Genomic DNA, 288,358 nt, shown 5'->3' with positions numbered 1-288,358 from the left:
TTGGTATGTATCTGTCATGTGTTGCGGAACCACACCCTACACTACACACAACACATAACACAAGATACTTAGAACACAACACATAGAAAGGCTACCAACAAGCACATAATTTTTGTTATTTTTCTTCTAGAGTTCGGAATCTGGTGCTCAAGCAAGAGGTTCTTTCACTGCTCCCAGGGTCGTCGGCGTGAGACTCGTGGCGGCCGTCGTCGTGTAGGTTTTTTTTTTTTTTTTTCCTTGGAGGTTAGCAATGTTTCAAATTTTGTGTTAATTTTTTTTCCCCTTTTCCAACAGGTTTCACAGCGTGCTCCTGATTCAGACGGTGAGGAGGTCGGCCTTGATATTGACCTCCTCATCGATCTTGTCCGAGACAGGGAGCCGCTGTGGAATATGGGTGACCGCCGCCATGCCGATCTCTCAGTGACCCGTCGACTCTGGGAGCAAATCTGCCGAGAACTGATAGCGAGGTGGGAGGACCTTGATGTTCAGGCCCAGATTCAAGAACGTAAGTATCCTCAGTTCAGTTTTGGTGATGCATTCTAAAATGCTGTTTCTAACCAAGTTGTGTTTCTCCTTTTTTAACAGGTGAGCGGATTGTGAAAAGGTGGCGGTCGATCAGGGATCGCTTTAAGAAGGAGTTCAACAAAGAGATGCAGCCCCGAGTGGATCTGGAGGACGCAGGAGCAAATACAAGTATGCCCGAGTCCTGTCGTTCCTCAGGTCAACGATTGTGACACGAAGGTAAATATTACCCACCACATGCACTAATAAATGTTTAATATGTCTAAACCTATTTTGCTTTTTCAGCCAGGGCCATGCAATGGCAGTATATTGTTTGTTTTTTCTCTTTTGTTCCACAGCACCGTCGGGAGCACTCTGGAGCCTGCAGCACGGTTGAACCCTTCTGGGGCGATCCCTCAGGAGGCCGCCACCGAGGGACACTTTGACAGTGAGAACCTCTCTGCACCTTCCCACTCTGCATCTTCCCACACATTAGATCCCTCTGTCCGATCCACGAGTGCTGGAGCTTCCTGGCCGGTTCCATTGCATGTATCTGCTGGTGAGGATATAGCGTTTCCTGTACCCCACCCCTCTGCTGCAGCCACCTCTAGTACATCTGTAGCATCGGGGTGCCTTCGGCAGAGGGGTCAGGTACAGAGTTATGCGCCCGAGTTCTTACACCTGAACGCATCATTCCAGAACTGTTTGAAAGTTTTGTCCGAGCAAATGGCTGCAGGTTTTAATTGTATAAATAAAAGTATACTCGAGATGCATACACTTCTGGTAACGATGAGTTCAGAGGCAAAACAGTCACCGAACAACACTTTTTTCCAGTCGGTACTTGAGCAAATGGAGGCGCTATCTACTTCTCAGCAGATGCAAGTAATGGAATCCTGCCAGTCCACTCTAGTGCACATTGCCTCAAGAGCAGATGCTCTTGCCACCCATGCTTCAACTGCCCCCCCTTCCTCCACTGTCCATCACTACAGCCACTACCATCCTCCTGACCCGTACCGCCAACCAATGACCCATCCCACCAACATCACCATCACCCACATCGTGCCCGTGCCCCGTCCCAACCTCCACACTTCCAGCGTTCCCGTGCCCCTTCCCACCCGTGCCCCTCCCCACCAGTCACACTACCAGCCTCATGCCCGTGCCCCTTCCCAGCAGCCACAGTACCAGCCTCCCACCCATGCCCCTTCCCACCCATATGCCATATGATGATCCCGACCCTTACAACTTCCCATCTACTTCATCCTTGTCTCCTCTCCCTGCCCACTTCCAACAGCCTCTATCACCCTCTTCCCAACCCTCTTCTCCACCCATCACTCCTTCTGCCTCCCAATCCTCCCAAAACATAACCTACACCCCACCATCCTACCAAATTCCTAACCCCAATCCCACTTTCTTGTCCACCCGCTCAATTGCTTTCTCCACTCCTTCACCACTACCTATTGATCCTTCCCCACCACCAACACATTCCTCTCTCCACACTCCCACTGATGAAGTGTCCCTATCCGACAGCCCCTCCAACAGTATCTCCACCCCGACTTACGAAAATCTTTAGTGTTATGTAGGCTGCATTATTTTTTGTATTTAAAAAAAAAAGTTTGGTTGACAAAGAAAAATTTTAATAAAACTTTTTTTTTTACAACTATCTTGTATTTTTTCGTTAGGGACAACTAACAATTTGGTTACACAAGGTTTATTGTTAAGAGGTAAAATACTTTGGGTACTACCCAAACAGATGCACATCTTGGTTAAAAGGTAAAACCAAACAGGTACACAACATGGGTAAAAGGTAAAACTAAACAGGTACACAACATGGGTAAAAGGTAAAACCAAATAGGTACACAACATGGGTTAAAAGGTAAAACCAAATAGGTACATAACATGGGTAAAGGTAACAGTTATTACTAGGTTACATACAAAGTGTTTAAACTCTCTCATCCTGCCAGTGTATTCTTCCTTTGGGTGAAATAAAATATTCTGCAACGTGATCCCGTATTCCGGAAACAGTGGCAGAACTTCCGTACGTCTGGTTGCTATAATCCGTCAAGGTGGTTTCGGCAGAGTGGTCCTCAATGGAAAGCTGTTCCTTGGATAGAACATAATTGTGAAGGACAACTCACGCTTTCACTACCTCATCCACAGTGTCTGTCTTCAAGTTAATGGATGTCAGGAGAACTCTAGATTTGGCAGTTAAGATCCCAAACGCACACTCTACCATTCTCCGTGCACGTGTGAGTCGGTAGTTGAAAATTCTTTTAGTATTGTTTAAACCACGGCTGGAGTAGGGTTTCAAAAGATGCTCGGAAAGCTGAAAAGCTTCATCCCCTACACAAACAAATGGCATTGGTGGCTCAGAGGTTTGAGGCAGTGGTCTTAGAGGGGGGGGGGGGGGGGGAATTGAAAGGTTTGTCCATATAAATGCCGCCCCATAGAAGACAGTTTGAGAACTTGCGAATCATTAGAACGGCCATACGCCCCAATATCCACCGCTACAAATTTGTAATCCGCATCAGCGATGGCCATCAGCACAATGGAAAAGTACTTCTTATAGTTTAAAAACTGAGATCCAGAACCAGCCGGTTTCACGATATGGATGTGTTTCCCATCCACCGCACCCAAGCAATTGGGAAACTGACACACTTCCAGGAATCTGTCAGCTACTTCCAACCATGTCTGCATTGTGGGATGTGGAATGTATTCTTCATGCAGAGAGTCCCACAGTGCACGGCAAGTGTGCCTCACTATTCCAGATATGGTTGAAATGCCGAGTCTGAACTGAAAATGTAGTGAAGACAGGGATTCACCAGTTGCTAGGAATCTGTGAACAAAAGCAAGGCAGAAATTACTGCAATTTCAAAATATCAACTAGAGTGCCCTACAAGAGTAGATCCAAAAAGAATGCTTACCCAAGAGTGACCATCAGACGCTCAGCCGGGGTAATGGAGAATCTACAATAGGTATCACTCCTTCTTATTAGATGTTCAACCCGCTCCACCAATACATCAAAGTTCTCAGCTTTCATCCGCACATAGCTGAAAAACTTGTCAGGGTCACCTCGTAGCTCCATATACAAAGTGGAAAAGACTCCCCGGGTCATTCTCTGTGCCGTGATGGGGTGGATCCACAAACGACGTCGGCGCAGACGCATGACACGCTGTCTCTCTCGCTCCTCAATAACAATTGCTTTCAATCGATTCACCTCCACGATGAAATCCACGTTGTTCTGCAGAATCTTCGCAATAATGCCGTCCATCTTGCTCCTCTCCAACCTCACAGATGGGCTTAAACACTGTATATATAGTTTTCAGTGGGCCAATCACCTTTTTAGCCTTTCAGGGGGCGTTTTTACAAGTCGGATCCGTTAAAAAACGGATAGAAAACCGGACGAAACGGATGGTAACCGGATGGGACGGATCCGGTTTCTCGCCGGATCCGGACACCTGATCCGGCTGAAAAACGGATCCGTCTCATCCGGTTTCTACAAAATAAGCCGGATCCGGCGCTGAGGCGCGACGCCGGAACCGGCATGCGGCGAAAAACCTGATGTGTGAAAGCAGCCTAAAATGGACCGATTTCAAAACTATATAATAAATTGAGTACAGTATTTAAATGCAGTATGTGCTGAATATTTTTTCATATGAATTTGGGAAAGTTATGAAATGTCCTTTAAATGTCTGTTCTATTTCTGATCTAAGGTTCGAAGCTTTTAGTTTAGATGAATCTGTGCTGCACTTTATGTACATGCTCAGTAGTAAAGCTCCTCCTCTATAGATCAGAGCAAAAACCACTGACAAGGAATGCCTGCAGCCCTGCACTCATCTCACGAACCGCTAGCGTGAACAAGAAAACAGGATTAAGGCAAGTACTTGTTAAAGCATATCTAAACTTTCAATAAACTGTACATAAATCAATAGTCCAGTGCAGGTTTTCTCTTTATGCTTCATGTTTTAATTTGCTTTTCCTCGGTGCTCATGTTTGGAGAGGTTAGTTGATATGATGCTCTTCATGTTATTAGCTCTGCTAGCAGTTTCAATTTCTTTCTGGGGTATGATTCCGCACAAACTTGCTCCCTCCCTTCTCCTCTCCATAGACTGTGAAGCACCATGATGTGAAACATGTGCTGTGCTGTACCCTGAGAAATGCCTGAGGTTGAAAGTTCAGATTAAAGCTTTCTAAGAACATATATTACAAACTTTTTATTTGTCATCATCTGTACTATTGATTTATGCAAAGCTTGTATTATTTCTATCCAAAATTATACCTAATTCCTTATTCTTGCAGGAATTACAATATACAGTATCTCTTTTTTTTATAGGACAAAATTATTTTGAGAGCAAATTTGTATGATTATAAAATGGCTAAGAAGCTTCCTATGAAGTCAGCTGTATTTGAGCATTTTACATTAACTCATGATAAAAAATATTTAGAGTGTCAGTGTATGACAGATGAAAACAAATGCTGTGAGCTCAAAATCAGTGCATACTCAGGCAGTGATAAAAATGCTGCTACGAGAGCTTGCAATCTAAAAAGATATTTACAACACCCAGAAATTTTCAAACCTGTGACTGAGAAAGATCACAGCAACACCAAGAAAAAGAACATCTCAAACATCACTTACAAGATATTTTGTAAGTGACAAAGTTACTGTAACATATGTTTAAAAGACAGCTCATCGAGCTTGTTGTGAAAGACGGAGTACCATTAACATTATTTGCACGACCAGCTTTTGTAGCTCTTAATAGAGAAACGGCCTGCAAACTTGGTCTTTCTCTGGAAAAAGAAAGTATTAGAAAACTAGTGGTGGAAGAAGCCCTTAATCAAAAGGAGGATCTTCAAAAAGACTCTCAAGAGACGCTTTATATTTCTTAAAATGGATGCCTGCACACTTAACAGAGTGAACTATTTTGCTGTCAATGTTCGATTTGTTTGTGACAAGAAAATTGTTACAAAGACACTGGTAGTAAAAGATACTAAGGCCATGTGCACACGTTCAGCATTTTTCGCGTTTTTTTCGCTATAAAAACGTGATAAAAACGCAAAAAAACCCACTTACATATGCCTCCTATTATTTACAGTGTATTCCGCATTTCTTGTGCAAATGTTGCATTTTTTTCCGCGAAAAAATCGCATCGCGGAAAAAAAAGCAACATGTTCATTAAAAATGCGGAATTGCGGGGATTCCGCACACCTAGGAGTGCACTGATCTGCTTACTTCCCGCACGGGGCTGTGCACACCATGCGGGAAGTAAGCAGATTATGTGTGGTCGGTACCCAGGGTGGAGGAGAGGAGACTCTCCTCCACGGACTGGGCACCATATAATTGGTAAAAAAAAGAATTAAAATAAAAAAATAGTCATATACTCACCTTCGATGGCCCCGGAAGCATGCTGCCGCTTCCGTTCCTTTAGATGGTCTGTGTTCAGGACCTGCGATGACGTCGCGGCCTTGTGATTGGTCGCGTGACCGCTCATGTGACCGCTCAGCGACCAATCACAAGCCGCGACGTCATCGAAGGTCCTGAACACACACAGCATCTATAGGAACGGACGCCTGCAGGTGAGTATAACCATTTTTTTTTTTAAACATCCTATCTTTTACTATTGATGCTGCATAGGCAGCATCTATAGTAAAAAGTTGGTCACACTTGTCAAACACTATGTTTGACAAGTGTGACCAACCTGTCAATCAGTTTTCCAAGCGATGCTACAGATTGCTTGGAAAACTTTAGCATTCTGCAAGCTAATTACGCTTGCAAAATGCTAAAAAAAAAAAAAAGGGAAAAAAATGCAAAAAAAAAAATGCGGATTTCTTGCAGAAAATTTCCGGTTTTCTTCAGGAAATTTCTGCAAGAAATCCTTATGTGTGCACATACCCTAAAGCTCATCACACCCGCCAGTTTGCAAAGCAGTCATCAAAGCAAAAGGTGGATACTTTGAAGAACCTCGAATGTAAGACATAATTCCAGTTGTTTCACACTTTTTTGTTAAGTATATAATTCCAAATGCGTTAATTCAGAGTTTTGATGCCTTCAGTGTGAATGTACAATTTTCATAGTCATGAAAATACAGAAAAAATCTTTAAATGAGGTATGACTAAACTTTTGGTCTGTACTGTATATGGTTTAAATTTACAGTAGATGGAAATATTTTTAAATATTACTCATTTCTAATAGGGTTGACTGTTCAGTTTCCAGTTGTTATAAACCCTATTGTTGACCAAGTTGTAATCTTTGTTAGAATAGTTGTAATCCCAAGTAAACGTCCAGTTATCTACCCAATGGTTTCTATGTATTGTAATCCAGTATGGGTCGCTGTTAAAAGTTCCACTTTGAAATCCAGTGTTTTACCTGAATAGCTTTTAATAATTTGTGTTAATGAAGAACTAGATTGTAATCTAGATAACATAGGTAGGTCTGAGTTACGATTAATTTATATGGCAATTATCATGAGGCGAAAGCAAGAAGGGATAGAATATTTATAATCCACTTACATATCAAAGTTGCATTCTCTTTCTGATACATGGTGGATCCCGAGACTGAGAAGGAGATCAGATCCCTCCTCAGGAGTTGTGATGGAAAAAAATTCTGAATGATTGTAGAATATATCCAATGGAATCTAATTCCGTTATGTAAAAGTTGTTTTGTGAAGTTCTGGAAAGTCTTCCTTGTCTGTAGTGTCAGTTTAGAAAGGTCCTTAAAAAGGGAAATTGAGCTGTATGGGGCCAAAGGTTTTGTACAGTCTCTCATTACAGACAGTAGCTTGTTTCTAGTTTGAAAGGATACAATGATGTCTCTTGGTGTATTCCTTTGACAGATGACGGATTTTGGAATCCTATGTGCATTGAGCACCATCTTCTCCAAAGAGTGTCCAATAACAAGTTGAGAGGTCATGTTAGTAACAAAATTGTCCAGTTCTGATGAGGTTACTTTTTTTCCCGCACTGCCCTGATTTTTCCTTGAAGAATCCTGAGTACTAGCTACCTACTGCTTTACAGTTGAAATCTCCTTTTGTAATGCTTTAAATGTGATATGGTTTCTGTACTGCTTTAACTGTCTCATCGATTTTTGAATTGGTGTTCTTTAATTGCAGGAATATGGCGTTGGTTTGTGATTCAAGTATCTGTTGAACTGACATGTTAATTTCTTTAAATCTCCTTTTTGTGACCATTTCTGGAAAAGGGTATGTTGATTTTTGGCAAGTTGATATCTGTAACTTTCTCGTCACTCATGGAACTGCCAATTTAAATATTAGCGGGACAGTCCATTTTTTTTATTAGTGAGTCAGTAGTTTGTATCTGCCGTTATAATAGCAGTAGACCTCTTTATAAGTGATTTTGTGAATTTTTTGAATACTGCAGAGTTCCTGTACAAGTTCATTTTCTCCCAGCAGCGTGCACACGAGTCTCTCACATTAATTCCCGACACTGCCGCCAGCACTTAGGACCAGAGTGTGTGGCTGCATGTATTTCTATGCAGCTTAACGCTCCGGTCCGAACCGTCGGCGGCAGTGCCGGGAATTGATGTGAGAGACTCGTGCGAGTTTCTCGCATTACAATCGCAAGTGTGACCCCGGCCTGAAGGTTCAGTTGGACAATAGTTTTTAAAGTACGAGATCAATCCATGTTTTTAACAGATATACCTATTATAGTATATGTGGCTGTTCTCATGTCTGTGTATGTTTGCAGATTGAATTGTCTTCCACCAAAACGGGGAGACATGTCAATTATCAAACTCACCTATGCAAAACTATCAGTCTGTGGAGGGTGTCGGGAATTATCGGATAGTACTTGTGCATCGTCTATTTTTCACTGTTTAATATCAGAAGCTTGAGAAACCTCCATTTGTTTTTTGCATAGTAGGAAAACACTTACCGAACACCTGAAAATCTAATCCAAAACACTGATGAAAATTGTTCCATTCTTTTTGCGTGTATGAAAAAAAAAAAAAAAAAAAAATTTCTTGACATGTGAATAAGCCCTAAAGCTAAAAAGGGAAATACTGTAACATACATCCTAAGTAGAAAAAAAATAAAAAGGAGGTTCAAATACTGAAGAAAAGGAAACACATACACACACTCCAAAGTATTGCTCTTTTCAGAAGGAAAAACTTATTGAAAGTAAAGCAATTCATTTTGACTTTGCTTCTCATTTATAAACAGACGTCAGTTCTAACATGAACTCTGGTAAATCAGAATTCCTTGCATCCTCAAATCTGTGGAAATACCTTTACATCATTGGCAATACTGGTTTTCTAGTTCAATCAATTAAAAAAACAACAAAAAACAGTCAACTGCTTGTTTCAAAAGAATAGACCAAAAAGGTTTCTGTAACCAATTTATTTGAAAAGAAATTGTTGTACATTGTACAAACCCATAACTACTAATAAAATAAATAGAGGGAAAAAAGACTGTTACAATTAGAAATTCAACCAGTTAAAATACTCAGAACATGATGCATTTGTGAGAATCCTACAGGTGCCAGCGGTCACAGACATTTATGTTGTACTTCCTGTGTAAAAATAGATCATAAGACCAAGTTATTAGAAGAGCTGCTCAATGGTAATAAAAATATAGAAAGATCGTGCAGTCAAATGAGGTTTTTATCAAAACGAGGTTCATTCTATCTTTATGAAGTTGATAGCTGTAAGAATTAAATGCACATTACCTTACACATATACAACCGCCAGTTAAGAATTATCCAGCCGGTCTTATTCTTATTCTCCAGCTTTATATTAAATGGGGAAAAAATAAAACCGTGTGATTTCTGCAGGCCTGCCTGCTTACATATTATACACAACCTCTCTCACTGGGTTATGAATTACAAAGAACTTAATAATTCATCAAATACAGAAAATTGTACTTAATTCGTTGTAATGCTATGTGACCATTTTAGAAAGTTTTTACATCAAAACTTTATTGCCCCCAGAATTCATTTTAGGATTCATTTTTAACAGAGCTGTTAGTTTTCTTGATTAGTTGACATGTTAAAGCGGGGCTGTACAAATTTTATACGTACAGCCATGGAGCCCTCCATTCATCCCAAAGAAGGGCCTGGAGAGCCCTATCTGAATGACGCAGAATTCAGGCATACTCCCTTCATTGGGCGACAGGCAGAAATTGCCAAGCAAACTGCTCTCATCTCTTGCAGTTCTAAAGAAAATAAATAGAGAAAAGAAATACGTTTATCCTCAGCTTCATTCAGACAGGGCTCTCCAGGCCCATTGTTGAGATCGGTGCAGTTGCATCAATAAGTTATGCCCTATCCAATCCAAAAAGGATAACTTATATAATTGGTGCAGATTTTTTTTAAAGTGGTTCTCCAAGAAACTAATAAAATCGCATCCATCACGTAATTCTAACAGAAGCCTGTCCTAGTTATGTGTCAGGGTGGACTTCAGCCTGATAAACACAGCTCTCAAGACCTGTAACAACTGACAGAAGAGCTATATCGTTAGCACATGCACCCTTCTGGAGGAGGGCTGTGATATCAGAAGAAATAAATCTTCTTGGCTGACTGAGCAAAAAGAATGTCTTAGTCCTCCTCTCCTTGCTCACTCAGTCGAGAAGATAAATTTATTTTGATATTACAGCCCTTCTCCTCGGCTCACGGAGGTACATGGGCTTACGATAAAGCTCCTCTTTCTGTTGAGACACAGGTCTCAGGGGTAAGGTTTCCTCAAACTGTAGCTATTTGTGTCACATAACTAAGAGAGGGGTCATTTTATCTCACTGTTGTCGTGAGACAGTTTAAAATGTTGGATTATGACTAATTCCCATCCGTTGAAATGGAGCTAAACAATTTTAAAGTACTTTAACTGAGGGATGTACAAAAAAAAGTGATTAGCTAAATATGGTTCTCCTTGTCTTGTTCTACTTTAGAAACAGTACATGTAAGAGTGAAATTAGTGATGAAAGAACATGCTCGGTTAACGTGCTATCCGAGTATCTTGGGTGTACTCTAATAATATGTTCGAGTCCCTGCGTCTGCATATTTTGCAGCAACACATGTGGGGATTCCCAAACAACAGGCAATCCCCGCATATGTTGCGGCTGTCTAACAGCGGAGGAGACACGAACATATTATTCAAGCACGCCCAAGATTCTCGGATAACACCTGAGCATAACACGTTATCAAAGCACGTTCGCACATCACTAATTACAACATTTCTTAATTCAGAATGTATTTAACATTCCTTAAAACCAGTCATTTATGTGGATTTCATGGTAACAGTGCTTGAAAAGCATTTTATGTTTCTCCACTTCATGGATAAATACACCATTGAAGACTACATGCAAATATTATTAGCAATTTCACACTGCAGCTTCCCAAATAATATGCAGTAAAGTAGACATACCAATTGCTATAATCCACATTATGGTCCTGTTGCAGCAAATATAAGATGGAGTATTATCACTCAACTCACCTTTGTGCTGGCTCAAGTGTAAAGATTACTTAGGGTGGGCATGCATAGTGAAAAATGTACATTCTGAAATGTATATATTGCCACAAACAACTTAGCACTAGTGATGCAAAACCACTGCAGGGAGTCAACTCATGGTAATTAGAAAACGTCCATTTTATTGTAAAGTTTTGAGGTATATTACCAATGATAACCATAACTCAATAGCTCCACAGGTTTCTGCAGTAAATAAGTTCTGGTCAATGAATTAGAAAAAGGCAAAGTGATAAAATAAGAAGGACAGTGTATCCATGCTCCACACAGACCAAGGTTTCAAGAAGGTTTCAGTTTATGCAGGATAAAACAATCTCGGGCCGACCAGCAGTCAGGCAGTCTTCTTTCCAACATCTAACAGCTACATTTTATGGAAGATAATACAGTGTCAAATAGCATTCAGTGGTCAATTTAAGAATGAATAGGAACACACAATCACCATATTCATGACTCTTGTATAGGGAATGTAGTGGGAGTTAATATTAAAACTTACAACCATGAACGAAAAGGTTATTCCAATTGCAAAAAGTCTAGGTGAGACAGAATTAGCATATATCGAGCCTTCGCGGTGGTGATGGGAAGTGTCTGCTTAAATCATTGTTTTGAAGCCATTTTCACTTATGGAACACAGAGAAACATATCTGATCAATGCATACATCAAATATACCTCAGCAGCTAAGGAGTCACACAAAAAAATGCCACCATTTAGAATAACATTAGAACCAAAAACAAAATCTGAATTTTCAAGATCAAGAAAGTTTTTCATTAAATTGTTTATTGGCTAAAAAGTGAAAGTGATCGGCAGCATAAAATATCAATCCACACAGACTGTTGGCATATCTTTAAGTTATACACATTATTCAAGAGCTCTACCAATCACGGAGGATGACTGCGCTTTATCCAAATTGTGATTTAAAAATACAGATCGACCAATGGAACGTCTGTACAAAACATTTGCACTTTTATCCAATAAAAGAGCAGTGCTACAATTCATGGAATGGCATCAGAACACTTACTGCGTCATGTAGCATCTACAGAAATACTACATTATTCACCCAAACTAGTCTGCTCTAGTGCCTAGCATTCGTCTTTTTTTCTATAATGTGAAGAAATTACATATTTTTTATGACCAATAGAAATTAAAACATGTAGCAGATTACATAAAAAATACCAATACTGTTTTGACTAAACACTTGATCTTGGAAGAATATTAAAAAAAATAAAAACAAAGTTATAGTAAACTAAAAAGTTTAAATTAAATGTGCTCTACAGCAAAATTCTAAAAGTAGGTTTAGCTGCCTTAAATACAGAAAGCAGATACCTATGTTAAAAAAAAATAAATCATAATACGTGTGCTACATTATCAATGGAAATGGAAGTAAGAAGATGAAGACGCTGGAATGAACGGTTTAGAAAAGCTGAAGGCATTCTAATAAGAGAAAACACAAAAGAAATGATCACTCCACATGTGAAAATGGCTTAGAATTTGTTAGTCTTTGTCTAATAGATTTATCCACTTTCACACAGTTCAGTTAAACAGTAAACAAAATAGGTCCAAAAAAAAGGCACAAAAACAAAACCAGAAAGTAAATGTACATGGTGGCGTAAAACTGAACAGGTACCATCTTTAAATATTTTACATGTTAAATAGCAAAATGGAAAAATATATATATACAGCAGCAACACAAATGTAAAAATGACTACAGAAAACAGTGCGTAGACCCTCCTGAGTGTTCACATCAACCACTTCAAAAGACTGTCATTGGTATTCTGATTCCTCACAGAAGTATTTCATTTTTCTCATGTCCTGGCCTCTTATCCAGGCATTGTCAGATTTTTGCTTTGTAGGTTGAAAAAGTAGAGTCCTATTCTCATCAAGGAGATAAAGATGTATTTTAAGTAAGGTTGTCCTACTGTTGCAATAACCAATGTACCTTACAGTAAACAGACCCCAAATAAAATAAAGAGAAACCGTGTTGGATAGTCTACATAGCTTCAGTGTTCTGTTGCGAACTGTCACCTTTAGCCTTTTTGCAAGGAGGGGCACCATCATCAGAATCCTGTAGGGGAAAGAACATAGGAGACAAGAGTTAGGAGCATGTAAACAGAAAGCTTATGCACGAGCGTTCTTAAAGCCCTTCCATTGACTTTTTTTTTCTCCCTAAACGTATGTATGTGTGTATGTGTGTATGTGTGTATGTATGTGTGTATGTGTGTATGTGTGTATGTATGTATGTATGTATGTATGTATGTATGGTCAATGTGTAAATAAACCCCCCTATCTCCGTCTTCTCCTATATCCACAGCCGTTCTGGACCTCTTCTGACGTGACAGCAATTCAGACTCTCCGGATCATACTACGGTCTGTGTGAGCCAGATGGCTCTTTTACCATGCAAGTCTCGTTCTGGAGCTCCATAGGCTTACATTACTGCGCTCTGTCTGACCTTACAGATGATGAGCAGAACAGTGGTGTATATCAGAGAAGACCATGAAAGGCGAGTATATTAACACACTACAGGTAGAGGGGGAACATTTTCTGTAAAAGTGCTTCTTTAATAAAGCTTGAATCTGTCTAAAAAGGGTCCATGGAAACAGGACTCGCACTGCCGAGAACAATGGCAGCCCATGTGCAATGAGTGGTCTAATAAAGTTCACTCAGTGAGCATAGTTTACTTTGATCTACCGGTGAAAACAGGCTATTAAATGACTGGCAATCGGTTACAAAAAAAAAAAAGTGTACCAATCAGTGGTTGTTCAGTGCTGCTGGTCAGTACGTGTAGACCAAGGGATGTCAAACTCAAGTACACAGAGGGCCAAAAGTAAAAGCTTGGTCAAAGTTCTGGGCCAACCTTGATATTTATTTAAAAAAAAAAAAGAAGTCTACAATTGAAGAAGTTTTTCCTTTTCATATGGAAACAAACCTAAAGGGGTAATGCCATGAACAAAGTACATGTTAATAGATCTTAGAATAAAATATTGGAATATGTTATGTAAGAGCAGTGAAAAGCATATGGCCTAATTTAAATATGTAACACAGTGAATTCATCCAGTGTACCCTCTACACGCACGGTATATTAACTCTCCTGTACCCACCGTCAATGAATGGTGACCCCCATCACAGTATGATTCTCCAACTGTAATTCTTACACAGCTGTCCATTCAGTATAATGGGCCCCACATGGCACGCCATACAGTGTAATGGGCCCCACATGGGGTGACATACAGTGTAATGGGCCTCACATGGTGTGTCATGCAGTGTAATGGGCCCCACATGGGGTGACATACAGTGTAATGGGCCTCACATGTTGCGCCATACAGTGTAATGGGCCCCACATGGTGCGTCATGCAGTGTAATGGGCCCCACATGGTGCGCCATGCAGTGTAATGGGCCCCACATGGTGCGCCATGCAGTGTAATGGGCCCCACATGGTGCGCCATGCAGTGTAATGGGCCCCACATGGTGCGCCATGCAGTGTAATGGGCCCCACATGGTGCGCCATACAGTGTAATGGGCCCCACATGGTGCGCCATACAGTGTAATGGGCCCCACATGGTGCGCCATACAGTGCCATGGGCCACACATGGCGCGCCATACAGTGTAATGGGCCTCACATGGTGTGTCATGCAGTGTAATGGGCCCCACATGGTGCGCCATATAGTGTAATGGGCCCCACATGGTGCTCCATACAGTATAATGGGCTCCCATCGAACTTCCTTAAAAAAAATTTTGTTTCAAAAATTGCGCTGATGTAAAGTAGACATGTGGGAAATGTTATTTATTAAACATTTTGTGTGACATAACTCTGATTTAAGAGCATAAAATTTTAAATATTGAAAATTGCTGAAGTTTCTAAATTTTTGCCAAATTTTCGTTTTTTTCACAAACTCAAGTTATATTGAAGAAATTTTACCACTATCATAACATACAATAAGTCACAAAAAACAAATCTCTATTAGTGGGATACGTTGAAGCGTTCCAGAGTTGTAATCACATAAAAGGAGACTGGTCAGAATTGTAAACTTTGGCTTGGTCATCAAAGTCAAAATTGGCTTGGTCATTAAAGGGTCTAACTAACAAGTCTTCACGGTTGACATTACTTTGTTTTGTTATATGTATACTTTTTTATATATATATATATATATATACATAAAATCAAGAAAAACTACAAATTTGACAACTAAAAAAAAAATTAAAACTCCATGTAACAGGAAAAAATAGTTTTTGCCTCCTATTTGACTAGCCGCAAGAAAATTGTTATTAATACATTTTTTTAGAGCAGTTAAAAGCAACAAACTGCAAAAATATGCGCTGCCAGCAACGGGGAAAAATTGATCCGTCCTCAGCTGGTTAAACTTTATTTTTCCCACACCTCATTGACAAGTGAAATTATAATACAGTTGTCAATTTTCAAGAGTTATAATAGCACAAGGCCGAGTTCTTAAAAATATGCTTCCAAATCAGTGATATCATAATCTACCTGTAATAGTCAAATGCCAATGTTTGCCACTTTGCAGATAGGGTGCATTATCCCAAATTATTCAAGTGTGTGTGCCCTTAAGATTAAAGGCCTACTTTTTAGCACTATAAGTTATGCTCCAGAATTTAATTTTCTGAATGCCCACTATTCTAGCCAACGTGTAAAATTTGTCCCCACATGTTTGAGACATAGTAAAAAAGTCTGTCCACATAGATCCAAGTTTAGATCAGTGCCTTTCAGAAACCGTACATTCATCCAGTCGACGGTCATTACCTGAGAATTTTTGGAGGTCTCTGTAACGATCTCTTTATCAGCAGAGCTCTGCGTTTCCGTTTTATCTGAATTATTTAGTGAGCTTTCAACCGATGACTGAGAATTTTGCCCTGAAGTAACTAAATTGTTTAAAAAGAAAAAACACAAAGAAAAAACACAGAAAAAGAAAAAAGTTAATGAAGAATGAACATTCAATAAATAATGGTTTATTAGGCAGGTACAACTATTTTTCTTAGAAAATGATTTTAATGCCCAAAAGAGGTTGTCCACGATTGACTTTGATTGCTGCATAAGCTTGAGAATGTTGAAAATAACCACACCAAGACTCACTGTCCCCGGGGCAGTGATGCATCTCCATTACTGCTCTGCTCTTGTTTGCCTGGCTGCAGCCATGCGATGACGTAATATTACTGCATTTGACATTTTTCACATTGTACCCTGAGGATAGGAAATATGAGGCTATGTGCACAAGTAGAATGGTCCTCTGCGGATTTTTCCGCAGCAGATTTGATAAATCCGCAGGGCAAAAACACAGCGTTTTTCCTGCGGATTTACCGCGGTTTTTGTGTGGACTCCACTGCGGTTTTCTATTATGGAGCAGGTGTAAAACCGCTGCGGATTCCACACAAAGAATTGACATGCCACGGAATGTAAACCGCTGCGTTTCTGCGCGTTTTTTTCCGCAGCATGGGCACAGCAGTTTCGGTTTCCCATAGGATTACATTGCACTGAAAACTCATGGGAAACTGCTGCGGACCCGCAGCAATTTCTGCAACGTGTGCACATAGCCTAAAAGGGACAGCACAGCGCAGGATCTAAGCATGTGCCAGTATTTATCAAATTACACCATTAATCCTGACCAAATCCCCAACTCCCATTTGCTGAAATGCAGCCTAAAACTTGCAAGCAGCCTCCAGCATGCCTCACTGTTTCTTGAAGACACTCATTATTGCAGTTTCCAGCCTGTCGGCAAACTAACTGCCTTTTTTTAATAGCCAAATATTTCACATTTTGACTCATTCCACAGCACCTGCTGCCATTTTTCTACACCACAGTCCTTATGTTTTCATGCACAGGTGAGTCACTCAGCTTTGATCCCATGTTCAGGTATGGCTTTTTGGTCGCAATCCTGCCATGAAGACCACTTCTGGTCAGACATTTCCGAACAGCAGATGGGTGTATCTGGATCCCACAGGTTGCTGTCAGTTCTGAGCTGATGGTAGAGCTGAACATCTTCCCATTTCGAAGGGAAATGATCATTAAACAAACTGTTGCACTGAGTTTCTTTTGCTGACCACTGCGTATACGGTCCTCAAACTTGCACATTTCTAGAAATCCTTGCCTGGGAAAGTTGTTAGTGGTTGAGTATAACTTTCTGGTGTCTTGTTGCTGCATTACCGGGGACATAAAACGGTCTTCCACAACCTCAACTTTGTAGTGGAGTTTGACTGTTGCTCACTAAGTATTAAGCCTCCTACACAGCCATTTCTGTTAAAGGGAACCTGTCACCCCCAAAATCGAAGGTGAGCTAAGCCCACCAACATCAGGGGCTTATCTACAGCATTCTGTAATGCTATAGATAAGCCCCCGATGTATCCTGAAAGATGCGAAAAAGAGATTAGATTATACTCACCTGGGCGGGCGGTCCGATCCGGTGGGCGTCGCAGTCCGGGGCCTTCCATCTTCTTACGATGACGTCCTCTTCTGCTCTTCACGCTGCGGCTCCGGCTCACTTTGTCTGCCCTGTTGAGGGCAGAGCAAAGTTCTGCAGTGCACAGGTGCCGGGCCTCTCTGACCTTTCCCTGCGCACTGCAGTACTTTGCTCTGCCCTCAAGAGGGCAAAGTACGTCTGCGCCGGAGCCGCAGCGTGGAGACAAGAAGAGGACGTCATCATAAGAAGATGGGAAGCCCAGGACCGTGACGCCCATCGGACCAGAACTGGACCGGGACCGCCCCTGGGTGAGTATAATCTAACCTTTCTCTCATCTTTCAGGATACATCAGGGGCTTATCTACAGCATTACAGAATGCTGTAGATAAGCCCCTGATGCTGTGGGCTTAGCTCACCTTCGATTTTGGGGGTGACAGGTTCCCTTTAATTATATTATCTTACCCTACATATGAAAATGATGTTTGGTATAATTGGTTAATTGTACAACTGACTAATCTTGAAAATTCCTTGACGGTGCAAGTGTACCTAAAAGAATTGATGTTGTTTTGAAGGGAAAGAGTGGTAGCGCCAAATATGGATTTTATTTAGATTTAGCTTTTGTTCATTCACTTTGCATTTTATTAAATTGATCAGAAAGGAACAGGAAGGAAGAAGAACAAGGAGGATGCTTGGAGTGTCCAGCTGTACAGTGTAGCTGGGCAGCACAAGAGCTAGAATTCCTGCCTGACGTCACAGACATATTAACCCCTTCACGACATGCGCCGTTCTAGTACTGCGCATGTCGTGTCTCCCCCTTTGGTGTGGGCTCCGGCAGTGATTTTCCAAAAAGAAAACGACTAATGGAGGTTTTTTTAAAACAGTGTCAGAGCATAGCATTAGGGTACAATCATACTGCTGTATCACTCGCGCAAGGATCGCTTCGCAATCCTTGAAATTGGCCATCGGCTCTCCGGACCCGAGCGTGACAGCTGCAAAGAAATGCATGAGACAGCCAACAGCCAGTCCAAGGATTGCGATGCGATTCTCGCATTACTATTACGGCAGTCAGGCTGCACCCTTAAACAGGGAAAAGTGGCCTCTCTGACTTTTCCCAGTGCCTGCGCACTGCAGTACTGCCCTCAACAGGGCAAAATACGCAGCTGCGGCAGGAATCAAAGAAAAGGACATCATCGTATGAAGATGGGAGGCGCCGGACCCGGACTGCGACGCCCATCTGACCAGACCGCACCGCACCGGGACCACCCCTGGGTGAGTATAATCTTGTTTTTCTTATCTTTCCGGTTACATCGGGGCCTTATCTACAGCATTACAGAATGCTGTAGATAAGCCCCTGATGGCGATGGCCTTAGCTTCAGGGCCTAAAATGGGGTGACAGATTCCCTTTAAACTACTGGTCAAGAGAAAAAAAATGAAAATATCTATAGTCTCAAAAATGACAAATGAATCTGTCAAATTAGTGAAAAAGAAACATACACATTCCTGAATAATAGAGATATAAATGTGGCCGAATACGGAGACGCAATATTTTAGCCTAGGCCTCAGGCAGGCCAGCCTCACTCAAACTCCATAGAGGTTGAAGGACTAGCAAAGGTGGTCTCCAAAACCAGCTGTAAATTACTGCAACCGCCTGTTCTGGATGCAAGTATACAGTTTTTCTAGTAATGAGATAAAGTGATAGGAGTGATACATACATTTTTTTTGTTTTTTTTGGAGTGCAAATCTACCGTGTGCAAAATTCACTCAAACAATAGGCAGGCACACAGTGTCCGGTCCTACCTTCAGAGTCCTGGTGTTCACTGTTATTGGAGTGGCCTTCCTCAGACTTCATCTCAGTACTGTCAACCTGTGTGTTTAGGTTTTCCGGGGCAGGGCTACAATTGCTGCTGTTCTCCTGTTTTATTGGTGATGCATCGGCTATTGAACTCTGGTTGCTATTATCATCTGAAAGGTAGGAATGCATCACTTATTATGATAGTTTCCTTGCTAGAAAACACAATTTACATAGAACCAATACATGCACAAACTAGTGGAAAAATGCAGTTATGTCATCAGTCTATATAGTTTTAACCCCTTATCGACATCAGGCGTAAAAGTAAGCCGTTGTCGGTATCCCTCCCTTTGATGTGGGCTCCGACGGTGAGCCCACATCTTTCCCGGGACATGTCAGCTGTTTTGAACAGCTGCCATGTGCCCGCAATAGCCGCAGGTGGAATAGCGATCCACCTGTGGCTATTAACTAGTTAAATGCCGCTGGCAATATGCACACCGGTGACCCCCCATCACGTGATCGCAGGTCACTGGTGTCTTGGCATGACAACCTGATGTCTCCTGGAGACCTCTATGGTTGTCACTGCCGGCTTGCTGTGAGCGCCACCCAGGGTCGGCGCTCATAGCAAGTGAGTAAATCTGCTATGTAGAGGCGATCTGATCATCGCCTCTATGTAGCAGAGCCAATCAGGTTGTGGCAGCTTCTAGACTCCTATGGAGACTATTGAAGCATGCCAAAATAAAAAAAAAATAAAAAAATAAAAAAGTTTAAAGCACTCCCCTTTGCCCCATTCGAAATAAACAATAAAAATAAAATCAAACATACACACATTTGGTATTGCCACGTTCAGAATCGCCCGATCAATAAAAAAAAAAAGGAATAACCTGGTCTCTAAACGGCGTAGCGAGAAAAAAGTAAAAATGCCAGTATTCAGTTTTTTTGGGTCACCGTGAAATTGCATTAAAATGCAATAATGGGCGATCAAAAGATCGTATCTGCACCAAAATGGTATCATTAAAAAAAAGTCAGCTTGGCATGCAAAAAATAAGCCCTCACCCGGCCTCAGATCACGAACAATAGACACGCTATGGGTATCGGAAAATGGTGTAATTTTTTTTTAACAAACTTTGGAATTTTTGTTTCACCACGTAGATAAAAAAGAACCTAGGCATGTTTTATGTCTATGAACTCGTAAGGACCTGGAGAATCATAATGGCAGCTCAGTTTTCGCATTTAGTGAACATGGTAAAAAAGCCAAACAAAACAACTGTGGGATTGCACTTTTTTTTTGCAATTTCACCACACTTGGAATTTTTTTCCTGTTTCCTAGTACACAATATGGGAATACCAATGGTGGAATTCAAAAGTACAACTATTCCCGCAAAAAACAAGCCTTCACATGGCCATATTGACAGAGTTATGGCTCTGGGAAGAAGGGGAGCAAAAAATTAAAACCGAAAAAAGCTCCAGGAGTTAATTCAGCATGAAAAAGCAGACAGGTGAATATGCAGATGGACACGAGTTGCTGCTGATGAGATTTTTAGAGCATATATCAAAGGAAAAGCACACACAGAACTAGATACACAAAAAACTTTATTAAATTAGTTGGATACAAAATATTAAAAAGGTAGGGCAAGTGAAGAGTGGCTGGGAGCCAATAAAAAGGGCACCACAGATTGGCAGCGTACAATTAATAAAGCATTGCTAAATAAGGTTGATCCTGCCAAATTACACTATATTTGTTATGTGCTATATATAGCAGGAGGAACAAGAGCAACCAGGTACAATAGATAAAATTATATATTTTATTAAGAGTTCAAAAAGTGTATTACATTACAAAAAATTATCACCAAACAATAACCATGACAAATCAGCAGGAAGAGAACAGGAAAAACCACGGGGTCGATGATTGCACATTGCCGAAAGGTAAACAGAGATTATAATCTAAAGTGCTTGTGCAATGATATAAGACATGGTAAGAGAGCTCCTCCAGCAGGGGAAATATTAAGTTACCACTTCCAGTCACAAAAACCCCTAGGGAGAGAGAGAGAGAACTTACCAGGGCAGTTGTACAAGGACCCCGGGCCAGTGTTAGGTATCCCCGACGCGCGTTTCACGTGCTTGATCCACCGCTTTTTTCATTCCCCTTTAGATTATGATCTCTGTTTACCTTTCGGGCATGTGCAATCATCGACCCCGTGGTTTTTCCTGTTCTTTTCCTGCTGATTTGTCATGGTTATTGTTTGGTGATTATTTTTTGTAATGTAATACACTTTTTGAACTCTTAATAAAATATATAATTTTATCTATTGTACCTGGTTGCTCTTGTTCCACCTGCTATATATATTCGGTTTGAGTGGGTACTTCCCTCTTTCATGGGTCACTTATAGCCCTTCTTCTTTTGGCATTGAAATGTCACTGAGGTATTTGTGGTTGTTATGTGCTATGTGATTGAACTCTAAATATTTAAGGGGCTTAGGGTAGTCATGATGGCACTCCCGCCGAAACGCGCGTAGGGGCAGTGGCACCATGGCTTGGCTCAGGTACAGGGTTTAATTATCCTTACAAATGTCTTGACAACGGCTGAACTATGCTCTCTACTTGATGTTTATATTTTGGTCTTAATAGTGATGAACGAGCATGCTTGGGTGTTTTCCGAGAATTTTGCACGTGCTCGTAGATTATGTTTGTGTCCCCGCAGCTGCATGATTTGTGGCTGTTAGACAGCCTGAACCCATGCAGGGATTGCCTGTTTGTTAGGGAATCCCCACATGTATTCAGGCTGTCTAGCAGCCTGAAAATCATGCAGCTGCGGGGACACAAACATAATCTACGAGCATGCCCAAAATTCTCGGAGAGTACCCGAGCATGCTAGGAAAAATCGAGTAACGAACATACTCACTCATCACTAGTCTTAATATCTGTCTTTGCAATTTTTTTTAGCATGGCTCAATGCCAATAAATTAAATAGCATCTCACAATGCTTTGGATGTCTCAAAATGCTTTTTGACTGTGGTTCTTCTTTCTCTTGGCTTCCAGCCAGTACTCACCTGCCCTACCTTTTTAACATTTTGAATCCAAATAATTTAATAAAGACTTTGTGTGTATCTACTTCTGTGTTCACTTTTCCTTTCTATGCTCTCATCTTCACAATGGCGATGAACTCCTTTTCCATTATAGTCCTATATGTAGGTACCGTATATACTCGAGTATAAGCCGACCCGAGTATAAGCCGACCCCCCTAATTTTGCAGCAAAAAAACTGGGAAAACTTATTGACTCGAGTATAAGCCTAGGGTGGAAAATGCAGCAGCTACCGGTAAATGTCAAAAATAAAAATAGATACCAATAAAAGTAACATTAATTGAGACATCAGTAGGTTAAGTGTTTTTGAATATCCATATTGAATCAGGAGCCCCATATAATGCTCCATACTGTTCATTATGGGCCCCATAAGATGCTCCATACAAAATAGGCTTCACATAATGCTCTATACAGTTCATTATGGCCCCATAAGATGCTCCATAAAAAATAGGCCCCATATAATGCTCCATACAGTTCATTATGGCCCCATAAGATGCTCCATATACAAATATGCCCCATATAATGCTCCATGCAGTTCTTTATGGCCCCATAAGATGCCCCATATAATGCTCCATGCAGTTTTTTATGGCCCCATGTAATGCTCCATATAATGCTCCATGCAGTTCATTATGGCCCCATATAATGCTCCATGCAGTTATGTCCCCATAGATGCCCCATATAATGCTCCATGCAGATATGTACCCATAGATGCCCCATATAATGCTCCATGCAGTTATGGCCCCATAGATGCTCCATGCAGTTCTTTATGGCCCCATAGATGCTCCATGCAGTTCTTTATGGCCCCATAGATGCCCCATATAATGCTCCATGCAGATATGTACCCATAGATGCCCCATATAATGCTCCATGCAGTTATGGCCCCATAGATGCTCCATGCAGTTCTTTATGGCCCCATAGATGCTCCATGCAGTTCTTTATGGCCCCATAGATGCCCCATATAATGCTCCATGCAGTTATGACCCCATAGAGGCTCTATAAAGCATTGTGCCACGTGTAATGCTGCTGCTGCTGCATTAAAAAAAAAAATTAAAAAAAAAATGACATACTCACCTCTCGTCGCTGCCCGCTGCTCCTCAGCGTCCTGTCTCTCCGCACTGACTGTTCAGGCAGAGGGCGGCGCGCACACTAATACGTCATCGCGCCCTCTGACCTGAACAGTCACTGCAGAGGACGCGGAAGACGAGGCGGCGGTGGAACGCGGAAAGGTGAATATGACATACTCACCTGCTCCCGGCGCGGTCCCTGCATGTCCCACAGTCTCCGGGAGCGGCAGCTTCTTCCTGTAATGAGCGGTCACGTGGCACCGCTCATTACAGTAATGAATATGTGGCTCCACCCCTATGAGAGTGGAGTCTATATTCATAACTTTAATGAGATGTACCAGTGACCGCTGAACAGGTGAAGAAGCTGCCGCTCCCGGAGACGTGGGACATGCAGGGACCGCGCCGGGAGCAGGTGAGTATTTGACAGTCGTCGCTCCCCCTCACCCGCCGACCCCCCGCCTTCCATGACTCGAGTATAAGCCGAGAGGGGCACCTTCAGCCCATTTTTTTGGGCTGAAAATCTCGGCTTATACTCAAGTATATACGGTACTTTATGTATAAATATATATTGCCTACTGTGCATATAAGTATCTGGTACCGTACCAGCGGCTAGCTTTTGATAATTGATGAGATTCAATGTATAGTGGAATGGGGAGGAGGATGGAGGGGCTCTGCTTCTACCTCTCCTTCCCACATAGGAGATAACAGTGGCCAATGATAAAATTCTGTCTCAGTAATGTAACAATCTGTCTTCACTGAATACAGATTTTACCTGGGAAAATGAATGATGAATTCAGGAGGGGAAAGAAGCAGGAAAGTAAGTGATATATTGCTGGAATCGGGATCTCTCCCTCTGCATTATGCTGCTCTCAGATGGGATAGCAAAAACCACGGTCCACTTGTTTTAGAACTTCAGATCAAAGTAGAAAAATCTACAAGTTCCAAGATTTATTTCCTTATCTACCAGTGTAGTGGTTATAAACACACACACTTTTTTTTATAAATACACTGATATATATCGAAGATTCACAATGAAGTTTTGAGGCTAGTCTATATGTGAAGCTGATGGACCCTGTTTTACAGAAAGTGGGATCCGTTAGAAAACAAGACCAACGCAGCTTTGATAAGAATAGAAGGCATGATGCTAAAGTGAGGAATGCCTAAATGATAGTATATATACACCTCTATACCTACCGTGCATGTCCATCATCCCTGGGGAAGAGCTATTTTCTGGGGTAGTCAGTTCAGAACCACATTTTTCATCTTTTGTTTTCTTTTTGTTTTTACTCTTCTGAATTGATAAGTAAAAAGGAAATACAAAATAATAAAAAAAAACAATACCACAATATTTAAAAAAAAAATTAACATATGACAATCATCAACGTATCTCAAAGGGAGAAGAAAGAAAATTCAAAAGTTAATTAAGAGGTAAATATTACTGCATTTAATATTTAAATTTCAACTACCCAGAAATAGAGCCCTCCCTCATGTACACAAGTCATATATACAGTAAGTGTAGTTAGTATAGTTAGCATGCAGTCTTTACAATAGGCACCTACCCTTCTATGGACAGTAACAGAATGAATAAGAAAATAGTAAATGGACATTAAAAATACAGGAAAATATTCTATATTGCTCAAATTTGGAAGAATCTATTAAATACATAATTTATAACTACTAACAGTAAACAATTTATTGTTTTTAAGAGAGTCTAAATTTTGCAAGTTTGTTTGTTTCTATAGAAGCAAAGCAAAAAACAAACCTACACAAAAGGGATCCGTCGCCCCCTTCACTCTGTTGTATAAAAAATAAAAATGTACATAAAATTAAAATAAAAATTAAAACAAAAAAAGGTTGGGGTCTCAAAAAGACCCAAGTGCCTCCTACAGACACGAAGCAAGAACTGGTTGAAATTGTAGCCAGTGAGGGGGTGTATACTGCAGAGGAGGAGTTAATCTTTCTGTTTACTTAGTGTCCTCCTAGTGGCAGCAGCATACACCCATGGTCCTGTGTCCCCCAATGAGGCGTAGGAGAAAAAGTGTTTAAAAATCTGTATTTGAGGATTTGCATTCAGATGTAGAGGTAATGTATAACACTGCATTACCTGCATATGCGGTTGCAGATTTTTTTTTCCTTCTCCATAAAATGTGAAAAATTAGCAATAAGTCTGTAAGTCCGCAAAAGAACGAACATCATGCATATTTTTTAAAGGGCTGTCCACCACATTCATACTGATGGCCTATGCTTAGGCTCAGTATTTCCCAAACTCCAGTCCTCACGGCTCCCAACAGGTCATGTTTTCAGGATTTCCATAGTGCTGCACAAGTGAGAGAACTCCTGATACTTCCATCACCTGTGCAATACTAAGGAAATCCTGAAAACATGATCTGTTGGGGTCCGTGAGGACTGGAGTTTGGGAAACACTGGGCTAGATCATCAATACCAGATTTGTGGGCGTCCGTCAAAAGTCACCCCCATCCTTTAGCTATTGGCAGCTGGAGCCAGATGTAGGCAATGTTTGGAGCGTAACAAGATGTCATATACCCTGTTTAGTGGCTAGTGGTGAGAATAGCAGCTCAGATCATACGAGCTGCATCTCTCAGCAGCCACCACTAAACAGTGAATGGAGCTGCGGTGTTCCACTCCAAACATTGCTTACATTCGGCCGCCGCTAGAGCCTATAACAGATAATCAATGGGGGTGCCCAATGTTGGACCCCACCGATCTGATATTAGTGGTCTATCCGAAGGAGAAGATAACAGTATAAAAGCAATGGACAACCCCTCTAAAATGTGCACATTAATTCCCGTGGAGAAATAAACATTCGAGGGCCATTTGGATAAGATTTTCCTGCTACAGCAACCCTATGTCTTATAATGGAAATGTAATATAGCGAGTGTTCACAATACAACATGTAACTTAGATCCTAACGTCAAACATATTCAGCACTTTAATAAAAAGATGTCCCAAGGGCAATAAATCAAGACCGTTGCCACTTTTCAATACCTGTCAATATTTGGCCACCATGCAACTATTTTGCATGGCTTCTGAGGGCAGAGATCTTTGTTGCAAATGTCAGGCATAAATTGAAAAGAGGTTTCTTAAAAATAAAAAAAGCAGTATCAGGAACGGCAAATATTTACTGCTGCTTATATAACACCATCATATTCAGCATAGCTTTACGGGGGATGTCTCCAGTTACACCAGCCACAGCCAATGCTATAGAAAGAATGAACCAACCACCATGTTTTTGAAGTGTGGAAGGAAACTATAAAACCCAAGAGCAACATACGCAGAGAGATTATACAATACACGATACACCCCTGCATGGGTTACTCTTGGTTGGATCTGACTCCGGGACTACATGCTGCTAAAAAGTGGCAACGGTCCTGACCGCTACCTACCGGGAAACTTTTTATTAAAGTCTAGAATCCTCTTAATGAAATATTTCAATGTAAAATAATGATGAAAGCTGAAATACTACAAATGCCTTATTTCAATTGAACAGGTGACAATTTAGCCATTATCTCGATATTACATTATTATTATATCATTATTCCATTAGGTTTTCATTATTTCTGCCTCTAGTGACATAAAGCAGATGTTTCCACACCGACAACTAACTTAGATCTACATGACCCGAGTATGCGTCATAATGAAAATCAGATAATGATGCAACCCGAAGCCTAGATATAAAACATCGGGGACATTAACGTTAGGTCCTCTGCAGACCGATCCGCTGGTAGACGTATAAACCTAGATGGTGTCATTTTTTTCACTAGCATTTGAGCTTTCATCATTAAAAAGCAGCAAATCCAACATGGTTAGTGTTAGAGTAGAGTATAAATCATCATGCTTGTGTGTTAGTGATGAACCCACGTCCTGCAATATTGAAATCAAACTATAGTAGAAAAGACAGAATCTGACTTTTCCACAAGGTTTTGGTCGCCTCAGAAGTCCCGAATTCTCATCTGTCACTTTCAAATCAATCTGAAGGGAAAGAAATGTACAGAAATAAATTGACTGGATGTAGATTTCCAGTGCTATTGCCTTGTATTAAATATATCTGTGCCCCCAGAGGGAGACTAATAAACAGACTGCAGAGGAACATTCACAATTTATTCTTTTTAATACTTTTTTTTTTTTTTTTCACCTTTATGTCACTTTATACATTTCTTTTTCATTTCTTCAGAGAGCAACCAAGACAAGATTAGATTTTTTTTTCAGTATGGAAGCAAGCATTTTTTTTTTTAGTATGCGAATATCAGGTTGGTCAGTCTCATGATGAGGCACTGCATTTGTTATGGTTAAAGGGGAGATGGTTCTCATCTTTCCTTACTTCTGCTCAGCTATGTCCGACAATCCCATAAAGAATGAATGGCGCAGAGGTAAGCATGCTCGACCTACCCATGATTCAGATGAGCTCTGTAGAGCCCGATTCTTGGGATGGGATACCAGTAGTCAGTCTCCCCCTCGACCCAAGGTTGGGTAAGAAAAAATAATTTTCTTCTGGATAGAGCTATAAAAGCTGGTCAAAATGATTTTTTTTTAACCTACTTAAATAGTAATTTGTCAGGAAGTCTTAACTGTTCATTTAGTCTGGGCACAGTATGGCCACAAGTTTTATGCATACAGGGAATACTGGTTGATCTTCAGTACAGAATTGTTAAAAGTACTAGGGGTAGCACTTGTAGTAAACTACTATGGAGAGCAATGACCCCATTTTCTGGATATTTACAGCTGCCCTGACAGACCAAAGAGTGTATAGAAGGAAGGCATGACTAGTTTTTGGAAGCCAACTGGTGAGAAGGAAAGTGCCCCATGTTAGCTAGAGCTTATGGATAGGTGGACTTTACCCATTCAAACGTATAGAGAGGACAATTCATTACCAGGTTACACGTTTACAAATATTCAAAAATGTGTGTGCAAACTCTAAACAATTTCCACTTGCAAAGAATCACTATTTATTTTTTTGTTTCCAGATATAATGCTGCTGCCTCGTACACATATGCATATTTAGGCTACACACAAGTCGGTGTAAAAGAAAAAAAAGAGTGAGCCTTTCATGTAGCGTTGCGTCTATAAGCCCTCAATTAAAAAGTGAACAAACTAAAGAAAGCTTACATCATCCCCTTTTGGCTCAGCAACTGGCACCCATTTGTAAATCCTAAGTGAGGTATCTCCAACAGTCACCCATTTCTTCTCCCTAAAAATACAAGAGAAAATAATATAATCTGTGGATTCTAAAAGGGGGTGTCCAATACTCGACAACCATAGCTTCATCATTATAGGTCCCCAATTAAAATGGACACAATCCATGCTCCCTCCTGCAGCGGAGCTGTCCCCCGATGTTGGCACCGCTGTTCCCGGAGAGTGACGTGAATTATTGTCACATGCCAGCTGCTGACATGGAGCTGCCACTCGTCACCTGCTCCTATTTCGTCAGAGCAGACATGCAGGCTGGTGGAATATTGAGGAGCTGTAGCGGATGAGCAGCCGCTCATTTTATGCAGTGGGCACATGGCACAGTAATGTTATGTCAACCTCTGTAAGCAATGGTGACATCGGGGAACAGCTCCGCTGCCGGAGGGCGATATCAATTGTTTTTATTTTAATTGGGGCCCTGAAATTATTAAACTAGGGTTGCCCAGTACTGGAAAACCATTTAAAGGGGTTGTACAGTCTTTTGATAAGTCTGAAGTCACTATGTGACTACAGACTTCTGAATCCTGTAAGCATGCACACTTTAACAATCAGGATTTTCGGGTGTGGAGGTCGAGAGCAGGCGGTCATTTGAATGCAAGTATGCAATTTGCGTACTCCCAGCCATATTTGGACAGGACATGCCCAGTCTTGCTGAATTCACTCGTATTGAGAGAGGCTGAGCACATTTAGTCGGCACGTGACCGCATGTATGCAGATCACATACTTGTGATGACGTGACCGCTCGGTCTGGACCCTAACCCCGGAGAATCCTGACAGCTTGTGGTGAACACGCTGTAAGGATTCAGAGTCTATAGTCATTAGTCACAAAGTGACTGCAGTCAACCCCTTTAATGCAACAAGGAGCTCTTACAGTATATACAGTGTAGCAGGATTAGTTACATTGTTACTGAGGGTTTATTCATTGTATCTTTGACTCCAGACACTGGTTCTAAGATTAGTAATAGGGATGATGGCGTGAGCTGCTTATTTAGGCCACTTTCACGTGGAGTTTGCATTGTAGGTTTGCCATATGCACCAGCAATAGCCAATTATTGTGGTATTCAGGAGCGTCACCGGCTGCATTAGCTTTTATGATTGAGGCAGCTCCCTTTTCAAAGTTCTTGCACACTTCTTCCACTGATTACACACAGCAGTTTATATCGCAGTGATGGACCCATTAGATCCTGCTACAAAACGCATCATACTGTTTATATACTCCAGATCCTTCAGCAGAGTTCAGGAACTTCACTCCACTCCAGATCCACTTTACCATAAAGGATTACTAGGATGGAAGCATTAGAAATGGTCTACAGACTAATGGCACTTATAAGGACAGACCTAGGAGCCCGAGAGGATTCATGTGCCACATATAACTAGAAAAGCGAAACTAGATTGTGATTAGCATTTGTCATTGGACCATTAGATTTTAGAAAATGTTCAAAGAGGATCTGTATGAGCTGCAGAAAATACTAAACAAGTGGTTTCGATCAGACAATGCTGGAGCACTTACATGTCACAATGGCTATATGAGAAAGATAGATCTACCTATTTATTTACATGGCAGAGTCTATGTTCAACTCATTGGAAGGAATCTGTCAGTAGGTTTTTGCTATATAATCGGAGGGCAGCATAAGGTAGGGGCTGAGCCACTGACTCCAGTGATGTGTCGCTTATAAGGCTGTGTACTGTTTCAATACAATGAGCTTACGGTCACCACACAATATACACAGTAGTTTTTTTTCCCTGTCTGTTTGCATCATGTGCATATAAAGGTGTGGCATGCCTTTCATTTGAGCTGGGCATTATATTGATGAGGTCTCCCATGTCTGAGTGTCCACTAGTTGCACTCAGTCCTCCTCAGCCATTATCCACATGACTGTCACTTAACAAAACAATAAGGTTATTATTATTAGAGTTATTACTGTCCCAATTACGATCACCGTGACGAGGCGGGATGGCTTTCGCATTTTTTTTTTTTAATCAAAAAACAGTAATTAGACTTACTGGTAATTGTATTTCCAGGAATCCATCCTGACAGCACACTGGAGGACGTCCTTCTTAGCCATGATGGGACAGGAAACACGAGAGGTTAAAAGGACCCTCCCCCTACCACCCTTCAGTGTTTTTCCAAAGTAACACATCTGGATGGATGCAAAAACAAGTTTTATTACAACAAGATAATCAATCATACAAATGTTACATCACATAAGTATAAAGATCAAACCATAGGGAGGGAACTAACAGTGCTGTCAGGATGGATTCCTGGAAATACAATTACCAGTAAGTCTAATTACTGTTTTCCAGGTCACCACCTGACAGCACACTGGAGAAATACCAAAGGAGAATGGTATTCAGGGTGGGACCACTGCTTGAAGTACCTTCCTACCAAAAGCCAACTGAGGCGAAACTACATCTAGTTTATAGTGTTTAGAAAAGGTACTAAGATTAGACCATGATGCAGCTCTACAGATCTGGTCTGCCGTAGCCCCCCCTTTCTCCGCCCATGATGTGGCTATGGCCCTAGATGAGTGGGCTTTAAGATTAACCGGGGAATTTAGACCTTTAGCTTTGTAGGCTAAATCAATTGTAGATTTTATCCACCGTGCGATAGTCGCTTTAGACGCTTTTTTCCCCCTATTTGAACCTCTGAACTGAACAAACAAGTTATTGTCCTGTCTCCAGGGTCTAGATAGATCAAGGTACCTGAGTACTGATTCCCTTACATCAAGGTTATGAAAAAATCTTTCTTTTTGATTTTTAGGGAATTGGCAAAAAGACGGTAAAACAATCTCCTGATTCATATTAGTATCAGAAACGACCTTAGGGAGAAAGGCCGGATCAAGCTTTAGTACTATTTTATCATCGAAGATCTGTAAATACGGGTTCTGTACCGAAAGAGCCTGTAGTTCCCCCAACCTTTTTGCCGATGTGATCGCAACTAAAAACGCGGTTTTAAGAGAGAGTTTGTTGATGTCTATGTCTCCCGATATATCCCAGGACTGATCACAGAGAAAATTCAGGACCAGATTAAGATCCCACGGTGGGACTGATTTCCTAATAAATGGCCTTAGCCTCTGGACTGCTCTAGAGAATCGACTAATCCAGGGGTGAGTAGATAAAGAAAAATCAAAAAATACACTTAGGGCCGCTATCTGGACTCTTAATGTACTTGGTCTAAGACCTTTCTGAAATCCTGACTGCAAGAAGTCAAGAATTTTTGGGATATCTGGATGGTCAGTATCAACTGTCATCTTCCCACAGAATCCACAGAATGTTTTCCATATTTTTGTGTAGATGGCAGATGTCACCGGCTTCCTGCTGGCTTGAAGGGTAGAAATGACGTCATCTGAAAGACCTTTTGCCCTCAAGACCTTCCGTTCAGGATCCAGGCTGCCAACTGAAGCGCTCCTGGGTTCTGGTGTAGAACTGGACCTTGTAGAAGAAGATCCTCTCTGTCTGGTAACCGGAAGGGTTCTTCCACTGATAATCTCTTTAGCATTGGAAACCAACTTCGTTTCGGCCAGTGAGGAGCTATGAGGATAACTTTGGCCCCGTCCTCGCAGATTTTCCTGAGTGCTCTTGGAATCAATGCCAGAGGTGGAAACGCATACAGAAGACCGTCGTTCCAAGGCTGTGACAGGGCATCGATCGCAGCTGGGCTTTCCCAGGGGTTTAGGGAGTAAAAGGTCTTGACTTTTGCGTTTTGCTTTGTAGCAAATAGATCCACAGCCGGCTTCCCCCAACGATGACAAAGATCCCTGAATACTTCGTCGTTTAGTTCCCACTCTGTAGGGGATACACTTTTCCTGCTCAGGAAATCCGCCAACTGGTTCTTGGATCCCTCCAGATGTACCGCCGAGATTGACCGCACCGACTTCTCTGCCCACTTGAAGATCTGTTCTGCTAGATCTTGCAATGCCAGATGTCTTGGGCCCCCCTGGTGTCGAAGGAAGGCTACGGTCGTCGTATTGTCCGAGAAGATCTTTACATGCTTGTTCTTCAGCAAATGTTGTGCCGCCGTTAAGACCTTCCAAACCGCATGCAACTCTCTGTGGTTTGATGACTTCTTGCGGTCCTTTCTTTCCCAGCGACCTTGGAAATATCTTCCCAGGACATGACCTCCCCAACCTTCCTGACTTGCGTCTGTCGTGACTGACACACTCGGAGTTTGGAGCCATGGTACTCCCAGCCGGAGATTTTTGGAGAGAGTCCACCATACCAGAGACCTCTTGATCTGAAAAGAAAGATTTAGTCTTTGATTTAGAGAATTTTGCGTTCTGTTCCAGCTCTTCAGAACTCCCTGCTGAAGCTGTCGGGAATGAAACTGACTCCATCTCACACAAGGGATACAGGCCGTCATTAGCCCCAGTATTATCATCCCGTCTCTGATCGTATTTCGGCCTCGCGAGAAAAGATGAACCTTTTTTACTATACCCTTTAGCCTGTCTTCCGGAAGGTAGGACATTCTTGTTTCCGAGTCGAGCATGACTCCTAGGAATTTTATTCTGGATTTTGGTATTAGATCTGACTTCTCCCAGTTTATGATCCATCCGAGACTCTCTAGAGTGGATATGAGGAACTGACAGTTGATCCTGAGCTGGTTTACTGACTCTGCCGCTACCAAAAAGTCGTCTAGGTAAGGGATTACCAACAAATCTTGATTTCTCAGATATGCGACTACCTCTACCATAAGTTTTGTAAAAACTCTGGGAGCCGACGCCAGGCCGAAGGGGAGACAGCGAAACTGAAAGTGATAGATTTTCCCTTCCATGTTTACCGCGAACCGCAGGAACTTTTGGTGGTTTAAGTAAATGGGAACATGGTAATATGCACTCTTTAGGTCCAGAGTGCACATCACCATACCCTTTCCCAACAGAGGAATGGTAGACCGAATCGACTCCATTTTGAACCTTTTGTATACCACCCAGTTGTTTAGGTGCTTCAGATTTATAATTGTTCTCGACTCTCCTGATGGTTTTGTTATCGAGAAGAGATTCGAGTAATGACCTCTGTACTCTTCTTGAGAGGGGACCGGAACAATTGCTGCCATTTTTAGGAGGTCCTGTATATCCGACCACATGGGGGACGATGATTTTAGATGTGTACTGGACACCAGAAATCTTTCGGGCGGAAGGGAGGAAAATTCGATTTTGTACCCCTGGGACACCACTTGTAACACCCAAGGACTCGTTGTTATTTCCCTCCAACCTTCTAGAAATCCGGCTAGACGACCCCCTACTCTGATGGCGTCATTTTCTATGGTAGCTGGACCTCGGACCTGAGTAACTCGAGTCCTTGGTTTTGGGTCTACTATCTCCCCCTTTCTGGTAGCTCCATCTACCTTGCTTCCCTTTACCCCTGTAATCCTGTTTCTGATTATAGCGGGGTCTCCGAAAGGGCTGGAATTTTTTAGGCTTTTCTTCGGGGAACCCCTTTTTTACATCTGCGGCTTTCTCTAAGATATCGTCGAGGACTGGTCCGAAGACCCTGCCCCCAGAGAAGGGTATGGAACATAATTTATTTTTGGAGTGCATATCACCCGACCAGCTTTTGAGCCAGATAGCTCTTCTGGCTGCATTAGAGAGAGATTGCCCTCTAGCCGCAAATCTAACAGTCTCTGCGGACGCGTCTGCTAAAAAGGTGGTTGCCAATTTTAACAGAGGCAGAGATTTCAGGATAGTATCTCTAGGAGTTTTGGCTATTAATTGATCCTGAAGATCATTTAGCCACAGGTCCATGGAGCGAGCCACTGATGTTGCTGCAATATTAGCTCCGATAACCGCCGAAGAACTTTCCCAGGCCCGTTTCAAAAGTCCATCTGCCTTTCTGTCCATGGGCTCTTTTAAGTTGGAAGAGTCCTCAAAGGGGATTGAGGTTCTTTTGGACACTTTCGCCAATGGAATGTCTATTTTAGGAACATCGACCCATTCTTTAACATCCTCCGGGTCAAACGGCAAGCGGAGTCGGAAATCTTTAGGAATAGTCAATCTCTTCTCCGCCTCCTCCCATTCATCCAAAATCATGGATCTAATATGGGAATTTACAGGAAACACCATCGCAGTTTGTGAGCGCAAGCCACCAAACATTTCATCTTGAACCGAACAAGATGGTTGTGGATCCTCAATCTGCATAGTATGCCGTACAGCTTCCAACAGTTCTCCTGTGTCTGCTGCGGAGAATAAGTATTTCCTCCCTCTCTCTGGAGGGTCTCTCCTATATCCGATACCGCAGATAACGAGTCTCCTGAAGAGTATTCGACCCTCTGCCTTTTGCTCGGTCTCTCTGAAGGTGAGGCTTGCGGTAGTACCAGACTTGATACCGAAGCCTGGACCTCCTCTCTTATCATGGCTCTCATATTTGACATAAGAGAAGCCTGCTCCTCTCCTATGATTTTGCAGGTGCATGCTTCACATAGGGGTTTCTGCCAGGTATCTTTCAGCTTGGCTGCACAAATAGGGCACTTCTTGCTTTTGCCAGGTTTCTTTAACGGTTTTTCAGGTAATGAGGCAGCCTATAGAAAATAACAAACTCTAGGATAATGCCCCATTTTTTTTTTTTTTTTTTTTTTAAGATATCCATAACAAAGAGCCCTGCTCTACTTACTAGCGCTGTGGACTCCTGCCCCTCTGCTCTAGCTGCGTCCTCCATGTTACTGCACTGGAGATCGCTTACTGCCCCTACACATACCTTTATACTTCTGTTCCTCTTTTCATCTGTACAGCGCTCCCGCGCTCACTACCGCCTGCAGAGACGCCGCCCGCCCCCCTCAGCCGCAAACCGGAAGTGACGCGCGGCCGGAAAGAGAGGATGGTGCAGCGAGGGTTTCCATCCCCATGCCGGCCGCATGGAGACGCCGACATCAGCAGAGGCCGCCGCTGGGATTCGCCTGCACCAGGGGGCGTGACGGAAGGATCGAGAGCCCCCGGCAGGGGGAAGCGATCCTCATACCAGGAGCAGCGCTACACTGGTAGGCAGAGGGACCCTCGGTCGGGTGTCGGCCAGCGGGCGCCTTATGGAGGGAAGGGTGAGGCAAAGCCCCCCCGATCCACATCCCCCCGCACAGAACGGTAGCTTCCTCTCGCCGTTCCTATCCATAATGGGACAGGAAAAACACTGAAGGGTGGTAGGGGGAGGGTCCTTTTAACCTCTCGTGTTTCCTGTCCCATCATGGCTAAGAAGGACGTCCTCCAGTGTGCTGTCAGGTGGTGACCTGGAAAACATGTTAAGTACTGTATATTATTTTCATGCACTATGCTATTTATTTATTTACTGCAGGGTATTTAATCATTATGTTTCTGTCTTTGGTTTTTAATATACACAGTAAGCTATGATAACAGGTGTGGGCGGAGGAATCTTTCTGAGCTCTGCTACATCTAAGGCCTGTTTCACACGTCAGTGGCTCCGGTACGTGTGGTGACAGTTTTCTCACGTACCGGAGACACTGACTCACATAGACACATTAAAATCAATGTGTCTCTGCACATGTCAGCGTGTTTTCACGGACCGTGTGTCCGTTTGAAAAACACGGAGACATGTCAGTGTTCGTGGGAGCGCACGGATCACACGGACCCATTAAAGTCAATGGGTCCGTGTAAAACACATACCGCACACGGATTCTGTCCGTGTGCCGTGCAGGAGACAGCGCTACAGTAAGCGCTGTCCCCCCAGCTTGTGGCGCTGAAGCCGCCATTCATTTCTTCTCTCCAGCAGCATTCGCTGGAGAGAAGGAATGAAAAATCAATTTTTTTTAAATTATTTTTGTCTTTAAAATCAAGTTCCTTGTCACCTCCCCCCTCCCACCTCCTGTGCGCCCGCCCGCTGGAAATAAAATACTCACCCAGCTCCCTCTCAGCGCCGCAGCTTGTCCTGTATGAGCGGTCACGTGGTGCCGCTCATTACAGTGATTAATATGCCGCATATTCATCACTGTAATGAGCGGTACCACGTGACCGCTCATACAAGACAAGCTGTGGCGCTGAGAGGAAGCTTCGAGGGAGCTGGGTGAGTATTTTATTTCCAGCGGGCGGGCGCACAGGGGGGTGGGAGGTGACAAGGAACTTGATTTTAACCCCTTTCTGCCAGCTGACGGAATAGTACGTCAGCTGGCAGATCCCCTGCTTTAAGGTGGGCTCCGGCGGTTAGCCCACCTTAAAGCCGCGACATGTCAGCTGTTTTGTATAGCTGACATGTGCGCGCAATGAGCGCGAGTGGAATCGCGATCCGCCCGCGCCCATTAACTAGTTAAATGCCGCCGTCAAGCGCTGACAGCGGCATTTAACTGGCGCTCCCGGCCGCGCGGCCGGAGCTACTCGCACCGCTGACCCCCGTCACATGATTGGGGTTCAGCGGTGCATTGCCATAACAACCAGAGGTCTCCTTGAGACCTCTATGGTTGTTGATGGCCGAATGCTTTGAGCGCCACCCTGTGGTCGGCGTTCAAAGTACACGACCATTTCTACTACATAGAGGTGATCTGTACTTCACCTCTATGTAGCAGAGGCGATCGTGTTGTGCATGCCGCACGTGTGCCACGTGAGCTCACGGACACGGATAACTCCGGTACCGGAATTATCTGGACGTGTGAGACTGGCCTAAAAACATGGGATTGTACCACAACTGCTGCACCCAGTAAACTAAGCGATATATTGCTGGAATCAGGGTCTCTTTCCCTACATCTTGCTACTCTCAGATGAGTTAGCAAAAACCTGGTGACAGATTCCCTTTAATACACTGGACTGATAAGCTCTGGCAGTCTCTAGTTGGACTCATATTCATCATTTGCATTTTGTTTTATTTAAGTGACGTATTCGTTCCTGTTTTACGCGTCAAATTCTTCAAAATGGCGTTTGTGGGTTGATGAATTTTTCACAAAATTAAATTTTTGTCTTTACTTTTTAGTTTCAAGAATAAGTAGTCACATGATCCGTTACATTTATTTTCTGCAGATTAATATGTGATTTAATTACGAAGGTGATTGCATGTAAAAACACTTTGCAATTTTACGATGATGATAAAACCAAGACAGCCACAAACCACAGGTCTTTATAAAGACTAGTTTGTATTTTTTGTGCTGGATGTTCACCAGTTTCACAAACCGCTTGTATGCTGGAGGACACTTTCACATTGCAGTATTTTACATCAGTATTTACAAAACCAAAATCAAGAGTGAAACCTATAGAAACACCACTCCTGGTTAGGTCTTAAAACTACTGAAAGTGGCTTTATGATGCAGTAAGCCCAAGAAATGCTATAAAACCACTAGTGGTGAAAGGAGCCCTTCACCAGTAATGGAAGGAGATAACTACTGTAGCTAAAGGAAATGTCATTAGAAAGAAATTCCTAAATATTTTCAGTTACCAAATCACAATCATTTTCTCCAAATAGGCAACAGACAATAGTATAGATCACTACAGAATTAAAATGTCCATCATCTGGTTACACTGACAGAAACTGATCCTGGAATGTAGGGACAGAGGTCTGTGAGCATGTGCAGTAGAAGCTCCTCCTCTGTGCAGAAATTAGTGCTTGTAGTGGATATTTTGAACCATCACTGGAGATACCGGGGTGCTGAGGTAAGAAGAGGCTGCTCACACTGCTGTCCACCCGGTCTTCCTGATCTAATACTGGAGATACCGGGGTGCTGAGGTAAGAAGAGTCTGCTCACACTGCTGTCCACCATGTCTACCTGATCTAATACTGGAGATACCGGGGTGCTGAGGTAAGAAGAGTCTGCTCACACTGCTGTCCACCATGTCTACCTGATCTAAAACTGGAGATACCGGGGTGCTGAGGTGAGAAGAGGCTGCTCACACTGCTTTCCACCCTGTCTACCTGATCTAATACTGGAGATGCCGGGGTGCTGAGGTAAGAGGCTGCTCACACTGCTGTCCACCATGTCTACCTGATCTAATACTGGAGATACCGGGGTGCTGAGGTAAGAAGAGTCTGCTCACACTGCTGTCCACCATGTCTACCTGATCTAAAACTGGAGATACCGGGGTGCTGAGGTGAGAAGAGGCTGCTCACACTGCTTTCCACCCTGTCTACCTGATCTAATACTGGAGATGCCGGGGTGCTGAGGTGAGAAGAGGCTGCTCACACTGCTGTCCACCTGATGTAATACTGGAGATACCAGGGGTGCTGCGGTAAGAAGAGGCTGCTCACACTGCTGTCCACCCTGTCTACCTGATCTAAAACTGGAGATACCAGGGGTGCTGAGGTAAGAAGAGACCTCACACTGCTGTCTACCTGATCTAATACCGGACATACCAGTGGTGCTGAGGTAAGAAGAGGCTGCTCACACTGCTGTCCACCATGTCTACCTGATCTAATACTGGAGATATCTGTGGTGCTGAGGTAAGAAGAGACCTCTCACACTGCTGTCCACCATGTCTTTCTGATCTAATACTGGAGATACCAGTGGTGCGGAGGTAAGAAGAGTCTCTTCACACTGATGCCCACCATGTCTATCTGATCTATTTTTTCTGAATGCAGAATGGCTTTTGTGACCTGGAGATAGCTTCACAGTAAGTGTTATAGGTTACCTCCAAGTGACAGCACAGACTCAGCATTCAGGAAAATGGTAGACAGCAGTGTGAGCATCCTCTTATTATCTCAACACCCCTTGTCTCTCCAGTATTAGACCAGATACACGGTGGACAGTCATGTGAGCAGCTTCTTACCTCAGCTCCACGAATATCTTCAGTATTAGATAAAAAAAATAGTCCACAGTATTGAGGGCCACTGAAATTTGTGATGAAAAATATGTTTGTTTGTGTTGTCATTTCCTGAGTCCCATCACTATTTTGAGGGCTTGTTTTCTTTTGCATGCTTACTTAGCTGACGTTTTAATACCATTTTTGTGTACATATGGCATTCTATTTTTTTTTTGTAACCGCACTTAAAGGGAACCTTTCAGCAGTTTTGGCCGCTATAAGATACTGCCCCCCCCAGTCCGACCTAAAAGAAAAATAGGTTTTATTATACAAACCCGGGGGGGGGGTACGGCGTTCCGGTCCGATGGGTGTCACAGGTCCAGGGCCTCCCATCTTCTTGTGATGCCGCCCTCATGTTGCTTCATCGCTCCCTGACATCTCGCTTCTGCACTGGCGTACTTATCTGCCTTTTTGACTCCAGAGTAAAGTACTGCAGTGCGCAGGCGCTGAGCCTCTCTGGCCTAGTGGGTCAGTAGTGGGCACTACAGTATTTTACTCTGCCCTCAACAGGGCAGATAAGTACGCCAGTGCAGAAGCGCGATGCTGGGGAGCAATGAAGGAACAGGAGGGCGGCATCACAAGAAGATGGGAGGCACCGGACCTGCGACACCCATCGAACCGGACCGCCCCCCCGGGGTGAGTATAAGGCCGGGATCACACATACGTGAGATACGGCCGAGTCTCTCAGGTGAAATCCCTCCTCTGGCGCCGGCACTTGGGAGCGGAGGGTGCAGCTCCATGTACTGCTGTGCGGCTGCACGCTCCGCTCCTGAGTGCCGGCGCCAGAGGAGGGATTTCACCTGCGAGACTCGGCCGTATCTCGTGTATGTGTGATCCCGGCCTAATATAAATTATTTTTCTTATCTTTTAGGTCAGACCGAGGGCTTATCTACAGCATTATCTTATAGTGGCCAAAACTGCCGACAGGTTCACATTATAAATTTAAAAAAAAAAAAAAAGAAGAGATAATTGATTTTATTTTTGCCATTTAACACACGGTTTCAATAATTTTACATTTTGATAGCTCAAACTTTTTGGGACATGACAATACTAAGCATATTTGTTGCCATATATTTTTAATAAGGCAATGGCAACTACTTAATCTACAGTACAGTACATTAGATTGAGAGCAGCATTAAATTGGTTACACTGTAGGGATCGGGGAAAGCTCAAGTTGCTGTAGTTACAGGCAGATGCTGGATAAATAACAGCTGGCATCTGCCTAGTATGAAGCAAGCTCAGCTACTGAGCCGGCTTCATTCAGTCACTCATGAAGAAAATGTATATCATAGGTGATTAAAAATGTATTCTCAAGTTATTGAATGGCATTAATTAGACAGCATAAAATAAGCAAGTTGGACTTGCTTTTTCTTTCTGATATCCTGTAGTGAGAGCTTTTATCTTTCATAATGTACAGCTGGTTTCCATGGAATTTGACAACTACTGCCAACCCAGATCCTGGCTGAATATGTACAGTAATTACACTCCAGGATCGGTGTTAACTTCTGACATACCAATCACCTTTCTCCAGCCCATTATCTATGTAGAACAGTTACTCAACTACCTGCCCTTCAACGCCTGACTACAGCTGTTCTTATCGATCATGAAGAATCACAATCACCAGCACTCAGCATCAGGGCTCTCACTGTCCAGAGCCCTGTGCTTGTTCAAATGCCCTGTTATCGGTGTAAATATAGTTCTAACAGAATAGATTCAGAACAAACCACTGTTAGTTCAATCTGTAACAGCAGAACTTGTGCTGAGCTTTATAGTTCTACTAATACAGCTCTGACGCTCACCAGAATGGTCACAAAAAAAAGTTGTGATAATTTCTAGCAACCACAACAATCAAGTTGCAAACATTTAAAATCAGATTTTTTTTTTACCTTGCATGTAGCAGTGGCAAAAATGTGCGTGAAAAAATGCAACCGCATTAACTTGCATTATGCTGCAATGCAGAAGTAGCATAATGAGATGTCATTGTCGACATGTAGCTCCCTTAAAATGAGTTTACACGGAGCGGCCATGGCCTCTAACCAGGTGATTGGCCATTATTTAATAGCCTTTTTACATATACAGACAGGTGAACGGTGCACACTGAACGATCGGTAAAGGATTGCTCAGTGCGCATTGGCTGCCATCATACTCTTCTCAGCAGTGCTCATCCTGTTTACACAGGGCGATGTGATGCCAAGAACAGTCTTTTGTCCAGTACAAAAGATCGTGTCACCAAACTTATCGAGAATATGGAATTGTGAGAAAGAAACAGTCAGGTCCACAAATGCTATAAACCTGCAAATATAGCGTTAATCTGCAGGTTATTTGCGTTCCAGTGCTGCCTGACCGCCTAACTGAATTTGCAGCTTCTGGGAGGAAATTAACTTTACTCCTCCCACAATCCTCCGTCTTTCAGCCATAGAGGAGTGCCAGGGTGGCTGCATACACCTTTCACAGAACTGGTAGTAAGGACACCCCGACACCTTGACTGACAGCTCCCTCTGCACAGATGCGCTGCAGAGCAGGCTGTAAATGTAAGTGCAGAGGTGACCAAGTACTGAGCGGTGACTGAAAGCCGGCAGCTCCAGGGAGAAATAAAGTAGATTCTATCATGGTAGACGCACTGTCAGTAAGGGAGCCAGGCAGCACTGGAAGGGCTACTGACCCGTAAATTAAGCCTATATCAGCTGGACATGACAAGTTCCCTTTAATAACTATCTACGATAATCTCTCAATGTAAACGCACTTTTAAGCTGTGCTCATGTTTATGGTGGACCCTAAATTGGAAATTCTATCAGATTTGACTAGTTCTTTCTTTTTAAAGAAGCTGCGATAAGCTAATGAGGTTGGTTGGGCACATTGGTACAGTTGTACACTGGTTCCAACATTGGGCCATGGCTTCAGTCATAAACATCTGCAGATGTGAATAGTCTTATGGCCCTTATACATGAGAAAATAATTGGTGAATGAGTGTTTATAGTAATACTATTTCTGGATTATCTGGCGCTTTAAACATGCTGCAATCAGGAGCAAAAAGCTTCTTTGTTGGGCAATATGATTTCTACGTATAAATAAGACTCATAGTTACTAGCAACACATAGCCTAGTAAAAACTTTGGATATGCTGCCGATAACATGATACTGTATATGGAGCAGTGTGATCAGCCTGTCCCCATCACTGGGTGCATAAACAAACATTGAGACTTTGATATAGTTGATCAATGCTCGTTATGGGAGGATGAGGACTGTCTACTTTCTTCCTGCCCTCAAGACAACTGACATGCATCTGTGTAATGTGAACAGTGCTATGCGTTTTTATGCATTTAATGTGTATATGAACAATTCTTATGTAATGTGTTATGGTAATATGCAGAATAGTGGTGGGGCAAATGTGGGAACCCCATGATAGCCTATGAGTGTTTTTAGATAATAAAGAGAAAAGGTTATTAGTAATACACTGTAAGGATAGGAAATAGATAAGGAACAGTTAATGTTCGGCACAAGCCCACAGATGGGAGTGCAACAGTGTTAATAAAAGGGGAGCACTTCCCGATTGATGCAAGTCCGTAGTAGATAAAAAGCAAGTTCACTGTTGAGGTCAAGTGCAGTGGGCTGCTAGGGCCACCATGGGCCTATAACTCGGACAGTGGGTTGCCATATAACCCTTCAATGTGGATCCGTCGGTTGGGCCCGGCACCTTGAGACTGGAGTCAGGGCCATGGGAGCCTGCAGGGAAAAATGGGTACAGACTCTAAGGCAGCCGGTAATGGAATCCGGGTGCATTGCCATCAGTGGAGAGTAATTCCTAGTATTAGTGACTTCAGCAGGGAAAGGGATGCTCCATGCAGGACAAGTGCTAGGGCTGAAGTTATGCCCGGTACCTGAGAGAAAGAGGCATAACAGGTTACAGTCTATCTCACCTGCTCCACTGCAATAACCATGAACTGTTAAGTAAATATGTGACAGTTAAAAAGCACTTGGTGTCCCATGGATTGTGTGTGAAGGTTCCAGAAGATAGAAGCCTGGATCCAGCGGAGGCCTATGGCCCACATGACGATCCAGAAGGTGGAAGGCCAGAGCCAGCAGAGGCCTATGGCCCACATGACGATCCAGAGGGTGGAAGCCTGGAGCCAGCGGAGGCCTATGGCCCACGTGACGATCCGGAAGGTGGAAACCTGGAGCCAGCAGAGGCCTATGGCCCACATGACGATCCAGAAGGTGGAAGGCCAGAGCCAGCGGTATGGCCCACATGATGATCTGGAATGTAGAAGGCCAGAGCCAGCAGAGGCCTATGGCCCACATGACGAACCGGAAGGTGGAAGGCCAGAGCCAGCGGAGGCCTATGGCCCACATGACGATCCGGAAGGTGGAAGCCTGGAGCCAGCGGAGGCCTATGGCCCACATGACGATCCGGAAGGTGGAAGGCCAGAACCAGCAGAGGCCTATGGCCCACATGACGATCCGGAAGGTGGAAGCCTGGAGCCAGCGGAGGCCTATGGCCCACATGACGATCCGGAAGGTGGAAGGCCAGAACCAGCGGAGGCCTATGGCCCACATGATGATCTGGAATGTAGAAGGCCAGAGCCAGCGGAGGCCTATGGCCCACATGACGATCCACAAGGTGGAAGGCCAGAGCCAGCAGAGGCCTATGGCCCACAAGTGATTAATGCACCCCACACCTAACAGCACACTGGGACCGGAACAGGATACTTCTGTAGGGTGCTGCAGCAGCAGCTCATCCATAACCATTATGCTCCGATACCTTATAGTTACTGAAGTTGTAAATTTGTGTAGATTGGTTAGCTCTTATGCCCCAACCTCTCTTTTGTTTTGAATAGGTATCAGATCACGATTTGTCTTTTCTGGAGAGTCTCAGTGACGGCCAATCTGCACTCCCACCCCCTGGCTACAGTGAGGGTCGCACACTGCACCTCCACCACAAATCGCAGGGCTCCTAATCATATAGAAACTTCACGGCCATTTAAATGACTGTCCAATAAGGTCATCCCACAATAAGACGGCGGCTTCCCATTGGCTCCCGTGTGTCTGACCGAGGTGTCTATTTCACAATAAATAGATGAAAACAACTCGGATGAAACTTTTTGTGCTGCTGATGGAGGTGTCGCATAGATCGCTCGTCCGGGCCGGGAGAACAGCCGAGATTTCCGCCCGCTCCGGGCTCCGATCGCCGTGAGATGGCAGACAATGAAGGCTGGGGTGATGCAATCGGCGACCGCCGGGGTGACGGACCGCACCGGTGCCAGCCCGGCACACGTGTGAGCGGGAGAACACAGGAGCCGGGGCCCGCCGCCTCCCGCACGCCCCGGGGGGAGCTCGGCCGTGCAGCCGCACTTCCTCTCCAGCCCCATCTTCCCTCCGCACGGGGAGGAGGGAGCTCCGAGCCTCGGGGCCAAAGCGCTAAATTTAAACGAAATCTGCGCTCCCTGCTCAGCTATAAATAGGAGGCCGCTCCGCAGTGAGCGGGGAGGAGGCGGCGGCACCGGCAGCAGCAGCAGCACCGGCACCAGCCTCCCCTCTGCCGGCTCTCGGAGCTGACATGGCTGCCGGCTTTGGCGGGAGCGCGGAGCTCGTGTGGTGACTGTGAGGTATCGGGGGCTTCCAGGAGGCGCAGGGCTCCCCACAGCACCGCTCTCCAGTCACGCCGCCGCTGCCGCCACCTCCCTCCATTTCTCTCCTTTGTTGTCCTTTTTCTTACCATTTCCGTACTTTTTCGATGGCGGCCATAACCCGTTTGATATCATCTTTAGCTCTGCTTCGTGTCTCGGCTCTGACCGAACGTCCCGACATGACTGCAGCGGGTGCTCAGGGAGGGGGAGCGGAGGAGAGCCGCCGCCGGTTACTTGTAGCTTTCTTTTCTCTCACACACACACTCACATACGGCCGAGCACAGGCACACCGCGCATGCGCAGTATCCTGCCTGCCGGGACTCGCAGCGGGGGGATGGGAAGGGAAGCGCTGCACACCCACAATTACAATGCATCAGTCCTGCACCCTGTTCTGTGCCCTGTTATAGGGCGCTGATGGCGGAGAGATGCTGGGGAGACAGAGGGGACGTAATGCCTATGTGTGCAGACATATACACTGTGGTATACTGTGGGGGTAGGTCGTCAGATAAGAATCTGGGGTGGATGGCCCAGGGAAGTTTTTGGTCTGTTAGGGGCATTATATAGGGGAATTATATAGTGCCACAGGTGCATTACACGGTCATCACCGGGCTAAGGCCTTCATACAGGACAATGGCGCACTGTGCCGCTATCATATGTTGGAGCCGGGATGGCGCATTCATATGAGGGTCCAAGCAGGCTCCGACTGGCCCACCCGGGAATCCTCCGGGGGTCCCCTGTGTAGATCTTGGCCCCAACCCCACTGTATGGGCAGTACTTGCCATAATTCACTTCATTCTCTCTGCACAGAAAAAAAGCAGCATCTCATCATTCATTAACCACGCTGCCCAGTTTATTATTATATAGAGATATAGGTAAATTTGTGAACCAGGGTCATGTAATAGTTGTATGCAGGTGAAAAGTGGGGCCCCCAAAATCAATGTTACTGGTGGGCCCTTGGCATCCCAGTCCGACACTGGATCCAAGTACTGTCTGCGCCAAGCGGGCCCCACACGCATATGTATGGGGTAGTGCCCCCTGACCCCACCGTACACTACTCCAATCCGCTTTGGGATAAATCTCGCCAGTCAAAAATATAGCAAAACAGACTTATAGGGTTTAATAGATCCATTGCACTTATGAACATAGGAAGCGGTATTTGTCCATGTATTGTCGATGTATAAAGACAGATGTCATACAGGTGCCAAGAAGGGGCATACAGGTAAAATGCAGATGAAGAAAATCTTTTTTTCTAGATGAAAAACGGCCAATTCTTCATTAGCTTGTCTGACCCCTGCTTTAAAGAAACTGATCTTTAATTACACGTTTGATAAGAAAAAACATGGCACGCCATTTTTCTTATTGGGCCAGGTGTCCACAATCCGGAAGTGGCAGCGCTGCCGTCTACCGAACTCAGGTGAATCCGCATGTGATCACTGAACTGTGCGTAATTACCACGTCCAATACATTCTGTTGATGTAAATTCACATACTGCAGTCTGGAAAGACGCGCTGCATGTCCGTCTTCCCAAATTTCTTGAAATCCCGTCCACTGTGCTGTAACATCTGTCCGCTGCAGGTTTGATGCTGCATAAATACACAGTTTCAAATTGCAGTGACTCCAGATCGTGGGCACATACCTTTAGTCTTTTTCTATTGAAAAATATGCACACAAAAAATCCACGAAAGGGTGCGGAGTTTACAGTGATGGATCTTACACCAGGGCGGACGACAATAGCTGACAGCACAGTCAGGGAAGGAGCTGTTCCTAGAAACATTTTTCTAATCTCGGAATACCCTTCGGCTACATTTCTACGATGAGCTTTTGGTGAGTTTGTGATGTTGCTGATTTTCTGCCCCCCATTAAGTAAAATACGTCACTATCATTTTTTTTAAATATGCAGAGTAAAGAGACTCACCAAAAACTCATTACGCCTCTTTTACATAGTTTTTGTTGGCTTTTTTTTTTAAGAAAAAGTTATGATTATATTTTCTTTTCAGCAGAATATATTTTTATTATTCACACAGGATTTTTATGGGTTTTTTTTTCCTTTATAGGGAGTCCTGTATGAAAGCATAAGGAAATGCCACACCAGTGTTTGGGGAAAAACGCCCTTGACGCACAACCATTTCTGTTTTAGTTCTACCACCAGCTCAGGGGTACAGCTATGGGGATCTTATGCGCCCCTATTTATGTCGACTCATATTGGTGGTGCCCCATATCTTTATTGGGTATTTTATAGACCATATACTGATATCATGGTCATTTGATTGCGCTTTCAAAATATTTAAGGATAGTTTTAACATTAATTAAATAAGTCTAAGATAAGGCAGGATTCCTTAACTTTTTTGAACATTTGCATTGAGAAAGATTTAAAGGGTCATTGGAAACATAATCTTAAGAAGCCTACATCAATCTGCCAAAAGTCTAGTCATGCCTCGGGATTCGGTGCAGCAGTCCTGTTCTCTTCTGTCAGCCTCTCTGTCCACTAGTCCATGAGCCGGGCCAGATATCGGTACCACCCGGAGTGACTAATTTTCTTTGGTATTTTTAGGTAGATGCATGTCTGTAGTTTATTTTTTGATATGATAGCCCTTACATATACGTAGCTTATTAACCCCTTCAGCCCTAGGCCTATTTGTACCCAAGTGCCTAAGCCAATCTGACCTGTGCCACTTCATGGGCTAATAACTTTGGAACGCTTTCACCTATCCAAGCCATTCTGAGATTGTTTTCTCGTGACATATTGTACTTCACGTCAGTGCTAAATGGGAGTCAATATATTTTACCTTTCTATATAAAAAAATGCTAAATATTCGGAAATTTTGGAAAAATCGGCAATTTTTTAACTTTGAAATTCTCTGCTTTTTACAAAAATACTGATACCCCCCATAATAGTTATTAATTTACACTCCCCACATGTTTACTTCATATTGGCATCATTTTGAAAATGAAACCTTATTGTTTTACGACGTAATAGGGCTTATAGTTTTATGCGCAATTTTTCACATTTACAGCAAAACCCACTTTTCAAAGGACCAAGTCACTTCTGAAGTCACTTTAAGGGGCTTACATAACAGAAACCACCCATAAATTACCCCATTTTGCAAACTACACCCCTCAAGCTGTTCAAAACTCATTTTTAAAAACTGTTAACCCTTTAGGTGTTCCACAGGAATTTTAGCAGAATGAAGGCGAAATTTCAAAATTTCATTTTTTTTCCAGATATTACATTGTAATCCAATTTTACCTGCAACCTAGCAAGGGTTAACGGCAAACCCAAACTTGGTTACCCTAATTCTGCAGTTTATAGAAACACCCCACATGTACTCGTAAACTAAAGTATGGGCACACAGCACAGCTCAACACGGAAGGAGCGCTATGTGGTTTTTGGGTGGCGGATTCACTGGAAGAAATCTAGGGGGCCATGTCACATTTGAAGGCTGCCTGAGGTACCCCCACAGTGGAAACCCCAAAAAGTGACCCTATTTTGGAAACTACACCCCCAAGGAATCTTTTAGGGGGTATAGTGACCACTTTGACCCAACCAGTGTTTCACAGTAGTTGGAAACACTTGGTTGAGAAAATGGAAAAAGTGCATTTTTTACATGAAGGTGTCATTTTAGGCTCATTTTTTTATTTTTAAGAGGTGTACCAGCAAAAAATGCACCCCACTATTTGTTCACCAATCTCTCCCGAACACAACAACACCCGATATGTTGTCGTACACTGCAGTATTGGGGAACGGCAGGCCTCGGAAGGGAAGGAGCGCCAAATGACTTTTGGAGTGCAAATTTTACTGGAAGAAATCTAGGGGGCTATGTCACATTTGAAGACACCCTGAGGTGCCCCAACACACGCACACACACTGACACATACACGTTCTGTGCTGAACAGGACTCTCCGGTCTTCTCTGCAGAGCTCCTATCTCCCTCTGTAGAGGCTGACACCTCCCAGGCTTGTGACTGATCACATGGCCGTGACATCACCACAGGTCCTGTAGTCCTGTACTGTGTGCTGCTGCTGGTAAGGAACTTGTGGAGAGAGGGGGAACAGTCACCTAGCACCAGCGCTCCCAGCTCTAAGAACGAGCGCCTCATGAAGGTGGGCCCCTGCCTCCTCCTTCCCTGCGCGGCGGCCTTTCCCCCCGGCGGCTGTATTCGGCGTATAAGACAACCGCCCTCTTGGAGCCATGTTTTTCATGGCTAAAAAGTCGTCTTATACGCCAGGAAATACGGTAAATAAAATTTTAATGTTTTTCTTTGTGTTTGCAGGTGTTTACTGACTATCTAACGGCATGATGGAAGTACCAGCAAGGAAGAAATCACGGATCGACTGTATCATACACTGCTCTAATGATGACAGCGATGATCTGGCGTCCCTTAAGGATTTGGACTCCTGGAAAACATTGCTTAGGGCTGCAGAGATCAGGCAGCATGAATCAGTCCTGGTAGCAGCTAAGGGCCTTGAAGAAGGAGAAATACCACACATACAATATCACCGTAAATGTCGTAGTATCTTTACAATGAAGAAGTCACTGGATTCTATCCTTGGCAAGGGTGTCAATGTCGAAACAGCAAGCAAAATCTCCATGAGGAAGCTACCGAGGGGTGCCCCCAGTGATAGCAGGGTGTATGCCAAAGTATGTATCTTCTGTGAGAAGTCAAGCAAGTACCTAAAAGGAAAACAAACAAGGGAGCCAATTGTCCAGTGTGTTGAGCTACGAGCAGATGAGACGATCCGCAGAGCAGCGATAAGGAAAGGCACACAGAGAATACTTGGTTTACTTAGCAGAGACCTTGTTGCTGCAGAGGGGCACTACCACAAGTCGTGCTACAAACTATTCACAAAAGATGATTCCCAAGTGGCCTGTAGGTCTAGTGCAGCTGAAAATCAGGTCGAAAGCGAGGAAGTACGCTACGAAGAGGCAGAGAAAGAGGCCCTTGAAGAACTCTTCTTGTATATAAGGACTAAATTGTTCCCAAACCCAGAAGTACTGCCTATGATAAACCTCACATCTAGGCTTGAGAGATTAATGATATCCCGTGGTATCATCCAACTGAAACCATCGACAAAGAAACATGTTCGACGAAAACTTGAAACAGAGATTGGGGAATCACTCCGCTTTCTCTCAGATGAGAAAGGTAAGCTTCTAGTCTATCCATGTAGCCTATCAATGGACGACCTTGTCCGGCAAGTACACAGCATGACAAAAGATCTGCAAGAAGCAAGAGCTGCTAACTCTGGAGATATCGTAACCAAAGCAGCAATGCAGCTAAGGAATGAGATCAAGAAGCAAGATGTGAGTCAGCCATGGCCTCCCAATACAGATCAGAATGTCGTTCCTGCATTAGTCACTCAATTCCTGCAAACCCTGCTTACAGGAGATTGTGAGTGCCAAACTACCTGTGAAAGAGCTCAACGTCTTGCCACATCCTTCGGCAGTGACTTGGTTTTTGCTGTTACCAATGGAAAGACAAAGCCACCAAAGCACGTACTGCTATCCTTTGCAGTTAAGTCTTTGACCGGCAATACAGAACTGATTCGAACTCTGAATCGTCTTGGCCACTGTGTGTCATATTCAATGGCTGAGGAGATCGATACAGCCCTTTGTATCCAGAAGTTGGAATGTTCAAAGGATGACATCCCAATGCCAGCAAGTATCTACCCAGGTGTGTTCACAACCCTGGCCTGGGATAACATTGACAGACTTGAGGAGACACTAAGTGGAGCAGGTACATCTCATAGAGTCAATGGCATTGCTGTTCAGTCCAATGTTGCATGCTCTGTGACAAAGAAAGTCCTGCCAGATGTAACCAAGTCGAAGAAAAGAAGCATAACTCTGACAGAATTAATGCTACCGATATACAATGTTGGGCAGCGGGGAGAGCCACCCAGGATTGAGACTTCGAATGTTAACACTACCAAGGAGGTCCAGGATTCAAAAACCAAAAACCATATCTGGCTTCTGGCTAGAATGTCAGACCATGAGGATCAGACCACCAGCAGTTGGACTGGGTTCAACATAAAAATCCGCAGCGACATTGTAGTGGCCCAGGACACTGTAAGCTACCTGCCCACTATCAATGCTCCTGCAACAGCCATGTCCACTGTGAATGAAGTCTTGGAGCAAACACATGCCATCATGCAGACCCTGAAGCTTAACAGAATTGTGTGTGTGTTTGATCAAGCACTCTATGCCAAAGCTGCCGAGGTTATCTGGAAACAGGAGAAGTTCAAGAACATTATAATTAGAATGGGTGTCTTCCACACAATCTGTAATCTCCTCTCTATCATAGGGAACAGATTTCAGGATGCAGGCCTTAGAGATCTGTGTGTTGAATCCGGTGTAATCGCTGAAGGATCAGTGTCTGGAGTGATGGACGGCCGGAGGTACAACAGAGCAGTGAGACTACACAAGCTGGTCTATGAAGCACTTATGAGGCTTGCATGGAAAAACTTCCTTCCATGGCTAGAAGAAAACCATGCAAGGGACCTTCACCATCTGGATGAAACACTGAAGAACATCACAAACTTTCGCATCAGTGTGTCGCAGGGATCCTTCGAAAAGCTCTTGGATAATGAATCTTGCACACTTACCCTGAAGCTCTTTCAAGTTTATCTTGAGACCCTCAGAAATGAACAACTCTCAGCATTCTGGATGTCATACTTGGACATGGTCGAGACCATGCTGGCCCTGGTTCGAGCTTCAAGAGAAGGCAACTGGATGCTTCACCTAGGAGCAATCCGACAGATGATACCATGGTGTTTTGCCTATGACAAGGTCAACTATGCCCGATACCTAACCTATTACTATGCCACAATGTCTCGGCTGCCCATAGAACACCCAGAGGTCCATGAATACTTCATGCAAGGTGGCTTTTCGGTCCAGATCGGTAGCAAGAATCCTTTTGGACGAATTCCTGTGGACCAGACCATTGAAGAGACAATCAACAAAGACACCCAGACACCAGGGGGCACAAAAGGCTTCAGCCTCAAAGTTGGAGCTGTTTCCAGGTTCTACCTGACATCAGAGTACCGCAGTATGTACTTGAGGCAGCTGAGGGCCCTGGTAGGCCAACAATATACTGACTTCAGCCATTCAGACCTACAGGTGTCTAGGATTAGAAGAGATGAAGCCGATGTCCAATCTTTCGTTCAACTGCTGGAGACAGGTTGGGTGAACCCCTTCAACAAAGAGCATGTGTGCGGTCATGTGAACTTCCTCAGTGTACTTGCCTCAGCAATGGCCTGAAGTGCACAGACATGTGCAGATTACAGACATGCCAGAACAAGGGTACTGAAGACGAGCCAGTAGAACAACAGTCAGATTCAGAGTCCGATGTTGAAGATATTATGGAGTAACATATATATATATATATATATATATATATATATATATATATATATATATATATATATATATATATATATGCACATGACATGTTCAGTGTGTATTTACATAACTTGGATTAAATTTTGTTACAAATACTACATCTAGTCACTCCGGGTGGTACCGATATCGTCATATTTGGTTCTTGGCTCATGCTAAAATTCCTGTGGAACACCTAAAGGGTTAACAGTTTTTAAAAATGAGTTTTGAACAGCTTGAGGGGTGTAGTTTGCAAAATGGGGTAATTTATGGGTGGTTTCTGTTATGTAAGCCCCTTAAAGTGACTTCAGAAGTGACTTGGTCCTTTGAAAAGTGGGTTTTGCTGTAAATGTGAAAAATTGCGCATAAAACTATAAGCCCTATTACGTCGTAAAACAATAAGGTTTCATTTTCAAAATGATGCCAATATGAAGTAAACATGTGGGGAGTGTAAATTAATAACTATTATGGGGGGTATCAGTATTTTTGTAAAAAGCAGAGAATTTCAAAGTTAAAAAATTGCCGATTTTTCCAAAATTTCCGAATATTTAGCATTTTTTTATATAGAAAGGTAAAATATATTGACTCCCATTTAGCACTGACGTGAAGTACAATATGTCACGAGAAAACAATCTCAGAATGGCTTGGATAGGTGAAAGCGTTCCAAAGTTATTAGCCCATGAAGTGGCACAGGTCAGATTGGCTTAGGCACTTGGGTACAAATAGGCCTAGGGCTGAAGGGGTTAATAAGCTACGTATATGTAAGGGCTATCATATCAAAAAATAAACTACAGACATGCATCTACCTAAAAATACCAAAGAGAATTAGTCACTCCGCTTGGTACCGATATCGTCAAATTTGGTTCTTGGCTCATGGACTACACTGAGCCTCAGCAGCTTCTGTTGCTGTCCAGGTGCTGATTACCTTTTGTCCATTCTTTTTGGACAGCACGTTTTCCATTTGCTATGTAGCCTGTCCAATCACACTGCAGGTGCTTCTATTTAACCCCTCAACGACCGCCGATATGCATTAAAATGGTGGTTAAGGGTAGTTATTCCCTCATAAGGAAATAGCACCGCTGAGCGCTGGCGATTCACACAGTTGTTAGCTGTACATGACAGCTGACACCCTGCAGTATTAAACGCGACCGGTTTTGCGACCAATCGGGGCCGATGAACCCCTTAAATACTGCTGTCAATCGCAATAGCAGTATTTAAGTTGTTGAAAGGGGTTCACAAGATCCCCTTAGTAATCACCGGACCTCCAGAATGAGATCGCGGGTCCCGATGGTTACTATAGTACCATGAGGTCATGTGATGACCCCAGGGTATGGTGGCTTGTGAGATCCAGCAATAAGTCAAGTCTCACGGGCACTGACAGTGAGTCACTGACCGTCTCATACACTGCTGTACATGAGTACTGCAGTGCATGGGACAAGTGAACAAAATAAAAAATTATACACATCCAACTGTAGAATGACTAAGTGAAAAAGTAAAATAAAACGTAAAAAACACACAAAAAAGCGCACGCAAATCACTAAAATCTGTTTAGCCACTCAAAACGTAGCGTTTGTGATAAAGTACACATAATTGGTATTGCCGTGTCCGGACCAACCCACTCTATAAAACTGGCACATTATTTATTCTGTTTGGGGATTGCTGTAAAAAGCATAATAAAAAGCACACCAAAATCATATTCATTTATTTTTCATCAGACAGTCCTCTCTGATCTTCCATGGGCACTTGTCACTGCCATAGATACATTAGTAGGCTATATATGGTCTACATTAGATATATTTAGGATTTGGTTATTCATTTTGGTTTCTAGTGATATGCATTTTTATAGACCACAAATATTTTACAGGCAGGCACCCCTTTATTGTAATCTGTATCAATTGGATTTATGTTTTGCTTGGCAAGAGCACACTAATATTATATATTAACCCTACATGTACCATACAGGATAGCATGCCTTTCCCCCTTCTGGGCAATCTGCTCTTGATCTTCTTTTGATGTGTTATTTTAAATCTGATTAGTAAAATTTGGTTTTATATTTAATTTTCTGGTTATCTTTCTCGGCTACTGTTATGCAAGTCCGAACTTGTTTACACATTTGTTCATTCTTTGTCTGAAAAATCTGAATAAAAAGCGATCAAAAAATATTATGTACCCCAAAATGGTACCAAAAATATCTCCAACTAAGCCCTCATACAGCTCTGCTCGCCAAAAAAAAGTTACAGCTCTCAGAATATGGTGAAAAAAACCCCCTACTTTTTACAAACAAACATTTTTACTGCGTGATCGCAGCAAAAACTAAAAAAAAAATATAAATCTGGTATAGCTGTAATCGCACCGACCCGAAGAATAAATCCACTTTACCACTAAGGCCGGCGTCACACTAGAGAGTTTTACGGACGTATGCGAGGCGCAAAAACAACGCATTGCACACAGACCAATGATTCTCTATGGGGCAGCTTCTATTTGGCGTATATTATGCATCTGTATTTTACGGGCTTAGAAAATCGCAGCATGCTGCGTTTGTCAGCGTATTGCGCAAACAATCCGCCAATGAAAGTCTATGGGGGCGAGAAAAATACGGACTACACACGGACCATCAGTGTGACTTGCGTAAAATACGCCAGAGTTCATCAGGTGACAGGAAATGTGCCAAGCCCTCAATGAGGAAGCTCAGACATGCTAATTAGCTGAAAAAGCCAGACAGACATCCCGGAAGTCTGCCGCACGCCTCAACGGAGTCTCCTGCATTATTCCAACCGGGCCAGAAAAGAGGCGGCATGGAGAAGTATATGTGGGATCCTTTTCCCAGAATATGAGCAGCGGCCACGTGAGGACCAGAGGCAGATAAGTAAGTACACTCATGTTTCTCTATGAATAATATTGCAAACTGCATTACCTACATGAATTTGGGCCTTTTGATATTTTCATTAACAGTCTCATTTATTTATATAGCACCATTAATTACATGGTGCTGGACATGAGAAAGGGGTTACGTACAGAGTTTTATAGATGTTTACATTAAACAAATTTACAATGACATACTGCTACAGAGGGGAGAGGACCCTGTCCTTATGGCCTGAAATTCTATGTATTTTCCATTATATCGTATTGTGCTTTTTGTGTTTACAATCTTTATGTTGATGATCTTTTTTAAGAAATGCAGGTTACTAGGCCACATTAAAATCTGTTATATCACTGACACATTGTGGTACCCCTGTGCACAATGGCCTTATACATTATTTTTTTCACTTTCATTGCAGTGGAAGATGTTATGAGACTATGGCGCAGCATACGCGACCAGTATAGGAGAGAAAGGCAGCAGCGCCTGCAAAAAAAAGGAAATATATTTATTATGACCAACTCTCCTTTTTAGATCCCAGTATGGATCTGAGACCGTAAGTAAAAACATAAATAAAAATTACACATATGTTTTATAAAGGTAAAATTTGAATTTATTATTAATTATTCTCATACTTTACAAACAGAACACAGTCCAACCTCACTGAGAGGGAGACCGGCTCAGATTCGGAGGCCCTGATAGATCCGGTTGGGGAAGGAGAAGAGGTGGCTGGCCCATCTTCTCATCCTTCCAGTGACATCCCTCCTGCAGCATCTTCAGTTGCACCACAAGATCCGGCAACAACTGGCCAAGAAGCTGCACCACCACCCGCAGCAGCACCACATCCGGGAAGTCAGGATGATCCAGGAAAGAGTAGCAGCCCAACTGTTCCACTGGGGAACATCCCCCCAGCCTGCTGTCATTTCCCGCCGTGGCTGCAGAAGGAGAGAGCTGCAAGAAACTCGCAGGAATGTGGACATTGGGGTCCTTAATTGTTATGCCAGGGCTGCACAGGATGATGGTGAAGAGGCCTATTCCAGGAGCCTGGCCCGATTCCTCCGTCCCATACCCCGTGAGGTGAGGCTACGTGTGAGAGGGTGTTTTCAAATACTTATTGATGCATGTACCCCACCAAATGAACCCTATGAATTATTTGAGTTCATTGAGAGGTGGCAGCTGTCAGCACGTAATGTCCTGCGCCTTCCATCATCTCAACAAGTGCATGCTCAACAAGTATTTGAAGCACCCCCTCTACGTGTGCCTACACCTCTACCCGTTCCCACCCAAAACCCACCAAGGCCAGCACATTACCATATGCCATCAACCTTCCCAATATGACCACTTGTCCAGACCCAGTGCTGGAGGCTGGACCCAACCTGGCTTTGGACGACATGGCCATATTGGGGGGGGGGGGGGGGGTGTTATGATGCAAGGCCTTATTTTCAACCTCATGAGGGCCATACTCAAAACCCTTGTTATAGCCAATACACAACTGGCCAATATGAGCAAGGGCATCATTTTGAGCAGGCACAGACATCATACACACGGGATGATGGACAATTGGCACAAGAAAGGCCACCTGACCAGGACCCTGAGCGCCCGCCATCAGCTCCACCAACTTACAGAAATCTATAATGAGAATTGTTTTATGATAATTCTTTTTTATTTTTGTTTCTAAACATGTTTTTCTTTGACTCTGCTGTAATAGCACTTTGTTATATTTTTCTAACAAAATGGGTTATGTCCTGTTTTCTGAAAAAAAAAACCCATATAATATTAATATGGTGTTTAAAAAACAAAAAAGGCTTTTGCTATAATAAAAAAATATACTGTAGTCAAAAGTCAATTTCAGTTTGTTGGACAAATCATTACATCATACTCAATTACTCGGTTGATAAACATCTGTTACATAAGTCAATGAGACACACATAGTTAAGTAATTTATGCATTTTTTAAAAAATATATATAGATATATATGAAAAAATTACAACAAACAAACAGCATTATCTTGCCAGGGAGTAGCTCCCTGAGGAGAAACAAAATAATTTGTAAAAATATCCCTAACTTTTATGCCAGAAAGGGGACGCTGCGGAGGAAGGACTTGTGCTATAGGCCTACCCACATTAGCCAACATACCTTCAACACTGTCAGCTGAGGAGCACTCATGAATTCTTGTGAAGTTATGTAGAACAACACAAGCTTTTATGACTTCATTTACATTTGACTCACTCAGCTGAATGGCAGACTGGAGAACACGCCATTTGGATGCCATAATGCCAAAGGCGCACTCCATCAGTCGCCGCGCCCGTGAAAGTAACATTAAACACCCGCCGCCGGTGGTCCAGGTTGTGCCGGGGATAAGGTCTCATGACATGCCTGGTCAATTGGAAGGCCTCATCTGCCACAAGTACACATGGGACTGCTTCAGCATTGGAGCCTGGGCGTTGCCGTGGTGGTGGGAGGTCCAACAGGTTTTCACGTAGCCGCCGACCCATAATGGACGCATTGAAGACTAGAGTGTCCAGTTCGCCCATAGGCCCCAATATCTACAATTATAAACCTGTAGTTACTGTCAACTACAGCTAACAACTACAGAGAAAAACTGCTTATAATTATAGAATTGGGTGCCCGAGTTCGGCGGCTTACGCACCCTGATATGTTTCCCATCCAGTGCTCCAATCCAGTGCGGAAATTGACAACAGTCAGAAAAGCCACGGGCTATTTTCAGACAATCCTCCATTTTGGGCTCCGGCATCACAAGTTCATGTAGTTTATCCCATATTTGAACACATGTATTACGCACAATGCCTGAAATAGTGGACCGCCCTTTCAGAAATTCAAGATGTAGTCCCGCATAAGATAATCCAGTTGACAGGAATCTGAAAGAAAAATAAAAATTGTAAAATTCGCTATGTTACAATGCTTTACAAAAACCCTAGTTAACCAAATTAATATGAGTATCAAAAAAGGCAGGAGACCAGTGTACCTTCCTAAATTTACACTTGATACTAACATTTAACATTTAATACATATTTGTATAGGATTTATACAAAATGTATTATAATTTTAAAAAGATGCCATGAAAATCAAAATAGTACAAAAAACATCAACATACAGTATGTGAGGATGGTGAATACATACCGTAAGGTAAGGAGAAGACGCTCCTCTGTAGATATGCATTTCCGCATCCTGATACGTAATTCCTGGGCGTACTGTCTCCAACAAGATATCAAAGGTGGGTATTGTCATGCGACAGTACTGGAATAATTTGTCCGGATGTGTCCGCAGAGATGAATAGAGCCAGTGAAAATGCCCTTAGTGAGGCGTTGCTGCAAAAGTGGATGCACCCACATTCTTCTTCTCCTTCGCGGATCAACTATCACGGGGTATGGCTGGCCAAAGCGGCGTGACAAGACAAATAACACCCGCTGAGTTGGTGTGAATTGCAGGAGGTCACACGTTGCCCAAGTACCACCAAAACACCTACACAAGCACAGCAACAAAATGGCCATATGGGAGGGTTCCACCTGTTGTAGAGGCCTTAACCCCTTTCTGACATTAGATGTACTATCCCGTCGAGGTGGGGTGGGCCCGTATGACCACCGACGGGATAGTATGTCATATGCGATCGGCCACGCTCACGGGGGGATCACGGCCAGGTGTCAGCTGATTATCACAGCTGACATCCGGCACTATGTGCCAGGAGCGGTCATGGACCGCCCCCGGCACATTAACCCCTGGCACACTGCAATCAAACATGATCGCAGTGTTCCGGCAGTATAGGGAAGCATCGCGCAGGGAGGGGGCTCCCTGCGTGCTTCCCTGAGACCCCCGGAGCAACGCGATGTGATCGCGTTGATCCGAGGGTCTCTTACCTCCTCCCTGCAGCAGGCCCGGATCCAAAATGGCCGCGGCATCCGGGTCCTGCAGGGAGGTGGCTTCATTGCGCCTGCTCAGAGCAGGCGCCGGGAAGCCTCCAGGAGCTGTGCACGTCAGATCGCCAATCTGACACAGTGCACAGCAAAGTGTCAGATCGGGGATCTTACACTATAACATGATGCCCCCCCTCTGGGGCAATGTTATAGTGTAAAAAAAAAAATATTCACATGTGTAAAAAAAAAAAGAAAATATTGTTCCTATAAATACATTTCTTTATCTAAATAATAATAAAAAACAATAAAAGTACACATATTTAGTATCGCCGCGTCCGTGACGACCCGACCTATAAAACTGTCCCACTAGTTAACCCCTTCAGTGAACACCGTAAAAAAAAAACCGAGGCAAAAAGCAATGCTTTATTATCATACTGCCAAACAAAAAGTGGAATAACACGCAATCAAAAAGATGGATATAAATAACCATGGTACCGCTGAAAACGTCATCTTGTCCTGCAAAAAATGAGCCGCCATACAGCGTCCTCAAAGAAAAAATGAAAAAGTTATAGTCCTCAGAATAAAGCGATGTAAAAATAATTATTTTTTCTATAAAATAGTTTTTATCGTATAAAAGCACCAAAACATAAAAAAAAGATATAAATGAGGTATCGCTGTAATCGTACTGACCCGAAGAATAAAACTGCTCTATGCATTTTACCAAACGCGGAACGGTATAAACGCCTCCCCCAAAAGAAATTCATGAATAGCTGGTTTTTGGTAATTCTGCCTCACAAAAATCAGAATAAAAAGCGATCAAAAAATGTCACGTGCCTGAAAATGTCACCAATAAAAACGTCAACTCGTCCTGCAAAAAACAAGACCTCACATGACTCTGGACCAAAATATGGAAAAATTATAGCTCTCAAAATGTGGTAACGCAAAAAATTTTTTTTGCAATAAAAAGCGTCTTTCAGTGTGTGACGGCTGCCAATCATAAAAATCCGCTAAATAACCCGCTAGAAAAGTAAATCAAACCCCCCTTCATCACCCCCTTAGTTAGCAAAAAATTAAAAAATTAAATGTATTTATTTCCATTTTCCCATTTGGGTTAGGGCTAGAGTTAGGGCTAGGTTAGGGCTAGGGTTAGGGTTGGGGCTAGGGTTAAGGCTACAGTTAGGGTTGGGGCTAAAGTTAGGGATAGGGTTGGGGCTAAAGTTAGGGTTTGGATTACATTTACGGTTGGGATTAGGGTTAGGGGTGTGTCAGGGTTAGGGGTGTGGTTAGGGTTACCTTTGGGATTAGGGATGTGTTTGGATTAGGGTTTCAGTTATAATTGGGGGGTTTCCACTGTTTAGGCACATCAGGGGCTCTCCAAACGTGACATGGCGTCCGATCTCAATTCCAGCCAATTCTGCGTTGAAAAAGTAAAACTGCTCCTTCCCTTCCGAGCTCTCCCGTGCGCCCAAACAGGGGTTTACCCCCACATATGGGGTATCAGCGTACTCAGGACAAATTGTACAACAACGTTTGAGGTCCAATTTCTTCTCTTACCCTTGGGAAAATAAAAAAATTGGGTGCGAAAAGATCATTTTTGTGAAAAAATATGATTTTTTATTTTTACGGCTCTGCATTATAAACTTCTGTGAATCATTTAATGGGTCAAAGTGCTCACCACACATTTAGATAAGTTCCTTAGGGGGTGTACTTTCCAAAATGGTGTCACTTGTGGGGGTTTCAATGTTTAGGCACATCAGTGGCTCTCCAAACGCAAGATGGCGTGCCATCTCAATTCCTGTCAATTTTGCATTGAAAAGTCAAATGGCGCTCCTTCGCTTCCGAGCTCTGCCATGTGCCCAAACAGTGGTTTACCCCCACATATGGGGTATCGGTGTACTCAGGACAAATTGTACAACAACTTTTGGGGTCCATTTTCTCCTGTTACCCTTGGTAAAATAAAACAAATTGGAGCTGAAGTAAATTTTTTGTGAAAAAAAGTTAAATGTTCATTTTTATAAAAACATTCCAAAAATTCCTGTGAAACACCTGAAGGGTTAATACACTTCTTGAATGTGGTTTTGAGCACCTTGAGGGGTGCAGTTTTTAGAATGGTGTCACACTTGGTTATTTTCTATCATATAGACCCCTCAAAATGACTTCAAATGAGATGTGGTCCCTAAAAAAAAATGGTGTTGTAAAAATGAGAAATTGCTGGTCAAATTTTAACTCTTATAACTCCCTAACAAAAAAAAAAATTTGGTTCCAAAATTGTGCTGATGTAAAGTAGACATGTGGGAAATGTTACTTATTAAGTATTTTGTGTGACATATCTCTATGATTTAATTGCATAAAAATTCAAAGTTGGAAAATTGCGAAATTTTCAAAATTTTCACCAAATTTCCATTTTTTTCACAAATAAACACAGGTAATATCAAAGAAATTTTAGCACTATCATGAAGTACAATATGTCACGAGAAAACGATGTCAGAATCACCAGGATCCGTTGAAGCGCTCCAGAGTTATAACCTCATAAAGGGACAGTGGTCAGAATTGTAAAAATTGGCCTGGTCATTAACGTGCAAACCACCCTTGGGGGTGAAGGGGTTAAATAGGGTTTATGCTGATGATTTAAATTATTTTCAGGCCTCAAAACCGTTAAATGTCCATTTTGTAAGGTTGCATGAAAAAAACGCTGTACGGATGCCATATGGATTACATACGGAGGTTAACATGCGTAAAATACGCAGACACACCTTGCCTACGGATGACATAGGGAACACTGTTTTGGGATCATTTCTGTGTATTACGCCTGTAAAATACGGACCGTATTTCCCCACGCTGAGTGTGATGCCGGCCTTATACTGATCGGTGAACAGCTCAAAAATGAAAAATAAGAACTGTTGCACTGCTGTCTATTTGCACATTCTACCTCTCAAAAATCGGAATAAGGCTCGGCCTACATTTATCCTGCGCTCTCCGCTGAGCTCTTACGTCGGGGTTTCCGTGTAAATTCCCTAAAACCGCAAATCAGATAAAACCCCGGATGGAGTTTCTCACTTACGAGGCAGATGGAGTCACTTTGAACTGGTCTGGGTTCCAGCGGTGTTCCATCATTTTAGGTGTCTTTTTAGTGCACAAGTGTGGGCTACTACAGATCTGGGCACGTCTAAAAAGATGGAGACCACCAGAGCAGACACCAATTGGGAGTCTGAAGGGTCACCATCTGCCTCATTATGATTTGTGGTTCCATTGAGGGTTTCATCTGAATCGCATTTTTGTGAGATTTATACAGAAATCCCGAGGTAAGTGCTCAGCGTAGAACATAAGAATGTAATCCAGCCTTATACTGGAAGCAATTAAAAAATATAATATACCTCAAAATGTTACCAATAAAAACCCTAATATAGGCTAAGTGCAGGTTTGCGTTCAGCAGCACTGCGTAGGGCTGCGTACTTTTTCCCTTCATATCCGCACAGCTGCGCATGCGTCCTGCGTACCTATCTTTAACATTGAGTACGCAGGGACATGCGTTTGTCTGCGGATGCCTCCGCATGCGTCATTTTAACATGCCCGCCGACTGCACGGGAACGCAACATGTTGCGTTTGGCGGCACGTCAAAATGACGGACGCATCCGCAGACAAACGCATGTCCCTGCGTACCCAATGTTAAAGATAGGTACGCAGGACGGATGCGCAGCTATGCAGATATGAAGGGAAAAAATATGCAGCCCTACGCAGGGCTTCCAAACGCAAATGTGAACCCGGCCTTATCCCCTACAAAACCTGCCCACACTCAAGTCTGTCATCTGTCACTGGAACTATAGAGGAGTCCAACATTACCGGTAGAATAAAGACTCTGGAAAAGCGACATGGCTCCCACCCCCTCAAATAAAATCCTGTGAATTCTGTTCTCCCAAATCCAAATGCCCCTCCTGAGCCCCACTGTGCCTAAACCATAGTAAGCGACCACATGTGTGGCATTATTGTAATGGAGAAAAGGCTCTTAATTTTTAGGTGCGTATTGCCAAAAGCAGAAACTGGGCACAACGTGTGGGGGCTCTACACTGTATGGTACTAGACTGGCAGATTTTCAATTCTCCAGAAAAAAGCATGAATGTTATAAAATAGTCACTGCAGCCGTAGATGAAATCATTGAGAGGTGCAGTTTCTGCAATTGGGTCACTTTTGTTTTTTTTTCTGCTTTTCTGGCACCTTTGGGGCTACGCAAATGTCACCCGCAAATTATTCTAGCAAAATCTGAGCTCCAAAAGCCAAATAGAGCTCCTTCCTTCACAGCCCTGACGTGCAGCCTAATCGTAATTTCTGACAACATATGGGGTAGCATCGCGTTCGGGAGATATTGTGAAATAAATTGTGGGGGTCTAGTTTCAACTATTAACCCTTATGTACCTGACAAGTTTGCAGCAAATACAAAATTTATTTTTTACCACTAAAATGTCATATTTCCACATCTCAATATTATAAAATTCTGTGAGGCACCTATGGGTTCAACATACTCACTACACCCATAGATTACTTCCTTGAAGGGTCTGGTTTCCAAAATGGGGTCACTTTTGGGGGGTTTCTACGGTTTTCACATGTCAGGGGTTCTTCAAATGTGACATGGCATTCACAAGCAAATAGTGCTCTTTCCATTCCAAGACCTGCCATGTGCACAAGCAGAAGTTTTTGACCACATATGGAGTATCGTTGAGTTCAGGACAAATTGAACAACAAATTATGGGGTCCGTTTTCTCCTATTATCTATTGTGAAAATAAAAAAATTGGAACTAAACCTTACATTTTTGTGGATAAAATGTGATTTTTTTTTATCTTCACAGCTTCTACGTTATAAACTTGAGCACCTTGGGGTTCAAGGTGCTCACCACACATCTAGATACATTCCTTAAGGGGTATAGTTTCCAAAATGGGGTCATTTGTGTGGGATTTCCACTGTTTAGGCACATCAGGGGCTCTCCAAACGCAACATGGCGTCTTCTAATTATTCCAGCAAATTTTACATTCAAAAAGTCAGATAATGCTAACTCCCTTCAGAGACCTGCTGTGCGCCCAAATAGGGGATTTCCCCCACATATGGGGAACAGCGTACTCAGGAGAAATTGCAAAACACATTTTAGGGTCCATTTTCTCCTGTTGTCCTTGAGAAAATAACAAAATTGGAACCAAAGTGAAATTTTTGTGAAAAAAAGTTAAATGTTAATTTTTTCCTTCCAGATTCCTTTAGTTCTTGTGAAGCACTGGAAGAGTTAATACATTTCTTGAATGTGGTTTTGATCACTTTGAGGGGTGCAGTTTTTAGAATGGTGTCACTTTTGAGTATTTGCTGTCATATAGGCCCCCAAAGTCGCTTCAAATGTGATGTGGTCCCAAAAAAATGGTTTTGTAATTTTGTTGTTAAAATGAGAAATCACTGTTTTTAATCCTTCTGACTTCCTAGCAAAAAAAAAATTGTTTCCCAAATTGTGCTGATATAAAGTAGACATGTGGAAAATGTTATTTATTAACTATTTTGTGTGACATAACTTTCTGATTTAAGGGCACAAAAATGTAAATTTTGAAAATTGCTACATTTTTGCCAAATTTCCATTTTTTTCATAAATAAACCCAAGTCATATCGAATACATTTTACCACAATCATGAAGTACAATAGGTCATGGAAAAAAACAGTCTCCGAATAAGTGGGATATGTTGAAGTGTTCTAGAGTTATTACCACATAAAGTGACACTGATCAGAATTGTAAAATTTTGGCTTGTCATTAAAGTCAAAACTGTCTCTGTCACTAAGGGGTTTAACCTCCCCCTGCTTGTGTTCTCTGCTGGTGATGGTCTTCATATGGATGTTGGATACATTCTGTTGTTAAAGCCAATCAGGAAAATTTCAGCTAAGGCTGTGTTTCCACGGTCAGTAAACGCTGCGGGTTTGACACTGCGTACATCCGCGGCATCAAACCCGCAGCGTCCAGATGTTACAGCATAGTGGATGGGATTTCATGAAATCCCATCTCCACTATGCGTTCGGAGACACAGGCGGCAAACCTGCGTATCCGGACATGCGGCGCGTCTTTATTGACCGCAGCATGTCTATTTACAATGTGGAGATGCTCCCTCCTCGCAGCGTAAATTTCCCATAGACTATCATTAGATGCAGTAAAACCGCATCTAATGATTAGTCACATGCGTAATAACTGCGTAAACGCAGTTTACTACACATGTCTACTAGTTTAAATAAGGTCTTACCTGTCACACCGCTGGAAGTCCGCATCCACTGCAGTTCTCGCGATATCTTAGCTTACCATGAGAACTGCTGTGCATGTGACCGGGGGTTATCTCAGGTCACCCTAGGCTAGTTCTCACGGTCAGCTGACCGCGAGAACTAGAGTGTAGGTGATCTCCGGTGGTCATCTACAAGCTCTGCTATGTCTGGATGTCAGGCATACAGATGTAGCAGAGCTGGACTCGTCGTGGGACACTCGTTATTATGGACTGCGTCGGAACAGGAAGTATTTGTGTTTATTATTTTTCTTTATTTTCAGGAGATCGACGGCATCGCATGGATTACCAGTATAATGAAGATGGGAAAAATGTGTGGTGTTTTTTTATTAAAATACTTACCCCTAAGGGCATGTTTCCACAGTCAGGAATGGCTCAGTATTTGCTCAGGATTTGATGCAGGTAAAGTCTACATCTGAGGTCACTTTCAGGTCACCTGCTTTTTTTATGCGTTTTCCATGCAGATTTGTGTGTGTTTTTGTAAGCTAAATAAAGATATACAAAAAAAAAATTGTAATGTAATTTACTTGTCCAACCTCTTCTTTTACATTCTCCATTGAAGAATAATGTTTACACACACACAGATAGATGATAGATAATAGGTAGATAATAGATAGATATATCTATAGATAATACCAAGCCAGATGTTTAGTAATAAACAGAATAACACGGTACATAAAGAGTTAGGCTGGGATCACACATGCGAGAAACTCGGACGAGTCTCGCATCTTAATACCCGGCACTGCCGCGAGACTTGTCCGAGTTTCTTGCATGTGGGATCGCGGCCTTAAATAAAGACACACACACACACACACACACACAAAATCTGCGTCAGAGTGTGCGGCTGCATGTATTTCTATGCAGCTGAATGCTCCGGTCCCAAGTGCCGGCGGCAGTGCCGGGTATTGAGGTGCGAGACTCGTGCGAGTTTCTCGCAAGTGTGACCCCGGCCTTAAATGCAATATCTGTTTGATTTTTTTAAAAAAATGGCGTGGGCTCCCGCCCAATTTTCTGAGCCAGAGAGGGGAAGCCAGCGAATGAGGGACCAATGTTTGTAGTCTGGGAAGGGGTTAATACCCATGGAGCTTCCCAGGCTATGAATATCAGCCCGCAGCTGTATATTTAGCCTTTACTGGCTATTAAAATAGGCAGACCCCCCCAACAAAATGACGTGGGATCCCCCTATAATTTATAGCCAGAAAGGCTAAGTAGACAGTTGCGGGCTGATATTTATAGCCTAGAGAGGGACCATGGATATTCCCTCCCCCCGGCTACAAATACCTGCACCCAGCTGTCCCAGAAATGGCGCCTCTGTAAGAGGTGCCAATTCCGGCACTCAGCCTTTCTCTTCCCAATGCCATGTAATGGTGGACATTGGACGTACTATCCCGTCGAGGTGGGGTGGGCCCGTATGACCACCGATGGGATAGTACGTCCAGCGCGATCGGCGGCGCTCACGGGGGGAGCTCGGCCGATCGCGGCCGGGTGTCAGCTGACTATCGCAGCTGACATCTGGCACTATGTGCCAGGAGTGGTCACGGACCGCCCCCGGCACATTAACCCCCGGCACACCGCGATCAAACATGATCGCGGTGTGCCGGCGGTACAGGGAAGCATAGCGCAGGGAGGGGGCTCCCTGCGGGCTTCCCTGAGACCCCCGGAGCAACGCGATGTGATCGCGTTGCTCCGAGGGTCTCCTACCTCCTTCCTCGCTGCAGGTCCCGGATCCAAGATGGCCGCGGCATCCGGGTCCTGCAGGGAGGGAGGTGGCTTACCGAGTGCCTGCTCAGAGCAGGCGCTGGTAAGCCTGCAATGCTCTAAGTCAGATCGGTGATCTGACAGAGTGCTCTGCAAACTGTCAGATCACCGATCTGTGATGTCCCCCCCTGGGACAAAGTAAAAAAGTAAAAAAAAAAATTTCCACATGTGTAAAAAAAAAATAAAAAATAATAATTCCTAAATAAAGAAAAAAAAATATATATTATTCCCATAAATACATTTCTTTATCTAAATAAAAAAAAACAAACAAACAATAAAAGTACACATATTTAGTATCGCCGCGTCCGTAACAACCCCACCTATAAAACTATATCACTAGTTAACCCCTTCAGTAAACACCGTAAGGGAAAAAAAAAAAAAAGAGACAAAAAACAACGCTTTAGTCTCATACCGCCGAACAAAAAGTGGAATAACACGCGATCAAAAAGACGGATATAAATAACCATGGTACCGCTGAAAATGTCATCTTGTCCCACAAAAAACGAGCCGCCATACAGCATCATTAGCGACAAAATAAAAAAGTTATAGTCCTCAGAATAAAGCGATGCCAAAATAATTATTTATTCTATAAAATAGTTTTTATCGTATAAAAGCGCCAAAACATAAAAAAAGATATAAATGAGGTATCACTGTAATCGTACTGAACCGAAGAATAAAACTGCTTTATCAATTTTACCAAACGTGGAATGGTATAAACGCCTCCCCAAAAGAAATTCATGAATAGCTGTTTTTTTGTCATTCTGCCTCACAAAAATCAGAATAAAAAGCGATCAAAAACTGTCACGTGTCCGAAAATGTTACCATTAAAAACGTCAACTCGTCCCGCAAAAATCAAGACCTCACATGACTCTGTGGACCAAAATATGGAAAAATTACAGGTCTCAAAATGTGGAGACGCAAAAACTTTTTTGCTATAAAAAGCGTCTTTTAGTGTGTGATGGCTGCCAATCATAAAAATCTGGTATAAAAAATGCTATAAAAGTAAATCAAACCCCCCTTCATCACCCCCTTAGTTAGGGAAAAATAATAAAATTTAAAAAAATGTATTTATTTCCATTTTTCCGTTAGGGTTAGGGTTAGGGCTAGGGTTAGGGCTAGGGCTATGGTTAGGGCTAGGGTTAGGGCTAGGGCTAGGGTTAGGGCTAGGGTTAGGGCTAGGGTTAGGGTTGGGACTAGGGCTAGGGTTAGGGCTAGAGTTAGGGCTAGGGTTTAGATTACATTTACGGTTGGGATTAGGGTTGGGATTAGAGTTAGGGGTGTGTCAGGGTTAGGGGTGTGGTTAGGGTTACCGTTGGGATTAGGGTTAGGGGTGTGTTTGGATTAGGGTTTCAGTTAGAATTGGGGGGTTTCCACTGTTTATGCACATCAGGGGCGCTCCAAACACGACATGGCGTCCGATCTCAATTCCAGCCAATTCTGCATTGAAAAAGTAAAACAGTGCTCCTTCCCTTCCAAGCTTTCCCGTGCGCCCAAACAGGGGTTTACCCCAACATATGGGGCATCAGCGTACTCGGGACAAATTGGACAACAACTTTTGGTGTCCAAGTTCTCTTGTTACCCTTGGGAAAATATAAATTTGGGGGGCTAAAAATCATTTTTGTGGGAAAAAAAAAAAGATTTTTTATTTTCACGGCTCTGCGTTGTAAACTGTAGTGAAACACTTGGGGGTTCAAAATTCTCACAACACATCTAGATAAGTTCCTTGGGAGGTCTAGTTTCCAATATGGGGTCACTTGTGGGGGGTTTCTACTGTTTGGGTACATCAGGGGCTCTGCAAATGCAACGTGATGCCTGCAGACCAATCCATCTAAGTCTGCATTCCAAATGGCGATCCTTCCCTTCCGAGCTCTGCCATGCGCCCAAACAGTGGTTCCCTCCCACATATGGGGTATCAGCATACTCAGGATAAATTGGACAACAACTTTTGGGGTCCAATTTCTCCTGTTACCCTTGGGAAAATACAAAACTGGGGGCTAAAAAAATAATTTTTGTGGAAAAAAAATGTTTTTTATTTTCACGGCTCTGCGTTATAAACTGTAGTGAAACACTTGGGGGTTCAAAGTTCTCACAACACATCTAGATAAGTTCCTTGGGAGGTCTAGTTTCCAGTATGGGGTCACTTGTGGGGGGTTTCTACTGTTTGGGTACATCAGGGGCTCTGCAAATGCAACGTGACGCCTGCAAACCAATCCATCTAAGTCGGCATTCCAAATGGCGCTCCTTCCCTTCCGAGCTCTGCCATGCGGCCAAACAGTGGTTCCCCCCCACATATGGGGTATCAGCGTACTCAGGACAAATTGGACAACAAGTTTTGGGGTCCAATTTATCCTGTTACCCCTGTGAAAATACAAAACTGGGAGCTAAAAAATAATTTTTGCGAAAAAAAAAATAATTTTTATTTTTACGGCTCTGCATTATAAACTTCTGTGAAGCACTTGTTGGGTCAAAGTGCTCACCACACATCTAGATAAGTTCCTTAAGGGGTCTACTTTCCAAAATGGTGTCACTTGTGGGGGGTTTCAATGTTTAGGCACATCAGGGGCTCTCCAAACGCAACATGGCGTCCCATCTTAATTCCAGTCAATTTTGAATTGAAAAGTCAAATGGCGCTCCTTCCCTTCCGAGCTCTGCTATGCGCCCAAACAGTGGTTTACCCCCACATATGGGGTATCGGCGTACTCAGGACAAATTGCACAACAACTTTTGTGGTCCAATTTCTTCTCTTACCCTTGGGAAAATAAAAAATTAGGGGCGAAAATATAATTTTTGTGAAAAAATATGATTTTTTATTTTTACGGCTCTGCATTATAAACTTCTGTGAAGCACTTGGTGGGTCAAAGTGCTCACCACACATCTAGGTGAGTTCCTTATGGGGTCTACTTTCCAAAATGGTGTCACTTGTGGGGGGTTTCAATGTTTAGGCACATCAGGGGCTCTCCAAAAGCAACATGGCGTTCCATCTCAATTCCAGTCAATTTTGCATTGAAAAGTCAAATGACGCTCCTTCCCTTCCGAGCTCTGCGGTGCGCCCAAACAGTGGTTTACCCCCACATATGGGGTATCAGCGTACTCACCACAAATTGTAAAACAACTTTTGGGGTCCATTTTCTCCTGTTACCCTTGGTAAAATAAAACAAATTGGAGCTGAAATAAATTTTGTGTAAAAAATTTAAATGTTAATTTTTATTTAAACATTCCAAAAATTCCTGTGAAACACCTGAAGGGTTAATAAATTTCTTGAATGTGGTTTTGAGCACCTTGAGGGGTGCAGTTTTTAGAATGGTGTCACACTTGGGTATTTTCTGTCATATAGACCCCTCAAAATGACTTCAAATGAGTTGTGGCCCCTAAAAAAAATGGTGTTGTAAAAATGAGAAATTGCTGGTCAACTTTTAACCCTTATAACTCCCTAACAAAAAAAAAAATTTGGTTCCTAAATTGTGCTGATGTAAAGTAGACATGTGGGAAATGTTACCTATTAAGTATTTTGTGTGACATATCTCTGTGATTTAAGGGCATAAAAATTCAAATTTGGAAAATTGCGAAATTTTCAAAATTTTCGCCAAATTTCCATTTTTTTCACAAATAAACGCAAGTTATATCGAAGAAATTTTACCACTATCATGAAGTACAATATGTCACGAGAAAACAATGTCAGAATCACCAAGATCCGTTGAAGCATTCCAGAGTTATAACCTCATAAAGGGACAGTGGTCAGAATTGTAAAAATTGGCCCGGTCATTAACGTGCAAACCACCCTTGGGGGTGAAGGGGTTAATGTCACCTTTGTAAGGTGACATTAAGCCGGCTTAGTAATTGAGAGGTGTCAATAAGACTCCTACCATTACTAATCCTATAGTTGTGAAAGGGTTAATAAAACACACACACTTGCAGAATAAAGTATTTTAAAGTGTTTTAAATAAAACACAGTTTTGCCATCTTTATTACACTGGTAATCCAAGCAAAGCCATCGATATTCTAAAAATAAATAAACCAACAGTATACTCCCTTAATAACGAGTGTCCCACAACGAGTCCAGCTCTGCTACATCTGGATGCTACATCCAGACATAGCAGAGCTTGTAGATGACCGCCGGAGATAACTCTCCGGCGATCACCTACACTCTAGCTCTCGCGGTCAGCTGACCGTGAGAACTAGCCTAGGGTGACCGAAGATAACCACCGGTCACGTGCCTGGCAGTTCTCGCGGTATGCTAAGTTATCGTGAGAACTGTAGTAGACGCGGACTTCCGTGTGACAGGTAAGACCTTATTTAAATTAGTAGACATGCGTAGTAAGCTGTGTTTACGCAGTTATTACTCATGTGACTAATCATTAGATGCGGTTTTACCGCATCTAATGATAAGTCTATGGTAAATTTACAGTGCGGAGACGGAGTGTCGCCGCTTTCTAAACAGACATGTTGCGTTCTGGAAAGACGTGCCGCATGTCCGTTTATGCGGGTCTGCCGCCTGCGTCTTTTAACGCATAGTGGAGACTGGATTTCATGAAATCCACTCCACTATGCTGTATCATCTGTTTGACACTGTGGCTGTACGCAGCGTCAACCACGCAGCGTTTCCTGACCATGGAAACATACCCTAAGGGTTTTCTCTGCCGTTTCTGTAATTTACTCTGCACCAATCTTCCGTTTATTAGGAAGTAGGTGGCATATTTTCCAGTAGTACTTTATTTTGTATTTCATGGTTTTCTTAATCCCTTAGGAAGCTTTCCTTTTTTCAGCACACTTTTCTTTTTGTAGGTAATTCAGATGCTGCTCTGCCCTTCGATTCATTATGAGGAACGAGAAAGAACTTGACGGCCTTTTAGGCAGTTTAGGTCCGAGTTCCCATCTTCTAGTCTGTGGTCAGGGCTATCTCTGCTCTTGCTGTGACCACTAGAGATTGCAGGATTGGCATCTCTAGTCTGTACAGGAACCAGAAGGGTCAGTTGCAGTTTTCAGTATATTACCTATTATCCCAAGTGAGTTGCTCCATAAACAAAACAATTCTACTCCAATGGGAGAGCAACCACCCTTACCCTTCAAGAAAGGTTCAATACTAACATGCGAGGAGAAAATGCTCATTCATCACCAACCCAGTACCTGTATACGTCACCAGCCCAGCACCTGTATATACATCACCAGGCAGCCCAGCACCTGTATACGTCAACAGCCCAGCACCTGTATACATCACCAGCCGCAGCCCAGCAACTGTGTATACATCACCACCAGGCCAGCCCCTGTATACGTCACCCGCCCAGCACCTGTATATACATCACCACCCCAGCATCTGTATACGTCACCAGCCCAGCCCAGCCCCTGTATACGTCACCAGTCCCAGCACCTGTATATACATCACCAGGCAGCCCAGCACCTGTATACGCCACCAGCCCAGCCCCTGTATATACATCACCACCAGGCCAGCCCCTGTATACAGCCCCAGCCCAGCACCTGTATATACATCACCAGCCCAGCACCTGTATACGTCACCAGCCCCGCCCCAGCACCTGTATAAACATCACCAGGCAGCCCAGCACATGTATTCATCACCAGCCTCACCCGGCACCTGTATATACATCAGCCCCACTGGATTACAGGTGCTGGCCGCTTGTGGCTGGGCTGGTATTTTACTTTAAACATCTTTCTGGGGTCAATAATTATTATTATACACATATACTCAGTCTGGGTGACTCACTCACCCAGTCCCAGAGAGACCGGCGTCGGCGTCACTGATGTGATTGAATCAGAATGTGATGATTATACCCGGCGTCACCCGACCTAAAGCCACGTGATTGCAGCAGGCAGGCGGCAGGAGCCAGGCATGCGCGGGTAGGGAGGCTGCAGCTCTCACAACTCACAACCAACTTCTGCAGGCCTGCAACCAGGGGGAGAGCAGAGCGCGCTCTCTCTGCCCACAAAGAATGTCCTGACATATAACGTCAGGACATCCTTAGCCCTTGCCCCTATGTGCATCGCAGCCAAGCACCTTTTAAAGGGCCGGCAGAGGAAAAATGGGCCGAGTGGCCTAATCATGCATCCAACACTGTTTACTTTGAACAAGCAGAAGATCTCAGCAATAGATTTCTGAATAGCTGTTATCCACTACAGCCCATTGACACTGGCCGATAATCCATTAGATTTGAACACTAATGACTAGTGATGAGCGAGTGTACTCGTTGCTCGGGTTTTCCAGAGCACGCTCGGGTGATCTCCAAGTATTTGTTAGTGTTCGGAGGTTAAGTTTTCATCACCTCAGCTGAATGATTTACAGCTATTAGCCAGCTTGATTACATGTGGGCATTCCCTAGGAACCAGGCAACCCCCACATGTACTTAGCCTGGCTAATAGCTGTAAATCATTCAGCTGCGGCGATGAAAACTTAATCTCCGAACACTAACGGAGCAGGCTCGGGAAAACCCGAGCAACGAGTACACTCGCTCATCACTACTAATGACCTATCTTTCACAATAGTTATGTAATGTGATTCAGTTGAGAGACTGAACGATGTGTCCAAAAACACTTGTTCATGAATATAGCACCAGAACCATTGTGAGTACATGACTACAGCACTAGATCCATAAAATCATTGTCAGTATGTGAATACAGCACTAGAACCACATTCAGTACATGAATACAACATCACAACCATTGTCAATACATGAATATAGCACCAGAAACATCGTGACTACATAAATACAGCACCAAAACCATGAAACCATTGTCAGTATATGAATACAGCACCATAACCATCTTCAGTATATGAATACAGCACCACAACCATCAGCAGTACATGAAAATAGCACGAAAACCATTGTGAGTACATGAATACAGCACTATAACCATCAAACCATCATCAGTATATGAATACAGCATCAGATCATCAGTGCATTCATACATAATCAGAACTACCATTAGTTACCCCCATTAGTACATGAATGCAGCATCAGAACCATCATCAGTACTTGAATACATCACCGGAACCATCATAAGCACGTGGACACTAGCACCATTATCACCAAAACCAGACAATACATGGATACTGCACCAGACCGTCATGAGTACATGTATACAGCACCATCATCAGTACATGAATAAATCACCAGAACAATTATCAGTACACGAAAACAGCACCAGAGCCGTCAGTACATGAGTACAGCACCAGATAGATCAAATTTAAACTATCGTTAATTCATGAATACAGCATCAGAATGCTCTTCAGTACATGAATACATCATCTAGAACAATCATACATTTTTGAATACAACACTAGAGCAAATGGAGAAACATAATCAGTACATGAATTCAGTACCAGAACCATCATCACTACATGAATAGAGAACCATCACCAATACATGAATGTATCAACTGAGCCATGATCAATACAGACATACAGCACCAGTACATCATCAGTACATGAATACAGAAACAAGCTTAGTACAGGAATTACAATGTCAAGTCAGCCGCGACAAATACAATTGCATTATACCTAGTTTGCAAAGACATTGGCGTGAACAGCACCAGTATTCACTGATCTGATGCAGAGTTGTTTGCCAGGTTACCACAGTAACTCTTCTTATTATAATCCCAATCATCCTGGGCCACCTTTCTAGTATAATGCCCCTGATCCTGGACCTCTTCTTCATATAATCTCCACCATCCTGGGGCCATTCCTGGTATAATACCAATAATCCTGGGCCCTTTTCTGGTATAATGTCCCCAATACTGGGCCGCTTCCTGGTATAATGACCCCCATCCTGGATCCCTTTTGTTTTTCTCCAGTACATTTTAAATAAACAATTATTCTTACTTCGCCCCTCTCCCATGACGTGCGGCAGTGAACTTCGGTCTGCCAGCACGGGCAGCGCACAACATCACTGCCATGGGCCGCCCATCACGGGCAAGCCTCCAGCTGCTGCCGGCCTCTGATTTGCCAGTAGCACGTACTGCAGTGCAGGGAGCTGGCAGGTCTCTACGCTGCAATACATTTCAGCTGAATGTGTGTCCGAAGGCCCCACTCTTCAAATGGTCACAGCCGCATCCTCAGCAACCACGATCGTTACGCCCCTGTATGGATGTTTTTGGAGGAAAGACAAACTTTATCAACAGGAGAAATTTTGGGAACAAGGTAACGATATCTATCAGCACTTAATTTTGCATTAGCCACAGCTGTACTCAAATTCGACTGTCTCTCAGTCCAGATGTTATGAATATCCCATGAGATGCTATTCACAGCAAGAAGTTGACTTTTTTTATGTAATTAGCAGAGGTAAATTAAGCTTTTGATTGTACATTGTGACAGGCAGATTTCCCAGAAGACTCAGAAATTGAATTGTTGTTGGCAAATTTGTTTAAGGAAGCAAATCTGGCCAAATATCTTGATGGGTGTTAGATAAAATTCCCGGTTCTATAGCCTTATTGATTCTCTCCGTTTTTACTTTGGGAGTGATAAGTAGAGAAGCCAAAGGAAATTTTTAGATTCTTGCAGAGCACCCTCCAGAACCTAGAAACAAACACGACCTAGAAGCACACCCCGGCACATCGGCTGACAGATGATTCATTGCAGAGCCAGCTGTCAGTCAAACTGCCAGGGCATGCTTTCAGTCGTCACTGACAGTGCTGTGAGAAGTAACTGAAGCCACACTGACACATCTGCATGACTGAAAGCCAGCAGCTTCCAGGAGAAATAAAGTTAATTTTCTCCAGGTGCCATACTTTCAGTATGGCGGCTGTGCATCTTTCTAACACAGATTAACCCTAAATCTGCAGATTTATAGCTTTATACAACCTGACAGGTTCCCTTTAACTGAAAGGCATGAAGATATATTAATAATTAGTCTCCTGGTTCCATCAGGAGCCTGGCATCCTTTAACAAAACCTATCTGGTCATTACAAATAAGACTGGGAAAAATGTTCGTGAGTGTTGAATGGGATATTACATTTATCGCCTTCTTTAATACAGATTAGTTTGTAGGCTCAAGACATAACTAATTTGGTGAAGATGGAAGCACCCTTAATCCGAGCAAACAACTGTGAGATGAGGGGCAATGGATAACTTCTTTTTAGAATGATTTTATTTAAACCTCTAATGGTCTCAGATGGTCTTTTTCATAAAGACAAAGCCTGCGCCAACCAGAGACAAAGACTTTTGGATGAACCCCTTCTCTAGAATTTCTTTAACCCCTTCGCGCCCCGCGCCGTACTAGTACAGTGCAGGCCGCTTCTTTCCCTTTGATGTGGACTCCGGCGGTAACTCCACATCTTTTCCAGCACGTCAGCGATTCCACCCGCGGCTATTAACCCGTTAAATGTAGCATTTGACAGCGGCATTTAACGTGAGCTTCCGGCCATTGGGCCGTAAATCCGCCCATCGTTGACCCCCATCACGTGATCACGGGTCACTGATTGGCTGGCATGACAACCCGAGGTCTCCTGGAGACCTCTATGGTTGTCACTGCCGGCTTGCTATTAGTGCCGCCTGGTGGATGTTTTGGTGAACAACAATTTCTTCCAGCCAATTTGCATGGGTCCAGCCTTTCTGTGAGATTTTGTAGATGCTCTACTGTCCAGAACCCGAGAATATTGAGCTTTCTGTAGATGCTTTACTGTCCAGCACTCGAGAATATTGAGCTTTCTCCCTTGACCACTGTTTAAAAAGTAAGTCCACTCAGGTGGCAAGAGAAATGAAGTCATCATTAAGGTCCTTCATCCATCTGAATAGGCCAGCATTAAAAATAGACAGGAAAGAGTCATTATTCTAGGCCAATTCAAGATTCAGAGTTTGAAACGGTGTGTCTTAACTTCCTACAAAATTAGTTCCTTGTGTGTGATGGACTATGGAGTGAGCAGCTGAATATAACCTGGTTCATTAAAGTAACCAAAGACGGTAGATAATGCACAATAGGATCATCTTGTTCTCACTATGGTGTGGCCCGAACTAAGGCATCTCCAAACAACAAAAGAAAAATATATGCCAATTTTGACTGTCCAGAAAAAAATAGTTTGATCCAAAATTCAAAATGTATGGTGCATTGGTTCACAAAACCACTGCAGGCCCTAGGATCTCCGTCAAAATGGACAGGAGTGGGGGCGTGGCTATGTAGTGCAGGAGAGAGGACGCACCTTGTGAGAGCTCCGGCCATCCTGACCTCATCCTGCTAAATAATCCCCGATTTAAGGGAATATACTTGCTGGGGCTGAAGCCCTGGGACCTTGGGAGCCCTGTGATCCTTTTCGGACGGCAGCTGTGGAGGCCCGAGACGTCGGGAGCCGGAGCGGTGTGAGCAGGCTGTGGAGTCCACGTGTAGTGGCGGCCATCTTTGGAGTGAGCGCTCAGGCGGACGGAGCGCAGCGCCGGCCCTATCAGTGTCAGGCTTTCTCATCCAGGACACGGTGGATCTCCGAATTATAGCCTGCAGCGCTGTGGGACACCGGAGCACAGGTGCTGGGGACAGAAGCGGTCGGCGGTGACGGCGGTTATTACTGTAGCGCGCACCTTAACAGTAAAGGGAGCGGTGCTTTATATCATACCTGCGGTGCTGCACAGGAGACATGTGGGCAGCCTGAGATAATAGGGGGGTGGTGCGGTGTGTGCCCTGAAAGATTGGGCCCTGCACCCCCTTATCAGTCATTTCTCCTGCTGGTGCCATAACACTGGAGGGATTAACCCCCTCCCTGCTGTTCCACCTGTGGGGGCTGTGAGGCTGCTCTGAGCCGCAGTGCCTGGGTAAATATCAATCTGTTGCTCTTATAACACTTGGCACTCTTCTTGCCCGCTTGGTGATTCCTCTGAGATATACCCTTGCATACCCTTCCGCCATGCATTACTCTAAGGGAGCGGGGGCTGCCGATAAACTAAAGAAGTACACCAGGGAAGACGCCTTTGATAATGTGCGCACACTTTGGAATAATCCATCCCAGGTTCATCGTAAGAATCGCCTCTGTGATAGTAATGAGGAGGGAGAGCAAGATGAACTGACTCTTAAACCAAGCATCTGAGCAATTAATGCAGGCTATATCCCTCACCAGATCTTCTCTTACGGAAAAGATAGAGGATGTGCACACTGAAGTGGGCCGTCTGCGGCATGACATGCAAGCTATGAGAGGGCGTATATCGGAGGTTGAAACAAGAGTGTCCCATATAGAGGATACCATTACCCCTATGGAGGCTAAGCTGTCAAAAGCCGCTGGCTCTGTGAACGCCTGGAAACAAAAGGCAGACGACCTGGAGAACAAAATGCGTCGCAATAATATCCGAATTATCGGCCTGCCGGAGCGTTCGGAGGGTCAGCAACCTGTGCAGTTTCTGGAGGACTGGCTTAAGGCCTCCCTGGGAGATGGATTCTCCTCAACATTCTCGGTGGAGAGGGCCCATAGGGTGCCAACGAGACCTCTCCCTCCTGGAACTCCACCCCGACCTTTCCTGGCGCGTCTCCTCAACTGTAGGGACAGGGATGCTATTCTTCGTTTGGCGCGGCAGAGGGGTCCTATCAAGTTCAACAGCGCTACTATATCGATTTTCCCAGACTTCTCCATGGAGCTTCAAAAACAACGGGCGCGGTTTATGGAAATTAAGAAACAGCTTAGAGGAAAAAACATTATCTACTCCATGCTTTATCCAGCCCGACTCCGCATTGTCCATGAGGGCTCCTCCCTATTTTTTACAGATCCGGCGGAGGTAGCCGAATGGTTACGGTCCTATAAGGTGTCTAACGTGGCAGACTCCTAGGTTGTTTCTACTTGTCTAATGGCAATATAAACAGAGCTCTCTGTATGGGTGCTGAGGTTATTACAATACCGGACGCTGGATTCAGTGAGGGTATCCCCTTCTCTATTTGACTGTAGGAGTATAGGATCATACTCCTCTCCTGTTCAAGTTTTGTTTTGTTTGTTTTTTTTATACTAGTTCTGACTGTTTGATGTATATGGTCGCCGCCATTAATATTTTTGTGCTCTGTGTGATGTCCCTGATTCCTGCTCCAGTACTGATGTATGATATTCCTTCTATTACGTGTGGATATGGGGTCTGACATTATATGTATATTTAAAAAAACTGACCGTCACATCCAAACATAGATTAAGTGTGAACAGGTGCTGAACCTTAGAGTCACCAACTCCTATACAGTCAAGCAAAAAAGGCAGCACACTGCAGCGCTAACACATGCAAACATGAAACACAGAAATTGAATTGCATTACTGTACTAGAAATATGAAAAATGAGAGCGTTTAGCGCATAAAAAAGGCCAATTTTATGTGTACCTGGTAGCCACTTTAAGGCATCTCTCTTATACCAGGTCCTATGCTTTCCTTCCTCGCTGAGAATAAACGTCTCCATGTGAATGGGTACCTATGAAAACCTCTTCTTAGACAACATTCTCTCTCTCTGTGGAGGGGTACTGGACCTGCTGCAATTAAGACTCCTGTGACTAGAAGGCGTAGTGCTCAGTCAGAAGGCTAAAGAAAACATTTCAAAAAACTGACCGTCACATCTAAACATAGATTAAGTGTGAACAGGTGCTGAACCTTAGAGTCACCAACTCCTATACAGTCAAGCAAAAAAGGCAGCACACTGCAGCGCTAACACATGCAAACATGAAACACAGAAATTGAATTGCATTACTGCACTAGAAATATGAAAAATTAGAGCGTTTAGCGCATAAAAAAGGCCAATTTTATGTGTACCTGGTAGCCACTTTACGGCATCTCTCTTATACCAGGTCCTATGCTTTCCTTCCTCGCTGAGAATAAACGTCTCCATGTGAATGGGTACCTATGAAAACCTCTTCTTAGACAACATTCTCTCTCTCTGTGGAGGGGTACTGGACCTGCTGCAATTAAGACTCCTGTGACTAGGAGGCGGAGTGCTCAGTCAGAAGGCTAAAGAATACATTTCAAAAAACTGACCGTCGCATCCAAACATAGATTAAGTGTGAACAGGTGCTGAACCTTAGAGTCACCAACTCCTATACAGTCAAGCAAAAAAGGCAGCACACTGCAGCGCTAACACATGCAAACATGAAACACAGAAATTGAATTGCATTACTGCACTAGAAATATGAAAAATGAGAGCGTTTAGCGCATAAAAAAGGCCAATTTTATGTGTACCTGGTAGCCACTTTACGGCATCTCTCTTATACCAGGTCCTATGCTTTCCTTCCTCGCTGAGAATAAACGTCTCCATGTGAATGGGTACCTATGAAAACCTCTTCTTAGACAACATTCTCTCTCTCTGTGGAGGGGTACTGGACCTGCTGCAATTAAGACTCCTGTGACTCGGAGGCGGAGTGCTCAGTCAGAAGGCTAAAGAATACATGAGATTATATGTATGACCTGGAATATACGGGGTATTAAGACTCCCCATAAGAAAATTAAGGTATTCTCGCAGATTAAACGTTATCATCCTCATATTGTTGCCCTGGTGGAGACACAACTGACCAGAAATACAGTTAGATGTGTACATAAGCCGTGGGTAGTGGTCTCTCCACGCATTCCATACCAACTACTCAAGAGGGGTCTCTCTTCTGATACATAGGGATGTTAGATGGGAAGCCAGGGAGGCACGACGGGACCCTGAGGGTCGTTTTGTCTTTGTACACGCCTTCATTAATTCACGTGAATATGTGATATTATGTGTCTATAACCACCCCCCCCGGCCAATACATCGGTTCTTCGCATGGCACTGTGTTTTTCCTTAAATTACCCTGATGCTAACGTTGTTTGTATGGGAGATTTTAACCTGGTTATGGATAATTCCATGGATAGATTGAGACTGGATGACACAATACCTGAGGGGTCCCCCCCTCCATCCCCCTCCCAATTGGCATTGTTTATGGGTGGTAGCGGGTGGCTAGACCTATGGAGAATACGTCACCCTGAGACTAGAGGGTATACTTGTCACTTGTCTACCAAGCAATCTCTATCTCGTATAGATTATTTTTTTGGATCCAGTGGGCTGGCATTGTGGGTAGATAGTGTTGAACATGGTAATAGGGGGATATCGAACCACAGTCCAATTATTCTTAAACTTAAATACGGTCAATCCAGTAATAATATGCCTTGGAAACTGAATCCCTTCTGGTTGAAATTAATAGATTCTAGTGATAGAACGGTTGATCAGCTGAACTGTTTTATCTTAACTCACCCGGAACCTTCAAATCTTAGTTTGTTTTGGGATACTTTAAAAGCATACTTAAGGGGGTGTTTGTCTTCTACAATTTCTCATATTAAAAAGACGACGGCGATGGAGGATGATGAGATGGAGCGACGGTTAAAGGACTCGGAGGCCGCTCATGTAACTAACCAAACCAGCGGTAACAGAGTTGAATGGCTTGCTTCTCAGAGACTATATACTCAACACATAGATACTAAATCGAAACGCAAACTATTCTTTACCCGTCAATCCTACTTTGAATTAGGGAATCAAGCCACTACATTTCTAGCTTTTTTAGTACGCCAACATAATACCTCTAATACAATACTACAGATTTGAATACCTGATGGCTCATTAGTATCTTCTAATGATGGAATACTTCGATGTTTCCATGATTATTATAAATTATTATATAGGTCTGGAAGTGGTTTCGGTATGTTTAGACTATCTATCGGATGTGGCGTTCCCCTCATTGAATCCAACCCAACAGGCCTTTATGGATGCTGAGTTTACATTGGAGGAAGTTGAACAGGCTATGACAGATATGGCTACTGGAAAGGCCCCTGGGCCTGACGGGTTTCCCATTGAATTCTACAAGAAATACCGGGACAAATTGGCACCACTCTTATTGAAGGTGCTCCAGGGAATATGGGAGGGAGGATCCATGCCTGAAACATTTTATGATGCAAATATTATAGTGCTTAAGAAGGAAGGGAAGCACCCTTTGGAATGTGGATCGTATCGCCCCATATCACTGGTAAATGTAGATGATAAAATTTTCACCAAAATTTTGGCTACTAGACTGAACACGATTATTCTAGACCGTATACATCCAGACCAAACTGGTTTTATGCCTGGGAAGAGTACCTCCATTAATATTAGGCGGGTTTAATCAGTGATTCAATATAGTTCTTTAGAGTCAGATAATAATAGGGCATTAGCATCGCTGGATACAGCTAAGGCATTTGATTCTCTTGAATGGCCTTTTCTTTCTGCCTGTCTACAGAAATACGGTTTTGGGGATAAATTCTTGAGAGGGATGGGTATACTCTATAAGAATCCCAAGGCGCGTATAATTGTGAACAATTCCATCTCTGAACCCTTTGCCTTACATAGGGGAACCCGTCAGGGATGTCCTCTATCCCCGGTTCTCTTTGCCCTTGCAATAGAGGCTCTGGCAATGCGTATAAGGTCCTCCTCGGATATTAAGGGTATAAATATTGCGGGTTGTGTAGATACCGTTGGTCTTTATGCTGATGACATGATAATATTTATGGATAAAGTAGAGGAAACGTTACCACAAGTGATAAAGACCATAGATAAATTTAGCAAATTCTCTGGTCTCTATATAAATTGGGATAAATCTACTTTGCTGCCCCTCTCTCATACTCCAACGCCCCGTCTTGAAACCCTCTCGCCGCTACCTATTGTCTCTAATTTTAAATATTTAGGTATCCATATGTCTCAACATAGTCGACTTGATCTACAACTTAATATCTACCCATTACTGGATTTGGTCAAATCTAAATTTGCAATTTGGAACAAACTCCCACTCTCGGTTGCTGGCCGTATTAATCTAATTAAAATGTTATTGCTCCCCAAACTCAGTTACTGCCTTCAGCATAGTGCTGCGCCAGTACCTAAATACTTCTTTGCGAGTTTAAATTCCCTAATTACGTCCTTTATATGGGGGAAGGCCAGGCCCAAACTTAAACAGTCTGCTTTGCAGAGACCGAGGCAGGCGGGAGGGGCGGCTTTGCCAGATTTCTATTTGTACTACCTTGCAGGACAGGCTAAGGCAATAAATAAATGGATGCCCAATAACTCTCTACCTAATTCTGAGAGTCATCTGCTCTACTCGGCCAGGGTTGATTGTCCACTGGGGTATTTGGAGTCAGAGAAGGTTAGTGCTCCTCGTTTGCTGCCTCTACTCCGGTTGGCAAGATTAATATGGAGGCAAATTAAAAAAATCATCATATTTGAAGATATAGTGGCTGAAATGTCATTGTGGAATAATGGTTATTTCCCGGAGTTGCTGAACCATCCATCTACTGAATATTGGGTTTCGTGTGGTGTTCTCTCGATCAGAGACATATATGACCAAGGGGTCTTTATATCCTTTGAACACTTACAGAATACTTATGATATCCCGAGAACTCAATTCTTCCGTTATTTACAATTAAGGTCAGCTTTCCAATCACACATGCGGAATATAGGTACAAGTCGGGCTATTTCATCTTTGCCTTTGATAGGCATTCTCAACTCACAGGGTCCTCAAGGACTCATATCCTCTTTACATACATATTTGTTGTCCCAGGGAGTTGGGTCTGCCATAAATTCTATCAAGGGGAAGTGGGAGGGTCTTCTTCCTGATGTGTTGGGAGAGGAATGGGATGATATTCTGGAATCTCCAACTAAGGTCTCCCCTTCGATCAACAATAGGATGACTCAGTTATATATTATATATCAGTCTAACTTGACCCCGACACGACTCTTTAAAATGAGTCGCCTCCACTTGTCAGATTGCCTAAGGTGTCATACTCGGGATGCAGATTTTATTCACATGATTTGGAAGTGCCCTGTAATTTTTCATTATTGGAAAGAGGTAACGACATTACTAACATCCTTATTGTCGATTCCTGTCCCACTTGAGCCATTGACCTGTTTATTCGGAGTGTGGGATGTGGAAACCTGGGATCATTATACTGGGATTTTTCTACGAGGCACTTTTTATGGCACGGAAGGTGTTAGCGTTAAGGTGGATGGGTGGTTCTCACCCGTCTCTCAGAGCTTGGGTGGAATTAGTAAACTCGATTATTCCATATGAAAGAACATTGTACCAAACCAGAGGATGCCCAGGTAAATTTGAGAAGATTTGGGGTAGTTGGAATTCTTCACATCATACTCTATAGATCACGCTAATTTACAATTTAACACTTATGTAAGCGGTTGGATTTAGGGCTTCGGGGCATCGCTTAAAGGGCGAGATTTATGTAGAATTTTCTTTGGCGACTTACTATTGGTAGTTAAAGTAGTTAATGTTCTATAATAGGTAGTTTATAAGTACTAGTGATTTGACATACACAGTTTGCTATTCTTGCATTACTTGGATGTGATATTGCACTGTAATTATTTGTATTTCCTGTTGTAACTGATAGTAACAAATGCAAATGTGTGTATCATTTGATTTATTCTGCATTAATAAACGAATTTTAAAAAAAATGGACAGGAGTAGGCACATGTCCTGGTTAAGGTGTTTAGGAGATAGAGGTATAACAGCAGGATTTTGAGGCAGTACATCCATATGAGCTAAGAGGTCACATACAGCCTGGACAACCTCCTGTTGATTCACATCACAACAACTTTCATAACCAATCCCTATCCAATGGCAACAGTGTTGATGCTGCTACACTGTCACGGGGAGACTAGGTGAGCAAGAGCTAATAACCCGGGCCCCTGCAATTTCCCTCACACTAGGGAAATCCTGACTGACCCTCTACCTGGAGTTTACACTGATGGTGTGCAAGTCCAGGCCTCGAACCTCATCCTGTCTCCTGTTTCAACCCTAGGCTGAAACCTTCACCCACCACCCAGTGAAGAGGTAATACACCAATACCCACAGTTAGCACAGACAAGGATAAAGGAAAATATACACCACGCCGCAGTCACTCAGGAATACACTATAAATGTGCAGGGCAAAATAAATACAAATATAGGAAGGAGTAAATAAGACAAAGGAAAATACACCACCAGCAACGAATCTCCAACAACCAGCTCTCCACTCCAGACCGAGATAACAACGCACAAGACAGAAGCTATAATCGGCGACGCCCAATGATCAGGAGAACTATTTAAAGGCAATGGGCATGGCCCAGCTTCCAATCCGAGGATCAGGTAAATTAACCTCGGAACAGCTAGATAAAATCTAGCCGACGCCAATGAGCAAATAGTGGTCAAAAGCGGAATTACCGCTGTCTGTCGAACGACCTGGTCTGAACAGCGTCCGACATGACAGTACCCCGCCTTCTACGAGGGACCCCAGGGCCCTCACGGCTTATAGGACCCGGCTTGTCTGGATGGTGACGATGAAAAAACCTGACCAGCCGATCCGTATGAATATTCGAGGCTGGTACCCAGGACCTCTCCTCAGGCCCATAACCACGCCAGTGTACCAAGTACTGTAAAGTGCGACGCACTACACGAGAGTCAACCACCTTGGAGACTTCAAACTCCAAATTACCATCCACCAAGACTGGAGGTGGCATAGGCGCCGCGTCCACAGAACCCACCACCTTCTTTAGAAGAGACCTGTGGAACACGTTGTGTATCTTATACACCGCAGGGAGCTCCAATTGGTACGCAACTGGGTTAATGACGGCGGTGACCCTAAATGGACCAATAAACCGTGGACCCAATTTAAGGGACGGTATTTTGAGTTTTATGTTTTTTGTGGATAACCACACCCAGTCATCCACACTCAGGTCCGGACCTGGCACACGCCTACTGTCAGCCACACGTTTGTACCTAGCACTCAACAGGCGCTGTTTCACTCTCCTCCAGACTGATGACAATTGTGTTCCTAACTGGTCTTCCTCCGGAACGCCGGAAGAGCCTCTCTGACTCAACGTACAAAACTGAGGATATAGCCCGTAAACACAAAAAAAATGGAGACTCCCCAGACGACTCCTGGCGGTGATTATTGATGGCAAACTCAGCCAAAGGAAGAAAGGTAGACCACTCCTCCTGGTTATCAGAGACAAAGCAGCGTAGGTACTGTTCCAAATTTTGGTTCATACACTCAGTCTGACCATTTGACTGAGGATGGAACGCCGAAGAATGAGACAACTTGATCCCCAGCCGTGAGCAAAATGCTTTCCAAAACTTTGCCACAAACTGAGACCCCCTATCAGACATGATGTCAGACGGAACGCCATGAAGTCTGACCACCTCCTGCACAAATACCTGAGCCAGAGTCTTAGCGTTAGGCAATGAAGGCAAAGACACAAAGTGCGACATTTTAGAAAACCGATCAACAATCACCAAGATGACCGTGTTCCCAGCTGATGAGGGCAAATCAGTGATGAAATCCATGGAGATTTCCGTCCATGGCTTACTAGGTACCTCAAGAGGAAGTAGTGTGCCAACAGGATGGGAGCGGGCCGTCTTAGCCCTAGCGCACGTGGTACAAGCTGACACGTATGAGACCACGTCCTGTCGGATCTTGGGCCACCAAAACCGACGTGACACCAACTCCAAGGTACCGCTAACCCCTGGGTGGCCAGCCAGGACAGCATCATGATGCTCTGCCAAAACCTTTAAGCGGAGATGAAGCGGTACAAAAGATTTGTTGATAGGAAGCTCAGATGGTACCTCCTCCTGAGCCTCGGCAATCTCAGCCTCAACCTTGGTAGTGAGAGCCGAAACCACAACACCCTTTTGGAGGATGGGTACTGGATCTTCCCGAGGTTCACCCCCCGGAAAACACCTGGACAGAGCATCTGCCTTAGTGTTTTTAGACCCCGGTCTGTAAGTGACAACAAAATTGAACCGCGTGAAAAACAATGCCCAGCGAGCCTGCCTGAGGGACAGACGCTTGGCTGACTCCAAATACAGCAGATTCTTATGATCGGTAATAACAGTAACCTGATGTACTGACCCTTCCAAGAAGTGTCCCCATTCCTCAAAGGCCAACTTGATTGCCAACAACTCCCTGTTGCCGATATCGTAGTTACGTTCGGCGGACGACAGTTTCTTGGAGAAATAGGCGCACGGACGCAAACCACTCAAAGATGAGCCTTGAGATAGTACCGCCCCCACACCAACCTCAGACGCATCGACTTCCACAACAAAGGGTTTTGATACGTCTGGCTGCACAAGAATGTGGGCTGAAACAAAACTGTTCTTAAGAAATTCAAATGCGCGCACAGCAGCCTCAGGCCAAACGGAGAAATTGGTACCCTTTTTAGTCATGTCAGTTAGCGGTTTAGCAATGATGGAAAAATCCTTGATAAATTTCCTATAGTAGTTAGAAAACCCAAGGAACCGCTGAAGTGCTTTCAGGTTATCAGGACGTTCCCAATGCAGCACCGCTTGCACCTTAGCGGCGTCCATTTTAAAACCAGAAGCAGACACAATATAACCCAAGAAAGGCAACTCTTGAACAGAAAATACACATTTCTCAAGTTTAGCATACAGCTTATTCTCTCTGAGAAGCTGTAACACCTGCCTGACATGATTTAAATGAGCATCACGGTCGCAAGAATATATGAGGATGTCATCTAGGTACACGATAACGAATTTCCCCAAAACATGCGAGAACACATCATTGATGAAATGTTGGAACACTGCAGGTGCATTAATCAACCCAAAAGGCATCACCAAATTTTCAAAATGACCCTCAGGGGTATTAAAAGCCGTCTTCCACTCATCACCTTGACGGACTCTTATGAGGTTGTACGCCCCTCTGAGGTCAAGCTTGGTAAACCACTTAGCACCTGCCACCTGGTTGAACAAATCTGGTATCAGTGGCATAGGGTATGGATCACGAACCGTAATCTGGTTCAACTCCCTGAAATCCAAACACGGGCGTAATCCACCATCTTTCTTCTTCACGAAGAAGAACTCTGCTGCCACCGGCAAGGATGACGGCCTGATGTGCCCTTTGCTCAAGCTTTCAGCAATATAATCTTTTAACGCTTGTCTCTCCGGACCGGAGATGTTAAACATCCTTGCTTTAGGCAACTTGGCCCCTGGTTTAAACCTGATAGAACAGTCATAATGACGATGTGGTGGCAACTCTGAACAACCCTTCTCAGAGAACACATCCACAAAATCCAGAAGTGACTCCGGAACGCTTGAAGTCACCGCTGCCACACATGTGGCCAGGCAATTCTCTTGGCAGAACTCGCTCCACTGAATTATGTCCTGAGTTTTCCAGTCAATTACCGGGTTGTGCATAGACAACCAAGGAAAACCCAAAACCACCTGAGCAGGAAGATTCCTGAGCACCTTACATGTAACCCGCTCGGAATGTAGAACCCCAATGTGGAGTTTCACCTCAGCCACAAATTCAGTAATCTCCCCCTGAGAGAGAGGAGCAGCAGTGATGGTGACCACGCGGATAGGATGAGACAGTTTTTCAATCCTAAAACCTGCTGAGCACGCAAACTCCTCATCAATGAGATTTGTGGCTGAACCACTATCCACAAAAACAGTAATTGGCAGCTCACTGCCAGCGATAAAAACCTTAGCAGGGAGCATGCATTGCGAAACCACCATGGAGAATATACATAAGCTCAGATTGGTCTCCTCCACACCCTCTGAGCTTAGAAGTTTTCCGCCGTTGCGTTTTTCTTAGACAGCTGAGGACAGATGTTAATAAAATGACCAGTTTTACCACAGTAAAAACAGGCTCCCTGCTTCCTGAGCTCAGGGGCTCGACGCTTCACATGTGACACCCCTGCAATTTGCATAGGCTCCGTGGGCTCACCTGCAGCAACCTCACGTGAACCTAATCCCTCTCCCATAGGCGGTGTCTCATGCTCCCCCTGACGCAAACGGCGATCAATGCGGACAGCTAGACTCATAGCGGAATCTAGAGAAGCAGGAGTCTCGTACATCAGAAGGGCTTTTTTAACCCTTCCAGAAACCCCATGAATAAACTGACTCCGCAACGCTGAATCATTCCATTGTGTATCGATCGCCCAGCGACGAAATTCAGAACAGTAATCCTCTGCAACTCGCTCCCCCTGGCGAATAGTGCGTATCTTAGATTCTGCTAGAGCCATTCTGTCAGGTTCATCGTAGATTTTTCCAAGAGAGGAAAAAAAACTCTCCACAGAGTCAAATGCAGCAGAATCAGATGGCAAAGAAAACGCCCATGCTTGGGGATCCCCGCTTAACAATGACAACACCAGGCCCACACGCTGAGCCTCATTACCCGAGGAGATCGGGCGCATACGGAAATATAGTTTGCAAGCTTCACGAAAAGAAACAAATTTACAGCGTTCCCCAGCAAATTTTTCAGGCAAAGGGAATTTAGGCTCAGCAACTCTTCCTGTCGCTCCAGCTTGCACATTAGATACTGCTAGTCCCTGTTGCTGTACTGCCCCCCTCAACTCAGTGACCTGTAGGGACAGCGCCTCCAACTGGCGGGTTATGGAAGTCATGGGATCCATGACAAAACACAAAAAAAAAGAACCCCTTTTTTTTTTTTTTTTCTGTTGTTGGGCCGATTATAATGTCACGGGGAGATTAGGTGAGCGAGAGCTAATAACCCGGGCCCCTGCAATTTCCCTCAGACTATGGAAATCCTGACTGACCCTCTACCTGGAGTTTACACTGATGGTGTGCATGTCCAGGCCTCGAACCTCACCCTGTCTCCTGTTTCAACCCTAGGCTGAAACCTCCGCCCACCACCCAGTGAAGAGGTAATATACCAATACCCACAGTTAGCACAGACAAGCAAGGATAAAGGAAAATATACACCACGCCGCAGTCACTCAGGAATACACTATAAATGTGCAGGGCAAAATAAATACAAATATAGGAAGGAGTAAATAAGACAAAGGAAAATACACCACCAGCAACGAATCTCCAACAACCAGCTCTCCACTCCAGACCGAGATAACAACGCACAAGACAGAAGCTATAATCGGCGACGCCCAATGATCAGGAGAACTATTTAAAGGCAATGGGCATGGCCCAGCTTCCAATCCGAGGATCAGGTAAATTAACCCCGGAACAGCTAGATAAAATCTAGCCGACGCCAATGAGCAAATAGTGGTCAAAAGCGGAATTACCGCTGTCTGTCGAACGACCTGGTCTGAACAGTGTCCGACATGACATACACCTTTGGAATTCATGCTCTGAGTATTCTGTTATTGCACTAGACGTCAGGGTGATCAGCATGGACTGAAAGTGATGGGGCAGTGAAGTGAGATCAGTGAGGAACAGGACAGCAGAATTTTCAGGATGACAGACGACAGCAGGAAACACTTGATAAAGCAAAGACAGGTGTTTAGATATACGCAGTAACAATAGATGTAATAGTTACAGATGGGCGAACCCGAAACATTCTCACGGTGCTAGCGGGAATGTCACCAAGGTCACGGTAGTTCAACCCGGCTGGGAACAGAGCCTCAGTGACCGGAGGTAACCTCGATGACGTCATCTCCAGTCACTGAGGCTGCACTCGCAACAGTTCAGTCACCAGTGGTTCTCAGCCTGGACGGTCGAATCTTGGCACAGTCCAGGTTGAAAACTGTTTTTCCCCCAGACATGGATTACGGCGTGGGACAGAAGGACGGAGAGGTGAGGGATATTGTTGTTTTTTACAGGAGAAGGAGGACTTCGATGGAATAGCCTTTAGGTGAGTATAACTGTGTTTGTTATTTTTAAATAAAAAAGGAAAACTGTGTTTTGTTTTATTTCTAATAAAGTCCTTAATTCTTTCTGTGTCTATATATACAATACAACTGTAGGATTAGTAATGGATAGGTGTCTTACAGACGCCTCTCCATTATTAAGCCGTGGACTTGATGTCACCTGACAATACAAAGGTGACATCAACCCCACAAATATGAACCCCATTTGCCACCGCTACAGGACAAGTGGGAAGAGTAGGGCAAAGCATCTGAATTGGCGCATCATATAGATTTGCCTTTTCTGGGGGGCTGGGGTGGGGGAGGGGGGTCAATATCCATGGCCCCTTACCAGCCTGAGAATACCAGCCCCCAGCTATTTGCTTTAGCAAGGCTGGTTGTCAAAAATGGGGGGGAACCCACGGCTTTTTTTTTAAATTATTTCTTTAAATATTTTAAAAATACAGCATGGGGACCCCTCTACTCCTGATAACTAGCCTTGCTGTAGCTGACAACTGAGTGTGTTGCAGCCCCCAGCTTTGAGTTTTCCCTGGCTGTTTAACAAAAATACAGGGGAGCCCATGCTGGTTTTTTTAAAAAATATTTATTTACAGTGCAGGAGCGGCTGATAAATACTCCCATCCACTGCTCCTGCTCTCGCTGTTATTAGCGGTATCAGGTGTTGGATGATGGGAGCAGTTGCCCCATCAGCTGACCCCAGTGGCCGGAGGTAAACTTTATACCTCCGATCACAGCTGAGCACTCCCGCTGTCTCTTGACAGCATGGGAACTGTGGCTCTCTGACCGGCGGGGATGGTTTCACCGCCGAACAGAAGCGGTGTTTGCCGCGAATTCATGCACATAACAGTGCAGCAAACACTTGATGTTCCGTCCCCCCATTCAAGTGAATGGGGTCCAGGTGTCCGCCCATCTCTAGTAATAGTAATGCATCAGACAAATAACTAATAGAATAGACATATGTAGTCAGGGACTTACAGAAGACAGATGGTTAATTCCAGAAATGTATGCAGTCAGAAAGTTGCCGCAGGCTAAATGGAATCTGTCTGCATTTTTGTGCTATGTATTCTGACAGCAGCATGAGTTTGGGACTAGAGATGAGCGAATTTAATCGGGACAGGGCTATAACGCTTACCGAATAAGCTGCAGAGGAAACCCGACTTCCTGGATCGCTCCGGCTGATCAGCTGTTCGGCTCCGCAGCTGCATGTGTCGCGGCTGCATGTGTGACAGTCAAGACACATGCATGGAGAGCCTGTTTGTCATGAGGATAAACATACAGTTAGGTCCATATATATTTGGACAGAGACAACATTTTTCTCATTTTGGTTATAGACATTACCACAATGAATTTTAAACAAAACAATTCAGATGCAGTTGAAGATCAGACTTTCAGCTTTCATTTGAGGGTATCCACATTAAAATTGGATGAAGGGTTTAGGAGTTTCAGCTCCTTAATATGTGCCACCCTGTTTTTAAAGGGACCAAAAGTAATTGGACAGATTCAATAATTTTAAATAAAATGTTCATTTTTAATACTTGGCTGAAAACCCTTCGTTGGGAATGACTGCCTGAAGTCTTGAACTCATGGACATCACCAGACGCTGTGTTTCCTCCTTTTTGATGCTCTGCCAGGCCTTGACTGCGGTGGTTTTCAGTTGCTGTTTGTTTGTGGGCCTTTCTGTCTGAAGTTTAGTCTTTAACAAGTAAAATGCATGCTCAATTGGGTTGAGATCAGGTGACTGACTTGGCCATTCAATAATATTCCACTTATTTGCTTTAATAAACTCCTGGGTTGCTTTGGCTTTATGTTTTGGGCCATTGTCCATCTGTAGTATGAAACGACGACCAATCAGTTTGGCTGCATTTGGCTGGACCTGAGCACACAGTATGGTTCTGAATACCTCAGAATTCATTCTGCTGCTTCTGTCCTGTGTCACATCATCAATAAACACTAGTGACCCAGTGCCACTGGCAGCCATGCATGCCCAAGCCATCACATTGCCTCCGCTGTGTTTTACATATGATGTGGTATGCTTTGGATCATGAGCTGTACCACGCCTTCAACATACTTTTCTCTTTCCATCATTCTGGTAGAGGTTGATCTTGGTTTCATCTGTCCATAGAATGTTCTTCCAGAACTGTGCTGGCTTTTTTAGATGTTTTATAGCAAAGTCCAGTCTAGCCTTTTTATTCTTGATGCTTATGAGTGGCTTGCACCGTGCAGTGAACCCTCTGTATTTACTTTCATGCAGTCTTCTCTTTATGGTAGATTTGGATATTGATACGCCGACCTCCTGGAGAGTGTTGGTCACTTGGTTGGCTGTTGTGAAGGGGTTTCTCTTCACCATGGAGATAATTCTGCGATCATCCACCACTGTTGTCTTCCGTGGGCGCCCAGGTCTTTTTGCATTGATGAGTTCACCAGTGCTTTCTTTCTTTCTCAGGATGTACCAAACTGTACATTTTGCCACTCCTAATATTGTAGCAATTTCTCGGATGGGTTTTTTCTGTTTTCAGAGCTTAAGGATGGCTTGTTTCACCTGCATGGAGAGCGCTTTTGACCGCATGTTTACTTCATAGGAAAACCTTCCAAATGCAAGCACCACACCTCAAATCAACTCCAGGCCTTTTATCTGCTTAATTGAGAATGACATAATGAAGGGATTGCCCACACCTGTCCATGAAATAGCCTTGGAGTCAATTGTCCAATTACTTTTGGTCCCTTTAAAAACAGGGTGGCACAGGTTAAGGAGCTGAAACTCCTAAACTCTTCATCCAATTTTAATGTGGATACCCTCAAATGAAAGCTAAAAGTCTGAACTTCAACTGCATCTGAATTGTTTTGTTTAAAATTAATTGTGGTAATGTCTATAACCAAAATGAGAAAAATGTTGTCTCTGTCCAAATATATATGGACCTAACTGTACATTCAAGATCTCTTGAAAGTATGTTTATCATCATGATTGCAAATTTTAAAACTTGGAATGCAGAAAAGTTTAAAAAGAAACCGATAGTTTCATTGTTTTAAACTCTGCTGAGAGTTTAAATAAAGTTTGGACCCCTGCAAGGCTTGCTGTAGAGAGCTGATTAAAATTAGAGTTGAGCGAATTTTTCAAAATTCGGTTTCGATTACGATCCGCGCTGAATATTGTATTTGCAATATTCGCCAAACATCATTGGAGTAAATGGGAGTAGAAATTAACGAATATGTTCAGAATCGATCGTCAAAAATATTCGGCATTAATAGGGTACCAGTATGGCACGAATATGGCAAATTCAGATTCGGTGACCAATTCTGAACATATTAGCTCAACTCTAAAACTAATAATCAGTACTCTGCAGAACAACACAGATTCCCAGGCAGGGTGACAACGCAAATCCTAGCCAAACAAATATTAAACAGGACGACGCTTGTGTTCCCCAGCACAGTCCACAGTGCGAGAAATAAAAAAATTCAAGTTTGATTTTTCTCATGAAAGAAATGTAACAAAATATTCAACAATAATAGGAATAGAAGAAACAAGAATTAATCTGGTTTTATGTATCTCTAATATAATTTACAGGTAAGTTACTACGATACATTGTACAAATACTTTGTAAGTTATGGATTTGTGTGCCACTGATATTATAGAGACGTCACCAACATAATAGCTAACAAGATGCAATCTCTGGATTTTGTGTTTCTTCTTCAAGATCTTCAGAATCATTAACTGGAAAACCAAGAATATCTCTTGCAAACATAACACTTGTGATTTCCTCTGGTATTTCCTGTTCAAGTCGTTCTGCTGTACCTGTAATATATGCAATACCAGATACAGTTAAGCAAAGTTAATCTAAATAGTAATTATAATATTCAGTTATATCAAAATGTACTGTTACCAAGTTCTGTACAATGTGTATCATATATGGCACGTGAGCAACCGAAAAGGCTCACTCAGCTCCAAGCTTAGAACTCCATTAGACTTGAACTACATAGCCATCTCTAATCTGTAGGTGCCCAACTTGGAGTACTGGTGGGTCAGAGGTCACTTGTTCTCTCAATAGGGGGAGAGTGTTGAGGTGGGACCTTCACCCATCACTTATTTTCGGCATATCCCATGGATATGCCATAAATGTCTGAGAGCAGCACACCTCTTTATTTGTGGTTGCCACCCAAAGCCAAAGAGGTATTCCGCTCTCGGACATTTATGGCGTATCTACGAGCTATGCAGAAAATATTTGATGTTTGAAATTAAATTAAAACAAATGAAATGGAATAATGGTTCAACATATTCAAGTGGCATTACATTTTCTTTCCAGGCTCAGAAGTTTAAGGGGTAATTTTCTCCTTGTGGAGAGTGACATATTGGCCCTGGCATGCCAATGTAAGGAGGCTTATTCGCCATGCAACGCCAGTTATAGGCAGGCTCTTAAGTCACCACAGGTTCCACAACTATACTATGCCATTAATCAATTGATGTGGCAAGGATCAATATTATTTTAGGATTGCTACTTCCAAGAAGTGGCATTAGAGGTGAAGTCCTCTTCCTCCCTGAATTTGCACATTTAAATTTCCCAAAGGAGAATTGCGTGGCTTAAAGAGTGAGGGTCCTGCTCGCAAGCTTACAATCTATGAGGAAAAAGGGTGCCACAAAAGGTAAAAATAAAGTGCTTGTTCTGCTTCCACCACCCAAGCCCATACTGGCCAGAGCTGCATGACCACGGTGACGACCACTGAATCCACACATGATGAACTGTAAGCACATGGATTATTTGGGGTGTAAGGCTAGTTCCAGGCAATAGCCCATCAGAACTCACAGCTTCATAGACATCTATAAAGATTCCATTATGAGTCATTAGACTCATGGTTTGGTCAGCAATTGAGCCTGTAATATGGGTGTCCACATTTTCCCATAATGAGCACATCTGAAACTAGCCTTAGTCCTGGAAAGCTTCTTTAAAGGAAAAAAAATGCAATCAGCAGGTCACTATAGGTGTAGCCTATGAAATCTACAGCAACCATCTGTCATTCTTCTGGAAAACTGTGGCAAACTCATGAATATGGTGCGTTTTCCAATACATGAGTGATCATTTTGTAAATAGTTGCACCAAATTCCCTAAAGCAGGAGTCACTCTTTTCTGACGCTCTATCTAATATATATGTAATAGGTGTTAAAAGCCCACATCTCACTTAAAAACAACATGAGTATAAAGGATAAGAATCCAATAAAATATTTATAAAATAAGAGTAAATGCATCAAATATATTATGCATCAGATATATTTTTTCCTACCTGTAACACTCGAGGTGCCTAATTCAGAACTTCCTCCTTCTGGGTTCAACCCTAACAAGGTATTGAGATAATCTGCAAGTTCTTCTTCGGTCATATGTTCTCCTATATGAAAAATGTGATTATTAACATATGTAAAACATAATAAAAACATAAAATATTGGCAGTGTAATCACTGATAACTATAGACAAGAGAACACTTCTATGGCCAAAACAGGTCTGAAGGATCAGCACATAGGGCCTCGGTGGAACAACTGACCTGGAATCCTAGAAGATAATCAGTCCTAATAGTAATGGAATATCATAGACTTGACTTGTTTACAATATATACCAAAAGATGTGTATGGCCTCCACGCTAGTTGTGTGATTGGCTTGGATAAAAATTAAGGGAATTTTCCACTTTCTATACAAAATTGCTCACAGCCATCAATAGTGATTACCCCCCCAAACATGTATATTCACCTATTTAATCCATGTCATTTCAACACCTGGCCCTTCCCAACAGTCTTCTGTTTACCAGGCTGCAGTTATTTCATACAATATACGCCATGTGATCGCTGCAGTCAGTCACTGGCTTTGAGGGGTCACATGTCGTGTAGTGCTGAGGATCGTTATTGGCTGCTGCCATCACATGAGATACACAGGACGTTGTTGCTTCCACCAGGGTTCAGAGCTGGATCAATATGGATTATTATTATTATTTATTTATTTATTTATATAGCACCATTGATTCCATGGTGCTGTACATGAGAAGGGGTTACATACAAATTACAGATATCCCTTACAGTAAGCAAACTAACAATTACAGACTGATACAGAGGGGTGAGGACCCTGCCCTTGTGAGCTTACATTCTACAGGATGATGGGGAAGGAGACAATAGGTTGAGGGTTGCAGGAGCTCCGGTGTTGGTGAGGCAGCAGCTCCGGTAGTGGTGAGGAGGCAGCAGGGTCAGTGCAGGCTGTAGGCTTTCCTGAAGAGTTGGGTTTTCAGGTTCCGTCTGAAGGATCCGAATGTGGTTGATAGTCAGACGTGTTGGGTCAAAGAATTCCAGAGGATGGGGGATATTCGGGAGAAGTCTTGTAGGTGGTTGGGTGAGGAGCGTATAAGTGTGGAGGAGAGAAGGAGGTCTTGGGAGGACCGCAGATTACGTGAGGGAAGATATCAGGAGAATAGTTCAGAGATATATGTAGGAGACAGGTTATGGATGGCTTTGTAGGTTAGTATTAATAATTTGAACTGGATACGCTGAGGGAATGGGAGCCAGTGAAAAGATTTGCAGAGGGGGAAGTGGAGGAGTATCGAGGAGAGAGATGAATTAGTCGGGCAGCAGAGTTAAGGATGGACTGGAGAGGTGCAAGGGTGTTAGCAGGGAGGCCACAGAAAAGGATGTTGCAGTAGTCAAGGTGGGAGATGATGAGGGCATGCATAAGCATTTTAGTAGATTGACGGTTTAGGAAAGGACAGATTCTGGAGATATTTTTGAGCTGGAGGCGACAGGAGGTGGAAAGAGCTTGGATGTGCGGTTTGAAGGACAGGGCAGAGTCAAGGGTTACTCCGAGTCAGCGGACTTCCGGTACGGGGGAAAGAGTGATGTTGTTAATTGCGATAGATAGGTCAGGTAAGGAAGATCTATGAGATGGAGGAAAGATGATGAGTTCAGATTTGTCCACATTGAGTTTGAGGAAGCGAGAGGAGAAGAAGGAGGATATGGCTGATAGACACTCTGGGATTCTGGACAGCAGAGAGGTGACGTCTGGGCCAGAAAGGTAGATCTGAGTGTCATCAGCATAAAGGTGGTACTGGAATCCATGAGACTTTGAGTTGTCCCAGGCCAAGTGTATAGATTAAGAAGAGTAGGGGTCCTAGAACAGAGCCTTGGCGGACTCCAACAGAGAGAGGGTGGGATGAGGAGGTAGTGTGGGAGACGCTGAATGTGTGATTGGAAGGGTATGAGGAGATCCAGGATAGGGCGAGGTCTTTGATGCCAAAGGAGGAGAGGATCTGTAGTTGGAGGCAGTGGTCAACTGTGTCGAAAGGAGAGGACAGGTCTAGAAGGAGGAGTACAGATTATTGTCCGTTAGCTTTGGCTGTAAGTAAGTCGTTAGTAATTTTGGTCAGGGCTGTCTCAGTTGAGTGATGGGGCGGAAACCAGATTGTAGATAGTCAGAGCAAGTTAGATAAGAGGTGGGAAGAAAGTTCAGCGTGGACGTGCTGCTCCAGGAGTTTGGAAGCGAATGGGAGCAGCGATATTTGGCGATAGCTGGACACAGCAGTTGGATCGAGGGTTGGCTTTTTATTGATAGGCGTGATTGTGGCATGCTTGAAAGCAGAAGGGAAGGTGCCAGAAGTTAGTGAAAGGTTGAAGAGGTGAGTTAGGGATGGGATAAGAGTGGTGGTGAGGTTGGGGAGGAGGTGGTATGGGATGGGCTCAAGCGCACAGGTGGTGAGGTGCAATTTAGAGAGGAGACAGTTAAGCCCCCCTTCAGTGATGTTGGATAGGGAGGTTATGGAGTTTGGGCATTGGTCTGGTGTACAAAGGGGTTGTGGTGGTTGAACAATGAAGACTTGCCTTGTTTGGTCGATCTTATTTTTAAAGTGTGTGGCAAAGTCCTCAGCAGAGATGAGGGAGGTTGGAGGGGGCAGTGGGGGGCGGAGGAGGGAGTTAAAAGTTTTGAATAACTGTTTGGGTTTGTAGGATAGGGAAGATACGAGGGTTGTGAAGTAAGCCTGTTTAGCAGAGGTGAGAGCAGATTTAAAAGCTAATGTTGCCTGTTTGAATTCAGTGAAGTCGTCTTGCGAATGTGTTTTCATCCAATGCCGCTCTGCAACCCTGGACACTTGCTGGAGCTTTTTACACTGTGTTCCAAATTATTATGCAAATAATATTTCCTCATATTTTCTTTAAATTACCTATCTGAATTGCAGTCATTGTTATTTTCCAGTCATCTACTATTCTAGTATAATTGCAATGTTTTGGAACAAACTGCCTATGAAAACAGTATCTTTAAAAAAAAAATAAACACTCAAAATGCATGTTCCAAATTATTATGCACAGCAGAGTTTTCAACCTTTTTTGTTTTATTTTGAACAAAAAATGGTCAATTGTGAAGTTATAAATAAGCATTATCAGCTTATTACAAAATGAAATCAAACAGTTTTCAAGTGAAAACTTTATTCTAGGTGATGTTACATTTGCACATAGGACCCCTTGTTCGAAAGAAGCTTCTGAACTCTCTCGTCCATTGAATTTGTCAGTTTTTGGATGGTTTCTGCTTCAATTGTTTTGCATGTGGACAGAATACCCTCCCAGAGCTGTTGCTTAGATGTGAACTGCCTCCCGCCATCATAGACACTCCTTCTGATAATGCTCCAGAGGTTCTCAATGGGGTTGAGGTCAGGGGAAGATGGTGGCCACACCATAATTTTGTCCTCTTTTATGCCCATAGCAAACAGAGATGCAGATGTGTTTTTTGCAGCATGAGACGGGGCATTATCATGCATGAAAATGATCTTGCTGCGGAAAGCACGGTTCTTCCTCTTGGAAGTGTTGTTTTAGAAACTCCACATAGATTATGGAGTTCATCTTTACCCCTTCAGGGATCATAAAGGGGCCGACAATCTCTCTCCCCATGATTCCAGCCCAAAACATTACTCCACCTCCTCCTTGTTGGCGCCTTAGCCGTGTTTTCATGGGGTGTCCATCAACCAGCCATCCTCCACTCCATCCATCTGGACCATCGAGCGTTGCACGGCACTCATCGGTTAACAAAACAGTTTGGAAGTCAGTCTTCATGTATCGTTTGGCCCACTGGAGCCGTTTCTGCTTGTGTGCAGTGGATAGAGGTGGTCGACAGGATGGCTTATGCACAGCTGCAAACCTCTGAAGGACCCTGCATCTTGTTGTTCTGGGGATGTTGGAGGCACCAGCAGCTTCAAAAACTTGTCTGCTGCTATGACAAGGCATTTTTGCAGCTGCTCTTTTAACCTTACACAATTGCCTGTTGGAAAGAGGCCTCAATTTTTCCTTATCGGCATGCACACGTGTGTGCTGGCAATCAGCTACATACTTCTTGATTGTGCGATGATCACGATGAAGTGTCTTGGCAATGTTCATTGTAGTCATGCCTTGACCTAAATACTCCACAATTTGTTGCTTCTTAGCAGCCGACACATCCTTTTTCTTTCCCATTTTGGCCAAAAATGTAGGCTGCTTAATAATGTGGAACAGCCTTCTTAAGTAGTCTTGCCTTTATTTGGACACACCTGCCAAACTAATTTGCACAGGTATCTGCAATTGCTTTCAGTGATGTAAAGAGCCCTGACACACATCACCATCAATGAGTTTAAATGACTAACAGAAAAATTATAACCTTATCACTCATAAACTCTTTGTGCATAATAATTTGGAACACAGTGTAGTGGTGTTATTGTGCCAGGGTTGTCTTTTGATACGTCGCACTCTGCCATGAACGAAAGGGGCAACCGTGTCAATACCTGATGCGAGAGTGGCATTGTAGAAAGCAGTGGCACTGTGTCGTGGAGTGAGGATATGGATGCCAGTGGTAGGATAGTCACAGAGTGTGTGGGCGTCTAGGTGTGCAAGGTTTCTGCGGGGGTGCGCATGTTGCTGGACATGGGTGACCGGTGAGGAGGACAGGGATGAGAAAGTGAGCAGATGGTGATCGGTTAGAGGGAGAGGGGAGGTGGTGAAGTTAGATAGAGAGCAGAGTCGGGTGAAGACCAGGTCTAGTGCATGTCCGTCTGTGTGGGTGGCTGCGGAGGACCACTGAGTAAGTCCAAAAGATGAAGTAAGAGACAGAAGTTTGGAGGCTGTTGACTGAAGGGTATCAGTGGGGACGTTGAAGTCACCCATGATGATGGTGGGAATGTCAGGAGAGAGAAAGTGAAGAAGCCAGGTGGAGAATTGGTCAATAAAGGCCCGGAGGTCGGTATATGACGGCCACTTGGAGGTTGGAGGGGGAGTAGATGCAGACAGAGTGGACTTCAAAAGAGGGGAGGATAAGGGAGGGTAGAGGTGGGATTGGGTTAAAGGTGCAGTTTGAAGAAAGAAGACCCACTCCTTCACCATGTCTGTTGCCGGGGCGAGGACTATGGGTGAAGTGGAGGCCGCTGTAACACAGCGCAGCAGGGGAGGCGGTGTTAGCATCAGTATAAACGAGTCTACATATTTTATTATTTTATCACTGTTGGTGGCTGCTGGTAATTTCTTTTTTATCTCCATAGGCTTGCCCAATGTAAAAATAATATAATGAACTTTACTCACCCATCACTGCTATAGGTTTCTCGCTATTGTTGCACACGGTCGTAGTTGACAGACTTTAGCTTGTGACCACAGCAGTCAATCACTGGGTTCTGTGGTCTACATCAACATAACCAATACACCCAGTGATTGGCTGCAGTGGTAACATGCTGTAGCCAAGTTGTCACTGCTGCAGTCTATCAACAAAAACCAAGGGTGGAGAGGCAGTGGTGGGTGAGTAAATCACATTTTCTCATTTTGACACTGGTTTTTGAACTAAAACAGTTAATCCTGAAAAACTGTATTGATGTAAAAGAAGGTTTTTTAATTACCGTACTTCTACTTTTACTAATTACGGTACTTCAATGCACTTATCTCCCTTTTTTATATAGCAAATTGCTCTGCTGTGCAGCCTAATCACTTGCATTAGTCCTTTTATCCACTATACAGATAAAAATTATTAAAGGAAAATCATAAAACTAATTATTTGTATAATGAAAAATGCTGAAATATTCAAAAACACTATCAATAACTAAAAAGAAAATTAACAATATTTCTACTTGCATTTATTGTTTACTTGCAGGAAATGAAAATCTGTCATGGTCATGCGAAGATGCACCTGGGTGTTACATAGCAAAAGACCTGAAAGTGGCACCAATCGTTTCTAGTATAGGGGAGGAATGGTGTGAAGGAGACTCTCCTGATGAGTTAAAGACTTATCCATCTTTTTAAAATTCTAGTGAAAATGAAAAATGGACCTCAACGTATGTTCAATCCATATTTATTGGTTCTGCCTGACATGTGCAGAGAGAACTTTGGGGAGCCAAGTAATGTGGGATGAAGTTATATACAAACTGGCTGAAAAGTCTTGACTTGGTGATCAAGGGCTCATTTAGACGTCAGTTACTTATGTACAAGTTCTATCCATGTTTGGCACGTATAAATCCCATACCTATTATATGGTGTGAAGAAAAATTCTGGGTGTTGGCAGATAAAATCTTCAAACATACTTTCAAGACATGTAGATAAAATTCATGATGGCAGATGGGATAGCGCTCAGACGTGTTGGAAAGGCGTGAACTGCCCTTGATCACAGAGTATGCCTGAAACGCATCTGGGCGCTATCCCATCTACCATCATGAATTTTAAATCCATGTCTTGATGATTTTATCTGTTTGCTGACACTTGGAATTTTTCTTCATATTTTATGGTGGGTCAGAAGTTCTCCTTGTGCGGCTACACTCTATTGTGAATGTTTTGGTTTTTTTATAGCTATGAACATAGTGAGGGTTTAAACTCTTTTTTTTTTCTATTTACCAGCTTATAGTTTATGACGCTGTTCTCATGTCCAAGTATTTTTGCGGACCAAGTGGTAAAACATGGCGACATGTCTGATTTTGATGTTAATCATGGATTAAATTTGCCAATATTAGTCTATGGGTCCTTGAAAAAAAAAAAAATCAGACAGCACTTCTTCCCTTCTCCCTGCCTCCTGAACTTGTCTTCCCATGTGAAAAAGCAGCTCAAGTCCATCTTGCTCAGAGGAGACAACTGCAGGTGTCATATGACACAGCCATTATCCTCTATGGAGAAGGAAGGGGGGAGGAGAAGGAAGGGAACAAACAGACCGGCAGAAAAACACCATGCAGAGCTCTGTAACAAGACTTGTACTTCACATCAAAGCTTCATTCAGATCAACACAGCTGAGCTCTGCCTTAAAATGTCCTCCATGTTACTGCAGCTTGTCTCTAGAGCTAAAATATGAATGAAGAGCAGGCATGCCCCTCTCCGTACTGTGCACCTAAAATCACTGCAGCTCATCTCTCCCCCTATCCCCCGCTACTATTGGATAGCAACTTACTGATAGACCATGCAGAGGGGAAAGCTAGTGAGAATGCAGGATGTAAGTCATATCATGGCCAGAAAAGGTGTTATTCCTCATGTACGCCTTAGGCTACTTTCACACTTGCGTCGTTTGGCCTTTGTCGTAATGCGTCGTCTTGGAAAAAAAACGCATCCTGCAAATGTGCCCGCAGGATGCGTTTTTGTCCCATAGACTTGTATTGCCGACGGATCGTGATGTATGGCCACACGTCGCGTCCTTCGTGCACTGGATGCGTCGTGTTTTGGCGGACCGTCGTCACGAAAAAACATTCAAGGGAACGTTTTTTCGGACGTCAAATCCTGCATTTGCTACCGCGGGAACTCCGCCCCCTCCTCCCCGGACTTTTTGAATGGGCAGCGGATGCGTTGAAAAACTGCATCCGCTGCCCACATTGTGCCGAATTTTCACAACGTCCGTCGGTACGTCGCGCCGACGCTTCGTGACGGCCCCGTACCGACCGAAGGAAGTGTGAAAGAAGCCTTATTCTGAATAGCTAACTGAATGCAGTTACCCTTTAAAAAAAGATTAACATTTCTGAGGGTGATTAACGATAATCTGTCAGTAGGATATTACAGAGAAATCAACGTTTTTCTCATATGAAATTAAACGTTAAGAATTATGGGCCCAACACTGATCCGAATGGGAATCTGCCCCCAGAACATATTTTAGATTAAAGGGGGCATTACCACTGTGAGACACAATGTGAGACACACAGATCTGCGGTGAGATCAGAACCAACACTATACAGCAGAGGTGAAGTTTGTCCCATTGCAAAAACATTTTCAGCTGCATTTGTCCTCTCATACTGCTTCAGCTTCCATCTCAAAAGCAGCCAGTCTGGGGAAGGGCAGTACAGCAGAGCCGACACCTCTGTGAGAAGGCAATGTGCTTGTTGTGTTTTTAATGAGCAAAATTTCAACTCTGCTGTACTGTGTTGGTTATAATCAGGCACAGCTCTGCAGCAGAGTGGACAGCTCTAGGAGAGGACAAGTCCAGCTGCAAATGTTTGTAATGAGACAAGGTTCAGTTCTGCTGTACAGTGCAGAGCTGTGTATGATTATGAGAGCAAAGTGTTACATTGTCTCACATTGGTAACCCCTTTTTTTATTTATTATAATCTCTGGAGGCAGATTCTCATATAAATCACTGTCCAGCCCATAGTCCTGAACAGATCATTTATATATAAGAAAAATCTGGATTTCTCTGGTATAAGATACTGGATCGCCGATATCAAGGCATCATTTTATGTAACTTTCTAAGACCTGCTTGTTAAGGTAGACAGCTTAAGAAGGATCATCCTACTGACAGACCCTGTAACACCCCCAGCCCTTACTGGAACACCCACTTTTGAGGGGGGTGAAATATAAACAACGCTCCCACATTTTACATTTTTTATTGAACAGTTTAACAGCATGTTGGCGACAGTGCAGTTAGATAAGAAATTTACAAAATTTACAAAGAAAAAACATACAGTGTCCAAGTGTAAAACATGGCTCCCATCGGCAAACGCCTATTGCAAGCGATCATATTTTCATTTTTGTTAGCACTGGGGAAACGAAAGCTGGAATCTGATATTATAAGACGAGGCTCCAATTTCTGTCTGCACTCACTTTTATAGAAGTTCCTCTATATATATTGTACTTGCATCATTGTAAATTATCATAGTTGGCTAGAGAAAACTGTGTAAGGCCGATTTCAGATGTCCATGAAACACGGACCATGCTCAGATCGCAACACTGGGAAGAACACTGGGGGTATGTGCACACGTTGCGGATTGGCCGCTGCAGATTCGCAGCAGTTTTCCATTACAGTAGGTTTACAGTACCATGTAAACCTATGGAAAACAAAATCCGCAGTGCACATGCTGCGGAAAAAAAATGCGCTGAAACGTAGCGTTGTTTATTCCGCAGCATGTCAATTCTTTGTGCGGATTCCGCTGCGGTTTACACCTGCTCCATAATAGGAATCCGCAGGTGTAAAACCGCAGGTGGAATCTGCACAAAATCCGCAAAAAAATTGCAGTAAATCTGCAGTGCGGATTTACCAAAATCAGTCCGGAAAAATCCGCACCACTTTCCGCAACGTGTGCACATGGCCTGGATCTCCTGACCTGAGCTAGGCTTAAATGAGGCAGTTAAGCTTAGGTCAGGGAACCCGGTGGTCAGACCAGGTATTGCTATCTGAGCGCAGTTCCTGTTTCAAGGACGTGTGAAAGAGGCCTAACATGCATGCGGGTGAACCATATTTAGTTACTCACCCTTTGTCTGCAGCAGCAGCAATAATTGTCCTCTGTTTATAGTCTGCTCCCCATTCTCATTGCTGAAACCAAGAACCTGAAAAGCCTGTTGTAGCTCTTTCAAACATAGTCCAAAGGCAGGTCTGTGATTTATGTAAAGTTTTATGAAGTCGCCCAGGTTGATGTGAGTAACTTGCTGTCCGGTGTTGACATATTCACTAAATTTCACTTCATTCAGCATATTTTCCACCTAAAAAGAGAAGGCAGTGCAGTATCTCAGCCATTGGCTAATAGTTATTCTGCAACAATGGTTTGTTATTTCTCCAATATTATTATGATGTATATTGGTATATTTAGTCCCCGATTTCTTTCCCCATCTGGAAAACACTCCCTCCACAAGAAATATAGAACAGGTAACATCTACATCACCCCTGAGCTAATGCCAGCATCCTGAAACGTTTGGCACGCCATATGTGTTTATAGGCAGGGTAGTGGGGTTTTCTGCCTGCCGGGGGTCTGCCTGCTTCACCAGGCTCCTATATAAGAAAGAGAATGATGAAAAGGGCTGTTTAAGATTGAAGCAGAGTGGTGGGCGCGCACTTAAGCTGGAATTTCAGGATAAGGGCCTGCTCATACCACCACGTACACTGGGCGTGTGCTATTTGATTTCTTATCGGATAGCACTCGGACCAATGTCATTCAATGGGGCAGTACTAATTACCGTTTTTTTCGCTGACATAATATGTCAGCATACTGTGATTTTACTCTGAAATCAGAAGAGACTTGCCCATTCAAGTTTATGAGTGCGTGTAAAACACCGGCTGCAATCGGATGACATCTGAGTGCAGTGCGATATCCGCGGACTCATACCATGGATACAATGAAGAAATTTTGTTTTCCATCTTCTCCTCACAGTGTGCTCCAATCCTCTCATACGAAATAATTAGCTCACACCCAGGACACATTCACACGTTCAGTATTTGGTCAGTAATTTACATCAGAATTTGTAATCCAAACCCAGGCATGGGTGATAAATGCAGAAGTGGTGACGTGTTTCTATTATACCTTTCCTCCGATTTTTCCACTCCTGGTTTTGGTTTACAAATGCTGAAGTAAAATACTGACCAAATACATACTGAACGTGTGCACATGGCCTAAAGCCGACATTCTGATCAGAGGTTGATCAGAGTGTCATTAGCATAATCGTCCCAATTCACTCTGATGTGAGAATCTGTAGTTGTGTGACCCTACTCTAACTTACATTTCTGGACATGGAGGTTGGGAACTTTGAGGCTATGTGCACACGCTGCGGATTTTGCTGCGGATCCGCAGCAGATTTCCCTAAATTTACAGTACCATGTAAACCTATGGGAAAAAAAAAATGCTGTGCACATGCTGCGGAAAAATCCGCGGGGAAACGCAGCGGATTATTTTCCGCAGCATGTCAATTCTTTGTGCGGATTCCGCAGCGGTTTTCAACATGCACCAATAGGAAAGTGCAGTTGAAAAACCACAGAGGAATCCGCAGAAGAAACCGCGAGAAAATCCGCAGTGAAAACCGCAGTGGTTTTGCACTGAGGATTTTCCAAATCCGCTGCGGAAAAATCCGCAGCAGAATCCACAATGTATGCACATACCCTAAGGGAGATTTTGAAAATCTGGCAGAAAAAGATAGCAAATTTTGGGGCAAGTGTTTTCAACAAAAATGCAATTATTCTGCTTTCAAGCCACTCTTGAAATGAATTAAAAATAAGCTGTATTTAGTGGGAAAGAGCTTTCCACAGCTCATCAAATTTATTGTCACTTTTGCCAGAAATTGGTGTGAAACATACACAAATATACAACCCATAGCATAACCAATCTATGTAATAATTAGATAGCTATTTGTTGGGTATGTTCACACTGTTTTTTTGATCATGGATTTTGAAGTGGATCCAATTTAAAATCTGTGTAAGGCCGGGGTCACACTTGCGAGTGTAATGCGAGAAACTTGTGCGAGACTCTCGCATCAATACCCAGAACTGCCGCTGGCACCCAGGACTGGAGCATGTGGCTGCATGTATTTCTATGCAGTCGCATGCTCCGGTGCCGAGTGCCAGCGGCAGTGCCGGGTATTGATGCGAGAGACTCGCATGAGTTTCTCGCATTACACTCGCAACTGTGACCCCGGCCTAAAAGGAACTCTGGGAAAACATCCGAGGTCTTTTTCAAGTATATTCGGCTCTGAAAACTACCTGAAAACTAAATGCTCAAAAGTAGGGTCAAATATACAGGTGCTTCTCACAAAATTAGAAAATCATCAAAAAATTATTTTACTTCAGTTCTTCAATACAAAAAGTGAAACTCATATATTATATAGAGTGATTACAAACAGAGTGATCTATTTCAAGTGTTTATTTCTGTTAATGTAAATTAGAATGCTTTATAACACCAGCTTGAAAAATGATTTTAAAATCCAAAATATTGGCCTACTGAAATGTATGTTCAGTAAATGCACTCAGTACTTGGTCAGGGCTCCTTTTGCATCAATTACTGCATCAATGTGGCATGGCATGGAGGCGATTAGCCTGTGGCGCTGCTGAGCTGTTATGGAAGCCCAGGTTGCTTTGATAGCAGCCTTCTGCTCGTCTGCATTGTTGGGTCTGGTGTCTCTCATCTTCCTCTTGACAATACCCCATAGTTTTTCTCTGGGGTAAAGGTAAGGCGAGTTTGCTGGACAATCAAGCACAGTGATACTGTTGTTTTTAAACCAGCTATTGGTATTTTTGGCAGTGTGGACAGGTGCCAAGTACTGCTGAAGAATGAAATTTTCATCTCCAAAAAGCTTGTCGGCAGTGGGAAGCATGAAGTGCTCTAAAATTTCCTGGTAGACGGCTGCACTGACTTTGGTCTTGATAAAACACAGTGGACCTACACCAGCAGATGACATGGCTCCCCAAACCATCGCTGATTATGGAAACTTCACACTAGACCTCAAGCAGCTTGGATTGTGGCCTCTCCACTCTTCTTCCAGACTCTTGGACCTTGATTTCCAAATTAAATGCAAAATTTACTGTCATCTGAAAACAACACCTTAGACCACTGAGCAACAGTCCAGTTCTTTTTCTCCTTGGCCCAGGTAAGAAGCTTCTGGCGTTGGCTATTGATCATGAGTGGCTTGACACAAGGAATGCGACACTTGTAGTCCATGTCCTGGATACATCTGTGTGTGGTGGCTCATGAAGCAATGACTCCTGCAGCAGTCAACTCCTTATGAATCTCCACAAAATTTTTGAATTGCCTTTTCTTAACAATCCTTTTAAAGCTGCGGTTATCCCGGTTGCTTGTGCACCTTTTTCTACCACACTTTTTCCTTCCACCTAACTTTCTATTAATATGCTTGCACGCTGTGAATAGCCAGCATCTTCAGCAATGTAGCTTACCCTCCTTCTGGAGTGTGTCCATGACTGCCTTCTGAACATCTATCAAGTCAGCAGTCTTCCTCATAGTTATGGAGCCTACTGAACAGACTAAGGGACCTATTTAAACACTTAGGGTACCGTCTCACAGTGGCACTTTGGTCGCTACGACGGTACGATCCGTGACGTTCCAGCGATATAGTTACGATATCGCTGTGTCTGACGCTACTGCGATCAGGGACCCCACTGAGAATCGTACGTCGTAGCAGATCGTTTGAAACTTTATTTCGTCGCTGGATCACCCGCTGACATCGCTGCATCGGCGTGTGTGACGCCGATGCAGCGATATCTTCACTGGTAACCAGGGTAAATATCGGGTTACTAAGCGCAGGGCCGCGCTTAGTAACCCGATGTTTACCCTGGTTACCATTGTAAATGTAAAAAAAAAAAAAACACTACATACTTACATTCCGGTGCCTGTCACGTCCCCGGGCGTCCGCTTCCCTGCACTCCTCCTGCATCCTGTGTCAGCGCCGGCCGGCCGTACATCAGAGCACAGCGGTGACGTCACCGCTCTGCTTTACGGCCGCGCTTACACAGGATGCAGGAGGAGTGCAGGGAAGCGGACGCCCGGGGACGTGACAGGCACCGGAATGTGAGTATGTGTTTTTTTTTTTTACATTTACAATGGTAACCAGGGTAAACATCGGGTTACTAAGCGCGGCCCTGCACTTAGTAACCCGATGTTTACCCTGGTTACCCGGGGACTTCGGCATCGTTGGTCGCTGGAGAGCTGTCTGTGTGACAGCTCTCCAGCGACCACACAGCGACTTACCAACGATCACGGCCAGGTCGTATCGCTGGTCGTGATCGTTGAAAAGTTGCTGAGTGTGACGGTACCCTTAGGAAGCTGTTGCAGGTGTTTTTTGTTAATTAATCTAATTTACTGAGATAATGACTTTTGGGTTTTCATCAGCTGTAAGACATAATCATCAACATAAACAGAAATAAACACTTGAAATAGATCACTCTGTGTGTAATGACTCTATATAATTTATGAGTTTCAATTTTTCTATTGAAGAACTGAAATAAATTAACTTTTTGATGATATTCTAATTTTGTGAAAAGCACCTGTATGTCTATGTAAAATTGACTTGCTGTAGATATGTTCCATCTTTTGAGCGTCTTTAACACCTACATGTTTCAAAAAACGCCATATGGTTAAATTAAGTGAGCGGATCATTCTTCAGGCCTTTTTTCACTCTGAAGACGCTCTATACTTTATAACATACATCAATTGAAAGGCTCAAAAGATGCCTGGGTGTCTTTATGAGCATTTTGACAGCGTTTTTGCTCCAAACAACGCTAGCAGTTTGTTCATTGCTCAATGGAGTTCAAATAACGCCTGGAAAAGGACAATAAAAAAGACACAAACAACACGATGTAAAAAAATCAAATATTTGAAAAAGCAGCAAGGAAAAAACAACAACAAAAGTTGAAAAGAAAGCTTCAGGAGTAATAATGCCAGCGTTTCCTGAAAAGTCTTCCTCTTGAAAAACTACATCGTATGTACATACTCTAAAGCTGGACCCAAGACTGGACTGGCTGTAATATATTAATTAACATTTTGTTATTACAGTAGGTCACTATTAGTGATGAGCGAATATACTCGGTACTCGAGATTTCCCGAGCACGCTCGGGTGTCCTCCGAGTATTTGTAAGTACTCGGAGATTTAGTTTTCATCGCCGCAGCTGAATGATTTACGTCTGTTAGCCAGGCTAAGGACATTTGGGGGTTGCCTGGTTGCTAGGGAATCCTCACATGTACTTATGCTGGCTAACAGATGTAAATCATTCAGCTGCGGCGCTGAGTACTTACAAATACTCTGAGGACACCCGAGCGTGCTCGGGAAATCTCGGGTACCGAGTATATTCGCTCATCACTAGTCACTATCATACATCAGAATATTGGGGAGTATTTACATCAGAATTTGTGAGCCAAAACCAGAAATGGGTCCCCAACACAGAATACTTGTGAATCTTTCAATTATACTTTCTTTGTGTAGATTCCACTAATGCTGCGTGCGTTACAAGTCAGCACTGGCCCTCTTGTGGATCGTGTGACATTTTTATGTCACGTGACCCCTGAGGCGGCCAATCAGCGCTGGCTTCACTTCTCCCTCAATCACATACATCCGGAGGAAGTGAAAGAGCAGGGTTTCCACTACTGTTGACCACTACTGTCCCTATAGTGGTTGACAACTAGCCATATTTGCCATTCAGGAGTCAAAGGCTTCTTCAGGCTTATTTTCTATTCGTTTTATTAATACTTCAGGGTACGTTCTCCAAGCTCAGACTCAGCAGCTGCATTTTAGACTGAAGATGAGATTTTATTAAAACAGGGATTATTGTGTACTCACCGTAAAATCCTTTTCTCCGAACCACTCATTGGGGGACACAGGACCATGGGTGTATGCTGCTGCCACTAGGAGGCTGACACTAAGTGAATATAAAAAATTAGCTTCTCCTCTGCAGTATACACCTACCACTGGCTCCAGCCCGAACCAGTTCAGTTACAAAGCAGTAGGAGATCATAAACCTCAAATAAAAGGTACAACACGTAAAATAAAAGAACAAGAACAAACCATCAGGCTTACAGGGTGGGTGCTGTGTCCCCCAATGAGTGGTTTGGAGAAAAGGATTTTACGGTGAGTACACAAAAATTCCTGTTTCTCCTTCACCTCATTGGGTGACACAGGACCATGGAATGTCCTAAAGCAGTCACGGAGTGGGGAACAAAATAACAGATCAAACTCCACATACCAATTGCCTAGAGGTGCGTTACCGCAGCCCGCAGAATCCGTCTGCCCAGGCCCGCATCTGCAGAGGCCTGAGTGTGGATATTGTAGTGCTTCGAGAATGTGAGCAGACTGGACCAAGTCGCAGCCTTGCAGACCTGTTCCACCGATGTCTGGTGCCAAATGGCCCAAGAATCGCCCACCGACCGAGTAGAGTGTGCCTTAATCCCCGCTGGGATAGGCTTGCCTTTGACATGGTAGGATTCGTGGATAGCTGAGCGAATCCACCTGGCTATCGTGGACTTTGATGCGGCTAATCCCTACCGATGACCCCCAGGAAGCACGAATAATGCGTCCTACTGACGGAAGGACGCCATCCTCGAGACGTACAGTACCTTCTGAGAGCCCTCACCATATCCAGAATGTGAAGAGCCCTCTCAATATGATATACCGGTGCCGGGCAAAACGAGGGCAGAACAATGTCCTCATTAAGGTGGAAAGAAGAGACCACCTTGGGCAAGAAGGATGGGGACGGTGTTATGATCCGGTGACCTTGGAGCCGCATGGACTTTCTCAGGAGTAGGTGGAACCTGTACTGACCGCAAACCCTAAACTGTCACCGCAACTAGAAGTAGCCGTGGGGTGTACCTAACACATCCTAGACACCTCGACACAGCCGGAGGACTAAATACCCCTATAGATGGAAATGGGAATTCTATCTTGCCTCAGAGCAGAACCCCAAAGGATAGGCAGCCCCCCACAAATATTGACTGTGAGTATTAGAAGAAAGACACACGCAGGCAGAAATGAGGATTTAGCTAAAGAGGCCACACTAGCTAAATAGGAAAGGATAGGACAGAATACTAAGCGGTCAGTATTAAAACCCTAAAAATATCCACAGCAGATAATACAAAAATTCCACCATCTAACTAAAGACATGGAATGTGTATCTGCATCTCCTGAGAATCCAACTAGACTGAAATATCCAAACACAGTCTAAGCTGGACAAGAAAAAACATTGAATAGTACTGAATTGTAAAGCACACAGCATGTGTGCTGTAGAAACAAAACCAGACACTTATCTTTGCTGATTTGGCAGCAGGGCAGGAGGAACCAGACAGAGATGCAAAACCTCCAAGAACAATGGACAACTGGCAAGGGCTAATGAATCCTGCACACCTAAATATCCCAGTCAGAGCTGCAATCAGCAGGGACACCTGCCCAGGATTGCAACCCAGGGACAACTGCATTGTCACCCAGTTGTAATCAAGGTTACCTGGTTAGGGGCCCACTCAGAAGTTTCGTCCCCCCCCCCCCCCGAACCAAAACCCAAGCCACGCCTCTGACCCCCAAGCAGAATTGGATGGAATGAGGGAATGGGCAACAAAGTTCCGGGGCTCGCTGCTAAAGGGCTAAAATCTTGTCTCAAAGGAGAATCACAAACCCTTGGGAGGTGTCCAGGATCATCCCCAAAAAGGATATTTGCTGAGCTGGAACGGGGTAGGACTTATTTAAATTTATCAGCCAGCCCAGGCGTGAAAGAGTATCCAGAGTGATACACACGCACTCCGCGCAGGCTAGGAAAGATGGTGCTTTGATTAGAAGGTCGTCTAAGTATGGCAACATGATCATGTCCCGAGAGTGCAGAATGGACATGACAGCCGCCATGACCTTCGTGAACACTCTGGAAGTGGTGGCTAGGCCAAAGGGCAAGGCTGTGAACAGGAAGTGTTCTTCGCGGACAGCGAAGCGTAGGAACTTCAGGTGAGGGGGAAAGATCGGGATGTGCAGATAAGCATCCTGAATGTCGATGGATGCTAGGAACTCCCCCTTCTCCATTGAGGTGATGACCGAGCGGAGGGACTCCATCCTGAAGTGCCGGACCTTGGCAAACTTGTTTAGAAGTTTCAGGTCCAGGATGGGAGGCAGGCTAGGAAAGATGGTGCTTTGATTAGAAGGTCATCTAAGTATGGCAACATGATCATGTCCCGAGAGTGCAGAATGGACATGACAGCCGCCATAACCTTTGTGAACACTCTGGGAGCGGTGGCTAGGCCAAAGGGCAAGGCTGTGAACTGGAAGTGTTCTTCGCGGACAGCGAAGCGTAGGAACTTCTGGTGAGGGGGAAAGATCGGGACTGAGCGGAGGGACTCCATCCTGAAGTGCCGGACCTTGGCAAACTTGTTTAGAAGTTTCAGGTCCAGGATGGGATGTACCACTCCGTCCTTCTTCGGAACCACAAATATGTTCGAGTAGAACCACTCGAACGTCTCGTTTTCTGGAACCGGAATCATGACCCTGTCATGGCGTAGTGAATCGATTGCTCGATAAAAGGACCGTGCCTGCGCCACTGTTTTGGGGGGACGAGAGGAAAATTCTATTTTGTATCCAGAGGACACCAGGTTCATTTGTTGTGAACGACAGAGAGCCAGGCCTGACAAAACAAAAGTAGGCGACCGCCTATCTTGCTGGTGTCGACCGGATAATGCCATGAGTCATTGCGCCGAAAATCTATGGGATCTGGCGCCCTTAGATCTGGACTGTTTGGGACGGCTCTTCCACAACTGGTTAATCCTGTACAAAACCTGGGGACCCCTATCCCTACGTGGAGATCGCCTAGATCCGGAATGAGCGGTCGTAGTGGACCAACCCAGATTGCTGCGAAAGGATCGGAAACAAGTCTGTTGCTGATACCGAAAGGGCCGCCTGGTCTTTTGCTGGGGAATGAATTTACTTTTCCCTCCTGTGGCATCAGAGATAAGCTGACCCAGCTTCTGTCCAAACAAACGACCGCTCTGGTAGCGCAGGGAGGTTAGGGACTTCTTAGACGAAGAGTCCGCTCGCCACTCCCTGAGCCACAGTGCCCTTCTAATGGTGATGGCGTTTGAGGCTGCCAGTACGCTGCAGTTAGCCACATCCAGAGAGGCGTGCACCAAATAGTCCCCGGTCAGAGAGATCTGATTGGACAGATCCACTGCTTGCGGGGGAAGGTTGCTGTCCTAAAAGGTTTTGGACAGGGTATCCGCCCAGGCGACCATCGCTTTAGCCACCCATTCCGCGGAAAAAGATGGGGCTAGTGCAGAGCCGGATACTTCAAAAACTGAGCGAGCAAGATTCTCTATCTGATGATCCGAGGGATTTTTGATAGAAGATCCATCTGTTAAGGAAAGGAGGGTCTTGGATGCCAGACGAGATACAGGAGGATCCACAGGAGTGGACTCGGCCCATTCCTTCAAAAGATCAGAAGAAAAAGGGTATCTCGCCTCAAGAGGCTTGTGCCCTGTGAAGCGTTTATCCGGCAGCTCCCTATGCCTGAACTATGCTTTGAAACTCCGGGTGGTTGGCAAACACTCTATAAGGACATTTGGTCCTCTTAAAGGACACCGCGTGATCCGGGGCGGAGATAGAGTCCTCGTCAACCTTCAGAGTCTGATTGACGGCCTCAATGAGAGTATCAACCGTCGCCTGATACTCCGGCGAGTCCAGGTCGAGAGACCCGTCAGACTCATACTCTGACCCCTGGTGAGGGGGAGCGAGAAGCGGAACTTACAGAAGCAGAAGTGCGAGAGTGCCCGGGTGACGTGCTATGGGTCAATTTTCTAGATGACTGTGTATTATGTGACTCGGAACGGCCCCTGCTGGCCGACGGTTCCAATATAATAGAGGAACCCTATAATGCAGGCAGACGGATGCCCCTACCCGTGGAGGAATCTTGGAGGGACTCAATCGCTTTAACCAGTGAAGACATGGAATGCGACAGTGATGAGGCTCACTCAGGGGGGCTAGGTACACTGATGTCGGTAGCGGCAGAGGGTTCCTGAGCGTTTTCGGGTTCACAGGCCTTACAAAATTGCATACTCTATCCCCGGGGCAATGAAATCTATTTTGTTAGCCTTCTTGAATGTCTTACATGACATGGTGTACCCCAGATGTCTCCCTGCTAATATGTCTCAATATTGAGGATTACCAGGGAATTACTGCAGAGAAGGGCCTATATCTGTACTGCAGCTCAGGTCTTACCCAGGTTTTGGGTCCCTGCAAGCATGGTCCTCACGGTGCCCTGCACTCCTCTGATGCTGGAGAAAATATGTCCGCTGGGGTGCTCCCGAAGAAAGAACGCCGGCCACTCCAGAGTCCCACACATGTGCTGAAATACAGCTGGAGATCCACCGGTGTGGAAAGATGGCCGCCGAGAATCTCAGGAGGCGTTCTCGTCCTGAACGAGAAGCGCCAAGAACGTGGGTGGAGCCGCCGCCTTGACGCAAGCTGGTGGGTGGGGCATCTGGATTGCGACCCAGCCTGGGCCAAAGCCAGGTAGTAAATGCACGGAGTCGGCCGAAGTGCACCCGTTGGACCGCGGAACGGAATGTGCGGCACCCTCGGGATGAGGTCCGGATTGCGGTCTGGACTAGACCGAAGCCGGGGAGTAAATTTCCAGCACCGGACGGAATGCACCAGGAGGACCGCGGAATGGAGCATGGGACTACCCGGGCCACACTGCCGCACCTGACACAGGCACTTACTGATCTGGCTTCACTCCACAGATGATCGGATGATGGGAATCACAGGGTTCTCCACTCTGCCGGCAGTTCAGGTGCTGCCTGGACGGTGCAGGGAACACCCTCCATCCACTATCCCTTTGTCAGGGAGGTGGAGAGGGACCGTCTGCCTCCTTCCATCACAGCTTTCAATCAGTGGTGATGCAGTGGGGGCCGCACGGATGCCATCAGAGCCTCTGTACATCCTAGGGGTTCATTACTCCAGGATGGGGCAGGGCTATTGTCCAGCTGTAAGTCTGGCTGCAGAAGGGGGTACACATGTTCCCGTCTATTGTTGGTGCGGGAAGATCGGTGTCCTGAAGGGATCCGTCGCCCCTGTAATCCATTAAAAGGAATCAAAAATTAAAAAGTAAAAAAAACCCCTGAAAATAAAAAATTGTGGTCTGAATAGCAGACCCATATGCCTCCTACAGACACTAAGCATGAACTGGTTTGGGCTGGAGCCAGTGGGTGGTGTATACTGCAGAGGAGGAGCTAATTTTTATATATCCACTTTGTGTCAGCCTCCTAGTGGAAACAGCATACACCCATGGTCTGTGTCCCCCAATGAGGCGAAGGAGAAAAAACTTTTCCACACACTATGGAGAAAATCTGCAGCGTAAAATAAGTGGCATGGTGGATTTTACATCTGCATTCTGTCAATTTATGCTGTGCTATTCACTGCGGATTTGAGCCATTGCAATGCGAAAGGTGCAATCTACGGTAAATCTGCAGCAAACTGAATAAAAATTACCTTGGAATTGAATGTTTCTAATTTGCTGCAGAATATTAGCTACTGAAATTCTTCAGTATAGAGCATATTTATAATGTGTAGAAATTTATATGTAAGGGAAGTTTATTATGAATTGTGATGAGCGAACGTGGTCGGATAAGGTGTTATTCGCAATGCTCGTGTGCTATCCTAGTGTCTTCGACGTGCTTATCAGGCAATCCCTGCATATGTTGCGGCTGTTAAAAAGTTGCGAGACATGCAGCCGCAGGGACTCGAACATATTTTTCAAGCACGCTGAAGTCACTCAGCCCACAAGCATGCTCGGATAACACCTTACCCAAGTACGTTCGCTAATCACCAATTATGAACAGTTACCTAATATATACCATGAACACATGGATGTCCCAGTAAGCCCACATTCACACGTTCAGTATTTTACATCAGTATTTGTAAGACAATCTCTGTAGTGCAAAAATCAGAGGAAAAGTATAATAGAAACATGTCACCACTTCTGTATTTATCACCCACTCCTGGTTTTGGCTTACAAATACTGATGGAAAATATTGACCAAATACTGAACGTGTGAACATGGCCTTATGCTCATTTCAGTACACACTTAGGTTGCCATAATAACATTAGATAATAAAAAAAAAAATCTGAATGACAGAAATCACTTTGCTAAGTTTTGCTATTACTTTCGTCAAAATAACGTTTTGTCATTTCAATAAATTATTAATACTGGCAATAAAATAATCTCTAGAGATCTCGAGTTTTGGTAAATGAAATGACCTCTTGCTCTGTTGGGTAATATCCTAATGCTCGCATGATGAAAGGAACTTCTTTCAAGGGAATACGAGTTGAAACTTGTCTGGTCTCCATTGTATCTATGCTCTGGTTACACAGTTGTGCGTAGTAAAAGTAATCTTCCAGCTCCTAAAAGACAAAAAAGACACTAGTAAGTAGCTGCAGTACAGAGGACATATGTAGATATATATGTACTCATATAATAAGGTGGACTAATTAAACTTAATCTTTGTAATTAAACATAGTATATTACACTTAAATATCAACGACGCTTAAGCAGATGTGCACATGTTGTGACCTAGCAAAGACCCTCTGGCATGGTAACATTAAAAAGGACCCTTTCATTGTATATAATATTTTTAAACAATTTTATTGACAACTAAAGGGTTTTTTTCCAATGGAGAAAGTTATCAGCTATGCACAGGATAAGTGATAATTTGCTGATTGCTATGAATCCCAGCCACTGGACAAAGAAAGAAAAAGAAGCCACTATATGGTATGCACACCACCCAAAATCATGTAGTATAAAACAGATAGCTTTATTCACAACAATATTAAAAACAATTAAAAACAAATACAACACTCCACCACATGACCCAATGCCTATGTGAACAATAGCATTACATAATAGTACATACTACGAAGATGAATAAGGTGGCGACCAGAAGAAATCTACCTATAATAATATGCAGATGATACAATACTGAACCAAACAATGACAGGGTAAATGATACCCACCAATAAGTCATGAGAACATAAACAAAGCCAAGAATCAAATGAATCACAACAAATAAGTCACAGGGATATAATAAAGCCCTGTAGAAAAAATAGATGGTAAAGTGCTGAGGCATAGATATACAGTCCAACCCGTCAAGTCAGTAATGATGCTGCTGGAAAAAGGGTAAGAAATAAATCACCCAAGAGTAAGATACATATTGGCAGCCAAACACAGGAGTAGGGAGTGGACACCCAAAGCGTATCGCTGTTACCAGGACAGCTTCGCCAGCCACTGGTACCCTGTCTTTAATCACTCCATTAAATAAAGTGGCTGTTGACCATGTACACTATCGTTTCAAAGTTTAGAGTCACTTAGAAATTTCCTTTTTTTTCTTAAAGAAAAGCACACTTTTTTCCAATGAAGCCAACATTAAATTATTCAGAAATACACTCTAAACATTGTTATTGTGGTAAATGACTATTCTAGCTGCAAACGTCTGGTTTGTAATGCAATATCTTCATAGGTGTATAGAGGCCCATTTCCAACAACCATCACTCCAGTGTTCTTATGGTATTTTGTGTTTGCTAACTGTGTAAGAAGGCTAATGGATGGTTAGAATACCCTTGAAAACCCTTGTGCAAGTATGTTAGCACAGCTGAATACAGTTTGGCTGATTATAGAAGCTATAAACCTGACCTTCCTTTGAGCTTTTTGAGAAACTGGAGCATTACATTTGTTGGTTCCATTAAACTCTCAAAATGGCCAGAAAAAAAGAACTTTCATGAGACACTCGACAGTCTATTCTTGTTCTTAGATATGAAGGCTATTCCATGGGAGAAATTGCCAAGAAACTGAAGATTTCCAAGAACGGTGTGTACTACTCCCTTCAGAGAGCACAAACAGGCTCTAGCCAGAGTAGAAAGAGAAGTAGGAGGCCCAGCTGCACAACTGAGCAACAAGACAAGTACATTAGAGTCTGTAGTTTGAAAAATCGACACGTCACAGGTCCTCAACTGGCAGCTTCATGAAATAGTACACGCAAAACGCCAGTGTCAACGTCTACAGTGAAGAGGCGACTCCGGGATGCTGGCCTTCAGGGCACAGTGGCAAAGAAAGAGCCATATCTGAGACTGGCTAATAAAAGGAAAAGATTAATATGGGCAAAATAACACAGACATTGGACAGAGGAAGATTGGAAAAAAGTGTTATGGACAGACGAATCCAAGTTTGAGGTGGATCACACAGAAGAATATTTGTGAGACGCAGAACAGCTGAAAAGATGCTGGAAGAGTGCCTGACACCATCTGTCAAGCATGGTGGAGGTAATGTTATGGTCTGGGATTGCTTTGGTGCTGGTAAAGTGGGAGATTTGTGCAAGGTAAAAGGGATTTTGAATAAGGAAGTCTATCACTCCATTTTGCAGCACCATGCCATACCCTGTGGACAGCGCTTGATTGGAGCCAATTTCATCCTACAACAAGACAATGACCCAAAGCACACCTCCAAATTATGCAAGAACTATTTAGGGAAGAAGCAGGCAGCTGGTATTCTATCTGTAATGGAGTGGCCAACATAGTCACCAGATCTCAACTCCATTGAGCTGTTGTGGGAGCAGCCTGACCGTATGGTACGCAAAAAGTGCCCAAAAAGTCAAACCAACTTGTGGGAGAGGCTTCTGGAAGCATGGGGTGAAATTTCTCCAGATTACCGCAGCAAATTAACTGCTAGAATGCCAAAGGTCTGCAATGCTGTAATTGCTGCAAAGGGAGCATTCTTTGACGAAAGCAAAGTTTGAAGGAGAAAATTATTATTTCAAATAAAAATCTTTTTTTTTTTAACCTTGTCAATGTCTGGACTAGATTTTCAATTAATTTTGCAACTCATTTGATTAATAAAAGTATGAGTTATCATGTAAAACACAAAATTGTCTGGGTGACCCTAAACTTTGGAACGGTAGAGTATGTCACCGCATCATTCATTGTCATTGGGACTGCCAAGCACAGTGAGTCCTCTGCAGAACTCCATTCTCTGGACTATTGAGTATTAAGACCCCTGTCATCAGCAACTTACCACCTATCCTGTGGATAGGTGAGAAATGTATATCTTGGTACAAATCCTTAAAACGGTTGCTCTGCTACTATTAGATATTCTACCTATATGGAAAGGTAATCAATATTGATCAGTGGGGTCCGATGCCCATCAGCCCCACCAATCAGCGGTTCTTGGTGCCACAGCCAGGTATTAGCAGTTTTGGAGTTGAACAGTAAAGCTCAGTCAACTGTGTAGTGGCCACGACCAGATACTGCAGATCCACACCTATTTATTTGACTAGGTGCGGCCCGGCAGCGACTACTACACAGTTTATGTAGCTGTACTGTTCAGCTGTGAAAATTGCTAACATATGGCTGGTGTTAGCAACGAGCTAATTGGTGAGGTTCCCGGGTGTTGGACTCCCACCGATCTGATATTGATCACCTATCCTTAGAAAAGGTCATCAACATAAAAGTGATGGAGAAACCCTTAAAGTCATACATTTTAATATTTTGAATCCACCATCTCTGTGCTGATAGACATTTCACATAACATTTTGCAATTTCTACCATTCAGCTAAATGTATTTCATTAACGCTAAAAATACTAAAATATTAGTGATATTATTGACGGTATACCTCATAGCTATCAAATAGTTTAATCGTATACATGTATATTAGACCTGACATCAGGTCTTGCCATTTGGAGACGATCTGCAGCTACAGAAGTTGGTTTTGGTGTAGTGTGAATGGATGATGCTGAAAAATACTATAAGTAATTGCAGTACTAGTACTGGTTGTATGCATTTTACTTAGAAAAACAGTTGAGGAATTCTAGCAAGACATGATATTTTGGAGTGAATTTAGATGCATGCATAGTTTGCTGCAGTCATCCCAAAAATACCTTCCATGCCATAATAGACATGAAATGTTTTTTAACCTTCAGTTAGTTGCACCAAAATACTTACTTTTTTAGTCGGGTGGGGTCCATAGGATCCCAGTTTTCATACAGAAAAATAAACAACATATATTAAAGAAGAATGTTTACTTTATTTAGGAACTTGAGGTGCAACATTATAGCTAAGTGATAATGTAACATTTCAGTAATCAACAAAATGTTAACACCTAAATATGTACTATGAAAAAACAAGTACCGGTAATTATTTGGCACAAGAATTACAGTACAGATCAAAAGTTTGGACACACCTTCTCATTTAAAGATTTTTCTGTGTTTTCATGACTATGAAAATTGTACATTCACACTGAAGGCATCAAAACTATGAATTAACACATGTGGAATTATATACTTAACAAAAAAGTGTGAAACAACTGAAATTATGTCTTATATTCTAGGTTCTTCAAAGTAGCCACCTTTTGCTTTGATGACTGCTTTGCACACTCTTGGCATTCTCTTGATGAGCTTCAAGAGGTAGTCGCCGGGAATGGTTTTCACTTCACAGGTGTGCCCTGTCAGGTTTAATAAGTGGGATTTCTTGCCTTATAAATGGTGTTGGGACCATCAGTTGTGTTGTGCAGAAGTCTGGTGGATACACAGCTGATAGTCCTACTGAATAGACTGTTAGAATTTGTATTATGGCAAGAAAAAAGCAGCTAAGTAAAGAAAAAAGAGTGGCCATCATTACTTTAAGAAATGAAGGTCAGTCAGTCTGAAAAATTGGGAAAACTTTGAAAGTGTCCCCAAGTGCAGTGGCAAAAACCATCAAGCGCTACAAAGAAACTGGCTCACATGAGGACCGCCTCAGGAAAGGAAGACCAAGAGTCACCTCTGCTTCTGAGGATAAGTTTATCCGAGTCACCAGCCTCAGAAATCGCAGGTTAACAGCAGCTCAGATTAGAGACCAGGTCAATGCCACACAGAGTTCTAGCAGCAGACACATCTCTACAACAACTGTTGAGAGGAGACTTTGTGCAGCAGGCCATCATGGTAAAATAGCTGCTAGGAAACCACTGCTAAGGACAGGCAACAAGTAGTTAAGACTTGTTTGGGCTAAAGAACACAAGGAATGGACATTAGACCAGTGGAAATCTGTGCTTTGGTCTGATGAGTCCAAATTTGAGATCTTTGGTTCCAACCACCGTATCTTTGTGCGACGCAGAAAAGGTGAACGGATGGACTCTACATGCCTGGTTCCCACCGTGAAGCATGGAGGAGGAGGTGTGATGGTGTGGGGGTGATTTGCTGGTGACACTGTTAGGGATTTATTCAAAATTGAAGGCATACTGAACCAGCATGGCTGCCACAGCATCTTGCAGCGGCATGCTATTCCATCCGTTTGCGTTTAGTTGGACCATCATTTATTTTTCAACAGGACAATGACCTCAAACACACCTCCAGGCTGTGTAAGGGCTATTTGACCAAGAAGGAGAGTTATGGGGTGCTACGCCAGATGAACCTGAACCCAATCGAGATGGTTTGGGGTGAGATGGACCGCAGAGTGAAGGCAAAAGGGCCAAAAAGTGCTAAGCATCTCTGGGAACTCCTTCAAGATTGTTGGAAGACCATTCCCGGTGACTACCTCTTGAAGTTCATCAAAAGAATGCCAAGAGTGTGCAAAGCAGTCATCAAAGCAAAAGGTGGCTACTTTGAAGAACCTAGAATATAAGACATAATTTCAGTTGTTTCACACTTTTTTATTAAGTATATAATTAGAGATGAGCGGTGTTCGAGTCGAACTGTTCGCCAATTTCAAATTCAAGCTGTTTTGGGCGGTGTTCGAGCCGTTCGACGAACCCGAACAATTTGCTTAAAATTCGGCTGTTCGAGTTTCTGTTCGATAACTGTTCGTTCACCAAAAGCCTAGCTTGATTTGCACATTAAAACTGTTTATCATTGTTAATGGACTGTTTCAGTGTATAGTGGGTGGGGGATAGATCTGTGCTGAAATAACGCCGATCTCCATTTTTTTTTTATTTCCTGCATTTACAGAGGGGCGGTGCAGTCTCTCAGCCTATCAGTAGTGCACACACACACATCAATGTGCATGTGATGCACACAAGCAAGGGCATGTGTCATTGGCTGTGTATGTCACATGTCCTTGCCCTATAAGAACCAGCCATTTGCCCCGTCGCCACCATTTCCTCACTGCTACAGCTTAGTGTTAGACGGCACCGCTGCTGCTGTGGGCGCTATACAGACTAAGAGTGTTTTTTTGGAGCGAATTGTCAGAGAGATAGATTTAGGGAGTCGGGACTAGTTGTAATATCAGCCCTGTTCAGGGTAGGTTACGGCAGTTCATAGCACTGTTTGCCAGGCAGGTCTGAGCCAGTGCTGTGCAAGTGTTAGTCACAGCAATTGGTGTAATGTAGCTCAGCCAATCCTTTTGGGCTAGTAGAATTGTCTGATAGTCATCTGAGTAGCCCGCCTGTGAAGCTAGCAACACCACCTATGTATCTCAATTTTTACTGCATCTAACCCAGTAAATCGTTTTGGGGTTTTGGGCTTAGTAGCAATGTCTGCACGTCAGCAGAGTAGCCCGCCTGTGAAACTAACTACACCGCCTGTGTATCTCTATTTTCACTGCATCTAATCCAATTAATAGTTTTGGGCCTAGGAGCAGTGTCTGCACATCAGCAGAGTAGCCCGAATGTGAAACAAACTATATACCGCCTGTGTATCTCAATTTTGACTGCATCTAATCCAGTTAATAGTTTTGGGCCTAGGAGCAGTGTCTGCACGTCAGCAGAGTAGCCCGCCTGTGAAACAAACTATACCACCTGTGTATCTCAATTTTTACTGCATCTAATCCAGTTAATAGTTTAGGGCCTGGGAGCAGTGTCTGCACGTCAGCAGAGTAGCCAGCCTGTGAAACAAACTATACCGCCTGTGTATCTCAATTTTTACTGCATCTAATCCAGTTAATAGTTTTGGGCCTAGGAGCAGTGTCTGCACTGTCCGACGAGCCCTGGTGCAATACGTTATGACGTATAGCCTGGGCCACCGAGCTCAAGAGGTGGGGCAAATCACGCTGCAGGAGTGGTCTCAGATCAGGGACCTATGCACCCTTATGCACAGTTTTGAAATAGCAACGAAGATGTTTAGTGCTGACGATGCCATTATCAGCATGACCATTCCGGTGATTTACATGCTGGAGCACATCTTACACAGTGTTCGGAGTCAGGTGGTGGAACAAGAGGAGGAGGAGGAACAGGAGGAGTCGTATGCGGAAGGGATCATATCTCCAAGGTCAAGAAGGTTGGCAGCACCAAGGCGGCTGGCATTGGAGGCTGGGGGAGAGGGATTACCGAGGGCGCATGGTAGCAGCCAAACTGTTGAGGAAGGTGCAGGAGGCGAGGAAGAAGTGGAGGACGAACTGGCGCTGGGCATGGAAGACTCACCAGATGAGGGAGACCTTGATCAAATTTCTGTTGTGCGAGGTTGGGGGGAGAGGGCAGACGAAGGAAGCATGATTCTCACCTCGCCACCACCAAGACAACAAGGACTTGGTCCTCCTGGATGCGCAAGACACATGAGTGTCTTCTTGCTGCACTACCTGCAACATGACCCACGGATTGTCAGAATCCGAAGTAATGCCGACTACTGGATTGCCACACTCTTAGATCCCCGGTACAAAAGCAAATTTGTCGAAATAATTCCTGCCATAGAAAGGGATTCACGCATGCAGGAGTATCAGCAGAGACTGTTACAGAATCTAACATCAGCTTTTCCACAAAACACCAGTGGTGCACGTACTCAATCTCTGAGTTCTAACTTGCCAACCGTGGGACTATCGAGTCATCACTCTAACCGTAACAGTAACATCATATCTGGTGGTAACAGCAATTTTTTCCAATCGTTTCAAGATTTTTTTAGACCATCCTTTGCAAGGCCACAGGAGACAAGAAGTCTGACGCACAGCCAACGCCTAGAGAGGATGGTACAAGAGAATCTCCAATTTAACATCGATGCCATGATTGTGGAACTGGACCCTTGCTCATTTTGGGCTTCCAATCTTGAAAAATGGCCTGAGCTCGCCACTCACGCCTTGGAGATCTTGTCGTGCCCCGCAGCCAGCGTTCTCTCTGAACGTGTGTTCAGCGCTGCTGGTGGTGTGCTGACAGATAAGCGCACGCGGCTGTCCAGTGACAATGTAGACAGACTAATGTTCATCAAGATGAACAAATCCTGGATCCGCAAGGACTTTTCTACCCCTGTGTCATCTTGGGGAGACTAAAAGCTTGATGATTTTTGAAAATCAGCTCACCAACCATTTAAAAAAACTCTGGCGAAATTGATGCCACTTAAGTGGTGTCTGTGGCCGAATTTTTTAAAAAAATGGAGACTCTTATTTAGTTCCCTTGCTGAGTTTTACATGACGTTGCCATCGTCAATTCCAGGTGGGTGGGGTCGTCTGCAGAGTTGTTTACTCATACTATGGCCTGGGATTCAGAGGTCTGCTCCAAAGCTTCAGTGTCTGCTAGTCAGCAGAGTAGCCCAGCCACCCACCGCCTGTTTACCTAAGTACTATTTTTAACGGTATCTGGCCCAGGAAATCCTTTTGGGCCTAGTAGAATTTAGTGCTACTCAGCAGCGTACCCCACCCATGAAGCAAGCTACACCGCCTGTTTACCTAACTACTATTTTGTAATGGCATCTAGCCCAGGAAATCCTTTTGGGCCTAGTAGAATTTGGTGCTACTCAGCAGCGTACCCCACCCATGATGCAAGCTACACCGCCTGTTTACCTAAGTACTATTTTGTAATGGCATCTAGCCCAGGAAATCCTTTTGGGCCTAGTAGAATTTGGTGCTACTCAGCAGCGTACTTCACCCATGAAGCAAGCTACACCGCCTGTTTACCTAACTACTATTTTGTAACGGCATCTAGCCCGGGAAATCCTTTTGGGCCTAGTAGAATTTAGTGCTACTCAGCAGCATACCCCACTCATGAAGCAAACTACACCGCCTGTGTCACGCTTGAGCCCAGACTGGTTGGCGCGGGCGTGTGGCCCCACTGGACCACAGACCAAACTTCCCTGGAAGGGACGTAACTAAGTAGCTTCCTAGGTGTTCGCTGGAGCCTCCGATGGTGAGGTCAGACTTGTGCAATAGGAAGCTACCAGGTACCACTCCAGGGTGATGTCTGGCTGTGGCTGCTGATCCCACCGGGGAACGGAACATAAACAGGCAAGCGGGCATGGCTGGCGCTCTGGCAGACAGGCGGGCACGGCTGGCTCTCTGGTAGGCAGGCAGGTACGGCTGGCTCTCTGGAAGGACGGGCGGACAAGACTGGTATGCTGGAAGAACCGGTAGGGACCGGTCTGCAGGCAGGTATGTGAAACAGGTAGGAACCTGTTCAGACAGGAGGACAAAATAATAAGTAGAGAAAGACCCCAAGAGCAGATGCAGAGCGAAAGCACAGGAGCTAGAGCCAAGAACAGAAACGCAGGAGGCGGAGCCAAGAGCAGGAGAAGTAGAACCGCAAGGAGCGGAGCCAGGTAGAACCGCAAGGAGCGGAGCCAGGTAGAACCGCAAGGAGCGGAGCCAGGTAGAACCGCAAGGAGCGGAGCAAGGTAGAACCGCAAGGAGCGGAGCTGCAGAGCGAGAGCTGAGCGGAGCCGCAGGGCAGAGCCACAGAGTGCAGAGCAAAGTCAGAGTACAGAACTGAGTGCAGAGTAAAGCTACAGAGAGCAGAGCTGAGAGCAAAGCCACAGAGTGCAGAGCTGAGAGCAGAGCAAAGTCAGAGTGCAGAGCAAGACTCAGAGTGCAGAGCCGAGAGCAAAACCACAGAGTGCAGAGCAAGGTCACAGAATGCAGAGCAGGGAGCAAAGCAAGGTTGCAGAGAGCGGAGCCGAAAGCAGAGTAAAGCAAGACACAGAGGGCAGAGCAGGGCAAAGCAAGACACAGAGTACACACAGCAGGGAAAGGAAACCAAAGCAGGGATATAAACAGACACAGGAGCAAGACTAGGCTAAGACAAAGTCAGGAACCAGACTGGACACAAAGACATGGACACAAACCAGGGTACGACGCCCCTCTGGGTGGCAGACATAGGCCAGAGTACAAAGCCCCACTGGGTGGCTACACAAGGACATAGAGTAAGCGAGACAGGGCCTGGCACCTCAGCAGCTAAGAACTGACTGAGGGAGTAAGTTGCACAGGCCCCCACCAATGGGTGGGGATGTCTTAAATACAGGAAGCCTCATGGCGATTGCACCTTGCTAAGGTGTCCCTGGCCACACAGTCTCTATAAGAAACAGGAGTTGCCGGCAACCCCCCCTATGCATACAGACAGAGCATGCACAGAGCAAACAGCAGACATGAGGCACACAGCAGGGAGCTGGCAGCAGAGAGAAGTCACAACAAGGCCCAGAGAAGTAAGTGAGTTTGAGTGTAATGCAGGTGGGGGATGGGAGGCCATGCAGTGATGCCAGCAGAGTTGTTACAGCCTGTTGATCTAATTACTAATTTTTAACTGCATCTAGCCCAGGAAATCGTTTTGTACCTAATAGCATTTTGTGCTACTCAGCACAGTACCCCACCCATGAAGCAAGCTACACCGCCTGTTTACCTAAGTACTATTTTTTAACGGCATCTGGCCCAGGAAACCCTTTTGGGCCTAGTAGAATTTGGTGCTACTCAGCAGCGTACTTCACCCATGAAGCAAGCTACACAGCCTATTTACCTAACTACTATTTTGTAACGGCATCTAGCCCGGGAAATCCTTTTGGGCCTAGTAGAATTTAGTGCTACTCAGCAGCGTACCCCACCCATGAAGCAAGCTACACCGCCTGTTTACCTAACTACTATTTTGTAACGGCATCTGGCCCAGGAAATCCTTTTGGGCCTAGTAGCAATATCTGCTACTCAGCAGAGTACCCCACCCATGAAGCAAGCTACACCGCCTTCTTTCTTTCTCAATCTAACCCCTCAGCTCTGGGGTGTCCACTCTCCCTCCAGCTCTCTCCTTCTCACAGGTGGACTACCACGTGTTTTCACACTGTGGCGAATCTTTTGAGCCCAGGCATAAGAAGTCGTCGAGGTAATGGATAATATGTGCAGCCTTACAAACGTCCATGACGACACATTCGAGGAAGCAACTAAATGCCTCAAATAGTGAGCAGGATATGGAGCACCCCATGGGCAAACAGCGATCTATGTAGTATGCTCCTTCACAGAAGCAGCCCAGGACACTATTTGGAGGCACAGGTAGTAACCGGAACGCCCCCTCAATGTCTGTTTTGGCCATTAGGGTGCCCCTTCCCAACTTCTTGACCCGCCTGATTGCCTCGTCAGAGGTACAGTACATAGTACTGTACTTGGTTCCGCGTCGATGTTGTCGTTTACTGACCTGCCCCTTGGATATGACAAATGGTGGATTAGTCTGAATGCATTGGGTTCATTTTTGGCACAACTCCCAACAGGGGTACCACTACGTCTTCTAAGGAAAGTGTTCTGAATGGACCCGCCGCCATTCTACCTAAAGATATTTATTTTTTTATTTTTTTTGTCAAGACGTCTGGGTGTTGGTAGAGTGAGTTTAGATTTTTACTCCAGCCTTTCTTGATTTTAGAAGGGCATGACATGCCTATATCTGTCTCTCCTCCTCCTTTTACTCCTCCACCTCTTTTCTTTTCGCATGACTATATGTAGTTGTGACTTTTCCATGTGTTTGTTGTGTCTTCTGAGCAGTTTGTCAGCTTTTGGACACCTTTTAAGGCGTTTTCTATGTGTTTTCCATGTGTTTGTATGTGTTTGTGTTTGCCTGCCATTGGTTTCAATGGGGTTCGACGGTGTTCGTCGAACGTTCGACGAACAGTTCGTTGAACACGTCCCTGTTCGACGAACCGAACCGAACCCGAAGACTAGGGAGGTGGCTCATCTCTATATATAATTCCACGTGTGTTAATTCATAGTTCACAGTTTTGATGCCTTCAGTGTGAATGTACAATTTTCATAGTCATGAAAATACAGAAAAATCTTTAAATGAGAAGGTGTGTCCAAACTTTTGGTCGGTACTGTACATGTTATAGTTAAGAAGCTACCCAAACAGTCTGTTACCCACCTTCCAATGGACCCCACAAGACTAGTTAAAGGTTAATATATACAGCATACACTGAATTCTGCATTGATTTTTTTTCAGATGCGTGAACAGGTTTTGAAAACACATGTAATGAGTTATAATTTGCTTTGGATGTTTGTGACGAATACTAATATGTTATGGATGCTATGACATTCTTGTGAACAAGACGAGTCATTAATCTAATGGTGTGGTGCTGATAGCAAAAGAGTTGGCAATGATGCCCCTGCGGGGTGGTGCACTTGCTGCCCAGCTCTTTAATATTTCCGTTAGTAAGGTGATTTTCCCTTCTGCTGGCGAGCGTGGACACCACCCAACCAAACTCCCTGAATTATCCGGGGTCGGTTAGCGGACCAATGGCAGGGCAAGGCTTGGGGACCAATAGAAGCACCCTATTTAAGTGCTAAGTGACATTTATTGCTTCTGAAGCTCTACATAGTGGATTGAATGTCTGTATTCTAATCTGGCTCAGGAATTCACTACTCTCTAAAGATCAATCCTTTTGCATTTCACACTGGAATGCCTACCAACTCTTTTGCTTCATATCTCAGCTTGGCCCCACGGATTTGACCCCCGCAATTACCCTGACCACGTCTCTAGCAACTGATTCTGTCATTGTCCCTACCTCTGTGGTATTGACCTGTGTTGCTGAGCGTTCTATCCTCAGCTCGCTCCGCGAACAGTTACTCAAAGGATGAACCCCAGGGGCCGAAGCAGCAAATGCCTGTTTTTGGATACAGCTGAAAATTCACAGGGCAAAATGGCTTGCACCAAGTTTTAGAGCAGAAGTCCTTTTAAGAGTAAATGGAACCAGTAACACAATTTTCCCAATTATTCACGGTCCAATCTCTGTGTCCAAGAACTTTCCACTGGCTGGTAACCAACCTTGAATAATGCCCCATCTCTTCCTCCAGGCAACATTCCATAGAATGGAATCAGATCTTCTCCACCAAGGGAAGCAATGGCCTCCAAAGATCTGCAATACGAAAAATCAACATCAGCAACAGCAGGATATTTAAAGATTTGTATTTTGATTAAGGTAATTTAATTTAATTAATTACTGTGATTAGATCTTTCACCCGTCCACTTAAATGCACCAAAAGAGTAACTAAACTTCATTGTTATAATATGGACTCTGTGTTCCCCAATCACCATCCACACAATATTCACTACTATACAGGTCCTTCTCAAAAAATTAGCATATAGTGTTAAATTTCATTATTTACCATAATGTAATGATTACAATTAAACTTTCATATATTATAGATTCATTATCCACCAACTGAAATTTGTCAGGTCTTTTATTGTTTTAATACTGATGATTTTGGCCTACAACTCCTGATAACCCAAAAAACCTGTCTCAATAAATTAGCATATCAAGAAAAGGTTCTCTAAACGACCTATTACCCTAATCTTCTGAATCAACTAATTAACTCTAAACACATGCAAAAGATACCTGAGGCTTTTAAAAACTCCCTGCCTGGTTCATTACTCAAAACCCCCATCATGGGTAAAGGCCCCGTCTCACATAGCGAGATCGCTAGCGAGATCGCTGCTGAGTCACAAGTTTTGTGACGCAACAGCGATCTCAGTAGCGATCTCGCTATGTGTGACACGTACCAGCGATCAGGCCCCTGCTGCGAGATCGCTGGTCGTGTCGGAATGGCCTGGACCTTTTTTTGGTCGTTGAGGCCCCGCTGACATCGCTGAATCGGTGTGTGTGACACCGATCCAGCGATGTCTTCACTGGTAACCAGGGTAAACATCGGGTTACTAAGCGCAGGGCCACGCTTAGTAACCCAATGTTTACCCTGGTTACCAGCGTAAATGTAAAAAAAAAACAACAGTACATACTCGCCTTCTGATGTCCGTCAGGTCCCTTGCCGTCTGCTTCCTGCTCTCACTGACTGCCGGCCGTACAGTGAGAAGTGAGAGCACAGCAGTGACGTCACCGCTGCGCTCTGCTCTCAGTGTACGGCCGGATCTCAGTCAGAGCAGGAAGCAGACGGCAAGGGACCTGGACACCGAAAGGCGAGTATGTAGTGTTTGTTTTTTTTGGTAACCAGGGTAAACATCGGGTTACTAAGCGCGGCCCTGCGCTTAGTAACCCGATGTTTACCCTGGTTACCCGGGTGCTGCAGGGGGACTTCGGCATCGTTGAAGACAGTTTCAACGATGCCGAAGTCGTTCCCCTGATCGTTGGTCGCTGGGGAGAGCTGTCTGTGTGACAGCTCCCCAGCGACCACACAGCGACTTATCAACGATCACGGCCAGGTCGTATCGCTGGTCGTGATCGTTGGTAAATCGCTTAGGCTACGTTCACATTTGCGGTCAGCGCCGCAGCGTCGGGCGCCGCAGCGGCGCCGCATGCGTCATGCGCCCCTATACTTAACATGGGGGCGCATGGACATGCGTTGTGCTGCGTTTTGCGCCGCATGGCCGCAAGCGTTGGACGCAAGAAACGCTTCAAGTTGCATTTTTTTTGCGTCCAACTTGCGGGCAAAAACGACGCATGCGGCGCAAAACGCAGCGTTTTAGCGTGCGTTTTGCCGCGTTTTTGTTTGCGTTGTGCGCTGCGGCGCCGACGCTGCGGCGCACAACGCAAATGTGAACGTAGCCTAAGTGAGACGGGGCCTTAAGACTAGCGACCTGACAGATGTCAAGAAGGCCATCATTGACACCCTCAAGCAAGAGGGTAAGACCCAGAAAGAAATTTCTCAACAAATAGGCTGTTCCCAGAGTGCTGTATCAAGGCACCTCAATGGTAAGTCTGTTGGAAGGAAACAATGTGGCAGAAAACGCTGTACAACGAGAAGAGGTGACCGGACCCTGAGGAAGATTGTGGAGAAGGACCGATTCCAGACCTTGGGGAACCTGAGGAAGCAGTGGACTGAGTCTGGTGTGGAAACATCCAGAGCCACCGTGCACAGGCGTGTGCAGGAAATGGGCTACAGGTGCCGCATTCCCCAGGTAAAGCCACTTTTGAACCATAAACAGCGGCAGAAGCGCCTGACCTGGGCTACAGAGAAGCAGCACTGGACTGTTGCTAAGTGGTCCCAAGTACTTTTTTCTGATGAAAGCAAATTTTGCATATCATTCGGAAATCAAGGTGCCAGAGTCTGGAGGAAGACTGGGGAGAAGGAAATGCCAAAATGCCTGAAGTCCAGTGTCAAGTACCCACAGTCAGTGGTGTGGGGTGCCATGTCAGCTGCTGGTGTTGGTCCACTGTGTTTCATCAAGGGCAGGGTCAATGCAGCTAGCTATCAGGAGATTTTGGAGCACTTCATGCTTCCTGGCACCTGCTCACAGTGCCAAAACCACTGGTAAATGGTTTACTGACCATGGTATTACTGTGCTCAATTGGCCTGCCAACTCTCCTGACCTGAACCCCATAGAGAATCTGTGGGATATTGTGAAGAGAAAGTTGAGAGACGCAAGACCCAACACTCTGGATGAGCTTAAGGCCGCTATTGAAGCATCCTGGGCCTCCATAACATCTCAGCAGTGTCACAGGCTGATTGCCTCCATGCCACGCCGCATTGAAGCAGTCATTTCTGCCAAAGGATTCCCGACCAAGTATTGAGTGCATAACTGAACATTATTATTTGATGGTTTTTTTGTTTGTTATTAAAAAACACTTTTATTTGATTGGACGGGTGAAATATGCTAATTTATTGAGACAGGTTTTTTGGGTTATCAGGAGTTGTATGCCAAAATCATCAGTATTAAAACAATAAAAGACCTGACAAATTTCAGTTGGTGGATAATGAATCTATAATATATGAAAGTTTAATTGTAATCATTACATTATGGTAAATAATGAAATTTAACACTATATGCTAATTTTTTGAGAAGGACCTGTATGTATACAACTACCACTAGGCCAAATAGTCAAGCTGTAATAATTGATGACAATGATGTTTATGAGCCTCAAAATTCCCTGTGACACTAATGGACTTGTCAAATTACTGTAAAGGGGCAATTTGGAACCATAAAAAAACTAAAAGAACAAGACAACATTTCTTTGAAGCAAATATGATAGCAGGATCAGACTATGTAGTCTGTTACCATGAAAACGCACTGATTTGTTGTAGACACAAACAGTAATTATTTTTCATATTAGATAGACTGGAGCTATAAAACAATGGTTAAACACAGCCTATAATATAATGCTAATGTATTTCAAAATTATATTTATTTTTGGCTGGTCTCCTTTTAAGGAGTTTTACCGTAATCATTAATATAAAAGTTATTTCTTAGAGTAAAAACTGGTAACTTGTTATTTTTTCTGAAGTTATAAGTCTAGTTACCAGGCCAGGACACAACTGCAACCTTATGTGCACACGTTCAGGTTTTTTCGCGGTTTTTTCATGATAAAAACGCTATAAAAACTCATTAAAAACGCATACATTATGCATCCTATCATTTAGAATGCATTCTGCGTGTTTTGTGCATATGATGCGTTTTTTTTCCCGCAAAAAAACGCATCGCGGTAAAAAAAAGCAGCTTGTTCATTAATTTTGCGGATTTTCTGCGTTTTTCCCGCTATTCTATGCATTTGAAAAAAAATGCACCAAAAACGCACCATAAACGCGTCAAAAACGCATGAAAAAACGCGAAAAAAACCGCAAGCGGATTTCTGGCAGAAATGTCCGGTTTTTGTCAGGAAAATTTCTGCAAGAAATCCTGACGTGTGCACATACCCTAAGGGTACCGTCACACAGTGCCATTTTCATCGCTACGACGGTACGATTCGTGACGTTCCAGCGATATCCATACGATATCGCAGTGTCTGACACGCAGCAGCGATCAGGGACCCTGCTGAGAATCGTACGTCGTAGCAGATCGTTTGGAACTTTCTTTCGTCGCTTGATCACCCGCTGACATCGCTGGATCGTTGTGTGTGACAGCGATCCAGCGATGCGTTCGCTTGTAACCAGGGTAAACATCGGGTTACTAAGCGCAGGGCCGCGCTTAGTAACCCGATGTTTACCGTGGTTACCAGCGTAAACGTAAAAAAAACAAACAGTACATACTCACATTCCGGTGTCTGTCCTCCGGCGTCTCAGCTTCTCTGCACTGTGAGCGCCTGCCGGCCGGAAAGCTAGCACAGCGGTGACGTCACCGCTCTGCTTTCCGGCTATGGCGCTTACACAGTGCAGAGAAGCAGAACGCCGGGGGACAAACACTGGAATGTAAGTATGTACTGTTTGTTTTTTTTACGTTTACGCTGGTAACCAGGGTAAACATCGGGTTACTAAGCGCGGCCCTGCGCTTAGTAACCCGATGTTTACCCTGGTTACCCGGGGACTTCGGCATCGCTCCAGCGCCGTGATTGCAAAGTGTGACCGCAGTCTACGACGCTGGAGCGATAATCATACGACGCTGCGACGTCACGGATCGTGCCATCGTAGCGATGAAAATGGCACTGTGTGACGGTACCCTAAGAAAGCAGGCCATACACATGAGATAGCATTGACTGACAACGATCTCTCCTAAATCTCACATACACATGGCTGGAGAAAGCGATGACTTATCTCCCAGAAAACAAAAGGTTCAGGCAATTAAATTCAAGCTTCCCAACCCTAATCTCTCATACATGTTGGGACCTGACGTGTTATCACACGGCCATAGCTTTATTTTTGTCCATGGTCTTACTCTGCTTTTACATTAAAGAATACAGTGAAGCAGTGGTGAGGGCTATAAGATAGCGCTTACTGAATGTGTTGGGGGACACTTGCTTAGCAACGGGATTCAGTCACACAGGCACGATTTTCTCCATTAAACAGTCCATGCGGTTTATTTAGGCATCATAAACCGCCATATTACACATCACACACACATAGTTCATAGTACACTGCTTCAAACACTTCTCAAACACTACACCCGCCAGTCCTCCTTTGACTAGTTCCCGGGGGTGTCTGTGCGCTGTATCAATGTCTCTACTCACATAGCACGACATTAAGTTGCAGTCTCTAAACATGCCTGACCTCACTTCGTCCAGTTAACGTGGCAGACTACACAGTTCATTAACTTCCATGGAACATCATAGGCACTAACAGTGTTCCACTGGCAGATACTCGTCTGCCCATAACCCCCTTTATCTGGAGTTACCTTACTGGAGCTCCGTCTCCACATGCTGGCTCCTCGTCAGTCCTCACTCCCAGGGAAACTGCCTTACTGGGATCACCGTCTCAGACCATGCCTTGCTCACCAGGCCACCCGACAGTTCCAGACCCACAAAAGGACAGTAGCTTCCCCAACACAGTAGCCATCACTGGCTCTGCAAGACCATGGCCTCACCCCGTGCTCTTCAGGAATCCAGTCCTACTCCTAGGACATTCCAACACAGAGGCCATCCAGGTCCACAGCCTCTCCGTGTGCTATTCAGGGATCCAGTCCACACACAGGACCTCCCAACACACATGCCATCCAGGACCATTCAGGTCGATACACTCTGACCATGTGACCAGACCTCAGTCACATTATATCCCTGTAGCCACCCCTCCCACAGGTGGGAGGTGTGTGCGGTTAGCCAGACCTGCCCAGCTCTCCAACTAACCCTGTAAGCCTCCCTTATTATAAACTACACAAACACTTGTGGGACTACAGGTCCCAGAACAACATTACTGGCTTACAGCGCAGAGAATCTCCTCTGCGACACATACCAGCCATTCACAATGACGCCAGTCACGTCTCATTATCACAGTTATGCCTGCGACTGCCATGCACTCCCATGGCCTCCATACGCCTCCATGCGTATTCTGAGAACATACAGCGCTCCCTAGCTGTAACAGGGGTCACTGCCTCACAGGGCTCAGATTATCTTTTTTGCTGTTGAACCATATGTTTCGGACTTATAGTTATCAGGGAGCACCACCGTATGCTTGGAAGCAGAGCGTCCAGAAGGGTAATTGTATATGAATCATGTAGTGCTTGGGAATCAGCAGTGCCATGGTATGCTTCTCTGGGAGGTATACCTCATATACATTACACTGACAGCCAATACTGTACAGTAGACAATGGCAGCTTTAGGCGACTTTTATATAATGTGTATGATGCCTTGGTCTATTTACACTACATTTGAACATACTTGTGATATGTCTTAAAAGAAGCACTACCATTACTATTTTGTTTTTCACTAAATATGTGTATGTAGTGTAGTGTGTTAATATACTCACCTACCGCTGCTTTCTCCAGAATCCAGCACTGTTCCGCTCTACTTTCCAGTGACGTCACGGCAATTCAGACTCTCCTGCTCACTCTATGCTCTACGCGTAAGACAAAAGTCTCTTACAATATAAGCTTTTGAAGCCTTGTTCTAACACTCCATAGACTTACACTGTAAAAGTCACTTCTGGGACACAGAGCGTAGCGTGACCTGGAGAGTCTGCAGAGCAGTGACATCGCTAAGAAGCGGATTCCGGAGACAGTGGCGGTAGGTGAGTATATAAATATACTCACACTACATTACATACATATAGTATTATTATTATTATTTATTGTTATAGCGCCATTTATTCCATGGCGCTTTACATGTGAGGAGGGGTATATATAATAAAAACAAGTACAATAATCTTCAACAATACAAGTCATAACTGGTACAGGAGGAGAGAGGACCCTGCCCGCGAAGGCTCACAATCTACAAGGGATGGGTGAGAATACAGTAGGTGAGGATAGAGCTGGTCATGCAGCGGTTTGGTTGATCGGTGGTTACTGCAGGTTGTAGGCTTGTCGGAAGAGGTGGGTCTTTAGGCTCTTTTTGAAGGTTTCAATGGTAGGCGAGAGTCTGATGTGTTGTGGTAGAGGGTTCCAGAGTAGGGGTGATACGCGAGAGAAATCTTGTATACGATTGTGGGAAGAGGAGATAAGAGGGGAGTAGAGAAGGAGATCTTGTGAGGATCGGAGGTTACGTGTAGGTAAGTACCGGGAGACGAGGTCACAGATGTATGGAGGAGACAGGTTGTGGATGGCTTTGTACGTCATGGTTAGGGTTTTGTAGTGGAGTCTCTGGGCAATGGGGAGCCAGTGAAGGGATTGACAGAGGGGAGAGGCCGGGGAATAGCGGGGGGACAGGTGGATTAGTCGGGCAGCAGAGTTTAGAATAGATTGGAGGGGTGCGAGAGTGTTAGAGGGGAGGCCACAGAGCAGGAGGTTGCAGTAGTCAAGGCGAGAGATGATGAGGGCATGGACTAGGGTTTTTGCAGATTCTTGGTTGAGGAATGTACGGATTCGTGAAATATTTTTGAGTTGAAGTCGGCAGGAAGTGGAAAGGGCTTGGATATGTGGTTTGAAGGAGAGATCAGCGTCAGGGATTACCCCGAGGCAGCGAGCTTGTGGGACTGGGGAGAGTGGGTAGCCATGTACTGTAATGGATAGGTTCGTTGGGGGGTCGCGTGAGATGGGGGAAAGATGATGAATTCTGTTTTGACCATGTTAAGTTTCAGAAATCTAGCGGAGAAGAAGGATGAAATAGTGGACAGACATTGAGGGATTCTGGTTAGTAGGGAGGTGATATCTGGTCCAGAGATGTAGATCTGTGTGTCATCAGCATAGAGGTGATACTGAAAGCCATGAGATTCTATGAGCTGTCCAAGGCCAAAGGTGTAAATGGAGAAGAGCAGGGGCCCAAGGACTGAACCTTGTGGGACTCCGACAGATAGGGGACGAGGTGAGGAGGTGGTGTGTGAGTGGAAGACGCTGAATGTCCGGTCTGTTAGGTATGATGAGATCCAGGATAGGGCCAAGTCTGTGATGCCAAGGGATGAGAGGGTCTGTAATAATAGGGAATGGTCCACTGTGTCAAAGGCAGCCAACAGGTCGAGGAGGAGGAGGACAGAGTAGTGTCGCTTGCTCTTGGCGGTTAAGAGGTCATTGGTGACCTTAGTTAGGGCAGTTTCAGTGGAATGGTGTGACCGGAAGCCAGATTGTAAGCGGTCAAAGAGGGAGCAAGAAGAGAGATAGGAGGACAGTTCAAGGTAGACGTGTTGTTCCAGTAGCTTGGAGGCATAAGAGAGAAGTGATATAGGACGATAGCTAGATACAGAGGATATATACACACACACACACATTTATTTAAAAAAATATATTAATGGGAGTGCTTCTTTAAGTAGGTTACCATTTAGGCCTGCACTTACTGTAAGTTTGTTTTCCACATCATTACTGTACAGTCTTTTCCTCCAGCTGTAAACACGTATTGACCGTCACTTGAGCAGACAATATTGGCTACCCCATCTGGATGACAAATGAGAGCCATTGTCTTGTGTGGGTTTCCATCAACTGGTAGAATCTGAAGTCCAACCTAAGCAGAGATATTGAATAAAACTGACTTTGCAGTGGCATTTCTAAAATACTCTGTAAATCAGATACCAACTAAGAGTTACATTGATTGGGTATGTCATTGATTGGCTCTCATGATATTAACCCCTTTCTGACAGCTGACGGAATAGTACGTCAGCTGGCAGTATCCCCCGCTTTGAGGTGGGCTCCAGCGGTGAGCCCACCTCAAAGCTGTGACATGTCAGCTGTTTTCAACAGCTGACATGTGCCCGCAATGGGCGCAAGCGAAATCGCGATATGCCCGCGCCCATTAACAAGTTAAATGCCGCTGTCAAACTCTGACAGCGGCATTTAACAAGCGCTGCAGGCCGCGCGACCGGACATACGTGCACCGCTGACCTCCGTCACATGATCGGGGGTCATCGGTGTGTTGCTATCTGTCAGGAATCCCACCGAGCTGCCACCAATATGTCATGGTTCATGGGGAGGATACCTTTATCATCCCCACCACTCACACCAATTTGTCATGAACCGGGGTGTTTGGTTGCCCCTGTTTTTTTCTGAAGGGGATTTATCTATATCCCACTTCCCAGTTCCAGTTTGGAACTTGCAGCTCTCTGGCGCCCCCCTTACCCTCAGGTCAGTCAGGGTACTGCACCTTGGGTAATTAGTCGCCAGAAAGGCTGCCTGCTATGTACTGGCTATTGGGTATCCTGCAGCGAGGGCGATATAACTACTCCCACTCAGGCGGGAACAATAATTATCAACGCCGCCAGTCGCTGCAAAGACTCCCAATTGCACAGGACAAATTCTGCTGCCACCAGCTCTGATTTCTTAATTATTAAAGGGTCCGGAGCCAACCCAGATTAGTAGCGTAATTCACTTCAGAGGACGCGACCGTATGTTATAGAGCAAGGAGAGACAAGCTAGTAATTTTATATTTTACTCCAAAAAAGGCAGGCAGTGTTTACAGAGGTATGAAAAGATATTATGAAGAAGCCAAGTATCATATGTACAATACAATTACAAATAAAATGGGATTAACGCTGAAAAATCACTTACATTTTGTTATGTCATATCATCTGATGGCTGACTGTGTGCTGTGGGGGAAGGATGAGCATATATCCAGATGCAGCACCCCTGTATAGCGGCTAGACACCAGACAAAGACACGTGAAGACAGCTGCTTCACTCACTTATTTCCTAGCCTAAAACCAAAGCCCTCCCCCTATGGTGACCTCACTTAGAGGCTGGATACTCCTCTGTCTTACCATTATGAAAAATCATCATTCTACGTATCTTGGCATAGGAACCTCGGAGAAAGATGACACCCATGTCATTATGCTCAGCGTGCCTATTGGAACCCGAGAAGTGGACCCTCTGGGTCACGGCTTCAGAGCCCCCAAAGGCGAGTGGACCAGATGGAGCCACCCCCTGTACAGGGAGTGTTTGGGACAGGCCCAAGGAGGGTGAAGCCGCAACTGCCGGAGCCAAAGGGATGACTGAAGATAGGACCAAAGATGGGTCAGAGGACAGGAGAGAGATGGAGCCACTGAGGCAAACAGATCGGAAGAAACACCGGACGGGCAGAGCAGAGACTGCAGAGAATATATACTGACCGGTATGGAGGAGATACACGATAAATGGGGAACATCAAAAACACAGGACCGGCAGGGACGGCTGGAACACAGGATAGGCAGGGAAGACTGGCACACTGGACTGGCAGGGACGGCAGGAACACAGGACTGGCAAGGATGAGTGGCACACAGGACTGGCAGGGATGACAGGAACTCAGGACTGGTGAAACGGCAGGAACACAGGACTGGCAGGGATGACAGGAACTCAGGACTGGCGAGACGGCAGGAACACAGGACTGGCAAGGAAGGCAGAAGACGAGAATGAGACAGGAGCCTAGACAGGGTAAACGCTAGTGGAGCCAAAGAAACTAAAGGGACGCCGGCTAGAAGCCGACAAACACAATAGACGCAAAGGCGTCTTACCTGGACGGATGCAGGAGAGAAATACCCGATGGGCGCCGCCATATTGGGGGCGGAGCCAACGGGTCACGACCTCCCAGATGCCCCAGCGGTAAGAGGAGCCCGTCTGCGCATGCGTGGACCGCCGAAGGGACGAGAACCAGGGAATCCAGACGGAGAGGAGCGAGGAGGAGCGTCGGGAGCGCGCCAGCCGGAAAGGTAAGTATTAGGCGGCGTAACAGTACCCCCTCTCTTACCCCCCTCTCTTTAGAACTGGAAAGGAACCTTTTCAAGACTAGAGGAGCATTGATATTCTCCAGAGGCTCCAAAGACCTTTCCTTGGGTCCAAACCCTTTCCAATCAATCAAATAAAACGTCCTGCCCTTGACGGTTTTCTTAGCGAGAATATTCTTAACCTCAAAAGAAGCATCAGAAGAAATAGGTTGGTGAGAACGTGATGAAACAGAATAAAAATGATTAAAAATTGCGGGTTTGAGGAGCGATACATGAAAAGCGTTAGGAATGCGTACGGAAGCGGGCAATTTCAACTTGTATGCTACGTTATTAATTCGGCTAGAAACCTCAAAGGGACCGATGTAACGTGGACCTAACTTCTGAGAGGGAATTTTGAGTCTAATGTAGCGAGAGGAAAGCCAGACCTTATCGCCAGGTTGATAAGGAGGGACATCCAAACGCCTTTTGTCAGCATACCTTTTCATTCTGCTACTAGCCTTTTCAAGCGCCTCCTTAGTCTCCTGCCAAATTTGGGAAAAGTCCTGGGACAAGGAATCCGCCACTGACACGCCTGAGGTGGGGAGAACAGGGAGAGAAATGCCGGGATGTTGCCCAAAAACAATAAAAAAAGGGAGACTTAGATGAAGATTTGCTAGTGTGGTTATTGTAGGCGAATTCTGCCCAGGGAAGAAGAGACACCCAGTCATCATGGTGAGCATTGGTAAAATGATGAAGATATGATATAAGGATTTGATTTACACGCTCCACCTGACCGTTGGACTGGGGATGGTAAGCAGAAGAAAAATCTAGCGATACCTTCATAAGACCACAAAGGGCTCTCCAAAAACGGGAGGTAAACTGGACTCCTCGGTCGGACACGATATGCTGAGGGAATCCGTGGAGTCGAAAAACTTGAAGTAAAAAGATCTAGGTCAGGAGCAGATGGTAGACCAGGCAGAGGGATGAAGTGGGCCATCTTGGAAAATCTGTCTACCACCACCAAAATTGCTGTGCAATTAGAAGACTTAGGTAAGTCGGTGACAAAGTCCATGGCAATATGACTCCAGGGAACAGATGGCACAGGAAGTGGAAGCAGAGAACCTGAAGGAAGCTGTCGAGGAACCTTGTTCCGAGCACACGAGGAACATGAAGCAAAGAAATCCAGCACATCCTGGCGAAGAGAAGGCCACCAATAATGATGAGAAATCAAGGAAAGAGTCTTCTTACCTCCAACATGTCCAGCAAACTGGGAGGAATGACCCCAACGCAAGACCTTCAACTTGTCACGATTTGATATGAAGGTTTTTCCTGAAGGAGGAGTGATCAAATCTAGAGGAGCCAAGGAAACAATCTTAGCTGGATCAAGAATATGCGTAGGTCTCTCCTCTTCATCCAACGGTTGAAAAGACCGTGATAGGGCGTCAGCCCTGGTGTTTTTATTTCCAGGTCGGAAATGTAATTCGAAGTCGAAACGTCCGAAGAACAAGGACCATCTGGCTTGTCGAGGATTCAGCCTTTGGGCAGACTGGACGTAGGCTAGATTCTTGTGATCCGTAAAAATGACGAAAGGATGAACAGCCCCTTCAAGAAGATACCGCCACTCCTCCAAGGCCAATTTGACGGCTAACAATTCTTTGTCACCGATGGAATAATTACGTTCAGGAGGAGAAAATGCATTGGAGAAAAAGCCACAGGGGACTAACCGACCTGAGTTAGACCTCTGTAAAAGTATAGCTCCGGCTCCGATAGAAGATGCATCCACTTCAAGAATAAAAGGCCTATTGGTATCCGGTCGATGAAGCACCGAGGCAGAAGCAAATTCTCACCTCAGAGTTTGGAAGGCTGATTCTGCCTCTGGAGGCCAAAGATTAGGATCGACCCCCTTGCGGACCAGAGCAGAGATTGGTTTAGACAAAGAGGAAAAGTGAAGAATAAATTGTCTGTATTAATTGGCAAAGCCAAGAAATCGCTGAATAGCTTTTACTCCCGATGGACGGGGCCAATTCAAAACGGCAGACACCTTCTCAGGATCCATCTTTAGACCATCCTCGGAAACGATATAACCCAGGAAAGGCACAGAAGACTGTTCAAAGACGCATTTTTCAATCTTCGCGAAGAGATGATTCTCCCTTAGACGAAGTAAGACCCGGCGAACGTCTCGTCGATGGGTGGATAGATCAGGAGAGAAGACGAGGATGTCATCCAAGTAGACTACAACACTGGTATAGAGACAGTCTCGAAAGATGTAATTGATGAACTCTTGGAACACCGCAGGAGCATTACAAAGCCCAAAAGGCATTACCAAATACTCGTAGTGACCGTCCCGAGTGTTGAATGCAGTCTTCCACTCGTCTCCCGCACGGATACGAACCAAGTTGTAGGCTCCCCGAAGATCAAGCTTGGTAAAAATTCGTGCTCCTCTCAGTCGGTCGAAAAGTTCAGAGATAAGAGTTAAAGGGTATTTGTTCTTCACAGTAATGTTATTTAACCCCCTGTAATCAATACACGGGCAAAGGGTACCATCCTTCTTCTTCACGAAAAAGAAACCTGCCCCAGCTGGAGAAGATTTCCGAATAAAGCCTCTAGCAAGGTTCTCTTGAACATAGTCCGACATAGCTTGTGTTTCTGCAGGTGAGAGAGGATAGATTCTTCCCCTAGGAGGCGTGGTACCAGGAACGAGGTCTATAGGACAATCGTAAGGTCGGTATGGCGGAAGAGACTCTGCCTCCTTTTTGTCAAAAACATCTGAAAAAGAATAATAAGCAGAAGGCAACCCGGAGGGAATGGGGGAAGGACAAGGAACACCAACAGGACGCACCGGTAGCAGACAACGAGACCGACAGGAATCTCCCCAATGAAGAATGTTGCCCTTATGCCAATCCAAGAAAGGTTCGTGGAGTCGCAACCACGGGAGGCTGAGGAGAATAGGATGAGATATGTTGGCTAAAACTAAAAGCAAAATTCTCTCCCTATGAAGAGCCCCTACCTGAAGCTCTACCAAGTGCGTGACTTGAGTTATAGTTATTATTTCCTGCAGGGGTCTCCCGTCAATGGAAGCGATAAGAAGAGGATTCTCTGAAGACCTAACAGGGACTGAGAATTTAATTACTTCCTCTAACCTAATAAAATTTCCTGCTGCACCCGAGTCCAGATAAGCCTCAAGAGAGAAACGTTTGTCATGAATATGCAACAAAACGGGCAGAGTGAGGGGTTGAGAGGTTTCACATGCACCTAGGGAGGCCTCTCTTACCTGACCTAGGAGGAGGAGTTTTCCGGATGGTCTGGACAGGCTCGGAGGAGATGAGAGGAACTTCCACAGTAAAAACAGAGACGCCTCTCCTTGCGATGTTGTTCGGAGAGTTTAACACGATCAACTTGCATCGGCTCGTGGGCAGAAACTGAAGCAGAGACCCTGGGACGTGGACTTGGAGGCTTGCGGGAAGTCATGGAAGAAAGAGGAAATTTTCTCTCCCGAGCTCGCTCCTGAATGCGAAGATCTATTCGCGTTGCCAAGGCAATCAAATTCTCCAAAATAGTTGGAGTATCCCGGCCAGCTAATTCATCCTTGATATGACTGGATAGCCCCGCCAGAAAGCCCCGACCAACGCCTCATTATTCCAACCCAAGACGGAAGATAAAGTCTGAAACTGAATTGCATATTGCCCAACAGTTAGAGACCCCTGCTGTAAATTAAACAGGGCCTCAGTGGTAGAAGCCAAGCGACCTGGTTCATCGAACACTCGACGAAACGTCTCCAAAAATGGTGTCAACTGATTGACCACAGGATCATCCCACTCCCAGAGAGGGTTAACCCATGCTAGCGCATCACCCTCCAAATGAGAAATAATAAAGGCTATCTTGGCCCGATCTGTAGGGTATTGCAGGGGAAGGAGCTCGAAATGAAGACGGCACTGATTCAGAAATCCCCGGCATAGTTTGGGATCACCATTGAAACGGGGAGGTTTAGCCAAATGGGGAGAGGGATGAGGAGCAGGAGTAGGTGCAGGAACAGACGCCGCAGTCTGTAAAGAAAGAAGTCGAGTATCAACAGACGCCATATAACCCAGAATATGGGACTGAGTGTCCCGCTGCTGTACCAGCTCTTGTTGCAAACTGGCCAATTGGGAGCCCTGGGTCAGAGGTCTGGAGGGCCGAAAGTCGGGAGTCCATAGATTTCATGAAGGACGTCATCCGACTCTGATTCTCCCGAAGGAAAACTAGTTCCTTCTGAGCGGCCACAGCTCCAGCGGGATCCATGGCCTTTGCGCACTATTAGAACCCGAGAAGTGGACCCTCTGGGTCACGGCTTCAGAGCCCCCAAAGGCGAGTGGACCAGATGGAGCCACCCCCTGTACAGGGAGTGTTTGGGACAGGCCCAAGGAGGGTGAAGCTGCAACTGCCGGAGCCAAAGGGTCGACTGAAGATAGGACCAAAGATGGGTCAGAGGACAGGAGAGAGATGGAGCCACTGAGGCAAACAGATCGGAAGAGACACCGGACGGGCAGAGACTGCAGAGAATATGTACTGACTGGTATGGAGGAGATACACGATAAATGGGGAACGTCAAGAACACAGGACTGGCAGGGACGGCTGGAACACAGGATAGGCAGGGAAGACTGGCACAATGGACTGGCAGGGACGGCAGGAACACAGGACTGGCTGAGACGGCAGGAACACAGGACTGGCAAGGATGAGTGGCACACAGGGCTGGCGAGATGGCAGGAACACAGGACTGGCAAGGAAGGCAGAAGACGAGAATGAGACAGGAGCCTAGACAGGGTAAATGCTAGTAGAGCCAAAGAAACTAAAGGGATGCTGGCTAGAAGCCGACAAACACAATAGACGCAAAGGCGTCTTACCTGGACGGATGCAGGAGAGAAATACCCGATGGGCGCCGCCATATTGGGGGCGGAGCCAACGGGTCACGACCTCCCAGATGCCCCAGCGGTAAGAGGAGCCCGTCTGCACATGCGCGGGGCGCCAAAGGGACGAGCACCAGGGAATCCAGATGGAGAGGAGCGTCGGGAGCGCGCCGGCCGGAAAGGCGGCGTAACAGTGCCATAGGGATTCGTTCCGTAGCAATACGTTTCTCAATTGTGCTGGTTCTGGAACCTAGAAAACTCACTGGCTGATAGTTCTACCGAAGCCCATGGAGGCTATTAATGCATGCCAAAATTTAAAAAAAAGTGTTTAAAAATATTAAAAAAAATAAAAAAAATATAAAAGTTCAAATCACCCCCTTTCGCTCCAATCAAAATAAAACAATAAAAAAAAAACAAACCTACACATATTTGGTATCCCCGCATTCAGAATTGCCCGATCTATCAATAAAAATAAAGGATTAACCTGATTTCTAAACAGCGTAGCGAGAAAAAAAATCAAAACGCCAAAATTATGTTTTTTTTTACCACTGCTACATTGCATTAAAATGCAATATCGGGTGATCAAAAGAACATATCTAAACAACAGTGGTATAATTAAAAACATCAGCTCACCACGCAAAACATAAGCCCTCACCCGACCCCAGATCACGAAAAATGGAGACGCTATGGGTATCGGAAAATTGCACAATTTTTTTTTTAGCAAACTTTGGATTTTTTTTTACCACTTAGATAAAAGAGAACCTACACATGTTTGGTGTCTAAGAACTCGTAATGACCTGGAAAATCATAAAGGCTGGCCAGTTTTAGCATTTAGTGAACCTAGCAAAAAAAGCAAATACAAAACAAGTGTGGAATTGCACTTTTTTTGCAATTTTATCGCGCTTGGAATTTTTTTCCCGTTTTCTGTTACATGACATGGTAAAACCATTGGTATCGTTCAAAAGTACAACTCGTCCCACAAAAAATAAGCCCTCACATGGCCATATTGATGAAAAAATTATGGCTCTCGAAAGAAGGGGAACAAAAACAAAAAAAGCTCCGGGGGTTAAGGGGTTAAGAAGGAGTGCCAGTTTGCGCTTCTAGAGGAAAAATAGCTAAACATGAGCATTTAAGTTTACCCTTTAAATAAATGCCAATTAAAGAAACCAAAATCAAAGCATAAGGGGGCAGGGGTTCACTTATTCTCAATATTATTGGGTCTTAGCTCATTAATTAAATGACTTACTCCAGTGTTTCAAGGTCTGATGTGAAGCTAGGCAAAACTCACGGACTAGCTGTGAGGCAGAATGGTCAAGAGGTTCAAGGTCAAAAGCCAGGAGGGTACATCATAAACAGAAGGAACAGACAAAGGCATATTCACGTAACGATCTGAGGTCAGAATACTAGGAGGATAGCGGATCAGAGCAGAAGGGGTAAAACAGACGGATGGTCAGAACAAGGTCCAAGATTTGGCAAAGAGAGATCTACCAACAGAACGCAAGGCACATAGAGACAAACCATACAGTAGCTGAATGTACATCTTGGAGTAACAGCCAAGTGAAGTAGCCTGGCAGTCACCTGGGATAATGAACACCTGGAGACAGCCAGCACCTCCCAATCTTAGATTTGATGTCCGAGTTGTCAATCAACACACTGACACCTCACCACACCTCTGCACCAGACTGGACGACTGAGCTGTCAATCAAAGTACTGACAGCTTCAGCACAACCTTGTGCCAGATTGGACGGCTGAGCTGTCAGTAACTGCATCCCAGACACACTGAGGCGTAGAACTGTGACACTGGTAATTCCTTTATGAGACGTGAAAGTTGCTGCTTTCATTGTACCCACACAGCCCTAGCCAGCCAAGTCACTGCCCTATTTAGAGACTGCTTATATTTTAATATAATTTTCTACTTGTTAGGTAAAAGACATTGTTCGGCACCCATTGTTTATTTCATTTCATCACAAAAAAAGAATAAATTAACTGTTTTATATATGTATACTTATTTGAAAAAGTGACCAGTACGGACCTGAAACGTGTAAGAAAAACCTACCTAAAATCAATGTAGGACTGGTGTGCAGAGGGCCCACCAGTAACCAACTCCAGGGCCTCACATTTCAACTACATGCAAATATGACATTATCCTTAATCACAAATTTATATAACAATTAACTGGATACATTGCTAAATTAGTAAGATGCTGCGTTTGTCAGCACATAGTGATTCAAGTATATTGTGCCAAGTACTGCTCATATAAGATGGTGGTGGCCCACTCTTGCACAGGGTCCCAAGGAGGATACTCCTGCTCTCCTGTTTGCCAGTCCAAGCTTGCCAGAAACACATTTCTTTGTGTGGAACCACTATTTCTACTAAGCAGTACGATCATTTAGACTTCAACTTCTTTAATACTCTTCAACTTTACATGCAGAAGGTGGACATAGTCTATCCACAGATATGATTGCAGCAGCTTATTTTGCTTTGGGTTTTTATTCGGGTTGCGCCATACACAACCTAATCAGGTGAGCATTATCCTCACCCCCTGACCCCTTATAATATATGTTATCACCCTATGTTTCTTTCTTTTCTTCACCCTACATACCTTGTCATCTATAATATATGCCAAGTAGCCTTTTCCTGAATCCTGATTATAGGAAGGAAATACTTCCATTTTCCTTATAGGAGAGCCAAATGTTGGCCCTAAGAAGGTATTTCTGAAGATGAGAAAGAGAAAAACACATTACAGTATATTATGCAAAATAATGTTATATAGAATGACAAATTAACAATTGAGTAGCTGTATATGCTAAAGTCTTTATCCAACTTGATATTGTACATTGAAAATAATTTCTATTTTTCTATGAAATCCAGTTATCGGTCTCTTTTTTCTCTTCTTTTAAGCACATGGACCAAGTCACATCTACAATTTGCAGACATAACTCGTCTACAGGGTTCAGCGCTGCTCTTAACTTGGCCTAAGGCATTGTTCACACATTCAGTATTTGGTCAGTATTTTACATTAGTATTTGTAGTAAACCAAAACCTGGAGTGGAGCAATCAGAGGAAAAGTATAATAGAAACAGGTCCCACTCCTGGTTTTGGCTTACAAATACTGATGTAAAAAAATGAACGTGTGAACATGATTTAGTTAAAAATAATTTAAATATTATATACTTTATGTTCATGAGTAGTGTTGAGCATTCCGATACCGCAAGTATCGGGTATCGGCCGATATTTGCTGTATCGGAATTCCGATACCGGTATTCCGATACTTTTGTGGTATCGGGTATCGGTATCGAAACAACATTAATGTGTAAAATAAAGAATTAAAATAAAAAATATTGCTATACTCACCTCTCCGACGCAGCCTGCACCTTACCGAGGGAACCGGCAGCGTTGTTTGCTTAAAATTCGCGCTTTAACTTCCTTACGCGAAGTCCCGGCTTGTGATTGGTCGCGCGCCGCCCATGTGGCCGGGACGCAACCAATCACAGCAAGCCGTGACGTAATTTCAGGTCCTTCAGGATTTTAAAATTACGTTCCGGCGTTGTGATTGGTTGCGTCCCGGCCACATGGGCGGCGCGCGACCAATCACAAGCCGGGACTTCGCGTAAGGAAGTTAAAGCGCGAATTTTAAGCAAACAACGCTGCCGGTTCCCTCGGTAAGGTGCAGGCTGCGTCGGAGAGGTGAGTATAGCAATATTTTTTATTTTAATTATTTATTTTACACATTAATATGGTTCCCAGGGCCTGAAGGAGAGTTTCCTCTCCTTCAGACCCTGGGAACCATCAGGGATACCGTCCGATACATGAGTCCCATTGACTTGTATTGGTATCGGGTATCGGTATCGGATTGGATCCGATACTTTGCCGGTATCGGCCGATACTTTCCGATACCGATACTTTCAAGTATCGGACGGTATCGCTCAACACTATTCATGAGATGTTTTTGCATGTCTGATTTTTAAGCACTTCTTAGCCACATTAATTTTTTGGAAAGAAAAGTTTACGGTCCGTAAAAAAAACGAAAATTGCATTAGTTTTCCACCAAACACTTCTACTAAATTATTGCTAATTCTGCCCAGAGCTAGTTACAGGGATTTGATTATTAAGTTAATTTTTCTCTCTTTTGTATTACAATCCAAAGAGTAATAAATAAAAGTTCTTGCGGCGCTCTCTCCCTAGAACTGATAATTGCAGGAGCAAAAGTAATAATGGATTCAGGTCAGGGGCGTAACGACCGCGGTCGCAGCGGTCGCCATTGCGACCGGGCCCCGCAGGTCAGGGGCCCCGGGCCGGCAGGTCAGGGCAGGGCCGGGCTGGACATCGGGCACTTCTGGCAAATGCCAGAAGAGCCGATGCCAGTAGTGGGCCGCTGCACTGTTCCTCCCCCCCCCCCCGCCGCCGCCGCCGCCGCCGCATTTAACTATACCGGCGTCTATGACACCGGTATAGTTCAATGCAATGATGGAGGAGAGCGTCACCTGACGCTCCCTCTCCCATCATTCCCCGCTCTGCCTCTGACAGTACACTGCGGGTGCGCGATGACGTCATATCATCGCGCACCTGCAGTGTCCTGGGCAGACTGCAGCCACCAGGAGCAGCGCGGGCAAAAGGAAAGGTGAGGAGAGTTTTTTTTTTTCATTTTCACCGGACTGTGGGGCCATTATCGGGGGGGGGGGGGGGGGGGATGAGATGCGGGCTGTGCTCTATATACCCCTGTGCTGGCTGTGCTGTATATACCCCTGTGCGGGCTCTGCTGTATATACCCCTGTGCGGGCTGTGCTGTATATACCCCTGTGCGGGCTGTGCTGTATATACCCCTGTGTGGGCTGTGCTGGATATACCCCTGTGCGGGCTGTGCTGTATATACCCCTGTGCGGGCTGTGCTGTATATACCCCTGTGCGGGCTGTGCTGTATATACCCCTGTGCGGGCTGTGCTGTATATACCCCTGTGCGGGCTGTGCTGTATATACCCCTGTGCGGGCTGTGCTGTATATACCCCTGTGCGGGCTGTGCTGTATATACCCCTGTGCGGGCTGTGCTGTATATACCCCTGTGCGGGCTGTGCTGTATATACCCCTGTGCGGGCTGTGCTGTATTTACCCCTGTGCGGGCTGTGCTGTATATACCACTGTGCGGGCTGTGCTGTATATACCACTGTGCGGGCTGTGCTGTACATACCACTGTGCGGGCTGTGCTGTATATACCACTGTGCGGGCTGTGCTGGATATACCACTGTGCGGGCTGTGCTGGATATACCACTGTGCGGGCTGTGCTGGATATACCACTGTGCGGGCTGTGCTGGATATACCACTGTGCGGGCTGTGCTGGCACCCAACACCATGTTGCAGTGCAGGAGATTCCTGCAACAGTCCGAGGCGTATCTAGGGGAAGGGGGTGGGGGGGCGTCACGGAGGTAGGGGGGGGGGCCCCATTTGGAAGTTCGCACCGGGGCCCATAACTTTGTAGTTACGCCACTGATTCAGGTGTTATATCACTTCAGATGTTTCCTGCAGAGAAAACAATATTACGCTACAATATTTTAGGAGATAATCGGTTTAGTAAACATCAGAATATTCGGCAAATTAATTATTTCAAGCGGCTGTAGAAATCATCGAGGTTTCCTAAATGCTCTTCCCACATTTGTAAATGCATGCGGTAGCTGGGTGAATTCATTAGTATTCTGCTCCATTAGCATCCGTGACAATACTTCCTTCTAAACATTTATCTGGAACGTTGGAAGCTGTTTTCTATAATAAGGAGGACGTCTATAATAAACATTCCACAAGCTCAGTATAAATATGAAAAGATATGGGCAGAATGTTTTGCATGCGCTGGATTACTCATCCTCCTACTCACTAACAAGTGTAACATTAAAGAGCAGCCAAAAACCAAGCGCTAGATATGTCTGCAGTTATTTACTGTGATGAACTAATGAAGTGTAATGAATCATTGCTCCCTTGAGTGGCAAAGGAAATCGATGCCCAGTCATAATAATTTAACTGATTGTGTGCTAAATGAGACACTTTTTTTTTTTACATTTTACCTAGACATTGTCTGGAACAACCTGCAGCTGGTGATCATAAAAAGTAGGGTACGTGTACACCCTCTTGGCTTGGATAGAGAGTGGGTTTTCTAAAATGGACAATCCCCCAATTATTACTTTAATAGTGTAAAAACAAATTGCCAGACCAACGTACACCGGCCATGTTGGTTTTCAATGGCTGCCAGACCAGATCCCTGCGAACCTCCTCCTACCTTAAAAGACTCCTCACCTCTGCATGTCAGCCTTGACATATCGCTATCCGCAAGGAGGAACGTTACCCATTGGATCCTCCTACTACCCAAAGGCTCCTCTTCTGATAAGTATGCCCAGCATGACATCATGCTTGCATCACATCACAATGATGGCATCACGTAGGGCCTACTAATCCGAAGAGGTGCCAGTGATGATGATGGGTGGGAAGAGGTTTGTAGGGCTCTAGTTCGGACTAGTAAAGTGGCAACTGAACCAGGGTTCTGCAAATTTTTTTGCTCAGCTCTACTACCAGCATTGTGGACACAGTCAGTATGCTGCAGAGAAAATCTGCAATGCAAATTGTGGACATGGGAATTTGACATCCGTATGCAATGCAAAGAGTAAAGTCTGAGACAAATCCACAGTGGATCTGCACCAAAGACGTTGTGGAAATCCGTAATGGATATAGCCCGTGTGGGCGTAGCATAATGTATCACATCAGGCAAAAGGTTAAAGAGCAGCTATGAAACGCACTGGATGGAAACACACGGATAGTGAAGGATGGCTCACTTGTAGCTACTTGGTTCCTCCAGCTTTACAACACTTATTTTAATCACATCAAAGTAGAGGAGGAAATTCTTTCCACTTTCTTGCATGACAAACATGATTACTTTATGCAATGTGAGGTGACAATAGAAGGAGAGAATTTTCGCTACTTACCTGCACATTTTAGTAGTTGCATTGTAAAGTTTCAATTTGTACTCATCATTGGCTACAAGAATAAAGCTTTCCTTAGTGAAAGGAGGATACCATACTACACACTGCGGGATGGCACTCTGGTCTATACGGTCATTGCTCTGAATTATAATATGGTCTTTACTGCTGTTTGTAAGATCATACTCCACCTATAGGAAAAATGTAACCGAAGCTTTAGGTAGATCATTAGGTAGATGGATAATGCCTAAATGAAGATACACCGATTCTACTAACCAACATCCGATCCACGCCAAGTGATAGGAGCCTTGGTTCATTGCTGTCCAGATGTATGCCGAAAATTAAATTCTGAATAGGCTTATAGTGGCTTCGGTATCTGGCAAAATATTCCCAGGATGCACTACCTCCACTCGTTGGTTTCATTTGTTGTAATAGTGTCACTGTGAATTCTTGATCCTAGAAGATTATTAATTGGAGTTTATGTTTCCATACATTTCATATAAGTTTTCCTATCTTTAGAGTCTGCACATGAGGCATGTGACAGACATATATGACCTATAGGCCACTAGTGGCATGAGACTCTCATATTGCAGTGTGTGGCTTACCATAGGAGTCTGCAGTGTTTTGTCTAGATAAAGAAACGAGGACTAAAATACAGGCTGTTATGATCTACTGAAAAGGATTCCCGAGGAATCGTAGCCCATTTCTCAAGATAAATGACCTCCAAGTCACTAATTTTCGTGGGTTTGTGTTGTGCAACCACCAACCTTCACATCTAATCAGAGATTTTCTATGGGGACTCAAGTCCGTCAACTATGATGATCATTCAAGTACTTCCAGGACTTCTGACGCATGTCTTGATGAACTTTGAGATATTCTCGGAATCCTTGTCTTGTTGACAAGGTAAATTCATGCCCAGGCTTCCTCACGGACGTTTTCTCCTAGTATTCCCTGATACTTGGTTGAATCCATCTTGCTCTCCACATGCTGAAGGTTTCCAGTGCTAGAGAACGCTAAGCAGCCCTAGACCATCACAGAGCCACTGCCATGCTTTACTGTAGGCAAGATGTTCTTTTCAACAACAGAAGTAATCCAAAGGCAGCCCAGAAGTCATCACAACCTTCACATATTTTTATTCTGTCCCCTATGAGACATCAGGAGACTGGTCCCATCAGCCAACATATTTAGAATGCAACTGATTCTTTAGTCAAGCCAATTTCTGTTGCTGTTCGACTACCTGTTGGGCTGAGATGCAGCCTACATACTCAGATGAACCATGAGGATTTCATTTCAAATTTGTGGAAGTTGTGGAACAATCTGACATTTTTGAGCACATACTTCATTCTTCCTCCTCCAGACATACCACTGATCCATAGAGTTAAAGATTTATTTTATCTCTACTTAGAACAGAATCCCAGAACTTCTGTGGCTAATTTATATTGTTTTGAGCATATTGGAGCCAACTGAGCAAACAAATGCCAGTGCCTTTTTTCACCAAATCTCGCTGTTGATCTTTTTTGCAGTCACTCAAGGGTTTTTGACAACTGCTGCCTCAGGAATATGGTGGCAGACGGTGACAGCTTCTTCTTTTCTGCCACTCCCAGGTAGTTGTAGCCAGTATTTCCTTAATGCCGAATTATCCTTTCCTTGTTTGTGTAAGGCAAAGACTTCTTCTCTTAACTTTTTGATCGATTTCTTGACAACCCAACAATACTTGTCAACTAGTGGTCATTACCCATAGCTAAGATTCCTCAGGAACATTACTAGAAGCTAGCGTCTCGTTATGCATCACGTTTGCAGCAGTTCATAATAGCCAAAAGCACTAAATAAAGACTTGTCACAAAGGAATTGAATAATAATTCTTAGGCTAAGTGCACATGCTGCGGATTCCATTGCGGAATTTTCCGCAGCGGATTTGCAAAATCCGCAGTGAAAAACCGCTGCGGTTTTTACTGCGGATTTATCGCGGTTTCTTTTGCGGTTTCCTCTGCGGGTTTTCACCTGCAGATTTTTATTGGAGCAGGTGTAAACCCGCAGCGGAATCCGCACAAAGAATTTACATGCTGCGGAAAATAAACCGTTGCGTTTCCGCGCGATTTTTTCCGCAGCATGGGCACTGCGGATTTTGTTTCCCATAGGTTTACATTGTACTGTAAACTCATGGGAAACTGCTGCGGATCCTCAGCTGCGGAAACGCTGCGGATCCACAGCAAAATCCGCAGCGTGTGCACATACCCTTAGTCTGCAGTGGCATATTGTGTAGACTTTGGAGAAACCACTTGTTATATTAGTTGTATTGCGCTTGTTCTTGTTTGATTGATTAATTGCAAACAACAAAACATTTATAAATTTTGCAAATAAACCTGATTTGCAATGGGGATGAATAATTTTTAATGCATTTGTAAGGCTGCATTTAGACAGCCCGACTGCAGCCGTTAAATGAGCACCTATTGGCTACATGTAAGCCAGTCATTTAATAGCCTGTGTAAACAGACTGCTGCACATAGAACATAACTAATACGATCATTCTGTGCAGATAAAAAATCATGTCCTTGGCAGAGTATGTCCTGGATACACAGGTCATCATCCACTCCTGGTATGTAGCCATGGATAATCTGAGATTAGACAAAATAATTTTCTGGGTTTGGCTTTTACTTCTGATGTTTATACCATTGATTACAATTGCTCATGCAGGTGTCCGATCTCGGAAATCAATGCACAAATTGGCTGCAGGTCTCTCCGACTCGAGCGTGACAGCCTAATAGAAATCCAAGAAGCTGCCATGCTCCGGTCGGGAGTGGGATTGGACACGAGATCCACGGACATCTGAAAAACTCCAGCAAAAATGCATTTACAAAATTGCACCAAATACAAAAATGGACTAAACTGGCATTTTTTAATTTTTCTTTTTATGCAGCTTAAAGCACCACTTTTTTTTTATTTTATTGATTGAGTGGTGTCACTAATCTAAGTTCCCAGCGCCTAGTAGAATATTGCATTTTTCGGATTATATTATGCAGTTTCCCCCAAAAAAATTATAATCCAAATGTAGCTTACCGTCAGGGATGGAGTAGGGTCACTACTGCAGGAAGCTTCTGGCGGTGGCAGGAGTGGGGCAATGCTGCAGGTCCCAAGCTGGTAGGAGGAGGTGCTTTCATTGCAGTGGAATCTGGGAAAATGGCTGCTGAGGGCGGCTCATGTGCCGACTGAGATCTGGGCACTGAAATCTTGTTTCCAGAGATCTCAATTTCGCATTTGCCGCCCCCAGTGGCCATTTTCCCAGAGTCCATCGCACTGAAAAGTATCGAAAGTGCAGGTACTCTGTACCGCCGAACACCACCTCCTACCAGCCTGGGGATCACAGAATTGTCCCACTCCTACCTCCACCGAACACCACCTCCAACCAGTGTGGGGCCTGCAGCATCTCCTGCCTCCGCTGCCACCAGATTCCTGCAACAGCGACCCTGCCACCTGGGACCCGGCTCCACCCCTGCCGCACCCAAGGTAAGCTACCGTAAAAATCGGATTATCAGACGCACAACCATTTTATTAAAAACATTTTATTCCTATTTTCCTCCCCAAAATTTGGGGTGCGTCTTATAATCTGCAAAATATGGTACTTACCAGCCACCATCTTCATCTGTTATCGCCGTTGCTCCAATTGTCTTCTGCAGCTTGTGACCTGCTGGATCGCTCCAGTGTTTGCTGGGCGATCTGGAAGTCACAACTCAATGTAAGTCTATGAGAGCCAAAATGAGGCCAGAACGAGTCTCTCATGGATTTACATTGAGAGCTGGTGATCGTCACCTCTGACTTCTGGTCAGTTAGAAGCTGGGGATCCCAAGATGTCGGAGCGGGACTGGAGCAGAAGAAGGTGGCTGGTAAGTATAATACTAGAGGCAGGGAACATGGATTAGAGATACCACTCCAGCACTGAAATAAACAAATGCTGGATGGGTGCTATAAACTACCAGATATAAAAACACTATGTGAATGAGCCCTAAATTTTTTTTTCTCGTAGTTATATCAGTCGTGTAAAATAATAGAAATGTCTTAAATGGGTTAGCTATTGTAATACACGTTACAATTGTAAAAAAATGTGAATACAGGCAACACACCAGGACCGGTACTAGGGTATGCCTTGGGGTAGAACCATCCATCTTTTGCTATTTTCTAGAAAAATGTGCAGTCAAGAAAGAAAGGTTTGCTAACAATGGGCTGCGGTTTCACACAATGAGAAAAGTGCACAGAGACTCTAATTTGTTGCATATATTCATGTTTTCCCACACATTTATTAAATTATACATAATACAGGCCACTCTCTTAACTACATTTATGAAAGGTACTGTATATAATATGTAATAGAATATAATAGTACCTTGATAAAAACAGAAACAATTCTTTCAGAAACAAAGAAATGTTCTGCTTCGAAACATTGTGTACATAACCTAAACATATATGGATCCTCAGATACTCACTGCTGTAGCAAGGTATTGTGAATCATGTGAGAAAGTGACATGGGTGATTGATCCTCTTGCGTACTTGAACTGTTCTTTGGTTTCATCTTCTAGTGTCACAGCATCCAAGATATGTACACTTCCATCTGTAAAGCCAGCTGCCAAAAAGAAACCTGAAATTCAAGAATGAGATCCATAAGTGTCCCAGATAGGGAATGGTAACGACCATGAAAAGGCCAAGATAGAAAGGAAAAAAAATAGGAGAATATGATGCGTAAAGACACAGGGTCATAAACTCTACAACCACAGAAATTATCTGATGACCCATAGACACAAAGCAACACTGGTGGACTAAAACCACTCACATCATGCACAACATTTATGCCACATCATATGGTCACCAATTTCACAACAAGTCCTATGGTAGATGTCATTGGTGTTAAACCACTGGATCCTGGGGTGGCAATCTGCGATCTGTCACTTATACAACGTATCAGCCTCTTACGGAGAAGGAGCCTCTGTATGTCCACCCAGACTAAGGCATAGAGCAACTCGACACAGACGGCGACAACCGTGGCACACGCTGCAAACACGCTTCCTGCAGCGTTGCTCCAGGTGCGCCGAACGTCTATGGAGAAAATCTAATCTACCCGAAGATTTCATCCATTATAAGTTCATGCTAAAAACATACAACTCTGCCCTTCACCTCTCCAAACAAACCTATTTCAACACCCTCATCACCTCACTGTCCAATAACCCTAAACGTCTCTTCGACACTTTCCAGTCCCTACTCAACCCAAGAGAGCAGGCCCCAACCACAGATCTCCGCGCTGACGATCTGGCCAATTACTTCAAAGAAAAAATTGACCACATTCGACAGGAAATCATCTCCCAATCTCTTCATACCAGGCACTGTCCTCCCTCCCCCACTGCATCTAGTTCACTCTCTGACTTTGAACCAGTTACAGAAGAAGAAGTAAGCAGGCTCCTTGCATCTTCTCGCCCGACCACTTGCACCAGTGACCCCATTCCATCACATCTCCTCCAGTCCCTTTCCCCGGCTGTTACCTCTCACATAACAAAAATATGCAACCTTTCCCTCACTTCCGGTATTTTTCCCTCCTCATTTAAGCATGCCACCATACATCCATTACTTAAAAAACCCTCCCTCGACCAAAACTGTGCCGCTAATTATAGACCTGTCTCTAATCTTCCCTTCATCTCTAAACTCCTGGAACGCCTGGTCCACTCCCTTCTTACCCGCTATCTCTCAGATAACTCTCTTCTCGACCCTCTTCAATCTGGCTTCCGCTCTTTACACTCTACTGAAACTGCCCTCACTAAAGTCTCTAATGACCTACTAACAGCTAAATCTAATGGTCACTACTCCATGCTAATTCTATTGGATCTTTCCGCAGCATTCGACACTGTGGATCATCAGCTCCTCCTCACTATGCTCCGCTCCATCGGCATCAAGGACACCATTCTCTCTTGGTTCTCCTCCTATCTCTCTGACCGATCCTTCACTGTATGTTTTTCTGGTTCCTCCTACTCTCCCCTTCCCCTTACTGTTGGGGTTCCTCAAGGATCAGTCCTAGGCCCCCTCCTCTTCTCTTTGTATACTGCCCCTATTGGACAAACAATCAGTAGATTTGGTTTCCAGTACCATCTCTATGCTGACGACACCCAATTATACACCTCTTCTCCTGCTTTCACGCCGATCTTCTTAGAAATCACCAGTGATTGTCTTACCGCTGTCTCTAACATCATGTCCTCCCTCTATCTGAAACTGAACCTGTCAAAAACTGAACTTCTCGTGTTCTCTCCCTCTACTAACCTACCTTTGCCTGACATTGCCATCTCCGTGTGCGGTTCAATCATTACTCCAAAGCAACATGCCCGCTGCCTTGGGGTCATCCTTGATTCCGAGCTTTCATTCACCCCCCACATCCGATCACTGGCTCGCTCTTCTTATCTGCATCTCAAAAACATTTCTAGAATTCGCCCTTTTCTTACTTTCGACTCTGCAAAAACTCTTACTGTTTCTCTTATTCATTCCCGTCTGGACTATTGTAACTCTCTACTAATCGGCCTCCCTCTTACCAAACTCTCCCCGCTCCAATCTGTCCTGAATGCTGCTGCCAGGATCATATTCCTCACCAACCGTTACACCGATGCCTCTACCTTGTGCCAGTCATTACACTGGCTACCCATCCACTCCAGAATCCAGTACAAAACTACTACCCTCATTCACAAAGCACTCCATGGCTCAGCACCACCCTACATCTCCTCTCTGGTCTCAGTCTACCACCCTACCCGTGCCCTCCGCTCTGCTAATGACCTCAGGTTAGCATCCTCAATAATCAGAACCTCCCACTCCCGTCTCCAAGACTTTACACGTGCTGCGCCGATTCTTTGGAATGCACTACCTAGGTTAATACGATTAATCCCCACAGTTTTAAGCGTGCCCTAAAAACGCATTTGTTCAGACTGGCCTACCGCCTCAACGCATTAACCTAACTATCCCTGTGTGGCCTATTAAAAATAGAAGAAAAAAAAAAACACATAATCAGGTTCCTTGCATCGTGTTCTCATACACTTTATGCAGTTAATAGCCCTCTGTGTCTGTACTGCTACATACTTAGGCTGTTAACTGGTTCATGCAGCTTTACATGAACACCCGAGCCTTACACTATGGCTGGTCCAAATAACTAAAGCAATTGTTACCATCCACCTCTCGTGTCTCCCCTTTTCCTCATAGTTTGTAAGCTTGCGAGCAGGGCCCTCATTCCTCCTGGTATCTATTTTGAACTGAGATTTCTGTTATGCTGTAATGTCTATTGTCTGTACAAGTCCCCTCTATAAGTTGTAAAGCGCTGCGGAATATGTTGGCGCTATATAAATAAAAATTATTATTATATTATTATTAGAAGAATAAGGATCCATTTCTAAAGGCAGATGATATAGCAAGTCAATCGGTGATTATTCACTTGCATAACGTGTTAATAATTATGATTTTTTCCTTAACATGTTTTCATGTCAGCATACATGATGCAATCACAAACAATGGTGAAAATGATCATTTGTGGTTTGATCGCTGGACATGGTTATCGTGGGCAATTAGGTAATGACTGAGAATGATCGTTTAGGCCACTGATGTCAAACTGAAATACACAGAGGCTCAAAATTAAAAGCTTGGAAAAAGTCGGGGGCCAATCTTGATATTTATGAAAAACATGTCTACAATTGAGGATGTTTTTCCTTATAATCAAATATAATGATGATAAACCTATTCATATGGAAACAGACTTAACCCCTCAACGACCAGGGGTATTTTTGCTTTTGCATTTTCATTTTTTGCTCCCCTTCATCCCAGAACCATAACTTTTTTATTTTTTGGTCAAAATGGCCATGTGAGGGCTTGTTTTTTGCGGGACGAGTTTTTACTTTTGAACACCATTGGTTTTACCATGTCGGGTAACAGAAAATAGGAAAAAAAATTCCAAGTGTGATGAAATTGCAAAAAAAGTGCAATCTCACACTTGCTTTTTTAATTGGCTTTTTTACTAGGTTCACTAAATGCTAAAACTAACCTGCCATTATGATTCTCCAGGTCATTATGAGTTCATAGACACCTAACATGTCAAGGTTCTTTTTCATCTAAGTGGTGAAAAAAAATTCCAAAGTTTGTAAAAAAAGGAAAAAAAAAGTTGCTATTTTACGAGACCCGTAGCATCTCCATTTTTCGGGATCTCGGGTTGGGTGAGGGCTTATTTCTTGCGCACCAATCTGATGTTTTTATTGATACCATTTTGGTGCAGATACGTTCTTTTGATCGCCCGTTGTTGCATTTTATTGCAATGTTGCAGCGACAAAAAAAACATAATTCTGGTGTTTCGATTTTTTTTGTTGCTACGCCATTTACCAATTGAATTAATTATTTTTATATATTGATAGATCAGGCGATTCTGAACGCGACGGTACCAAATATGTGTATATTTGATTTTTTTATTGTTTTATTTTGAATGGGGCGAAAGGGGGCTGATTTGAACTTTTATTTTTTGATTTTTTTAATATGTTTAAAAACATTTTTTTTTATTACTTTTTACTTGCTTCAATAGTCTCCATGGAAGACTAGAAGCTGCACTTGTCTGATGTCTGATCGCCTCTGCTATATAGAGCAGGGCTGCAAATATGCTCACTTGCTATGAGCGCCGACCACCAGGCGGCGCTCATAGCGATCCAGCAATGACAACCACAGGGGTCTCCTGCTGACCCCGGGTTGTTATGTCAACTTATCGGCGACCCGCGGTCATGTGACACGGGGGCTGATGGGAGGAGGTAAAGATGCACTTCCTGCGCATCCATGCTAAATGCCGCTGTCAGAGTTTGACAGCGGCATTTAACATGTTAACAGCCGCGGGGGAAACGCGATTCCACCCTCGGCTGTTCTAAGCACATGTCAGCTGATCAGATCAGCTGTCATGTGCTGGACAAAGTGCGGGCTCTCCGCTGGAGCCCGCACCAAATAGGGGGAGGCGTCCAGTGACGGACTATGATGGAGGGAGAGGGCTAAATATACTCAGCCTGCTGGCCAGATTTGCCCAGGCCAGAGATTATCAAGAGTCCCTTGACAAGGCTGACAGAAAAAGCAACCTGGCGATAAGTAAAAATAATGGTGCACACTGCCAAACAGTAGGATTAGTGCGTCCATGAAGTTTCTCCATAAAGTGAGCATAAACTTATCAGCATGAAGATGGCATAAATGATAATTTATTGGTATAAATAGGACAATAATGATAGTGGACGTGGATCACAAGCACTACATATCTGCCTTTTTTAGCATTTGTTTAGAAATATAACTAATGATTGGTCCATAATAATAATAATAAAAAAGTTATATATACACACACACCTCAACATTGAAAATTAGGTTGTTAATGGTTGGTTGGGGAATGTTCTGCCACACTGAATACAATTGGGTGCACACATTATCAAAATCAACTACTGGCAGCTCCCTTTGCAATAGAAGTCCCAGACATGCTCAATGAGAGACAAGTCTGTAGAATGGTAGCACTTTTAGGTCACGCAGCCTGCTCACATGACTATATATATATATATATATATATATATATATATATATATATATATATATATGTTGTAGGGATCCACGCTCTTGGGTAGGCATTCTGTAGCATTCACACAGGCAATGTTATTTGATCAAAACATATGCAGTTTTACTGCATTCATAAAACTGCAAGGAATTTAAAAAAACAAAAACAGAATCTTCTGGGCACAAAAGGTATAACAGCAAATAAATAGTTCATTTAGCAGGGCACATATGTCAGTTTGTGCTCACCAGGGAAGATTACAGTCCTTTCTCCCAGAGAAAACTTTACTTAAATAAGAGGTACGGTCCTACCATGCCTTCACCCTGAGGTCCAGCAATTTCCAGAGGCAAACAAACGTATTCAACTCCGTGTACAGTTCACACTGAACAAGCTCTAGCTTCCACATGGTTCTCTTCAGCTCCAACACACAGACTGCTCAGGTTTCCTAGCTGTCCCATGCAATCTCCATTCAGAGATAGAAACAAGCACGTCACATTGTAGCTGGTCACTCACAAGCATCACACTCCACTCCGCTCAACACCCAGCAGACTTATACACCTAGTAAACACCAGCCCTGAAGTGCTAGGATTTAACCCAGTCCTGCATGGCTTTGCTACATAGCTCCCCTGCCCAAAACTGGAGGCTCGGTACCATCTGCCAATATACAGAGCCTACAGGGCCTTAAATTGACCAGAGCAGGAATCAGGCCACAGTACATAGGCTCTGCTGCCTGTATATTACAAAGACACTCACTGCCTATAACCTGTATTCAGTCTAGTACTACAAGCACACATAGAACACACACAATTCTTGCACAAGTACCATACTGATCTGCAGACAGCCTCACACACAGCTCTACTACACATGCACTGATACTGATCTGTGCTTATTACACTACAGCCTCCTCTCTAGCCAGTACAATGAAAGCAAATTCACCATTTACATCATGTGATCTTGTTACCATAGCCGATTCCTGGCAGCATACCGAACTGCTAACTGCTACAGCTTTAGATCACAAGTCCCAGAACCATAGAAAATCTCGACCAATAATAATAGCATGCAACAAGTCCTTGACCACATTCAGTTTGTGGGGCACAAAACCTCACTGTGCGTATATCGACCTGGTCCATGGCATAGTTCTTAGCATTGTAAGGTGGCTGCCAGACACATAGTGGATGGGAGATACAGGTGCTTCTCACAAAATTAGAATATCATCAAAAAGTTAATTTATTTTAGTTCTTCAATACAAAAAGTGAAACTCATATATTATATAGAGTCATTACAAATAGAGTGATCTATTTCAAGTGTTTATCTTAGTTAAAGTTGATGATTATGGCTTACAGCCAATGAAAACCCAAAAGTCATTATCTCAGTAAATTACAAACATTAACAAAAAACACCTGTGAAGGCTTCCTAACGCATTTAAAAAGGCCCCTAAAGGCCCCGTCTCACATAGCGAGATCGCTAGCGATATCGCTGCTGAGTCACAAGTTTTGTGACGCAACAGCGACCTCCATAGCGATCTCGCTATGTGTGACACGTACCAGCGATCAGGCCCCTGCTGCGAGATCGCTGGTCGTGTCGGAATGGCCTGGACCTTTTTTCGGTCGTTGAGGCCCCGCTGACATCGCTGAATCGGTGTGTGTGACACCGATCCAGCGATGTCTTCACTGGTAACCAGGGTAAACATCGGGTTACTAAGCGCAGGGCCGCGCTTAGTAACCCGATGTTTACCCTGGTTACCAGCGTAAATGTAAAAAAAAAACAAACAGTACATACTCGCCTTTCGGTGTCCAGGTCCCTTGCCGTCTGCTTCCTGCTCTGACTGAGATCCGGCCGTACAGTGAGAAGTGAGAGCACAGCAGTGACGTCACCGCTGCGCTCTGCTCTCAGTGTACGGCGGCTCAGTCAGTCAGAGCAGGAAGCAGACGGCAAGGGACCTGGACACCGAAAGGCGAGTATGTACTGTTTGTTTTTTTTGGTAACCAGGGTAAACATCGGGTTACTAAGCGCGGCCCTGCGCTTAGTAACCCGATGTTTACCCTGGTTACCCGGGTGCTGCAGGGGGACTTCGGCATCGTTGAAGACAGTTTCAACGATGCCGAAGTCGTTCCCCTGATCGTTGGTCGCTGGAGAGAGCGGTCTGTGTGACAGCTCCCCAGCGACCACACAACGACTTACCAACGATCACGGCCAGGTCATATCGCTGGTCGTGATCGTTGGTAAATCGCTTAGTGAGACGGGGCCTTTAGTCTGTTTCAGTAGGCACCACAAACATGGGGAAGACTGCTGACTTGACAAATGTCAAGAAGGCCGTTATTGACACACTCCACAAGGAAAGTAAATTTTGCATTTCATTTGGAAATCAAGAGCCCAGAGTCAGGAGGAAGAGTGGAGAGGCACACAATCTAAGCTGCTTGAGGTCTAGTGTGAAGTTTCCACAATCAGTGATGGTTTGGGGAGCCATGTCAACTGCTGGTGTAGGTCCACTGTGTTTTATCAAGACCAAAGTCAGTGCGGCCGTCTACCAGGATATTTTAAAGCACTTCTATCTTTCCTCTGCTGACAAGCTTTTTGGAGATGGAAATTTCATTCTCCAGTAGGACTTGGCACCTGTCCACACTGCCAAAATTACCAATACCTGGTTTAAAAACAATAGTATCACTGTGCTTGATTGGCCAGCAAACTCGCCTGACTTAGAGCTAGAGAGAATCTATGTGGTATTGTTAAGAGGAAAATGAAAGACACCAGATCCAACAATGCAGGCGAGCTGAAGGCTGCTATCAAAGCAACCTGGGCTTCCATAAAACCTCAGCAGTGCCACAGTCTGATCGTCTCCATGCCACGCCGCATTGATGCAGTAAGTGATGCAAAAGGAGCCCCGACCAAGTATTGAGTGAATTTAAAGAACATACATTTCAGTAGACCAACATTTCGAATTTTAAAATTATTTTTCAAGCTGGTGTTATGAAGAATTCTAATTTACTGAGATAATGACTTTGATTTTCATTGGCTGTAAGCCATAATCATCAACATTAACAGAAATAAACACTTGAAATAGATCAATCTGTTTGTAATGACTCTATATAATACGTATACGAGTTCACTTTTTGCACTGAAGAACTGAAATAAATTAACTTTTTGATGATATTCTAATTTTGTAAGGCGCACCTGTATGTATCACAGAGGAGGAAGTCCTCTGTGATGTAAACCTGGAGTAATGCTCTAGTACACATAGTACTAAAAGGGGTAAATTGGCCATGACAGGGCCAGGTTTGATGTGAACAGCTGAGGAGTTGGACGGCACAGCTGCTCACCATATCTCCGTCCCTGGGTGTGGTTTACATTGTAAAATGTGTCCGATTTGTCTCACACATGGTCTGTATGTGGAGGTGTGCACACCTCCAGGATTGTGAGCCTTTACTAAAGGCCTTAGAAATTGGACTATAACCCAAGCGGGCAAAGCTTTATGTTTCATATTATGTCAGACAAAGGCTGTATTTACCGTATTTTTCGGACTATAAGATGCAATTTTTCCCAAAAATTTTTTGGGGAAAATGGGGGTGCGTCTTATAGTCGGAATATACTTACAAGTAGTGTGGTGGCAGCAGGAGTCGGGTGATTCTGTGGCGGTCCCAGTCTGACGCTGCAGGGTGATGATGACACTACCTTGACAGGCTGGTGCGGCAGTGCTCTGTGGGGCAGGGGGGCTCCGCCGGCATTTTGTGAAAGCCCGGAGGCCCCCGCACATCCATTGCTGCAATGCGGTGGTTTCCGGGAAAATGGCCGCCGGGGGCGGCGCATGCTCAGATTGAGATCTCAGCCCCTTGACCGAAAGAGGAACAGCACTCAAGGCAGGGTAGGCAAAGAAGGAGTTTCGCTGGACAATGCTGCAGTCCATTGGTTCTGGGATTTGGTCAACACCATCTCTCTGTACCGAGGTGCTATGTGCTGCTCGCTCACGACATTGCGGAACCCGGTTCTCCTCCGCACAACTTTGTTACATAGATAGCTAGCAGTTCTCAGGGCTCCTCTCAGCCACACCAGAAATGCCTGACACTGCAACAATGTCACCTTCCGGCTGGACAGCTCACCCATGCTTTCAGACTGTGCTTGCAATGATGTGGCTGCCTTTACCCAGGACATTCAATTTTTACACTTCAATCACCTGTGCTCTTTGGGACTTCACGCCTGCATCCAAAACACCAATTGTAGGGATTCACGCTATTACGTAGGCACTGGGTAGCATTCACACAGGCAATGCGGTTTTGGCAAAACGTGCAGTTTTATTGCTTTCATAAAACTCCAAGGAATTCAAAAACCAAAAACAGCTTCTTCCAGGCACAAAGGTATAACAGCAGATAAACAGTTCATTTAGCAGGGCAGATATATTTCAGTGCAGACTCACGAGAACAGATTGCAGTCCTTTCTCTACAGGCTGCAGCTTCCACACGGTCCCCCTGCAGCGCCAACACACAGACTGCTCAGCTTTCTTAGCTGACCCATGCAGTCTCCATTCAGAGAGAGACCCCAGCACATCTCTCACTCAGCTACAGCTCACATTTTGACTGGTCACTCACCAGCAGCACACTCCACTCTGCTCAACATCCAACAGACTGACACACCTAGTGAATGCAGGCCCTGGTTCTTAGTCAAAGTCAGCCGGGTGCATGTAATTAAGACCTGCAGTGCTAGAAGTTAACCCAGTCCTATGTGGCTTTGATAATAGATAGATAGATAGATAGATAGATAGATAGATAGATAGATAGATAGATAGATAGATAGATTACCTGAAGGGTCATATGCAATGCAATGTAAGGATTTATCCTTTCCAAAGATCCGGCTGATGAAGCTTTTATGATCTTTGTAATCCCAAACCTTTAAAATTCCATTATAACTTCCAACAGCAATCTGCGTCTTGTTTGGGTGACAGGCAAGTGCGTGAACAGCGTCAGTGGGTTCTTGTAACTCCTTCTTCAGCATTGTACCATCAGTAAACACATGCAGAACCATACCATCTGATGTGGATACAATGAAATTACTGAGACAAAAAGGAGAGATTAACTTATTATTCTGTTCACTCATTTTCATAAGAAAGATGATATACAGTACTTCACAATTACCTATAATGGAGAGTTCTTCTTTACTTTGATAATGTTCTAATCAATACAACCATTGGTTCATAGCACTGATTGCAAGTTTCAGAGAAAAATACTGCATTACTGCAACTTCAATGTTTCTTTTTAGGAATAAAGCGGTTGGGTGTGTATCGTTAATATTGGTGTTGCAAGCCTGCAATATTTGTTATTACATACACAATAAGTGTAAGTAATGTGACATCTATTAAAAATTAAACCCTTGTACCTTTTTTTTTTTATTTTACGACCAATTTAATTGCAAGCTCATCAGTGGTGATCCGAGTGCCGAGACCCCACTAATTGCTTCAAATCCTCCTACCACCCCCTCCCGAGAGGTGCACAGGTCAGGAGACAAGAACGAAAAGCTCCTGCGTGAACTAAAAGTGGAGAATGGAACAATGGATTTAATTTCCTACAAAACCTATGCTTTATAATGAATCTGTGCCACACTCAGTGTGAGCGCTCAGACAGGAGCTTTTCTCTCCTGTCACCTGAGTTGCACACTTCTCAGGGTGCTTTTGAGCAACTGGTAGAGTCTCCAAAATGGTAGGTATATTGAATTTTTTTAAAGGTTTAGTTGCTCTGTAATGATGTTATAGTGTAACCCTGGCTCATCCAATGTTATAAAATCAGCCTATTTTTAACCCTATAGTTTCTTAGGAAAGTCTAATATCACCAGTGCAATATTGTGGCTCATGCATGCAGCTGTAGTATGGCTCTGTACAAACTCTAAGAGGCAATACTAAACAGCCAAATGCAGTTTTTTTGTTGAAAATTAAAGAAAAATCAAATAGGAAAAAAATAATTGTGGTGCTTTTGATTGGAGTTCATATTACAGAGATATTGTATGAAGGCACAATGACACACAGATTAACTATGGCTCTGTAGTATGGAGATGTAGAAGACTGTATCATTGTAAGGCTCTGTGCACACTGCTCTACATGAAGAAGAAAGCCTGCCCGGAGCTTGTGATAATACAGCATATTATAGCTATGCCATGCACCTCTGTAACAGGACAGATTCTCGTCATCTGGAAGAAAAAAATATATAAATATTCTATACACATTTAACAAAAAAAAAATTATTCACCTGATGGCAAACTGGTCCCCCTTGATAGAACAGTCTTCAGGGTATCTGGTCTTCTCACTTGCTGCCACAGGGGGACATTTTGAGAAGGACATAGAATGTATAGGTGTCAGATTAAGGTGGCTGTACCAATTTACAAGCTGCAGTTGTTGGTCATAGAATTTCACGTGTCCTCGAGTATCACCAGTGACAAAATACCTGTAGAAAGTAGTGGGGAAACGTGGAAGGTACAACTTATGGTACCACACAAAAACGCTGAAAATGCTATTTACATAATGGAATACTTAAAGACTGTGCATTAAAATATATTTTATCCGACATCAAAAGGTGCAAAATTATCAGACATATTGTATAATGGGATCATAACTGAAAAGTATATAAAAAACATTAAAGATTAAAAAAATAATATCATTGGGTTTTAATGAGGTATTCTTAGAATCAACAATTAGCACCCATCCACAAGATGTGTCAGATCGCTGTGGGCTTCAGCAATCACAGGAATGGGGGATCCGTGCTCCCTGTTATGATTTAGACTGATTAATACGAATAATGAACCTACTACAGACTTTATACAGAGTGGCAGTGCACATGGTAAGCCAGCATATGATATAAGATAGAATAGGCCATCAATGTATGATCAGTGGGCATCCAACCCTGGGTCTCCCACCGATTAGAAGAATGCTGGAATGCCGTAGCCTCTTTGTTTATCCAGACTTCTATACATGTGTGGCAGTGTCTGGCACTGAAGCTCAGGCACTCATGTGAATGGGTTGAGTGTGATTGAGCTGCAATACCAGCTATAATCACATATTAACAAGATCATTACCCTCCCCCATTCCTGACCAGGGATATTTTGTGTTTTTTTTTTTTTTTTTACTCAGAACAGATGAGGCTTGTTACATTCCTTTACCGTATTTTTCGGACTATAAGATGCACCCCATTTTTTGGGGGTGGAAAATAGCAGAAAAAAGATTTATATAAGATGGGGGTCCGTCTTATTGTCCGAATTTAAGGTATCTTACCTGAGGGCCGGCGCTGGTAGAGCGGGGTCACAGGAGGCATGGTAACTTCCTCAGGAAGCCGGCGGTGGCCGAAGTGGGACAATGCTGAAGTCCCGAGCTGCGATGCTGCGGGTCTGGTGTCGGCGGCGAGGCAGTGCATGGAGCAGGGTCCCTTCCTCAGGATGCAGGTGGCAGAAATGTGGCTACGTCATGGCCTGGTGTCCATGGCGAGCAGAGCCGACTGCATCACCGGTTTCTCGGCGGCCATCTTCCTGAGGCCGTGCATGCGCAGATTGAGATCTTGGCGGCCCTCGGCTTCAGGAAAATGGCCGCTGAGATCTCAATCTGCCTGTTAGGGGTCAAGTTCCCGCCTCTGCACAGGGGGAATCTCGAACCATCTCCTCCGTGGTCTCCCATTCTTCTCCAGCCGCAGTGGAGCTTGCTCAGCGGAGACGTCGGTCCCTGCGTCTGGCTCAACCTGATACTGTGCGGATGGTTTCTGCTGCTTTCCCAGGCTCAGCCATTGTAGCCAGTACTGGTCAGCGGCAAGCAGACGTCTCTGGGACTAAGTCCTGCTTTTTACCTTCTGAGCATGCCCAAGGTAAGACCTCTCATTGGATGTCAGGGATCACATGCTCAGGTACTGCTGCAGCTCCCATTGGTCCTATAGGAAGGTCCTGAAGTTGCTCTGGTATTGTAGCAGATTCCATTGGTCCTCTAGGAAGGTCCTGAAACTGCTGCAGCTATAAAAGGTTTGCATGGTCGCACGGCCATGCGCTAGTATCACTTCATGTTATGAGCTTGCTATTTGTGGCCGTGCCTGTATGTGGATAGGGTTTGGCTGAAATAAGCCCCTAGAATACCGGCACCCCTGGTGAGGAGTTTGTATGTATGTATTCAGGGCCCAGCTCAAATAAGCCCCTAGAATACCGGCACCTCCAGTGAGGAGTTTGTATGTATGTATTCAGTGCTGGCTAATAGCCACTAGTATTCCAGTTCCACCGGAGAGGAGTGTTTGTGTGCTTCTCTGTGTGCTTGACCACTGACTGCCATCAGCTCAGCAGTTAGCTGTGTTCCTCTGTGACACTAACAGGGCACAGCGTGTTCTTCAGTGAGACTCAGTGAAGTAACTAAGTTCACTTATACCGCCATATAGTGCCGTTATCTTCTAGCAGCAGGTTCTCTCCTGCACGGTGGACCCCGGGCCTGCGAACGCACCAATTATAACATCTATATTAACTCGGTGCGTTCCGCCAGTCGTTACATAATACTAGCACCAGGGTCTGGCTAGAAAATGGCGGACGATCAGAGTCTACAGCGGTACATCCAGCAGCTGGACGGTAGGTTGACAGCTCTTCAGCGCACAACCTCAGCTGTGGATGTTACCGCAGTCGCTGTTCAGGTTGCTAGTGTAGCTGCAGCCAGTTTGTCCTCTGCCACCCCTGCTCCGACTTTATCCAGTCTCCCGCTACCAGACAAGTTTGCTGGTGACAGTAAGCTATGTTGGGGATTCGTGAGCCAGTGCACCATACATCTAGAGCTTCTGGCTGCACGTTTTCCTACGGAACGAGCTAAGGTGGGATTTATCATATCCCTTTTGTCGGGCAAGGCGTTGGAATGGGCTACGCCGCTGTGGGAGCGTGATGATCATGTGGTGCAGAGTGCTCCTCGCTTCCTGGACACTTTGAAACAGGTCTTTTTAGACCCTCGTGTCACTCACGATACGGCGCTCCAACTGTTGGCAATTACACAGGGTTCGTCCATGGTCAGCCAGTTCGCCGTCCAATTCCAGACTCTGGCATCAGAGTTGGAGTGGCTGGATAAAGTCCTTATTCCGGTGTTCTGGAAAGGACTGGCAGACCATGTGAAGAACGCCTTGGCCATCAGGGAGATTCCTGCCACACTGGAGGAGCTCATTACAATCGCTACCCGCATCGACCACCATTTTAACGAGCAGAGGTTAGAGTGAACCCAGTGTAGGCAGAGGTTCCGGTTGGATCCTAACTTCTCCAGCCCTCTGGAATCTCCTGTTCAGGCGTCCGACGCCCATGAGGCCATGGAGGTTTCTCGAGCGGGACCTAAGTCCCGGGCCGCTCGAGTACCCGTGGTTTGTAATATTTGCCAAAAGTTAGGACATTATGCCAATAAATGTCCTCAGAGGTCGGGAAACGATCGCGTCTAGTAACCATTGGAGGAGGTTCACTAGACACAGCGGCATTTTCCTCCAAGTTGTCCTTTAAAGGGACAATCTCTTTAGGCTTGTCCACTCTAACAGTTGAGCTTTGTGTGGACTCTGGAGCAGAGGGGAATTTCATGTCCTCTGCCTTCGTTCAGAGCCACGCAATACCCCTGGTGATGCTCGCCAAACCGGTGACTGTTCGAGTGGTGAATGGGTCGACACTGCCCTCACAAATCACACATCAGACCATCCCTTTCTCATTATCTATGTCCCCTTCCCATCAAGAGATTATCTCCCTTCTTGTCATTCCCGAGGGAATAGACGAGATTCTGCTAGGAATACCTTGGCTCCTTTTCCACTCCCCACACATTGAGTGGACCACAGGGAGGATATTGGGTTGGAGTGAATCTTGTAAGGGCAGATGTTTGAGGGAGTCTGTTCAGGTTTCCACTACAGAGATACCCACAGATCTTACTTCCCTTCCCAAGTGCTATTGGTCCTATGCAGACGTGTTCTCCAAGAAGGCTGCGGAGACCCTTCCGCCTCACCGCCCATATGACTGTCCTATTGACCTCATGCCTGGAGCTAAACCTCCTCGGGGACGGGTCTATCCCCTCTCTCTCCCGGAGATGGAGGCTATGTCCCAATACATCCAGGCAAATTTGACAAGAAGGTTCATTAGGAAGTCAGTGTCACCTGCAGGGGCGGGGTTCTTCTTCGTGCAGAAGAAGAACGGAGAACTACGTCCATGCATAGATTACAGGGGTCTTAAAGCCATCACCGTCAAGAATAAGTACTCATTGCCCCTGATATCTGAGCTCTTCGATAGGCTTCGGGGAGCAAGGGTATTTACCAAATTAGATCTGCGGGGTGCTTATAACCTGATTCGCATCCGTGAGGGGGACGAATGGAAGATGGCTTTTAATACCAGGGATGGGCATTATTATATCTGGTGATGCCCTTGGGGCTCTGTAATGCCCCAGCCGTTTTCCAAGACTTTATGAATGACATCTTCCAGGATATGCTCTCCACCTTGGTCGTAGTCTATCTGGATGATATACTCATCTACTCTCCAGATATTGACTCCCACCGGAGAGAGGTTCGCAAGGTCTTCGACCTCTTACGGGCAAATTCTCTTTTTGCCAAGTTGGAGAAATGTGTGTTTGAGCAGGAGTCCTTTCCTTTCCTTGGTTATATCATCTCCGCCCAGGGATTGGCTATGGATCCTGCCAAACTACAGGCTGTGATGGACTGGCAGGAAGCTCAAGCTCTCAAAGCGGAGCAGCGTTTTATGGGGTTCATTAATTATTACTGTCAGTTCATTCCGCATTTCTCGACTTTGGTAGCTCCCTTGGTAGCCCTCACCAAGAAGGGAGCAAATCCCAAATTGTGGTCGGAGGAAGTCTCCAAGGCCTTCCTCTCTATAAAATCTCATTTTGCTAGCGCTCCCATCCTACATCGCCCCGATGTAGATAAGCCGTTCATAATGGAGGTGGATGCCTCATCTGTTGGTGCTGGTGCAGTCCTCTTCCAAAAGGATGCTCAAGGTCGGAAGCATCCCTGCTTCTTCTTTTCCAAGACCTTCACACCAGCAGAGAGGAATTATTCCATCGGGGACAGGGAGTTGCTAGCTATGAAGTTGGCTTTCTCTGAGTGGAGACACCTCCTGGAAGGGGCTCGCTTTCCCTTCCAAGTCTTCACCGGCCACAAAAATTTGGTGTACTTACAAACAGCTCAGCGGCTAAATTCTCGCCAGGCCAGATGGTCCTTATTCTTCTCCCGGTTCCATTTCACCCTCCATTATCTCTCTGGGGAGAAGAACATTCGTGCTGACGCTCTCGCTCGCTCTGTTGTGTCTTCTGAGGAGGAGGAAGAGGAGCCTCGGCTTATTGTTCCTTCAGAGAACCTGAGAACCGTGGCTCCGGTTTCGCTAGAGTCGGTACCCCCGGGCAAGACTTTTGTACATACTAATTTGTCACTGGAGGTTCTCTCTTGGGCTCATTCATCCAGGGTGGGTGGACATTTTGGGACCAAGAGGACATCTGAGCTGTTGGCGAGAACGTACTGGTGGCCACATATGGCCCGTGACATCGGAGACTATGTTTGGGCGTGTGTCTCCTGCCCCCAAAATAAGTCTCCTCGACAACGGCCGACTGGGTTACTTTATCCTCTGCCAGTGGCAGACAGGCCCTGGGAGATGGTCGGGATGGACTTTGTGGTGGGCTTACCCAAGTCTCGTGGTGGCACCATCATTTGGGTAATCACCGACCATTTTTCTAAAATGGTGCACCTGGTGCCGCTTCCACAGTTACCTTCTGCACGGGCCTTGGCAGCGTTGTTTATATGACACATTTTCCGCCTACACGGTATGCCGGACAAAGTTGTCAGTGACCGGGATCCCCAGTTTGCGTCTCGGTTCTGGAGAGAGCTTTGTCGTTTACTCAGCAATGAGTTAAATCTCTCTTCAGCATATCATCCCGAGACGAATGGATTGGTAGAGAGGACCAATCAGACCTTGGACACATATTTGCGACATTTCGTTTCTGCCAGGCAGGATGACTGGGCATCCTTGCTACCGTGGACGGAGTTTGCGCTTAACAACGCTGTAGCCGACTCCACTGGTCAGACTCCATTCCTCCTTAATTATGGTCAGCATCCGCGGGTTCCTGTGCCTTTGCCCGTGTCTTCTGCCGACTCCAGGATGGCAGACTGGGCTGTGGAGGCATGGGACATTTGGGACCGCACTCAGGATGCCATCTGGGCCTCCAAAGAAAGAATGAGGTCCTTCGCCGATGCACATTGGCACCCCGCTCCGACCTTTGCTCCTGGCGACTTAGTGTGGCTCTCCGCCCGTAACATCAGGCTGCGAGTTGAGTCCACTAAATTTGCTCCTCGCTACTTGGGACCTTTCAAGGTCCTCGAACAGGTTAACCCTGTGGTCTACCGTTTGGCCCTTCCTCCACACCTAGGTATCACCGACACCTTTCATGTGTCCCTCTTAAAGCCCGTACACATGTCCCGGTTTTCCGAGTCATCTGCCGGGACATCGGGTTCATCTTTGGACGATTATGAGGTGAATGCTTTTTTGGGGTGCAAGGTGGTACGTGGGAAAAAGTTTTATTTGGTGGACTGGAAGGGTTATGACCCAGAGGACAGGTCCTGGGAGCCTGTTGAGAATATTCGAGCTCTGCTGCTCATTGCTGCCTTCGAGCATAGCGAGGCCCAAGGAGGGGGGCCCTAGGAGGGGGGTAATGTTAGGGGTCGAGTCCCTGCCTCTGCACAGGGGGAATCTCGAACCATCTCCTCTGCAGTCTCCCATTCTTCTCCAGCCGCAGTGGAGCTTGTTCAGCGGAGACGTCGGTCCCAGCTTCTGGCTCAGCCTGATACCGTGCGGATGGTTTCTGCTGCTTTCCCAGGCTCAGCCATTGTAGCCAGTACTGGTCAGCGGCGAGCAGACGTCTCTGGGACTAAGTCCTACTTTTTCCCTTCTGAGCATGCCCAAGGTAAGACCTCACATTGGAGGTCAGGGGTCACATGCTCAGGTACTGCTGCAGCTCCCATTGGTCCTCTAGGAAGGTCCTGAAGTTGCTCTGGTATTGTAGCAGCTTCCATTGGTCCTCTAGGAAGGTCCTGAAGCTGCTGCAGCTATAAAAGGTTTGCATGGCCGCACAGCCATGCGCTAGTATCACTTCATGTTATGAGCTTGCTATTTGTGGCCGTGCCTGTATGTGGATAGGGTTTGGCTGAAATAAGCCCCTAGAATACCGGCACCTCCGGTGAGGAGTTTGTATGTATGTATTCAGTGCTGGCTAATAGCCACTAGTATTCTGGATCCACCGGAGAGGAGTGTTTGTGTGCTTCTCTATGTGCATGACCGCTGTCTGCCATCAGCTCAGCAGTTAGCTGTGTTCCTCTGTGACACTAACAGGGCACAGCGCGTTCTTTTCAGTGCGACTCGGTGAAGTAGCGGAGTTCACTTATACCGCAATATAGTGCCGTCATCTTCTAGCAGCAGGTTCTCTCCTGCACGGTGGACCCCGGGCTGCGAACGCACCAATTATAACATCTATATTAACTCGGTGCGTTTCGCCAGTCCTTACACTGCGCACGCGCGGCCTTCGCCGACCATTTTCCTGAAGCCGAGGGCCGCCGAGATCTCAATCTGCGCACGCGCCGCCTCCGGCGGACCACAGCTTCAGGAAGATGGCTGCAGGGAAACCAACGATTCACTCCGCACTGCAACCGCCGACCCTTGAGCCTCAGCATCACCACACCTCTGACGCCGCCGGTTCTGGTGTACTGCCGCAACTCCCCCGGTAAGTCTGTGTTCGGACTATAAGACGCACCTCCCATTTTTCTCCCAAATTTTTTTGGGTAAAAAGTGTGTCTTATAGTCCAAAAAATACGGTATATTTCCTTTTTTCTCTTTTTCACTTTTTTCCTCCACAGCACAGGCGGCTTAATTTTTACATTATATATATATATATATATATATATATATATATCCACCATAAAAGAGTTCAGTAGGCGGCACAATCTCTGCTGAGGTTCTATACAAGTCGGTATATCCCTGAGGGAGTGCTTAACAAATAACTCTTGCAATATTCACTGAACCAAACGTCGGGTGCTCCTCCAGAAAATGCGACTATGATAGTAATCCAGGAAATAGAAAAATAGAGGGCACTCACCGGTCTTCATATTCAGTCTTTATTAGCAATACATATGGATAAAATTCATGGCCGGGAACGTCGGAGCCGAAGCTCGTGTGAGCAGGGAAGGAAGGAGACGACGATCGTTTCGCGCTGTGCTTTGCGCTTCTACGGGTGACCCGTAGAAGCGCAAAGCACAGCGCGAAACGATCGTCGTCTCCTTCCTTCCCTGCTCACACGAGCTTCGGCTCCGACGTTCCCGGCCATGAATTTTATCCATATGTATTGCTAATAAAGACTGAATATGAAGACCGGTGAGTGCCCTCTATTTTTCTATTTCCTGGATTACTATCATATATATATATATATATATATATATACTAGATGGCAGCCCGATTCTAAAGAATCGGGAGTCTAGAATCCATATATACTTTATTTATTCAAATGTAAGAATAATACAATTAATAAATAATAGTAAGAAAGAACAAAAAATGGCTGCACTCACCAGCTCTTGACAATTCTTGACAGTATGGCACATTTCTGATTGGTCGCTCGCGGCAGGCGGCAACCAATCAGAAAAGTGCCGCGCACCACGAAGGCATATATCTTTGTCCACCCTGAGCGGGTGTAGGACGCTGGTGACGTCACTTATCTCCGGACATTATCTCCGGACAAAGCCACGGAAGTTGGCACAAATTGCCAGAAGTAGTATTCTAGGCAATTATATATTAGATTTTAATGTTATCAGTGTTTACCTTTGAACGTTTATATTGTATTGTCCTGTCACCAGCCATGTGTACGATTATCGGCCGAAAGCCTCTCTGGAACCAATAATCACCCCATGTAAAGGTATCTTTATAAGTTAAAGATTCAGAATACTATGACTTTTATCATATCCTGAACAGTCAAGTTTTTTATGAACCGTTAAGGTTTTCTGGTTGAAGTAAAAAAAACTCTGAGTGTTTACAGTTTGAAACCATAAAATGTTGAAAAATTATGTCATTCTTGAGTATATCACTCAATGGTGCTCATAAACGTGTCAAATTTGATCTATAATATACTTTAATATACGTTACTTTAATCTTTAATATACTTAAGAACAGGGCCCCAGACATCACACAGGGGGTCTGAAACACCGCACAGTGGTCCAAAATATCGCTGTGCTCTGCCTGGGGCCCCATATGCTGCCTGGGGCCCCTGTGCTCTGCCTGGGGCCCCATATGCTGCCTGGGGCCCCTGTGCTCTGCCTGGGGCCCCATGTTCTGCCTGGGGCCCCTGTGCTCTGCCTGGGGCCACTGTGCTCTGCCTGGGGCCCCATATGCTGCCTGGGGCCCCTGTGCTCTGCCTGGGGCCCCATATGCTGCCTGGGGCCCCTGTGCTCTACCTGGGACCACTGTGCTCTGCCTGGGGCCCCATATGCTGCCTGGGGCCCCTGTGCTCTGCCTGGGGCCCCTGTGCTCTGCCTGGGGCCCCATGTTCTGCCTGGGGCCACTGTGCTCTGCCTGGGGCCCCATAGGCTGCCTGGGGCCCCTGTGCTCTGCCTGGGACCACTGTGCTCTGCCTGGGGCCCCACATGCTGCCTGGGGCCCCTGTGCTCTGCTTGGGGCCACAGTGCTCTGCCTGGGGCCCCATATGCTGCCTGGGCCCCTGTGCTCTGCCTGGGGCCCCATATGCTGCCTGGGGCTCCTGTGCTCTGCCTGGGGCCCCTGTGCTCTGCCTGGGGCCACTGTGCTCTGCCTGGGGCCCCATAAGCTGCCTGGGGCCCCTGTGCTCTGCCTGGGACCACTGTGCTCTGCCTGGGGCCCCATATGCTGCCTGGGGCCCCTGTGCTCTGCCTGGGGCCACTGTGCTCTGCCTGGGGCCCCATATGCTGCCTGGGGCCACTGTGCTCTGCCTGGGGCCCCATATGCTGCCTGGGGCCCCTGTGCTCTGCCTGGGGCCCCATATGCTGCCTGGGGCCCCTGTGCTCTGCCTGGGGCCCCTGTGCTCTGCCTGGGGCCCCATGTTCTGCCTGGGGCCCCTGTGCTCTGCCTGGGGCCACGTGCTCTGCCTGGGGCCCCATATGCTGCCTGGGGCCCCTGTGCTCTGCCTGGGGCCCCATATGCTGCCTGGGGCCCCCGTGCTCTGCCTGGGGCCCCTGTGCTCTGCCTGGGGCCCCATATGCTGCCTGGGGCCCCTGTGCTCTGCCTGGGGCCCCTGTGCTCTGCCTGGGGCCCCATGTTCTGCCTGGGGCCCCTGTGCTCTGCCTGGGGCCACTGTGCTCTGCCTGGGGCCCCATATGCTGCCTGGGGCCACTGTGCTCTGCCTGGGGCCCCATAGGCTGCCTGGGGCCCCTGTGCTCTGCCTGGGACCACTGTGCTCTGCCTGGGGCCCCATATGCTGCCTGGGGCCCCTGTGCTCTGCCTGGGTGTAGGACACTGGTGACGTCACTTATCTCCGGACATTATCTCCGGACATTAGCTCCGGACATTAGCTCCGGACATTATCTCCGGACATTATCTCCGGACATTATCTCCGGACATTAGCTCCGGACAAAGCCACGGAAGTTGGCACAAATTGCAGGAAGTAGTATTCTAGGCAATTATATATTAGATGGGCATTTCCTGAAGGAAATACATGGTGCTTGAACAGCGCTACCAGCTTTACAGCAGCACTTTTCACACACGGGACTGGGGGGCACGCTTACTTTTGCAGCCGGGGCCGGGGGCGCGCTTACTTTTGCACCCGGGGGCGCACTTACTTTTGCACCCGGGGGCGCACTTACTTTTGCACCCGGGGGCGCACTTACTTTTGCACCCGGGGGCGCACTTACTTTTGCACCCGGGGGCGCACTTACTTTTGCACCCGGGGGCGCACTTACTTTTGCACCCGGGGGCGCACTTACTTTTGGGGCCGCACTTACTTTTGGTGGGCGGGGCTCCTCGGCCTCCGATTTGGTTGGTGGGGCCCCTCGTCCTCCGATTTGGTGGGTGGGGACCCTCGGCCTCCGATTTGGTGGGCGGGGACCCTCGACCTCCGATTTGGTGGGCGGGGACCCTCGGCCTCCGCTTTGGTGGGCGGGGACCCTCGGCCTCCGATTTGGTGGGCGGGGTCCCTCGGCCTCCGATTTGGTGGGCGGGGCCCCACGGCCTCCGATTTGGTGGGCGGGGTCCCTCGGCCTCCGATTTGGTGGGCGGGGTCCCTCTGCCTCCGCTTTGGTGGGCGGGGCCGCTCGGCCTTCGATTTGGTGGGCGGGGCTCCTCGGCCTCCGCTTTGGTGGGCGGGGACCCTCGGCCTCCGATTTGGTGGGCGGGGTCCCTCGGCCTCCGATTTGGTGGGCGGGGACCCTCGGCCTCCGCTTTGGTTGGCGGGGCCCCACGGCCTCCGATTTGGTGGGCGGGGTCCCTCTGCCTCCGCTTTGGTGGGCGGGGCCGCTCGGCCTTCGATTTGGTGGGTGGGGACCCTCGGCCTCCGATTTGGTGGGTGGGGACCCTCGGCCTCCGATTTGGTGGGCGGGGACCCTCGACCTCTGATTTGGTGGGCGGGGACCCTCGGCCTCCGCTTTGGTGGGCGGGGACCCTCGGCCTCCGATTTGGTGGGCGGGGTCCCTCGGCCTCCGATTTGGTGGGCGGGGACCCTCGGCCTCCGCTTTGGTTGGCGGGGCCCCACGGCCTCCGATTTGGTGGGCGGGGTCCCTCGGCCTCCGATTTGGTGGGCGGGGCCGCTCGGCCTCCGATTTGGTGGGCGGGGACTCTCGGCCTCCGATTTGGTGGGCGGGGACCCTCGGCCTCCGATTTGGTGGGCGGGGCCCCTCGGCCTCCGATTTGGTGGGCGGGGCCCCTCGGCCTCCGATTTGGTGGGCGGGGCCCCTCGGCCTCCGATTTGGTGGGCAGGGCCCCTCGGCCTCCAATTTGGTGGGCGGGGCCCCTCGGCCTCCAATTTGGTGGGCGGGGACCCTCGGCCTCCGATTTGGTGGGCGGGGACCCTCGGCCTCCGATTTGGTGGGCGGGGACCCTCGGCCTCCGATTTGGTGGGCGGGGACCCTCGGCCTCCGATTTGGGGGGCGGGGCCCCTCGGCCTCCGATGTGGTGGGCGGGGCCCCTCGGCCTCCAATGTGGTGGGCGGGGCCCCTCGGCCTCCGCTTTGGTGGGCGGGGCCGGGCCCCTCGGCCTCCGATGTGGTGGGCGGGGCCCCTCGGCCTCCGCTTTGGTGGGCGGGGCCGCTCGGCCTTCAATTTGGTGGGCGGGGCTCCTCGGCCTCCGCTTTGGTGGGTGGGGCCCCTCGGCCTCCGATTTGGTGGGCGGGGTCCCTCTGCCTCCGATTTGGTGTGCGGGGACCCTCGGCCTCTGCTTTGGTGGGCGGGGCCCCTCGGCCTTCGATTTGGTGGGCGGGGCCCCTCGGCCTCCGATTTGGTTGGTGTGGACCCTCGGCCTCCGATTTGGTGGGCGGGGACCCTCGGCCTCCGATTTGGTGGGCGGGGACCCTCGGCCTCCGATTTGGTGGGCGGGGACCCTCGGCCTCCGATTTGGTGGGCGGGGACCCTCGGCCTCCGATTTGGTGGGCGGGGACCCTCGGCCTCCGATTTGGTGGGCGGGGCCCATCGGCCTCCGATGTGGTGGGCAGGGACCCTCGGCCTCCGATTTGGTGGTCGGGGCCCCTCGGCCTCCGCTTTGGTGGGCGGGGCCCCTCGGCCTCCGATTTGGTGGGCGGGGTCCCTCTGCCTCCGATTTGGTGTGCGGGGACCCTCGGCCTCCGCTTTCGTGGGCGGGGCCCCTCGACCTTCGATTTGGTGGGCGGGGCCCCTCGGCCTCCGATCTGGTGGGCGGGGACCCTCGGCCTCCGATCTGGTGGGCGGGGACCCTCGGCCTCCGATTTGGTGGGCGGGGACCCTCGGCCTCCGATGTGGTGGGCGGGGCCCCTCGGCCTCCGATGTGGTGGGTGGGGCCCCTCGGCCTCCGATTTGGAGGGCGGGGACCCCCGGCCTCCGATTTGGTGGGCCGGGGACCCTCGGCCTCCGATTTGGTGGGCGGGGACCCCCGGCCTCCGATTTGGTGGGCGGGGACCCTCGGCCTCCGATTTGGTGGGCGGGGACCCTCTGCCTCCGATTTGGTGGGCGGGGACCCTCGGCCTCCGATTTGGTGGGCGGGGACCCTCGGCCTCCGATTTGGTGGGTGGGGCCCCTCGGCCTCCGATTTGGTGGGCGGGGCCCCTCGGCCTCCGATGTGGTGGTCGGGGCCCCTCGGCCTCCGCTTTGGTGGACGGGGCTCCTCGGCCTCCGATTTGGTTGGCGGGGCCCCTCGGCCTCCGATTTGGTTGGCGGGGCCCCTCGGCCTCTGATTTGGTGTGCGGGGACCCTCGGCCTCCGCTTTCGTGGGCGGGGCCCCTCGACCTTCGATTTGGTGGGCGGGGCTCCTCGGCCTCCGATTTGGTTGGCGGGGCCCCTCGGCCTCCGATTTGGTGTGTGCGCTGCCTGGGGCCACTGTGCTCTGCCTGGGGCCCCATATGCTGCCTGGGGCCCCTGTGCTCTGCCTGGGGCCCCATATGCTGCCTGGGGCCCCTGTGCTCTGCCTGGGGCCCCTGTGCTCTGCCTAGGGCCCCATGTTCTGCCTGGGGCCACTGTGCTCTGCCTGGGTGTAGGACACTGGTGACGTCACTTATCTCCAGACATTAGCTCCGGACATTAGCTACGGACATTAGCTCCGGACAATAGCTCCGGACAATAGCTCCGGACAAAGCCACGGAAGTTGGCACAAATTGCAGGAAGTAGTATTCTAGGCAATTATATATTAGATATATATATATATATATATATATATATATATATATATATATATATTTTTAGCTACTGTAATATCGCTTTTTCACTTTTTTTTTTTACAACCACAAAGAACCGATGAATGAAAATATTTTTCTCGTAGTTTTCATTGGAGAGACAGAGAAAAATATTTTAAATGGATTTTAAATTGTGTTCCCCTTTCTGTGAAAATTATTTTTGTATATTGGATATTTTTTTCAATGGAACGGCTAGAAAGTATGCCTTTTCTCTACTTTATTTTTTATATTTTTATGTATTTATTTTATACACTTTTCTCCAAAAAAATGGGGATTTTCACATGTCAATACATTCTTTTTTTGTTCTTTCTTTTTTTTGCGGCATTCCCTTGTAACTAGAGCTGGTATGCAAGCCCCATATTCAAGTGAATTTCAGCCTGCAGGCTGCATGGCTGAGCTGTCTTGATTTCCTAGGATCTAGAAACTCCTGTTAACCCCTGCACCCAATAATCACATGTTCACTGGGTCCGGAGAAGGAAGCAGGGTAAGTTCTTCCTAATCTGTATAGACAAGGGATACTTCAGAGCTGTGTATACAGAGACAGAGAGTAAAAAAAAGTAAAAATAGTGATAAACTATATTTATCATTTAGGAAACAAAAATAAGGAGAATGCCTGCACCATTCAACTTGTGTGTGTGAACTTGTTCTTAAATCAAACTTTGGACTGAGCAATCAAGCCTGCAGGTACCGTGTGCTGACAAAATCAGATGCAAACATGTATATAGGAAGAAAAAGTAGTGGCACTCACCGATCCTTTAAAATCCAATATCTTTTACCCTTCGCCACGACAGCACCCCACATGAGAGAGAGAGGGATCCGCCCCATAGGAACAGGAAACCTACAGAATAAAAGGAGGCGGTCCCCTCTCCTCCTCAGTTTAGGTTTCCTGTTCCTACAGGGACCCGGCTTACCTACAGATGAAGAGGATCCCTGGGCCATGCACCCGCCTGCGTCGGTATCTGAGGGAACGGCAGGGGCTGCGGTTCCAGAAGCAGCGGCGGGGGAGCCCCTGCTTGCAGCCTCCCCCCTCGTCTGGCCAAGCATCCACGGTCCGGGTCCGGTCACCGTGGGTCCGCCCGGCACCGTGAGGACGCGCGCGCTGCTGCGGCCGGCTTAATATCCCTAGCCGCCGCATGGTGAGTGAGAGCGGCGCGTCTAACCCGGAAGTCGCGGGAGCACTTCCGGGTTGGTCCGGGGAGGCAGGAGAATGGGCGGCAGATTTAAAAATGCAGCGCTAGCGTCGGGCCGGTGTGTGTAAGATGGCTTCACCGGCCGACGATGCGCACTTGCCCGCAGTGCAACAGCGTTCTCCTAGCAAGGAGAGAAGCGCTAGGAGCAGCACAAAGAGTGGTGGTCGACCTCCAGAGAAGGGTTCTACCACCAAACGAAATCCGCCTCCAGAACCGGTACCTGTCAGCTTCACTGGGTGAGTTTTTGAAAGAGTCTCTTCCTATATGCTGATATATGATCCTCCTGTATCTTTCCTAGACTAAGAAAAGGACACACAAATCCAAGCACAAGGAATGTGCTTTATGTACGCAGCCCCTCCCGGATGATTATGTTAAAAAACTGTGTTCGGAGTGAATCATGCAAACCTTACGGCAGGAAAACATAATGACTCCATCAGATGTCAGAGCTATGATCCGGGAAGAAATGCAGGGGTTGGTGCAGACTAGTACCACCAGTACCCGTCAGCTTAGTAGGTCCAAATCTCCGGTCAGTTCACAGTCAGAGGACGTATGTATATCCTCAGGCGAAGCGGAATCCCAGCCGAGCTCATCCGAGACTGAAGGGGGACTTTGTCTTCCCAACAGCAGTGTGGACAATTTAATAAAATCTGTCAGAAGCACGATGGGGTGCTCAGATGAGAAAGAAAGTAAATCGGCTCAGGACATTATGTTCGCGGGGTTAGGACAGAGGAAACGTAGGTCCTTCCCCGTCATAAAAACTATTAAAGAAATAGTAAAAAAAGAGTGGGATAAGCAAAATAGAGGTTTTCTACCATCATCCTCTAAAAGACGCTATCCCTTCAGCGACGAGGAGCTAAATACCTGGTCGAAGGTGCCGAAGGTGGATGCCGCTGTAGCCTCCACAACCAAACAGTCGGTCTTACCGGTGGAGGATTCAGGAGTCCTGACAGACCCGCTGGACCGTAAAGCGGAAGCTTTACTAAAAAGGTCGTGGGAAGCCAACACGGGGGCGTTCAGGCCCGCCATATCTAGCACCTGCACTGCGAGGTCACTACTAGTGTGGATGGAGCAACTGGAGGAACAGATTAGAGGTAGAACTTCGAGAGAGTCAATCCTGCCGAAATTCCCTCTAATCAAAGAAGCAGTAGCATTCCTGGCTGATGCCTCTGTGGATTCGCTACGCCTAGCAGCCAGGTCAGCCGGCCTAGTGAACACAGCCCGGCGAGCACTCTGGCTAAAGAACTGGAAAGGGGACGCACAGGCCAAAGCAAAACTTTGTGCGATCCCCTGCCAGGGAGAGCTGTCATGGTTCCCAATGGCAAGGGAACGTCAGAGAACTTAAACAACAGACTAGCTCTTGGGTGATGGAATCTCGAGCTGACCGTGAGCTAAACCTACAACACAACTAACAGTGGCCGGGTGGCGTACCTACGTTTTATCCCTAGACGCCTAGCGCCAGCCGGAGGACTAACTAACCCTAATAGAGGAAAAGACAGACCTGGCTTACCTCTAGGGAAATTCCCCCAAAAAGGAGACAGAAGCCCCCCACATATATTGACGGTGAGTTCAGAGGAAAAGACATACGCAGTATGAAGGTAGGTTCAGCAAAGCGAGGTCCGCTTACTAGATAGCAAGAAGATACAATAGGGAACTTCACGGTCAGCTGAAAACCCTATTAAAATACCATCCCGAAATTACTTTAAGACTCATGTGTCAACTCATGACACCGGAGTGGCAATTTCGGCCCACAAGAGCTTCCAGCTACAGAAAAATAACATAACTGTGAACTGGAACAAAAATGCAAAACAAACTTAGGACTAAGAGTCCAACTTAGCTGATAGTAGTCTAGAAGCAGGAACATGCAACAGAAAAGCTCTGGTTACATTGATGGCCGGCACTAGAATAACTGAGCAGCAAGGCTAAATAGGATACACCCATATCCTGATGGAAACAGGTGAACAGAGAAGGTGAAGCACACAAGTCCAGTACCACCAGTGACCACCGGGGGAGCCCAAAAACCAAATTCACAACAGTACCCCCCCCTCAAGGAGGGGGCACCGAACCCTCACAAGAACCACCAGGGCGATCAGGATGAGCCCTATGAAAGGCACGGACCAAATCAGAGGCATGAACATCAGAGGCTGTCACCCAAGAATTATCCTCTTGACCGTAGCCCTTCCACTTGACCAGATACTGAAGTTTCCGTCTGGAAACACGGGAGTCCAAGATCTTCTCCACAACGTACTCCAATTCACCCTCAACCAACACCGGAGCGGGAGGCTCAACGGAAGGCACAACCGGTACCTCATACCTGCGCAATAATGACCGATGGAAGACATTATGGATAGAAAAAGATGCTGGGAGGTCCAATCGAAAGGACACGGGGTTAAGAATCTCCAAAATCTTATACGGGCCGATGAACCGAGGCTTAAACTTAGGAGAAGAAACCCTCATAGGGACAAAACGAGAAGACAACCACACCAAGTCCCCAACACGAAGACGAGGACCAACACGACGACGGCGGTTAGCAAAATGCCGAGTCTTCTCCTGGGACAACTCCAAATTGTCCACCACCTGTCCCCAAATCCGATGCAACCTATCCACCACAGTATCCACTCCAGGACAATCCGAAGACTCCACCTGACCAGAAGAAAAACGAGGATGAAACCCCGAATTGCAAAAGAAAGGAGAAACCAAAGTGGCAGAACTAGCCCGATTATTGAGGGCAAACTCCGCCAACGGCAAAAAGGCAACCCAGTTATCCTGATCCGCAGACACAAAACACCTCAAATAAGTCTCCAAGGTCTGATTAGTTCGCTCAGTCTGGCCATTAGTCTGAGGATGGAACGCAGACGAAAAAGACAAATCAATGCCCATCCTAGCACAGAACGCCCGCCAAAATCTAGACACGAACTGGGTCCCCCTGTCAGAAACGATATTCTCCGGAATACCATGCAAGCGAACCACATTTTGAAAAAACAGAGGAACCAACTCGGATGAGGAAGGCAACTTAGGCAAGGGCACCAAATGGACCATCTTTGAAAAACGGTCACACACCACCCAGATGACAGACATTTTCTGAGAAACCGGGAGATCAGAAATAAAATCCATAGAGATGTGAGTCCAAGGCCTCTTCGGAATAGGCAAAGATAACAACAATCCGCTGGCCCGAGAACAACAAGGTTTGGCCCGAGCACAAACATCACAAGACTGCACAAAAACTCGTACATCTCGAGACAGGGAAGGCCACCAGAAGGACCTAGCCACCAAATCCCTGGTACCAAAGATCCCGGGATGACCTGCCAACACAGAAGAATGAACCTCCGAGATGACTCTACTGGTCCAATCATCAGGAACAAACAGTCTACCAGGCGGGCAACGATCAGGTCTATCCGCCTGAAACTCCTGCAAAGCCCGTCGCAGGTCTGGGGAAACAGCAGATAATATCACCCCATCCTTAAGGATACCTGTAGGTTCAGAATCACCAGGGGAATCAGGCTCAAAACTCCTAGAAAGGGCATCCGCCTTCACATTTTTAGAACCTGGTAAGTATGAGACCACAAAATTAAACCGAGAGAAAAACAACGACCAGCGCGCCTGTCTAGGATTCAGGCGCCTGGCAGACTCAAGATAAATCAAATTCTTGTGATCGGTCAATACCACTACCTGATGTCTAGCCCCCTCAAGCCAATGACGCCACTCCTCAAAAGCCCACTTCATAGCCAAAAGCTCCCGATTACCAATATCATAATTTCGCTCGGCGGGCGAAAATTTTCGTGAAAAGAACGCACAAGGTCTCATCACGGAGCAGTCGGAACTTTTCTGCGACAAGACCGCCCCAGCTCCGATCTCGGAAGCATCGACCTCAACCTGAAAAGGAAGAGTAACATCAGGCTGACGCAACACAGGGGCGGAAGAAAAGCGGCGCTTAAGCTCCCGAAAGGCCTCCACAGCAGCAGGGGACCAATCAGCAACATCAGCACCCTTTTTGGTCAAATCAGTCAAAGGTTTAGCAACAACAGAAAAACCAGTTATAAATCGACGATAAAAATTAGCAAAGCCCAAAAATTTCTGAAGGCTCTTAAGAGAAGAAGGTTGCGTCCAATCACAAATAGCCCGAACCTTGACAGGATCCATCTCAATGGAAGAGGGGGAAAAAATGTACCCCAAAAAAGAAATCTTTTGAACCCCAAAAATACACTTAGAACCCTTCACACACAAGGAATTAGCCCGCAAAACCTGAAAAACCCTCCTGACCTGTTGGACATGAGAATCCCAGTCATCCGAAAAAATCAAAATATCATCCAGATACACGATCATAAATTTATCCAAATATTCACGGAAAATGTCATGCAAAAAGGACTGAAAGACTGAAGGGGCATTTGAAAGACCAAAAGGCATTACTAAATACTCAAAATGGCCCTCGGGCGTATTAAATGCGGTTTTCCACTCATCCCCCTGCTTAATTCGCACCAAATTATACGCCCCACGGAGATCAATCTTAGAGAACCACTTAGCCCCCTTTATTCGAGCAAACAAATCAGTCAGCAGTGGCAGAGGATACTGATATTTGACTGTAATTTTATTCAAGAGTCGATAATCAATACACGGCCTCAAAGAGCCATCTTTTTTAGATACAAAGAAAAAACCGGCTCCCAAGGGAGATGAAGAAGGACGAATATGTCCCTTTTCCAGGGACTCCTTAATATATTCTCGCATAGCAGCATGTTCAGGTACAGATAGATTAAATAAACGACCCTTTGGAAATTTACTGCCCGGAATCAGATCTATGGTACAATCGCAATCTCTGTGAGGAGGTAGTGAACCAAGCTTAGGCTCCTCAAAAACATCACGATAATCAGACAAAAATTCCGGAATCTCAGAGGGAATAGATGACGAAATGGAAACCAAAGGTACGTCCCCATGAGCCCCCTGACATCCCCAGCTTAACACAGACATAGCTTTCCAGTCAAGGACTGGGTTATGAGATTGTAACCATGGTAATCCGAGCACCAAAACGTCATGTAGATTGTACAACACAAGGAAGCGAATCATCTCCTGATGGTCTGGATTCATACGCATAGTCACTTGTGTCCAGTATTGTGGTTTATTACTAGCCAATGGTGTAGAGTCAATACCCTTCAGAGGTATAGGAACTTCCAGAGGCTCTAGATCAAACCCACAGCGCCTGGCAAAGGACCAATCCATTAGACTCAAAGCGGCGCCAGAGTCGACATAGGCATCCGCGGTAATTGACGATAATGAACAAATCAAGGTCACAGACAGAATAAACTTAGACTGTAAAGTGCCAATTGAAATAGACTTATCAACCTTTTTTGTACGTTTAGAGCATGCTGATATAACATGAGTTGAATCACCACAATAGAAGCACAACCCATTTTTTCGCCTAAAATTCTGCCGTTCGCTTCTGGACAGAATTCTATCACATTGCATATTTTCTGGAGCCTTCTCAGAAGACACCGCCAAATGGTGCACAGGTTTGCGCTCCCGCAAACGCCGATCAATCTGAATAGCCATTGTCATGGACTCATTCAGACCTGTAGGTGCAGGGAACCCCACCATAACATCTTTAATGGCATCAGAGAGACCCTCTCTGAAATTCGCCGCCAGGGCGCACTCATTCCACTGAGTAAGCACAGACCATTTACGAAATTTTTGGCAGTATATTTCAGCTTCATCTTGCCCTTGAGATAGGGCCATCAAGGCTTTTTCAGCCTGAATCTCTAAGTTAGGTTCCTCATAAAGCAACCCCAAAGCCAGAAAAAACGCATCCACATTGAGCAACGCAGGATCCCCGGGTGCCAATGCAAATGCCCAGTTTTGAGGGTCACCCCGCAGCAAGGAAATTACTATCTTAACCTGCTGTGCGGGATCTCCAGCGGAGCGAGATCTCAGGGAAAGAAATAATTTACAATTATTTTTGAAATTCAGGAAACGAGATCTATCCCCGGAGAAAAATTCTGGTATAGGAATTCTAGGTTCAGATATAGGAGCATGAATAACAAAATCCTGTAAATTTTGAACCTTCGTAGCAAGATTATTCAAACCTGTAACCAAACTCTGAGGATCCATTTTAATCAGGTGAGATCAGAGCCATTCAAGGATTAGAAGGAGAGAGAGAGACAAAGGCTGCAATTAGAGCAGAAATGCAACTGAGTCAACTAAAAAGCAAACTCAGAAGGAAAAAAAAAAAAAAAAAAATCTGCAGACTTCTTTCTTCTGCCAACGGTTTTAACCCTTGGCCGGCCATACTGTCATGGTTCCCAATGGCAAGGGAACGTCAGAGAACTTAAACAACAGACTAGCTCTTGGGTGATGGAATCTCGAGCTGACCGTGAGCTAAACCTACCACACAACTAACAGTGGCCGGGTGGCGTACCTACGTTTTATCCCTAGACGCCTAGCGCCAGCCGGAGGACTAACTAACCCTAATAGAGGAAAAGACAGACCTGGCTTACCTCTAGGGAAATTCCCCCAAAAAGGAGACAGAAGCCCCCCACATATATTGACGGTGAGTTCAGAGGAAAAGACATACGCAGTATGAAGGTAGGTTCAGCAAAGCGAGGTCCGCTTACTAGATAGCAAGAAGATACAATAGGGAACTTCACGGTCAGCTGAAAACCCTATTAAAATACCATCCCGAAATTACTTTAAGACTCATGTGTCAACTCATGACACCGGAGTGGCAATTTCGGCCCACAAGAGCTTCCAGCTACAGAAAAATAACATAACTGTGAACTGGAACAAAAATGCAAAACAAACTTAGGACTAAGAGTCCAACTTAGCTGATAGTAGTCTAGAAGCAGGAACATGCAACAGAAAAGCTCTGGTTACATTGATGGCCGGCACTAGAATAACTGAGCAGCAAGGCTAAATAGGATACACCCATATCCTGATGGAAACAGGTGAACAGAGAAGGTGAAGCACACAAGTCCAGTACCACCAGTGACCACCGGGGGAGCCCAAAAACCAACTTCACAACAGAGAGCCTTCAAAAGACGTCCCTTTACCAGGAACAAGCCGTTCGAACAAAGGGAGCGATGGGAGTCGAAGGACCCGAAGCAAAAAGGTGCCTTTTTTAGCGGGTCCCATAACCCGAAACGCAAATACCGATAACCAGGAGGTAGGCGGCAGATTAAAATTCTTCCTCCCCAGATGGGAACAAATAACATCCAGCCAGTGGATTCTGGACATTGTACAATACGGCCTAAAATTGGATTTTGACCGAATCCCTTGGGATTCCTTTATAGTAACATCTCCAAAAGGTCAAGACCAACAAAGGGCTCTGGAATCAGAGATCCTATCTCTTCTGTCTAAAAAAGTCCTGATAGAAGTTCCCCAGGATCAAGAAGGGAAGGGGTTCTATTCCCCTTTATTCTTGATCAATAAGCCTGATGGTTCATTTAGAACCATCATAAACCTCAAGAGATTAAACGCCTTCCTGCGTAATCATACCTTCAAAATGGAATCCATTAGTTCAACCATAAAACTCTTGTTTCCTAGGTGTGTCATGGCCGGAATAGACTTAAAGGATGCCTATTATCATCTTCCCATACATGCCGAACATCAAAAGTATCTAAGGGTAGCAGTCATCCTGGAAGGACAGGTTCGTCACTTTCAGTATGTTGCAATGCCATTTGGGCTTTCTATGGCTCCCCGCATCTTCACTAAGGTGATATTAGAAGTGATGGCTCATCTACGTCAACGAGATACCTTGATAATACCCTACCTAGATGACTTTCTAGTGGTGGGAAACTCTATGCTCCAGTGTAAAACCCGTCTATCTAATACGATCTCGTCCCTACAGGAGTTAGGTTGGATCGTCAACTTCGAAAAATCCCGGCTGAATCCAGAAACCGTCCAGACATTTCTAGGAATCCAGCTAGACTCCGTAAGTCAGAGATGCTTCCTCCCCCAGGCAAAGAAACTGACTATACAATCAAGGGTATCAGACGCAATACGCAACCCCTACATGACACTAAGGAAGGGCATGTCTTTGCTGGGGTCATTATCATCATGTATCCCTGCTGTACCATGGGCACAATTTCATACTCGTCAATTACAGTATGAGGTATTGTCGGCTCAGGGAAAAGACGGACATCTAGAAAGCAGAATAACTCTTTCCAAAGATGTCTTAGAATCACTATCCTGGTGGCTAGACATGGACCACCTCTCAGAGGGTGTGCCATGGATAATAGACCCGTCTAAAATAATTACCACCGACGCCAGCCCTATTGGGTGGGGAGCACATATGAAAGACAGTCTGGCCCAAGATACTTGGGACCAGGCAGAATTGTCATGTTCCTCCAATTGGAAGGAGTTAAAAGCGGTAGAATATGCCTTAAATCACTTTCTTCCGCAGATTCAAGGAGCAAATGTAAGAATTTACTCGGACAATTCCACCACAGTGGCATATGTGAACCGTCAGGGTGGTACAAGGTCAGGAAGTCTAATGACCATAGCTGCAGACATCTTCCAGCTGGCAGAGACTCATCTAACATCCCTAACAGCCCTGCACATCAGAGGTGTAGAGAACATCAGGGCAGACTACCTCAGCCGAAACGAGGTACGTCAAGGGGAATGGACCTTAAACAGATCCATATTCAGTATGATAACAGAATCATGGGGGATACCACAAATCGACCTATTTGCCACAAGAGACAACCGGCAAGTAAGAAGGTTCGCTTCCCTGAACGCCATGGATCACCCAGATATGTTGGACTCTCTCCACCATCCTTGGAGGTTCCAGCTGGCATACGCCTTTCCTCCGATGTCTCTGATTCCACTAGTGATCAGAAAAATCAGGAGGGAACAAGCAAGAGTGATCCTCATTGCACCATTCTGGCCGAAAAGACCATGGTTCTCTTGTCTCCAGACCATGTGCCTATGCGATCCATGGATTCTCCCATCAGACAAGAAACTGCTGTCCCAAGGCCCCTTTTTCCACCCGCAAGTGAAAGGTCTTCACTTGACAGCGTGGAATTTGAGAGGCAACTACTAAGATCAAGAGGGTTCTCAGCAGAACTAGTAAACACCCTCTTATTGAGCAGGAAAAGATCTACCACCCTGATATATAGTAGGGTATGGAATAAATTCTTAGACTTTTACATGGTACCGTTCACTAAGCAAGTTCCAGTCACACCTATTCTAGAGTTCTTGCAAAAAGGCCGAGAGTTGGGGTTATCTGTAAATACCTTAAGAGTTCAGGTCTCGGCATTAGGAGCCCTATATGGATGCAATATAGCAGCTAATTGGTGGATCTCCAGATTCATAAAATCTTGTGATCGTAGTAAACCGGTCCATATTCCCCGTCTACCTCCGTGGGATTTAAATCTAGTACTAGAGGCCTTAACCAGCTCCCCATTTGAGCCACTAGATTCAATACCTTTAAAAGTCCTGACATATAAAGTAGCCCTCTTGGTAGCCCTAACCTCAGCTAGACGGGTTAGCGACATCCAGGCCCTATCAGTAGACCCACCCTTCTTACTGATATTCCATGATCGGATAATCCTAAAACCAGACCCCTCATACCTCCCTAAGGTAGCGTCCACCTACCACAGGTCCCAAGAGATATTTCTCCCTTCCTTTTTTGATTCACCTGTAACTCCAGAACAGCATAAATTCCACACCTTAGATGTCAGAAGAGCCATCCTGACCTATATAGAAAGGTGTCAGACATGGAGGGAGAGTAGGGCTCTGTTTATCTCCTTTCAGGGCCACAAGAAAGGACATGGGGTCACGAGAGCTACCACATCTCGATGGATCAGAGATGCTATCTGCTTGGCCTATACGTCAAAAGGCGAGATTCCTCCAGCGGGTATTAAAGCGCACTCAACACGAGCCATGGCTTCCTCCTGGGCGGAACAAGCGGATGTACCGATCCATTTAATATGTAAGGCCGCAACTTGGTCTACACCTTCTACCTTTTACAACCATTAGAGACTTGATCTATCTACATCTTCTGATCTGACCTTTGGTAGAGCTGTTCTTAATACAGTAATCCCACCCAAATAATGAATCTCTGAAAATCTCTCATGTGGGGTGCTGTCGTGGCGAAGGGTAAAAAGCCGGATTACTCACCGGTAATGCTCTTTTAATGAGTCCACGACAGCACCCATTTACTACCCTCCCTAAGTTATGCACAGCTCTTCCTTTTAAATTCACAAATAATGGTTGTATAGAGTTTAAGTTATTTTGCTGAATAAGAATTAATACTAAAGCTTTTGCGGTTCCCTTTTTGTACTCTGTGTAAACTAAACTGAGGAGGAGAGGGGACCGCCTCCTTTTATTCTGTAGGTTTCCTGTTCCTATGGGGCGGATCCCTCTCTCTCTCATGTGGGGTGCTGTCGTGGACTCATTAAAAGAGCATTACCGGTGAGTAATCCGGCTTTTTTTCTTTATTCTTTCTTCCTATATACATGTTTATCTTTTATCTGGGAAGTCTGGCTGTGTTGAATAGTCGGATTCCTTACCCCACAACTACACAATGTTGTGAAAGCTGCTTAGACTGCATTGATGTTTTAGAACGTCAATGCAGAGCTAAGAGTGAACTGCCCACATGTTTATAGTCTATGGGCAGTCCTGAAGTAGTTAATATTGCTTTGCCTGGATAAACAAAAGACATAGTTACTTACTGGTAACGGGATTTCTCAGAGGCCATGACAGCACCAAGGACAGGAAACCTACAGATAAAAAAGGCAGTACCCTCTCCCTTGCATCAGTTGGCTTACAGAGCACAAGAGGACCTCCAGGTTATTACAATAACAAACATTTTAACCATAATACGTAAAAGCAAAGACCCTGTGACCTATACATAAATCACACGCAAACAAGAGTGTTCTCAACCAAACATGATGGAACTGACTTTAAGTGTGCTGTCATGGGCGCTGAGAAATCCTGTTAGTAAGTAACTATGTCTTTCTCCCTTTCTATCTAAGGGAAGGACAACAGCCTGAAGAATCCTTTTCCCAAAGGTTAGATCAGAAGAAGAGAATAGGTCCAGTTGATAGTGATTCTAAAAGGTAGAAGGAGATGACCAAGTAGCAGCCTTACAGGTCTGTTCTTTGGAGACCTCAGACTTTTCCGCCCAGGAGGTTGCCACCGCTCTCGTAGAATGAGATCTCAATCCCTCCAGGGCGACATTCCCACTGGACGAGTAGGCCAACAAGATCGAATTGCTTATCCACCTTGCCAAGGTGGTTTTTGAGGCCTTGAGATGTTTCCTGGGCCCCTGAAAAAATATACAGAGACCTACCTGGATTGGAATTGCGATGTCCTTATCACCTGAAACGTAATTTTTTCCCTTTTGTCTTCCGGGAGGCGACACTCCTGATTTTGGGAGTCTAGTATAAGCCCCAGGAACTCCTGTACCTTTTTTTGGCTCGATCTTTCATTTTTTTAAGATTAAAACCCATCCTAAGTTTATTAAAGAGGTCATAACTCTGTCCAGTTGAGCTTTGCAGTGTTGGACCGAGTTGCCTATCACTAGGAAGTTGTACAGGTAAGGAACAATCAAGATGTCCTGTTCCATCAGGTGTGCCATTGCTTTCGCCACCAGCTTAATAAACACTCCAGGGGCCACCGCCAAGCCGAAAGGGAGGACTCTGTACTGAAACAATCTGATTTCCATTGCTATGGAGACCACTACCCTGAAGAACTTCTTTGTGTATGGGAATGTGATAATAGGCATCCTTCAGGACCAGGACTGTCATAAAACAATCTGGAAACAAGATTTTGACAGTTGTTTTTATTGACTTCATCTTGAAAGTTTGAGTCTTTAGTGACTTGTTCAGTTTTTTTCAGGTTTATTATTGTCCTGAAAGATCCGTCTGGTTTCTTCACCAGAAACAATGGGGAGTAGAATCCTCCAGGGGCGGATCTCCTGGAGGATAGCTTTGTCCACTAGATTCCACACTTTCTGATCCACGGCCCGTTGTTCTTCTGGAGAGGACCGTAGAGGAGTTACCTCGAAATTTGGGACGGAGAATGAGAGGAATTCTATCTTTAGGTCTGACTTTATTAGGCTCGGTAACCAGGAACTCCTGGAAATCTATTCCTAGGCCGAGAGAAAAAGAGAATCTTCCCCCCATCTGGGAAAAACCATCACTGAGAGAGCTTCTGATCCTGAGAGGAACCTCCAAAGAGAAACACTCTGCTCTTCCCATCTGTTTTGCTCTCTTGGGGGTCTTCTATGAAAATCTTTTTTTACTTCGAAAAAACTTCTTATATGTGGGAATAGGCAGGCTGGGAAATCCCTTTTTCTTATCCCCTGCTTTCTGAAGAATGTCATCTAATGTTGACCCGAAGAGAAAATTACCTTCATAGGCGATGGAACATAATTTTGATTTTGTTTGGACATCCCCAGGCCAACATTTAAGCCAGAGAGTTCTAAGGGTTGTGTTGGAGAAGGATGCGGATTTGGCCACCAGTCTAACTGAATTAGCTGATGAGTCAGACAGAAAAGCAGCAGCCCACGCATTAAGGGAATAGACTCTAGTTTTGTATCCCTAGATTGCCTATCCCAGAGCTGCTTCTCTAATTGGTCTAACCAAATCATTAAAGACCTAACTGTGCAGGTTGCTGTTATAGCAGGTCTTAAACTGCCCCTGACACTTCCTAGGTACCCCTTAAGGAAGGAATCTGCTCTTTTGTCTTGTGGATCCTTCAATACTCCCATGTTCTCAAAGGGAAGGATAACTTTTTTGTAAGCCTTAGCAACAGCTAGGTCTAACTTTGGGGCTTTATCCCAGGACTAGGATGCTAGATCATCAAAAGGATATTTCCTATTGAGGGACGGCACAGAGGAGTTTTTTCTTGCGGATCTATTCCATTCCTTCTTAGTTAGAGATTGTATATTCTCATTAAAAGGAAATGACCTACGCTTCTTTTGTCCAAGTCCCCCAAACATAATATCCTGCACTGATTTTTCTGGTCAAGCATCCATCATTCCCATCGTGGCCCTTACAGCCTTGACCAGACCATCTATTTCTTCTAATGGAAAACAATGGCGCCTTCCCATCTCTTCCTCTGAGGATGAAGAAGAGTGCGACGAACCCGAGTCTCTCTGTTCTTCCTCTGGACTATAGGTCCCAGATTCCAGGCACCTCCTGCTGGTCTTTTATATCTTAATACTACCCCCCTGGGAGAGGGATTTAAATGCGCTTTCAACCTACGACCTGATTACGGATGTTCAATCGGAGGCAAAATTTGGGGTCTCCTCACATAGCACTTGTTCTATGCAAGATTTTTTCCCCAGGTTACGGGTAAATCCTTGTTACAAATTGGGCAACTCCGGGGCTTGGTCTTAGCCAAGCATTTTCCTCCCTAAATAAATAAGAAAAAGGGGGACCCCAATTACAAAGTGAACTTCCACAAAGATCACTCCCCAATCAGATGTAGCCACGGGTACCGGTTCAAAAGGAGGAATGAGATCTACTGATGGGCCTCTGGAAACTGGAGATTTATCCACCTTGCCGGAGCGTGTGTTCTGTGGGGTGGAATGGCTGCCGGAATATCCACTCCGCCGGGATGAAGGTTCATGCTGTCACATCTCCTTCCTCTGTCTCCCTGTATGCTGCTGCTGCTTCTGTGGTGGTTCACCATCCTGTGCCTCCATTCCTATAGGTGATTGCCTATGCTGCAGGAAGTGTCTTACCACGCTCCCATTTTAACGCAAGCAGCGCCTGTACAACACTTCTTCTGGTTTTCTAGCAGTAAGTTCCTTCCGGTCATGTGACCCGCCGGCCACGTCATCAGGGGGCAACTCCGGTGCGTCCCTGCGTATGCGCATAACTGGACGCCTGGAAGCCAGCACTGAAGCATAGTGCTACAAATGTGCCCCTCCCCCCGCACACCCTGAAAGGCCCTTGGCCCCAGTGGTGGAGGCTTCAGGACACTGCACCAGCCGCGGCAAGGGCATTCCCGCTGCTAGGTACCGGTCTGGTCAAGCCTGGACTCCATTCTTCAGTCAGTCTTCTTTCTTCAGGTACACACCATAACTGAAAGATTTCCTGTCAAGGACAGGAAACCAACTGATGCAAGGGAGAGGTACCACCCTTTTAATCTGTACATTTCCTGTCCTTCCTTGAAGGGCGGATGCCCTCTCTCCGTGGTGCTGTCATGGAGGAAGGAGAAAATGGCCTTTACACTCTAAAGGTTTGCAAGCGACATGGTCCTTTCATTCTGTTCATCAGGGAAGGTCCTGGAGACTTTGGCATCACAATCATGCACGGATGGATCAATGATCAATAGAAAAATTCAGAAATATTCATGAATACAAATTATGCTACTATCACTATGTGGTCTTTCATTTCTAATCATGTTTAGCTTCCATATTATATTGCAATTTTGTATTAGATACTAATGCCAGATTATCAGACAGAAATTGTCTTTAGCTTTAGCTTACAGACTGCTAAATATTTTTTGATTATTAGAAATTCTCTCTAGTTTTAGCTTACAGACTGCTAAATATTTTTAATTAAAACTACTCTGTAGAAGCTGAACGGAAAAAGCTGAACATCAGGGCGTCTGTTATGGTGACTGAATGTCGGCAGTTACTAGAGTGTGTTAATAAATTAATTCATTACCTGTCATGGGTAGTGAGCACAGTAATGGCATCTTTCTGCAGATGCATCAACTTTAAAGCTTTCTTATTATGTGGCTTTATGGGAGACTTTGTTCTGATCAATGGGGGATTGGTGGTCTCCCAGACAACCAGTTTCCCTGCAGATGTAGCTGTCAAGGATCTTACATTGCGGAAATCAAAAACCGATTGGCTGAAAGCTCCCACGGCTTTGTTAAACGTCTGCAAAAAAATGGATTTTAGGGTTAAAATACAGTTGCCAGTGTGAGAGAACATAGCAGGTTAACTGCATGGGGAGGAAGCAGTGAATGGGGGGAGATGCAGAAGCGAATCAGGACAATGTAGAATAGGTTAGAATAAAGTAGAACAGACAATAAAAAGGAATTACAGGAAAAAGCCGTCAGAAAGTGTTCACAATTCACAGCAATGCCACCAAAGATACAAACATCTTCTCCAAAGCCCCATGTAAATTTACAGATGGGTTATGGGCACTGCTAATAGCAGAGCTGCTTATTTTCCAGAACTCCTAATGGAAAGCAACACTATGTTTACTAGGCTGGAGGGAAAACTACAAGGCTGTAGACCACCTTTTCTTCGCCTTTACAGGAATGATGCACATAGGGGTACACATATTGGGCACAAGAGTTGTGGTAGTAACCTTAAAGCATACACCAACACCTGGGGGAGACACAAGACCAGCCATTCTCGCGTCAGTCTTGATGAGGGGGGGGCGATTTGGAGCAGACGCTCCTGATTCATTAATAGGTTCATGCCTCTTCATGAATCAGGCAAGACGTATAATGCCATACACCAATGTGTGCGCCATAAGATTTGTGGTGTAGCGAACGCAGCCACTAGTCAAGAATCTGACGACTTAGTATAAGCTGGGGCGAGAATGGCGTGAACATGGTAATAGTCGCATTTTGTTTTTAAACACAAAATCATAATTGCACAACAAATAAGACTTTTCAAAGCTTTTTTTCACCAGAAATCTGTGAGAACAGATTTGATGAATGTAGGATTCCCAAAGAGACACATATATGTATAAAGTGTCTGTTTTTTTTTTGTTTGTTTTTTCAGTAGAAACAAAATAGATAATATTTACCAGATGTGCAAAATTCAAGAAATGTTTACATGCCTGATACAATTTTCAGATATATGAGAACGCACCCCTATTCCTGTGGAGTGAATAGGGTAATATATTCACCAAGATCTGCACACTGTGCCCATACACTATTAATCGATTTCACATGAATGCTTGTTATTCCTCCTGATGCCCCCCCAACAACGATGCATGCTCAGTTCAGCCGGGCATCCATGTGTTCTGAATGGGGAGAAAGGAGTAGCTGCTTCCAGAGATCAGGGCCGGATGCTTACCTTCCCTGTCGCCAAAAAAAATCAGGGATTACCGTAACCCTTCTTTACCACAGCATCATTTTTCAAGTGGTCATGAGGCCCCCCCATACACATATAGTCAGACAGTTCTGCCAAAATCAGCATGTTTGGCCGACTTCGACTTTGCTCTAATGTGTAAAGGTTCTTTTAAAGGGAATCTGTCACCAGATTTTTGCTACCCAATCTGAGAGCAGTGTGATATTGGGGCAGAGACCCTGATTCCAGTCATGTATCCCTTACTGGGCTGAATGCCGAGATAGATCTTGGTGAAATCACTATTTTTGTGCAGCAGATCTACCAGTTCTCTGAATGCTGATCTTGATATAACCCCGCCCACACTACTGATTGGCAGCTTTCTTTGTACTCTGTGCATAGGCAGAAAGTGGCCAATCAGTGGTGGGGCGGGGTTATACAGAGCTCATTAATATGGAGGACTACAAGGCAGTGATAATCTCCTGCTGATACAATAGTGATTTTATGAAAACTACAGCAAGCAGCTCAGTAAGTGACACATTTCTGGAATCAAGGTATCTGCCTCTCCATCATGCTTCTCTCAGATTAAGTGGCAAACACTTTGTGACAAATTATCTGTTTCATTAGGTACCTACAAGTATCAGTTTTAGAGGAACTGAACCCTGCATCACTTGAACAGTGACTGGGCTCCATTTCCAGGCATTTAAATTAATCATTAAATATTTAAAGAAAATCAACTCACCTTGTCATTCAGCGGAGGAGCAACATACTCCAGGTTACAATTATCCTGTTAAGAAAAGAAAACTGGACAGATCATATCAAATTGTTCCTTTTACATAGAACAAATTAATTACAGTCATCAGTAATTAATCACAACTACAACAAAGGATACAAGATACAGCTGATTGCAGCAACCACAAGCATTACAGTTTTTAGATGCCTTTTGAAAACAGCAATCTCATTGGTTGTTACAGGCATCTCCACTTGCAGGTGTCTGTCGGCCCATGGATGGCGGCTTCAGGGTCTGTAGACCCCAAACCATAACATTGTTGAGTTGTGGTAAAATTGGGCATTACTGTAACTCATGTGAGACGGATATGATTTCCTATGAAGGAAAAAGTTACCGAAAGTTTTCCCCATACCAAAGCTGAGTATCCCATTATTTTACTAGGACTCGGGGGCGACCAAATGTTACCATAAAGCCCTAGGCTCAGTGATCGCACAGACACACTGGACACATAAAATCTTACTTACCCAGGAATAAAATATGACTTGTGTGTCACTGTTGGTGATCAGCTGCGTCTCGTCTTCGGGATTAAAAATAATGTATTTCTGAAAAGAGAGAAAATAGTTTTAAGATTGTAAATATCCATATTTTATAGAGTTCTAATTTTCGGGGAAATAAATAAAAGACTTTTTCCATTACAATGTGTTGACCACAGTAACAAAAGGGTTCAAGAGCCAAGATTGGAGTGTACTCTGATCCAGGTAACTGTCAGGAGGACGCTGTAGGTTCAGGAGCAATGCCTCTCACCAGGGTCAGCACTCGGGCAAGTACCGGGTCCTGGACAAAGGGGGGCTCTCCATCGGGGCCGCTCCCCCCAGCAGCTGTGCTTTGCAGGGCTGCCGACGCTGTTTGAGCCATCACTTCAACAGACATGGCCGCTGCAGTGCACTGTGCAGCTGTGTCTGCTAGTAATGACGTGGCCGGGCCGACACACAAGCAAAATTAAAGGCGCAGTGCTGACTCATTACTAGCCGACACAGCTGCACAGTGCACTGCATGCACCCATGTTTGTTTAAGTGACAGCAATCAAGCAGCGCGCCCTGCACAGCCACATGCCAGAGGAGCTGGGAGACAAGCCGGGGCCAGGTGAGCGAGACTTGTTTCCTGCTTCCCCATATTACAAAATATTTCAAATTTGTCTGTATATCTGTTGCATGTATGATGTGTATGTCAGGGTGTATGACTGTGTATATATTTATGTCTGTTTCTATCTGTTTTTGTGAATTTATCTTCAAATATGTATGTGTACGTATCTGTGTATATTTGTTTAGGTGCATGTCTGCCTGTCTGCGTACCATGTGTATATGTGCATGTCTGCACACCGTGTATACATGTCTGCGTACTGTATGTGTGTGAATGTCTGCGTACTGTGTATGTGTGCATGTCAATACTGTGTGTGTGTGTGTGCACGCATATCTGCGTACTGTGTGTGCGCGCATGTCTGCGTACTGTGTGTGCACACATGTCTGCGTACTGTGTGTGTGCGCGTGCATGTCTGCGTACTGTGTGTGTGCACGCATGTCTGCGTACTGTGTGCGCGCGCACATGTCTGTATACTGTATGTGTGGACACGCATGTCTGTATACTGTGTGCGCATGTCTGCGTACTATGTGTGTGGGTGCGCATGTCTGTGTACTGTGTGCGCGCGCATGTCTGTATACTGTGTGTGTGCGCGCGCATGTCTGTATACTGTGTGTGTGGGAGTGTATGTCTGTATACTGTGTGCATGTCTGCGTACTGTGTGTGTGTGCATGTCAATACTGTGTGTGTGTGCACGCATATCTGCGTACTGTGTGTGCGCGCATGTCTGCGTACTGTGTGTGTGCACACATGTCTGCGTACTGTGTGTGTGCGCGTGCATGTCTGCGTACTGTGTGTGTGCGCGCATGTCTGCGTACTGTGTGTGCGCGCGCGCATGTCTGTACCCTGTGTGCGAGCGCACATGTCTGTATACTGTATGTGTGGACACGCATGTCTGTATACTGTGTGCGCATGTCTGCGTACTATGTGTGTGGGCGCGCATGTCTGCATACTGTGTGTGCATACATGTCTGTATACTGTGTGCGCGCGCATGTCTGTATACTGTGTGTGTGGACGCGCATGTCTGCATACTGTGTGTGCGCGCGCGCGCATGTCTGTATACTGTGTGTGTGGGAGTGTGTCTGTATACTGGGTGCATGTCTGCGTACTATGTGTGTGGGCGCGCATGTCTGCATACTGGGTGTGCGCGCATGTCTGCGTACTGTGTGCGCGCGCATGTCTGCGTACTGTGTGCGCGCGCATGTCTGCATACTGGGTGCGCGCGCATGTCTGCATACTGTGTGCGCACGCATGTCTGCATACTGGGTGCGCGCGCATGTCTGCATACTGGGTGCGCGCGCATGTCTGCATACTGGGTGCGCGCGCATGTCTGCATACTGGGTGCGTGCGTGCGCATGTCTGTATACTGTGTGTGCGCGCGCATGTCCGTATACTGTTATACTGTGTGTGAGCGTGCATGTCCACTTACTGTATGTGCGTGCATGTCTGCATATCACAAATCAAAGAAAAAGTGTATGCATAAAAAAGGGGATCACCAAGAGAATTTTTTATGAAGTGTTATATAAGAATGCTTTTTATTGAAAACCACCACATACAAAAACCATTAAAAACATTTAAAAAATACACAACTGATTACAATCAAAAGAGTATGGGTCATACAAATGATGTGTACAATACACCAGAGTCCTACATGCCATAATATTTGATAGTTAGCAAACCTCTAAATAGTAGCCCGATGCAAAGATTTGCAGGTAAGAATAAATAAATGCAGGCTGGTAGCAATCCCAAAATATATACAAAATATACCTACTGCTATCATATAGTAAGTTTTAGATATTCAAACCATCCTATTGTGAGAGGGTTATATGAAACCAGTCAGCTGCAAGGACCTCATTAAGAATAGATTTAAATTAATGAAGCTAACATGTAATGTGTAAACCGCTGACACATAAGCAACATAATACCCTTATCACAATTACCAGATAATAATTTAGACCCATATGGGTATAATGGTCCATAAAAAGTGCAAAAAAAGGCAAAATGAGGCATAAAGATAGAAAGAATGCCACTTGAGATATCAATGAACCAGTAAGACCAAATACTTTACCCTATTCTAAGGTCATGGTCGCCCCCCATGGGGCAGAACAGTCAGGCAGAGTAGGTGCTAGACCCACGCGTATCGACACAACAGGGTGTCAGTCTCAAGGTCAGATCATGTCTGCATATGTGAAGGATGAAGGGGCAGGCTGGGCCCTGTGTTGTATACCTATATTTCTCCACCGTATCTATGCATCATGAATTGTGGTATGTGTTAAAGGGGCCCACTGAGACTCTTCCGCTCGGGGCCCACGAAAACCTGGAGCCGGCCCTGCCTCTCACTGCTCGCTACTATAGCAATGCCAAAAAATGTCACTGTAGACTTCAGACTCTGTATCGCCCTGCCAAAAAACAATGGGCGGTCATTAAAAATAACATGCAATATCAGGTGTATATCTTACCTGAAGGCCAAACTGTGCATTCAGCTCGGATGTACAAATGGGAGTTTCAGAACCCGTTGTCCAATCCCATATACAGACTTTCTAAGAGTGAAAAGCAGAAGAATGAATGAATGGACAATGGCTTACTGACACTACAACAGAACAATGAATTTATACCTGAACAGTGCCCCCTCCTATAGTTGCCAAGTACTTGGCGTTCTGCGACATAGCTATGGCAATTACTCCCTGATGAGGATGACTTTGAAATATGGTGTGAACAGGAATTCTGGAAATGAATACAATTAACATTTTGTATTAGTATGTAGGAAAAGTACACAACCATGAACTGATCTTGTTACATAAATATTATGCAAAACAAAAAATTAACGTTTCACTCTGTAGTGATCAGGCATGTAAATATGAAATATGATTAGCATTTCTGCTCTAAATAATAAGAAAAAAATTGAGATACTTAGCACATAATTTGGCCTATTCATGCAAGCCCATAAGCCAACGACAAGGCGATCTCTGGTTTTGCTGGGAACCTATCTAGTATGAACACCTCTTGTGCTAAAGACTGAATTTATGGGTAGGTAGGATCCTGCTGCAATTAAAAAAACTGCCACAGACTGGAGGGTGGAGTGCTTGGTCAGAGCACTCAAGCTGCTGGGCTTGCATGAATTGGTGAAAGGGATTGTTGGGGGATTTTCATCCAATCTTCCTTGGAAAATTCTTCCAGTTCTGTAAGATTCCTGGATCAGTTTGTATGCACCACTATTTTGAGGTCTAGCCACACATTTCCAATGATGTTCCGATCAGGAGACTGTGAGGGCCACTGTAAAACCTTCGGCTTGCAACTTTTGAGGTAATCTATTGTGGATTTTGAGGAGCGTTTAGGATGATTATCTATTTGTAGAAGCCATCCTCTTTTCCACTTCAGCTTTATTACAGTTGGTGTTATGTTTGCTTAAGAATTTGTTGAAATTTAATTGAATCCATTCTTACACCTACCTGTGAAATGTTCCCTGTGCCATTGGCTGCAACACAACCCCAAAGCGCAATTGATCCACCCTCGTGCATAATGGTTTACAAGATATTCTTTTCCTGAAATTCTGTGCCCTTTTTTCTCCACACATACCTTCAATAATTGTGGCCAAAGATTTGTATTTTAACTTCATTGGTCTACAGGGCTGGTTTCCAAAATGCATCGGGCTTGTTTAGATCTTCTTTTGCATACTTCTGAATTTTATGGTGAGGATGGAGGAGAGGTTTTCTTCTGATGACTCTTCCATGAAGGACAAATTTGTGCAGGTCTATCTGAATAGTAGAACAATATACCACAACTCTAGAGTCTGCTAAATGTTTCTGAAGGTCTTTTGCAGTCAAGCGGGGATTCTGATTTGCCTCTCTAGTAGTGATGAGCGAGTATACTCGTTGCTCGGATTTTCCCGAGCACGCTCGGGTGGTCTCCAAGTATTTATGACTGCTCGGAGATTTAGTTTTCCTTGCCGCAGCTGGATGATTTACGGCTACTAGACAGCTTGATTACATGTTGGGGTTGCCTGGTTGCTAGCAAACCCGAGCAATGAGTATATTCGCTTATCACTACTCTCTAGCAATCCTATGAGCAGCTCTCACTGTAATTTTACTTGGTCTTCCAGACCTTATCTTGTTCTCCACAGTTAACTGTCATTTCTTAATTACAATTTGAACTGAGGAAAGGGCAACTTGAAAACGCTTTGCTGTCTTCTTATAGCCTTCTCCTGCTTTGTGGGCCTCCACTATTTTCATTTTCAGAGTGCTAGGCAGCTGCTTAGAAGAACCGATGGCTGCTGCTTTTGGCATAAGGTTAGAGGAGGCTGGGTTTTTATAAAGTTGTGAAATTTGCATCCCCTGGCCTTTCATAACGATGATAGTGAACAAGCCATAACTCTAACAGGCTAATTAAGGTCTCAAACCTTGATCAAAGTTATCTGAGCCCACAAATCTCTAAGGGTGCCAAAATTTTGCATTGGACCATTTTCCTTTTCTGCAATTTTTTAAATGTAAAAAAATTACAATATATATATTTTTGCCTAAATACAAAGGAAATGTGTCATCTTTAACTTTAGGCCTTTTAGAGATCTTTTCATCTTCAACTTGCTTAACTGTTCACAATAAAAGTAATTTTGACCAGGGGTGCCCAAACTTATACAATCCACTGTAGTTTTTCTGATTCGCTAGGTCTCTTTTCTCGCGCCGGCATTAAAGTATCCATGGTTACGACCACTAGCAACTAGCTGTCACTACATCAGTGGTTGTAACCATGGATACCTAAGGTCCTACAATGCCTACACATGAGGAAAGAGCAAATCGGCAAAACTATACTACATTTCTAATTGGAGGTATTTTTTAATATTACTATTAAACCAACTACATATTGGGATAGGATCCTGGAGATGGGAATACCCATTTAACCATCATAAAAGAAAGTGTTTTAAAATGTAGAATATACTTTCTCTAGCAAGTCACCACGGTTTTAACACTGATCATTGTAGTTCAATATCAACCATTGTGTTTACTTGCGGGAATGAAAATCTGTTCTGGTCACACAGGTGCGCGGCTCGTTACAGTCCCAGAACTCTCGTGTAACGAACCATGCACCTGTGTGACCAGGAAGCAAACAATAAGGGTTCCAAAAAAGATTCCACCGCATGACAACAAGCAGCTGCCTAGAAAACTGTGGGGAATTAATACCCAAAGCATATTACCATTCATTGTAGAGGTACAATATTGTCTTACATAATTAGAAAAAAATAAGAAATTTTACAAATGCGCTGCATGAATTCAGTTATTATAATATTTCATAACAATCAGGATGTGTTCACAAGAGCTTCACTTACCCTGAAAATGAATCCCAGACAATGATGAGACTTTCTGGCCCTTGATCGCCTGTAACAATCCATCGGCGGTCCTCACTAACACACAAGCAGGAAATGCAGCTACAGTGACCCTAGAGGGAAAAACGGATAAGAATACCTATCTAGAGACAATCACAGACTTTATTCCATCATTCAATACAAGGAAAGTATTCCTTAAAAGAAAAATTATATAGGAAAATAATAATAAAGTAATATGAGAAATGACCTTATTTTTGCCAAATGGCTGTGTTCGCACAGTGCAGTCTTGCATACCTTTGTGAATGCGGCGTCATGATTTCAGTTATGTGGCGGATAAGTAAACAAACATGGAGCTTTTTCCATGCAAAAAAAAAACCTACCTGTCTGAAAATTAGTGCAGTTGTATTTGATCAAGGTGGATAACAGAGAAAATACAGACTCTGGGTATGACCCCTTTTTTCCCATATGCTTCTCTATAGGGTTTTAAATCGAATATATTTTTTTCTAGCCTTAAAGGAACTTATCATGTGAAAAACACTATTAACCTGAAGATATGGGGTTAATCTGCAAATTAAAAGCGTTCAGAAGCCATGCAGACGTTGCACTGAAAGCCCGGCTACTGGGAGGAAATGATCTTTATTCCTCCTAGCAGCCTCCGGCTTTCAGTCATGGAGGCGTGGCTTCAGTCACAGCTCAATACGTAGTGAGCAGCGGCTGTAACCACACCCCAGCAATGACTGACAGCCAGCTCTACAGGGCATCAGTATAGAGCCAGCTATCAGCAGTGAAAAAAAACCCCACAATGTTTTGCAGTACCAGAAAAGTGAATAAAGATTCTGATGTGTCATGCACACGCTGCTTCTTTTTTCATTGCAGATTTGAAGCAGTTTCAAATCTTCAACATGTCAATTCTTTCAGCGTTTTTCACCCATTCAAATGAATGTAAAAAAAAAAATGCATCCAAAACGTGGCAAAAAGGTGAGCATCTTAAGCCGCAATTTTCCCACCAACACTCCAATATTTTCATGGATTTTTCTGCAGCAAATTCTGAACGTCTGCACTTAATCTTAGGATATGTCCCCACAATGCACTTCACAGTAAAATCTGCAGTGATGTATATCCCAAAAAAATACAGACAAAAAGTCTGTTGTGTTTTCACTACTCGCCCTTAAAACATTAAAAAGAAATGTGTAAAGAACGCCTAAAATTAAGAGTATAACAAAAATAAATATAAGATATGATATAGGAAAGGATAGGAAAACATCAGGAACTGTCCAGCTATATTCTAAATTATTTAGTCAATTACCCGAATTTCTAACATGTTGTAAAGGGTCACAGTGTTTGGCTGCAGCTGGTGTTACAAAATAGCAATAAAATATTTATAAGCCGATGTAGCGTCCATATTTGGATGATAGGAAAATATCAGATGTTCTGGCTTCACAGCAATTCTCATTTCCATAAGGGAGTTTACAAACTGCAATATTTTATTACAAATCCTCAGTCCGCACAGTAGGCACGGAGCATATGGGAGAATTGTCAGAGCATATGGTACAAGCAAGGAGCAGGCATGAGTTGATTATTAGAGATAAATGCCCTATTAGTTGGGGAAGCAGAAGACAAAGATGCAGAAAATATTATTATATTTGGAGTAGGGACAAAATTCTCAGCATTCGGCAATAACAATATACAAATGGATCATTTAGAGGACAAGACTACAGATACAGAAATTAGGTTATTCATTCCAATCGTCCAGAAACTATTGCATAAAATATCCTTCTCTTACCTGAAGGTGGCGCTGCAGGTTCAAAGTGAAGTCATGGATCACAGCGGTGTGAGCGCACACGTACACTGCCACTTGGTGCTCTTCATCATGAAGATTGTATATTGGGATCTTGCTATTCATTCCGAAACACCATGCTAAATTCTGCACAAAGCAAAGCAGCCGTTAGTGCATGTATGCATCCTATAAGTAAAGGGGGTGGCAAATCTAAAACGTACTGTACAGCCTTAGGGGCAGATGCAGGGAACCATGGATAATCCATCACCAGTCTCGCCCTAGCAATGGCCATACAGGGGTATTAACAAGAAAACCTGCCGTTCTCATCACTCACAAGAGGTTTATCTGCAGAGACTGAGTTTTCATCTTCAAAGGCGGTCCTTGGCGTGGCGGTGTAGACTAGCGAGTCTTCAGCCGCTGGGACCTCTACGATGGCTTTATCTTCTGCATCTTCTTTCTCATTCAGGTCATCAAATACTGAGATACGATTATTTCCTTCACTTGACCATTGGCTCTCTGTGATATTAGGGTCCGATACTTCACGCGACTCCTGCACAGGATTTTTATCATCTGATGCATCTTTTTCTTGTTCTGAAGTCTCTTCATCTGTAACCTCTGTCTATCAAAATTTAGCAAAGAAACAATGACAACAGTAAAAAAAAAATACAGGCCGATCTCTGTTCAATGTCCCTTATGTGCCTAGTAAAATAAAGGCTCATTCACACATCAGTTTTTCAAGTAGGAGTGTTATCTGTCGGCAGGGCCGGTTTTAGGCAAAGTTGGGCCCTAGGCAAAAGTTTAAAATGGGGCCCCAAAAGCTAACATATTGCACATCACACAGATGCATTTCGGTTGTATTTACATGCCCTGAGTTCAGGCCGCTAAATGAGTGTGATCGACAATACTGTCCTCCATATTACTATAATACTATATGGAGGACTGAGGAGTGTATTATACACTACCCATAGTCCTCCATATAGTACAATACACTCCTCATAGTCCTCCATATATTAAAATACACTGCTCAGTCCTCCATGTAGTATAATACACTCCTCATAGTGCTCCATATAATATTATACACTCCTCAGTCCTCCATATCGTATAATACACTCCTCAGTCCTCCATATAGTATAATACACTCCTCAGTCCGCAGCACTGTGGCTCAGTGGTTAGCACTGCAGACTTGCTGGAGTCTGGGTTCAAATCCCACCAAGGACAACATCTGCAAAGAATTTGTGTGCTCTCCCCGTGTTTGCGTGGGTTTCCTCCAGGTACTCCGGTTTCCTCCCACATTCCAAAGACATACTGATAGGGAATTTAGATTGTGAGCCCCATCAGGGACAGCGATGATAATGTGTGCAAACTGTAAAAGCGCTGCAGAATATGTTAGCGCTATATAAAAATAAAGATTATTATTATAAGAATACACTCCTCAGTCCTCCATATAGTATAATACACTCCTCAGTCCTCCATATAGTATAATACACTCCTCAGTCCTCCATATAGTATAATACACTGCTTAGTCCTCCATATAGAATAATACACTCCTCACAGTGCTCCATATAGTATAATGCACCGCCATAGTCATCCATGTAGTACAATTCACTTCCCATAGTATAATGCACCCCATAGTTCTTCATATAGTATGATGTATTCCCCATAGTCCTCGATACAGTATAATGCAGCCCACATATAATATAATGCTGCCACCCCACAGAGTATAATGCAGTCACCCCACAGAATATAATATAGCCCCATGAATATAAAACAACCCCGCCGTACAATATAATGTAACCTCCCATAGAATATAATGCAGCCCCTCCACAGAATAAATGGTAGCCCCCTCATAGAGTATAATGCAGCCCCTTATAGAATATAATGTAGCCCCTCCATACAATACAATGTAGCCCTCCTCATATAGTATAATGTAGCCCCCATAGAATATAATGTAGCCCCCTCATAGAGTATAACGAAGCCCACATACAATATAAACTAGCCCCCATAGACTATAAAGCAGCCCCCCATAAAATATAATGTAGCCCCCTCATAGTATGATGCAATCACCCCTCATAGAATATAATACATTTAATACATAGAATAAATGTATGTAATACATAGAATATAATGTAGCCCCCATAGAATATAATACAGCCCAACTCCCCATAGAATATAATGTTGCCCCATAAGAGTATGATGCAATCCTCCCCCCATAGAATATAATGTAACCCCCATAGAATATAATATAGCCCACCTCCCCATAGAATATAATGAAGCCCCATCAAAGGGTATGATGCAATCCTCATCCATAGAATCTAATACAGCCCTCCCCCATAGAATCTAATACAGCCCTCCCCCATAGAATATAATGTAACCCCCATAGAATCTAATACAGCCCTCCCCCATAGACTATAATACAGCCCTCCCCACAGAATATAATGTAACCCCCATAGAATATAATACAGCCCTCCCCCATAGAATAGAATATAGCCCTCCCCTATAGAATATAATACAGCCCTCACCCATAGAATATAATACAGCCCTCCCCAATAGAATCTAATACAGCCCTCCCCCATAGAATATAATACAGCCCTCCCCCATGCAATATGTAACCCCCATAGAATATAATACAGCCCTCCCCATAGAATATAATGTAACCCCCATAGAATATAATACAGCCCTCCCCCATAGAATATAATGTAACCCCCATAGAATCTAATACAGCCCTCCCCCATAGAATCTAATACAGCCCTCCCCATAGAATATAATATAGCCAATCCCACCCCCACCCCCCGCCGAGAATGGTGCCCCCACAGTCCATTGATATATCAAATAAAAAAAACACACAATCCTCACCTCTACTCGTGCCCCGCGCTGTTCCTGGCTCCGGTCTCAGCAGCTGCAGTCTGCCCGGGACACAGCAGGTACGCGATGATGTGACGTCATCTCGCACCTGCAGTGTCAGAGGGGAATGATGGGAGAGGGAGCGTCAGCTGATGCTCTCTCCTCCATAATTGCTTTGAACTATGACGCCAGTATAGTTCAATGCGGCGGCGGTGGTGGTGGGGAGTTGGCGCTGGCTGCAGGAGACTGGCTGGGGGCCCCTGGGGGAGCGTGGGCCCTAGGCAGCTGCCTGGTCTGCCTGCCGCTAACGCCAGCCCTATCTGTCGGAACAAACTCAGAAATAAAAGTCCATGGGTCTGTGATGAAAAAAATCGGAAGGCACTCAGCTGCCATCCATATGGGGCCCGTGTTTTTCACTAACTGATTTGAGAAGGTAGAGAATTTTTCTTTCATTGAAAAAAAACTGATGAAACTCTGATAAAAATCACTGATGAAACTGTCCGTTTTTCTCATACGTAAAAAGAAAATGACATCTGAATGAGGCCTAGTAAAAAAAAAAAATCATACAGTACGTACCTCCCGGACCGGAGTAGCTCCTTTCCTCCAAGCATCTGACTGAGCTCTGAAGGCTGCAATCAATTAGTGGCAACTGACTGGTTTTAGCGACCTTTGACTTACATTTACCTTAGATGAGGGGTCACAAGTCAAGTCCACATCTTCCCACCCTCACCCCACCCTCCGCACATGATGATTGATTTAATCAGCCATCATGAGTCTAATAGCCACGGGTAGAGCGAGTGTGGACTTAACACACGCTGGCCAGAAGAGCGTCATTCATCCCACTTATCAGCTCCTCTGTCACACAATCAAAGGGCGCCGAGGGGCTGTCATGACAGCCGGAGGTCTGCTGATGATCCCTGTGCCTGTCATTATGATCCTCCTGTGAAGATCATAGAAGATCATAGAAGATCTTGATGATTGCAATGGCAAGTCCCTTAAGAGTACAATTAAATGCTGTAAAAAGTGAGGAAAAAAGTTTTTAGAATGAGAAAAAAAATAAAAACACAAGTTTAAATCACATCTTCTTTTGCACCTTTAAAAATATCAAACACAAGAATTAATTTTTTTTGACCGCTGCAACGCTAGCAATAAAATGGAATAACACTAAAATGGTAACAATAAAAGCATCAGCTCTGGGCCCCCGAAAATAAGCCCTCACACAGTCCCATATCTCAAAAAATTTAAGTGTTACGGGTCTCGGAAAATGGCGTCATAAGCCACATTTTCTTTTCTTACAAATTTCCAATTATTTTTTTCACCACTTAAATAAAAAATAAATAAATAAATAAATAAATATATATATATATATATATATATATATATATATATATATATATATATATATATATATATATACACACATATATGTTTGGCATCTGCGCACTCGTACTGACCTGGGGAATCATATTGCCAGGTCAATTGTACCATATAGTGAATGTGGTAAATAAGAAACCTCCCAAAAAATTGTGGAATTGCAAAAATAAGTATAACTCATCCCGCAATAAACAAGCCCTCATACGGCTAAAGAAATGGAAAAAATAAAAAAGTTATAGCTATTGGAATAAGGGGAGGAAAAAACGAAAGCGCAAAACGGAAAAGCGCAAGGTCACGAATGGGTTCAACAATGTCACAAGATCACCAGATCACAGTGCTCGGGGCAAGGCGTGGTGCCGCTCCAGTTTGTAATTATGTTTTTTTTTTTACCTTGATCATGGACTGCTTCTTAACTTTTTAGTTCCCAGTAGCTTCTTTCTTTCATTCATCCCTTTCACAACACATAAGGGTATGTGTCCACGGTCAGTAAACGCTGCTTGTTTGACGCTGCGCAGAGCTGCAGCGTCAAACACGCAGCGTCCAGATGTTCCAGCATAGTGGAGGGGATTTTATGAAATCCCGTGTCCACTATGCGTGGAAACACGCATCCGACTTCCCTGCGACTCCGGACATGCTGCGCGTCTTTTCAGATCACAGCATGTCTGTGCTACCTGCGGCGATGCTGCGTCGCCGCAAGTAATATCAAAGGGCGCTATGCGAGGGTGCGATGATCCCGGATGTGTACAGTTAACACATCCAGCATCATCGCGTCCCAGAAAGGGGGCGGGGCTTCGCCGCTCCGGCGATACCGCCGGCCATCCTGACCGTGGACACGTACCCCCAGGGTACCCTATGGGTATGTGTCCACGTTCAGGATTGCATCAGGATTTGGTCAGGATTTTTCATCAGTATTTGTAAGCCAAAACCAGGAGTGGGTGATAAATGCAAAAGTGGAGCATATGTTTCTGTTATACTTTTCCTCTAATTGTTCCACTCCTGGTTTTGGCTTACAAATACTGATGCAAAATCCTGACCAAATCCTGATGCAATCCTGAACGTGGACACATACCCTATGTGTCCACGTTCAGGTTTGCTTCAGGCTTTGGTCAGTATTTTATGCAGGTAAAATCCTGACCAATAATGCACCTGAGGTCACTGGCAGGTCACCTGCGGTGTTCCTGCGTGTTTTGCTCATAGTAGCAACATGCTGCGTTCTGAAAAAACACACCGCATGTGCGTTTTTGCGGGAAAAACGCATGTGTTTTTTAATGCACAGTGGAGACGGGATTTCATTAAATCCCCTCCACTATGCTGTAACATCTGGACGCTGCGTTTTTGACGCTGCGGCTCGACGCTGCGTCAAGAACGCAGCGTTTCCTGAACGTGGACACGTACCCTTAGGCTATGTCTCCATGTTCAGGATGGCCGGCGGTATCGCCGCAGCGGCGAAGCCGCTCGGCGCTAAGCCCCGCCCCCTTTCTGGGACGCGATCATGCCGGATGTGTTAACTCTTCACATCCGGGATGATCGCTCTGTCCCATAGGGCCCTGTGATATGCCTTGCGGGGACGCTGCGTCCCCGCAAGGTGTATGGACATGCTGCGATCTGAGAAGACGCGCAGCATCCCCACACGCCCGCGCCAACCAGTCTGGGCGCGAGAGTGACAATTAAACATAGATTACATACTCATCATTACTTGTCATTTTGTTCCCCGAAGCCAGTGTCATCTGTAAAAAAGCTTAAAATAACAAACAACCAATATACTCCCTGTCCGCAGAAATCCACGAGTGTCCCACGACGATCTCCCGTGGAGAACGGCAGCATCAGCTGATGCGACCGCTCTCCAGGGGCTCCAGGAACACAATGAGGAAGGTATCCTTCCGCACTGTATTCCTCCGCCGCTGTAAAAAAAAATAGTCCCTAGTCTCACTTATGGCATTGCTGTGTGAGAAATTTTTCCCACACAGCAATTGCCATAAAGTGAGACTTTGAACTATAGTAACCTCAGTGATGCACTGCAGGAGCCATTGTCTCCTGTCAGTGTGTCACTGAAGGTCCTATAGAGCAGTGACATCACCCGATGTCACTGTTCTATAGGGGAGATAGTCGTGGGACATTCGTTATTAATTGGACTGCGGCGGACAGGTAGTATACGTTTTATTATTTTACATTTTTTCCAGGTGCTGAAGTATGGTAAGTATGGTTAAATGAAGAATATTAAAATACTTTTTTCCTAATGTGTGTGTGTTTTATTAACCCTTTATTACTATTGGATTAATAATGGATAGGCGTCTTATTGACGCCTCTCAGTTATTAACCCGGCTTAATGTCACCTTACAATAGCAAAGTGACATTAACCCCTTATTCCCTCATATCCCACCGCTACACGGGAGTGGGAAGAGAGGGGCTAAGTGCCGGAATTGGCGCATCTTACAGATGCGCCATTTCTGGGGTGGCTGCGGACTGGTATTTGCAGCCGGGGGGGCAATATCCATGGCCCCTCTCTAGGCTATGAATATCAGCCCGCAGCAGTCTGCGTAGCCTTTCTGGCTATAAAATATAGGGGGACCCCACGTCATTTTTTTTGGGGGGGTCCCCCTAGTTTCCTAGCCAGTAAAGGCTACGCAGACAGCTGCGGGCTGTTATTCATAGCAGTCTACAAATATTGGCCCTTGGCCGTCGGCTTTCCCCCACTGGCGCAGAAAATTGTGCCGTTTTTTTCAGCTTTTTTTTTTTTTAATTAGATGCTCATTAAGGCCTCTTTCACACTTGCGCCGGTACGGGTCCGTCGCTATGCGAGGGGCCGACGTACGTTGTGAAATTTGTGCACGACATGGGCAGCGGATGCAGTTTTTCAACGCATCCGCTGCCCATTCTGAAGTCCGGGGAGGATGGGGCGGAGTTTCGGCCGCATATGCGTGGTAGAAAATGGTAGACGCAACGGACAAAAAAAACGTTAACTTGAACGTTTTTTTCGTGCCGACGGTCCGCCAAAACACGACGGATCCGTTGCACGATCCGTCGCTAACACAAGTCTATGGGTAAAAAACGCATCCTACGAGCACATTTGCAGGATCTGTTTTTTTCCGCCGGATCCGTTTTTTTCAACCGGATCCGTTTTTTTTCGCCAGATCTGTTTTTTTCAACTGGATCCGTTTTCTTCTGCCGGGTCTGTTTTTTTCACCGGATCCGTTTTTTCATGAACGTTTTCATTCAATTCATGCACATTTTCCGTTTATTTATTTATTTCCAAAAACAGCATCAAAACCTGCCTCAAAAACTGCATCAAAAACCGCACCAAAAACTGCATCAAAACCTGCACAAAAAAACCACCAAAAACTGCATCAAAAACTGCACCAAAAAGTGCATTAAAAAATCGCATCAAAAACAGCATAAAAAAACGCACCAAAAGCTGCATCAAAACTGCACCAAAAACTGCATCAAAAACAGCACCAAAAACCTGCATCAAAACTGCACCAAAAATTGCATCAAAAACCGCATAAAAAAAAACGCATCAAAACCTGCACCAAAAACTGCATCAAAAACCACACCAAAAACCGCACCAAAAACTGCAGTTTTTGGTGCAGGTTTTGATGCAGTTTTTGGTGCAGTTTTGATGCAGGTTTTTGATGCGGGTGTGGTTTTTGATGCAGTTTTTGGTGCAGTTTTGATGCAGTTTTTGGTGCGTTTTTTTAGGCTGTGTGCACACGATGCAGGTTTAGTGCAGATTTAGTGCAGATCTGCAGCGTTTTTTTCTGCTGCAGAAACGTTGCAGATCTGCACTGTGATTTACAGTACAATGTAAATCAATGTGAAAAAAAAGCTGTGCACATGGTGCAGAAAAACTGCAGATTTCAAAGAAGTGCGTTTCTGCACCCCTCCATGATAAAAATCTGCAGCGGTAAAATGTGCACAAAAACTGCATCAAATCTGCACAAAAACTGCATCAAATCTGCACTTGCGTTTTCTGCCAGGAGATGCAGATTTAGTGCAGAAAATTCTGCACCACATTTCCTACGTGTGCACATAGACTTAGGGTATGTGCACACGCTGCGGATTTTGCTGCGGATCCGCAGCGGATTTGACGCTGCGGATCCGCAGCAGTTTTCCCAAAGTTTACAGCACCATGTAAACCTATGGGAAAAAAAACCCGCTGTGCACATGCTGCGGAAAATTCAGCGCGGAAACGCAGCGGATTATTTTCCGCAGCATGTCACTTCTTTCTGCGGATTCCGCACCAATAGGAAAGTGCAGTTGAAAAACCGCAGAGGAATCCGCAGAAAAAAACGCGATAAAATCTGCAGTGAAAACCGCAGTGATTTAGCACTGCGGATTTTCCAAATCCGCTGCGGAAAGATCCGCAGCAGAATCCGCAACGTGTGCACATACCCTTATGCTGTTTTTTATGCAGTTTTTGGTGCAGGTTTTTGGTGCAGTTTTTGATGCAGGTTTTTGGTGCGGTTTTTGATGCAGTTTTTGGTGCGGTTTTTGATGCAGTTTTTGGTGCAGTTTTTGATGCAGGGTTTGATGCAGTTTTTGGAAATAAATAAATAAATAAACGGAAAATGTGCATGAATTGAATGGAAACATTCATGAAAAAACGGATGCGGCAGAAAAAACGGATTCGGTTGAAAAAAACGGATCTGGCGAAAATAGGGATCCGGCGAAATAAAACGGATCCGGTTGAAAAATATGAATCCGGTTGAAAAAAACGGATCCGACGGAAAAAAACGGATCCTGCAAATGTGCTCGCAGGATGCGTTTTTTACCCATAGACTTGTGTTAGCGACGGATGGCCACACGTCGTGTCCGTCGTGCAGCGGATCCGTCATGTTTTGGCAGACCGTCGGCACGAAAAAACGTTCAAGTTAACGTTTTCTTGTCCATTGCGTCCGCTATTTTCTACCACGCATGCGCGGCCGAAACTCCGCCCCATCCTCCCCGGACTTCAGAATGGCAGTGGATGCGTTGAAAAACTGCATCCACTGCCCACGTCGTGCACAAATTTCACAACGTGCAATTTTCTGCGCCAGAGGGGGAAAGCCGACGTCGGGGGCCAATATTTGTAGCCTGCTATGAATATCAGCCCGCAGCTGTCTGCGTAGCCTTTATTAGCTAGTAAAATAGGGGGACCCCCCCAAAAAATGACGTGGGGTCCCCCTATATTTTATAGCCAGAAAGGCTACGCAGACAGCTGCGGGCTGATATTCATAGCCTAGAGAGGGGCCAATTGTTATTGGCACCCCCCGGCTACAAATACCAGTCCGCAGCTGCCCCAGAAATGGCGCATCTGTAGGAGGCGCCAAATCCGGCACTTAGCCCCTCTCTTCCCACTCCCGTGTAGCGGTGGGATATGGGGTAATAAGGGGTTAATGTCACCTTGCTATTGTAATGGTGAGTATGTACTCTATGTTATATGTACTGTATGTACTGTATGAATGTATTATATGTAGTATGTATGTATGTATGTATGTATGTATGTAGTATGTATGTAGTATCTATGTATGTATGCTGTTATGGACCTGGTGGTTAGGAGCACCCGGAATTACCTGATGAGTAAACTAGTAATCGGAACAAGCTCTGGGAAAGTGGGAACTCTGCTGACCGCAAACCCTACTCGTATCACACAAACTAGAAATAGCCGTGGAGCGTACCTAACTCTCCCTAGACGCCTCTTCACAGCCTAAGAGCTAACTACCCCTAAAGATAGAAATAGAAGCCTAACCTTGCCTCAGAGAAATTCCCCAAAGGTAAAGGCAGCCCCCCACATATATTGACTGTGAGTTAAGAGGAAAGTCACAAACACAGGAATGAAACAGGTTTTAGCAAAGGAGGCCAGACTTCACTAAAATAGTCAGAGGATAGCAAAGGGAACTTATGCGGTCAGCACAAAAAACTACAAAAACCACGCAGAGTAAGCAAAAAGACTCCCCACACCGACTCACGGTGTGGAGGTGCCACTCTGCACCCCACAGCTTCCAGCTAGCAAGGGAATATCATGATAGCAAGCTGGACTGGAAATTAGCAGTACTAAGAAATATATTCAGGAAGCAGTAACAACAAATGAACTAGCAAAGACTTAGCTTCTGCTGGAGTAGACAGGTCCTCAGAGAAGTCCAAGAGAGATCTGAACCAATACTGAAACATTGACAGCTGGCATCAAGTAACGATCTGAGTGGAGTTAAATAGAGAAGCCAGCAAGCAATAAACGAGAGCAGCTGACAAAGCCAACCTCAGTGACCAGCAGTTCCGCTCAAAGCCACCAGAGGGAGCCCAAGAGCAGAACTAACCAAAGTACCATTCATGACCACAGGAGGGAGTCCGAGAACGGAATTCACAACAGTACCCCCCCTTGAGGAGGGGTCACCGAACCCTCACCAGGGCCCCCAGGCCGATCAGGATGAGCCAAATGAAAGGCACGAACTAAATCAGCAGCGTGGACATCGGAGGCAACAACCCAGGAATTATCCTCCTGACCATAGCCCTTCCACTTAACCAGGTACTGAAGCTTCCGTCTCGAAATACGAGAATCCAAAATTTTTTCCACCACATACTCCAACTCCCCCTCAACCAACACCGGAGCAGGAGGATCAACAGAGGGAACCATAGGCGCCACGTACCTCCGCAACAACGACCTATGGAACACATTATGGATGGTAAAAGAAGCTGGAAGGACCAAACGAAATGACACAGGGTTGAGAATTTCAGAAATCTTATAAGGACCAATGAAACGAGGCTTAAACTTAGGAGAAGAAACCTTCATAGGAACATAACGAGAAGACAACCAAACCAAATCCCCAACACGAAGTCGAGGACCAACACAACGACGGCGGTTAGCGAAACGTTGAGCCTTCTCCTGGGACAACGTCAGATTGTCCACTACGTGAGTCCAAATTTGCTGCAACCTGTCCACCACAGAATCCACACCAGGACAGTCAGAAGGCTCAACCTGCCCCGAAGAAAAACGAGGATGAAAACCAGAATTGCAGAAAAAAGGCGAAACCAAAGTAGCCGAACTAGCCCGATTATTAAGGGCGAACTCAGCCAATGGCAAGAAGGTCACCCAATCATCCTGATCAGCAGAAACAAAGCATCTCAGATAGGTTTCCAAAGTCTAGTTGGTTCGTTCGGTTTGGCCATTTGTTTGAGGATGGAAAGCCGAAGAAAAAGACAAATCAATGCCCATCTTAGCACAAAAGGACCGCCAAAACCTAGATACAAACTGGGAACCTCTGTCTGACACAATGTTCTCCGGAATGCCATGCAAACGAACCACATGTTGAAAAAACAATGGCACCAAATCAGAGGAGGAAGGTAATTTAGGCAAGGGTACCAAATGGACCATCTTAGAAAAGCGATCACAAACCACCCAGATGACAGACATCCTTTGAGAGACAGGAAGATCTGAAATAAAATCCATGGAAACATGCGTCCAAGGCCTCTTCGGGACTGGCAAGGGCAAAAGCAACCCACTGGCACGAGAACAGCAGGGCTCAGCCCGAGCACAAGTCCCACAGGACTGCACAAAAGAACGCACATCCCGTGACAAGGAAGGCCACCAAAAGGACCTAGCCACCAAATCTCTGGTCCCAAAAATCCCAGGATGACCAGCCAACACTGAGCAATGAACCTCAGAAATAACTCTGCTAGTCCATCTATCAGGGACAAACAGTTTCTCTGCTGGACAACAGTCAGGTCTATCAGCCTGAAACTCCTGCAGCACCCGCCGCAAATCAGGGGAGATGGCAGACAGAATTACCCCCTCTTTGAGGATACCAGCCGGCTCAGGGACTCCCGGAGAATCAGGCACAAAACTCCTAGAAAGGGCATCCGCCTTCACATTCTTAGAACCTGGAAGGTATGAGACCACAAAATCGAAACGGGAGAAAAACAGCGACCATCGAGCCTGTCTAGGATTCAACCGCTTGGCAGACTCGAGATAAGTCAGATTTTTGTGATCCGTCAAGACCACCACGCGGTGCTTGGCTCCCTCAAGCCAATGTCGCCACTCCTCGAATGCCCACTTCATAGCCAGCAGCTCCCGATTGCCAACATCATAATTATGCTCAGCAGGCGAAAACTTTCTAGAAAAGAAGGCACATGGCTTCATCACAGAGCCATCAGAACTTCTTTGAGACAAAACAGCCCCTGCTCCAATCTCAGAAGCATCAACCTCGACCTGAAAAGGGAGCGAAACATCTGGCTGACGCAACACAGGGTCCGAAGAAAAACGGCGTTTCAGCTCCTGAAAAGCCTCAACGGCCGCAGAGGACCAATTCACCACATCAGCACCTTTCTTTGTCAAATCAGTCAAAGGTTTAACCACACTAGAAAAATTAGCGATGAAGCGACGGTAAAAATTAGCAAAGCCCAGGAATTTCTGGAGGCTCTTCACAGATGTAGGTTGAGTCCAATCATAAATGGCCTGAACTTTAACAGGGTCCATCTCGATAGTGGAAGGGGAAAAAATGAAGCCCAAAAAGGAAACCTTCTGAACTCCGAAGAGACATTTAGACCCCTTCACAAACAAGGAATTAGCACGAAGGACCTGGAATACCATTCTGACCTGATTCACATGAGACTCCCAATCCTCCGAAAAGACCAAAATATCATCCAAATATACAATCATGAATCTATCCAGATACTTTCGGAAGATGTCATGCATAAAGGACTGAAACACAGATGGAGCATTTGAAAGCCCGAATGGCATTACCAGGTACTCAAAATGGCCCTCGGGCGTATTCAGGGCCGTATTTGCCACTAGGCACTTGAGGGCACGTGCCTAGGGCGGGGACACTGCAGGGGGCGGCACCTGAGCAAGTTTAAAAAAAAAAAAAAATTTTCTACTGTTTAGGTACATCAGGGGCTCTGCAAATGCAATGTGACGCCCGCAGACCATTCCATCAAAGTCTGCATTTCAAATGTCACTACTTCCCTTCCGAGCCCTGACGTGTGCCCAAACAGTGGTTTACCCCCACATATGGGGTATCAGCGTACTCACAACAAACTGGGCAACAAATATTGGGGTCCAAATTCTCCTGTTACCCTTGTGAAAATAAAAAATTGCTTGCTAAAACATCTTTTTTGAGGAAAGAAAAATGATTTTTTATTTTCACGGCTCTGCGTTGTAAACTTCTGTGAAGCACTTGGGGGTTGAACGTGCTCACCACACATCTAGATAAGTTCCTTGGGGGGTCTAGTTTCCAAAATGGGGTCACTTGTGGGGGGTTTCTACTGTTTAGGCATATCAGGGGCTCTGCAAACGCAACCTGACGCCCGCAGAGCATTCCATCAAAGTCTGCATTTCAAAACGTCACTACTTCCCTTCCGAACCCCGACGTGTGCCAAAACAGTGGTTTACCCCCACATATGGGGTATCAGCGTACTCACAACAAACTGGGCAACAAATATTGGGGTCCAAATTCTCCTGTTACCCTTGTGAAAATAAAAAATTGCTTGCTAAAACATCTTTTTTGAGGAAAGAAAAATGATTTTTTATTTTCACGGCTCTGCGTTGTAAACTTCTGTGAAGCACTTGGGGGTTGAACGTGCTCACCACACATCTAGATAAGTTCCTTGGGGGGTCTAGTTTCCAAAATGGGGTCACTTGTGGGGGGTTTCTACTGTTTAGGCATATCAGGGGCTCTGCAAACGCAACCTGACGCCCGCAGAGCATTCCATCAAAGTCTGCATTTCAAAACGTCACTACTTCCCTTCCGAACCCCGACGTGTGCCAAAACAGTGGTTTACCCCCACATATGGGGTATCAGCGTACTCAGGAGAAACTGGACAACAACTTTTGGGGTCCAATTTCTCCTGTTACCCTTGGGAAAATTAAAAATTGTGGGCTAAAAAATCATTTTTGAGAAAAGAAAAATTATTTTTTATTTTCATGGCTCTGCGTTATAAACTTCTGTGAAGCACTTGGGGGTTCAAAGTGCTCACCACACATCTAGATTAGTTCCTTGGGAGGTCTAGTTTCCAAAATGGGGTCACTTGTGCGGGAGCTCCAATGTTTAGGCACACAGGGGCTCTCCAAACGCGACATGGTGTCCGCTAATGATTGGAGCTAATTTTCCATTCAAAAAGCCAAATGGCATGCCTTCCCTTCCGAGCCCTGCCGTGCGCCCAAACAGTGGTTTACCCCCACATATGGGGTATCATCGTACTCAGAACAAACTGGACAAAAACATTTGGGGTCCAATTTCTCCTATTACCCTTGGGAAAATAAAAAATTATGGGCTAAAAAAAATTTTTTTTTTTTTTTAACCCCTTCCCGACCCATGACGCCACATAGGCGTCATGAAAACCCGTGCCAATCCGACCCATGACGCCTATGTGGCGTCATGGAATGATCGCGTCCCTGCAGATCGGGTGAAGGGGTTAACTCCTATTTTACCCGATCTGCAGGGAGAGGGGGAGTGGTACTTCAGCCCAGGGGGGGTGGCTTCACCCCCCCGTGGCTACGATCGCTCTGATTGGCTGTTGAAAGTGAAACTGCCAATGAGAGCGATTTGTAATATTTCACCTAAAAAACTGGTGAAATATTACAATCCAGCCATGGCCGATGCTGCAATATCATCGGCCATGGCTGGAAACACTAATGTGACCCCCCCCACCCCACCGATCGCCCCCCCAGTGCTCCGTTATAGGGTCCGGTCCCCTCCGTCCGCCTGCCGGCTCCCCCGTCCTGCTGTCCGCTCCCCCGTCCTCCTGCCCGCTCCCCCCCTGCTCCTATGTCACCCCCCCGTGCTCCGACGCCCCCCCCGTGCCCCGATCTCTCCCCCCTTATACTTACCGAGGCTCCCGGTCCCCGTCCGCCTCCATCATGGGCGCCGCCATCTTCCAAAATGGCGGGCGCATGCTCAGTGCGCCCGCCGGCCGGCAGATTCATTAGAGGTACATTTTGATCGCTGTGGTAGGTTCTATCACAGCGATCAAAATAAAAAAATAATAAATAAACCCCCCCCTTTATCACCCCCATAGGTAGGGACAATAATAAAATAAAGAAAATATTTTTTTTTCTTTTTCCACTAGGGTTAGGGTTAGAACTAGGGTTAGAACTAGGGGTAGGGTTAGGGGTAGGGTTAGGGTTACGGGTAGGGTTAGGGTTAGGGGTAGGGTTATGGCATGTGCACACAGAGCGGATCGGCCGCGGATCCGCAGCGGATCGGCCGCGGATCCGCAGCGGATCGGCCGCGGATCCGCAGCGGATCGGCAGCGGATCGGCAGCGGATCCGCCGCGGATCGGCCGCGGATCCGCAGCGGATCGGCAGCGGATCGGCAGCGGATCCGCAGCGGATCGGCAGCGGATCGGCCGCGGATCCGCAGCGGATCCGCAGCGGATTGGCCGCGGATCCGCAGCGGATTGGCAGCGGATTGGCCGCGGATCCGCAGCGGATTGGCCGCTGCGAATTCGAAGCAGTTTTCCATCAGGTTTACAGTACCATGTACACCTAAGGAAAACCAAATCCGCTGTGCCCATGGTGCGGAAAATTCCGTGCAGAAACGCTGCGTTGTATTTTCCGCAGCATGTCAATTCTTTGTGCGGATTCCGCAGCGTTTTACACCTGTTCCTCAATAGGAATCCGCAGGTGAAATCTGCACAAAAAAACACTGGAAATCTGCTGTAAATCCGCAGGTAAAACGCAGTGCCTTTTACCTGCAGATTTTTCAAAAATCATGAGGAAAAATCTCACACGAATCCGCAACGTGGGCACATAGCCTTAGGGTTAGGGTTGGAATTAGAGTTAGGGTTGGAATTAGGGCTAGGGTTTGAAATAGGGTTAAGATTAGGCTTGTGGTTAGGGTTACGGATAGGGTTAGGGGTGTGTTGGGGTTACAGTTGTGGTTAGGGTTGGGATTAGGGTTACGGTTGGGATTAGGGTTAGGATTAGGGTTGGAATTAGGGTTACGGGTGTGTTGCGGTTAGGGTTGTGGTTAGGGGTGTGTTGGGGTTAAGGTTGTGATTAGGGTTATGGCTACAGTTGGGATTAGGATTAGGGGTGTGTTGGGGTTAGTGTTGAAGTTAGAATTGAGGGGTTTCCACTGTTTAGGCACATCAGGGGTCTCCAAACGCAACATGGCGCCACCATTGATTCCAGCCAATCTTGCGTTCAAAAAGTCAAATGGTGCTCCCGCCCTTCCAAGCCCCGACGTGCGCCCAAACAGTGGTTTACCCCCACATTTGGGGTACCAGCGTACTCAGGACAAACTGGGCAACAACTGCTGGGGTCTAATTTCTCCTGTTACCCTTGCAAAAATAAAAAATTACTTGCTAAAACATAATTTTTGAGGAAAGAACAATTATTTTTTATTTTCACGGCTCTGCGTTATAAACTTCTGTGAAGCACTTGGGGGTTGAAAGTGCTCACCACACATCTAGATAAGTTCCTTCGGGGGTCTAGTTTCCAAAATGGGGTCACTTGTGGGGTGTTTCTACTGTTTAGGTACATCAGGGGCTCTGCAAATGCAATGTGACGCCCGCAGACCATTCCATCAAAGTCTGCATTTCAAATGTCACTACTTCCCTTCCGAGCCCTGACGTGTGCCCAAACAGTGGTTTACCCCCACATATGGGGTATCAGCGTACTCACAACAAACTGGGCAACAAATATTGGGGTCCAAATTCTCCTGTTACCCTTGTGAAAATAAAAAATTGCTTGCTAAAACATCTTTTTTGAGGAAAGAAAAATGATTTTTTATTTTCACGGCTCTGCGTTGTAAACTTCTGTGAAGCACTTGGGGGTTGAACGTGCTCACCACACATCTAGATAAGTTCCTTGGGGGGTCTAGTTTCCAAAATGGGGTCACTTGTGGGGGGTTTCTACTGTTTAGGCATATCAGGGGCTCTGCAAACGCAACCTGACGCCCGCAGAGCATTCCATCAAAGTCTGCATTTCAAAACGTCACTACTTCCCTTCCGAACCCCGACGTGTGCCAAAACAGTGGTTTACCCCCACATATGGGGTATCAGCGTACTCACAACAAACTGGGCAACAAATATTGGGGTCCAAATTCTCCTGTTACCCTTGTGAAAATAAAAAATTGCTTGCTAAAACATCTTTTTTGAGGAAAGAAAAATGATTTTTTATTTTCACGGCTCTGCGTTGTAAACTTCTGTGAAGCACTTGGGGGTTGAACGTGCTCACCACACATCTAGATAAGTTCCTTGGGGGGTCTAGTTTCCAAAATGGGGTCACTTGTGGGGGGTTTCTACTGTTTAGGCATATCAGGGGCTCTGCAAACGCAACCTGACGCCCGCAGAGCATTCCATCAAAGTCTGCATTTCAAAACGTCACTACTTCCCTTCCGAACCCCGACGTGTGCCAAAACAGTGGTTTACCCCCACATATGGGGTATCAGCGTACTCAGGAGAAACTGGACAACAACTTTTGGGGTCCAATTTCTCCTGTTACCCTTGGGAAAATAAAAAATTGTGGGCTAAAAAAATCATTTTTGAGAAAAGAAAAATTATTTTTTATTTTCATGGCTCTGCGTTATAAACTTCTGTGAAGCACTTGGGGGTTCAAAGTGCTCACCACACATCTAGATTAGTTCCTTGGGAGGTCTAGTTTCCAAAATGGGGTCACTTGTGCGGGAGCTCCAATGTTTAGGCACACAGGGGCTCTCCAAACGCGACATGGTGTCCGCTAATGATTGGAGCTAATTTTCCATTCAAAAAGCCAAATGGCATGCCTTCCCTTCCGAGCCCTGCCGTGCGCCCAAACAGTGGTTTACCCCCACATATGGGGTATCATCGTACTCAGAACAAACTGGACAAAAACATTTGGGGTCCAATTTCTCCTATTACCCTTGGGAAAATAAAAAATTCTGGGCTAAAAATCATTTTTGAGGAAAGAAAAATTATTTTTTTATTTTCACGGCTTTGCGTTATAAACTTCTGTGAAGCACCTGGGGGTTATAAGTGCTCACTATGCATCTAGATAAGTTTTTTAGGGGGTCTAGTTTCCAAAATGGGGTCACTTGTAGGGGAGCTCCAATGTTTAGGCACACAGGGGCTCTCCAAACGCGACATGGTGTCCGCTAACGATTGGAGCTAATTTTCCATTCAAAAAGTCAAATGGCACGCCTCCCCTTCCGAGCCTTGCCGTGCACCCAAACAGTGGTTTACCCCCACATATGAGGTATCGGCATACTCAGGAGAAATTGCCCAACAAATTTTAGGATCCATTTTATCCTGTTGCCCATGTGAAAATGAAAGAATTGAGGCTAAAAGAAATTTTGTGTGAAAAAAAAGTACTTTTTCATTTTTGCGGATCAATTTGTGAAGCACCTGGGGGTTTAAAGTGCTCACTATGCCTCTGGATGAGTTCCTTGGGGGGTCTAGTTTCCAAAATGGGGTCACTTGTGGAGGAGCTCCAATGTTTAGGCACACAGGAGCTTTCCAAACGCGACATGGTGTCCGCTAACGATGGAGATAATTTTCCATTCAAAAAGTCAAATGGCGCTCCTTCCCTTCCGAGCCTTACCATGTGCCCAAACAGTGGTTTACCCCCACATGTGAGGTATTGGTGTACTCAGGAGAAATTGCCCAACAAAATTTAGGATCCATTTTATCCTGTTGCCCATGTGAAAATGAAAAAATTGAGGCTAAAATAATTTTTTTGTGAAAAAAAAGTACTTTTTCATTTTTACGGATCAATTTGTGAAGCACCTGGGGGTTTAAAGTGCTCACTATGCTTCTAGATAAGTTCCTTGGGGGGTCTAGTTACCAAAATGGGGTCACTTGTGGGGGAGCTCCAATGTTTAGGCACACAGGGGCTCTCCAAACGCGACATGGTGTCCGCTAAAGATTGGAGCCAATTTTTCATTAAAAAAGTCAAATGGCGCTCCTTCCCTTCCGAGCCCTGCCGTGCGCCCAAATAGTGGTTTACCCCCACATATGAGGTATCAGCGTACTCAGGACAAATTGGACAACAACGTCCCTGGTCCAGTTTCTCCTTTTACCCTTGGGAAAATAAAAAAATTGTTGCTAAAAGATCATTTTTGTGACTAAAAAGTTAAATGTTCATTTTTTACTTCCATGTTGCTTCTGCTGCTGTGAAACACCTGAAGGGTTAATAAACTTCTTGAATGTGGTTTTGAGCACCTTGAGGGGTGCAGTTTTTAGAATGGTGTCACTTTTGGGTATTTTCAGCCATATAGAACCCTCAAAATGACTTCAAATGTGAGGTGGTCCCTAAAAAAAATGGTTTTGTAAATTTTGTTGTAAAAATGAGAAATCACTGGTCAAATTTTAACCCTTATAACTTCCTAGCAAAAAAAAAAATTGTTTCCAAAATTGTGCTGATGTAAAGTAGACATGTGGGAAACGTTATTTATTAACTATTTTGTGTCACATAACTCTCTGGTTTAACAGAATAAAAATTCAAAATGTGAAAATTGCGAAATTTTCAAATTTTTTGCCACATTTCCGTTTTTTTCACAAAGAAACTCAAAAATTATCGACCTAAATTTACCACTAACATGAAGCCCAATATGTCACGAAAAAACAATCTCAGAATCGCTAGGATCCGTTGAAGCGTTCCTGAGTTATTACCTCATAAAGGGACACTGGTCAGAATTGCAAAAAACGGCAAGGTCATTAAGGCCAAAATAGGCTGGGTCATGAAGGGGTTAAAGTCCGGGGTCGCCCCGCTCACCCACCTCAGTCCCGGCGGCTGCGGGGGGAGGGGGTCTCGGGCGCAGGGCTGCCATCAGGGATTTGCTGCCCTGACTACTGTATGGGGCAGAAATGGGTGCTGTACCTTTAAGCAGCAGCAGGCCCAAGTGCATCATGGTCCTGACGCCGGTCATGTGACACGCTGCGCGCTCTTCTTAATGTAGGAGCACTGGAGCAGACTGCAGAGAAGCAGGTCATGTTTGTGGGAGAAGATAATGAAGTCGGCGGTGAGCAGGGAGAGGAGGCGGGCAGTGTGTGAGGACTCAGAGGAAGCTGCAGAGAGGAGTGAGGTGCGAGAGGAGACGGGAGTCTGCTGATGTGAGAGAGGAGAGGGGAGGCTGGAAAGGAGATCTGGAGAGGAGAGGCTGGAAAGGAGATCTGGAGAGGAGAGGCTGGAAAGGAGATCTGGAGAGGAGAGGCTGGAAAGGAGATCTGGAGAGGAGAGGCTGGAAAGGAGATCTGGAGAGGAGAGGCTGGAAAGGAGATGAGGAGAGGAGAGGCTGGAAAGGAGATCTGGAGAGGAGAGGCTGGAAAGGAGATCTGGAGAGGAGAGGCTGGAAAGGAGATCTGGAGAGGAGAGGCTGGAAAGGAGATCTGGAGAGGAGAGGCTGGAAAGGAGATCTGGAGAGGAGAGGCTGGAAAGGAGATCTGGAGAGGAGAGGAGAGGCTGGAGAGGAGATCTGGAGAGGAGAGGAGAGGCTGGAAAGGAGATCTGGAGAGGAGAGGAGAGGCTGGAAAGGAGATATGGAGAGGAGAGGAGAGGCTGGAAAGGAGATCTGGAGAGGAGAGGCTGGAGAGGAGATCTGGAGAGGAGAGGCTGGAAAGGAGATCTTGAGAGGAGAGGCTGGAAAGGAGATCTGGAGAGGAGAGGCTGGAAAGGAGATCTGGAGAGGAGAGGAGAGGCTGGAAAGGAGATCTGGAGAGGAGAGGCTGGAAAGGAGATCTGGAGAGGAGAGGAGAGGCTGGAAAGGAGATCATGAGAGGAGAGTCTGGAAAGGAGATCTGGAGAGGAGAGGAGAGGCTGGAAAGGAGATCAGGAGAGGAGAGGCTGGAAAGGAGATCTGGAGAGGAGAGGCTGGAAAGGAGATCTGGAGAGGAGAGACTGGAAAGGAGATCTGGAGAGGAGAGGCTGGAAAGGAGATCTGGAGAGGAGAGGCTGGAAAGGAGATCTGGAGAGGAGAGGAGAGGCTGGAAAGGAGATCTGGAGAGGCTGGAAAGGAGATCTGGAGAGGAGAGGCTGGAAAGGAGATCTGGAGAGGAGAGGCTGGAAAGGAGATCTGGAGAGGAGAGGCTGGAAAGGAGATCTGGAGAGGAGAGGAGAGGCTGGAGAGGAGATCTGGAGAGGAGAGGAGAGGCTGGAAAGGAGATCTGGAGAGGAGAGGAGAGGCTGGAAAGGAGATATGGAGAGGAGAGGAGAGGCTGGAAAGGAGATCTGGAGAGGAGAGGCTGGAAAGGAGATCTGGAGAGGAGAGGAGAGGCTGGAAAGGAGATCTGGAGAGGAGAGGCTGGAGAGGAGATCTGGAGAGGAGAGGCTGGAAAGGAGATCTTGAGAGGAGAGGCTGGAAAGGAGATCTGGAGAGGAGAGGCTGGAAAGGAGATCTGGAGAGGAGAGGAGAGGCTGGAAAGGAGATCTGGAGAGGAGAGGCTGGAAAGGAGATCTGGAGAGGAGAGGAGAGGCTGGAAAGGAGATCATGAGAGGAGAGGCTGGAAAGGAGATCTGGAGAGGAGAGGAGAGGCTGGAAAGGAGATCTGGAGAGGAGATCTGGAGAGGCTGGAAAGGAGATCTGGAGAGGAGAGGAGAGGCTGGAAAGGAGATCAGGAGAGGAGAGGCTGGAAAGGAGATCTGGAGAGGAGAGGCTGGAAAGGAGATCTGGAGAGGAGAGACTGGAAAGGAGATCTGGAGAGGAGAGGCTGGAAAGGAGATCTGGAGAGGAGAGGCTGGAAAGGAGATCTGGAGAGGAGAGGAGAGGCTGGAAAGGAGATCTGGAGAGGCTGGAAAGGAGATCTGGAGAGGAGAGGCTGGAAAGGAGATCTGGAGAGGAGAGGCTGGAAAGGAGATCTGGAGAGGAGAGGCTGGAAAGGAGATCTGGAGAGGAGAGGAGAGGCTGGAGAGGAGATCTGGAGAGGAGAGGAGAGGCTGGAAAGGAGATCTGGAGAGGAGAGGAGAGGCTGGAAAGGAGATATGGAGAGGAGAGGAGAGGCTGGAAAGGAGATCTGGAGAGGAGAGGCTGGAAAGGAGATCTGGAGAGGAGAGGAGAGGCTGGAAAGGAGATCTGGAGAGGAGAGGCTGGAGAGGAGATCTGGAGAGGAGAGGCTGGAAAGGAGATCTTGAGAGGAGAGGCTGGAAAGGAGATCTGGAGAGGAGAGGCTGGAAAGGAGATCTGGAGAGGAGAGGAGAGGCTGGAAAGGAGATCTGGAGAGGAGAGGCTGGAAAGGAGATCTTGAGAGGAGAGGCTGGAAAGGAGATCTGGAGAGGAGAGGCTGGAAAGGAGATCTGGAGAGGAGAGGAGAGGCTGGAAAGGAGATCTGGAGAGGAGAGGCTGGAAAGGAGATCTGGAGAGGAGAGGAGAGGCTGGAAAGGAGATCATGAGAGGAGAGGCTGGAAAGGAGATCTGGAGAGGAGAGGAGAGGCTGGAAAGGAGATCTGGAGAGGAGATCTGGAGAGGCTGGAAAGGAGATCTGGAGAGGAGAGGAGAGGCTGGAAAGGAGATCAGGAGAGGAGAGGCTGGAAAGGAGATCTGGAGAGGAGAGGCTGGAAAGGAGATCTGGAGAGGAGAGACTGGAAAGGAGATCTGGAGAGGAGAGGCTGGAAAGGAGATCTGGAGAGGAGAGGCTGGAAAGGAGATCTGGAGAGGAGAGGAGAGGCTGGAAAGGAGATCTGGAGAGGCTGGAAACGAGATCTGGAGAGGAGATCTGGAGAGGAGAGGAGAGGCTGGAAAGGAGATCTGGAGAGGAGAGGCTGGAAAGGAGAGGCTGGAAAGGAGATCTGGAGAGGAGAGGCTGGAAAGGAGATGAGGAGAGGAGAGGAGAGGCTGGAGAGGAGAGGCTGGAGAGGAGATCTGGAGAGGAGACGCTGGAGAGGAGACGCTGGAGAGGAGATGAGGAGAGGCTGGAGAGGAGATCTGGAGAGGACAGGAGATCTGGAGAGGACAGGAGAGGCTGGAGAGGAGAGGCTGGAGAGGAGATCTGGAGAGGAGAGGAGAGGCTGGAAAGGAGATCTGGAGAGGCTGGAAAGGAGATCTGGAGAGGAGAGGCTGGAAAGGAGATCTGGAGAGGAGAGGCTGGAAAGGAGATCTGGAGAGGAGAGGCTGGAAAGGAGATCTGGAGAGGAGAGGCTGGAAAGGAGATCTGGAGAGGAGAGGCTGGAGAGGAGATCTGGAGAGGAGAGGAGAGGCTGGAAAGGAGATCTGGAGAGGAGAGGAGAGGCTGGAAAGGAGATATGGAGAGGAGAGGAGAGGCTGGAAAGGAGATCTGGAGAGGAGAGGCTGGAAAGGAGATCTGGAGAGGAGAGGAGAGGCTGGAAAGGAGATCTGGAGAGGAGATCTGGAGAGGAGAGGCTGGAAAGGAGATCTTGAGAGGAGAGGCTGGAAAGGAGATCTGGAGAGGAGAGGCTGGAAAGGAGATCTGGAGAGGAGAGGAGAGGCTGGAAAGGAGATCTGGAGAGGAGAGGCTGGAAAGGAGATCTGGAGAGGAGAGGAGAGGCTGGAAAGGAGATCATGAGAGGAGAGGCTGGAAAGGAGATCTGGAGAGGAGAGGAGAGGCTGGAAAGGAGATCTGGAGAGGAGATCTGGAGAGGCTGGAAAGGAGATCTGGAGAGGAGAGGAGAGGCTGGAAAGGAGATCAGGAGAGGAGAGGCTGGAAAGGAGATCTGGAGAGGAGAGGCTGGAAAGGAGATCTGGAGAGGAGAGACTGGAAAGGAGATCTGGAGAGGAGAGGCTGGAAAGGAGATCTGGAGAGGAGAGGCTGGAAAGGAGATCTGGAGAGGAGAGGAGAGGCTGGAAAGGAGATCTGGAGAGGCTGGAAACGAGATCTGGAGAGGAGATCTGGAGAGGAGAGGAGAGGCTGGAAAGGAGATCTGGAGAGGAGAGGCTGGAAAGGAGATCTGGAGAGGAGAGGCTGGAAAGGAGATGAGGAGAGGAGAGGAGAGGCTGGAGAGGAGAGGCTGGAGAGGAGATCTGGAGAGGAGACGCTGGAGAGGAGATGAGGAGAGGCTGGAGAGGAGATCTGGAGAGGACAGGAGATCTGGAGAGGACAGGAGAGGCTGGAGAGGAGAGGCTGGAGAGGAGATCTGGAGAGGAGAGGCTGGAGAGGAGATCTGGAGAGGAGAGGCTGGTCTCATGCTGTATATATGGAGGCTGTGTGGGGCTCATGCAGTGTATATGGGGAGGCTGTGTGGTGCTCATGCTGTATATAAGGGGCTGTGGGGAGTTTAAAGATATATATGGGGGGTATCGGCATACTTAATTCTGCTCAATATTAAGTGATACAATATTGAGTAGAATTATTTTCATGCTATTTGTTCGGCCTCCACAACAGTCATAGTCTTTCATCTGGCCCCTCGGGAAAATAAATTGCCCACCCCTGATCTCGAGACATGGAGTGAGAAGCCCACAGACGATAGCACCAGATTAGTCCGTTCTCTCACTAAATTACCCAACCAGCTCTTCACACTATTCTCTCTGAAAGTCCGAACATTCCAGAGATAAACGTCCCTGCTTGCAGTCTGAGTGATGCTGCCCGTGGTTTTGGTAGTATGAATCGACTGACAGGTTCCCCTTAAAAATCTGTCAGCCAAACCTTGCAACCGTGGCAGAATCAACTGACCATGTACGGTGTATGAGATCCACCAGATTCTCACATGACAACTAATGGAAAGGTTTGCTAAGGCTACTTTCACATCAGCGATTTTCTCCGTTCGCGGCAGATACTGCAGTATTTCCGCAACTGCTGCGTAACATATCACTTATGGGCCGGCAACTCTGCGTTCGGCCTCATTCATTCCCTATGGGACTTGTGGACATGTGCGGCACTTGAGGTGAGACAAAAAAAACACTGCTAGCAGCATTTTTTTTTACTGTTGCTGCAAGTACCGCATTTGCCGGATCGCAGCAAAACCGCAAGTGCCGCAAGTCCCATGGGGAATGAATGAGGCCGAACACAGTGTTGCCATAAGTGATCCATTACGGATGCTGAAAAACTGCCGGATCTGCCGCAAATGTCAAAAATCGCTGATATGAAAGTAGCCTAAGTCACTGCCGATAGTGTCTGCATTAGTCATACTCGCCAATGGGGGAGGCAGCACGAAAAGTGCCTAGGGCGGCATAAACTCTAAATACGGCCCTGGGCGTATTAAATGCTGTTTTCCATTCATCACCCTGTTTAATACGCACAAGGTTATACGCCCCTCGAAGATCTATCTTGGTGAACCAACTAGCCCCCTTAATCCGAGCAAACAAATCAGACAGCAGAGGCAAAGGGTACTGAAATTTGACCGTGATTTTATTGAGAAGGCGGTAATCTATACAGGGTCTCAGAGAACCATCCTTCTTGGCCACAAAAAAGAACCCTGCTCCCAACGGTGATGAAGACGGGCGAATATGCCCTTTCTCCAAGGACTCCTTTATATAACTCCGCATAGCAGCGTGCTCTGGCACAGATAAATTGAAAAGTCGGCCCTTAGGAAACTTACTACCAGGAATCAAATTTATAGCACAATCACAATCCCTATGAGGGGGTAGGACACTGGATTTGGGCTCATCAAATACATCCTGGTAATCCGACAGAAACTCAGGGACTTCAGAAGGAGTGGAAGCAGAAAAGGAACATCGCCATGTACTCCTTGACAACCCCAACTAGACACAGACATTGATTTCCAATCCAATACTGGATTATGAACCTGTAGCCATGGCAAACCCAACACGACCACATCATGCAAATTATGCAACACCAAAAAGCGAATATCTTCCTGATGTGCGGGAGCCATGCACATTGTCAACTGAGTCCAGTACTGAGGTTTATTCTTGGCCAACGGCGTGGCATCAATTCCCCTTAATGGAATAGGATACTGCAAAGGCTCCAAGAAAAAACCACAGCGCCTGGCAAACTCCAAGTCCATCAAATTCAGGGCAGCGCCTGAATCCACAAATGCCATAACCGAGTAGGATGACAAAGAGCAAATCAGAGTAACAGACAAAAGAAATTTAGGCTGTACAGTACCAATGGTGACAGACCTAGCGAACCGCTTAGTGCGCTTAGGACAATCAGAGATAGCATGAGTGGGGTCACCACAGTAAAAACACAGCCTATTCTGACGTCTGTGTTCTTGCCGTTCAGTTCTGGTCAAAGTTCTATCACATTGCATAAGCTCAGGCCTCTGCTCAGAGGACACCGCCAAATGGTGCACAATTTTGCGCTCACGCAAACGCCGATCAATTTGGATGGCCAAGGACATTGATTCATTCAGACCAGCAGGCGTGGGGAATCCCACCATGACATCCTTAAGGGCTTCAGAAAGACCCTTTCTAAAAATTGCTGCCAGGGCACACTCATTCCATTGAGTAAGCACAGACCATTTTCTAAACTTCTGACAATATATCTCCGCTTCATCCTGACCCTGACACAAAGCTAGCAAGATTTTCTCTGCCTGATCCACTGAATTCGGTTCGTCATAAAGCAATCCAAGCGCCAGAAAAAACGCATCTACATTAAGCAATGCAGGATCTCCTGGCGCAAGGGAGAATGCCCAGTCTTGAGGGTCGCCACGCAACAAAGAAATAACAATTTTCACTTGCTGAATGGGGTCACCAGAGGAGCGGGGTCTCAAAGCAAGAAACAGTTTACAATTATTTTTGAAATTCAGAAACTTAGATCTATCCCCAGAAAACAAATCAGGAATTGGAATTCTAGGCTCTAACCTCGGATTCTGAACTACATAATCTTGAATGCTTTGTACTCTTGCAGTGAGATGATCCACACAAGAGGACAGACCTTGAATATCCATATCTACACCTGAGTCCTGAACCACCCAGAGATTAAGGGGAAAAGAGAGACAAAACACACTGCAAAGAAAAAAAAATGGGTTCAGAACTTCTCTTATCCCTCTTTTGAGATGCATTAACACTTTGTGGGCCAGCTGTACTGTTATGGACCTGGTGGTTAGGAGCACCCGGAATGACCTGATGAGTAAACTAGTAATCGGAACAAGCTCTGGGAAAGTGGGAACTCTGCTGACCGCAAACCCTACTTCTATCACACAAACTAGAAATAGCCGTGGAGCGCACCTAACTCTCCCTAGACGCCTCTTCACAGCCTAAGAGCTAACTACTCCTAAAGATAGAAATAGAAGCCTAACCTTGCCTCAGAGAAATTCCCCAAAGGTAAAGGCAGCCCCCCACATATATTGACTGTGAGTTAAGAGGAAAGTCACAAACACAGGAATGAAACAGGTTTTAGCAAAGGAGGCCAGACTTCACTAAAATAGTCAGAGGATAGCAAAGGGAACTTATGCGGTCAGCACAAAAAACTACAAAAACCACGCAGAGTAAGCAAAAAGACTCCCCACACCGACTCACGGTGTGGAGGTGCCACTCTGCACCCCACAGCTTCCAGCTAGCAAGGGAATATCATGATAGCAAGCTGGACTGGAAATTAGCAGTACTAAGAAATATATTCAGGAAGCAGTAACAACAAATGAACTAGCAAAGACTTAGCTTCTGCTGGAGTAGACAGGTCCTCAGAGAAGTCCAAGAGAGATCTGAACCAATACTGAAACATTGACAGCTGGCATCAAGTAACGATCTGAGTGGAGTTAAATAGAGAAGCCAGCAAGCAATAAACGAGAGCAGCTGACAAAGCCAACCTCAGTGACCAGCAGTTCCGCTCAAAGCCACCAGAGGGAGCCCAAGAGCAGAACTAACCAAAGTACCATTCATGACCACAGGAGGGAGTCCGAGAACGGAATTCACAACAGTATGCAGTATGTATGCAGTATGTATGTAGTATGTATGCAGTATGTATGTAGTATGTATGCAGTATGTATGTAGTATGTATGTAGTATGTAGTATGCATGTATGTAGTATGTATGTAGTATGTATGCAGTATGTTGTATGTATGTAGTATGTATGTATGTATGTTGTATATATGTAGTATGTTGTATGTAGCATGAATGTAGTATGTATGTATGTAGTATGTATGTAGTATGTTGTATGTATGTAGTATGTATGTTGTATGTAGTATGTATGTAGTATGTTGTATGTATGTAGTATGTATGTGGTATGTATGTAGTATGTATGTAGTATGTATGTATGTAGTATGTATGTAGTATGTTGTATGTATGTATGTATGTTGTATGTATGTAGTATGTTGTATGTATGTATGTAGTATGTATGTAGTGTGCATGTATGTAGTATGCATGTAGTATGCATGTAGTATGCATGCAGTATGCATGTAGTATGCATGTAGTATGCATGCAGTATGCATGTAGTATGCATGCAGTATGTATGTTTTGTTTTTTTTACATTCAACACATTAGCCGGATGATGGGACTACTACTGTCCCACCATTGGCTAATGTGTCAATCACTGTCACTGTAGCAGGCTTGTAGTCCCATCGGACAATGCCTGCATACATGCACAGACCCCTGGCAGCCCGCACAGAGCCCCGGCAGGCCTGCACAGACCCCCAGCAGCCCGCACAGAGCCCCGGCAGGCCCGCACAGACCCCCGGCAGCACGCACAGACCCCCGGCAGGCACGCACAGACCCCCGGCAGGCCTGCACAGACCCTTGGCAGCCCGCACAGAGCCCCGGCAGGCCCGCACAGAGCCCCGGCAGCCCACACAGACCCCCCACGGTCACGCACAGACCCCGCCCGCACACACACATGCAGTTTCCGCCCACGCACCGCCCACACTCCATTATAGTGCATTATTGCACTATAGGAACTTCTGATTCCGGTATCCGATATCGCAAAAGTATCAGAACTCGTTATCGGAATTCCGATACAGCGAATATCGGCCGATACCCGATATTTGCAGTATCAGAATGCTCAACACTAATTCTGACCTCTCTTGATGTAGATATTCCTTTCCATAAGGACAATAAAATTTATTTTGTTGCTTCTTCGCAGAATACAACAATCTTGCAATAGTCATTCATCCGTAGCGATATCATCTATACAGTCCAGAAGGCAAGTCAGCGGGTTACACACCACATTTACTCCTGTCACCTCCTGGATCAAATTAAGCACCTTCACCCAAAAGAGTTGGAGGCGAGCACACGACCACATCATATTTAGCAGATCGGCACCTTCCTCACCGCACCTGGGGCATTTTGAGTCACCTGTCAGTCATGCCTTCATCATCCATGCCAGGGTCCTGTACACCCTATACACCAGGTATAGCTGCGACACCCTCTTAGCCTCACTCAGGGAAGCCCTGGGGATATATTAAAGTATAGACTCCGACAATGGCCCCACATCCGCCACCCATTTCTCCTTAATCCTTAACGGATGCTTCAATAAAAAGGTATCCATCAGACCCCTGTATATCAAGGTAATGAACCCCCTCGTACTCTTCCGAGGCCCAATAAGGTTCAACAAGCTATCTGACTGCAGAATCAAGCGCGACCCCTCATTTTGACAGTTTAGGGCGTGTCTCAACTGCAGGTACTGAAAAAATGTCTTTTGGGATAAAGGAAACTCAGTCCTAAGTGTCTCGAATGCTTTAATAACATCCCCATCAAGCAACTGAGACACGAACCAAATGCCAATGCGCCTCCACTGACCGAACCCCCACAATCTCATAAGCTCTGCCAATCTAGGAACAAACCAAATTGGCGTATATCTTGTAAATTCCATTACACCCCTCCATTGCTTAATTTTCTGCCAGACTTTCCCCAGCATAGCTATTGTTGGGAATTTTTTTGGGTTAATTCTGAATCTACCTGCTTCTAGACTGGCTAACAATGGGCCTTTCCCCACCGCGTGTTCAATGATTATCCCCGCTGAAGGAGTACTGAGAGTATTATAGCAAGGATGGAGAGTACAGTGAGTATGGAGAGTATAGCAAGTATGGAGAGTACAAAGAGTATGGAAATATTTGTGTTAATTCTACCTCAATGGCTTCCTTCTTTCCTACATCATGAAACATTTCTTCATGTGACACATTAGGAGAACCCTGTTCTTCAGTTTCTGGTTCATTTACTTGTTCCTCGAAATCTCCATCGTTGGCGTCAGGGGGCTGCTCTTGAGAAGACTCAGGGGTTGGAGATATTTTTTGAGCTTCATTACACACTTCTATTTCCTTCTCACAGACATCTTGGTCAACTGCATTAGATGACATTTCTTGTAGTTCAGAATCACCTTCAGACATCTTCCTCTACATATAAATACATTGTGTCAGTGGAAGTGTAGCGGTTATGTACAGTAATATTAAAGACATTATATAATATTTTGATTGCACAAATCCAATCAAGAACTAGCATACTTTGTTTTGGGTAGCTTTCCATTATAACCAAGGTTTTCCTAGGTGAAACCGCCTTAGGAAAAAGCTGCAATCTTTTTCCCTACGCAGTTTCTCTGTTGGTTTTTGCATTGCTTTTTTGCACCCCACATCAAAAACTACTACATCTAGTATTTTGTATGACCTCCATGATTTTTAAAGACAGCACCAAGTCTTCTAGGCATGGAATGAACAAGATGGTGACATACTGCAACCTCTTTTTCATTCTTCAAGAATTACCTCTTTTAGAGCCCGGATGCTGGATGGAGAGTGATGCTCAACTTGTCTCTTCAGAACTCTCCACAGGTGCTCAATTGGGTTCAAATCAGAAGACATACTTGGCTACTGACTCATTTTCACCCTGTTATTCTTCAGAAATGCATCAGTAGCGTCAAATATGTGTTTTGGATCATTGTCATGTTGGAAAAGTTCACATCTACTAAGGATACGGAGTGACGGTAGCATCTTTTCTTTCAATACAGATACCGTGTATACTTGAGTATAAGCTGACGTACTTAATTTTACCACGAAAAAATGGGAAAACTTATTGACTCAGGTATAAGCCTGGTATGCATTGTCCTCTCATCCCCATCCTGGTATGCATGGCCTCCTCATCTCAATCCTGGTATGCATGGTTTCTCATCTCAATCCTGGTATGCATGGTTTCTCATCCTCTATCCTGTATGCATGGCTCCTCATCCCTATCCTGGTATGCATGGTTCCTCATCTCAATCCTGGTATGCATGGTTTCTCATCCTCTATCCTGTATGCATGGCTCCTCACCCATATCCTTGTATGCATGGCTCCCTCATTCCTATCCTGGTATGCATGGCTTCTCATCCCTATTACGGTATGCATTGTCCCCTCATCCCTATCCTGGTCTGCATGGCTCTTCATTCCTATCCTAATATGCATTGTCCCCTCATCCCTATCCTGGTATGCATGGCTCCTCATCCCTTTCGGGGATCAGGGCATATGTGTATCGGCAAACAAGTTTGATTAGCTAATTGATGGGGGTTTCAAGAGCTGGAGCTTAAGGGTATGTGCACACGTTGCGGATTTTGCTGCGGATTCGCAGCACATTGGCCGCTGCGAATTCGCAGCAGTTTTCCATAGGTTTACATGGTACTGTAAACCGCATAGAACAGAATCAAACCTATGGAATCAAATCCGCAGTGCCCATGCTGCGGAAAATACCGCGCAGAAACGCAGCGGTTTATTTTCCACAGCATGTCAATTCTTTGTGCGGATTCCACAGCGTTTTACACCTGTTCCTCAATAGGAATCTGCAGGTGTAAAAACGCAGGTGAAATCCACACAAAAAATGCAGGAAATCCATGGTTAATCCGCAGGTAAAACGCTGCGGAAAAATCCGCACATGAATCCGCATCGTGGGCACATAGCCTAAAGTGGTTGTTTAGTTTTGCACCGCACACTGTCAGGACTCCCTGGTATTGCTGCTGAAAGTGGGTGGTCTCGTAACCACAAGTATTTGATTAACATACTTCTGGCCACATCCCGACTAGACCTGCTCGGCCTTGTTCAATACAAGTGACTTGAATAAGGCCAAGCACGTCTACTCGGCACGAGACCGATTTGCAGAATGTGACCTCCCACTCTCGGCAGCAATATAGGAGAATCATGACAGTGTGTGATGCGCATGCTGTAAAGATTCAGAAGTATGCAGTCATAAGTAGTGACTAAAGACTTTTAATAGAAGACCAGACAGGCCCTTTAAATATGCAAATAGCCTCTTCATAGAGGAAAAGGGCTGGACCTCTAGAGCCACCTATTAGATGTTATAATGCTAAATGTTAATATAAACCCTTTAACAAGAATTGCAACATGTTAGGGTAAGAATCCAAACCAGACATTCCATTTGCAGACACATGTTTGGGGTGTTTACCCCTCATCAGTGCAAAGCAAGAGCTCTAATTTGGCTGAATGAGAGGCCTTTTACAGGAGGTCTAAGGGGGAATGTGTCGCCTAGTGTAAAGTGCCAAGTCAGAATAAGGCGGAGCTGGAGCTGCACTGATCAGCTCATCATAAATGGGGTCTTGTTGAGTCAAGCCCTTTTATCCATGGCAGATTTTGATACAGAAATTTCTGATTCTGTTCAAAACATCTAAATGGAACTTGTACAAATGAATGTGTTGTAAAAGCAAAATTGGCAAAATCTGACACATGAATCAATAATCAACGCTATATGACGTAAATATCCGTCATGAGCACATATCGCTTTGTGTACCATTACAGAGCTCCATTTCTGTGATGAAAAAATGTAATATGTACTCAAAAATGGCACCAGTGAAAAATACAGCGTGTCCCCCCAAAAAATAAGCCCTCTTACAACTCTTCGGAAATATTAGTTATTGCTTCATTAGTTTATGAAGCCCATAACAGGTGGGGAACCTAGTTAGTCTATGAGGCCATAATGAGAGACATTAATAGTATATGCTGGCCACAATGGGGGACATTATGGTGTGGGGCCACAATGGGACCTTATAAACGTATGGGGTCACAATGAGGACATTATTAGTGCATGGTGGTCACAATGAGGGACACTATTAATGTGTGGTCCAAAATGGGGGATGTTATTAATGAATGGAGCCACAATGGGGGAAATTATTAGTGCATGGTGTCACAGTTGGAGGCAATGTTAGTGTATTTGAGGCAACAATGGGAAAAATTTAGTTGCCTCAGAAGGACATTATTAGTGTATGGGGACAAAATGGAGGACATTGTTAGTGGATGGGGTTCACAATGGAAGAAAATATTAACATATAGGAGTCACAGCAGAGGACATTATTAAGGAATGGGGGCCATAATGGAGTACATAATAAATACAGGTACTTCTCACAAAATTAGAATATCATTAAAAAGTTAATTTATCTCACTTCTTCAATACAAAAAGTGAAACTCATATATTATACAGAATCATTACAAAACACAGTGACCTATTTCAAGTGGCTATTTCTGTTAATGTTGATGATTATGGCTTACAGCCAATGAAAACCCAAAAGTCATTATCTATGTAAAGTAGAACAAAAACACCTGCAAAGGCTTCCTAAGTGTTTAAAAAGGTCCCTTAGTCTGTTTCAGTAGGTACCACGATCATGGGGAAGACTGCTGACTTGACAGATGTCCAGAAGGCAGTCATTGACACACTCCACAAGGAGGGTAAGCCACAAAAGGTCATTGCTAAAGAAGCTGGCTGTTCACAGAGTGCTATATCCAAGCATATTAATGGAAAGTTGAGTGGAAGGAAAAAGTGTGGTAGAAAAAGGTGCACAAGGAACTGGGATAACCGCAGCCTTGAAAGGATTGTTAAGAAAAGGCCACAGAAAAGTCTGGGGGAGATTCACAAGGATTGGACTGCTGCTGGAGTCATTGCTGCAAGAGCCACCACACACAGATGTATCCAAGATATGGGTTACAATTGTCGCATTCCTTGTGTCAAGCCACTCATGATCAATAGCCAACGCCAGAAGTGTCTTACCTGGGCCAAGGAGAAAAAGAACTGGACTGTTGCTCAGTGGTCCAAGGTGTTGTTTTCAGATGAAAGTAAATTTTGCATTTCATTTGGAAATCAAGGTCCCAGAGTCTGGAGGAAGAGTGGAGAGGCCACAATCCAAGCTGCTTGAGGTCTAGTGTGAAGTTTCCTGTCATGTCGGACACTGTCCAGACCAGGTCGTCTGACAGACAGCGGTAATTCCGCGTTTGACCACTGTTTGCTCATTGGCGTCGGCTAGTTTTCGTCTGGCTGCTCCGGGGTTAATTTATCTGATCCTCGGATTGGAAGCTGGGCCATGCCCATTTCCTTTAAATAGTTCTCCTGATCTTTGGGCGTCGCCGATTATAGCTTCTGTCTTATCCGTAGTTATCTCGGTCCGGAGTGGAGAGCTGGTTGTTGGAGAATCGTTGCTGGTGTTGTATTTTCCTTTGTCTTATTTACTCCTTCCTATATTTGTATTTATTTTGCCCTGCACCTTTATAGTGTATTCCTGATTGACTGCGGTGTGGTGTATATTTTCCTTTATCCTTGTTTGTTATAACTGTGGGTATTGGTCTATTGCATTCACTGGGTGGTGGGTGGTGGTGTTCAGTCTAGGGCTGAATCAGGAATCAGGGTGAGGGTGGAAGCCTGAACATGCACACCTTCAGTGTAAACTTCAGGTAGAGGGTCAGACAGGGTTTCCCCAGTCTGAGGGAAATTGCAGGGGCCCGGGTTATTAGCTCTCGCCCTCCTTGCATCCCCGTGACATTATAATCGGCCTAACAACAACAAAAAAAAAAAAAGGGGTTCCTTTTTTTTCTCTTTTCTCTGTGTTTTGTCATGGATCCCATGACTTCCATAACCCGCCAGTTGGAGGCGCTGTCCCTACAGGTCACTGAGTTGAAGGGAGCAGTGCAGCAACAGGGACTAGCAGTATCTAATATACAGGCTGGAGCGACAGGAGGAGTTAATGAGCCCAAGTTTCCTTTGCCTGAAAAATTTGCTGGGGAACGCAGTAAATTTGTTTCTTTTCGTGAAGCTTGCAAACTGTATTTCCGTATGCGCCCGATCTCCTCTGGTAATGAGGCTCAACGTGTGGGCCTGGTGTTGTCATTATTGAGCGGGGATCCCCAAGCCTGGGCATTTTCATTGCCGTCTGATTCTGTTGCATTTAACTCAGTGGAGAGTTTCTTTTCTGGTCTAGGACACATTTACGACGATCCAGACAGAATGGCTCTAGCAGAATCTAAGTTACGCACTATTTGCCAGGGGGAGCGTGTTGCAGAGGATTACTGTTCTGAATTTCGCCGCTGGGCGATTGACACTCAGTGGAATGAGCCAGCATTGCGGAGTCACTTTATTCATGGAGTTTCTAATAGGGTTAAAAAAGCCCTCCTGATGTACGAGACTCCTGCTTCACTAGATTCCGCTATGAGTCTTGTTGTCCGCATTGATCGCCATTTGCGTCAGGGGAATCATGAGACGCCGCCTGTGGGTGAAGGTTTAGGTTCACGTGAGGTTGCTGCAGGTGAGCCCACGGAATCTATGCAAATCGCAGGGGTGTCACATGTTAAGAATCGTACCCCTGTACTCAGGAAGCAGGGAGCCTGTTTTTTCTGCGGTAAAACTGGTCATTTTATTAATATCTGTCCTCTGCTGTTAAAGAAAAACGCAACGGCGGAAAACTTCTGAGCTCAGAGGGTGTGGAGGAGTCCAATCTGAGCTTATGTATATCCTCCATGATGATTTCTCAGTGCATGCTCCCTGCCAAAGTTGTTGTCGCTGGCAGAGAGATACCAATCACTATTTTTGTGGATAGTGGTTCCGCCACAAATCTCATTGATGAGGAGTTTGCGCGCACTGCTGGTTTTAAGATTGAAAAACTGCCTCATCCTATCCGTGTGGTCACCATCAATTCTGCTCCTCTTCCACAGGGGGAGATTACTGAGTTCGTGGCTGAGGTTAAACTCCACATTGGGGTTCTTCATTTCGAGCAGGTCACATGTAAGGTGCTCAAGAGTCTTCCAGCACAATTGGTTCTGGGTTTTCCATGGTTGTCTACACACAACCCGGTGATTGACTGGAAAACTCAGGACATAATCCAGTGGAGTGATTTCTGTCAGGAGAATTGCCTGGCCACATGTGTGTCCGCTGTGACTTCAAGCGTTCCTGAGTCACTTCAGGATTATGCGGATGTGTTCTCTGAGAAGGGTTGTTCAGAGTTACCGCCACACCGCTCCTATGACTGTTCTATCAGGTTTAAACCAGGGGCCAAGTTGCCTAAAGCAAGGATGTTCAACATCTCCGGTGCGGAGAGACAAGAGCTCAAGGATTACATTTCTGAAAGTTTGAGCAAAGGGCACATCAGGCAGTCATCCTCGCCGGTGGCAGCAGGGTTCTTCTTCGTGAAGAAGAAAGATGGCGGATTACGCCCGTGTTTGGATTTCAGGGAGTTGAACCAGATTACGGTTCGTGATCCATACCCTATGCCACTGATACCTGACTTGTTCAACCAGGTGGCAGGTGCTTAGTGGTTTACCAAGCTTGACCTCAGGGGGGCGTACAACCTCATAAGAGTCCATCAAGGTGATGAGTGGAAGACGGCTTTTAATACCCCTGAGGGTCATTTTGAAAATTTGGTGATGCCTTTTGGGTTAACTAACGCACCTGCAGTGTTCCAACATTTCATCAATGATGTGTTCTCGCATGTTTTGGGGAAATTCGTTATCGTGTACCTAGATGACATTCTCATATATTCTTGCGACCGTGATGCTCATTTAGATCACGTCAGGCAGGTGTTACAGCTTCTCAGAGAGAATAAGCTGTATGCTAAACTTGAGAAATGTGTATTTTTTGCTCATGAGTTGCCGTTCTTGGGTTATATTGTGTCTGCTTCTGGTTTTAAAATGGACGCCGCTAAGGTACAAGCGGTGCTGCATTGGGAACGTCCTGATAACCTGAAAGCACTTCAGCGGTTCCTTGGGTTTTCTAACTACTATAGGAAATTTATCAAGGATTTTTCTATCATTGCTAAACCGCTAACTGACATGACTAAAAAGGGTACCAATTTCTCTGTTTGGCCTGAGGCTGCTGTTCGCGCATTTGAATTTCTCAAGAACAGTTTTGTTTCAGCCCCCATTCTTGTGCAGCCAGACGTATCTAAACCCTTTGTCGTGGAAGTCGATGCGTCTGAGGTTGGTGTGGGGGCGGTACTATCTCAAGGCTCATCCTTGAGTGGTTTGCGTCCGTGCACCTATTTCTCCAAAAAACTGTCGTCCGCTGAACGCAACTACGATATCGGCAACAGGGAGTTGTTGGCTATTAAGTTGGCCTTTGAGGAATGGTGACACTTCTTGGAGGGGTCGGTACATCAGGTCACTGTTATTACCGACCATAAGAATCTGCTGTATTTGGAGTCTGCCAAGCGTCTGTCTCCCAGGCAGGCTCGCTGGGCATTGTTTTTCACGCGGTTCAACTTTGTTGTCACTTACAGACCAGGGTCTAAAAACACTAAGGCGGATGCTCTGTCCAGGTGTTTTCCGGGGGGGAGAACCTTGGAAAGACCCAGTACCCATTCTCCAAAAGGGTGTTGTGGTTTCAGCCCTCACTACCGAGGTTGAGGCTGAGATTGCCGAGGCTCAGGAGGAGGTACCATCTGAGCTTCCCATCAACAAATCTTTTGTACCGCTTCAGCTCCGCCTAAAGGTGTTGGCGGAGCATCATGATACTGTCCTGGCTGGCCACCCAGGGGTTAGAGGTACTTTGGAGTTGGTGTCACGTCGGTTTTGGTGGCCCAAAATCCGACAGGACGTGGTCTCATATGTGTCAGCTTGCACCACGTGCGCTAGGGCGAAGACGCCCCTCTCCCGTCCTGTTGGCACACTACTTCCTCTGGAGGTACCTAGTAAGCCATGGACGGAAATCTCCATGGATTTCATCACTGATTTGCCTCCCTCAGCTGGGAACACGGTCATTTTGGTGATTGTGGATCGGTTTTCAAAAATGTCACACTTTGTGTCTTTGCCTTCTTTACCTAACGCTAAGACTCTTGCTCAGGTGTTTGTGCAGGAGGTGGTCAGGCTTCATGGAGTTCCGTCTGACATCGTGTCAGATAGGGGTACTCAGTTTGTAGCAAAATTTTGGAAAGCATTTTGCTCACGGCTGGGGATCAAGTTGTCTCATTCATCTGCGTTTCATCCCCAGTCAAATGGTCAGACCGAGCGTATGAACCAAAATTTGGAGCAGTACTTGTGCTGCTTTGTCTCTGATAACCAGGAGGAGTGGTCTACCTTTCTTCCTTTGGCTGAGTTTGCCATCAATAATCACCGCCAGGAGTCGTCTGGGGAGTCTCCGTTTTTTTGTGTTTACGGGCTACATCCTCAGTTTTGTACGTTGAGTCAGAGAGGCTCTTCCGGCGTTCCGGAGGAAGACCAGTTAGGAACACAATTGTCATCAGTCTGGAGGAGAGTGAAACAGTGCCTGTTGAGTGTGGGTGCTAGGTACAAACGTGTGGCTGACAGTAGGCGTGTGCCAGGTCCGGACCTGAGTGTGGATGACTGGGTGTGATTATCCACAAAAAACATAAGACTCAAGATACCATCCCTTAAATTGGGTCCACGGTTTATTGGTCCATTTAGGGTCACCGCCGTCATTAACCCAGTAGCGTACCGACTGGAGCTCCCTAAGGTGTATAAAATACACAACGTGTTCCACAGGTCTCTTCTTAAGAAGGTGGTGGGTTCTGTGGACGCGGCGCCTATGCCACCTCCAGTCTTGGTGGATGGTAACCTAGAATTTGAAGTCTCCAGGGTGGTTGACTCTCGTGTGGTGCGCCGCACTTTACAATATCTGGAACACTGGCGTGGTTATGGGCCTGAGGAGAGGTCCTGGGTACCAGCCTCGGACATTCATACGGATCGGCTGGTCAGGTGTTTTCATCGTCGCCATCCGGACAAGCCGGTGTCATGATTCCAATGGCAGGGAATCACCAAAAGGGCAAGCACAAAAATAGGACAAGCTCTAGGGTGATGGAACCTGAGCTGACCGCGATCCTGAACTTAACACAAACACTATCAGCAGCCGGGGAACGTACCTACGGGGACTCTAGACGTCTCGCGCCAGCCGGAGAACTAACTTCCCCTAGCAGATAAAAAGCAGACCTCTCTTGCCTCCTAGAGAAATACCCCAAAGGGATAGCAGCCCCCCACATATAATGACGGTGAATTAAGAGGAAGGCACATACGCAGGTATGAAAACAGTTTTAGCAAAATGAGGCCCGCTACAGCTAGATAGCAGAAGGATACAAAAGAGATCTAGGCGGTCAGCGAAAAACCCTTTCTCCAAAAAGCATCCTGAAATTACTGGGACCCATGTGCCAACTCATGGTACATGGGGAGTAATTTCAGCCCACTAGAGCAACCAGCAGCAAAGATTCATATGTATGCAAGCTGGACTAAAAACATGATAAGGCAGAACACAAAAAACAGGAAAATCAGAACTTAGCTTGTCCAGCAGATTATAGGAGCAGGTAGCAGAGGCAAACAGAGACACTCTGATTACATTGATAGCCGGAAAGGGAATGACAGGAAAGCCAAGTTATATAGGAAACACCCAGCCTATGATGGACAGGTGGAAACCAGAGACCACAACCCACCAAAGTCACCCAGTACCACTTGTAACCACCAGAGGGAGCCCAAAAACAGAATCCACAACAGCCGGGTCCTATAAGCTGTGAGGGCCCTGGGGTCCCTCGTAGAAGGCGGGGTACTGTCATGTCGGACACTGTCCAGACCAGGTCGTCTGACAGACAGCGGTAATTCCGCGTTTAACCACTGTTTGCTCATTGGCGTCGGCTAGTTTTCGTCTGGCTGCTCCAGGGTTAATTTATCTGATCCTCGGATTGGAAGCTGGGCCATGCCCATTTCCTTTAAATGGTTCTCCTGATCTTTGGGCGTCGCCGATTATAGCTTCTGTCTTATCCATAGTTATCTCGGTCCGAAGTGGAGAGCTGGTTGTTGGAGAATCGTTGCTGGTGGTGAATTTTCCTTTGTCTTATTTACTCCTTCCTATATTTGTATTTATTTTGCCCTGCACCTTTATAGTGTATTCCTGATTGACTGCGGCGTGGTGTATATTTTCCTTTATCCTTGTTTGTTATAACTGTGGGTATTGGTCTATTGCATTCACTGGGTGGTGGGCGGTGGTGTTCAGTTTAGGGCTGAATCAGGAGTGAGGGTGAGGGTGGAGGCCTGAACATGCACACCTTCAGTGTAAACTTCAGGTAGAGGGTCAGACAGGGTTTCCCTAGTCTGAGGGAAATTGCAGGGGCCCGGGTTATTAGCTCTCGCCCTCCTTGCATCCCCGTGACATTTCCACAATAAGTGATGTTTTGGGGAGCCATGTCATCTGCTGGTGTAGGTCCACTGCATTTTATCAAGACCAAAGTCAGCGCAGCCGTCTACCTGGAAATTATAGAGCACTTCATGCTTCCCTCTGCCGAAAAGCTTTTTGGAGATGGAAATGTAATTCTCCAGCAGGACTTGGCACCTGTCCACACTGCCAAAAGTACCAATTCCTGGTTTAAAAACAACAGTATAAGGCTGCCGTCACACATTCAGTATTTGGTCAGTATTTTACATCAGTATTTGTAAGCCAAAACCAGGAGTGGAACAAATAGAGGAAAAGTATAATAGAAATATATGCACCACTTCTGCATGTATCACCCACCCCTGGTTTTGGCTTACAAATACTGATGTAAAATACTGACCAAATACTGCTAGTGTGACGACAGCCTCACTGTGCTTGATTGGCCAACAAACTCACCTGACCTTAAACCCATAGAGAATCTATGGGGTGTTGTCAAGAGGAAGATGAGAGACACCAGACCCAACAATGCAGATGAGCTGAAGGCTGATATCAAAGCAACCTGGGCTTCCATAACACCTCTGCAGTGCCACAGGCTGATCGACTCCATGCCATGCCACATTGATGCAGTAATTGATGCAATAGGAGCCCTGACCAATTACTGAGTGCATTCACTGAACATATATTTCAGTAGGCCAACATTTCGGATTTTAAAATAATTTTTCAAGCTGGTGTTATAAAGTATTCTAATTTACTGAGATAATGAATTTCGGGTTTTCATTGGCTGCAAGCCATAATCATCAACATTAACAGAAATAAACACTTGAAATAGATCACTCTGTTTGTAATGACTATATAATATATGAGGTTCACTTTTTGAATTGAAGAACTGAAATAAATTAACTTTTTTTTGTGGTGCTACAATTAGGGACATTTAATATGCAAATTGCCTCTTCAGAAAAGAAGAGGAGTAGAACTCTATAGAGCCATCTGTTGGAAACAGCAATCCTATAAGTCACTATCGACCCTTTAACAAGCCTTGCAATATAACTTAGGATAAAAGCCAAATCAGAATCTCAGTTATCATAAATGGTGTTTCGGACTATTGTTCCTCATCAGTGCAACGTATGAGAACTGATTTGGCTAGGTGAGAGGCTCTGGACTGAGGTCTAAGGGGTAAAGTTCTTCTTTGTGGAGAGTAACATACCAGATCTGGCATGCCAAGGTAAGGAGGCTCGCTGTTCAATTCTCCTTTAGGAAATTTAATATGCAAATTGCCTTTTCAGTCAGGAAGAGGACTTCAACTCTATAGCACCACCTGTTGGAAGCAGCAATCCTACAAGTCACTATGGACCCTTTAATGAGTCTTGCAATATGACTTAGGATAAAAGCCAAATCAGAATCTCAATTTGCAGACATGGTGTTTAGGGCTATGAGAACTAGGGACGGTATTAACCCCTTTCTGACCTCGGACAGGATAGTACGTCCGAGGACAGAACCCCCGCTTTAATTTGGGCTCCGGCGGTGAGCCCGCATCAAAGCCGGGACATGTCAGCTGTTTTGGACAGCTGACATGTGCCCGCAATAGCGGCGGGTGGAATCACGATTCACCTGCCGCTATTAAGTAGTTAAATGCTACTGTCAAACACTGACAGGGGCATTTAGCTAGCAATTCCGGCCATCGGGCCGGAAATGCGCGCATCACTGACCCCCATCACGTGATCGGGGGTCAACGATGCGTTGGCTTGATAACTAGAGATCTATTGAAGACCTCTATGGTTGTTGGTGCCGGATTGCTTTGAGCGCCACCCTGTGGTCGGCGCTCATAGCAATGCTGTAATTCTCCTACATAGGAGCAATTTATGCATCGCTCCTATGTAGCAGAGTCGATCGAGTTGTGCCTGCTTCTAGCCTCCCATGGAGGCTATTGAAGCATGGCAAAAGTTAAAAAAAAAATGTTTAAAAAATACGAAAAAAATATATATATATAAAAGTTTAAATCACCCCCCTTCGCCCCATTCAAAATAAAACAATTAAAAAAAATTAAACCTACACATATTTGGTATCGCCGCATTCAGAATTGCCCAATCAATAAAAAAAAAGGATTAACCTGATCCTGATCGCTAAACGGCGTAGCGAGAAAAAAATTCAAAACGCCAGAAGTACGTTTTTTTGGTCGCTGCGACATTGCATTAAAATGCAGTAACGGTCGATCAAAAGAACGTATCTGCACCAAAATGGTATCATTAAAAATGTCAGCTTGGCACGCAAAAAATAAGCCTTCACCAGACCAAAGATCACGAAAAATGGAGTCGCTACGGGTATCGGAAAATGGTGCAGTTTTTTTCTACCACTTAGATAAAAAATAACCTAGACATGTTAGGTGTCTATGAACTAGTAATGACCTTGAGAATCATAATGGCAGGAAATTTCTAGTATTTAGTGAACCTAGCAAAAAAGCCAAACAAAAAACAAGTGTGGGATTGCACTTTTTTTTTGCAATTTCAGTGCACTTGGAATTTTTTCCCCGTTTTCTAATACACAACATGGTAAAACCAATGGTGTCGTTCAAAAGTACAACTCGTCCCCGCAAAAAATAAGCCCTCACATGGCCATATTGACAGAAAAATAAAAAAAAGTTATGGCTCTGGGAAGAAAGGGAGCGAAAAACGAAAATGCAAAACCGAAAAAAGCTGGGGTCATGAAGGGGTTAATAGATACAAAGAGCAGGCACAAGGGCTTACCACATATGCATGTTAATCAGATTAGTAGACAGATATTAGTCTGAGCATAAATGGGTGCCATTTTCAGTTACAGACCATCAATGTATAGAGAAAGATGGCACATCCAATTTCCTTAAGCAATTAAATCATTTTCTTTATTCAATTTTTAGTAAAAGATAAACATAAACTTTGCATTTACCTTTTTCTCTGACATCAGTTTTCAATCATGTGAATGCAAATTTGATGTTTTTCTTTTAAATTAAATGCAATAAAAAAGCATTTTAGTGCATAAGGAATTTGGATGTACAATCCTTTTCTAATCACAGAGGACATTATTAATGTATTTGGTCACAGTAGGAAACATAATTAGTTATTGGGGTCCAAAATAAATGGGGCCACAATGGCGGACATTATTACTGTATGGGGCTGCAATAGGGAAATTATTAATGTATGGGGTCTCAGTGGTCAACCATGTCGCTATCCCAAACTGTCAGTCACCGGTGACACACCATTTTCCAGGCAAGCAGGCAGGCAGGAAGCAAAGGGGCAGTGCGCTCTCAAAGATATATAATGAGATAATCGCCTATCATAGTAAATAGATTTATATATTAGAATAAAGGTAACACACAGACGAACCTATTGTAGTAAATCATTATAAGAATTGATTTATTAAAGAGGTTGTTCACTACTTTTACACTGATGACCTCTCCTTAGGATAAGTGGTTATAAATGTCTGTTTGGCCAGGGTCCAACACCCGGCTCCCCCACTGATCAGCTGTTATCGGGGGCCACCCGCTGGAAGTAGTCACTTGCTGAACTGTTCCATCTTCTGATAGTCGCCGCAGCCGGGTACTGCACATCTGCCTCCTATTCAAATTAGTAGCGGTGGATGTGCATTACTCTGCAACGCCACTATTCGAAGACGGACAGCTCTGCGAGTACTTGTGGCCAGCGGCCCCCCGCAGCCAACACTGATAACAGCTGATCAGCGGGGGTGCAAGGTGTCAGACCCCAGCCGATTAGACATTGATGACCTATCCCAAGGATAGGTCATCAATGTAAAAGTAGCAGCACAAGATACAGACAGGCAGGGCACAGGGCAGGATACAACAGAAAAAAGCAGACAAGATGCGGACAGGACACAGGCAGGGCACAATGCAGGACGCAGCGCAGGACGAGGCAGGTAGGATGCAGCTCAGGACGCAAGCAGGCAGGACGCAGCGCAGGACCCAGGCAGGTAGGAAGCAGCGCAGGACCCAGTGCAGGAAAGATGCAGCGCAGGACGCAGGCAGGCAAGAAACAGCACAGGACCCAAGCATGTAGGACACAGCGCAGGAAAGATGCAGCGCAGGAGCCAGGCAGGCGGGACAAAGCGCAGGACCCAGGCAGGCAGGACACAGAGCAGGAAAGATGCAGCGCAGGAGCCAGGCAGGCAGGACAAAGCGCAGGACCCAGGCAGGACAAAGCGCAGGACCCAGGCAGGCAGGACAAAGCGCAGGACCCAAGCAGGTAGGACGCAGCGCAGGACCCAGGTACGTTCACATTTGCGTTGTGCGCCGCAGCGTCGGCGCCGCAGCGCACAACGCAAACAAAAACGCGGCAAAACGCACGCTAAAACGCTGCGTTTTTGCGCCGCATGCGTCCTTTTTGGCCGAAAGTTGGACGCAAAAAAAATGCAACTTGAAGCGTTTCTTGCGTCCAACGCTTGCGGCCATGCGGCGCAAAACGCAGCACAACGCATGTCCATGCGCCCCCATGTTAAATATAGGGGCGCATGACGCATGCGGCGCCGCTGCGGCGCCCGACGCTGCGGCGCTGACCGCAAATGTGAACGTAGCAGGAAAAATGCAGCGCAGGACCCAGGCAGGCAGGAAGGACGCAGCGCAGGACCCAGGCAGGCAAGAAACAGCACAGGACCCAGGCATGTAGGACACAGTGCAGGAAAGATGCAGGGCAGGATCCAGGCAGGTGGGACAAAGCGCAGGACCCAGGCAGGCAGGACACAGAGCAGGAAAGATGCAGCGCAGGAGCCAGGCAGGCAGGACAAAGCGCAGGACCCAGGCAGGCAGGACACAGAGCAGGAAAGATGCAGCGCAGGAGCCAGGCAGGCAGGACAAAGCACAGGACCCAGGCAGGCAGGACAAAGCGCAGGACCCAGGCAGGCAGGACAAAGCGCAGGACCCAGGCAGGCAGGACAAAGCGCAGGACCCAGGCAGGCAGGACAAAGCGCAGGACCCAGGCAGGCAGGACAAAGCGCAGGACCCAGGCAGGCAGGACAAAGCGCAGGACCCAGGCAGGCAGGACAAAGCGCAGGACCCAGGCAGGCAGGACAAAGCACAGGACCCAAGCAGGTAGGACGCAGCGCAGGACCCAAGGATGCAGTGCGGGACACAGTGCAGGAAGGATGCACCGCAGGCAGTACAGGGCACAGGCAGGGCAAAGCGCAGGCAGGACACAAGCAGGTAGGATGGAGCACAAGACAGGCAGGACACAGCAGAAAAAAGCAGGCAGGACCCAGGCAGGCAGGGCAAAGCGCAGGATACAGGTAGGCAGGAAACAACAGCGCAGGCAGGACGCAGCACAAGCAGGACGCAGCACAGGCAGGACGCAGCACAAGCAGGACGCAGCACAGGCAGGACGCAGCACAAGCAGGACGCAGCACAAGCAGGACGCAGCACAGGCAGGACGCAGCGCACACCGGGCCGGAGCTGTGGGAATATCAGCGGCACATAGCTCCATATCCGTCCTACCTGCAGAGCGGCGCAGCCTCCACTGCCTAGCAACCGAGAAGTAAACTACGCCGGGTTCCCATGGCGACACGAAAGTCAGCAGTTGCCGTGTCGTAATTCCTGCTCTGCTTCGCACAGGATTGTGGGAGGGCGGTTGGTGCCGGTGATTTGTTATTTTCGGTATTGTGCCTGCGGGGAGCTGTAGAGAAAGTGGTCGGGCTCCATATGTGCCGCCTCTCACAGCGTGGACTGTCTACCCCTCCAGAGCATAAGCCGGAGGGCTGCTGGGAATTGTAGTTCTACAGCCAGCTGGGGGAGATCACTGCTGTATTGGGATATTAGGGGATTGTAAACAGTGATGTAATCTCCATTGTGATGGTGACCGGTGGTCTGCACACAGTCCCTGCGCTCTGGAGGTCTCGGCCGGTGAATGACCCCGCTCCTTATGACGTTTTCCATATTTATCAGTTGGATTTTTTGATCACTTTTTATTTCATTTTTTTGTGTATCAGTAGAATGAAAACGGCAATGTCTGCGTGTTTTTGTCTGCGTGTTTTTGTTTTGTTCTTCTCCCTTAGTCCCTATAGGGGGCAGTCACTTGCCCGATCACTGATCTAATGGGCTGCAGGATATCAGATCCATCAGATTTACACGGACAGTCGCCCGTTACACCCGGCTTACAGGCCACCGTAGCTGACTAACCTGAAGGCCATGAATTGGCCTCTGATTGCCGTGGCAACTACTAGAGCCACACAGGGTGCCACTAGGCTTAGAGCGGGAGCCCGCGTCCTACAATAACCATCTAGATATCACGGTTACTATTAACAGTAGGATCTAAGGGGTTAAATGGCCACAAAGGGTGCCAGTACTGATCATGGCCATAGCAGCAGGGGGTCAGCTTTGCTATACAGCTGCTAATGGTGCCACCGCCATCATCATGCTGCCCCCCCACACTTGGCCCTGATGAGATAACTCTTATACTCCCCTCCCGTGTTGGCGCCATTCCTGTGGTGTCAGCAGTCACGTTCCCAGCGATCTGCGGTTATGACACGTGACCCCATTGCCCAATCAGCACTGGCGTCACTGGCCCCGCCTTCCGACAAATCGATCATCAAGAGGAAGTGAGAAGAGACACAGCCTTGACTTCCTCTTGATGTGCGATTTGTCCGAAGGCGGGGCCAGTGACGCCAGTGCTGATTGGGCGACGGCGTCACAACTGCACAAGAGCCCTGGGAACATGTGTGAACACTGTCGGAACAGCGCCGGCACGGGAGGGGACTATAAGCTTTTCATTTTATTGGGGCCAAACATTTAAATCAAGAAAGAGTTGTTCAAGTAGTAGACAACCCCTTTAAGGTGTTTTCTGGGAAGTAACCGCCCGCTGTGCTGTCAATGTAAGATGGATGTCAGGAAGGGGTTAAAACCTCATAATAACCTACCATCAGCCTCCACTCTGACACACGGTGCTCCGGTATGATGCCATAGCGTGCCGGTGGGCCCCTCCTCCCACTTGCTGTCCCAAGGGTGACCGGGAAGCACCGATGCCAAGCGCCCCAGGCGAGTCCCAGGGGTCACATGGAACCTGCATCTTTGAGACCCCCCCCCGGTTGGAGACTATTGCACCCCAGTCTGTGGAGGGAATTAATCTTTCCTCTTGTACTAGGATTTTGCCATATTTGTGCCTTGTTCTGGCGTTCCTTACATCTGACGTGTCTATGTTGCTTTTCTGCTTCTGTGCCATGATCACTTTGAATCTTTAGCTATCAAAATCGGTATAGCTTCTATGGAGCAACTCAAATTATTAAATCAGACTTTTTGAAGACTCGCCCATTTTTGAGCAATGCCAGTCTACTTCACAAGTATAAGGGTATGTTCCCACGGTCAGTAAACGCTGCGGGAAGGATGTTGCACACCTCCGCAGCAGCCAGATGTTACAGCATAGTGGATGGGATTTTAAGAAACCCCATGTCCTCTATGCGTGCACCGACGCCCGCAGATCACCCACGGAAACGGACATGCGGCGCCTCTTTCCAGACCGCAACATGGCTATTTATCTTGGGGAGACACTCGGTCTCTCCAAGATAAATCTCACCCATACAATGTATTGGACACGGTGATTCCGCATGGTTCATTGATCACATGCGGAATCACCTGCGTTCAATAGCCGGCAGCGCTTTGGACGCAGCGAACATGTGCCAAGTCCAAAGCGCTGCCAATTCCTGACCATGGGCACATACCGTAAAACCATCACCACTCATTGGGAGAGGGGGTAGAGATTGCATTACATCTCCGCTCCATACTATGGGGTCATTAATAAGAAAAAAGTGAGACATTTTATATCCTGCATACAGTTAGGCCTGGAAGTATATACTGTAGCTAGTATACGTAATTTAGTGGGAATTAGCTTAATGGAATGATACAATAAACCTAATAATTATTAGGTTTATTGTATCATTCCATTACACCAATTCCCACTAATCTAGATTGGAATACCATCTGCTATTTAGTGTATGTAATTTAGCCTCACAGTCCCCAATATAATAGATTTGATATAAAGCCATGAAAATGAAAGGTGCTCGACCTGCAGCTTGTTGAGAAGTTTACTAACAATATTACATGTCCCTTTAGAGAATTATAGCTTTTTACACACACATCATTGGGCATCTGACTGGAATGCGCTTCCATAGTACGGTGCAGCCTGACATTATTTTATGTGAAATGAGGGCGATAAAGCTTCAGAGGTTAATACCAACTGTTTAATGTGATAACTGTCTATACAAATATCGTCACTGCAGGTGAAGGCTTCTTTAGGCCTTTTTTTTTCCTCGAATGTGAAAAAAACGGACCAATTTTTCTCCAGTGTTCTGGATCATACTTTCATCAGTGATTTTCTTGTATGCCAGAAAAATAATTCCAAAGCTTCTCCTACCCATTTCAATTTTATAACACAAAAATGACCCCATTCATTATTTTCAGACTTGTAGACTTGAATGGGTGAATTTAAACTGTGACTCAGATCAAAATTGGACAGGTCTCCACGACACGTCCGCAAAAAGACGCAGACGTGCGAGCAGCCGAACAGACTATAATAGGTACATGTTCAATCACGGAGTCAACAAAAAGCAAAACATGGCCATGTGAACGGCCCAACAGAATAGAATTAGGGATGAGCGGACCGGAACTGTTACGTTCGGGGTTCGTAGCAGACACCTAGTTTTTGTTGATGAACTTCAAACATGGAAGTGAGAGAGAAATTTTGCAGCATCTCATGTGTTTTTTCATAGATTTTACAAGCCATTATGCTTTTCACATTTCATTTATTACACATTCCCTTGCTTTAGTACAGTTGAGTGCAGCCATTTATCTATTTGCTATGTAAGTTATGCACCAGTTCAGACTAGTCCTCTGTTCAGTCAGTTTACCATTACTTTTCCACTGTACGGGTGCACAGGAAATACCGGTAATTTAGAAAATTATTTTGTCCTAATACTTGTGTATTTTCATGGGACAAGATGATAGAAGACCCAAGGATGCAATCTACACAGCAATAACAGCAATATATGCTAGTGTTAGCATAGATGTCCAAACTCGGAGTCTTGGGGCACAGAGACAGCAAGCATGTCAATGAAATAGATGACACATACTGCAATGTTAAGATGTTTCTGTATTTTCAGCTAAACCTCCATACTGAGACGTTTTACTAATATGTCCAACAGTCACTTGACTATAACCTAAGAAAAATACATTGATTGCACTATTAGGAGAAGCAGTGATTCTAACCGGAAGGGTTTTTTTTAAATGAAATTCTATTTTTAATGCATGTTATGATTGTTGTGCAGAACATAAAATGGCTTTAAAATCCACGTGTATGTGGACACTATGAAAAGTTCTGTTACTGCAACTTATTGCATCAGTGTAATAGAAATTAATACTAGCAGATGTATAGAAAAAAAAAAACCTTAAACTTTTTTTTATTTTATATTCCACTTTTATACATCTAAGGATGAATACAAACTGCATTTGTGTACTTTGCTAAAATTATATACTGGAAAAATATTCCACACACTGGTATTCAATAGCTGGAGGGTAAGAGTATGTTCTTCTGGCTGGTACACCTGCATAATGGTGACAAAAGCTCTGGGTCAAGCAAGCATTTAACAGCTAACTAAGATGTATGATCATTGGGCAATCAAACCCTGGTAGTGCTCAGATGGATTCTGGGTAGCGAGTTGGATCAACTTTTATATTACTGATATATTATTACTTCAAATTGTGGATACTACCAGCACATCTAACCTTCATCTGCTACGGATTTTCCCGCTGCGGAATCGCATAGCAGTAAAATCCACAGCATTTTCATTATTTCTGCGGAATCGCGGCGATTCCTCAGCCATAGGATTGCATTGAAACGCTCACTTTATGAATGTGGCTATGCCCACCATGTGTAAAGTGAGCGCTTCATGTGTGGATGGCACCCAGGGTCTCTGCAGGAGAGGACACTCCTTCAGGCCCTGGGATCCATATTCATGTAAATAAAAATAAAAAAATAGGGATATACTTACCTTTTAATGGCCCCCGGAGTCCTCCCGCCTCTCAGCGGTGCACGTGGCGGCTTCCGTTTCCAGGGATGCATTGCGCGAATCACCCGAGAGGACGTCGCGGTCACGCGAACATGAAGTCACAAAGGTCCTTCGTGCAAAGCATCCCTGGGAACGGAACGTACCAGGAGCGAAGCTGAGGAGATCAGGGGCCGTCAGAAGGTGAGAATAACCATATTTTTTTTATTATTTTTAAAATTCTATCTTTTACTATTGATGCTGCATAGGCATAAGTTGGTCACACTTGTCAAGCACTATGCTTAACAAGTGTGACCAACCTGTCAATCACTTTTCCAAGCTATGCTTCAAATCGCTTGGAAAATACAAGCACTCTGCAAGCTAAAAACGATTGCAAAATGCTTGGGTTGTGCGAATTCCGCATGCGTTTTGCCCGCGGCAAGGAGTTGCGGAAATGCGGACATTTCCGCAGCATTTCTGCAACGTGGGCACATAGTGTGACTGCAGACTTGTAGTTTAAGGCTATGTGACTACAGACTTGTGAATCCTCTCTACTTACACACTGCACACTATGTGGATTCACCAGTGCTGGGAACGGCGGCTATGTGATGACAAGTACAGTACAGACCAAAAGATTGGACAAACTTTCTCATTTAAAGATTTTTCTGTATTTTCATGACTATGAAAATTGTAAATTCACACTGAAGGCATCAAAACTATGAATTAACACATGTGGAATTATATACTTAACAAAAAAGTGTGAAACAACTGAAAATATGTCTTATATTCTAGGTTCTTCAAAGTAGCCACCTTTTGCTTTGATGACTGCTTTGCACACTCTTGGCATTCTCTTGATGAGCTTCAAGAGGTAGTCACCGGAAATCGTCTTCCAACAATCTTGAAGGAGTTCCCAGAGATGCTTAGCACTTGTTGGCCCTTTTGCCTTCACTCTGTGGTCCAGCTCACCCCAAACCATCTTGACTAGGTTCAGGTCTGGTGACTGTGGAGGTCAGGTCATCTGGCGTAGCACCCCATCACTCTCCTTCTTGGTCAAATAGCCCTTACATAGCCTGGAGGTGTGTTTGGGGTCATTGTCCTGTTGAAAAATAAATGATGGTCCAACTAAACGCAAACCGGATGGAATAGCATGCTGCTGCAAGAAGCTGTGGTAGCCATGCTGGTTCAGTATGCCTTCAATTTTGAATAAATCACCAACAGTGTCACCAGCAAAGCACCCCCACACATCACACCACCTCCTCCATGCTTCACTGTGGGAACCAGGCATGTAGAGTCCATCCGTTCACCTTTTCTGCGTCGCACAAAGACACGGTGGTTGGAACCAAAGATCTCAAATTTGGACTCATCAGACCAAAGCACAGATTTCCATTGGTCTAATGTCCATTCCTTGTGTTCTTTAGCCCAAACAAGTCTCTTCTGCTTGTTGCCTGTCCTTAGCAGTGGTTTCCTAGCAGCTATTTTACCATGAAGGCCTGCTGCACAAAGTCTCCTCTTTACAGTTGTTGTAGAGATGTGTCTGCTGCTAGAACTCTGTGTGGCATTGACCTGGTCTATAATCTGAGCTGCTGTTAACCTGCAATTTCTGAGGCTGGTGACTCGGATAAACTTATCCTCAGAAGCAGAGGTGACTCTTGGTCTTCCTTTCCTGGGGCGGTCCTCATGTGAGCCAGTTTCTTTGTAGCCCTTGATGGTTTTTGCCACTGCACTTGGGGACACTTTCAAAGTTTTCCCAATTTTTCGGACTGACTGACCTTCATTCAAGTAATGATGGCCACTCGTTTTTCTTTACTTAGCTGCTTTTTTCTTGCCATAATACAAATTCTAACAGTCTATTCAGTAGGACTATCAGCTGTGTATCCACCAGACTTCTGCACACCACAAGTGATGGTCCCAACCTCATTTATAAGGCAAGAAATCCCACTTATTAAACTTATTGACAGGGCACACCAGTGAAGTGAAAACCATTCCTGGTGACTACCTCTTGAGGCTCATCAAGAGAATGCCAAGAGTGTGCAAAGCAGTCATCAAAGCAAAAGGTGGCTACTTTGAAGAACCTGGATTAAAAGACATAATTTCAGTTGTTTCACACTTTTTTGTTAAGTATATAACTCCACATGTGTTAATTCATAGTTTTGATGCACTCAGTGTGAATTTACAATTTTCATAGTCATGAAAATACAGAAAAATCTTTAAATGAGAAGGTGTGTCCAAACTTTTGGTCTGTACTGTATGAGATAGGCATACTCCCAGCCACATTCAAACTAGAATGTTTCCGGCCTCACTCAATACACATGCAGTGAGTGAGGCAGTGCCACGTCTAGTCGGAATGTGACCAGAAGTATGCATATCACAACGTTCGGTCACACGATCGCCACTGGCACTGGAGAATCCTCGCCGTGTGCGATGTGAAGATTCACAAGTCCCATAAAGTCACTGCAGACTTGTAGCTTAAGATCGGACAAGTCCTTCAACTATTATTTCCATCTGATATTTAATTACTATTTTTCAGACCCCAATATGTGTTTTCACTGAAGTTGACATTACAATATAAAAAAATGCAAATAGTTTCAATAATAATTTTACTGACATCATCAAAATAAGCCAAACACTGAAGTCCAAATCTGGGAATGAATAAGCAGTCTGTGCAGGCAGAATCAAGATATAGAGCGAGATTTTGCTGAAAAAGCTGATGTACAAATTTGTGAGAACAGAATCAGTATAACTACAAAAAGATTCAATTAAATTCCTCCTCATTAGGGCTGAGATGTCCCATGTGCAGTCTTAACCACTGATTAACAACAATCTTTGCATGTACACAGGTGACCATCAGTGGCTAAGACTATCCCAGGAAAGAAATGAGTAATTACTGATTTTTTTTCCCACAAGCTATCGAACAATCTACTCGGCAAATTCTGCTTTATAAAGTGATGATGGCACATTAGACTGCATCTTCAACATCACAGCTCCTCTTCTATCAGTCCATGTTCCAAAATGCAAACCAGGGATAGCACAACTTGAACCTTAAACACGTAGAATCTTCATCTTTTTATTGGAACGATTTTACACCTGAAATGTAGAAGAATAGGCATAATATAAGATGTAGCTTCATGTTTCAGTTGAGGAATAAAAATGCTTTTGAGCGAGTTCATTTTTGCTGACTTCAGGTATTAAGAAGTAAATGCATTAATAATATTAAGTAGCTACGAATATGATTTTTCTTTCTTTTAATAAATGTTCCCCTGAAGCCACCCTTTAAAAGGGTTATTCCCAGAACTGCATTATTTTATTTTTTTACAAAGCATAGCGAATAATAAAATATATACACTGGTATTATCTTATTGTTAACCCATTACTTGCCAAATTAGCAATTTTCATTTTTTTTTTTTAATGACAGATTTTTAATTATTTGGGTCCTAATGAATCAGAAACATAATTTACAAAATTTTTACAAGTACGGATTTTTCAGAAAAGGGCGTCCCAATATTCAATTAAAAATGACAATGACATGATTTCCTATTTTCAAAACATTCATTTTACAAACAGAACACAAAAAAATTGGACCTAATTATAAAAATTATAAAATCATAGCTGCTAGAAGCTAAAGATTAGGCGTCCCAAAAAAAAGGACATTGGTAGATAATAGGTTAAATTAAGCCCAACATAATTTTTCTGGTACCTTTGTGTCTTTTCATCTCTACTTAGCCCTCAGAGTATCCAGTGTCACATAGCAAAATGGGCAGTCCTATTCTTATCTTCTAAAACTACATTCTCAGTGCTGCAGACCCCTCCTTTCCTATGTACTCCTGACAAACCTAAATCCGAGCTATCATCAAGCTAATCTAAAGGTACCTTCACACTGAACAACTTAACAACGATAACGATCCGTGACGTTGCAGCGTCCTGGATAGCGATATCGTTGTGTTTGACACGCAGCAGCGATCAGGATCCTGCTGTGACATCGTTGGTCGGAGCTAGAAGGCCAGCACCTTATTTCGTCGCTGGATCACCCGCTGACATCGCTGAGTCGGCGTGTGTGACGCTGATTCAGCGATGTCTTCACTGGTAACCAGGGTAAACATCGGGTTACTAAGCGCAGGGCCGCGCTTAGTAACCCGATATTTACCCTGGTTACCATTGTAAATGTAAAAAAACCAAACACTACATACTCACATTCCGGTGTCTGTCGCATCCCCCAGCGTCCGCTTCCCTGCACTGTGTCAGCGCAGGCCGGCCGTAAAGCAGAGCACAGCGGTGACGTCACCGCTGTGCTTCAGGGCTGGCGCTTACACAGTGCAGGGAAGCGGACGCCGGGGAACGCGACAGACACCAGAATGTAAGTATGTAGTGTTTGGTTTTTTTTACATTTACAATGGTAACCAGGGTAAACATCGGGTTACTAAGCGCGGCCCTGCGCTTAGTAACCCGATGTTTACCCTGGTTACCCGGGGACTTCGGCATCGTTGGTCGCTGGAGAGCTGTCTGTGTGACAGCTCTCCAGCGACCACACAACGACGAACAGCGACGCTGCAGCGATCGGCATCGTTGTCTGTATCGCTGCAGCGTCGCTTAATGTGACGGTACCTTAAGTGTAGAATTCACCTGTTTGTTGTCTACGGCTTACAGATTAGTGATGTGAAACTACAAATGCTGCTCTCTTGATGCATATGGCAGAAGATAATTCTGTCATGTGCATCAAAAAGGCAGCATTGCAGTTTCACATCACTGATCTCTCAGCAGCAGGCACAAACACAGCTCATCTAATCTCTATCCCATTTATGCAGAGCCCCTGGAGAATATCTCTACTTTTGGTCCCTCTATACAGAACCCCATCCTCTAATATAGCTATCCATTCAACCCCTCCTGCAGCATAACACTTCTTTCTGCCCCTCAATTCAGAGCAGCCTCATCCTGGACTATCTCTTTACAGAGCCCCAACCTGCAATATAGCTATCCTTTCAACCCCTCTATACAGAGCACCATCCTGCAATATATCATTCCTCCAAGCACCTGGAAAGAGGAGGGAGCAAAAGAGAATACAGACATTACAGCTTGGGATCACAAATTATTCTTTCTTTGAAGTAAAACATTGCTTAAAAACAGGCAGGGAAAGGTCTTATCTCACAAAAACAATCAGCTGTGATCCCCTACTGTCCTGTCTGTATAGTCCTTTGCTTCCTCCCAGGAGATGTGATATGATCAGACCATGTTCCTGCACAGACAGACACAGCCATTACACAGCAGGGGCACATTTATAAGATTATCTCAGCACAGGAACATTTTATTTAAACACTTCCAATTGTAGAAATTATTATTATTCCAAGATGTATTGATTAAAATGAACTATTGTAAGTGGGAACACCCATTTAAATGTTACCAGTAGTTAAATGAAACAGTAGTTACAGTATACAGTAAACTTACCCTAAAAGCCCTTTTCCATTCCATCGCTGAGGTGTAAGTCCCAAATGAATGGACTTTCCATCTCGAACAACAGTCACGCTTAATGGTTTCTGAAATTAAAGAAAAAATAAAACTACAAATGCATTACCACAACGGATGGAAAACAGACCTGGCAGCTCGAACTACTATGAAAGGGAAGGATTATTTACCCACATTCCAGTTTATGCTTATCCTATTCTACTGAGAGTGCATTTACAGTATGCTGGTGTCCCGATAATCATGTTAACAGCATGCTGATCAACCAACAAGCAAGCAAAACTCTTGTACACCAGATCGTTCAGTATAAACCCACCCAGAAAAGCCATATCTTCTGAAATATACATGCACGCTTACCCCCTCACTGTGCTGTACTACAGTGGCAATATTCTGTAGTATCTGGAAGTTGTTTGTATTTACTGAACCAAATGCAATTATTTCATCTCCAACCTGCAATCCCTAAAAGACAAAAAAAAACAACAACTTGCAAGTAAATAAACTGTACCAATGGCATGTTGTCTCACCAAAGCTGCATAGCCTAAATGCCACATATTCAGTAATGGACCCTGAGAATGTGATACCAGTATATATTCATTTTATGCACAATTTAGGAGGTTCTTCAATTCTGCTCCTTATTTAGTACATAATAAGTGATGGTATTGCATGAGTTGGCACCACTGAGCCGCATGAGGTTGCTCTATACATGATACAGCCCCGTTGTCATATTGTGCTCCTTTTATCCTAAAGAGATGCAGATGTATCTGTATAGCAGATTTCCTTTTTCGGAAAAAAAAAAATTGGCATCAAATAATTTGAAAAATGTGGTAATAAGAGAGCAGATATCAGCTGGCACGTAATACAGAACCATCATCCTTAGCTTCTTCATACACAGCCTCCACTTACCATTACAAAGAATGGTTGGATTTTCAATGTGTCAGATAAGGGTATTCCCATCTCCAATATCTTATCGCAATATGTAGTAGGTGTAATAATAATATTAGCAAATACCTTCAATTAGAAATGTTATATAGGTTTTGTGATTTGCTATGTCTCTTTCCTCATGTGCAGGCAGTGCAGGACCTTAGGCATCCATGGTTACGACCACTAGCAACTAGCTGTCACTTTATGAGTGGACATAACCATGGATACCGAAGGTCCTGCAATGCCTGCACACGAGGAAAGAGACATAGCGAATAAGAAAAACGATTACATTTCTAAATGGAGGTATTTGCTAAAATTATCATCATCATCACACCTACTACATATTGGGATAGGGTATTCGAGATGGGAATACCCCTTAAAGGAATAAAACCAAATGCGGTCTGAAAAAATGTGTAAGGTTTTTTAATGCAACTATTACTTGAGAAAATTTTATTTGAAATAACAGAATTTTTTGTCATTTTTGTCTGGGTATGGTACATAACATGCCAGGTCCCTGTCTTAATTGTCAACTCAGGAGCCAAGAAGATGACTTTTCAGACAGAAGATGCCTCCAACAGCAGTGAGTGGTGCTGAGCGCCACCTGCTGCTGTTAACTTCTGACAACAGCATTTAATGTGGGGCCCAGGGAATAATGGCACTCATTTCTACTAGCCCATCGGCACTCAGCAACATGACTGCTGTTCCTGTACTTACAATAAGGCTATGTGCACATGTTGAAGATTCAGATGCGGATCCGCAGCGTTTTTGGCCGCACGGATTTGCACCAAATCCGCAGTGTAGTGCACAGCCAATGTTAATCTATGGGAAATGGAGATTTGTTGTGCACATGCTGAGGAAAAATCCGCGCAGAGACGCAGCGGGTTTTTTTTCCGCAGCATGTCAGTTCTTTTTGCGGATCTGCACCTATTGACTTCCATTGAGTCAGGCACATCTGCAGCAAAACCGCAGATGTAAAAAAGATCTGCGGATTTGCTGCGGATGTGGGTGATAGAAACACTGTAGATCGGGAGGAGTGTGGGCGGAGCTATGTGCGTGTATGTGCCGGTGTCTGCGTGCGGGTGTGTGTCGGGGTGTGTGTGTGTGTGTGTGTGTGTGTGCCGGGGTATGTGTGTGTGTAGGCAGGTATCGTCTGATGGGACTACTAATCCTATCCGGCTATGTCAGCTACAGTGACATCATTAGCCAATGATGGGAAAGTAGTCCCATCATCCGGCTAATGTGTTGAATGTTAAAAAAAACCAAAAAAAAAAAACCATACAGTACACATATAGTACATACTTACCATATACACCTAATCCCCGAAGCCATCGATCATCTGAAAATAAAATTAAAATAATAAACAAACAATATACTCTCTGTTTCCGACGTAATCCAATTAATAATGATTGTCCCACAACGATGTCCCATGGAGAGCTGTCACATCAGCAGATGCGACCGCTCTCCAGGGGCTCTGGTAATACAATGACAGAGATAATCCTCCGCACTGTATCACTCCGCCGACAGGTCACCCGTCACTTGCGGCACTGCAGCGTGAGAATTTTCTCATGGCTGTAGTGCCGTAAAGTGAACTCCAATGATAACCCTCCACCAGTGTATCTCCAGTCAGTGTGTCATCGGAGGCCCTATAGAGCGGTCACATCTGCTGATGTGACCACTCTATAGGGGAGATCATCATGGGACAGTCGTTATTAAAGAGGGACTACGTCTGAACAGGGAGTATTTGTGTTTTTTGTTTTTTTTTTGCAGGTGATCGATGGCTTTGATTGGATTGGTTGTGAAATAAAAATTATGAAAAAATGTGTAGTGTTTTATTTCATTAAAATATTTTTCTGGCTGTGTCTTTTTTTAACCCATTAATAACTATAGGATAAATAATGGATAGGCATCTTATTGACACCTCTCCATTAACCAAGCTTAACGTCACCTTACAATCAAAGGTGACATTAACCCCTTATTACCCCATATGTCACCGCTACATGGCAGTGGGAAGAGAGAGGCTAAGTGCCAGAATTGGCGCATCGTACAGATGCGCCAATCCTGGGGTGGCTGGGTGCTGGTATTTTTAGCCGGGGGTGGGCAAAATCCATGGCCCCTTTCTAGGCTATGAATATCAACCCGCAGCTGTCTGCGTAACCTTTCTGGCTACAAAATATAGGGGGACCCATGTCATTTTTTTTGGGGGTCCCCCTATTTTAATAGCCAGTAAAGGCTAATTATACAGCTGCAGGCTGAGATTCATAGCCTGGAAAGCTCCATGGGTATTACTATTAACCCCTTCCCAGGCTAGAAATATTGGCCCCCGGCAGTCGGTTTTCGCTCTCTGGCGCAGAAAATTGCGTGGCAGCCCGCGCCATTATATATTTTTTTAAATTAAAGATATTGCTTGCAGATTGTGTCTCTTTAACTATTTAAGTACCATTTTTTTCCTATCTATATCTGTCTGTCTGTGTAAACACTATACTTCCATGGAGTATCTACTATATAATTGTCTAAGGGTCACGTCAGTCTGTCGGTCTGTCACGGATATTCATTGGTCATTGTCGGTCATGGAAATCCAAGTTGCTGATTGGTCGTGGCAAAACGGCCACGACCAATCAGCGACGGGAACAGTCCGGCGGCAAACTGGCCGCTCCTTACTCCCCGCAGTCAGTGCCCGGCGCCCGCTCCATAATCCCCTCCGGTCACCGCTAACACAGGGTTAATGGCAGCGGTAACAGACCGCGTTATGCCGCGGGTAACGCACTCAGTGACCGCTGCTATTAACCCTGTGTGTCCCCAACTTTTTACTATTGATGCTACCTATGCAGCATCAATAGTAAAAAAATGTAATGTTAAAAATATCACAAGAAAAAACGAAGTGATGCCGCGCTCGGGGGTGGATATAGCGTGATAGTGAACGTCGAGTAGCCGATGAATAGGTACTAATGGGTATCCAATTAGGAGCCACAGATATATGCCCTCAATAGGGAGTGAAAGAAAACTATAAGATATCTAGAACATATGTGCGCATGTACATACACCTAAATACTGTATTGCACAAAGGTGCTTACCCAATATGTAGATGCATTTGTAGTCCCATTGTAGCTGTGCTTGTGACTGTTTGTAATTCCTCTGCAAAACCCGAAGGGTTGTCCGATCCGGCCACCGCTGGTAGGTTGTTGCGGCTTGTGCGGGGGATAAAGGAGCGGGGGGATATGTAGCAGCTGGCGCGATACCTAGGAGCCCCGGCCGAAGGCGTCCCTGGTAACCGCGAGGGAAAAAATGGCTGCTAGCGCCGGCTCGCGCGTGCCTGTACTGTGACGTCACTAGAGGTACGGAGCAGCGTTGGGGCCAAAAAGGATGACTAACCAACGCGTTTCGAAGGTGCTCGGCCTTCTTTGTCAGGGTTCCTAAGAAAAACAAAAAACCTGCTATTCTCACCCTCTGTAGTCCGCCGAGCCGCACGCTCGCGAGACCACTAAGTCTTCTGGGTAATTTTGCAATGCATCCTGGGAACGGAAGATGGCGGCAGCCGCGTGCGGCTCGGTGGATCCCGGTGGGTGAGTATATCACTATTTCTTATTTTAATTATTTTTTTTAACAGGGATATGGTGCCCACACTGCTAAATACTACGTGGGCTGTGTGATATACTGCGTGGGCTGTGTGATATACTGTGGGGGCTGTGCTATATACTACATGGGCAGTGTTATATACTACGTGGGCTGTGTGATATACTGCGGGGGCTGTGCTATATACTACATGGGCAGTATGATATACTGCGGGGGCTGTGCTATATACTACATGGGCAGTGTTATATACTACGTGGGCTGTGTGATATACTGCGGGGGCTGTGCTATATACTACATGGGCAGTATGATATACTGCGGGGGCTGTGCTATATACTACATGGGCAGTGTTATATACTGCGGGGGCTGTGTGATATACTGCGGGGGCTGTGTGATATACTGCGGGGGCTGTGTGATATACTGCGGGGGCAGTGTTATATACTACATGGGCTGTGTGATATACTGCGGGGGCTGTGCTATATACTACATGGGCAGTGTTATATACTACGTGGGCTGTGTGATATACTGCGTGGGCTGTGTTATATACTACATGCCCTGTGTTATATACTACGTCGCCTGTGTTATATACTGAGTGGCTGCTATATACTCTATATTCTTTGTCAGGGTTCCTAAGAAAAACAAAAAACCTGCTATTCTCACCCTCTGTAGTCCGCCGAGCCGCACGCTCGCGAGACCACTAAGTCTTCTGGGTAATTTTGCAATGCATCCTGGGAACGGAAGATGGCGGCAGCCGCGTGCGGCTCGGTGGATCCCGGTGGGTGAGTATATCACTATTTCTTATTTTAATTATTTTTTTTAACAGGGATATGGTGCCCACACTGCTAAATACTACGTGGGCTGTGTGATATACTGCGTGGGCTGTGTGATATACTGTGGGGGCTGTGCTATATACTACATGGGCAGTGTTATATACTACGTGGGCTGTGTGATATACTGCGGGGGCTGTGCTATATACTACATGGGCAGTATGATATACTGCGGGGGCTGTGCTATATACTACATGGGCAGTGTTATATACTGCGGGGGCTGTGTGATATACTGCGGGGGCTGTGTGATATACTGCGGGGGCAGTGTGATATACTGCGGGGGCAGTGTGATATACTGCGGGGGCAGTGTTATATACTACATGGGCTGTGTGATATACTGCGGGGGCTGTGCTATATACTACATGGGCAGTGTGATATACTGCGGGGGCTGTGCTATATACTACATGGGCAGTGTGATATACTGCGGGGGCTGTGCTATATACTACATGGGCAGTGTTATATACTACGTGGGCTGTGTGATATACTGCGTGGGCTGTGTTATATACTACATGCCCTGTGTTATATACTACGTCGCCTGTGTTATATACTGAGTGGCTGCTATATACTGCGTGGACTGTGTTATATAGTACGTGGGCTGTGTTATGTACTGCGTGGCCTGTATTAACGCATCGGGTATTCTACAATATGTATGTATGTATGTATGTATGTATGTATGTATGTATGTATGTATGTATGTATGTATGTATGTATGTATGTATGTAGCAGCCACATAGTATATAGCACATGCCACGTACTATTTGTCTGCTACATACTACATGCCTCCTATATACTACGTGGCCTGTGCTATATACTATGTGGCTGCTATATACATACATACATACATACATACATATTCTAGAATACCCGATGCGTTAGAATCGGGCCACCATCTAGTGTAGAATAAGAGGTTGGACAAAAATGACAATTTTTTTTTTTTCCTTTTAAATAATAGATCTTTATTTAGGTTACAAAAACACATACAAATCAGCATAAAAAAAATGCATGAAACACGCATCAAATCCTCATCAAAAAAGCGCAGATTTTTACCTGCGTTTTCTGTCAAGAGGTGCAGATTCTGTGCAGAAAATTCTGCAGGCAAATCTGTCAATAATGTCATGTATATAAAAGGCGATCTCATCCTGAAACTCCATACTTTGATTGTAGAAATCCAGTATTGAAATTGTACGCAAATAAGCTGCAAGTACTTTGGGGTGGGACATTGCGCTTGCAGCTATCCAGACTTTCCTCACTATTCCCCGCCTGCCTCTGACTCCCATGTTAGGGTAGGCAGGTCACTGGAACAAGAGTAACCGGTCCTTCAGACACAAGAGAGATAGGCAGTAGCCCAGGAATAGGGAGGAGACCAGGAAAGCTGTCCCACCTCAAAACACTTGTGGCTCATTTGCATGCTATTGCAAAGCTGGATTTCTCAAAAACAGCAAAACATTAATTCAATCTAGGTATGGATTTTATCAGCATAAAAAGTGCCTGTACATACATGACATTAATTGGAGTTATAAAATCCCCATGACAGGTTCCCTTTAAGGCTTCTTTCACACTTCAGTTTTTTGGTGTCAGTCTGCTCCGACATAGTGACAGATCGACGGATCTGTCAAAACTGTTGAGAAAACTGTTCTAACGGATCCGTTTTTTTGACGGATCCGTTACACGGATGCGTAAAAAAAACGGATCCGTTAGAACCGTTGCGACCGTTTTTTACATCCGTTGGAACCGTTTTTTGACGGATCCGTTTTTTAAAAAGGCGAGGATCTCAATGTGATTGGCTAATACAAAGTACTTGGAAATGTGACTGGCTACTGGAAACTACTGGGAAACTATATATACAGTGTATTTACACGACATCTTTGAAAGGTTGTAGAGAAAGTGGCAGAGATGGAAGGAGTACTGGCGAATATTGTGAAGATATGTGCGGATTTCACTTTTGAGGCTAATCGGTTGGCAGTCATCGTTCGGGACAAGGAGGAAGAAAGACTGCGCATCCTGCGGCAGCGGCGGACGAGAAGGCTGTGGATCCATCCTATCACAGCCCAACGCATGACCCGTGGCGTTTATTCCACACTGTATATTGAATTGAGGGAAAATCCTGAAAAATTGCTGGCAGGGTTTGTCTTGATGGCTGCTGGCAGGGTCTGTCTTGCTGGCTGGCACTGTGTTCTCTCTCTGCTTCTTCTCTGCTTGATGGCACATTAAAGAATGAAGCCCACCTGTCCTGTTTATATAGTTTTGGGGTTGTCTGGGAAAAGTATCTACTTTTTGGAGCATGCTCAATTGAAAAAGCGGATTGGGGCGACGGATCCGTCGAATGACGGATCCGTCGCCCATAGACGGCCATTCTAAAGAATGGTGGACGCAACGGATCCGTCACGAACCGCCATTTCAGCGCAGACAAAAAACGTTATAATGTCCGTCAATGTCTAGATGACGTCCGCCAAATCTCGACGGATCCGTCACATGGCGGATGGAACGGACGACCATCCGCCACAATCCGTCGCTAATGCAAGTCTATGGGAAAATAGCGGATCTGCCAAAAAAAATGACGGATCCGCTATTTGACAAAAACGGCGGATTCAAAATGATGCCAAAAGACTGAAGTGTGAAAGAGGCCTAAGTTGGTCATACACAACAATCTATCAATTTTTAGAGGTTGGTCAATCATTTAATATTTATGGGGGTGTCCACATTCTTCCTTGATAGCAGATGTCGGGAGAATGTTGGGGGTCAAAATACAGGTGTGTGGCAGCAGCTTGTTCCCCTTTATCTACCTATAGCACATGCAGATTTGGCTGAGCAGAAGGTGCACATGTACATGGTGGTCGGGAAAAATACATGTCTGCCAAAGCTTTCACCTGCTATTAACCACTTCCCGACATCTGCTGTACATAATGGTGATGGGGTATTACATACAGAGGAAACTCATCTGTTTCTGCTGCAGTTGTTGCAAGCTCCAGTCACATGCAAAGGTATATACAGGTGCTTCTCACAAAATTAGAATATCATCAAAAAGTTAATTTATTTCAGTTCTTCAAATATAAAAAGTGAAACTCATATTATATAGTCATTACAAACAGAGTGATCTATTTCAAGTGTTTATTTCTGTTAATGTTGACGATTATGGCTTACAGCCAATGAAAATCCAAAAGTCATTATCTCAGTAAATTAGAAAACTTTATCATACCAGCTTGAAAAAGGATTTTAAAATCTGAAATGTTGGCCTACTGAAATGTATGTTCAGTAACTGCACTCAATACTTGGTCGGGGCTCCTTTTGCATCAATGCAGCGTGGCATGGAGGCGATCAGCCTGTGGCACTGCTGAGGTGTTATGGAAGCCCAGGTTGCTTTGATAGCAGCCTTCAGCTCATCTGTATTGTTGGGTCTGATGTCTCATCTTCCTCTTGACAATACCCCATAGAGAATCTATGGGGTTAAGGCCAGGCGAGTTTGCTGGCCAATCAAGCACATTGATACTGTTGTTTTTAAACCAAGTATTGGTACTTTTGGCAGTGTGGACAGGTGCATGTCCTGCTGGAGAATAAAATTTCCATCTACAAAAAGCTTGTCGGCAGAGGAAAGTGTGAAGTACTCTAAAATTTCCTGGTAGACGGCTGCACTAACTTTGGTCTTGATAAAATGCAGTGGACCTACACCAGCAGATGACATGGCTCCCCAAACCATCACTGATTGTGGAATCTTCACACTAGACCTCAAGCAGCTTGGATTGTGGGCAACTCCACTCTTCCTCCAGACCTTGATTTCCACATGAAATGCAAAATTTACTTTCATCTGAAAACAACACCTTGGACCACTGAGCAACAGTCCAGTTCTTTTTCTCCTTGGCCCAGGTAAGACGCTTCTGGCGTTGTCAATCGGTCATGAGCGGCTTGACAAAAGGAATGTGACACTTGTAGCCCATGTCCTGGATACGTCTGTGTGTGGTGGCTCTTGAAGCAATGACTCCAGCAGCGCTCCACTCCTTGTGAATCTCCCTCAAATTTTTGAATGACTTTTCCTTAATCATTTCAAGGCTGCGGTTATCCCAGTTGCTTGTGCACCTTTTCTACCACACTTTTTCCTTCCACTCAACTTTCCATTAATGTGCTTGAATACAGCACTCTGTGAACAGCCAACTTCCTTAGCAATGGGTTGACCTTTTGTGGCTTACCCTCCTTGTGGAGTGTCTGGACATCTGTCAAGTCAGCAGTCTTCCCCATGATTGTGGAGCCTACTGAAACAGACTAAGGAACCTTTTTAAACGCTTAGGAAGCCTTTGCAGGTGTTTTTTGTTGATTATTCTAATTTACTGAGATAATGACTTTTGGGTTTTCATTGGCTGTAAGCCATAATCATCAACATTAACAGAAATAACCACTTGAAATAGAACACTCTGTAATGACTCCACATAATATGAGTTTCACTTTTTGTTTTGAAGAACTGAAATAAAATTAACTCTGAAGATATTCTAATTTTGTGAGAAGCGCCTGTAGCAGCAGATTTGTGCATTTCCCTTGACATTATGCACAGATTCATATTATATACTATTAGCTATAGGCAGTGGCGTAACTACAAAGTTATGGGCCCCGGTGCGAACTTCCAAATGGGGCCCCCCCCCCCACCTCCGTGACGCCCCCCCACCCCCTTCCCCTAGATACGCCTCGGACTGTTGCAGGAATCTCCTGCACTGCAACATGGTGTTGGGTGCCAGCACAGCCCGCACAGTGGTATATCCAGCACAGCCCGCACAGTGGTATATCCAGCACAGCCCGCACAGTGGTATATCCAGCACAGCCCGCACAGTGGTATATCCAGCACAGCCCGCACAGTGGTATATCCAGCACAGCCCGCACAGTGGTCTATCCAGCACAGCCCGCACAGTGGTATGTACAGCACAGCCCGCACAGTGGTATATACAGCACAGCCCGCACAGGGGTATATACAGCACAGCCAGCACAGGGGGTATATAGAGCACAGCCCGCACAGTGGTATATCCAGCACAGCCCGCACAGTGGTATGTACAGCACAGCCCGCACAGTGGTATATACAGCACAGCCCGCACAGTGGTATATACAGCACAGCCCGCACAGGGGTATATACAGCACAGCCCGCACAGGGGTATATACAGCACAGCCCACACAGGGGTATATACAGCACAGCCCGCACAGGGGTATATACAGCACAGCCCGCACAGGGGTATATACAGCAGAGCCCGCACAGTGGTATATCCAGCACAGCCCGCACAGGGGTATATCCAGCACAGCCCGCACAGGGGTATATACAGCAGAGCCCGCACAGGGGTATATACAGCACAGCCCGCACAGGGGTATATACAGCACAGCCCGCACAGGGGTATATACAGCACAGCCCGCACAGGGGTATATACAGCACAGCCCGCACAGGGGTATATACAGCACAGCCCGCACAGGGGTATATACAGCAGAGCCCGCACAGGGGTATATACAGCACAGCCCGCACAGGGGTATATAGAGCACAGCCCGCACAGGGGTATATAGAGCACAGCCCGCACAGGGGTATATACAGCAGAGCCCACACAGGGGTATATACAGCAGAGCCCGCACAGGGGTATATGCAGCACAGCCAGCACAGGGGTATATAGAGCACAGCCAGCACAGGGGTATATAGAGCACAGCCAGCACAGGGATATATACAGCACAGCCAGCACAGGGGTATATACAGCACAGCCAGCACAGGGGTATATACAGCACAGCCCGCACAGGGGTATATACAGCAGAGCCCACACAGGGGTATATACAGCAGAGCCCGCACAGGGGTATATGCAGCACAGCCAGCACAGGGGTATATAGAGCACAGCCAGCACAGGGGTATATAGAGCACAGCCAGCACAGGGATATATACAGCAGAGCCCGCACAGGGGTATATGCAGCACAGCCAGCACAGGGGTATATAGAGCACAGCCAGCACAGGGGTATATAGAGCACAGCCCGCACAGTGGTATATACAGCACAGCCCGCACAGGGATATATACAGCACAGCCCGCACAGGGATATATACAGCAGAGCCAGCACAGGGGTATATGCAGCACAGCCAGCACAGGGGTATATAGAGCACAGCCAGCACAGGGGTATATAGAGCACAGCCCGCATCTCATCTCCCCCCCCCCCCCGATAATGGCCCCACAGTCCGGTGAAAAAGAAAAAAAAAAACTCTCCTCACCTTTCCTTTTGCCCGCGCTGCTCCTGGTGGCTGCAGTCTGCCCAGGACACTGCAGGTGCGCGATGATATGACGTCATCGCGCACCCGCAGTGTACTGTCAGAGGCAGAGCGGGGAATGATGGGAGAGGGAGCGTCAGGTGACGCTCTCCTCCATCATTGCATTGAACTATACCGGTGTCATAGACGCCGGTATAGTTAAATGCGGCGGCGGCGGCGGCGGCGGCGGGGGGAGGAACAGTGCAGCGGCCCACTACTGGCATCGGCTCTTCTGGCATTTGCCAGAAGTGCCCGATGTCCAGCCCGGCCCTGCCCTGACCTGCCGGCCCGGGGCCCCTGACCTGCGGGGCCCGGTCGCAATGGCGACCGCTGCGACCGCGGTCGTTACGCCCCTGGCTATAGGTCTGAGTGTGATGTACAATTAGCTTCGGTTGACTTATTTAACTTCTGATTTTGATTATTATTAGGCTAATCTTTGCCCGAGGAACGTGTAATCAATGACTATCCAACAATAAAGGTCAATAAAGACGTGATCTAGAGTAGGTGGGCAGTCTGACTCAGCATTATATTGGTCAAATCACACAACAGATGGCACTGGGATAAGTAGTTTCAATGAAGACCAGATGGTGAAATGTCTTATTTACAAAAAACTGCTGTATATAGTTACTCCATACGATCACTAGCATCTCCGCAGAATACTAAAAGCAGCATGCAGATCTCATTCCTACTATTGTATCATAGACTAGAAATAGATGGTTAAATATTCACCTGCAATAACTGCAGATTAGGAAAACTAACAAATCAGTGCATAATCTTCATGTAATATTACTCCAGTGGGTCAGTAAATACTATTATTTTTCATACGAAGACTAAAAGTTGCACAAACCTTTGTAAAACACGCTTATTATATGAATTGTGACTCCTATCGTATACAGTATTGCATCCTAAATATCCCTGCCATTACTGAACCATGCATTATGTATGTCTTACAAGCCAGGTACATGTATCTGGGATATAGATTTCATATGTGTGGGTTAAACTACCTTTATTATGATAAGGTATACAGAGATGTGTCATGTGTTGTAAGAAATAATAAAAAGCAATAAAAAATATATACACAGTATTTCATCTCATCAAGACAATCCTTTTCAACATTGAAGCGAGTCTCGTGGTCAGCATTTTGTTGCAGTTACAGCTTTAAAAATCTCCAGGAATCGAGCAGTTAACATCTGGTTAAGTTGCACTAGTCCCCAGGGAGAGGACAAGGGGTAGGTGCACTTTGGGGGAAAAATACCATCTGACATTGATGAAAGCCTGTGGCCTCCCAGCACCTTCCCCCAGCCGCAGGCATTCAGCAGTGGTGGGCACGCAGGGGAGCAGCGTCAGTCACTGACACCGCTCACTCCTCTCTCTGCCTGTGCCCCGGCCATCACTCTCTCCACACACTCAATTGTATTTGTGTCTATCAGACGTTTGGGGTTTCCGTGTAAATGTCTGAAATACTTGATTCAGATTGAACCCCAGGCAGAAGATTCCCTATAATGAAGAAGATGGAGGCACTGTGGATGCCAACTGACCTGTGATCCAGTGGTGTCCATCTTTCTAGGGGGTGCAAAAAAGTGCAGTCCGCCACAGTTTTGTGCACTTCTGGAAAGAAGGACACCGCTAAATAGAGGCCAGACGGAGTCCAGAGTATCTCTGCTGCCTCATTATAGTGAAAGAATTCTTTGGGGGTTTCATCACTCAGAGATTTAGATGGAAACTCCAAAGTAAGTGCCCAGAGTAGAGCCCCGGATAAATGTGATCCCAAACGTTATGTAAAATGTTCCCAATAAAAGCTTCAAGGTAATCCACAAAAAAGCAAATACCCATTCAGTTCTGTCATCTGTTAATGGAAATATAGGGGGCTTCCACATTGCTGGTAGTACAAAGGCTCTGGAAAAGCGAAATGGCTCCTCACCCCCCCAAAAGAAATTCAGCAATTTCTGCACTCCCAAATCCAAATGCCCCCCTCCCTTCTGAGGAACTGTGTGTCTAAACCACATTTAGCGCCCACATGTTTGGGATTTCTGTAGCGATGACAGGCCACCTAATTTCTAGGTATATTTCTTCAGAAGCATGGGCTGGGCAGAACGTACTGGTCACTACAACGGCAGTTTGCAATTTTCGCTCAGCAACATCCACTGCTGCCTGTTTCTAGAAAACACCCTTGTAGTCAAAATTGTCACTATACCTGTAGATACATTTCCAAAATGAGGTGATTTGAGAGGAGATTCTGCGTTTGTAGCACTTGGGGGCTCTGTATATATATGAAGTCCGTAAACCATTCTAGGAAAATCTGTGCTCCAGGAGGCAAATAGCTCTGTGGCTAAGCAGTACTGTGCATCCACATATAGTGTATTTCTACATTCTGCAGAAATTGTGGGACAAATTTGGGATTTTGGTGCCAGTTTTACCCATTACCCAGTATGAAAATGTAAAATCTGGGGATAAAATCTTCATGGTAAACATTGTATTATTATTTCTTCACTGCCCAATGGTATAAAATTATTAGGCGCACACATAGAATGGGGATGCTGATGCATCTTCATGCTAAGAAACTATCAGCTCTGCACTGACAGAGAAGCTTGCTCATCATGCACTCCACATGATCAGCAAGTTTTCTAGTTCTGGTGACCTGGATGTCGTCATGACTACATTGGGTCACCATGCAACGATCAGGACTCCCGTCACGCCACAGGGGCTGTCAGCCCTCTGCCTGCTCCTGGAATGCGGCAATCGCAGCATTTAGGGGGTTAAAGTGCCGGGAGCGTTGTGTGACTGCTCCTGGCATTTAGTGATGGGTGTCACCTGTCAGAATCAGCTGACACCCAGTGGCGATCGCCCGCGCACCCCCACCCCCGTGTGCGCGGGTAATTGCGAGGTCATAATAATATGTCCCTGGTAAGATAGGCCCAGGGACGTATTATTACAACAAACATCAGAATGGGGATAATACTGTGAGGTATGGGAGCCATTAGTGCCTGCAATATCATGCCAGCAGAGACAATACTAGGGCAGGAGCATTACCAACATCATTCACTTACACACATACTGGCTGGAGATCCAGGGGTGACTGCATCAACTTTGGCAAAGGCATTGGGTAAAGTTTGGTTGTGTTGTTGTGCTTCAGCCTTGGCCTCTGCCTCATCTTTCTTTCTCTTTTCTTTTTCTCGGGCATGTAAATTGTGCAAGGCCTCTTCAATTTCTTTCATGATGGATTGATGATCATTTTGCAAACCTAAAAATGTGAGAAACAAAATTATAAAACATTGCATATAATGTTCCATGCACAAATTATAAAAACTGTAGATAATTAAAATGAGCAGCCTGGTAAAATTAGGCAAGCCACAGATGTTCTGATTATTCTGATCAAGGGAAAGGATTTTACTAAATCTTTGCCCATGTTATGCATCTCTTGGAACCAATCATATTTGATATCTGCTCCGTATCTACTGTTCTCGTTCATTCTTTAAAGGGAACCTGTCCCCTCCCCCCAGTCGTTTCAAACTAAAAGAGCCATCTTGTGCAGCAGTAATGCTGCATTCTGACAAGGTGGCTCTTTTAGTTCTGGGTGCTGTAACTAGAGAAATAATCAGTTTTATAATTTGTCTGAAATACCTGGTCCTCAGTCAAGTGGGCCGGCGTTTCCCCCCTGCTTCAGACAGCACACTGCTGTCACTCACATCTTCTTGGCGCCGGGCGCCGCCTCCTCCTCACCGCTGTTTTGAAAATAGCCGGCGCCTGCGCTCTTTTCCCCTGCCTGGTGCAGGCGCAGTGAGCGCTGCCCATCTTTCCTCATATGCAGCCCAGCTTACTGCGCCTGCGCGGCCGCCCTGCCTGTGATTCCCAGCCCCGCAATGTGAATAAATCATAAGTCACAGCGGGGCTGGGAATCACAAGCAGGGCGGCCGCGCAGGCGCAGTCAGCTGGACTGCATATGAGGAAAGAAGGGCAGCGCTCACTGCGCCTGCACCAGGCAGGGGAAAAGAGCGCAGGCGCCGGCAGGTTTCAAAACAGCGGTGAGGAGGAGGCGGCGCCCGGCGCCAAGAAGATGTGAGTGACAGCTGTGTGGCGTCTGAAGCAGGGGGGAAACGCCGGCCTCCTTGACTGAGGACCAGGTATTTCAGACAAATTATAAAACTGATTATTTCTCTAGTTACAGCACCCAGAACTAAAAGAGCCACCTTGTCAGAATGCAGCATTACTGCTGCACAAGATGGCTCTTTTAGTTTGAAACGACTGGGGGTGGGGGGGGGGGGGGGTGACAGGGTCCCTTTAAATCTGGCAAAATAGTATAAAATCCAAAGCATAAGGCAATAACAGTAAGTCATCAAAATAGCATGAAACTTGCAGGACCCTAGAAGAACAAAAAGAAGCTACAATCCCAATTCCTTAAAGGGTTCAAAACCATGTGGCCACCACACTGAAAGCCTGGCTATCAGAAGGCAATTAACTGTATTCCTCCCAGCAGCTTCTAACCTGCAGAAACAGAGGTGTAGCTTCATCACAGCACCCCGGCGCTGGCAGACAGCTAGGTCTATAGTGCATACGCGCAGAGCTGGCTGTCAGTCAGTGCCGGTGGGTAGTTACAGCAGGGACTGAAGCCACTCCGGCCACAGCTAATAGTGAATAATGTTAATTTCTTCCTGGTGGATGGTCTTTCAGTGAGGCGGCATTATGGCTTTAAAATGCCACGGACCTGCAGATTGTTCCCATATAGTTTTTGACATGACAGGTTCACTTTAATTTTGTTTTTTTTTTTTGTTTTTTTTAAGCCCTTCTCAATCCCCATATTCCCCCACATAAAATAATAAAAGCCTGTACTCATCTTGGATGTCTGCACCATTCCTGCGATGTTAGTGCCAGATCTCCCGGGACTTGCATAATGTTCTCACATGAGCCCTGCAGGCCAGTAGCGGCCACTTCACTCTCACTTACCTTGAATGAAAAATACATCCGAAAAAAAATGAGTGCTACTGCTGTTCTCTGACCTCCTCCATACGTCACTTACATCTGAAGGAAGCGAGAGTGAAGAGGCCCATTAGCGGCCACTGATTGGCTGCAGGGCTTATGTGACATAACGTCAGGCAAGCCCCCAAGTCAGCGCCGCTGTCACCAGAGTCGAGTACAGACTGTTAATATATTATGTGGGGGAATATGGTGACTGAGAAGAAGTTGTAGGAAATAGAAGATCTGACAGGAAGCAGCCACTTGTGGACAATGTGGTGGCATAATTTGAAAACCCTGTTAAAACGTATACAACATGAACTTGCTGCAGAGAAGTAATGCTCACAGATGATGTTATGCCGCGCAGTCCGCACTTGGTAAATATCAATGTCCGCTCTTGGGTATCCCTCTCTGTCAACCAGGGGCCCTTCCATTCCAATGTTCTTTTGCTGCAAGATTTAAAAAAAAAAATGCATATAAATGTAAAAGAAAATTAACTTTTGGTTAAAACAATTAAAGCCACACATTTTGCTTCACCTCAGTAACAGAAAACCCTGCTGTCCTAAAGAAAAAAAACAAACAAACACAGAAGTAAAACTACCAATATAATTATAAAGAAACATAGTGACCTAACTGTAACTGCTGCCCAAACTACTGAAATACTGACAGGTGGACAGTTTTATTTTTTTGGACGAAAAACATTTCCAATCCATTTACTGTCAAGAACGTAGTTAATAGTAGAGATGAGCGGTGTTCGAGAGATGAGCGGTGTTCGAGTCGAACTGTTCGCCAATTTCAAATTTGAGCTGTTTTGGGCGGTGTTCGAGTCGTTCGACGAACCAGAACAATTTGCTTAAAATTCGGCTCTTCGAGTTTCTTCTGTTCGTTCACCAAAAGCCTAGCTTGATTTTCACATTAAAACTGTTTATCATTGTTAATGGACTGTTTCAGTGTATAGTGGGCGGGGGGGCGGGGGATAGATCTGTGCTGAAATAACGCCGATCTCTTTTTTTTTTTTTCTTTCCCGCATTTACAGTGGGGCGGTGCAGTCTCTCAGCCTATCAGCAGTGCACACACACACAGCAATGTGCATGTGATGCACACAAGCAAGGGCATGTGTCATTGGCTGTGTATGTCACATGTCCTTGCCCTATAAGAACCAGCCATTTGCCCCGTCGCCACCATTTCCTCACTGCTGCAGCTTAGTGTTAGACGGCACCGCTGCTGCTGTGGGCACTACACAGACTAAAGGTACCATTACACTAAACGACTTACCAACGATCACGACCAGCGATACGACCTGGCCGTGATCGTTGGTAAGTCGTTGTGTGGTCGCTGGGGAGCTGTCACACAGACAGCTCTCTCCAGCGACCAACGATCAGGGGAACGACTTTGGCATCGTTGAAACTGTCTTCAACGATGCCGAAGTCCCCCTGCAGCAACCGGGTAACCAGGGTAAACATCGGGTTACTAAGTGCAGGGCCGCGCTTAGTAACCCGATATTTACCCTGGTTACCATTGTAAAAGTTAAAAAAAAAAAAAAAAACGTACACACGCACATTCTGATGTCTGTCACGTCCCCCGGCGTCCACAGGGTTAAAACTGCTTTCGGCAGGAGCGCTGGTAATGCACGCGCTGCTGCCGATAGCTTCCCTGCACTGAATGTGTCAGCGCCGGCCTTAAGCAGAGCATAGCGGTGACGTCACCGCTGTGCTCTGCTTTACGGCCGGCGCTGACACAGTCAACCCTGTGGACGCCGGGGGACGTGACACATCAGAATGTGATTATGTACTGTTTTTTTTTTTTTTACTTTTACAATGGTAACCAGGGTAAATATCGGGTTACTAAGCGCGGCCCTGCACTTAGTAACCTGATATTTACCCTGGTTACAAGTGAACACATCGCTGGATCGGCGTCACACACGCCGATCCAGCGATGACAGCGGGTGACCAGCGACCAAAAAAAGGTCCTGATCATTCCCATCGACCAACGATCTCCCAGCAGGGGCCTGATCGTTGGTCGCTGTCACACATAACGAGATCGTTAGCGGGATCGTTGCTACGTCACCAAAAGCGTGACGTTGCAACGATATCGTTAACGATATCGTTATGTGTGACTCAGCCTAAAGAGTGTTTTTTTGGAGCGAATTGTCAGAAAGATAGGTTTAGGGAGTCGGGAGGAGTCGGGACTAGTTGTAATATCAGCCCTTTTCAGGGTAGGTTACAGCAGTTCATAGCACTGTTTGCCAGGCAGGTCTGAGCCAGTGCTGTGCAAGTGTTTGTCACAGCATTTGGTGTAATCTAGCTCAGCCAATCCTTTTGGGCTAGTAGCATTGTCTGATAGTCATCTGAGTAGCCCGCCTGTGAAGCTAGCTACACCGCCTGTGTATCTCAATTTTTACTGCATCTAACCTAGTAAATTGTTTTGGGGTTTTGGGCTTAGTAGCAGTGTCTGCACGTCAGCAGAGTAGCCCGCCTGTGAAACAAACTATACCGCCTGTGTATCTCTATTTTTACTGCATCTAATCCAGTTAATAGTTTTGGGCCTAGGAGCAGTGTCTGCACTGTCCGACGAGCCCTGGTGCAATACGTTATGACGTATAGCTTGGACCAACGAGCTCAAGAGGTGGGGCAAATCACGCTAGAGGTGGGGCAAATCACGCTGCAGGAGTGGTCTCAGTTCAGGGACCTATGCACCGTTCTGCACAGTTTTGAAATAGCAACGAAGATGTTTAGTGCTGACGATGCCATTATCAGCATGACCATTCCTGTGATTTACATGCTGGAGCACACCTTACACAGTGTTCGGAGTCAGGTGGTGGAACAAGAGAAGGAGGAGGAATAGGAGGAGTCGTATGCAGAAGGGATCATATCTCCAAGGTCAAGAAGGTTGGCAGCACTAAGGCGGCTGGCATCGGAGGCTGGGGGAGAGGGATTACCGAGGGCGCATGGTAGCAGCCAAACTGTTGAGGAAGGTGCAGGAGGCGAGGAAGAAGTGGAGGATGAACTGGCGCTGGGCATGGAAGACTCATCAGATGAGGGAGACCTTGATCAAATTTCTGTTGTGCGAGGTTGGGGGAAGAGGGCAGACAAAGGAAGCATGATTCTCACCTCGCCACCACCAAGACAACAAGGACTTGGTCCTCCTGTATGCGCAAGACACATGAGTGCCTTCTTGCTGCACTACCTGCAACATGACCCACGGATTGTCAGAATCCGAAGTAATGCCGACTACTGGGTTGCCACACTCTTAGATCCCCGGTACAAAAGCAAATTTGTCGAAATAATTCCTGCCATAGAAAGGGATTCACGCATGCAGGAGTATCAGCAGAGACTGTTACAGAATCTAACATCAGCTTTTCCACAAAACACCAGTGGTGCACGTACTCAATCTCCGAGTTCTAACTTGCCAACCGTGGGACTATCGAGTCATCACTCTAACCGTAACAGTAACATCGTATCTGGTAGTAACAGCAATTTTTTCCAATCGTTTCAAGATTTTTTTAGACCATCCTTTGCAAGGCCACAGGAGACAAGAAGTCTGACGCACCGCCAACGCCTAGAGAGGATGGTACAAGAGTATCTCCAAGTTAACATCGATGCCATGACTGTGGAACTCGACCCTTGCTCATTTTGGGCTTCCAATCTTGAAAAATGGCCTGAGCTTGCCACTCACGCCTTGGAGTTCTTGTCATGCCCCGCAGCCAGCGTTCTCTCTGAATGTGTGTTCAGCGCTGCTGGTGGTGTGCTGACAGATAAGCGCACGCGGCTGTCCAGTGACAATGTAGACAGACTAACGTTCATCAAGATGAACAAATCCTGGATCCGCAAGGACTTTTCTACCCCTGTGTCATCTTGGGGAGACTAAAAGCTTGATGATTTTTGAAAATCACCTCACCAACCGTTTTAAAAAACTCTGGCGAAATTGATGCCACTTAAGTCGTGTCTGTGGCCGAATTTTTTGAAAAAAATGGAGACTCTTATTTAGTCCCCTTGCTGAGTTTTACATGACGTTGCCATCGTCAATTCCAGGTGGATGGGGTCGTCTGCAGAGTTGTTTACTCATACTATGGCCTGGGATTCAGAGGTCTGCTCCAAAGCTTCAGTGTCTGCTAGTCAGCAGAGTAGCCCAGCCACCCACCGCCTGTTTACCTAAGTACTATTTTTAACGGTATCTGGCCCAGGAAATCCTTTTGGGCCTAGTAGAATTTAGTGCTACTCAGCATTGTACCCCACCCATGAAGCAAGCTACACCGCCTTCTTTCTTTCTCAATCTAACCCCTCGGCTCTGGGGTGTCCACTCTCCCTCCAGCCCTCTCCTTCTCACAGGTGGACTACCGCGTGTTTTCACACTGTGGCGAATCTTTTGAGCCCAGGCATAAGAAGTCGTCGAGGTAATGGATAATATGTGCCGCCTTACAAACGTCCATGACGACACATTCGAGGAAGCAACTAAACGCCTCAAATAGTGAGCAGGATATGGAGCACCCCATGGGCAAACAGCGATCTATGTAGTATGCTCCTTCACAGAAGCAGCCCAATGGGAGGACACTATTCGGAGGCACAGGTAGTAACCGAAACGCCCCCTCAATGTCTGTTTTGGCCATTAGGGTGCCCCTTACCAACTTCTTGACTCGCCTGATTGCCTCGTCAAAGGAGGTATAGTACATAGTACTGTACTTGGTTCCGCGTCGATGTTGTCGTTTACTGACCTGCCCCTTGGATATGACAAATGGTGGATTAGTCTGAATGTATTGGGTTCATTTTTTGGCACAACTCCCAACGGGGGTACCACTACGTCTTCTAAGGAAAGTGTTCTGAATGGACCCGCCGCTATTCTACCTAAAGATATTTCTTTTTTTTCTTTTTTTTGTCAAGACGTCTGGGTGTTGGTAGAGCGAGTTTAGATTTTTACTCCAGCCTTTCTTGATTTTAGAAGGGCATGACATGCCTATATCTGTGTCTCCGCCTCCTTTTACTCCTCCACCTCTTTTATTTTCGCATGACTATATGTAGTTGTGACTTTTCCATGTGTTTGTTGTGTCTTCTGAGCAGTTTGTCAGCTTTTGGACAGCTTTTAAGGTGTTTTCTACGTGTTTTCCATGTGTTTGTATGTGTTTGCCTGCCATTGGTTTCAATGGGGTTCGACGGTGTTCGTCGAACAGTTCGTCGAACACGTCCCTGTTCGACGAACCGAACCCGAACACTAGGGAGGTGGCTCATCTCTAGTTAATAGGTCATGATTTTTAACGGTGTACGTGTAGAGAATATGAAAGCAAAAGCTGATAATGCCCAGAATTAAAGCTGAGAGTGCGGAAATCACTAGAAGTCAAGAAGCTGCATTAAAAGTTTTACATAGTGGTTCTGTGCGTTTAAGATAGGAGTGACAAAAAGGACACTCTGGATCCCTCTCTGGCAAGAGGACACTTATGGAAATGCTCAAGTATGTGACTAGTACTTTTCCTGGCATATATCGTATTTTTCAGACTATAAGACGCACTGGACCATAAGACGCACCTAGGTTTTATAGGAGGAAAAATCGTTAAAAAAATGTAAGCAAAAAATGTAGTAAGATATTTAATAACATGTCTACTGAGCTGACAGTGTTATGGAAGAGATGTACTGTTGATGCATTATTATGGGGGAGATCTGCTACTGCAGGGTTCACAGCTTGTGCAACACACTTGTATGGGGACAGCAGTTATGCACAACCTGTGAGGCTCTGCAGCTGTTGCCAAACTACAGCTCCCATCATCCCAACCTATCCAAGCATGATGAGAGTTGTAGTTTTGCAACAGATGCAGGGCCACATTGACAGATGACCCTGCAGTGGAATTTGTCTATGTTAAAGAGAACCTGTAATTACGATTTAATCTGTTAAGTAAAATTATGGCTATAATAGCCCTGTCACGCTGATTTATTGGATACCTGTAGTGAAAAAAAAAAAAAAATCAGCCTCCTGGTTCTTGTTTAATTCACTTTAGAAGTTTTGGTGCAATAGCATATCCGTGCATCGGTTCAGGACTTTAGATAGGGTCCTTGGCCCCTCCGCATTTGCATGAGCTTGCGCACATTCATATCCCGGTGTTCCGCGGCAAAATGGTGCCGGGCGAAACATTCTCAGATTGACCTCTAATAATATGCCACGGTAGTTGCGCATGCGCAGATTGGGATCTTGGCTCAATGACAGGTCGAGACCTTGATCTGTGCATCAGCGCCATTTTGCTGGAGACCGCTGGAGCCCTGCTCCTGAGAGCCCTCCACAGCGAACTGGGTAAGCTACATTCGTACTATAGGATGCACCCACATTTTCCTTCCAAACTATGGAGAAAAAAAGTGCATCTTATAGTCCAAAAAATATGGTATATAGAGGTAAGGACTCTCAAATAAAAAAAAAAAATGATGTCCATTATTGATCCATATATAACAGACAGCACACGGATGCAATCTGAGTGCAGTCCATTTTTACTGTTAAAATGCCTTCAGACTTCCCATAAATGTCCGGGTTCTACTCTGCAGCGACATCGTGCAGCTGAGCCAATAAAAAAGGCAAAGATGGTTTGTTAAAGTGTTTGGCTGTATACACATACCGTAGATGAACAAGTGATCTGTTTAATGTAAGAAAATGCACTAATGGAGCGTTCTCCTCTGACCTAGTCATCATATCACTGGAATGAGGGAGGGTACAAGAGCTGCTGGGTCCCAAGAGATCCAGTCCGCTCTGATATGCAGGCAGGAGGCTGAATTTTCACTGGCCGGGCACAGGCTGTCCCTGCACATCACAATGGGAGAACCTGAACGTTCTGCTTTCATTTTTTACCAGAAACAATGCCATTTGTGCATTATGGCAACGCATCCCCATTATGTCAGTGTAAAGCGGCTGCTACACAAAGCGCATCGTCACTCGGACTAATGTGCTGCTCTTTCTGGAAAAAAGCATTCATGAAAACTTGGCTATGCACGTAGCAGCCAATCACAGCACAGCTTTCATGTTTAAGTGCATTATTAGAAAGTGTCACTGGGATTGGTCACTTTGGGAGACTAGGACAGGTCTGCGGACTTTCCCGTTTTTGTGTAATATTTTTTGTGCAAAATAACATAAAATAATATTTATATCTAGTTATTATGTCGCACTAATAAACTTACAGTCAGTACATGGCTACTTCAGGCCACGGGTCACAGTCTACGCAGGTCTCCTACATAACGTACATGATACATAAAGCGCCATAGTTATTATAGTGTGGTCATTATATTATGTGTGCTGCGCAGCCACTTCATGGCGAAGTCACAACTCACATCCTCCAGGACATCGTAGTAAGCCTTTATCTGCGCCTCGATCTCGTCCTTCTTAGAGATAAGTTGCTGTACATCCCGCATGGAAATGGCTGTTGGGCTCCCCGCCTCAGACATATCGCTCCCAGCCGTGCACCGGACTACAACTACGGCTACAGGGGACTACTAATCCGGAAGCCTCGGAGGAACAAAAAGCTTCAGCGCGCAAGAGAAAAACAAGCTGATGTCATCTCACCATTAGTCATGCGCAGTAAATAGATTACCCTGCCTGCAGTGAAGCTGCCAAACCTGTGAGCAACACGAACCACTGAGACTGGCAGGACCCTGAGATTGCACCTCTGGAAGTTAGACCCAGGACAGAGGCTGTGAGGAGAAACTGGGACAGAAAATACCAGTCGGATTCCAGTTTTTATTTACACTCCATGTTACTAAAATGAAAAAGCTATTTGGAGTGAGACCAAGACGTCTACACACTTTCACATTTTAGTCAGTGCTACTGCATAGCTCCCAACCGTCCCTCATTGTGCGGGACTGTCACGGTTTTGATGCTTTTCCCCGCACAGGACACTGCTATCCGCAGACAGCAGGAGAAGCAGCTGTCACATGCCCCCTTGTGTTAGGCCACGCCCCTTCCCCTTCCATATGTTCCTGACTGTCTTCCAGTGCCCCCCCATCTGTACCTCCACATGATACTGGTGCCCCCTCTGTACCTCCACACAATACTAGTGCTCACTC

At 45.3% G+C, this 288,358-nt stretch overlaps 3 protein-coding genes across 4 annotated transcripts; all 3 read right to left on the bottom strand.

Annotated features, from left to right (window-relative positions):
• Window positions 1–11,065: 11,065 nt before the first annotated feature.
• On the bottom strand, window positions 11,066–45,222 carry BCL7A (BAF chromatin remodeling complex subunit BCL7A). 2 transcript variants are annotated; one of them, XM_077293130.1, is made up of 7 exons: window positions 44,937–45,222; window positions 28,429–28,510; window positions 27,232–27,294; window positions 24,499–24,595; window positions 19,166–19,330; window positions 15,719–15,837; window positions 11,066–13,026 (listed from the first exon to the last, which is right to left on the bottom strand). In XM_077293130.1, the coding sequence occupies exons 1-7, from the start codon at window positions 45,026–45,028 to the stop codon at window positions 12,952–12,954; spliced, it is 693 nt and encodes a 230-aa protein (XP_077149245.1). In that variant the 5' UTR covers window positions 45,029–45,222; the 3' UTR covers window positions 11,066–12,951. The 2 variants fall into 2 exon arrangements, with proteins under 2 accessions (XP_077149245.1, XP_077149246.1); XM_077293131.1 differs by lacking the exon at window positions 27,232–27,294.
• A 48,842-nt stretch (window positions 45,223–94,064) lies between these two features.
• Window positions 94,065–253,967, bottom strand: CFAP251 (cilia and flagella associated protein 251). Its single transcript, XM_077293132.1, has 22 exons — window positions 253,837–253,967; window positions 238,118–238,381; window positions 208,442–208,726; window positions 208,114–208,254; window positions 206,334–206,443; window positions 203,629–203,737; window positions 203,473–203,553; window positions 200,401–200,478; window positions 199,889–199,933; window positions 197,783–198,000; window positions 168,350–168,544; window positions 166,913–167,163; window positions 157,033–157,184; window positions 152,831–153,010; window positions 152,561–152,745; window positions 148,201–148,312; window positions 138,386–138,549; window positions 130,134–130,224; window positions 117,451–117,594; window positions 105,216–105,444; window positions 95,816–95,917; window positions 94,065–94,334 (listed from the first exon to the last, which is right to left on the bottom strand). Exons 2-22 carry the CDS (start codon window positions 238,373–238,375, stop codon window positions 94,195–94,197), a joined length of 3,270 nt encoding a protein of 1,089 aa, XP_077149247.1. The 5' UTR covers window positions 238,376–238,381; window positions 253,837–253,967; the 3' UTR covers window positions 94,065–94,194.
• A 6,987-nt stretch (window positions 253,968–260,954) lies between these two features.
• PSMD9 (proteasome 26S subunit, non-ATPase 9) lies at window positions 260,955–288,006 on the bottom strand. Its single transcript, XM_077293129.1, has 6 exons — window positions 287,627–288,006; window positions 280,678–280,780; window positions 278,429–278,622; window positions 264,180–264,281; window positions 263,808–263,896; window positions 260,955–261,455 (listed from the first exon to the last, which is right to left on the bottom strand). Exons 1-6 carry the CDS (start codon window positions 287,738–287,740, stop codon window positions 261,428–261,430), a joined length of 630 nt encoding a protein of 209 aa, XP_077149244.1. The 5' UTR covers window positions 287,741–288,006; the 3' UTR covers window positions 260,955–261,427.
• Window positions 288,007–288,358: the final 352 nt, after the last annotated feature.

This window comes from Ranitomeya variabilis, chromosome 1 (assembly GCF_051348905.1).
Source record: "Ranitomeya variabilis isolate aRanVar5 chromosome 1, aRanVar5.hap1, whole genome shotgun sequence".
Classification (NCBI taxonomy): domain Eukaryota; kingdom Metazoa; phylum Chordata; class Amphibia; order Anura; family Dendrobatidae; genus Ranitomeya; species Ranitomeya variabilis.
Note: the sequence above shows the minus strand (reverse complement) of the source record. Positions and strands in the feature narration are given on the sequence as shown.

Bases quoted from the DNA above. Each gene is read 5' to 3' on its own strand.
- BCL7A (XM_077293130.1), bottom strand. From the start codon at position 45,028: ATGTCGGGACGTTCGGTCAGAGCCGAGACACGAAGCAGAGCTAAAGAT. The intron at 28,511-44,936 runs GTAAGAAAAAGG...TTGTATTTTTAG, and splicing joins ATCGAAAAAGTACGGAAATG to GGAGAAGAAATGGGTGACTG. The intron at 19,331-24,498 runs GTAGGTATAGAG...CCTACCTTTCAG, and splicing joins AGGGATGATGGACATGCACG to ATGATAATAGCAACCAGAGT.
- CFAP251 (XM_077293132.1), bottom strand. From the start codon at position 238,375: ATGTCTGAAGGTGATTCTGAACTACAAGAAATGTCATCTAATGCAGTT. The intron at 208,255-208,441 runs GTGAGTGATGAG...TGCTTTGTGCAG, and splicing joins TCTCTGCAGATAAACCTCTT to AATTTAGCATGGTGTTTCGG. The intron at 105,445-117,450 runs GTCATTTCATTT...TTCTCTTTTTAG, and splicing joins ATTACCCAACAGAGCAAGAG to GTGGAAAATATGCTGAATGA.
- PSMD9 (XM_077293129.1), bottom strand. From the start codon at position 287,740: ATGTCTGAGGCGGGGAGCCCAACAGCCATTTCCATGCGGGATGTACAG. The intron at 278,623-280,677 runs GTGAGCATTACT...TCACATTTTTAG, and splicing joins TGCGCGGCATAACATCATCT to GTTTGCAAAATGATCATCAA. The intron at 261,456-263,807 runs GTAAGTTTACTG...TCTACATTTCAG, and splicing joins AATGGAAAAGGGCTTTTAGG to GTGTAAAATCGTTCCAATAA.